Source organism: Anser cygnoides, chromosome 2, assembly GCF_040182565.1.
Source record: "Anser cygnoides isolate HZ-2024a breed goose chromosome 2, Taihu_goose_T2T_genome, whole genome shotgun sequence".
Classification (NCBI taxonomy): domain Eukaryota; kingdom Metazoa; phylum Chordata; class Aves; order Anseriformes; family Anatidae; genus Anser; species Anser cygnoides.
The window spans coordinates 135,721,995-136,010,352 of NC_089874.1; the positions used below are offsets into that span (position 1 = coordinate 135,721,995).

The following is a 288,358-nucleotide window of genomic DNA, read 5'->3' on the forward strand; positions in this document are numbered from 1 at the left end:
TTAGAGATCTGATAACAACTAAACTTGCACTGTTTCCCTGTCTAGATACTTAAATACTTAGATAATTCATTAAAAGATACAATTTTAAAAGATATTCATGCTTTATTTTTTATTACTTTACCAAAAATAACCAAAAAAGAACCCATCAAAAACAAACAAACAAAACAAAACAAACAACAATAAACTGTGGAAAACCAGTACTAGTTGGCAAAGGGGATAATATGACATCATCTACAGAGCTCAAGGAATAACAAAACAAGAACTCTAGAAATGAACCATTCTTTCCTCTGAGTTAGTCTTTGTATAAATTCCCTCTACCAAAATACTTTATATATGTATGTGTATGCCTGTATTTTTATATGGATGTTTAGTTCATAGGTTCTCAGACAAATGCTTGACCTTTGTACAATAACTATAGCTACTATAAGAAGAATTCTAGTTTCAAGAGCTTACTCTCAAACATAGAGCATTCATATGGCAGCATTTCTTCTCATCTCATTTTTTGATTTTTACCCTTTTTTTTCATCTTTAGTGAAATAATACTGGCAATACTACTAGCAGTAGCCTAAGTAATATGCAGTGCTTTCAAATAAATTTAGTCTTTCAACATTTTTCTCAGTATTTTGTATTTTGATTTGATTGGTGAGGCAGATATAGGCATAAAATCATAAAAAATAAAAAAAAAATCAGAAAAGGCCACTATTTGAGGTCACTGCATGCCAGACACCCTGAGGCACACTTTCCAGAGACAAGTGAAAATTGGGACACCAGTCTCAGCAATGTCATTTGGGAATTGGTTGCATTACAGCCTCCTTTAGCCTAGGAACTGTCCTCTATGGATCTGATTTTCAGAGACACAGCATTTATAGCTCATTACCTACAGATAAAGAAGATTTGGAAGATGGAATAATGAGCAATCATTTTGGAAAATTTGGGTCATATATTTTCGTAAAGTACTTACTGGACTACCCAGTTATCTTCCCCAAAGTTTTGATTCTCTGCCATTCATTACAGTCTTCTTCCATTCTGAAATAGCTATATGCTTCACTGAATTACAAAACAATCATGGATTAATCATGGAAAAAATATCAGAGAACAGAAGCCTCTCAAAGAATATGAACTTAACAGATAAGTACTCGAGCGATACATATTTAAGATTTACTTTGCAGAACAAGAGAAGAAAGAGGAGGGAAAGCATTAAAATTAACAGTGGAAAAAAAAATCACAATCATTTGAAAAGAAATCTTAGTGATTTCTGTTATGGTGTCTTGTTTTATAGTTATGAATATTTCAAAGTCATTGAGAAGCATCATCCTGTGAATACCACTTGGAAGTTCTCTGGGTTATAGTCCAACTAAATTCCTTGGGTCAAAAAACTGGTAGATAAATGAATGTATCTAACTAATATATTATTTCACAAACTATGTTGAAAAATCCCATATTTTCTATGAATAAAACTGAAGACAATAACCAGCTGCTGTTCAGCAGTACCTTTTTCTTGCACTTGTTCCTTATTTCTGTATTTATGTACTCTATGTAACTCAGTGGAATCCATAGATTTACCTGGAATGGCAGTAGTAGATGTAGAGAAGTATGAATAAAAGCAATTTTTACTGTGAGAAGCCCAACCTAACTATTTTTTTTTTCCTGGTAAATGATCTTTTGTGTAACTGGAGTTCTTTCCATTTCTAACCATTTGTGCACACAGGTAGCAATAGGAGTGAAAAGACTGTATGTATAGTACCAACTTAAACCTTCACCATATTTGACTTCTGTTCATAATACCAAAGGCAAGGAACTATAAATATAATTTGCTCAAGATAATACATAGGACACGGTAATTAAAAAGATATTTCATGGTATTATTTTTAAGCAAGTTACTTACCTGTTTTCTATAACTGTTTGCATCAAGAGCTCCCATTTTATTATAAAGCTTAAAGTTTGTGTTTGGTGAATCTGCTTCTATTTATGAAGACATGAACGTGCTGTTTATGGGCTCTGTGGACCAGATCCTTTCCTCTCAAGGTATTTTAAGATTTTCATATATATTTCTTTTATTACAATTACTGTTGTGACAACATCAACTTCTACTTGAAGTCAGACAAAGTTCTGATCTGTTTCCTGGCACTCATCCTGTCCGTAAGAGTGGGAAAAGTTTGGCAACTCATTATACCTTTATTTTTTGACAGATTGGGTCTGGGATCAAGAGGGCCTGAGATGCAAAACTCCAAGGGGTTTAATTCAATACTCCTGGCAGTGTGCATGATGTTTGCAGCCACAGAAATCCATGTTTTAACTTTTTAATGCTAAATCAGATCCCAACTACGCAAATAATGGGGAATAATTTTTTTTTATCATCTTTCCCGCCTGTCCTTGGTAAATATGAATATGGACAAGCAGGCCCTGGCACTAAAGAAAGTTTAGCATATTTATTTTAATAAAGGAAGCACATGCATTACATTATATTTTATCACTGTTAAATATTTTTACATTTTTTGAACAAAGTATATGACTCTTTGCTGGAAAAGGTAAAAAAAGAAGGCACTGTCCTAAGGTAACCTTTCCCATGATTTGTACTTACTTGGGTTTGTAGGAAAATGTGATATTCAGAACTTTTACCCTGAATAGTACTTTCATAGTTCTAGTGTTGAAGTCCTTCTGACTATGTGCTCTGGCCATTCAGCCACTCAATGTGCAGTAACGTTGAAGTACAGTTCTGTTCAGCCAGGAATGAATAAAGAGGGACAAAGATCTCTGCAACCAAATATCAAAAAATAGCAATAATTGCTTAAAACCAAATTTGACATTTTACTGAAGACTGAGATTAATTAAATAATGACATTCCCATCTATCAGAGCTCAAACAATCTATATATAAAAAAAACCCTTACAGTTAGGTGATTACTAAAATGTAACAGAATATAATTTCTGTTTTCTTTCTAATTTAAGATTTATTGTATTCATCCTTTCCAGCAGCAGCTCTAAGCTGTCTTTACTGTGTCTGATGGTTATTCCTTTTCTAGTCCTTTTATATAATTAAACAAACACAACTTTTATTCTGCTACATGTGTAGGAAATGAAGTGAACAAATGCATTATCAAACTCACAATATTTGATACATTGATTTCACTTTATATGATGTAGCTATGACCATCTGCTCCTTAAAAAACATCAGACACCACACAAATGCAAAACTGAAAAAAACCTCAGTCATTTCATAAATCGTCAGAATTACACATTCAGGTATTATTTTCTAAGCCTGAAGCCACAGAACTGGGAAAACATAATAGGAGCAAATCAAGCTGTGAACTGAAATTTAAGTATTAAAATGTAAAACAAAAAGATATCACTGAGTACTCTATAAAAAGTACAAAACTATCACCCTGAAATGTTATTGTAAAATTATATGGCCATCTTTCTTTGGAAAATATAGTCCTGTAGAAAACAGATTCATTAAATTTTGATAAAGAATCATTATCAATCCAGGAATCAAGAGGATTTCTTTATTGTAAATTCTATATTCTGAAAATTTCTAAACCTTACCATCAGCATTTCTTGAATTAAAAATCTTGAGATGTGATTGAAAGGGCTTTGATTTTTTTTTTTTTTAAACATCACTATGTTTGAAAGTAATCAACCTTGAAAAGAGATTTTCACACAAAATATAAAGAAATGATTGCCTACATTTACATGTATGTGAAATGACATTTACAGAATTGTAACTAGACATGTAGCTACAAAACATACAAACCAGATTTTTTTTTTTTTATTTCTTGTTACATACATTAAAAAAATGTTATATGGACTGTTTTCTGAGTTACTTTTTGTATCAGTTAAGAACCACTCACGAAGATGAGGTTAAAAAAAGAACTAAAAATAATAATTCTACGTTTGAATAATTCTTAAGAGGTATCTGAGTTAGCAAAATGCTTATCTGAAATTGAAATCAAATATTCATATAGAATAATAATAATAAAAAAACACATTTCCAAGTTTAAATTCCCCATTTACAATATACAATGATTTACGTTAGAATGTCTTTGCGTATTTATCATTCCCGGCACAGCAGCTGTGAGCTGATGTCATTTTAGGAAGGGTGTCTGGCTCCATCTAGTGACAAATTTGTAACACAACACAACAGGCTTCAAGTCTGAAGCTGAACAACGTATGCATCAATCACATCTTCAATACTCATGCAACCAAAAAAAAAAAACCAAACACAAAAAACAAACTAATTCCCGAGTTATTCATTCCTGTGTTAAAACAGAATTGTGATTTTGCAGTTCATACAAAGGTATAAGACTTTATTCACAACCATTACACATAAAAATAATAAATAGAAAGCAGAACTGTAATAACGATGTGCATGAAACTGAATGTAGATGCTCTTCACCCCAAATGACTGAAGACATCTCAGTGTCCATCCCTTCCCCAGTTGCTCTCTCTTGCAATAAAATCTCTCTAATCTCGATTAATCTAGTTCTTCTATCTTATTTTCTCTCTAGTTTTTGACAATGTTTAATAACCTATCCATCTTATGGTATCCTCCTTTTTTGATCCTAATTCACGTTATTCTTACAATTTTCAATAAAAGCCATCCCTGTCAATGTCCACTTTCCCATATTCATTTTTCTTAAATTGTGCATTTGTCAGCAATACACATTAATATCATCTTCACTTATTAAGCACTGGGAAAGTCAACCAAGCTAAAAATATCAGAAAACCATGCCCTCAGAAAGGCGTTTTTTTCTTCCTGGCTGTTCCGTTTCCAGTCAGGTCAGGAAGTGGAAACAATAGCTCCAGGGCTATTTGATTTTCAAATTCATTGTGTTGTTTGTTTTACATTGAATAACATACTAAAAATAATTATATGTATTTTTTAAATGTTCATTTTAGACACCAATATCACCTATTTATGGTAGGGTTTGTTGTTTGTTTGTTTTATTTTATTTTATTTTATTTATTACACATGTTAAATCACAGCCCATGTTAGCTCTTGTGAAGAGGCTCATCTTGCATGTGTGTACATTATTATTTCTAAATGATGCATTGCACATTTGTGCAGAATATATGTAGAATATAAAATAACATAAGTTGTAAGAACCAGTGAAACAACCAAGATTACAGGGCTGAAGAAATAATAAGGGATCTCTTTTCAATGTGTGGAAGGTATAGCTGCTCTTTCCCATTTAATAATTAATTAACAAGAACTCATTGTGGTTAGAAACATGTTACTATCCGTTAGATTGGAAACCAATGCTAAAAGTTGAATTTTGACAATACCTGCTACGACTTTATCTGAAACATTTTTTTTTTTTTGAGATAATGTATAAATGCATTTAAATTATATCCAAAAGTTAATACTTTCTAACTCTACCCTTCATGGAACTACCCTTTCAAAGTACAGTAAAAACTGTTTTTCCAATTCTACAATTGTCTGTTTATTATGATACGCAATTTTCTGCCATAAAAAGACAGCTAGCAGACTTCTGGTATGACCCACGTTGTAAAACAAACACATTCACAGTTGCCTTCATGTGCTTAGCTGTTATGCTTAAAGAGCAAGAAATGAAGTATCCTTCTGTTATCTATCATCAGCTTCGTGATATGTTAACAGAAGGCTGCATTTTGCATTCATGTACATCTTCTGACCAGTTTCTGAAGTGGATAAAGCTGACAATGAAAAAGAGATTTTAATGTCCAATTACTTTATCAGCAAAATTAACTTTAAGAATTTGAGTCTGTGTCATAAACTGTTATGGAGCTGAGGAAACCACTCAAGTTGCAGTCCTCAGGGTGGGGGAACTGAGACAGCAGAGAACTGTGACTGTGGGGAAGCAATGAACCATTTGCACTTCATACTGAGTTGTGTGTACTTTTTATTTTAAAGTTTTGTCAATCTTATTTTGCTTTCAGGATGTATCAAGGATAAAACCTTTATGACACCTGAATCTGAAGATACTATCAGTTGATTGTGGCAGTTAAGGAATAATTGGCTCATGAAGAAGAGAAAAGGGTATTCATCTGCATTAAAAACTTGTCAGTAAGAGGACTAAAAATTAATATAGCAAAAAAAAAAAAAAGGTCCTGACACTGTGTAGATAACGGCTTAAAGGCCTTAAAGCCAGGATGTGAATTCTTGCAGTCCTCAGTAGAAGTAGCCAGAACTTGAGTCCTGAGCAGAAGGCTGCTGAGTTCATGTGAATGCCAGCCCCACCCCTAAAGTACAAATTATTCACACTAAAGTAGCCCAAATTTGTAACTGAGTGCATAAGTTTTGTAAAATTCCAGCTTCACTTCTGAAAGCATTCCAGAGCTTTGTTAATTCTCTTAAATCTGCTTTTCTCTAGGTTTACATCTATCAATAATGATTTTCTTCTGGCTTCTCTCCACAGACTTACCACTTTAAGTCTCTGATAAAATCCATCTTATTACACTATTACACTGGCATGTAATTCCTTGAACAAAGACCAAAAAGAAAAAAAAAAAAAAAAAAAAAGGCTTGCTGACCTACAAAGATGCTAGATTAGCTTTGATTAGCTTTAGAAGGTGTAGGAGGGGAAAAAGGAAGATCTTTGATATTTTATAACATCAGTGAGAGATGTTTGTGAACCCAATATGAAAATAACACTTCTAACAAGGAATAGGAATAAAAGATGCATTTTATGTATATTGTATGAAAAGCTAGTTGAGATAGGAAAGTTGGGGGTGCATTACTGCTGTGAAGGCTCTCAGCAAAGGCCGTGTAAGTTGACTGGGTGGGTTAGCACTGGGTGTGCCTGCTAGGTACAGAACTGTTGTTGGTACACAAATACTGCCTCCTGTGCATAAAGGCTTAGCTATCAACAAGATCTGCATGAGCATGCCCCTTTATCTTGCTTTAGAAGTAGCTACAAAGCATGGAAGCTGGGTTGTGTCTATTCAGGTATAGTCTATCATCATTCTCAATTTTAATAAATTTTTGAGTACTCAGTGTGTATTGGGTTAAATGACAAGGTTTTGGTAGCAGGAGGGCTGCAGGGGTGGCTTCTGTAGAGCCCAGCAGCTGCCCCACGTCACATCAGAGCCAGCTCCAGTCAGCTCCAAAAGGGACCTGCTGCTGGCCAGAGCCGAGCCAGTGAGCGACACTGGGTGGGCCTCTGGGAGAGCAGATTCAAGAAGGGGAAAATAAAACAACAACAACAACTGCTTTACAACAGCAGCAGGGAGAATGAGGAGTGAGAAGCAGCCCTGCAGACCCCCAGGTCAGTGCAGAAGGAGGGCAGGAGGTGCTCCAGGCACACAGCAGCAGTTCCCCTGTGCCCTGTGGAGAGGCCCCTGGGCAGCCCACGGGTCCCACACGGAGCAGATCTCCACGCTGCAGCCCGTGGAGGAGCCCCCGGTGGAGCAGGTGGATGTGGCCTGGAGGAGGCTGCGGCCCATGGAGAGCCCCCGCAGCAGCAGGCCCCGGGCCGGAGCTGCAGCCCGTGGAGAGGAGCCCACGCAGGAGCAGGGGTCTGGGGGGAGCTGCCGCCCGTGGGGGACCCGTGCTGGAGCAGGGGCAGAGACTGACCATGAAGGTGCAGCAATAAAAGCATTGACAATGACAAAGCAATGTGGACTGACCACGGCCCCGTTCCCCTGTGCTGCTCGAGGGAGGAGTTAGAAGAGGGTGGGTGGGGAGAGAAGGTGTTTTAGTTCTCACCGCCACTCTAATCTGTTATCAAGAGGTAGTAAATAACATTAATCTCCCTACACTGAGTCTCTTTTGTCTGTGACAGTAATTGGCAAGTGATCTCCCTGTTGTCATCTCAACCCCTGAAATACTTCATCATGTTTTCTACCCCTTCTTTTGAAGGGTGGGGAGTGAGAGAGCAGTGTGGTGGACCTGGGCTGCCCATCAGGGAGAAACCGCCACACAAGACGCAGCTGTATTATGGGCTATTTCTTTGTGTATGAGTGCAGCTCAGCAAAGCACAGAAATGGGGACCAGCATAATTGTCGTACTTGTAGCTGAGCTACGCTTCTGCTACCCATGGTAGCACGTTTCTAGCTACTTAGAGTGCTAAGGTGCACAGGGTACCTAAATGTATTTGCTATCCATCTTACAAGAGCTGCAGGTATTCAACACCTCAGAAAGGCAGAATCTCAGTCCACACCCTGCAATCAAAATTGTTCCACTATTATTTTGGAAAATAAGGGATTTCAATAGATCATATTCTGGAAGAAGTTTTTGGAAAGGGTCACATCCTTCCATTGGAAAATGACCACAAACTTTCCAACATTTACGAAGTTTAGGGAGTTCTGATGTGCTTGGCTTTCAATCCCAGTACAAATGTATGTAAAAAAATCCACAACACTGGACACACTGCATTCTGAAAGTCTCTAAATCAGTTTGTATACTGTTAAGTTGCATTAGAAAATTAAAACAGTTTTAATGTCTAACGCACAGCTCCTAATAATTCTTAGCTGATCTAACTATATGTATGTATTTTATCCAATTTACTTTTGGGGGGAGAATAGCTGAAAGAAAGAAAGTAGACAACAGGTTATGTTTTTAAAAACACTTCTGATTTCCATATAAGGGAGGTGCATTTTCTACAGATTGTGTAGGAATTATAGAGTGTTATGTCAAAAATCTCCCACATATAAACAAAGAGTCACACTATACACAGAGATAAAGAAATCTGTTTAACCCACACGTTGAATCAGCACTTTATACTGATAACAATGAAACTGGCACATATAATGCTGATTATATATGTAAGCAATTGTGCAATCACGACTTCAATGACTTTTGTTTTATTATCTTTGAGTACTTGTGAAAAAAGGAGTAAGTTTAATTCATGTGATTTAGGTTCAACATTCCACTGGTATAACACATAACACGCCTTACTCACTCCTCTGCTGATTCTTTATCATTTGATCATCAGCATTAACCTCGTGGCTGTCAACACTGCTAAAAAAAGAAAAAAAAAAAAGAGAGAGAGAGAAAAGAGGAAGCTCAGAGAAAATCTGTAGATGTAGCAAAAATATATGTAAAACGGAAATACTTTGTTTGCCACTTTTGAGTATATGTGGTTTTTATTGTTAACATTAGATTAGTTGAAAACAAATTAAAAACACCAGAACTTTTTGTGTATTTCTTTCCAAGTCAATTTCTTCTAGTGAAGGTGAAAAAACTGGCGGTGGTTTACAGCAGTCTTAGGATGACCTCTTGTGGTTAAATAATATGCACATTTTGTTTCACAGTTTCTCAGAAACCTTGATATCAAAGGTTAAATTCTGCTCGTAGATTTGAACAGTTTTGTATTGCTAATTCTGCTTAACCTCAGTTAACATCTGCTTACAAACAAGCTATCAGTATTTGCTTAGCTCACTGATAGAAAATTCTTTTAAATATATCTCAACCTTTGCACTCCATAAAGTTAACAGGTGAGAGTATTGTATTTTCTCACATGGTCATTTTTTAAAGTCAATTCATAGCTCTATCTAAATAAGTTCATAAATATAAAAAAATATATTTTTTGAATAAAAACATACCCACCCCAAAACACTGAAGAATCCATATGGTACCAGCCATTCATTATAAGAAATTACAACAGATAATGAAGATACTCTTTCATATATTTTGATATAAAAATTTACTCAGGTCTCTAATTATGTGCATTGTTTCTAAGTGTCACTGGTAAAACTGTCTCCTTTCAACCACAACTTCTCTTGTAACAAAAAAACAAACCAAACCAAAACAACAACAACAAAAAAACAACCATTTCCTGATGATGCTGAATGCAGCCTACTAACCCAGATTATAGCATTGGACTCTTTATCCCCTAATAGATAGAATCACCCAAGAGTTTAGCCTGCTTTCATGATGACGTGAAATCTTTCAAAAATACAGAGATTTCATGAAACAAGTTTGTTGAGAGATAACACTTCACATGATGGGCCCGAAAGCAGTATTTTTGGATCTTGTAGTAGCAGTTTCTCACTGGAGGATCACCCGTGGTGGTATTTGCACCTGCCAGTCAGTATTTACATGACCCCAAACCTTACTAAATTTAGGCTCTAGTGCAAAGCCATTTCTGCACTGGCTCTGCTGTTTGGAGTTCTGGAAGCTCTTCAGCAGGACAGGCTTGGACTGCCACCAGCTGGACGTGTTCCATCTTCTGATACTCTGATTGCAGCTGGGGGAGGCCTGAATTCAGCTGCTGCAAGACATTACTTGTTTATGTAATGCACACTTTTAGAGATGTGTAGGGTAAAAACAAACACTGCTTACAGTGTACACAATAATGAGTCCCCCGTGTTTTCATTTTTCGTTTATGTTCCTTGAAAAAATTAATAACAGACAGTTGAGTGGAACAAGCTAGAACAACGATGATGACAACATCAAAAAAGCAGTTTTAAATTAAAATTCAGATATCTTCACATGTCAATAGGAAGCACTGACTGTGGTAACATACCTTGAAAGTTTTCCCTGGATTTTGAAACACCAACAAACTTCTGTCAGTTTCTTGCATTCTATGCAACAGGAGAATCTGGACACTGTGGGCATGGAGACTTGGGAGACAAAAGCAAATAGCTTGTTTGGGGAAGGGGGAGTCATCTGTTTTGTTTTTTTGCCGGGTTAAGTCTGCAATGCTAAAACCGGACTTCCTGAAAATTGCTAGGCCAATTTTCAAGAAGGAAACTTCTATACCCCGGGCACCATTTGAATTTTCACATACTTACACTTTGCATATCGGTGCACGTGATTTTTTAAATGTCCAAAATGCTGTCATTATTTCCCCTGCAGTTGCTTACAGGCGTGGAATTAACCGTGTCAGCCTGAGTCAATTTTAATTCAACCTTCAAGCTGCTAGTACTAACTGTACTAGTATTGGCCTGGCCTGCCATGTGGGCCATAGCTCCTGCTAGCCCACTGAGGACTCCTGGCCAGGAAGCCAGGTAGCTAGTGACCTTCTTCCTAGGGTGGCTGCTTGGGCAGCAAACACCCAGGCACCTCATGCCTCCTTGTGTGGCATGCAGAGCTGTGCTGTGGCCAGGAGTGAGGCAGTATAGACAGGAATGACCTGGTGAGTACCAAGTTGTCATCACTCAGCTCTCAGGTTAGGGACAAAAGTCCCATAGTTTTGCCTGTGTGGCTGCCAGCTCACAGCTCTCACTGCAGCCACGTTTCAATGCAAGAGATCAATAGAAAACCCAAGCTGCACGTCTTCAGCCAACACAACGCACCAAACTTGTTAAAAGCACTGAAAACCGAGCCTAAGTGTTGAGATGCAGACGGCAGACAGCTGCTGTAGTTCCTGTTGCTGGTGCTAACCCTCCAACCACACAGCAGTCTTCAACACCTCACTGAAATGTTCCTGAGCTCCAGTTAACTACATAGCTAAGTATCACCTACTGCACTATGAGTCTTCCCCTTCCAGCAAAGCTTGAAGACATATGTTGCATGTGATAGTGAATTTAGGGGGTAAAAAAGACTTTTTGTGTTGATTACAGAAGTGTAGCCACTATGAAGAGTCAGACTGGGGGCACCTAAATCTGAAAGGCCGCAGACTTACCAGTTCAGTATAAAATTCACTGATAGATTTAGCACAGTTCTGAGTTTAATTTTTAATCAAAATCCAGAAGTCTACAAAGGCCCTAAATTTGCATTACTAAAATCAAGATTCTTATTTTTCCAATCTTTTATTTTGTAAGAGGAAAAAATATGAGTTATTTCCACATCTTGGTGAATATAACTAGAGTATTTTGACTTGATCTTTGACAAATTATGGTTTTGAGATAAATTCTGGATATCCACTTTAAGTGTTAATGTTTAAGGTTAATGAAAATTGAACCTTTCAAAGACTTTTCACTTATCTAGCACCTATGGTCATGATCTAATGTTCACAGTAATTATTATAAGACTCTTATAATTTATATACATATTTATCAATAGTGATGGGCAGTAGAAAATTTTGAGTAGTCAGAAATAAAAAGGCATACACAGATACTTAAAAAGCATTTAAGTTACATTAATAGTTTATGAGATACTTTTTCTGTGGTCTACTGCAGTTGACCATATTAGTGTGGAAATATTCAATATATATTCACAGATAACTTTCTGTTTGTTTCATATTTAAGAAATATGAAAATGCTATCAAGCTTTTTAATAAGCTTTTTATTTTCCAGTCAGTACAGAGCATTCTTGCAATCAAAGGTTAAATCTCATGCTCCCTTTTTGGCTTCTCTTTCAACAATAATAGATTCATTTTCTGGCTCTGACAGGAGGGAGTTGGATTTGCTGGCTGGCTGTTGTGTAAGCACCAACTATACTGGAACTATATATACTTGGAGCAAGAAACAGGAAGAAACTAGTTGGTAAAACACAATCATAGGCTGGCAGGAAAACAGTGACTATTTGTCACTCCTTCCAAAGAGGAGGAAAACAGTTGGTGGCAAATACTCAGTACCATCAAGAATCCAACAGAAAGCTCAAATCTCCTTTTCTCCATGCCAGGATACTCAGAATTTTACTTCAATGTGGACCATGGCTACTTGGAGGGTCTGGTCCGAGGGTTCAAAGCTGGGATCTTGACAAGTGCAGACTATGTCAATTTAGCACAGTGCGAGACACTAGAAGGTAAGTCCGCTGGATTATTTTATTTAGGAAGAAATACTGTTGCTTGGGCCTTTGAAGAATGGAAGGTAGAAGACTGAAGTATTGACAGCCTTATCTTAAAAGCCAGACATAACCCTGATTTCCTTTAAGAACTGTTCTCATATTTAAGCTAATGAATTTCCATTGAGATTACCCTAGGATTGTACAGACTGTGATTTGCAAAGTGGTCCAGATGATGGGGTTTTCTAGTTTACTGATAAATCTTGGAAATCTCATTCACAGACTTCCTATGGTCATTGGTAATCTCACATATGTTAACCATTGTACAGGACTACAAAAGTATGGAAGTTTTGTAACATTTCAGTTGGACAAAATAGTTTGCAAAATGTTATTAAAAGCTTACCATTCAGCACTGAATTTCTCTATAAAAGATATAGGATATAATTTCAGTACTTTATTACTTCATGAGTTCTAGGGCAGTCAAGGACATTTTGCTTACCACAAAGAGAAAACTAGATGTCACAAAGGTAGAAAACTGAAATATTCTCAAGCTTAAAAAAAAAAAAAAAAGTTGTTTTTTTTTTTTTCAAGGTGACTTTGCCACAGTAATAAAAGAACACACAGTAGTTTCCAAAGCAGCTTTCCGTGGCCAAGACTGGTCACAGCCTGATGAAGACAGACTTGTACAAAAAATCATATGACATACCTTTGGACACTTGGCAAGACAAAAAGGCAACAGAAAAATTCACCTTTCTAAAGGAACATAAATTTATTTCCTTGACCCCAAACAAAAGCTGACTGTATACTGAAATCTCATCTATAATGTGGAGTATATTAGATTCATTTGAAAAAGGAACAACAAGAATTAATAAGCTCATTCTGTTTTCAGCTGCTTTGTCTATGCAGTGATAGAGTTGAGGAAATGAGAAGTGAAGAACGTGATGACTCCCACATGCATCAGAGTCTTGAGGCTGTCTAAACTGTTACAGTATAAGCCTGGGAAGGTTGCACACCATTAATCTTGCAGATTAAAAGAGCTGCATTTAAATAGGTAGATGTAGGTATTTAGCTGTCAGCTGGAAAAAAATCCTCTCATAGTTAAAGAGATTTTTCAGTACAGTCAATGGGATCTAGAAACTGTTGAACTGACCAAGTGCATGTGCCTACTCCAGTTGATAAGCTGGAGAGCTGCATCAGCTCTTCATTTCATACAGTGGCAGTTTGGACACACAGAACACATGTAAACACTTACTTACACTTACTCTGAGAACTGAAATATATTCTTTATGTCAGCTGGACAAAACCAGCAGTGTATGATCTATGAAAATTAAGGACTCTACAGATATTGCATTTAACTGCTTAAATTGAATGGTCCTGCTCCATGAGTTTACACATGGTTTAGGAAAAGCTAATAGAGCTTCAGACATCTGTAAAGAACAGGAAAGACAATGATGGAATCATTAAACCTTGTTCTTACTCCATTTTTCTCCGCAGAGGAACTCAGGAGATGATGTCACCAAAGGCTCCATGAGAAAAATAAAATAAAATCCTGGCTATTTCTGAATAAGATAAAAAATAGACAAGTTTAAATATTTTTCAAAATATACAAGGAAATAATATTTTCCTCACCCTTTCCAAAAGAATTCTTGCTCCTGTTCAAGAGACACAAGAATGGTTAGAAATTATTTACATTTTTAGTGATTTTACAAGAAAGATATTTACAACCAGGGAGTAGTTTTTAAACATTACTGAGATATCTGAACCTTTATTAAGAGTGTGCCCTGTTCCTTATGGGAAGATCACAACAGAGAGGTGACATCATTTCTTAAGTAAGACTTACAGTAGAAAGAACAGCAACTTTTTTACTTTTGAACCTTCTTTCTAATGTTCATTCAGTTTTAGAATGTAAATGCATTTCAGCTACAGCAAGAACAGCCTTCATCAAGCTGCCTACAAGAATATCTTTAGTACCCTCTATCACTTCCTTTTTTTTTTTTTCCTAATCAGCTTCAGAACATCACTATCTCCACTGTAGCATTTTTCTACTTGTAGAAAAAGATTTTTATTTTTTATCAGGTTGCCGTCAGTTATCTACCAAGCATACTATTTAAAATGAAAATAAGAGAAATATTGGATTTGTAAATGGGGTTAATTATACAAACCTCTCTGCACGTAAATGATGCTCTAGTACTGAAGCTGAATCACAAGTGTACAGTACACCAAAAGCAGACCCTTATCTTACAGAAAATGGAGCTAGATCCAGCATATGCATTTGTGCTGTAGTACTACCTTGCTTGTCCTATAATGCCTTCAATTCATGTATTCACATTCAAAGGTAATAAATTTACACCACTGTGCATTCTGTGGCATTGTACCAGACCACAAAAAGTGGCATAAGTTAAAAATATTATAAATATGCTAAAACCAACAAGCAGAAACAAAATCAAAACCACCCCAAGTAACCCATAAATAGAATCAAAAAGATCTTTTAATTTCAAAGTGGTTCTGATATCTCTGGAGGAGAAACCATAATGCCAACACAGAAGAACCACAAACAAAAAACATGGGTTAGAGCTTTACATCTGCTTGGCAATAACAGGGTACATAGAAAAGTGAAAGGGAAAGTTAAAAAGAGGTTGCTAAGTGGCTTAAGTTAGCATTACGTCCTCTCAATTCAGGGCCACACAGAGAGGAGAAGTGCCCTTCAGCTGAATTTAAACATCCTTTTGGGCTTGTATGAATTATTATCATTTTCATGGAGCTACCTTGTGGTCTGCAAGACTGGCTGGAACCTCTGCAACACAGCATGCTACCAGTCTGGCCCTACAGCATCATCTGTCTCGGGGGAATGGGATCCCCAGAGCAACACTGCTGGCACTGAGGCAGAATATGTGAGGTTTTACATTCAGTGCTTTGTTCTTTCCTTGATTCCTTGTGTGATGGAAAGAGCGCTGCTCTCTAGAAGGGAGGCTAGGTCAAACAAGGATAAGCAGTCCAGCTCTGCTCCCACCAATGAAATAAGTTCACAGCTTGCCAGTGCTGGAACACCAGCATGCAGCAGCTGAAATAACTGTAAATGAAAAGTGATGGTAGCTGGCTATTAAAGTGAGGAGTCACACAAGACTCTGTGTTCTTGATGCTTAGAGACCAGACTAATGCTTGGTTCAACTTCTTCCAGTACTCTTTGTGTTTTAACCACACTCATCTTAAACTAGCCTCTCTCTGCCATGGTGTGAACTCTGATTCTGATTTATGATCCTGATTTATATGATTGGAGCTTGTTGATTATTATTTTCTCAATTGTTCTGGCCAAGGCTATGGCATAAGGTTGACTACTGTTTTTTACATACAGTATGCATGCTGGAATTTATTAAATTGGGTATAAGAAATATTTCTCTAAAATAGGCCATGGAAGTGACAGGGTCATTCATCCAATATTCCTGGCCATAGTATTTCCTCCATAATTTTGAGAGCCAGGTAGGACTATATCATGTGTTATGGCTAATATTTTTTTATACCTTGCGATTTGGTGGAGATTCTGAAACCACTCAGACAATAAGAGAACCAAGGCAGACAATCCCAGTCTTGTCAGAAACACACTACACACAGTAGGTTGGTTTTGGTTTCTGTTCATCACATTATACTAAACATATTTCAGAATGGTCAATACTTGGGGTTGATATTTGGGTTTTGCAGTCTGCTTTAGGTACTAAGCTCCTGGAAACCACTGTGTCCAGAATGCATTTACAGAGTGTGACTCAGGGTAGGTATCTGGTTCATTTGGAAAGGATTTGAGGAAAGCTAGATTTTGGCTCTCTGCATGTAATGAGGTAGTGTATTGTAATCGCACCATACACCGAGTATTTTTACCTTCTTTGCAGTACAGAGAAAGTAAAAATTATCAGTTTGCAGAGGAAATGTAGCAGTTATATGAAAATATTATTGTATTGTTTTTTGTTTTGTTTTGTTTTTAAGTTGGTCTTAAATATTTAGATAAATTTCTAGTCATAAATCTGCATTTTTGTTTCTCTCCTTTCTTATCTTTCTCTTGAATAAAGTAATTTTCCTTTTTTCATATTTGGATTCTTTTTCTTCTTCCTGGATAGAAACCTGTACTGAAACTATGACTATTTCCTGGTATATGGCTCTGATGATTGAAAAAACAACTCCCCAGTGCTCTCTTTCATTAACAGTTCTGTGATGACCTATATTATTTTAAGAATCAATTAGTTTAAACTGACAGCGTGACTTCAATCTCATGCAGGAAAATCTAGAGAAATGCTACCAGTTCTAGAGTGCTAGCTGAGCAACACTGTCCTATCCAAAACAGTGCATTGATGTAGTCACTGGAGTGAGCTGTAGTGCCAGCAAAACTCACGTAAAAAACTCTAAGGGTTATCTATCTTGTAGTGTTAGTGCTAGACTTAGGAGTCAGAATTGCAATACACTAGTTCTTTTGCATTAAGTCTCAGTGTAGGCATACTAAGAAGATATGCATGCAGGGAGTTAGGAAAGAGTAGCTACTCTACTGATAAATGCACACCTTGCTAATGCGTATTAAATTCTCTTGTAGACACACCCTTAATTCAGTCGGTGGGAGTGTTGCTATTCATTTCCCTAAATATCATTTCACTTTTTATATGGAAATATAATAATTATAAATGCTAAAGCCTTATAACATTATCTCAATCTATAATTTATGGTACTTTTAATAAAGCATTTGAACATAATTACACAATATAGCAGGGCCTTTTCTAAAAGGAAGTGTTAAACTGCTTTGAACACTAAGAACTGGTTCACATCTTTACTTTTGCTTCATGGTAGAAAATAGCTAGCAGAGGAAACTTATCAAATTAATTCTTTGATATTATAAAAGATTCTTTCAACTTTGCTGTCTAATCAACCCATTTTCTCCAGTTACCATGGTGGGAGCCCTGGCAGAATGTCACAATAACCCAAGTTTCTGGAACAGCTTCTTAGGATCTGTTAATAGCAGCCATAAATCAGGCAAAGCCAAAACAGAAATGCTAAGGGAGGGTAACTGTGCCCTTTCAAGCACTCTCCTGCAGACCTCATTTGGAGACCGGAGTCTGAGCCAGGCAAGATGTGTTCTCTCATTTTCTTCAGGCAGCTTGATTACATGAGATTATAGTCTTACATGAGATTTAAACGTTTCACATGAAAATTGAAGATCTTAACAAAGTTACAGGATGATTCTTTTTGATACATAACAGTCCACCCTATCACAGGAGACAAAACTGACACATTATAATGATTCAATACTGGTGCCCTGAATAAATCTGTGAAATCAAAACATTGAACTGGGAAGAGGTGAGAGACAGCAGTAATTGACACTGAGCTTGTTGTGACTGTAAATTAAATTTACGAGTAAAACTTATGGCAAAGGTGTAAACTACTTGTGGTTTCTTGTAGCAATGAGTCTTACTTGGAGAAGGCAGTATAAATTTGCAGTAATTATGCATTTACTCTGTATCATCTGTGGTAAAATCTTCTGTATGATCAGACCCTTCATATGAAAATATAACATTACAAAGGAACATTTTAAACATTTTAAATATTGTTTGATTTGATTTGTAGACAATATAATGGCAGTTTATTTTCATGATCTTCCTTGAATCTAATTTCAGATCTAAAGTTACATCTACAGACTACAGACTATGGCAACTTCTTGGCTAATGAACCTGGCCCTCTCACTATTTCCACCATTGATGATAAACTGAAAACAAAGCTACTCACAGAATTTCATTACTTTAGAAACCATGCTTTTGAACCACTTGCAACTTTTCTGAATTTTATCACGTAAGTAATGTTACCACATTGCTTAAATTATAGACTCAAAGCAAAACCACAGCTTCAGGTTAAAACAATGTAAATACATCTTAGTGGAATTTACATTAAATTTCAAAAATAGTGAAATTACTTTGATACTGCAATATTTACATACCTTATTTTCTAATATCTATTCTGAAAGTATTTGTTGTCTTTGCAACTACTTATTTTAAAGAACACAAGAAAAGCAGATTTTTATTGCGTACAGAGCCTAGAGTGGTGATGGAGATTGAGAAAAAACTATTATTATTTTCAAATGTCATTTAAGTCAGAGAACTTGCAAAAATAAGTTTGTGGGGGTGACTCATGAAAGATGAACAATTTCATGATATCCAGTGATTTAATTCCTAGGCATGTGGCAAATTCTAGATTTTGTTTAAAGACTACACATCGTATACCCACCATACTTTTTATACCATTTGAACATTAAAACCAGAACAACTTTATGTTGTATGTAGCAAGATACTTAGATCCAAGTGGCTTTGTTTAAAAGCACAAGTGCCGTTTGATGTCAGATGAAGAGAAAGTTCTGATCTCTATGCAGTTATAAACAGACAAAACTTGTAAATAAATGACTTAACCTTAAGGAAAGAATGGGGTTCTGCTTTATAACAGTATAACAACACGGATTAGTGAAATGTCACTAGAATATTTTACTTAACTGTTTACTCCCCTTGGTCTTATCTTTTTAATGTATTCTGACAAGATCACAAGACTGCTCGTCTTACTTTCAAGGAATATTTTTATCATAACAGTAAAATAAAGTATCAGTATTCTTATTTTTTTGTTCAAGTGTGACTAATCAGTTTTAGGTTGTTATATCAACAGGATCTTAGAGACTGCCCTGGGACAGACAGCTCCAACCTATTGGTATACAATGTTTAGGTTTTGCTTCAGAGAAATGAAAGTGAAAATATGAAAATTATGGCAGATCTTTTCTTATACTGATTGACATGCATATGTACATGTGTGCATACACTCTGTATGCTGTTGTTTTGTGATAAAGGAGACATTAGTTTAAGATATTTAACAAAACCATTGCATCACTGAACTATGTATCACCAGATCCTTGAGCTCTGTCACAGATTTTGTGTGAGATCATAGTAATCTCTGTATGTTGCTAGCTGTGTTTTGAACCTACAGCACAAGCTGAAGACTGGCATCCTTGTTATAAGCATCCCAAGGGAATAGCTTTCACATTTCCATTTCTGAGTCACTGATGAAACTCTTACCAGTCTCCAACAGCAAAACTAGTAAGAAGCCTATAGAAAACTTCTACTGAAAACTTTTAGCAATAAATAAGAAATCTGTGAGACTCTGTTCATTGTTTTCTCCTGAGAGGATGTTTAAAGCTGAGTGAGAAGAAAGCCTAAGACTGGTCCATCTGCATGAACTCTGCAGTTTTAGTGCAAAATCCCAAACTATAGAAGCCGTTAGCTCAGGTGATTTACTTTTCAATACCATGCATTGTCACATATATCAAACCCACATTTCACAGCTGCTATGCTTATTATACGCATGTTTCAGTTTCCCCTTCTTTAAAAATGTCTTTTTTGCAAACCAGTCATCATGTGGTTTAAACCAAAAACTGTGTTGCCTACTTGCAATTTTAAAACTTCTGTTTGTTTTTGATAAATGAGACATTGATAAAGAGTGAATATAAATACCTGCAAATACCGTGGTCATTTCTGACTTTAGTGCTTTTACTAATTTTCAAAAATCTTGCTTTTGTACTTTTTCAAACCAAAATTCATCATAAAGCTAATGTTCATTTATTTTACTTTTTATTTCAAATACAGATACAGCTACATGATTGACAACGTAATTCTTTTAATAACTGGCACATTACATCAGCGACCCATAGCTGAACTGGTACCCAAGTGCCATCCACTGGGGAGTTTTGAGCAAATGGAAGCAGTCAGCATTGCCTCAAACCCCACAGAGCTCTTCAATGCAATTTTGGTTGACACACCATTAGGTAGGAATACCAAATTACTTCTTATTTGCTTCTTAAAACTACTAATTTTGTATACTTGAGAACATCTGAGATCGAGTAGCATTTTTTCCACTGGATATGCTGTGCTTTGGTAACAAAAAATGTTTAAATAATTGGCTGATGAAACTGGAACAAGCACTTCTGAAGTGGTGCTCAGGACTTTTTCTGGTAACATTTATTAACAGCTTCTGTATCAGCCTTGATAGCAGACACAAAGAAAACATGCTACTCAAGAAGAGTAATGGATATCTTTTATACCCAAAGTAGCCATTGATTTAGAGCATCTACATTTTTATTTCAACACCTGCATCTATAATTAAAAAATGTAAGATAAAATCTTGCCTATCCCCCACTAAGGATCAAGAAACAGACAGTTACTAATAAATATTAGATGTTGTGGTATAACCTAGAATCTCTCTCCTGAGGATTTGGACATTATTCAAGCACACAGACAATCCCATCCTGAAGGAATAATTCTAAAGGCAAAATAGAGCCAGGGCTAGGAACTTCACATTCTGAAAATTGGATGAAATTCTCCTCAATGTGCTGCAGTAGCCAACACAAACAAACAAACAAAGAAATACCAAGTTGTGGGGCATTGTTGGGAAGGGTACAGAAAATAAGATGTATCTGAATGGATCTGACCATATACGGAAGCACTGTGTGCCCTCATCTTGAGTACTCTGTGTGTGTTTTAGGGTTCTGCTGCTCAAGAAGGTATGGTGGGTTTGTGGGTTGGCCACAGACAGAAGCCTGATTCCCACTCAGCTGCTTGCTCTCTCTCTGCCTCCATTGGGACGGGGGAAAAAATGGACAAAAAAGGAACTTGTGGGCTGAAATAGAGACAGAGATCCCTTACCAATTGGTGTTGTAGACAAAATAGACTCAACTTGTTGAAAATTAATCTATTGCCAATTAATACATATATATATGTTTAATTACTGAGCATTATCAATTATTATTATTATCAAATGTTGTTATTATCAGTTATTATTATGCTTAATACTGAGCATTATCAGATTTTTAAGAAGATGACAGAAATTCATGGACAATCAGATACTCAAGGAAACTGTCAGGGCTATGCCCCCTAATGTCTTTCATCCCCCAGCTGGATGATGGGAGAGTACAAGGGAGAAGACCCCAAAACTTTTGCCAGTTATTAATATAGCATTTTTAAGTGGCCCAGACACATAAATGAACTTCATCCCCTGACTACCTGTTCAAAAGCTCGCTCTTTAGCCAGTTCTTCAGAGGACCTGGAAGCACAGATGGTCAAGGTCAAAGTATGTGCCCCTTTCTAGTTGCATCCTCCTTTCTCCCACTGACAAACATATCCAAAGAGGAAGAGGTAAACTAGGAAAGAGGATTCTCCTTAACAACAGAAGAATACCTGTGTGATTTAGGACAAAAATTATCTTTCTTGTTCCTCACTGGGAAATCTCCCTAATGACCAAACCATCTACTTCAGAGAAGATTAGGGCTTTCATTAACATTTCCCGTTTGATGGTCTTTGGAGATGTGGACTCTGACTGCTGCACTGATTGATTCTCTTCACAACAGATTCTTATTAAAAAGGAGGGAGTACAAGGATAAGCAGAAAATCAAGAGGATTTCTCTTCTTCTCTGTGTATCATTCTGTCTCATACAACAGAAATATCAGATCCTTGCTCATGCACTGGTGAATGGCAATAGACAAGAGATGCATATTACCAGCATGTACATTCATATTGCAATATAATAAATTCTGCTTTCAGCTGCTTTCTTTCAAGACTGCTTGTCTGAAAATGACCTGGATGAAATGAACATTGAAATAATGCGCAACAAACTGTACAAGGCAAGTTCTTGCAACATAACAATAATACTTGGGGTTTTAAAAGCATTTTAGAAGAGGAGGTCAGTATCATTAACCCTGGTTTATGGATGGGGAAACAGAAGTGTGGTGAGATGGAGCAAGCTGTCTAAGGTCACCTGGATGATGACAAGTCCAGGAATCAAATCCAGCTACTCTGATTTCTACTCCAATGTTTGAAGAGATTTCAAATTTTAGGTCTGCATCCAAAATCTAATTTAATATCTCATTAATGAAAAAGCTTTAGATGTCAGGCTAATATCCAGATCCATTTGTTTGTGAATAAATCTTTTGTCTACCAAGTGCCACAGAACTGTTAGCTCCTAAATAATCCTAGGCAGGCTTTTGGCTAACATTTATTTTTATTCATAAAAGGTAAATGTGATTTGAAAAAGGTCTAATTGCTTTGAGTCTAGATGGCATTTTTTTACTTAATGTTTTTGCTTAATTTTCATTCTTTTTAAAATTATATTTAGGATTGCTATGACACACTACCATAAGGATATGCATCTAACATGTGCCTTGTGTTTTCAAGGTACTTTACAAATATTAGCACACAGATCAATACTTTTATGGTGGTGTCTTTAAAGGCTATACATATTTCATCCCATTAATGGTTTCTCCCATCACATTCTCTTCAGATTTTTTGTTGTCTTTCACAGTGGATGCCCCAGACTGCAGGAAGTATTCTTAAAGTGATCTGATTGCATTAAGGGGAAAGAAAAAAAAATTCTGTTTGACTTAGAAATGATATTTTTAAATTCCGATACGATATTTAATTCTTAAATACTCTGCTAATTCCTATTATTCTTAACAATATCAGTTACTAATAAACTAGACACTTTCTGTTTGATAATATACAGATTTGATTCTTATTTCCTGTATTTGTATTTGTAAATTTGTATTACCACAAATTTACACTTATTAAAACTAATATTTATATTTTTTCTTCTCACTCTGCTAAGTGTCAGGGGGATCATTCTGCAAACACTTCTAAATTATTAACATATCCTTTCTCCTCTGCTTCAGCTGTCAATGTGATCAATTACGTTTCAGCTCTATTATCAGAACTATACAGAATCTAACTAAAAACCCCATGCAGCAAATCCGCCTCGAGACATCTCTACTTAAAATTCACTTAATTGCATAGCTACTGACAGCTTCCTTCAACAAGATTGTGTGGAGTTGTAGCAAATGCATTCTGATAACATAAATGTTCCTTAAGACAGTATTTTGAGAGAGGGGGAGGCAGGAGGAACTACATTTCTGAGGTATGTGGGGTCCTTCCTGCTCAGGTGTATTGAAATGGGTGCAAAGGAGGGACTCTTCAATAGACCAGAGGGTTCTGCAGACCATTATTACAGAAGCTTTGTCCACTGTTCTGTCCTAATCCAGGGTTTTGAAGGGTAGAGCAGTAGGGATTAGTTTGTGTATCCTCATAGTGCTGGCCAAACAGCCGTGGCATATACCCAAATCCCCTCCTCCACACTGTAAACGCAGAGTTGCCTTCAGCCATCTGCTTATTATGCAGTGGAAGCTCAATGGAGCTAAAGAAGTTCATTCTTTATGAATGCAAAAGAGAGCAAAGAAAGCATAATATTTGTTCTGTAACATCTTTTAAAAACATTTAAATATATATTGTAAGAACATGATATTTGCATTTTACTATTCAATCCAGCAAAGTAATTAAGCACATAAATGAATTTAAATTCATAGGTAGAATTATCAAAGTTAATGGAAGTATTTGAAAATGAGATTCATGACTATGTGGTCAACTTCTTAAGGAGCATTTAAAATATTTCTCTTCTTCTTTTTTGTAGTCTTATCTTGAGGCGTTCTATAAGTTTTGTGAAAAACAAGGAGGTACTACAGCAGAAATAATGAGACCCATTCTTGAGGTAAGAAAAAATTCACTCATTGTACACGAAAGTACTCCAAAATGCTTTTATAATTAAGTCACTTTGCTTTTCCTGTTTCTTCTCTCTCCATTTGCAGTTATTTGTCAGATGTTTGAATAATAACTGTATTGCTGAAAGGTACTGAAGTCTTTATTCCAGAATGAATTTTACCTCCTGAGTTGAGAAACAGCTAGTCCAGGGGGGAGGTGCCTTGCTAATGCTCAGGTAGCAGACACAAAGCTTCAGTTTTCCATAGGGAAACCAAAGCAATTAGCAAATGGTCATCCTGTGACTCCACCCTCACCTGCAGCAATGAAGAGGCCCAAGTAATTGAATAACTATCTGCATCCTGACATTACCCTCTACAGAGAATCTTGTGTGCCAATAATTTGATGAGTTGAGAGGTCTGGCTGGATGTGACTGATTCTGCAATTTTTCTCAAGCTGGGAACCACCCCAGGATTAGGCCCCATACCTGGTAGCATTGGTTGCAATTGCCTCTGAGCATGTTTTTCCAACAAAATATTACAAAACTACCAGCTAAATTCTACGTGGCTTTAATAGGTTAAAAAAGCAAAGCATTCATCCTTCCAAAACAGTTTCACTAGGGCTGATATGCCTGTTCGTATTAATAAGGCAAGTCAAATTTGGCCCTGTTACTCATTAGCTAGAAATCTTTTCAAGCACACTTATTTTCTTCTCATTATTTCTGTATTGTTTATTCATTTTCCTCACTCTGAAGTCAGTGCCAAAGGGCAGCTGGGTACCTGTTACAAAGTGTTCCAGTACATAGGAGTAGGACTTATGTGCTTCACTGCTAAATTTGTAGAACAGTGTCGCAATGGCATTTGTCAGTCTTTTTCAACAGAAAAGGGTACCTTTCTGCTCAAAACAGTTCAAAAGTTCGCAGCACAGGAAAAGTTGCAAGCTGCCTAAAATCTGCATATGCTGTATTTTCACTCAGAAGTTTTTAGACACTTCTGAGTGAACACTTCCATGTTCTTAAAAAGTGAAGGTAAATAATAATAAAGGGAAGAAAGAAAACCATAGTCAGTTTAGATCTCAGGACAAAAGAACAGATTTAAATCAGACAGAATTGGGTAAGATTATTTTTATTTGCCATATTTTTAATTAATGTTGTAAGTATGGCAGGTCAAATTTTGCCTTGTAGAAAAGAACAATGCAAGATCTAGTCATCCGAATGACCTTCAGTCTGCTGCTGCAGGGAAAATACTATAGGCTTTTAAACCTGGGATAAGAAATACAGCCTTTGATTCTATGTATTAAAAAATAACTGTTATTTGAAACATTTGAAAACTTTAACTTCGCAGGTAAACAACCTCCTCCACAGAATTAAATCATTGTTTTAAATATGTGCATTCAGAAACTATTTTTTTCCAAATTTTTCATTCAACCTTTACTCTCAGCAGCACTTTGAGGTATCCCGGAACAGTGCCATTGATCCTTGATCCTTTCAATATATTATTATTATTTCTAAGACTATTATTTCATAACTTCAAAAGGGTGTGTGAGGAGATTTTTTGTCAACAACTTGTCAACTGAGTAGGGGAATGAGGAAGTAGCAGTGTTGATATTTTCAGTACAAAATTCACAGAATAAAAGCTGTGCTTGCAAAACACTGTTTGACTTTCTAGTTAAAATTTAACGAGTATTTGCAAACTAGAATTTCCAATTTGTAAAATAAGACGTTTCTAATTCACAGTTTCATTTTTTAAGCCTCCATAGTTTAGCTTACTGAAAATGAAACAAAAACAAAACAAACAAACAAATAAACAACTGTTATTTTGTACTGAGATCTCTAATAATGCCTGTTTATTCCTTATTTTATGCATTAAGTTTGAGGCAGACAGACGTGCTTTTATCATCACCATTAATTCATTTGGCACTGAGCTGAGTAAAGATGACAGAGAGAAGCTATATCCAACCTGCGGAAAACTGTATCCAGAAGGCTTGCACCTGTTGGCCAATGCAGATGACTACGAGCAAGTGAAGTGTGTTGCAGATTACTATGCAGTACGTAATCTAATTTCTTAAAACAAAAAAATGAAAATAAAAATACTTAACATCTCTTGATGTCAACAAAATCGTAACAAAAATTCACATAAGTTGAAAGCATTTTTGAAAGAATAAAGGATTCATCAAAGACACAAATACAAAAGATCCCACAGATAAGTATATTGAATCAAAGGCCTTTGATATAAAGACATAGAGTAACTTATTATCCTAGTGCAATACAAAGTTCTTCTTACAGCAGTGTTTAAATACCACTAAATCACATCATAATAAACAAAACTGTTCTTACTTCATTAACCCTCCCCAAAATGAGGTTCACTTCACAGCTGCTGCCTGATTTTGGCACAAAAACGTAAGTCATTTTAAAACAAGAGGATAAAATAATTCATGCCACACGACTGCAAACCTGATTCATTGCTAGGGTACTGTAAAAATAAAATGATGTTCTTAATTTTTTTCTCTAAATCACTGATTGAATCAAAGAAGTAGATGGAGTTATTAATACTGATGCAGCTAGCACTGCTATTAAAGATGAACCAATATGGAACATTTGCTCTGTGAATTAGCTATGGTACTGTGATTACTTTTAATATTTAACCTATCTCAAAGTAGGTACACCAAACAAAATTATGTACAGTCTACTGATTTCTCCATACCTGTTCCTGTGCACAAGCAGAATGGTAGAAGTACGTCACCATATCAAATGTGGTACAGATTGAGTATATTCATGTGAAGGTGGGACGTTTAGATGAATTTGGGAACCACTGTACTAGATCTGTATTGCATTGCTACTTTATAGGAAAATCATAACCAACACACAGAGAAGCAAAACACACAGAAAGGTAAAACATAAGAAACAAAGTCAAATATGTCTGTGCAGAATATTCCAGTTACATATCAGACTGATGGCTTACAATATTAATGCAGATAAAGCAAATCCAGCTGACTACTGGAATAAAACGATCACCCATGTGAGGATCAGAGTTCAGGGTTTTGGCTCCATTTACAACTCTGGCTCTGATGGATACTATTTGTACAAGAAGTTCAGTACTCTATATCCAAAGGAGTGAAAGGTCATGTGTCATTCTGCAGTCAGTCTCTTTTAGTGCCTTCAGAAAATTACTTTAAGCTGTAGGAAATGGCAATAAGAAACACAAGAACAAACACCTTTTTTTTTGTTTTCCTATTTATTTTTGTTGACTATATGCTTTCAACTTTTGATTTATAGAAAATTGTAATCTATACATGAGTTCCACAGAGAAAGATTACTTAATGTAGATTAATTAATAAAGTAAAGTAAGATAGCTGTGATACACAGAATGCAAAAGTACCTTACTTCTGTTGTGTGGTTGTCTATGCTTTCAGGAATACAAGGCTGTGTTTGAGGGTGTAGGGAGTGACGCTGGAGAAAAGACACTGGAAGATGCATTTTTTGAACATGAGGTAAGAGGTTCTAACCATAAAATATCAAAATGTAAGTTAACCCCCTAGAATAACAATTAAAACAATAATGAGATACTATGCTTTTGATTCTACTATATTGCATCATTCAGTTTTGTATTCAAAAACACAGAATTTCTATGACTGCCGACTTTTCAATGAAATGAAACAGGATTAATCTTTTTAAATAAAATAAATCCCAGGGCATTTTGTTGAAGAATAGCCACAGAACTGTTACCCTGATAGCCTACTTGAACCCCATACCATGTAAAATGCTTAGTGAAATTTCCTTTGAATAGTCTACTGAAGAACGTATTTGACCGCTGCCCTTTACTTTTTACTTGCCTGTAATGCTGCTGTAGTCTGTTACCAAAACAGATAACCAGAGATGACATTTCAATTATATTTCTACTCAAGAGTCTCCTAATCAGTCATGATTGCAAAGTTATGTAGAAATTTTCATGATGAAAGCTCCTGTTTAAAAATCCCATTTGCCTTCTTTAATATTTTATCATAATACTTGTTTAATCTTTTCCACAGGTAAAGCTGAATGTGCTTGCATTCAATAACCAGTTTCATTTTGGAGTATTTTATGCCTATGTGAAGTTAAAGGAACAAGAATGCAGAAATATTGTATGGATTGCTGAATGCATTTCTCAGAGACACAGAACCAAAATTAACAACTACATTCCAATTTTCTAAATCTGAGAACTTATAACCCTACTGTGCCTGAAAAGAAGTATTATTTCATATAAAAGAAGAAAAATGTTATTTTAAAAGTTAATGTTTTGAGCTGTATTACTGATTCTCCTTCTATAGAGCAGTGTGACAAAAAAGTAATATAATTATAGATATATGTATCAGGAAATATTAATGGACTCATTCATAGCTTTTGTGCCCATTTTAATTTAAAAGATCAATAAAAAGTCTCTGAAAAGGCCTTATATGCATATTCATTCTCTCTTGTGGAAGTAAGTTCTATACCAAAGATGTTTGTAAAGCTCTTTAATGCTTAACTTTGAATCAGCAGTTTTCTCACAAACACTACTTCTGTCTTACACTTATAATCTTCTTCATGGCATACAAGATTCTATGAAGGACTTACAACACAAACAGGGATAAACTTTAGGGTTACTATGAGATTCCCCTCAAGGAATCTCAAGAGAGAGCTTCCTGAACCTTCGTAACTGTGAGATGTCTCTGGAGTGAAGTGTAAATAAGTAACTGAGATGTCATGAACATGTCTTCACTTACTTCTTTATGGTCACTTGAGGTGCACCATAAGTGTCCAGCAGGTGTCTGATCCACTTCACAGCAATATAGTTACCTCCTCCAGCCACACCAAAGATACCGTCTTCGTGTATGCGCTAGGGAAGATTATGAAACATGAATGAAAATACCAGCCAAGTCTGTATCAGTTTTACATCAGGCACAAACAACACCAGCTCTGAGCTATTTAAGACCTGGCTAAGATCAGTAACTAAAAATAGAGCAGACAGTTGAAGCCAGATTGTAGCAGGACAAGATTAATTCTGCTGAGGAAAAAGAAAGGATTTTGAAAGCCACATCAACATTCTGCCTTCATAATCCATCCAAGAAATTTGCCCTCTTGTATTTCAAACAGGCTATACCTTGATTTTCTGCATGATTTCTTAGCTTCAGGCTGCATCACAGAAAATCTCAATCTTCAGCTGAGTATGTAATAAAATCCATTTCCTGCTGAGTAAACAGAATATATATATATATATATACACATATATATATGTATCATGTCAACACCTTAGAATTATGGAAGACATTCATGCAACATGGTTTTTCTCTTGTATATATATCTCTCCTTGTAACACATACATGCAGACATATACACATACACAAAAACCAGAAAACTTCACCCTTTTTATAGCTAAAACCATACTTCTTAAACTGTAAATGTAACCAATGGGTTATATCCCAGGACATCCCATACAGATTTAATAAAGAACTTGGAAGATTTTCAATATTTTGCTTTATCATGAATCACTGAGAACTTTAAATAATTACTTTAAAAATACTTTCATTTAGAAATAATTTAGTAGGCATTTAGGAGGATCGACTAAAAAGAAAAAATTGTAAAAGAAAATAATAAAATCTTATTTCTATATTTAGGCTTCTTTATTTTGTAAACCTAGTAATCCAGAGGCAAAACAAAACAAAACAAAACAAAACACCCTGACCTGTAAGATGTCTGCATTGCAACTGCAATTTCATTTTAGAATGTGCATCTGGAACGTGTATTTCTTAATTTGTATTTCCCATGCTAATCTTTGACCAACATTTTCCAGTTCACACCTATATTGCAAACTATATCATAAACTGCAGAAAAGAAAGCAAGAGGGCTGCATTGTCTCAAATTTGCATTTTCCACATAGTTTAGTAATTGCATAAGAAAAAAAAAAAGTTATGAGCAGAAGAACAAAATCAACTGATCTAGGACACAGAAACTGAATTCTTGCATTTCAGTGCAGTATTTATAAGAATACTTTTTCTGTACTGATAGATCAAACCTCCCTACTTGAACAAAACAAATCAGATGGCTTTCTGCCAAGAATTTTCTGAAGTGATTTGAAGGGGAAAGAATCTGCTCTCCACCCTAAATCATTCTGTGCCAGGGAAGATATGCAGCTGCTATTGCTACAGTCCGTGGACACTGTTAGCTCAGAAAGAAATGAGTAGGAGTTGCAGCTTACACAATTATGTTGTCAGCAGAACTGGTCTTTAAACTATGGAAAAAACAGTATGAGTGTTTTTTATTTTTATTTTTTAAAACCAACTTTCTGGATATTTGCTAAGTAAGCACAGGAAGTAACAGGCATCGGTTGTATTTCATTTAAGAATAAGCAACAGAGTCGACAAACTAAGAAGGAAATTGTGACTTCAGAGTTACAAGTCCTCAAACACCTAGTTTTTTTCTACAAATAGTATAATTTAAATTACTCTCTTGTTAACAAATTAGCCTTCAAGCTAGTCTATATACATCTACACACAAAGAAAAATATTATAATATGCAATCTCCAACAATATCTATGGCGGAAGTCCAAATCACAGAATCACTACTACAAGCATCGTTAACTTACTAATGATCTATCACTTTGTGGAATAGGGGAATATGAGACAATGAGCTACTTTTCTTGTTCTTCTTTGCATTTCTCAACAGGAACTTGTGTTCCCACGCTTAAATGACTAAACTTATATGGGCAAGTTTGTTCCGTATGATTATCATAACTATGCCCCTTTGCCTATGTCTTCAAACTGAGATGAAGAACAGGACCAGGCTCGAACTTCTGCTGAGCTCTGATAGCTGTGAATCTTTCGTTCTCTTCATTTGCTGTAGCCCAGGCTTGAAGTGCTCACAAACAGCTCAGCAGCACTGAACTGTGGATGGACAGGGCTGCAGTGTTTCAAGCACTGCCCACGAACAATCCCTCCTTCCAGCACAAATGATAATTTGTGTCCATGCCAGAAAAAGAAGATTGTTCACTTATAGAATGAACGAGAGCAGAATGTGATCTTAAGACTAGATCTGAACCTACAATCAGTTGACAGTCATAGAGACTCTCTTATTCTGGTTCTATCAGTTCCAGCATAACTTTAAGGTAAAATTCAAAACAATCACAGAATCACAGAATCACAGAATCGTCTAGGTTGGAAGAGACCTCCAAGATCATCTAGTCCAACCTCTGACCTAACACTAACAAGTCCTCCACTAAACCATATCACTAAGCTCAACATCTAAACATCTCTTAAAGACCTCCAGGGATGGTGACTCAACCACCTCCCTGGGCAGCCCATTCCAATGCCTAACAACCCTTTCAGTAAAGAAGTTCTTCCTAATATCCAACCTAAACCTCCCCTGGTGCAACTTTAGCCCATTCCCCCTCGTCCTGTCACCAGGCATGTGGGAGAATAGACCAACCCCTACCTCGCTACAGCGAGGTAGGGGTTCAATACCATACTTCAATCCAATACTCATTCTCATACTCAATCCAATACCATACTTGGCCTATTCTGAACATTTATGTATATTAAACCTAATATTGTGCAACTTCATTTTCTTTCATACATGACAATATGATGCTTCCTGTTTTTAATAATTACGCCTAAGTAACGCAGTATATTTAACTTTTCAACAATTCTACTTAAGATCAAAACAGCAGATCCAAAGTATGTGAATGGAGGGATGGTTAGCCATCATTATATTTGCATCAGAATTATGAAGTTGTTAGCATGAAGATTACTGTAATGGTTTAAACAAGAGATGAGACAAAGACCCATGATGCACTGGACAACTGGAGTACTTTACTAAAGAGAGTGGGAAAATGGTGTAATATAAATCTCAGAAAAAAAATGGCAATAACATCTATAAAACAGTCAAAATAGTGTATAAGATACAGAAACTGTTCTCAAACACAAAATAAATTATTCAATATATTGGGATATCTCCTGAATGACAAATGAGAAAAACAAGTCATGGAATTCAAGAAATAGCAAGACAAACCTCTCAAAGAACCCACAAAAGGATTTCATATTGATGACACTCAGTGAGAGAAACATTTGACAATTAGAATGTTTGAAAGATTTTTAATAAAATCCATTAAAGTCAAATAAAGCAAAGTATTTGCATTTTCAGCTACACTGATTTAAATCAGTGTGGAGGAGGGGATTTGGGACAAGTACTGCATTCTCTTCATATTGTTCAGCGCAAAAGGCAAATGACAGCACTCAAATAATTAAAGACCAGATCTAAACTCATCAGAATTGTTTATAACTATAGCAACACTTTAGTGAAGTTTGGCTGAGACCTACATGAGTGTTGTTTACAACCTCTGACTGCAGTAACCAAAAATCCAACCAACCAAAAAAAAACACAAAACAAACATACACACACAAAAACAAATAAACAACAACAGCAAACAAACAAACAAACAAACAAACAAAAAGCTTGAGTATGCGCAGCCTGGGGACCAACGCTGTCTCTTCTCTGGACAAACCAAGAAGCAAAGATGAGGAGGTCACATAATCTCTGTCCTTGGTAAAGTAATTCTAAAAACTCATAAGCAGAAATTAATCTTTAAATAAGCTACCCTCCCCCCCCAGCAGATTATAAAGAAGTTTTGACAGAAATAGCTAATTAAATATATATATCTTGTAGCAGAAGATAAGATCGAGCCATCATAACTGTTACAAAACTGAAGTGTTTTTATCTATCATCTGCTACACAGAGAGGGAGTACCGACACCGTTACAAATGTGTAGAAACCAATAGAGACAAAATAAAACAGATGAAGTTTATTTATAGCAAATATTATGACTTTTGTAAATGTATGAAAACCACAAATTCCAAATTACTCAGCATGTTATAAAATCATCTTGCTCAGAAAATTAACAAATGATTTAACAAAGTATATAAAAGTACAGTAAAAGCTACGGTAGGTCATAGTACACTAGTCTTACTCACTAGTCCACTTAAGGAAAAACAAACAAACAAAAGCAGTATTCCTTTTGAATTCAGTGAGAGCAGGGTTAGAACCTCTGGGGTTCTATATTTTCTTATATATATATTTTTTTGTATACAACTCGCAGGCCCACAGAAGCTGTGGGCCTGTGAGTTGTATACAAATATATATATATATATATACATATATATATATATAAGAAAAACCTGAAGCTGTTCTTAGAGCTGCCCAGCATGTTAGACTGCTGTCCAGCAGGCTGCAGCAGCCAGGATGCTGAGAAGAACTGTTGTGCTAGGTGGTTAACCAGCATGGTCACTGTGCCCAGCACAGGTCACAAAGTACTGAGCAGCAGATAACATTTTTCTTAGAAACCTTACGTGTATTAGTGTTGATGGCTGGTAATATCTATTTATTTGAGCACATTTCTCTAGCACTCCTGGTTGGCAAGAGGCAATAATGAAGAAGTTCTGCTGACATTGTTATCACTAACTCCCCTCTCTGGTCCTCATGATCTATCATTAGAGCACTTCTGAGGTTCAGAGGTTTGAATGTCTGACTAATTAAACAAATCTATTCAATTTAGTATATCGGGAGCCAACCACATGAACCCTCCTCGTTTTGATCAACACAAGCATGTGGAAAACAAACAGTGAAAGCCACTGCTAGTAAAGTATGCTAGTAAATGTGACTGCATAGAATCACGTCATCACTTATGTATCAAGGCTCTATTTCTATCATTGTAATGCATTTAAAGGTGTGAGCTTTAACTTTTTTCTTAAAAAGAGATGTAACAGTTTACAGCCTCCACCATGAAACAGTGGCTATCAGTCTATAAGTAATCCCATCAGCGCAGCTTTTTGCTCCCATGTTTTTTAGATCAGTCCTTGCTATTGAATCACAAGTAAGTAGCAGTTTCTAGTTTATCTTAATCTCTCAGGACCTTATCTTTACCAAAGCTTAAGTCAAGTTTTGTATTTAAACAAACTCTTCCCAAAAAGTGTTAACTCATTGATCAAAATGTCTGCCTTTCCAGTCAGACCTACTCATTCTAACCACATGTGCATTAAATGCTATTTTATCTAAGCGTCTCTCAGCAAATCAAGTATTTCATTGCAAAAGTCTTCAAGAGGTGTGGGCCAGACCTTGAACAAACATTCCGTCTAGCTGTCCAGTCTTGTCCTTGATGTGGAACCTTCAGGTTCCTTGGAACTAACTCTGAAGACAAAAAGTTAAGTCACTGAAACAGATTACAACTACTCACTCAAGAACTCAGAGTACTGTGAACTCTGCAACCTGAAACTGGATTTGAGACCTAGCAGGATAATAAACAGGAAATGAAGAAACTAGAAAGTTCTTTCCTGTGAGTATTAATGAATAGGAATCAAACCCAAAGCCAACTGCAGGTGGGAAGAGTGGTTTACTAATGGGCATTATTGACTGGAATTAAACTGAGTAGTCCATATACTGCTTTGATGATCTCAAGAAACAAACAGAAAAAATGCCTGCTATTGTACTTTAGTAACTGTATAGAGGATTGATTAATCTCAGAAGCCTCTTTATAGATATCTGGGACTTCCAGCTCCAAAGGAAAATCACTGCTATGGGAAGGTCCATACTGTTCTTAAATATCACCCAATGAACGGCATCAGAGACGACTTGCCCCTACAGGAGACTGAAACAGTACAGCTCACTAAGCAAACTAAGCTGTTCTGGTGTTTCTATGGTTTCTTGGCAGCAGCACAGTCAGTGAATTCCCATTTTGTGAGAAATAACAGACAAATTTTGTAAATGGCAGTTCAGAACAATAGGGAGAGTCTCATTTCTGGGTGTGAAATAAACAGATATGGTTTAGTATCTCACAACAGTTTTAAACAAGACCTCTAATGCTGAAGAGGTTATTTGCAACTATGGCTATGCACACTGGGGAAGTGGGAGAAGGATTTTGAAGTAGAGACAACAACTGAAGAGATACAGGAGTCATAGAATGGTTTGGGTTGGAAGGGACCTTGAAGATCATCCAGTTCCACCCCCCTGCCATGGACAGGGACACCTTCCCCTAGACCAGGTTGCCCAAAGCCATGCAGGTATACCCATAACCAGCATTACCTCAGACATGGTTAGGTTCAGTTTTAGTCAGCTGCTGCTTTTGTTTAAATGTTGAGCTGCACAATATGGGGAATGTACTATTTGAGATGCTGACAGAAGACAAAGTTGACCTACCTCTCTGCCTTCTAATAGATTTAAATTATTTTTTCTTCTTCTTAGGCTTCGTCCTTTTGGGGAATAAGAGCAACAGCATAGTTCCATACCAGTAATAAGCCTCTGAAATGCTACAGACAAAACACGTTTACAAAACAATATTCACTTGTATTCTAATGAAGCGATAGCAATTAAAATGTGGGAGCTCTCACATGTTCTACTCCCTGATTTTACTTACAAAATAGGTAAGATATGTAGGTATGTTTTAATTTGAAATACAGTATCTATAGCTCTTAATCAAGATATTGAGGCCCCTCACCCACCAGCAGAGTACACAGTCAAAGGACTAAATACTGAAAGTCTGCCAGGTACATGGCTACCTCACAGGGTGTCCTAACATTAAGATTTGTTTCTTCCCATGCACTGTCTGGACTGCTTAAGCAACTCAAAATGGATCCTGCACACTAAGCAAAGAGACATATTGCTGATTAACAGCAAATGCTAAGCATAGGGCATATCTATACTTCGCAGAAGCATAAGTGAGCAATCCAGTGCTGGAAAAGGTACCTATATCTAATCAGAATCTAGAGGCTGCTCCTACATATGGATGCCAACAACTGCATTAACTTATCAATTAAAGCCCTCTGCAGGGAGAAGATCTTGGGCTTGGTCCCTGCTGCGAGAACCAATTCTTTATCTATATTCAACAGAAAAAGAGCTGAAACAGTTTTTTTGACTGGCTCTTGAACAACCCAGGCTCAATGAAGCATTCTAACCAGCATAATTTTAAGGCGTGAACTTGCACAACTAAGACATTGGAAACCAAAAGAAAATGGGCCCTGCAACCAACAGATTTTAGGTCTCTGGACTTCTTGCATATGTACAGAGTGACTCTGCATGACAGGAAATGACTTGGAGTTGCACCAGTTCCTTCTCCTAAGCGAGTTTAAGCAAGACCTAGTCACTAACTTGTTCAGACTGAGACAATTCTGAGCAGACAGTAAACCAGCAAACAACTGGAAAGCTCTGGAATCAAATAACAGGTGAATTCAGACATTTTGAAGAGCTGAACAAAATTTGCTTGGAGCAACTTTAGAATCAAAAGCTTCAAGCATGCCAGAGTTCTGTTTTCAATGCCAAAGTCCTAATTGGTTTAAGTCCTATAAACAAAACAGAGTGGAAAAATATTAACACGTTCATGCTAGCGGATCAAAGACCAGAGTGATTTCCCAAGGCCACTTTGGCAGAAGAGACAAATACTGAGCACACATTTCTCACGCCCTAGCCTGGCATTTCCATCAGAAGATTCTTTCTAAAAGATTTATTTCCCCAGATAATCTTACCAATAATGCACAGTTCTCTTACCTCCCCTCTACCAAGAGTTGATCAAATTATCATCAAAGAATAACTACCCTGAAAAGACTCTGTTTGCTCTGCTGTTGTGCTAAGCAACCGAAACAAACTCAGTCTTTCCTTGTAGATCACATTTTCTAGATGCCTGATAAAATCTGTTGGTTTGCTCTGGACTCTTTCCAATTAGTACACATCTTCTGAAGTGCACCAATTCAGATTAGTTTTGGGCACAGCACCAGGCACATTAGTGACAATGATGATTATTAAAAACTCCCTCAAAACATTTCAGTTTGTGCACTTATAGAGGGCACAATATAAGTGGAAAGGAAAATAAATAAAACCTTTTGGAAATTTAAGCCTCCCAAAAGAGTTCTATCACCTACTCAAGGATGATGGAAAACAAAGTCTAATTATTATTCAGACAGTATCTGAAGTCACAGAAAGAGCAAATAGTTGACATATTCTGGCTAAATCAGACAGCATCCAGAATGGCAACAATGATCTAATTCCACTGAACGAAAAACAGTCTATATGAAATCAGAATTCAGAAGTATACAGATTAATATCAAAAACCGCCATAAGCCTGAAAAAGTATAATGACATAATCTAATGGTATTTTGATACCAGCTCAGAACCGTCCAACTTCATAGAAATTTTGTTTGAAGACAGTATTGTACGTATTTGAAGCAATGTGTCTGAACCTAAGGGAGGGTGGAGGGAGGGAAAGCAGTTTTTCAGGACGTATCTCCTAACATATACAAAGTTAATACTAGCTGCAATAGGATAAGTTTTAAAAGATTAGTATTAGTGTATGTTAACAAACAAGCAGATATGTTTGGGTGCAGTTTCCCCTTGGCTAAGAAAAGTGATGCTCACACTCAGCTCAATGACTTCTCTATCTGTAACACAGAAACTTATGAATCTCAACATAACTAACGCCAAATTTTCAGAAAATAATCTCGTTTCCCTGTTACAGATTGAATCCACCAACTTAATGGAAGTTACAGCAATTTTTAATGGTCGCGTATCTTTTTACACCTTCAAGTGCATGATATAGCTACCCTCCTGCCCTCCACAATCAGGCAGGCTCTTACAGTCTCAATGTAAGAAAATGCTCAACACTGAAGGGAGCCTGTCTCAGAAAGAAGACTGGATAACAGCCAGACTATTACTCAGCAGAAAGAAAAAACTTGTTCTGTGGAAAAAAAAAACAAACACTCTTGTCAAGATGAAATTTAGGCTGTGAAACAAAAACTGCAATACTTTTTGTCTTCTTAAAACAATGGCAAAGGATTTTCACCTTCTCCCTATATTCAGGTGTTCATAGTGGCCTATATAGAGATAAGAGTTATCATTACCAATTATGACAAACACAGTTTTTGCCAAATTAATACAATATCTTGTTCCTGCTTTCTTCCAGGCTCCAAGCTACATGAAATTAATTAATAAGCTGTTTCCAGGATGTGTCTTACTCCCATTCAAAAGCAATGAAAAATTAAATTTATCATATTTCATGCCCTTACTCTCTCAAAGAGAGTATTGGGTAAAAGCAAACTTCGACGTATATGTGAATAGTGAAGATGATGAATTTAAACCAACCTAACCTCTCATCTGGGTTTTGAAAGCTAGATGCTCAGGAATTATACTGCCTTGACAGACGGAACTACATTAGTTAGAAAAAGTCTTCAGGCAAAAACACAGAAGGAAAACAACAACAAAACCACCACAGAATAAGCTAATTCAGTATTAAAAGCAAAATAAAAACACTATCCCTGCACTCCTTATAGAAGTCTTCATAAAATGGTCAACATTTCATGACACTATGGATTACGTACACCACAGAAGTTAAAACCAGTCAGTTTACTGGTGAAGTCTAATGACCGAACTCAATGGAAATGTTTCCATTACAGTAACTTTCTCTGATCCATTTCATGCTTGCTTTACAATCTATTAACAGTGATTTTGGAAGTTTTATAAATATAAGAGAAAAACATTAAAAAAATGTTTTGGAATTTTAGATGGCAGTTTTTGCATTAAACCATGTAGAAAAATATGTTCAATTCGCATAGACCTTTCAGGCCAGCAGTGAAAGAAACAGTCCTTAAATAACAGAAATACTGGCAATGCCAAAGAATAGAAGAAATTTTACTGACTGACAGTCTTGGGACAAAGAGTCAGTTCCTCTAACTAATGATTAAAAAATGAATTAAACTCCTTCATAAAGATCATTTTACTCAATTCTTCTGACTGGAGCCTATCTAGCATTCCTAGTTATGTTGACTATAACATAAAAAATAGTTGGTTACAGCTCAGTCTTGTTATTAATTATCTATTTTCAGGTATTTCACCATATTAAAATTACAGTGAATCCTTTTAAATATACACAGTTTTTAACTTTTATACTTAAACTGTATTTCCATGCCTTTTTTTTTTTTTCAAAATATAATGCCCTCTTTTCTCCATTACAAAGTGATCCAAATTGAGTAAAGATGCAATTATCACATTTTAGTTCTTGTCCAAGTCTTCTGCTTGCTGTTTGGCCACTGGTAATGCAGCTAGCACAGATGATGGAAAAAAAAAAAAAAGTAATACCTCGGAGACAGCAAATCCTGGCATGTAGACCACTATTGTGCATAGTATTTTATGAAAGAAATCTGATTCAATAATACCAAGAGGCTAATGTAATTGAACATGACCAGATTGCCACAGCTTTGCAGAAAGCCAAAGCAATAGTCTACTACGAGCAAACTATTTCAGAGTAAGTCTGGAAAATCTATGTCTTAGAAGGGAGAATACTTATGCAGTAATATCTCCACTTCTTTCTGCTTTCTTTCTTTATTTATTTCCCTTTTAAACTGTTGCTGGCCTTGAACCTACCTGAATATTTAAAATCCGTCAAGTTCAAGGTGAGTTACTACTAAAAAAAATGTATCGTCCAATATTATGAGAGTTCTCACTTTGTTGCTAAATGAATATTTTACCCTTTCTGGTTCATTGAGTTACAGTTTTGTTAACTTTCATAAAATAAATGTGAAATTAATCTTGTATCTGAAGACAAACCAACAAAATTGGTCTGACTTCCCTGAATACTGCTGGACTTGCATGTTCATTATCAAAGTTAATGTGATACGTCTTGGGAAAGAGGGGAGAATACAAGGCTTTTACAGTTGAGAAAAACAAGTTAACCCTCTCCCCCCAAAAGTAGCTTTTAATTTTATTCATAGTAAAATCTGTATCACTGGGGACACTGGCCTTGCTAATTGACATTTTTTTATTATTATAGGTAAACAGCACGTTAGAACATTGCAGCATTTTCAAATAAACCATTGCTTTACTGGCAGTAAGTATCAAGAAACATTACTGGAAACCTGTTATTGCTGGAAAAGCATTTTTGAATGTTGTGCAGAAAAGTACAATAATCAAATGTCTTAAAAGAGTTACATTAGTCAATATCACTTTTTCCTTAGTAAATTTTTGGAAAGAGGCTGACAATGAGTCACGTTTTCAGGGTTCCAAAATGATTTTTGGTGTATAACATTGTTATAACAAATTACATGTAAATAGTACTCCTTCTAGTTAATCAGTCCTTCATAAATACCAAAGTAGTTTTTGTCGTTTAGTTCTAGAGAGGAAAAAAACACCTTTAAAAGAACAATGCACCAGCCATGTTACATCTTTCATTGCCAAAACTAGTTGTTGTTTCTCCCTTAGGAAATGCTGGACAGAATTTTCAGCAAAAAATAGGAAATAAATAGGAATAAAAAATAAATCAATTATTACTAATAATAGTATATATGGTCAGCAACCTTGTAGATTTCTGTTATTACTTGTGATCCTTCTTCCCTCAATTTTCTCAGTTCAACCTTTCATTCATTTTTCTGCTACCTATCACCCAATGAACGTAAGACAGATGGTGGGTAGTTCTACTTTCTGAAAATAAGAACATCCCTGAGGCTGTGTTCATAAAACAGTCTTTTGGTACAGTATCTCACGTCAGTTCTGTAATTCACTCAATGCTTGGTAGAGAGCCAAAGGAGATGCCTACAGTTCACACACAGAGATGTGCAAGATAGGACTCACCCTTTAAACACACAACAAAACAAATCTATTTGAGTTTATCTCCCATATATATCTTACAAATACCTTTGCATATAGGAATCTATGCTCTTGAAAATTCTGAACAAAGCCTTTTCTTCAAAGCCTTACATCAGACAGAGAAATTGCTATGGATAAACACAGATTTTCTAAATGAGTGTGTTTTCACTTGGAGCTTACTTCCGTCCACTATATGGCAAATACTTGAGACTACAGCAGGAAATACTACTTAACATTATTTGAATTACTTGTGACACTGCCAATATTTTAGCAATCATACAACAAACTGGTTTTCCAAATCAACTGATGTCATCTAGGTGAATGCAGAAGACAAAAAAAGTGGAAGAATGGTTCTATTTCAAACTGATCTCTTGTCTACCTGTCAGATTTGTGCTAAAAATTCTGTATTGTAAACTGAATGTGCAGAATGTGAAAGTAACACTACAATTCATTTTAAATGCTTTTAAAGAGCAACATACTCTGATTTCTACAGTAAGCATGCGTGTGTTGTTCCATATTAATATTTAATTGGTTAAAACACTCCTGTATAAGTCATGAGAAATGTTTTAAAAATGACAATTTATAAATATTCTTATTCCCCTTTGTGCCTAAAACACTTTAAATATCAAATTAAGTATACGTGAGTATGAATTTTGTATCTCATTTTAACTATACAACATGCACAAATTGCTAGTGAAACTTTAATTACATACTGGGGACAATGTCTTATAGCTGAGAATAATAAGAAAGCCTAAAGCAGTATAGAAATTTCTAAGGTAAACATTCTCTAGTCTATCCCTAGTTACAGTTTAAATAGTCATGGAAGAAACTGTTCACCAAGATTACTATGTTCTATCATGGATGTGTATTGCCTTAATAATGAAGTGAACTTAAATTACTTGAAACATTGGAGTTATACATACAGAAACATAACAGTATAATACTGCAAATACTTGGGGGGGGGGGGGGAAACTTTAATATTTTTAGAACACAAGCATGGAACTGTAAGTCTATTTTATTTACTGTAGTGTATCTTGGCCTAAGTCTTATCTCCAGTTCAGGAAAAGAAGTGATGGTTTTCAGAGATAAAAGGAGTACTAGGGCTTGAGAAAAAAGGTTTTCAGTTAAGAATCCAAGAAAGGTCAGAGAGACAGGTCAGGAAAAAGCTGAGGTTCACGATCTTTGTTTTTCCTTAGAAGTAAAGAAAGTCATGGAAAGAGTTTTGCATAGAAATGCAATATGGACATGTTCTCTATCAAAGGAAGAGTTCTTAAATAGAGTTCTCAGTTCTTAAATAACCATGAACATTACGACAACCCATATAATGTTAAGAGGAAAAAATAGTCTCAGAAAATACAACAGTTGAAGATTTGGATTTCTTAGTTTTTCAAGGTAATGCTCAGAAAAGGATCAGGAAAAGATGAGTAACTTCCAGATAAAACCAATGTCTGACTGGTTCACTTAGGCCATGCACTCACGATAGGTGAACACAATTTACACAATCTTGAGAATTTTCAGTTCCGCTACCTAAATAGCTAGACAAAGGAAAAAGGACATATAGTAAACAGAACCTTGATTCCCTTTTACTGTGGCCCCCAGAGCACTACGTTTCTCAATCTTTTAACTGAAGAAACACTTAACTTGTGGAAATAAGTAAGTAAGTAAGTAAATAAATAAATAAAACCAACCTCAGATCTCAAAGACCATCTTGCACTTACTGTTACAAAGCAGTCACAATTGCTCTCTCTTACAGACAAATATAAAGAAAGATCCAAAATTTATCCTAATTTTTATTTTCCTCTTCCATTTGGCTTGCATGTATGGGAGACAATGTGTATACATGAATTTCCGTCTTTGACTTGTTTTTTTGAGTTACCTTTTTATATGTTATTGACCATCAATAACTATCAGACTATTGGCTGAATAGCCTTGCTTTAGGTGATGTTGCAATTAAATCACATCACTCAGTGGTACTGGAACAAATGAAGCTTGGTCTCCTAAAGATTTGTTTCTCATGGTTGATGGAGTCTGGGGCCTAAGAATGCAATTCCAACTGAAGCCTTCTCCTACAGCAAGCATTCATAAAGGTTGGCTGGCTTATTGCTTACTATTTCTTTCCCCATTCTTCGGTGGTTAATAGCGTGCAGTTTAATGATATAGCTTTTCCTTTATCTGTAGACCTTCCAGGGGACAGTTGCAGAAGCTTTCTACTGTACCCTGCTATCTATTTTCTCAAAGTTTGTAGGAATTTGCCTGTCTGTTTAAGACACATTTGAAGTCGGCCACCGAATTCAAAAGTTATTGTGGAGGTGTAGGGGTAATTGGTCAGTGAACACACATTCACTCAACATTGATCTTACTTCTACAGGAAGCGACACTAAAATCATTTTCCATACTCTGTTTTGCTTTTCCAAAACTCATTGTCCACTTATTGCGGAGAAAAAAATAATAAAGCCACTGAAATATGAATGGAACAAAACAGCCTATTCCTGTCACCTTAGTTCAATGGCCCTCTCATACCTCATGCCTTTCTCTTCCTTCCTCTGGCTCCACACTGACTTGCTTTGCTCCCACACTCTTCTGGTGCATACCACTTACTTTCATAAACTAGGACTAGAGTCCCTCGTTCTTCATTACCTGACTCTTATCTCCTCAGACATCTAAGCAACACCCAGCTTACTAATTATCTGATCCCAACCTCACCCTACATGAGCCCTGCTTCCAACCCAGAAATGCAGACATGCTTCAAAACAGTGACCCTGCATGAGGCAAGGACTTCAGACAGAGGCTCAAGTTTTTTCTGCTACAATTTGAAGAAATGTGAATTCACGTTAGTAAGTTACACACTATTGCAGTGTGGAAATAGCACTTGATAAAAAGGTACTGTACACTTTGTCTGCATTTCAAATACTTCCATGTAAAATTTGTATTTCTGAGTTTGGAGAAGACCTTGCAGTATCAGACTTAAAGCAAAGCAAAGGGGTATGTTCCCTACAACAGGAGATGAGACACACTGATTTGTACATGATTTATCTTCACAAAGTAAGTCTTACATCTTGTGAGATAGTCCACCAGAAATAACAACGCTTTCAAAAGTCGTTTTCATTGACTTTTAGGATTTGGCACACAAACCTGCATGCTTACATGAAAAAATAATAAATTCATTGCTGGTTCACCAGTGCCTCAGGGATGAGTAACAGACCTGAAAAGATGAAAATGTCAAGGTACTGAAATAATTGTACTCCCAAAACACGAAGCCATTTTGGAAGATGTTTGTATACAGGGAACCTACACTTTATTGGACTGTAGATAAAAATAAATGTTTTTTACCCCTCTCAGCCATTCACTTGTCCTTTACAGGTACAACCTTTGGATTGTAACATTTTGTTTTGGATTAACACTTTTTTTTTTCTTTTTTTTTTTTTTTTTTGGTCCAGGCACAGGAAAAAGATTCTCCTTTTATTTCCAAAATTCTAGGTAAAGAAACTAATATTGTGTAAGACCAGAGCACCAAACAATTTTATTGATTTCTACTAACTGGAGTTAAGTCTTTGCAATTTGTCCTTTTTGAATTTCTCCATAATGCTGCTTAAAACCAAACCAAAACAAAAAACTATTTTAATGCGATCAGACAGAAAATTCTTGTTAGGCATCAAGTTAAATTGGGTGTGGCCAAAGTGATTACTATGTATCATTTACACTGCTACACATGCAAAAAACTTGTATCACAGACTAGATCCTTATTGTGCCAGGTACTGCGTACATAACAGTAGAATCCATATTTCATACCTTAAATAAGAAGCAACATACGCATACCTCAGAGAGATCGGAGGAGATATGAAACAGTAAATAACTGGAAGGTACAGTACCCAATTTCACTAACCATTGTAAAGCTAGAGACTTTAAAAATATGCTGTTAAAAATGCCTAAGGTAGGATTCTACTCTGAGTATAATGTTAAAAAACATATACCACCATTAGCATAAAACCCTGCCCCTTACTTGCCATATAAATAAGATATTTTCATATGTTTGAGGTGTAGCTTTACAAACTTACATATGTATATAAATAAAATGTATATATGACTATACTCAATCCGCTTTCAGATCATAATAATCATGGAACCAGAGAGAGAAATATGAGGAGACTCTGACAGGATGCCAACAATGCAGACATTCAGTTGTTATAGGGAGTGTTTATTGTCCTGGAACAGGAGCCAATATTGTGCATTGAAAAGCCATTGGTTATGTCTGAACGCTGTTGGGAAGAAGTACCAGAAACTAAAACTTTCCAGCTGTTCCAGCTAAGTTCCCTAATTGCTGGGCCATCCAGCAATACTCTTGCACTACTTCAGTGTGCTTTTGTGAAACTGCACAGAGACTGCTCAGGATGGATAATCCTGACCCAAATCAGATTGGTCAGTCAGTCTTGTCAGAAGAGGTTGGCCTGAGCTTTTTGAAGCTGAGGAGGGCACAAAACACAAGTTCTCTAGGTCCCAGCTTACCTACTCATGATAATGCTGTAAGCCTGGTGATCAGTGCTACCATATTTCCTTCTGCTTTTATCCTTACAGCAACTTCTGTCCTTTGTGTGGGTTTCAGACCTTTTGTGCACTGGATATACTCTAACCATGCCTCTCTGATCCGGCCCACCATGGATTTCAGATGATATACTACCTACTGTTTGGACTGCAAACAAAACAGGCAGAAGTCAATTAGCAATTTTTTGCTGCAGTGAAGACATCAAGTGCCTCTGTCCATGCTTAGAGTCACCAAATACGCACACTGAAAAACCACAGCGACTACATCTATGGTGTTCTGCAGCTTGTGCTCTTGAAGGGAGAATTTAATTTCTACCTAAGCCATACCTCACGTGCCCAGATGCAATTTTACATATGGTCCGAAGAAACTTATACATACGTTCTCTTACTCTGCATTAGTTTTGTATAATAAATCTTCATTTAAACTGTGTTACAGTTGCCAGGCAAATCTTCCCTCTACTGTCATTAGATACTGCTTCTTGGATTTTTCACAGCTGGAAGATTAGTACTGCATAAGCAACCAACATAACCACTTGCATTTAAAACGTATTACAACTCTTTGCTCATTTCAAACAACAGAAACCACACACACACGGAATAGTTCTGCATGCATTTTCTCAAGTGAAAGCAGCTTGTATTTGAGTCTCTTAAAGAAAGAAAAATTTGGTTTCAGCATCATCTTCTACTACTGTATTGCTGTTATGGAAGTTGAATTATTACACTTCATTTTTACTTTTTCAAATAATTTTTTCTAAACTGTTCTGTAGCATGAGGGCATTATAGTTTAATGGGGCTTTTATAAGATGTCTGAGAAATTCAAAAAGAACAGAAATTAAAATAGATGGTACTCTGTACTAATTTTATATGCTGCTGGAGACACATTTATATCTTTTAACGGTTCATTTCCTATTGAGTTCCAGAAGAGTTCTCCAGAAGCGTTGTTTGAGCAAAACCACTGCCATTCACACAGACTTTCCAATTAAAGGTTAGCTGTGCTCACTGCCAGTCCTCTGTAAGCAGTAATGTTCGCTGAAGAGGACAGATACTACTCTGACCAGTGGACACTCTAGTCTTCTCTAACCTAGATTTTGAAAAGCCTATCCTCAAATCCATGTCAATAGCATTTCAAATAAATCTTCATGCAGGCTCCTTTGTGAAGTTCAAACTTCGGGTGATTTATGTTTTGATAAGGCTTCTGAGACCTTACTCGATGTTAACAAGGTAACCCCCTAAAGAGCAAAGCTTTGAAGCACTGAGGCAACTGAACCTGCATTCATTCCTCCCAGTCTTCAGCTCTGTATGACAGAAACTGTAATCTTTACTAGCCATAGCACAGTAGAAAAAAATAAGGTGGATATCCGCAAAATGAAGTAAGCTGTACATTTTCTGATTCTTAACAAGTATAACTTAGGTATAAATTATGTTTTTGGCTAGTTTTCCATGTATAGCTTCTAAACACTATGCATATACTTTTATTTATTACCTATTGCCCTAAAACTGGTTGTAAAAGTGGAAAAATCTTGAGGTTTTGTAAGACATTTAAACCCAAATTGTGCCATTAATCAACTTGTGACATTTTGCTTTCATAAGTTTATCAAATGTCTTTTTAAGAGGGAATAATACTTGGAATGTCACTGTTCCCCAGGGTGAGACAAATGTACGACAAAGCTTGTTTTGAAACAGAGGAGGCAAGCCAGAGAAGCCCACAACTTATATACAGAGTACTGTCTCAAATTGCTACACACTTTCATACTTCATAAGGCAAGGGTAATTGCAGTAATTTTACACTTATAGACTATTCTGAAGAAATAATGCTCATATTTTTCATGAAATACCAGTATCAGATTGCTGGCATTAGTAACGAGTAAAGCCTTGGAAGAGGAGAACCTCAGAAATGGAGAATTAAAAGCTTATGTACAGAGCAGAGATAGAAACATTGCTATTTACACCTTCACCGGTCCTTTACTGCTGAGAATGCAAAGGTGCATCCAATGGAAAGTTCCTCAACATAATTTTTTCCCCATTAAGAATTGCCCCTACCCAAAGGTACTGGCATTTTTACTCTAGATTTCAATTAGATTGCTTTACCTCAGATAAAACAAAAAATAAATTAGCAGGAAAGAGAGAAGGACCTTACTGGCAGGCTGAAGGACAGTAAGAGTAGTTCCTTGCAGTAACACAGTAGTTCATTTGGGGCAATCTCATAACAAAAGCAGGACTGCATTCTTTGAACGTGTTAGTTGATGTACAGAAAACATTATTTCTTGAATTCTGCAAATCAGATGGCTTAATTAGGTTGTTAACTGAAAACAACTAGCCTTACAGCCTGTTACGGATTTTGCGAGCCCGCAGTTCACATCTCCTGTCACAGCTGTAGTGTGCAAATACTCCAACTACCGTGGTTTTCAGGCACTTGTACCAGTGTTACCAGTGAAAAGAAGACCTAGTATTATCTTCTAGAGAAGGCCAGTCAAAGATAATTCTTGAATTGTATGTTGTAAGTTGAATTGTATGCCTTTTTTTTTTTTTCCAAATGTTGTGGTTTTCCTGCAGATTTTCCATAAAGAACAAACAGCTTGCAAAGTAGTACTTCTGTGAGCATCCTGAAGGACTTTGCGTGCCCAAGTCAGGCTGATGGCGTTTTTTTAAAACCAACAAAATGCCAGACTTGGCTGGAATCATAGAATCACTAAGGTTGGAAAACTTTAGATCATCTGGTCCAACCATCACCCTACTACCAATGTCACCCACTAAACCATGTCCCTAAGCACCACGTCCAGCCTTTCCTTAAACACCCCCAGGGACAGAGACTCCAGCACCTCCCTGGGCAACCCGTCCCAATGCCTGACTGCTCTTTCTGAGAAGAAATGTCTCCTGATTTCCAAACTAAGCTCCCCTTGCACGACTTGAGGCCATTCCCTCTAGTCCAATCACTAATTATCTGCGAGAAGAGGCTGACCCCCAGCGCCCCACACCTTCCTTTTAGGTAGTTGTAGAGAGCACTAAGGTCTCTCCTGAGCCTCCTCTTCCCCAGACCAAACAACCCCAGTTCCCTCAGCCGCTCCTCATAGGACTTGTGTCCCTTCAGGCAGTCCCTTTAGGGTTCCACGCTGCGAGCTTTTGCCCCTCGCAGTTCACCGTTTAGCCCTCGGCGTGAGGCAGAACCCTCTCGCGGTGCCCCGTCGGGTCAGCCTGTGCCTTCCTCAGCCGTGCCGGGGCCCCCGTGCTCCAGGTGCAGCTGAGGGGGGAGCCCCCCGTCCCCATCAGGGAGCAGGGGCCGCGCTCCACCAGGCGGCATCCCCCCGGCCGCGGCGGAGCCCCTTCCCGGGGCGCCCCACCTCAGGGGGCAGCACCGCCCGCCCCAACCCGCGGCTCCTCCTCCCCGCCCCGCTCGGCTCGGCTCTGCTCGTCTCCCCGCCGCGCCGCCCGACTTGGTTCAGCCCGGGGCAGGCGCTCGGCAGAAGCCCTGTCCCCCTCCGGAGAGCCTCGGCTCGGAGCCTCCCTTCTCCTTTCCTCCCTCCGTCCCTCCCAGTGCCGCCGCGCACTGCCGGGCCCCGAGCGGGCCCTGACGCCCGGGCGGCGGCGGCTCCGCCACGGTTCCCGCAGCCCGTGCCCGGGGCGCGCACACGAGGCTGGCTCGGCCGTTGGGGGCGCGCCGCGGCGGCGGGAGGGGGGTTGCTGTGGGCGAGCCGCCGCTGCCGCGGTGAGATGGCATCATCCTGCGCGGCGGCCGAGGGGTGAGGAGGAGGAGGAGGAGGAGGAGGAGGAAGGCGAAGGAGAAGGTGGGGGGAGGAGAAGGAGGCGGCAGCTGCGAGGCTGCGAGCCACGGTAAGGAAACAAAACAGGCTGCGCCGCTTTGCGGGCTGGCCCGGCGGCCTGCCGAGCGAAACGGCCGCGGTTTGGGTTGTTTTATTTTTATTTTATTCCCCCCCCCCCCCCCCCCCCCTTCCCATCCGCGGGGGTGGGCGCCGGGCGGCTGCGGGCCGCCCCTGTCACCGCGCGATGGGCGTGGGGGCTAAAATGGCGAAGGGAGCCGGGGCCAGGTCGCCGCCGCCTCGGCCTCCGCGCCCCGGCCCCTCGCCCTCCGCAGGCCGCCGCGTTTGCCGGCTGGCTCCGGAGGGGGCTCCGAGGGCCCCTCGGCCCCCACCTGGCCGGGGGGGGAACGGGGAGCGCCGCCGGTACCGGGGAGGAACCCGGCTTATCGCGGCCCAGGGCTGGGACCCGACCTGTGGGGAGCCGCCCGGCGGCTTATCTGCGGGCTGGGGGCCGAGGGGCAGGGGGTACGTGCGGCTCCGCCGGCCTTGGGGGCGGCCGGGGAAGGGAGAAGGTGAGGAGAGGTTTGTCCTGCACCGTGGGCTGCTGTCACCCTCGTCGGTGTGCTCCCCGAAAGGGGGGTACGGCGGGGAGGGGGGGACCTCGCTGCCTCTCCTCGAGGTGTCTGCAGGGCTGTCTGGGTCCTCCTCATACCTGTTTTACCGAGCATGCCGTCTGGGTGCAGCACCTCGAAAGGTCTGTTTGTATTGCCAGTCCCTGTTTATGTGGTGGCAAAATGTTACAACTTGGTGTCAGTGTTTATTTACTTGGATTTTTTTTTCTGTAAAGCCTTATGTTCGGAGCATCGGTTCTCCTCTGAGTTAAACTAGGATGATCTAGCTCTGCTTCCAGGTCTATAAACGTTTAAACTGTGCATCGGAGAGACAAGGACTGCATGCTGCCTAGTTTTAATGGGAGCTCTTCGGTGTTTGGGCGAAATTTCAGTATTTGGATGAAACAAGGAGATTTTCATATTTCAGCCATATTTTCACGTGGAACCTGTGTCGTGTAGAAAACTTTGCATAAAAAGCCCAGGTTGTGTGAGTTTACCATCTAGCAAGTGACAGTAATAAAACTGTCACTTGATGGAGGTGGCCGAGTTATTTATAAACATACGCATGAAAGACAATATTGCCTTCATAGTAATAAGTGTCTCCCCTTAAAACTTGTATTCTGCTTTAATCCCTTTATCATTAGAGGAACGAAATTATTAGTGGTTGGCTGTAATAATTCTTCATTAACCTGGGCTTTTTTCTGTGTGTGTGTGTGCTGCCTTACTTGAGTAAGCTGATGGATTTGAACTGAATTATTATTTCCCATGGATATTAATCCTAGTAAAGATCAAAAAATAACAGGAAATATCCGAGTATTTTTCCTCCTTTTGAGAAACATTGTACAGTTGTAAAAGCACAGTTTGTCTGGAAACTTGATAAAGGTGCTTTCCACTGGGACAACTAGAAGTGCTTTCAGCTGATGGTGCTTGTGAAGCTGTGGGTTTAGAATCCTTTTATCACTTCCTTGGTGTGTATTTTCATCTTTAAGGTGAAGATGTGATTCTGTAAATGCTTCTAGCTTGAGTAACTTATCATTATCAGTAGTCTTTTTCCAATGGTACTGTAAAATAAATGTGTAACTATACCTGAAAACATGAACAGCTTGTTACCGAAAGGGTATAAATTATTTTTGTTGGAAAAATAACTTGTTTGTTGCTAAACATCAGTGAACAAAACATTGTGAGTTTGCATGTGTTCTTGTTGAAGGGTTGACAATAAAGTTAAAATAATCACCTGTCTACAAGTGCTTCTTAAATCAGGGGAATACTCCCAGGGTTCAGAGCCGATCGATTTCTTTTCCTGGCTCCGTGGAAGGAAGAGGAACATCTGCTAGTTCTGTTGCTTTTTCTTTCCATATCAAGTTGGGAACTTTGATAAATTGGAAATTCCACCCGCTTTCCTGGTTTCTCCCTGAGAAGAATGTGTGTGGAAGTTCTATTTCCCTCCAACTCTTCTTTGTGTCCAAACCCAGCATCTGTCAGAGGAAGGTGGTGTGCCTTCAGTTTTGCCCTATGCCATTAAAAAAGTAGATTTGAAATCCGAGGCACCATAACAAAAAATTCATGGCCTAGCCATTTCCAATTAATAAATATGGCTTACCATTTGTGCACTTAGGCCAAACACTGTTAGCTTAAAACTAAGCAACAAAAAACCGAAGTCCATCCTAGAATTTAATCGGCTAAAATGAAAATAATGAAGTGGTTTGGAGGGGGAATGGATGGAGGGACAGACAAGTGCAGACATTTGTGTTGGGGGGGGCTTCCTCCAAGCTGTGATTAAGTGATTGTTGGAAGCTACTTTTAATTTAAGGTTTTCTCTTTTTTCTTTGTGGAGACTGGAGAGAAGCAGTAAAGCTGCTTGCAAGTATGTCATATATTTTAAGCTATGTTACCTGCTTCTGCACAGTGTAGTGTTCACCTCAATTAAAAAGTGCCTTTTGAGCTCTTAATCAATTGCGTAAGTCTCTAAGTCAGTAGATAAGCTGCTCCAGTATGCCTTCCAGAATAAAAATGTGTAAACTGGGGGCAGGAGTGGTGGTGGTGCTCTCCACTTTCTCTGTTAGTGTCAGTTAGCCAAATCCTGTCTTTTCTTTGCTGTCATTATGAAATTTGTAAGCTTAGAACTGTGGAGCTTTCTTTGGGTTCCGAGTTAAGCCATGGCTAGGGACGTATTCTCTGTTCCTTTGGCCTACGTGCAAGTGCAGAGAGCAGGATTTGCTTACAGCCAGGCCTTTCTTTAACATTTTGTTTTCTTTGCATCAGCAGGCCACTTGCTTTCCTTATAGGTGTTCAGACCTAGGATGTTCTCCTGTAGTGAACTAAAATAGTCACAGGCAGGGACCATTACATGTTTCAGGGATCTCACCTCTACTTTCTTGAAGGAAAATGGTTTAGCTGGAGGGAGAAATTCATTTTCCCCATTGGCGGTAGGAGTTGGTGTGGTCTGGAAAAGGCAATCCGAGGGCTTGTAGTAAAAAACAGGTTGTATGAGCGGTGCACCCTCTTTCTTCCTGTAGAGCAGTGGCATGACATGTTTATTATTGCTTGAAATTTCCAATAGTACCTTTTTGAGGGAGATGTATATATTTTAATTATTTTCTCCAAGTGGGAAGTCCTAATTACTGCCTTTTGGGATATGTTTTTACTGTGTTTGAGGACCTAATAGTTTACCCAGAAGCATGCTTGAGTTTCTTTCTGTTTTGCTCCGTATTGCTTAACCTAATGCTGCTTTACAGAAGAACACAAGGGACTCAGAGAAGCTATGAGCTGTCAGGGTAGTTATAGTATGTCAGAATTGTTTACCTGGGAGTGTGCTATGGTTTTTCCTACTTAACATTTCAGGGAAACCTTTATCCTTGTATTACGTGTAGTTCTTGGTAGCTACTAGACATGTGGAATGTGGTATGGAGAAACTAATGACTGCAGGTTTGCATGACTGTATACTGCGGTGGTTCTCTAGATACAGAGCAAACAAGTTATTTTTCAATCCCTCACCTCTCAGTCAATTTTGAGGATTTGCCATGCAAGGTAAGGTTTGATAATTCAATATTGTCGTGAAAGCACTTTCAAAGTCTTATTTAACGAGAATATGAATTCAGATTTAATTTACAAGTTTCTTGACTTTGAAGAATAAACTGAATTTTGCTTGGAGGGTAGTGTTACTTTATGAGGGCTTTTGACTAAAATAAGTCTTTAATAAAAATTGGAATGAAGCATGTGTTTAACAAAGCAGATTATCTGCTTGAGCTTTTGATTTTTTTTTTTTGTATTTATCATCATTTTTCTTATTGCTGGAATATGTTAGAAATGTTAATGTTCTACTTCAAGTCACTAGGGTCTGAGGGTACTTAATTGTAACCAGTTCAAAACCTGAAGACCTCTTAACATCCATCACATGAGATGTTAACTTGGAGTTATTTAATTACTTCTGTAGTAAAATTCAACCTCTGATGTCTGAAGCAAGGAATTTTTCACTGGCTGAAATCACTTTGGAATAATCCCCCAAACATAAAGATCTGTTCTTGAAAACACAGTAGCACTTTCTCTCCATTTGTCTTGGATATAAATGGCACAGAGTACAAATAAGTGTTTGTAACTGACCTTCTCAAGTGGTTCTAAAGCACAGAATCATTCTGTCTGTGTTTTTTCTACTAGAAATTCAGAGTTAGCTTGTTGATTGTGATGATAGAAGACAACAATAAATAAATAAACAAAGGAAAGTAATTTTTTTGTTTGTTTTAGAAATTCAGGGATCTTCACATTGTAACCTGAAGTGGGCAGGAGAGAGCTCTTGTCTGTGCTTCTGTGAATGCACAGAGGAAAGTGCATAAAGTATGTTCTGCACACATTTCTAGTTACTGGGGTTTCTACATGAGATTTTTACTATCAATATTTAAATGGAGCAGCAGATTAGCAGAAGAATCCTTTTTAAAACAAAACAAAAGACACCATCACAAACAAAACCTTTCCTCTGTTTCTTATGTTCTTGGATCTTGAGAGAATTTTGGATCATATGTACATTTAAATGTAGCCAGTGATATTTCAGTATAAATCAAATCAAAGGAGCTATGGTTTTAGAATAGGGAAAAGTAAACAGGAAAGATTATGTTCCTGGTCTGTGAAATTGCACAATATGCTCAGGCATTAGAACTGAAAAAAGAACACACATACAGTTTTGAAACACAGTGCTCTGCTCGTTCTTGAGAAATTCAGTAAGATGTAATATAGTTTTTGTACGCGTAAACTAAAAGTGCTGAACAGATCAAGATACATACGTTTTAAAATCTGACCTTGTTTTTACTAAGTGGTGAATTGAATTAACTCTTGCATTTTCTAGTATGCATGCTGACATTAGAGTATCTGAGCATAAACATAACAGTCAAAAAACAAAATTAAACGTAAGAGGAAAGCTGAAATGAAGATGAAGAGCAGCAGGGTTGCCACACTTCCCTTTTCTTTTCCCCTCAGGATAGAAGTGTGGAAGCTTTTTTTTTTTTCATGAATTTCAGTTCCTTTTATGCCTTCTATCTTGCCACCTTTTTTTTCTTTTTTTTTTTTTTCCCCCTCTTCACCAATTCCAGCTACCTTCTTACACTGTTATCTTTTCAAAAAAAAAAGAGTGCTGTCCTACTTTATCTGGAAAGACTTTTTTTTTTTTAAGTGTGTTTTAACTTTTGGATGTTTTGAGTGGGGAAAAAAATCAATTAACATTGAAAATCTGGTGGAAGACTCATGTAATCTGTGTGTCATTTACAAATAAAAATAATAATAAAAAAATCCTTATCTGCCTGTCTTGTAAGAAGTTTTTGACAAGGCTGTCTTGTCATGGAATGGTGAATAAAACTGCTTTGTTAAGGGAATGGCTGTGGGGTAGAAAACTAGTTGGAATCTCAGCTTGTAATATGGCAAAAAGACTGCTACTAATGGAGTAATTTGTACTTTTTTCTCAAAAGTGATTTAAATCAAAAAGTCTGTCAAAATCTGTAGGTTGTGAAATTATTTTCTGAGTAATGGAAGTGGGAACTTCAGAGGGACAGAACGGGCTAGCTTAATACGATGGATACATTTTTTTTGCTAACATAGTAGGCCTAATGCACACTGGAAGAAGTAGCTAGAACTGTTCATCAAAATGGGGTGTAAATTGAGTATTTAGTAATAAAAGCCTGACATAATTATAGATTACTCTATGAAAACATCTGATTGGGAATGGACTAAAAAGTAAATGTTGGAATGTATTAGGAAAATAATATAGATTAGCTTGTTATACTAGTTTTTATATTTATTTTGTAAATTGTTTCAGAAACTGTTAAATGTTACTGTTGTATGGCAAGTGGTCCCTGTATCATGCAGGGACCTCCTAGCTTTAGTTCTTTAACAGACTGTTGGTTCTTGGTTGTTTGTATTCCTTTTTTGATGGGGAAAATAACCAATTCAAGTAGAAAACTATTAGCATGATACTGTGTCTGTGCAAACCATCTGGAAAGTACAGCTTATTTTTTAGCTTAAAAAGAAGAGAAGGAAGAGGGCGCCTTCAGCAGAGGCCGGCAGACCTTTGAGTGAGGTTGAGTCTGAGTAAATTCCAGTTTGCGCTTTTAACCTTCTGCCATGTACCTAAACAAGGAGATGCTGGAGCATGCTTAGAAAACCTGAGTAGGGTAGTCTGTCGGGAAGTAATTGTTACAAGGTTCAGTTGGGATTGGCTGATTCATGATTCAAACGAAGGCACAGATAGTCGTATGGACAAGGAGAACATCTGTTGAGAAGTAATAGGTGCTTTAATAGAAAAGATTATAGACTTTACAGTTCAGGACGTAAACTAATCATGTTTCTAAATATGTCCTATGAATGTGTTATTCTAGACTGCCAACTACAGGCTTTGTTTGTTTATTGGTTGGTTCGTTGGTTTGCGTTTTGTTTTCTCAACTACTTGGGACAGCCTGCTTTCAGGGTAGGTTGATGTACTTGTCTATGTTCGGTAAATCTATTATGTTGCTTGCTTCAGTTTCAAAGTTCGAAAGGCCCTAAGAAAATAAGATCAGAGGAAGTAAATCTTAATTTGCAAAGAGATACTCCTTTGGCTTGTTTTCCTACATCCTTGAAAATTTTGTTTCAAACGTCCTCTTCTCCCACCCCGAGGGCTGAAGTAAGAACACGTTTCTAGATGTTGATTGACACTACCTCTGGCCCCCAGCTTAAATAGTTGATGTCTCAAAGGTTGATGGAGAAGATGTTTATTTTATTCTCTGTTCTGTTCTTACAACATCATCATGCCACCATTTATACCCATGGTACATTCCAGTCTCAAATGAATGTTTTGTGCATTTTTTGATCTTTTCCACTCTTTGCCCTGTCTTAAATAGTGTGTCATCCAGACAAGGATGACTGACTTCTGTGGATGAAAACTTACAGAACGACAAAGTCTTCTGAATACTCTTCAGACTGGAAGAAGGATATTGTAATCATGACTGACATGAACAATAGAGTGACTGATTAGTGTCTTTTCTAATAAATTTTACCAAAAGGCAACAGAAGCAAGGCCATATCAAATGAAACTAGTAAGCATTATTTTCAAAACAGAGAAAAGGAAGTGGTTCTTCACAAAGCTTGTAGCTTAGGTGTGGAACTTTTTACTGCAGGGTAACGTAGATGTGAAGTTCATGTGGTATTATGGAATACCTTAAGCACATTTTAGTCTGCTGTATGGCAGCTCAAGGCAATATATTGCAGTCTTTGAATCCAAACACCATGTATTTATGATGAGAATTTTTTGCCTGTGTAGTTTTCTGAGTGGTTTGTTAGGCTCGATGACTGTTGTGAGGGACCTTTCTGAGAGGTTGGCTCTGGAATCAGGGCTGTTCTTTGGAGGTAACATCTCAAAGTTCACGTTTTTTGGGGAAATTGCCAGACCAACCAAAGAAATGTGGATTTGTGGAAAGTGGGAATAGTTAACGTGCAAATTCCGTTACATATAGCCCCTCAGCTCCTCAAAAATTCAGTTGTTATTGTGTACATTTATGGATTGAAAGGATTTGCAGCAAAAAAGTTCTGTTGGCCATGATTAGGTTATGTGAATACGGGGTGCTGGTGATGCTTTTCCCTTTCTTGTCACTCCTCTGCCTCTAATATCTGTCCTCAAAAGTTGCCCTAAAATCAACAGGAATGGGGAAGCAATTTGGAAATTGATTTCCTGCAGTGGTGAGTTGGGTGGCCTTTGCTGTGCAGCGTTTGTTGTCACTTGGTTTCAAAGTTTTCAGGGCAGTGTTGTTCTCCAGAATTAGCTGGTAATGCTTTCAGGTTTATAAAATAGCCGTTTGCTTTGTATTGGAAAGGATACAGACCCTCGTGAGCGTATTTCTGCATTCCTCATGATCGCCATCTGTTAAGTGGAGAGAAGTAAATATTTCAAACACTGTTTTACTACAAAATTTAAGTTGTTTTCTTATAGTCCACTGATTCCTTTGAAGCTTTGAACTAAACTTGATTTCAGATGTATTGATGTGGTTCAGTACTGACGCTTGGGAGTACAAGCTTGTTCCTTCTGGTAGGGCTTATGTAGTACTCATTTTCATCTTCTCAACTTGTAATATTTGTGTGGTGACAAGCGTTCATAAAGTAGTTACATTTTGTTATTGGGTTATCTCTGAATCATACTGGAAAATAATTAGCAGAAATAGGCTACTCTTTGTTTTAAGGAGGGCTTATCACCTGGGCACCTTATTAAGGATCAGGTTGAATTCTCTAACCCTTTACAGACTGAAGGGCACTTCTGAAAAACAGGGACAATGCTTGGGTGAGTGATCTCACTGATAGGTAAGACTGGCAGGCTCTGTGCTGGGAACTAGGACAGACATGTTTTAATGTTTAACACTGTTGAGATAGACAGCTGGAAAGAGGCTTGCATAGTACGTTATAAAAAGCAAACACAGGGAGGAAAGAGTGGGAACATTAAGTGAATTCTCCTTCACTGAGCTGTTTTTTGAGGTAGTTGTTGAGAGGTGGGTCACATCAAACCTCTTACTGCCAAAAATTGTGCAAAGACCATTTCTGCTGTTTCAGCCCTTAACACTAAGCAGGTTTTTCTTTGAGTATTGACTTACTGTCTTTTACTGACTTATCGAAACAATGGAGAGACTGGGAAAGACCTATTTTGTAAGACAGTATTAATGCATTTCTTGTAATTGGTATTGCTTTATCATGGGTTCTTCAAAACCTGCCAGAACCAAGGGGGGGGGGAGGAGGGGGGGGGGGAGGATGATGAAGGCACAGCAGAAACAGCAAAGCTCTTGGTCATTGTCTTCAGTGCTCCTTTGTGTTCCTTTGGAATTTTTTGGTTAGTTCTGCTGTGCCTGCAGTAGGGACATGCTTACACTAGTAATTGTTCCTGTGACTAATAAGGCTGTGGTGATGCAAGTGGATTTTATAAGCTATCTGGGCACTCGTGGTATGTGCTCAGGCTGCCTGCCTGCTCTGCAGCCCAGATACACTTCTCATGCAGCCCAGATACTTCTCCATTTCCTGTATTGCTGTAATATGTTACATACAGTGTTAAATTTAATATTGAACTGCCTCTGTGTGACTGCGGTCAGGTTTTCTGTTCACCATGTAGATAGACTAAAAATGGTGATATTTTAGGGATGTTTTACTACATGACTTTCATGGCTCTCAGTGCAAGTCTGATACACAATAATTTATAGGAACCATTAGGGTTTTCCATAGCAGAGGGCAACCCAGAGAGACTGAAGACTAATTATAAGTAGTATATGTTACATATGTGGTATTTTGGCAGATGTGGAAGCTATTCAGTTGAATATTGAAATGAGGGGGAAAATACTCATCCCAGGTTTCTGGATATATGGATTGTGACTATTGTTCTATTCAAGATACCTGGAAGTTGTTTACTTGGGTTGTTACTTTGTGGGAGTGGGGTCTATCTAATACACAGAGGAGGCATTTTAGTATTTTTTGTTGTGATTTTTTGGTAGGACCTAGAAACATCATCATGATTATGATTCATAAGCAAGGTGTGCCCTAAATATTTTGTCAAATAAGTAGTTCTGTGATCAGGCAAATTTGCCTCTTTTTTTTTTTTTTTTAACATCCTCACAGTTCTCTCCTCTTCTTCTGGACCTTTCTTACTCACAGTAAAAAAAATAATAAAAAAAATCCACCGTACACAGCACCGGCCTAGACTGATTTATAGCTGTGTCTGTCTTTGGGCCAGGCAGCATGGATAGCTTGAGTTCATGCTGTAGTCCTTTGCTCAGCAAGTGCAGGAAATTGTCTTTTTCCTCTACCTAGCTGTTGATTTTCATGAAGCTCCTGGGATCCGAGTGTATCAGAGAACATTACTTTTCAGTTAAGTTAAACTGAATCTGGTGGTGAACAGATTCATTTAGAGGGATGGAGATGAAAGGAAGAGTGGGAAGAGGTGGTTGGACAATATGAATCATACATGCGATGTTTGCTTGGGAAACCAGGCTAAAAAAGGTCTTTGCCAGAGAGCTGCTAGTCTAAGTATAAGACAAAACAGAGCAGGCAGACTTGTGCCGTGGATTCATAGCCTGTGATTTGTTTAGACCTCTTGCATAACACTCTCAAAAATAGGTTTTGTAAACCTCTGTAATTGTACTGTATTTTTTCTTAGCCCCTACTATGTGGCTGACAATATGTTACAGTTGATGCATGGTTCGGTATTCCCGTGTCTGAAATGATGGTCAGTCGATGTGCTTGAGAAATGACAGAAAATGAAGTATCTTTATATGTAGCTTGCTCTCCATTCCTGTTGCCACTATGAACGGACAAAGGTTTGTTTGCTCGAAGGGGGGGTGGGGAGGAACTGCGTGTAGGTTGGCCTGAGAAAGATAAATTAACGTACAGAAAAGCTTGCATCAAACCCGGTGTCTGAAGAAGAGTAGCAGTTTGCTTTCCAGTTCAGATCTGTCTAGGTCTGCTGTAAGGCTGGTAACTTGGAACTTACTAACAAAATATTTGCAATTTATTGTGAATGTTGGAGCATCTCAGGAGAAGCTGTTAGTTGCCAAAAACTACGTCCTTGTCTTGCTGACGGGGCCTTACAGTCTCTGAGGAGGAGACTACTGAAGCTGAAATTGTACTTCTGTCAAAGCAGGTTCTAAGAAAGCCAACGGTATATACCTGCCCATCAGGACACTCGATGGGCTTGGTGTAAATTAAATATTCGGGATTTATATGTAGTGAATATGCAGTTTATAGGGTGAATGTTAGGTATCAGGAGCACTTTACTGTCTCCAGAAGTTTTCGGTGTTCAGTATTAACATAGAATATATTCTACAATTGCAAATGTTTTGAAACAGTGCTTGCAATCGTTCCTTTGTGTCTTCCAGATCCATTTGTTTGTATAGTTAATATTTACAAGTCTTCATTATTTATTTATATTATTATATTATTATTTATTATATTATTATTTATAATATATTATTTATTTATTATTTAGCCTGCCGTATTTATTACATTTACTTCTTAGGTAGTAAAGGCTTGCTTTTTTTGTTTATATTTTTCTCTCTCACACACATGCACTAAACTGAGCAATACCCAAGAAATTAGAGAAACTATCAATAAGTAGAAGTAAGTAGTAAAGGCATCTACAGGAGTCTTATCTTTGGAAGTATCTGTAAGTATTGTGACTAGCATTTGAAAGCTGCAAGGTTTTCATTTTAATAAATGGTATCATAGCATCCTTTTTTAAGGTGTAGGCCTGTGTGTTAGTCCGTCAATACTTGGTTGACTGAAGTTTAGGACCAGTAGTAGGTGCCACAGAAAATAGTTTGTTGCTCAGCAAGTGATGGTCACCATATTACAAGCCAGTCCTATGATTTAGATGATTCAAAGACAAAAATATCCATAGGACTGAAAGTTGAAGGTGAAAACAACAAAAAATAATGGTCTTAAAAATAGTGATTGAACTTAAGCGGATAAAAAAGAAATTTGATTGGGAATTGACAGTTTGTGTTAGGGCAACAGGAGAATACCAAAAGACAAGGAACTTGGCATATTCTGTGAAAAAATGCAACATTTCAGTGTCATATAAACAGATCTATTGAGTTAAATTGAAAGAATGTAAACTCTTCAAAGTAAAGCAGTCAGATTAGAAAACAAAGGTTAGAGCTGTTTGTGTAATTTGGACCTTGCCTTCCTCCTGTATGCTTAGTAGGAGTTAATTAAAGTTAATAAAGTTAATTAGTTATACCTGAAAAGGAGAATTATAAACCAATGCATGCTTATATTAAATTCAGGCATCCGATTGAAAGGAATCAAAACTAACCATCAAGTATTTTGACTAAATATGTAAGATATTCATGGATATAGCTTCTTGCTGTAAGCTTCTGTTCATAGGAGAGGATTGTTTGTCCCTCACATATACAGATAAATAATATAAGCTACATAATAAAAGCTAATACTGGCTTACATACTGTTGTCCGTGCCCCTAGACCGTCACACCTAAAACAAAGTACCTGCTTGGCTTCACAGTACGTTCTTAGTTACTTTATATTTGGTTAGAAAGGAGAATGGAATTGCTAACCTTTTAATTAGCCTGTAATAGTAGATCTTAATATGGTGGAGAACATCTTAAATGGAAGAGGACAGATCAGGTTTTTAGGAAGTAAAGAACAACAAATGAGTTTTGTTACAAACATCAAGCAGAAGCTTTAATGGTTCTCAGATGGCCCTATTAGTGTTTATAGGAGATATCCCTCGATGATGAGTGTAGTCTTTCCATTGCTTCTTACAGTCGCAAACATGCTTGTGGAGCTCAGGGAAATAAAGCTTTGACTTGAAAGTTTTGTATTTGCCTAGGTGCAAGTATTGTTGTAATTTTAGTTGTTGATTACCAAAGCTATCTATTTAGGGAGTGTCAGTTCTTAGAATTCCTTTGTTAGTGTTGGCTGTAGGCAAGATGAGAGTTGTACAAATACTCATTTGCTGGCTGTCCTGCTCAGTTTAATAAAGGTCAACACATTTTTTTGGGTACACAGATTCTTCTCCAGATCTGAAACAAACATGTCAAACTGGAAGGTTGGATGTTAAAGAGCAGTAGTTCCGAATTTAGTTAGGTATGCACTGTAGAGATATCTGAGAGGGAAAATGGCATCCCTGGAGCAGGAGTTATGGTGTTTATGGGGAAAAGTGGTGTATATGGTGGGGGAAAAATGACAGGTGTTTTTTCGTGTTTCACAACCTAAGAGGCTATTAAGGGGAAGGAGAATCTATAAAGTGCCATAAAACTAACTGTCGAATGTGTGATTCCAGATATCCAGAGGAGCAGGCCCCACATGGGCAGAACTTTGTCACGAGGTTGTTTCAGAAAGTGTCTTGTGGGCTGCCTTGGGCATGAGGACTGGGAAACCAGAGGTAATGATTAGTCTGCAAGATATTCTACTGTGCAATCATTGATTAGTTGGCCAAAGTGCAAGAATTCAGTGCACTGAATAAGGCATTAGAGTGCCATGTTTAGGATCCAGTGGATGACCGTTCTTTTAAGATATTTGCTGTGTTTGTAGGTACACTTGAACGTTTCTACATTTATTGCTCAGGGATGCACTTGATATGTTGGGTATAGGGAGAACCATGGGAATTTTTAAGAGGGAGGGGTCTGGGAATACTAGTTTCAAGGTTGGATCTTTCTTAATGTTTTAAGGAGAAAGTCCTGCTTTGGTCTCTTTGTGTATAATCAGTTCTGAGATAGAATTTTTCCAATGTCAAAAGGAGATATCCTTTTTTTTTTTTATTTTAATGATAGAGAAGTACTGCTTCTCTGAAAAGAACGCAGCTACACTGGCAGTTTTTTTTTTTTTAAATCAGTTAATTATAAAAACTTTCAATTAGCTATAACAAAATTAGAAAAATATTGTGCTTTTAGTAGAGACGTTTTGTATTCTACAATTACCTTAAAGGAGGCTATAATGAGGTGGGGATCGGTCTCTTTTTCCCCAAGCACCAAATGATAAGATGAGGAAATGGCCTTAAGTTGTGCCGTGAAAGGTTTAGGTTGGATGTTAGGAAAAAATGCTTCACTGAAAGGGTTGTGAAGCATTGGAACAGGCTGTCCAGGGAAGTGGTTGACTAACCGTACCTTTTCTGCTTACAGGGGAAAAAACTTAAGTAGCTGTGCTTCGGAGTTTAAAAAAATCATTTGAAAATATATTTTTTTTGTCTGTATTTCCATTTGAATTTGGAGGATATGCTCTCATACAGGAAAAATTATACTTATGACACTGGTGATTTTACCTAACCATCTGTATTCTTATTTATACTTAAAGTAAATTGAATTAAAGGTGCTAGTAACGTTTAGGCTTTTTGCATATCTACTTCCTTTGTCCTTGCCTAGTTCATTTATACAGCTAGATTTCAAGTTTTCTTATGTCGATTTTGGGGGATTCATGAAGCCTTTTGATTTGACAGTACTTATTCCTGGTGTAGTCTTTATTCGTGCTTATTTGTCATTCCTCTATCCATCCAGTTCTGTATTGTTTCTGGAACAGAAGCATCAGATTAGCAAGAGCATAAATCAGTGTTTATTAACTCATGATCACTAAGCAAAATACATTGTGATTGCATATAACTTGTTTTAAATGGCAATTACATTTATTTTCTATTCAATCTTCTCTCTTGTACTGGCTGAAACTGCAGTCAGCTGAGTGACTTCTTAAGTTCTTTGCCACAGTTTTATATAAATATCTGATCTAAATGTCTGAAATTAAAACTGGAAAAGTTGCTGTAGTCCAAATTGGCATACGAAGAAAACTTCGGCTTTATGGATGGTTTCTGAGTTCCTGGCTATGTCAGTGTGTGTGTTTTTTTTATTTTTAAGTGGACTGATGTCATAAGAATGTGTGTGCGTGCATGTGCTCATGTGACTGGCTTCATGACCCATTTTATTACATTTTTGTCAGTATGGCCAGACAGCTTATACTAGGGTAGGGTGTGTTTCAGAGAAACACCCCAACATCCCCGAAGTTTTCATTAATGGGACGTCAGAATGTATATTAGAACAATTGCAAAAAATTGTAACGTCATCTTCCTCACTCAGAGCTTCTTCGATAAATATTTCCTTGGTACTTCCCTGATATATTAATTTATAAATATGTCTTCGCTGCTCCAGTGATACTTTTTATCTCTGTTTTAGAAGAAATACCATTGTTTGTTTTAGTATAGCAGAATAGAAAGTGTCAGCCAGGTGCAATCATTACCAAATGGGCAGTGTCATTAAAAACATAAGTGCTAAAGTTCCATGAGTCCATTATCTGCTAGAGACTAAAAATAGATTAATGCAATATCCACTGGAGTAGTTGTCATCTTTTTTTTTTTTTTTTTTTTTTCTGATGCTTTAATAGCATTTTGGGATTTAGAGAGAGTGTTTCCCAGAATTGCAAATCTAAAATACTGTTATTAATTAGACTGTCTTCCATGAAACTGTTGATTCACATGAAGCAGGAAGCAAGCCTTCAATTAAAAAAATTAAAGGATATATCATACATTCCATGGTTTTGGTAGAGTCTTACTTTGTCTTAGTTGATCTGTTATTACACAAATTTGTATATAAAACTAAATTAACATTAATTTTAATGTATCTGCTACAGGGGTTTATAGATTGTATTTTTTGAGTTAACGTAGTGGTTATGTATGATGAGGATGGTTCAGAAAGAAGTTTTGTGACAACTGTGAACTTTATGTGGCTCTCAAGACTCTGTTAATTCATTTTTAGGACTCAGGAATTATGAGGGGGGCTTTGTGTGTCAGTGAAGCAGCTCTGAAAGTAAAGCTTCATATCTCTTACAGCGATGAAACTTAGCCCAGGCATTTGAATAAAGAGATGTAGCAAGCTTATATTCAGGGATGTGTTATGGCTGTAGCCCTTGTTAGAATTAATCCAGTGATGTTCAGCAGGATTATAAGTGCATGGATAGTGACCCTTTACATTGCTGTATTTAATCCTCTTTTTAAGATTATACAGAGATAACATCAAAGATTTTAAGCCTTAATCAATATGTTTCGTAGCCAAACTGGGCATTTATTTTGAGTAGCAAAAAAAAGAACAAAAACAAAACAAAGGGAGTGTGGGGGGTGGATTTGGGGGCTGCATACCACAGAGTGGTAAATGGTGCCTGTAGGACATAGGGCTCCTTGTGCACTAGTAGTCAGGGTTTGTGCTACTGGCAATATATATATTTATATATTACTTTTTTTTTTAAAGCATCTTTCTGTGCTTCCTCAGTAGCTGTTTTTCTTTCTCATGTAGACTTTCTTGAAAATAAGATCAAGAAAGTACTGGTGTTTTGCTTTTGACATCTCTGGTTGTGAAAACTCAGTCCTCCAGATGAGTATCATCACTTCAATGACTTGCTGTAACTGCCGTCCCCTCCCCTCCTTCATCAAGATCAGACAACTTGTTTAGTTTAAGTTTTGGTTATTCTCTGCCATGCAGATGTAGGGTTTTCTGGCTTACAAATATGGGATCCTCCCATTCCTTGAAACTTTGATTTATTTTTTTCAGTATTTCTTTGAATAATTTCTAGTTGCATGACTTTTTTTTTTTTTAAATCAGTTTATGATTTTTTATTTATTCTAATGAGATAAAAGAGTGATGGTGTAATCCCATCCTACAGCAAATCTGTCAGTCCCTCTGCTATGTGACTTCTTTACTGTCCCTGCTTAGTTTCACACAGCCTGTGTTTATGCTTACTCTGTCTGCTGCAGCACTGCCTGTGCTCTCAGAAGCCTGAGGTTTTTTGTAAGCAGTATTTTAGTTCAGTAGCCGTTACATTTGTTTCCTATGTGTTCCCATGTATTTCTAGATTATTATCAAATTTACTTTCAGTCTTAATTCTTGTTAGACTACTCTGTCTTTATGCTCCCAGTAATGCTGCTCTTTGTGTCCTGTCCTTTTCTAGTATACAGCAATCTGCCACCAGCACCTTACACAATGTCACTAATACTATTTTTGTCACTACTGGAAACACTTAGATGATAAATTGTGTTTCATCTATTTATTATTTTTATTTCTGTGGCTGCATCATAGTAGTAATTTGCCTGTTAGAGGAAATTTCCTGAGGGGATAAGCTTTGCTTTGTACTTCTCTTCTTTGACTGTGCAGCAGCATTTGTCCTCTATCCAGAATAGCCTTCAGAGAGTAATAGGTGTTTCTATTTCAGCTCTCTAGATAAGATCCTTCATCTTGTACAACATAACTTGGCTGGCTTTTCTTCCTGAAGGCTTTGTTTACCTGGAAGAAAGACCTGTCCAACTGTGAGTGTTACTCAATGTGCATCAGGCAATTAAGTTTGTTTTTTGTTTCTTTGTTGTTTTGGACCTTGAATGAAAATCACAAACATGATGTGAGCAAGCTCTCTCTTCCAGGAGAACCAACCCAGATCAGGGCTGATTTGACAATAACCTGTTAGCCCTGTTCAAAAATGTAGTAGCTGATTTGGATGGTTACTGGTTGAAATAACTGATAACTGTCTGAAGCATTAAGTCATTTTTGATATAGTCCTAAAAAAGAAGTTACTAGAAAAACAATTGATAAATTTTCTTAATTTGACTTAGAAAACTTAATGATTTTTCCCCCTATCAATACTGTATCAGTTCTTAATTCCTAATTAAGCAAGGATGGAGAGGTCTGCAGCTTTGGAATCGTTAAACCATGAAGTGACCAGAAGTACTTGATTCAACTAGTTTGCTCAAAAGCCATTTTGAATACAAAATATGATATAAGATTTTCTTCATGTACTGTTGATACAAAAAGTGATATCTGTTTAAAAAATGCTTTTTTTGGCAGCTGCATATATTTTATTTTTCTCAATAGTATTTGACATGCATGCTAATGCAGTATTTTATTTACAGCGTTCTAAAAATTTAGAACTGTAATCATCGCTGTGCATGTGTACCTAGGTGTACCATATTGTTAAGAATTTAATATAGGCCTTTATTATAAAAGGATGTTGATTTTTACAGGGGCAGCAGAAGCAAAACATCGGGGCTGATGGTAGGGACGTAGGTATGTACTTGTTGCAGAAACGTGCAGTCCCGCAGCCAAAGCCAAGCCTAACTCTGTTTCATCTCCTTGATAAGTTGGTAGCTTCCTGGCATTGTAATACTTTTTTTCCCTGGCCGTTGTCATCATTTTTTCCCCTGATGGGGAATGGTACAAAGTTAAGTGTAGTGAATTTTCACTTCAGTGTTATCAGGACATTGGTAAACATGTACGCCAAATTCAGTTCATAGCTTAGGAGCAGGCAGGGCCAGAAATTCAGGTTAGGGCCGGCTGTATGTCTTGCAGATAAATCAGCACCTGAAACCTGAAGCCTGAGTAGGTTAGGCAATGAGCTGTCTGCCCTGTCTTCCTGGGGACTTTGACACAGTTTTTGTTTTTATTTATTTATTTATCTTGATTTGTGCACACTAAGAGTACGGTTAAAAGGAAACAAAACCAAAATAAAACAATACAAAGCAAAACCTCAAGCATTTTAGGCCTATGCAAGTTGAATCACAGAACTACAAAACTGTTTGGGTTGGAAGGGACCTTCAAGGTCATCCAGTTCCAACCCCCTGCCATGGGCAGGGATACCTCCCACCAGACCAGATTGCTCAAATCCCTATCCAACCTGGCCTTGAACACCTCCAGGGATGGGGCAGGAGGACAATGGGGGGGGGAGGGGAACACTATAAAAGTGATTGTAATTTGTCAGTTACAAAAATATGCCTAAACTGATTTTTTTTCAGGTATGATTAGAACTAGTGTGCAGATCGTGGTTTCTTGTGAAGAGTTTGACTTCAGTTGCTGCAGAATTGTTTGCGTGTATTGCTTGGTTAATGCCTTCCATATCAGTGGTCTTTAAAGGGAGGCTTCCAAGATGATCCATTTAGGTGTGGGAAGAAAATCCTAGGACTTGCATTTTATCTGAAATAATAGGAATACAATGCCAGGGAGATAGCAAGAATCACAGGTCCCATTGACTAGGGTGAAAGGCCGGAGCGTAGAAGGTGTACCTTTGGTAGAAGAGGATCAGGTCAAAGAATACTTAAGCAAGCTGGACATTGATAAATCCGTGGGCCTTGATGTGATCCACCCACAAATGCTGAGGGAGCAAGCAGATGTGATTGTGAGGCCTCTCTGTGTAATCTTTGCTCAGTTGTGGCAACTGGGATAATGCCCAAAGACTGTTGGAAAGCAAATGTCGCTCCTATGTTCAGGAAAGGCAAGGAGGATGCAGGGAACTACAGGCCGGTCAGCCTCACCTCGATTCCTGGGAAGGTGGTGGAACAGCTAATGCTGGAAACTATTTCCAGGCACAGGAAGGAGAAGAAAATCATCAGGAGTAGTCAGCATGGATTCACCACAGGCTAGTCATATTTGACCAGTGTGATAACTTCTTGTGATGAAACAGCTGGCCAGGTACAGGTTAGGGGAGGGCAGTGGATGATGTCTTTCCAGACTTCATTAAGGCCTTTGACGCTGTCCCCCATAAGATCCTCACAGGCAAGCTGCTGAAGTATGGGCTGAATGAGCAGACAGTGAGGTCTACCAGGTCTAGTCCTGTTTCATGTCATCATTAATGGTCTGAACGATGGGGAAGATTGCACACTCAGTAAATCCAAGGATGACAGACATCCAAGAGTCATGTTGCTATCCAGAGTGGGACATCGACAGGCTGGAGAAATGGCGTGATGGAAACCTCATACAGTTCAACAAGGAAAAATCCTGCACCTGGGGAGGAACAACCCCAGGCACCAGTACATGCTGGGGCCACCCAGCTGGAAAGCAGCTTGACAGAAAAGGACCGGGGCGTCCTGGTGGACACCAAGTTGAACATGAGGCAGCAATATGCACTTCCTGCTAAGAAAGCTAAAGCTATTATGGGCTGCATCAAGCTAGGTGTTCTACTCAGTGTTGGTGAGGCCACACCTGGAGTACTGGGTCCAGTTCTGGGCCCCCAGTGCGCAAGAGACATGGACATAGAGGAGTCCAGTGAAGGACCATGAAGAGAATGAAGGTCAACTCCTTCAGGAGTGATGAAGGCTGCCCAGAAGGACTGGAGTCTCCCTCCTTGGAGACTCTCAAAAGCCAACTAGACATGGTCCTGGGCAACTGGCTGTGGTTGTCCCTTCTTGAGTAGGAGTGTGACCAGATGCCCTCCAGAGGTCCCTTCCAACCTCACCCATTCTGTGATTCTGAGGGGAGGTGGAATTTTAAACTTCAGTAATACTTAACGTGGTCTTGCATCACATATGGTGTCGAGAGGGGACAAGGGGGTATTGTGCAGTGTGGGGTGTGTGGGGGGTGGGTGTTCCATAGTGGCACCTTTCATGGATTGAAAATAATACTAATAATGCAAGCATGAGTGAACAAGAGCATGGTAGAGCTGATGCTTCTCCCACCCCAGGTATGAACTCTTTGTCAGTCGTATTATGAGGTAAAAAACAGTGACAGTTTAATCAAATCTGGCAAGAAGTGGGCCAAAAAAAAAACCCACTAAATTTTCAGGAAGACTATTTGAAATACAGATAGGTGTTCATCATCTTTAAGCGTCTGAGACATGAAGTCATACCTCTCCATTTTTTTTCTGCATTGTTTAAAGTCATGTGGTTCGCAATCCAGTACTCTACAAGATTCCACTACATCTAATGATAAATCTTCAGGGAAACCCCTTCTGAGATTCCTCACTTAATAGCAAAAGGAAAAAAAAAAGCCACATATACTGGGGAAACACTTGTTCTTCCTGATGTGGTAAAAATGTCTGACATAGTATATGGAACACAATATGGCAACTAAAATGCATTTCTTTGTTAGCAATTACTGTTAGAAAACACATAGAAAATAGTACTGAAGATCTGAAGAAAGAAGTACTAGAACAAATTACACTGTGTGAGATTTGCTATACAGTTGGATGTAAATATAGATGTTTCTAACATCCCTCAGTTTATGGTATTTGCTAGATTCTGTTTTGATAAGGAAATACACAAGGAACTAAGCCACTAAAGGAAAGATGTACCAGAGAAGAGATACTTGTACCAGTAAATGACTTATAAAAACATTTTTTATGGAAAACTGTAACCACTGATGGAGTGCCTGGTTTGACTGAAGTTTAAAAACAAAACAAAAAAACAACAAATGGGGTTGGGGAATTACCAGGTAAGGTTAGAGATAGCACCAGATGTGAAATTGACTCACTGCATCATTACAGGCTATTACAGAAAGGAAGTTGGAGCCAGAAGTGCACAAAGTGCTGCAGGATGTTATTGATGTGGTTAATGATATGGAAGCAAGACCTTTAAGTAGCAGTATCTTTACAATACTTTGCTGATTATCTCATGGCAACGTGTTCAGAAGAGTTGTCAAACAACGATGAATTATGTATTTTTCTTTCACAAAACAAGTGTTATGTATTTGCTGACTTTCTGTTACGACAAGTGGCTGTCAGTAGTACACTACCCAGCAGATATTTTACAAACAACAACACCAACAAAAAGACAATGTGTCCCTTCCACCCATTAAAAGAGATGCTTTGATGTTGAGAAAGTAACTGCTTTTTGAAAGAAATCTGTGCCATGGAGCATTTTGAAAGTGAATGTTTGGAAATGTTTCCATCTTTATATTGCTTTTGTTGCCAGAAAAGATGTATTTATTTAGATGTGCCACCTGTATCACATCTGTGTCACCCCTCATATTTGTACATTTAAACTTGGAAACAGTTTCCTAACCTGATGAATAGGTTCAGTGGGTTATGAACCCATTTGTTAAAAATACAAAAATGCAACACCTTTCATTGATTTGCAAAAACAACTGCTCGTCATTGGAGAAGACGGAAACTTACCAGCCACATATGACAGAAAATGCATGTATAGTTAGTGGGTGGGAGTGAAAAATGACTTACCATGATTTAGTAAGTGCAGCCAATAATGTACTTCCACTTGGATCTCTGTGTTTCTCTGAGTTACCTTTTCCAGCTATGACAGATATTAAAACCAAGCATTGAAATAAACCAAATGTATAGCCTACTTTATTTCTAGCTTTGTTTCAGGTGTAGTAATTTGAGGGGAAGGGATTGATGCTGCGTGCATGCGCTTCAGGTGTTGGGATGCGATGCCCCAGTATGTTAGTTGCTGAATGGTAAGATGGAGTGGTCCCTGCAAAGTACTTGCTGCCTTGATGGAGAAGGAAAGAGATTGGTGTGTGGACAGCAGTGGTTGAGAAAACTGGTTGCAAGACCTAGAACAGAATTTAAATGTTCTTTGTCTAAATCACTTGTGCTACTGCTACGGCAGCTTGATTTTCAAGCATATAAGCATTTCAGACGTTCACTTGAAGTTGTGGGTGCTTAGCTCATCTGAAATCAGACCATGGACATACTTTGTAGAGATAGATAGGAACATTGATGTCACAGCTGATTTTTTTTTTTTTTTGTCTTAAGCAAGAAACTGTGTAAACGTATTCTAAACTGTGTAAACATATGCATTACCGAAGTGCCTCGGCATGCTCAAAGGTGTAAGGTGTGACAAATTTGCAGAGTAAATTTTTTTTAACTGGTGTTATGAAATACTGAATTGTTATACAGAAGTAACATCTGGTAACTTGCTGATTAGTTGAATACTTTATTTTATAGGTGTAGCTAACATGCAGAGAAAAGTAGTTTGAAATAAACATCTGTGTGCTTTTTCTTTTAGGCTAAAGCCTGAGCCTCTGACATGGCCACAGCCTCACCAAGATCTGATACAAGTAACAACCATAATGGCAGGTTACAGATGCAAGTAACAGGCAAGTAATGATATTTGTCATGGTGGTTTTTACAGTGAAACATACATATTCTGAAAAAATAAATACATTTGAAAACAGTGTGAAAAATATATCAGTGTAGTCAATATTTTAATTAACTTGAAGGTTATGATTAAGAGTATGTCTATAACACGCATAGATGAATTGCAGCTAGGTAGAAATGGTGGAAGGAGTTCGGCAACAGTTATATGATCTTTTCAAATGAGAAAAAAATAACTTGCAGTACAACAGTAGGGACAAATGTAAGGAACTGTACTTGAGAACAAGTAGCTAATAGCACAAAATCTGTAGAGGGGAACATACAGTACTGGAATCTTACAAAAAAGACGGACAGTTGTAATGAACTGCAGTGAAAATGGGTGCAATGTTGCATCTTGTGACTGTTTACTTTTTTCCTATTTATGTGCTTGTTCTCACAGTTTGAGATAGATTTTAGTCATCCCAGCATCTACTGGAAAGGAAACAGTAGTCTGGAAACAACTCTGGAAATTTCTGATTGTGTTGGGGATGCTTTTTTCTTTTTTTCTTTTTTTTTTTTTCAGTTGATGCTGGACAGGCCGCATAGGTGAATGTATTTTGCTATTCATGGGTAAGAACTGGTCAGGAATGTGATAATTGGCATCAGTCTTAGCTGTTCTTTCTATGGGATGGCAAAGCAGAAAAAATACCTATTGTAGTCCAAAGATAAGCAGGATGAATCGAGGCTAACAAGTTTGACAACTGCTGTATCGCTGTCATAATTACCTAAATGTAAAAATGTTATCAGTAAGTAGTTAGATACTGCTCATAAATATATACACACATACATTTATATGTGTATATATATGTATGCATATGTATATATGTTATTTTGCCATTGATACATAACCTGAACTTTTCAAGGGTTCCTGAGAAATCTGGGAACCCTGAAGTAAGAAAGAATGCACGACCAAGAATATATCAAGTCTATCTTGACTAAAACTTGAAAAACATCAGGAGGATACCATGTCTTAAAAAATACCATATCTGAAGAAAGATGTAGCACGCTGGGTGGTAGAAAGAGGACCAAGGTTATCTGAGGAAAAAAATACATTGTTGTCCTCAGAATGGATATTTAATGAAATGAGAGGAACCTTCTGTGGGAAAATTGATTAACCTTGTGTAAGGATCAAGTAATTTGATAAGATGACAAATTGTCAGAATCAAGTATAAGTAATAGCATAGATGGGGCCACCTGGATCGAGTGTATAAATAACTGTAACAAACTGAGTTACATAAATGACCTGTAACTTCAGAACTGGGTATGCAGAAATGATCATTCTGATACCCTGTACTGTACTGCTAATTATATAAGTAGTTCTGTATTTTCCTGGCAGTGGAGCTTCTCTGACTTAGAGATCTGGTTCAAGGATTGAAGTGGACAGGAATCCGTACAATTTTTAAGATTAGTTTTCTGAAAGTTTGGTTCTCTAACCAGCCTTCATTGCAAGATCAGAGGAATACCAGTGGCAGTACAAAAAAAGGGGTGGGAGGCAGAGGAGTGTCGACTGCGGGTTTTGTTCAGATTAGTTTTGCTGTTGCAGAATCTAGATTTATATTTCAAGAACTGTAATTGAAAAGCACTTACATAAAGGAAGCAAGTAGCTTATACTCATTTTGTAGGCAGGGAAATTCATATGGAGTGGTTTTGGTTTAGATAGTTACAAGCTTGTTGCCAACAAATTGTACCATCATTATTTTTTCAAATGGTTTTGGTGAGTTATCCTGTTTTGTCAGTTCTTTTTGAAGTCTTTCTGCTAATATTTATTATTTGTTCATATTTTTTTAAGAAGTCCTTACCAAAAAATGGTACTATTCTCTGTTCTTGTCAGGGGACTGAAAACTTAATGACTTAAAGCATAATCAAAGAAAAGGGGGAAAACTAAAAGGAAGCTTATATATCTTGACAGAATAGCTTTATTTTAAGAACTGTTGCAGTTGCTTTTAAAAAGCAAAATATAGAGGAAAAAACAAACGTGGAAGAAGTAGGGGTTTTTGAAGCTGAAAAAGGTATCAATTTCAGATGAAAAAATATGGCCCATGTGTGGAATCATGTTTCTAATCTTTTACATTTAATCTTTCATTGGTATCAATGCTGCAGATCCATTTTATGACACGTGAATTAGACTGGAATTTTCAGATGTAAAGGAGTTAAGTGTACACCTTCTAATTGAAATTAATAAAAATTTGTGGTTAATGCCTTTAGGGTCTTGGACAGTTGCATCCCACTGACTTTTAATTAGCTAATGCATACTTTCCAGAATACTGTAATCCAGAAATATATTACAAACCTTTTTTGTCTTCCTTTCAGACAGTTTAGTTAACTCCTACTTATTTTTGGAATAGCAAGTACCAGGCAGAAAAGCAACAGGGAAGGATTAGTTCCAAGTGGCTGAAAGTATTCAGCTTCGCTTTAGGTTGAAAGTGAAGGGAAGGAGGATCACATTGAAGTACAGGAGGAATAAGAAAAAGCATAGCCAGCAGGTATTTACAGCTGTGAGTCCACTGATGTCTTCTGAAGAATGTGCCTGAAGTAGAATTTAAAATATTGGCAGCTAGGCTGCTGTTGGTTTTTATAGTAACGCTGTCAGCTGGGTGAGGAAGTGAGAGAACAGATTCATATTCAGGAGCACCGAGGACCTCACTAGCTATTTGGAGATAAAAAATAGCTTCTTTGGTCATTTGCTGTTTCTAATTGTTGAAGATTTAGCTGAAGCCTTAAGTTTATCTGCAAAGCCCTTTAAATAGGGGGAAATTTGAGAGTTATTTTCTTAATTTTAGCAAACTGACGCGTTAAAACAGAGGTTAACTGGACAGGTGGAATAGGCAAAGAGATGAAGTGCTGCATATTGACTTTGCAGTGAAACATATATAGCGGTGAAAAATTTATAACAATGAAATTTTGAAATAGGTTTAAATTGCATATACCTTCCTAAGTACATAAAATTTAAAATACTAAAGATTCTATTGAAAAACAACAGCAGCAAAACCAAAAAAATTTGTCTGATAATCTTTCAGATGTATCATACTTAGCTATTTTTCAGTTAGAAAATAGAGGAGTTGGAAGAGGAAGAACTGTGAGAAGATAAACAAAAAAACCCACATGATTTTCAGTTTTCTCTAAAATAATTGTTGTGCTGTCTCTCTTAACTATGCTGTCAGTACATGGGTACAGGAATATGTCAAGCTTGGTGTCAACTACCCGACAAAGTAGTTTTTGAAATTAAAAGCTACCATTTTAGCATTGACCTCTTTATGTTCTGCAGAAGTAGAAAAGGTGAGGAATAACGTTGCTCTGCCATGTTCTATGCATTGTGTAGGTGGTACTTTTTCTAGTTTTCAGCAAGTGTGCTGTTTTAGATAAAGCAATACATTTTATTAGTTTCTAGTGCCAAACTGAAACGGAAAAAGAATTGGTTTGGAACAACTTTCTACACGGAATTAACTGCAGATGGAGAAATCAAGAAAACAGCAAAATCAAGTAGTTCTTCAAATCCAAAGTGGGATGAACAGCTGACAGTGTAAGTAGATTTTTTTTGATTATTTAATACTATTTATTAGCCAGACCCTGCAGGCAAATATTTACTAGGCTTGGCTGCCTACATAATTTTCTCTGGCTGTTGATAACTACATGCAGGCATAAGATGCTGTTTATCTTAAATGAAAAGTCTTTCTCAGTGCTTATGATGTCCCAAGGACATTTTTATTTTGTTTTGTTTTGAGGAGAGTGTTCTTGTATACAGTTACTGTCCACAGTATACCCTTAATATTTGTTTGTACTGTGGACCTTTCAAGTTTAAGATTCGTCTCTAGAAGATCTTACTGTCATTCTCAACATTAAAACACAAAAATTCTCAGCTGGATAAATAGTAGTTATAAGGAAAGTCACTTTTTGTTTTAAATTTCCTAATGAAAGGGGTACACACACAAAAACAGTTTACTGCAGAATGGCCACGTAACTTACCCTTACGTTTGAGCAGTTTAACATGGTTATGGTTTATTTGCTTACTGTGCTACAGGTGCAGATATACCTGACTATGACCCTATGAAGAATTGGCAAATCTTGCCCAATGTAGTTGGCTAGAATGCATTATTATGCAACCAAGATTGTACTACTACAGATTTGGGTGTGGAAACAGCACAGCTACTTTCAAGAGGCATTGAACATGGGCTAGTACGCCTTAGAACATCTGACCTGCCTTTGTGCAATAGTAGCCAGCTTTGTTAGTTAGGGGAACCTGGTTTGGTTCTGGAGAATGGGGAGAGGCACAGTGTAACTAATTCTGGGGGAACCATTTACTTGGGAACACTAGTTGTTAACTGCAGACCTGGGCTGAACCAGGCAGATATTCCTCTGTCACATTTCTTGATGTTTCAGGTTTAGTAGTTCATTAGCCTTTTGTAGTACAGCAAAACTGAATAGCATAGTCTTGGGCCTAACATTGATTTCCAGGAGTTATTACTAGCACAAGTACAGAGCTATCGATATTCACAGAGAGCAGAGTTGCTGTTGAGGAGGCAGGTTTCATTTGACAGGTTTTGGTGAGCTGATAGAAATGAAGTAATTTGATGTATACAGTACAGCCAAACAAACTCATTCCATCATCAGTATTATTTAGGATCTGATTCTTATATGTCAGGTATTCTGGTCCCCTTTTCTTCCATCTGTCAGAAAGGTATCGTTTCAGTTGCCCAGTCCATTTGGGAATAAGTAAACTCTCCAGTTTAACAAGTTCCCATGACCTGTATGGGGCATGCATGAGCACCAGCAGTGTATTCTGTGTGTAATCCCCACCCTTTTCTTTTTTAAAGCTGGTATTTTAGTAAGTCTTCCATTAGAAGGCAGCCTATTCAAAATATAAAAGCATACTTCCTCATGGATTTCTGCAAAAATGATCCATGTTGTCCAGCATGTTCAAGTGACTAAAGTTAGCTCTGTTGATGCGGCCTGGGGATTGTTTTTAGCATTATTTTTAGCAATACTGATATAACTTCATGTTTCTGGTTCTGACAGATATGTGACCTTGGACTTGCAGTACAATGTTTCTGCTCCATTTTTCACAGCTAAAAGCACTCTTACTGTAATAGACCTTATCTTGCAAAACTTACTCTCTAGGACCTAGCATTGTTTTCCTTCCTGAGCAGGGGGGAGATACTGCCAAGGCGTATTGTAGCATTACTGTAATTGGGACCTTTATCTTTCTGCTTTCCTCCAGTTTTTACTTTAGCTTTATCATTTGATTTTTTCCCCTCTGATTTTTGTGAGCATGCATTGTGACTTTATATATATATTTGTGGATTCATAAGCAATGTTTTATCAACATTTTCATGGCAAGTTGACAGCTATGGAATGTATTCCTCCTGCTTGCAAGTAGCTGATTGGTTGTATTTTCATTTTTAATAATTGGTATTTTTCTTTCTAGTGACAGACAAATTAAATATACTTACTACCTTTTTGTTCACATTAAATAATGTGAGTTTTTAGTTAGAATTCTGCAATAGTGAGGAATAAGGAAAATATGTCTTTCATAAATCAAGTAAGATATGTTGTTATATAACAGATTTGAGCTTAGTGTAGGTTATTCTGATACTCCCCAAATTCCTTATGCTATTATAGTAATGCACTTTAATTGATCTTAAGGATAAATATTATAGTGTTTACAGTGCTTAATTAATTAAAAATTTCCCCTAATGGTACAAAAACCACTTTCAGTCAATTAGTATCAAGAAATAACAACAAACATGAGAAATTGAATTAAGATCAAATACTCCTAATAACACGAATGAATACTTTAAAATCTGTATATATTTTTTAAAAAATGTATTTTATATGCAGGAATGTGACTCCACAGACTACGCTGGAATTTAGAGTGTGGAGCCATCACACTTTAAAAGCAGATGCTTTATTAGGAAGAGCCACTGTAGACTTGAGACAAGCTTTGGAAATACACAATAGAAAATGTAAGTTATCCTGAAGGATATTTTAAGTAGAATTATTATTACTAATCTATATATCAAAACTGGCAATCAGACTGACTACTAACTATACATGTAATTACAACTGATTTTCAGTTGATGTCTTTCCTTGTCTCTTCTGGACATGTCTAACTGTGCTATAGAGAGCAATTTAAATGTAACAATGGGATATAATTTTGAAACATACACCAGAGTACAAGTTACTACAAACTAAGTAAACACAGTAGTGATTAATTGAAATGTTTTGTGGCAAACTAATACCTAATTTGCTAGAAGATCTGTTTTAGACTTGTTTTTAAAACAAACAAAAAGATCTAAAGTTTTTGAAAAGCCATCATTGTTCATGTTTTCCTTCTTTGGAATTGTTAATAGAAGGGCTGCATATTTTTCTCTCATAATTTAGCTGCCCAGAGAGCAGTAGAAACCATTGATGAAAGAAACAATTGAGAAACTTCTTTTTAGTATATCAGTGATTGTTGTGTTCTATGTAACTTTTAACTTTTGTTGTCTTTAATAGAATTAAAACAGGTCTTTATCTAATTCACTTTTAAATTTTTTTCATTAATGCAAGAAGATGGTGAATCCACACTTTAAATTCCGCTCCAGAGTGGCAGTAGAATTCCAGCTAAACCAATTTCTAACCTTTCTCGCAAATTAGATACACAAATCTGAGAGCTCTGTTTAGGGAGGTGGAGGAAAGGAGATCCCACCCAACCCCCTCCCCCCTGCTTCATTTTTCTGATTCTTACAGAAAAATGAAACAGAATGCAAAATCAAGTGGAGTTTCTTCAGCAGTATGAAAAAGATTTCTGCCCAGGGTTTCATAGTTAAGCAGAAAAGTTGCATATTTTTAAAGTTTTTTTTAAAGTGATTTCTAAAATGACATTATAGTGAAATAAAATAGTATTTAAATATTCATTCCGACGTTACGTGACCATATTTTTAAATACTTTTTAACAGAATAAAAAAGTGATCACAAAAATAATTGTGCCTTCCGAACATCTAATGCATGATGTTTTATGCTTTAACTGTGTCAGAAGAAACTAGATTGTAATAGTAACAGCAAACAAAATAGTTAATATTTTGTTGCTGTAGATACAGGGATTGTAGGATCCGATAACCTGGCAAATTCTTTCAGGAAATGGTTGACTGAGTTAGCTGTACATTGCACTAAAGGTAATTTATGTGCAGCTCTTCTGATTTTGATGTGTCAACAGTTTGACACATGCTGGATTATCAAGTAATTCAGTGATGAATAATCTGGTCAGTATCCTTCAGTGGTTCAGTTATTTGTACCTAACGTAAAATGCAGTACTTGAAAGGTGCTTTACTGAAGAAAATGTAAAGAGGATGTCTTCTAAATGCAGAAACTTTAGAATTAGTGCTATTAATTTCTCCTGTTAGGCACTGTTAGTAGTGAATTGCTGCCCACACCCCTCCCAGCTTTCTTGCAAACTCAGTTGGAGTACAGTGAGCTGTTGGTCTGGTTTTGTAAGTTAACCTTTTAAAACAACAGAAGGTAAACCAATCACCCTTTGCAGAGATGACAATTATGAATATGTATCCTAACAGCTCTGTGGTAGGCTAGTTTCTTCTCCCTTTTCTTTCGGTACCATTTTCTAAAATGCAGATCTCAGAATCAATAATTCTGTAGTAACTTGGCAGCTTTCTGGTTGCTCCAGTGAAATCCATTTGTAACATAGCAGTGGGTGTTCGCTAATAACAGTTGCCCCACTACATACAGTTGAATCTGTTTTTAAAAATAACAGATGTCAGTATTGACCTTAGCAAAGTCTTGGGGATATCTGATAATAGCTGATGCTAGCATTCCCTGTTTTCATGTTTATTGTTCATTTATGATGTTTATTAAGAAATTAAAAAAATAAGGAAATGCTAGTTTAATGCATAGAAGTGCAAGTTGCATAGGGAGCTTTGACTTTAGCTTGGAACGCTGTCATATTGAGGGAAATATGCTGATACATCTTGAAAAAAAATAATCCTTTAATCTGAGACCACAAATACTAAAAGGCCGTAACCATTTTAACCTGATTAATGTGAACTCATAGCTTACTGTGTTTGCATTTCTGACGTGTAGTTTTAAAGGCTGTACTAGTATCAGTTGATTTAGGGAGAATTATGCAACATCCACAGCATGTTTTACCTCTGGTTATGTATGTCTGTCTACATGTATGTGCATTGCTTACCAGTTATATTGAATTTTTTTATTGCACCATGTACATTTTTTTTTGTATATCTTGAAACAAAAAGTTTGCTTTGTGGAAAATAGTTTCTCATTTAATTTTTGATTGCTTGAGGTATCTTCTCTTACTGTTTAATCCTTGGAGTTGGAGTCTGTGAAAATGCTCCTAAGAACTTACTAAAATATATATTTAAATAGGAAAGACTGTATGGAGTCTTCGTATTTATCCTTTCCTCAAAGTGGTGTTCTTTTCAGTTGTCTCTTAGAATTACTTTTGGAAGGTGATATAAGAAATGAACATAAGCTCTGGTTGTAGGATAAAGTTCCCTGTGACTTGTAACATGTAGTATTTGGATGTGTAGTTCAGAAGTTGTTTGGCTTTAAGACTTCCTGTGTTATGTAAGTAGTGCATGATTTCAGAAGGGTTTAGTGGAAAAAGAAAACCTGGGAAATCATTTACAATAAACGGCTGAAAATATATGGATCCTATAATATACCTAGAATATGTTATGTAAATGGACAATTTATTTCTGTAATATAGTGTGCTTTTACCCACAGCTGGTGTAGATTTACACAGTTTCATAGTGATTTCTATGGTGATTCAAATCATCTGAACATCTCATGTTACATTTTGTACAACTAAATATATTTTTGTTGACAATCTTTTTTTAACTTTGCTTAGAATTTAATTTTTCCTTTATCCCTTTTCTCCTTCTCTTCTCCTACCCACCCCAACTCCGTTTCTAGTGGAGAAGGTGAAGGAACAGTTGAAACTGTCTTTGGAAAACAAGAGTGGCATGGTGCAAACAGGTGAACTGACAGTTGTGCTAGATGGTTTGGTTGTTGAACAAGAATCTCTTACAAATATCAGTTCACCAGCAACCAGTAAGTTAAAACAATTCAATTGGATTGTAAAATTTTGATTAATATTTCAAACAGATGTAGTGGAATATTTCTATTGATTTTTGTTTGTTTACTGTTCAGTAGAAGTTCAGCAAAATGGTGAAGCTGTGCATGAAAACAGAGATGCTTCAGGAAGAAGTACAATAAGGTTGGAATTTATTTTTGTACTTTAGACTGAATGTGACATATATCAGCAAATTTATGAGTTAACATTTTTTTGTGTGAACGGCAGTGATTTTCACTGTCAAGCCCTTAATTATTTTACCACAGGTTTTAGAAGTACGGTTTGTATAATAATTACATAATTTAGTTTGACAGAAATTAAATTTGCAACTCTGTCCTTCCTCTCCTGTTAGAGCCAGTACTTTGATTGCCTCTTGAAAGTGTAGCCCTCTGAAAATAGATTTCTAGTTAGTTGAAATTTTATGAAATCCTGGGAGCAGTGGCTCAGCGTGATTTTGTGTACTTATTGCATTCATTTTTTTTTTTTGCTGTTTAAGAGACATTTCTGTTCCTGTGTACCAACTTGTTGCAATGTACCATTTGAACGGAAGGAAGAAGAAAAAAAGCATAAATGACTTCCCCTTTACCCGGTTCCTTTTTTAAGGTTGTTATCAGGAAGTTGTTGAACAGACTTGTATTGCGTTTAGGAAGCAGTATTCAGAACACTAAAGCAAAGACTTTGCCTGCTTTAACCTGAAGTGGCAAGAAGAAGACTTTGGGATCAATTTAGAGCTTCATTCTTGGTGCCTCCATCTTTATGCCAGCTGATGGACTGCCTGCAGAGAAGTAGGAGTAGATTGTTTGACCTCTCACCATTAGTGAGTCAAGTAGGTCAATATTGACATCAAATTAACAGTACTGACCTGCCAGTTACCCTGCAGTCAGCTCCTTTCTACGTAAGTTTTTAACACAGGATGGAGTGAAAAAGCATACAGTTGCTATGCATTTGAATGACAGGGACACATTTGTTCTTGTACGCTTGACTTGATTCTTCTTTTGAACAGAAGTTCTCCCACAGGTGCCCAATATGAGGGAGTGAGGCTAAAAAGTTACTTATCCTAGTTTGCTTTAGAAAGGTTTGGGATTATGCAAAGTGAATTGAAATGCATATGCATAACACTTTGAAAAACGAATAGCAATCATTTGTTTTCATTCAACTGTTACTACTCCCGGTGTGGCTTTTACTGTCACGTTTACTTGACGTTTGTGTTTTGATCACAACAGTTTTCCATATAAATTTCCAGCGGTTTTGATTTACAGTTTTAAAACAAACAGGTTTCTAGTCTAGAATTGAAAAGGGATTGTATTTTAATTCTCTGTTAATACTACTCATCTTGAGTTGGGTAAGGTAGCATGGAAATTTTGTTTCTTCCTTTCATATTCTGCAAAGTGGGACTTGTAACAATTCTCATGTTTTTTGTTATATATTTAACTTGAATTTTTAGCCGCTAGTCCTTGCGAAGATGGAGAGTTGGCACTGAATGTAATTTTCATAATATGTGATTCTGGTGGGTGGCTTTATACATTCTAGGATAGATTTAAGTAAAAGTAGTGCAGTTGAACAGGACTTTGCATTCAGAGGCCCTTACAGTATATGTATTTCCTTGCAGCCATTCAAACACAGAGCTTCCTATGTATATCTGTCCACATACTGGCCCATCCTGCCTATACATAGAGAAACTTCTTTTACTGAAGGAGTTTTCTTACTTATGTTATTACTAGAAAAAAAAAATAGAGATATGACAAACAAAATTATTGTTCCAGTTGCTTAATGAGAGAAAAATTTCTCCTGCTCATAGCTGCTGCTTTGGAATGGTTCCTAAGGCAGTTTTGGAAGATGTGGCAGGCACATTGGTCTGCCCAACTCAATTCTAATATGCCATTACAAAGTAAAAGATGAAGAGAAAATGAGAAATCTTATCTAAGTATCTAAAATTCTTCAAAACAACATTTGTATGTTGTTCGTTAATTGTTTTTGTCTTGCACTTGACTGTTACCTAGGCTGCATACATGGTATTAAACTGTTGTGAATTTACCACAGTTCCTTTATGTGTTTCTTTACCATGTTATAGTGTAGGATTTGTTTTACTTTGCCTAACTGTTCAACGTGTTTGTACTAATGTAAACCTATCCTTTTTTTTTATTTTTACCAAGATCTGCTTGTGATATTTCTAATGGGATAGACAATCAAGTACCTTCAAACTCTGTAGTACAGAGTGCGTTCTGCACAGAAGCTATTAATGGAGACAGCTCACCATCTCCTACTCATGTTGCAGCCAGACCCAAAAATACACCAGTACCAAAACCACTTGCAGCTCAGCCCATCAACAGCACTGGTAAGAATGGGAGCGTTATGAGACCATGTACCGTAAGGCTTTTTTGTCTAGTTGAAATGAATCTGAAGTTGAATCACTTTTTTCTGTACATTTTTTTGTTAGATTTCAAAAATACTGAAAGGATGTTTCTGGGCTTGAATTTATAATCTTGTGTTTTCACTTCCATGATTTTTTCTGGAGTAGGTCCATTCTTCAGTCTACCAACTTTCACACTTCCCTTTGAATTCTCATCTTGGATGAAGAAAGATGTAAAGCATCCAAATCTCCCTTCCCTATCCCAGATGACTAAACCATATTATGAGTTGTCAGGAGGAAAACTTAGATTTCTTTCACAGAATTAATTAGAATAACTATAGTTAGGTTTCTTTTGCTATTGGATAAATCTGCTGTTCAGTGCTGTCAGGGAATCACAGAATCATCTAGGTTGGAAGAGACCTCCAAGATCACCTAGTCCAACCTCTGACCTAACACTAACAAGTCCTCCACTAAACCGTATCACTAAGCTCTACATCTAAATGTTTTTTAAAGACCTCCAGGGTTGGTGACTCAACCACTTCCCTGGGCAGCCCATCCCAATGCCTAACAACCCTTTCAGTAAAGTTTTTCCTAATATCCAACCTAAACCTCCCCTGGTGCAACTTTAGCCCATTCCCCCTCGTCCTGTCACCAGGAACTATTGTGCTTTTAGTTGAAATGTGTTGAAGATTCTTTTTGCCTTCCGTTTTTTTTAAAAAAATACTTGTTTCAGAACAGATGTTGGCAAATAGTAAATCTCATTTTCTTCTTACACATAAAAACTTTGATACTGGTTATGATTAGAGGTAACATTCAGTAAAGTAAAAGAAGTGAAAAGCAAATATTTTTCATTATTTTTGTTCTTCGGAGAGAGCTTTGCATCTAATCATGACTGTGCTTTCTGTCTTTCCTCAGCTGAGTGACTGGGATTAGAGTGATAGCAGAGCAAAAAGGTACTCTTAAATAGGAAGAGGCAAGCTGTTAATAAACAGGAGAATGGAGACTGTCAAGCTTCCTGTAATAGAGTGGGAAATGTGGGATGGTAGGAAGATGACAGAAATAATTATAAACTTTAAAAGGTAGTAATTAAATCAGGTCTTCTTTGAAGTGTATCTCTATTTAGAGAACTTGAACTCAATTCCTTTCTCTTTTCAGTTGAAGGCCAAAGAGCATATGTATTATTTAAGTGTTGTTCCCTTTTTAGGGGGAGAGATACAATAGCTGAGAGATCCATTTTAAATTGGTATTCGGATAGTGTAATTGCAGAAATAATTGATTTGTTCAAATAGTAATATTGATGAAACCATACTACTGAGCTTGCACTAAGTTACTGTTATAACAGTTTTCAACTACTGTACCCGTTGGTGGAGACTTTTTTGAGGCAAGATATAGAATGAGTCTTCAGCATTTATTGATGACACAGTTTTTGTTTTGTTTTTTTCTTCTCACCGTTGTGCTTAGCAGGATTGTCATTTTATGTGATGTTGCCAGAATTGCTTTTTCAGATCTAAATATTGAGGTAATCAGCTGATATAATGTTTTATAGATTTGTTTTGGAGATCAGCTTACTAAAAGAGACAACAATTTGTCAGTTAATTTGATCTCTGACTTCATTCTGGAATCTCGTAGATCCTTTCATGTAGATGAATTGAAATTACTTTTTTAATGATAGCTGAAACTTCAGCTGGCATTTTTTCCTATTTAAATAAAGCCGCTGCTAGTTAAAACAGACATTTGAAGAAAACCGATCAGGTTGTCTGTAGTTGCAATTTTTTATCTCATGCTTTATAGTTGCTTGAACTAATACGGAGTCTTGATGTATCTTGGTGTTGGTTAACCTGTTCTGTGTGAGCTGGAAGTAGTGATATATTGCCCTGGAATAGTTTTGTTCATAAAGCAGTGCCTTTACAGATCTTACAAATCGGCTGCTGCCTGTAAAATGATGCTCATCATTATGCATGTGAAGAAATATATGTGCCCCAGTGATAATTCCTTAAAGAAATTGGCTTGCTAATTGGAATATATTACTGATTTCTATTCTGTTGCTTGTAATTTTTTGACCTGCTTTTGTGTGTGTGCATGTGCATGTGTTTTAGAGGAAAATGAGATTTACAATTTGCCAATATCTGTTCTTACTTTCTGGGAAAGCAAGAAATTGCTGACATTACAGAGTAAGTAGTATGTAGAGTCTAGCTATTTTTTTATTTGTAAGGGTGCTATACAGAATTAAAATAAGTAAACTCTAAAGTGGTGTTCCATCATTTTATAGGTACTAATCTATGGTTAATTTTTGTACATTTCTATCAATAAGGCTACGAATATAGAGCAATTGTAGTATTTTGGCCTCAGAATTGTAAGCTGATTGTATGCTATCAGTTACAAAATTTCTTGAAGTTTCTGTTGCATATTATATTTGGTCTTGAAGGAAAATATTTCCAACTCCAGAAGAGGTACGAACTGAGAAGCTTAAATAGAATTGTCACTGATGTTAGCCTGCGTTTTCTGCACCCCTAGTTGTGGCTGATTTTGCATTGCTTTAAATAAGGACCTTGACTTTTAATGGGGGTTCTCTGACTACTGTACCTGATTTCTCTTGTCTGAGGCAAGGTCATGTGCTGAGATACTGTTCTGTTAAGCTCTGCAGATGATTGGTATTGATGTATTACTAGCCAATTGGGCTTGGGAGTACTTATGCCGTCTTAGCCCCTTTTTTCCTGCCAAATCCATGTCTGCTTTAAACCTGTTATGAGATTATGCTTGCTTGAGTTGGATGACATTTGTGTTGTTCTTAAAAAGACAGAAATCAATTCACTTTTATTCTAAAATAATTTTCTTAAGTCTTTGACCTATATAAATTACAAGTGTCATGGGTCTGACTGGGATGGAGTTTGTATGCTGCTGTATTTTAGATTTGTGACCAAAATAAAGTTGATAACACAGTTACGTTTTAGCTGTGGCTGAACAGTGTTAGCACAGAGTTAAGGCCTTATCTGTTTCTTACTCTGCCTCCCCCAGGCCAGTAAATAGATTGGGAGTATGCATGAGGTTGGGAGGGGACACAACCGGGCAGATGACCTGAACCAACCGAAGAGATATTCCATGCCTGTAATGTTATGCTCAGCAATAAAAAAGGAGATGAGGAAGTCTAGAGAGGTTAACCATCTTTTGGCTTGGGAACTGGCTGGGCATCAGTCTACCTATGGGAGGTGGTGAATGATTGCCTTTACATCGCTTGTTTTGTTTTGTTGTCTTTCTCTCTTCTTCTGCTTCTTTTTTTATTAGTTAATTTTTGCCTTGACCATCAAGTTTTCTTGCTTTTACTCCTCTTTTCCTTTTGTTCCATCACACTGCGGATGGGAGGGAAGTGTGAGCGAATGACTCTGTGGTACTTAGCTAATACTTAGGTATGGTTAGCCACAACAGTTAGCAAAATACAGATTTTTAGGACTTACTGACCTTGTTGGGGGTGTGAGGAGGAGATTTTTCGAAGCCATACACAGGTGTTTTTTTTGCTGAATTGTACAATTCTGTATCTCAACTCTCAAAAAGGGAAAAAAGTGTAAGAACTACCTCTTAGTTTTCTGTATTTCGAATAGTTATTTAGCTCCTAATATTTTTCTTTCATCTCATGCTAATAAAGATTCTTTTTTGAAGTTCGTACAAGTTCAAAGTTTCAAAGCAAATAAGGTGGTACTGTTTTCTGTGAAGCAGGTGTCTACCTTTTGCTAATCTAAAGAATAGAGTGTAAAGTTGAATTGAACAAGATATTCGGAACGAAGGTATTACCTTTGCTGGAAGTATAGAGAGTGGCTTGCAGATTGTACGTTTTAATTACAGCTTTAACTGAGGCAGGTGCACTGTGACTTTTTTGTCATTAGGCAAAAATGCTGCTTATGGCACGTAGGTATGAATTAAACGTGTTCCTTTCTTTGTTTCAACGTAGCTTGCTCTACAAGTAGATCATTAAAAAAGTAAAACTCATCAGAATCTGATATGCAAATGTTCTTATTTCCCATTTCTCAGTTAATGGTGAGTCATCTGCCTCTGCACCAGAAGCTGGTAATTCTTCTGTCTCCGAGGCAGTGGTAGGTTCAGCAGAAGCTCCCATGTCTACAGATTGCACTAACACTACAGTAGAACCTCAGTCAACAGCAGAAGCAGCTAGTTGTTCCGAAAGCCACGCTTCTACGTTACCTGTTGTGTCTGCTGGACTAGAAGATACAGCTACAACAGACTGTGCTCAACCTAATGCCAGAAACAGTATAGCAGCAGATGCAGCAAAACCAAGGGAATCCTCCTCAACCTCAAGTGCATCCGGAGAGCCTGTAAGACAGCAGCCTGGTAATGCCAGTACAGAACCTTTGCCACCAGGGTATGTGGGATTGATTTTAACACTGTAATTGTGTTTGGTCTGAATGTGTATATAAAGAAACAGCAGTTTAATTCCATATGGAGATTGCCAAATGCATATCAGCTATCTGAGAAGGGATTATTTGATCTAAAATGGGGTTTGTACTATGCTGCTATAATTGGCTAGTAGCTCATGCCCCAGAAACTAGCAACTGATCACTGATTTGATGAGACAGTAATATGATCTAAATAGAGGAACTCTTGGGCATTATGGATGTGAAAGCTTTTCATTTGATCTATTCAAACTTATTTGGGTTATAATTCTTTGCTCCTTTGGTTCTTAAATTATAAGAATGTAGTAGCAACTAAGATACAGAGAAGTGAAAATGAGTAAAATAGTCTACAAATACTTGTAGGTGCTTGCAGTGTAGGAATGTAACCAGTAATGTTAAAAACACAGATTTAAAGTGTGTGTATATGCTCAGAATAACTAGAAACTGTTAATTCTATGAAACTGTTTGAGACTACTGCTGTAGTCCTAAACCTTAAGAGCAAAATTAAAGATATGCTTAAATGTTAAATAAAAATATAACACATGTTCAAATACATATATCAATCTTAAACAAACACACCAGCAAAAAAAAAAAAGCTTTCATGTTTGGGTGAAAAGATGTTTTCAGTAACTAATTGAGGATACTGACATTTCTGTGATATTCTAAATATTAACTATTTTAACATTTTTTTTGAACACAGAAGTAGTTTATTGCCCAAAGCATATATACATTATGCCATTGCAGCTGATCTTTCTGGGAGCCTGTCTTGTATCTGCTTCCTCTGAAACAGGTTCAGTAAGTAATTAGGGACAGTTCACTTGAGTTTCTGCATTTGGATGAACATGGAAACAGGAATCTAAAAAGACAGAAGTACAGTATGTACTTTGTAGGGAAAATATTACAGGGTACTTAATTTTCATGTGTTTTGACAGTGGAAGCTCAGGTGGGAATTGCTGTAGTTATTTCCCCTCCCCACTTTTTTTCTTAGTTATTTGCTTTCCTATTGACAGGATCATAAGTACCAGGCATAGTGCACGCTATGGCCAAATGCATTTCTTCTTCCCTGACTGTATTCTCCTTCCTTCCCTCCCCAAATCTAGTGGAGCCTCTGTTATGTTTAGCCTAATAACTCTGAAACATGCTTTTGCTCCTCTTTTATCACCTCATAGTCTTGGCATTTAACCTCTTGAACTGCAGAAAGCATTTCTAGGAGTTTTATAGGATACTTTGTAATAGTGAAGAAGTGCACATCAAATTCTATGAGTAGCAAGCATATTTTTAGGAGCTAATTAATTACATTTTTAAGAAAAACATACATCTAACACAAGCAAGGACTTCAGTTCATTGTCTAACATTAATCCAGTTTTCCTCTCCCATTTATAAGTGGCACGTATTGTATTACAGCAGTCCTCAAGAGCATGAAACTTGAATTGCTTGTAGTGTTTGTTCTTCTATCCATCTTCATTGTAAGAGCTTTGCAGCTAAAACTGAAGAAGTAATCCCCAGTGATATCAGATACAGAATTTACCAGAACAGGAAATAGGAACACGGGGAAAATTATCTGATAGCGTGCATTTCAGGTTCACTCTGAAAGATCCTGTTGTTTGTTGGATATAGGGAACAATGCTTCAAAATGTAGATTACTTTTTTTTTTTTGTGAGAGGCAAGTACTTGAAAATGCAAAGAATGTGTCTAAACTTTCTGAATTTAGTTATTTTAGCATACAGACTGTGTGCAGTTAATTACTTGGCTTTGTTTTCAGATACCTTAAATAGAATTTGGAAATATTTGTGAATATTGATGTATGATCATTTTATGTACCAAGTCCCTTAAAGAAGTTTTTATGGTGATACCAGTTCAAGCAGGAAGTAAATGATTTTTATTCTAATGTGAGTTGTCTTTGGTGTTTCAGAATGAGCTTTGGATCTTCAATAGCAAAGACCTTTTTTTGCTTAGTGAGAAATAATTATCAAAGAAGTGTTTTCACCTTGACTTATATGAAAGTCTTTTTTGTCTTGAAGATGGGAGCAAAGAAAGGATCCTCATGGTAGAACCTATTATGTTGATCACAACACACGAACTACAACATGGGAAAGACCACAGCCCTTACCTCCTGGGTAATGTAGACTTTTTTTTTTATTATTTAAATCTGGTAATGGTACTATTTTTATGTTGTTGTTTGGTTGGTGCAAGAACAACTACAGTCTTATTTTTAGTAAGCATCTCATTGAAAATGTATCATATATATTAAGAAACCTTAACTTTCAGTTGGCTTAGAACTGTGTTAATTTGCATAAGAATATTGGTGTATATATATGTCTCTCATTCTGATGACTTGTTCAAATGTAGCTGCTAAATCGTGTTTTTCTTCCTTTAAAATGTAAGCATTAAATAATGAACGCTTTACCACCCTTATTTAGATGGCACAACTAGTTGTAGTGCTGTCGTTCCTGACTTCTGATTCTCAGAAAATAAGGTTGTTTATTTTGTGTGTGTGAAACCTGCCAACTTGTTCACGGTCACAGGAAATTGCAAAGTTAAAACTGAGGTGACAGAAAGAGCTGAGGATGCTATTTCCTGCAGTCTGTTTGCTCAGTGTATTTGTTCTTCTACCAATGAAGCTGGGGAGCTGCATACTTCAGAAATTAAAAACATGACTGTCACTCTCAATTGTTCATTCAAATACTATCTAGGAACTTAGCAAAAAGAGAAAATTAGTTATGCGATGGTATTGGAAAACTTAGCTGTTAATATTTGTGTTTCTCGGTAGCTGGGAAAGAAGAGTTGATGATCGTGGAAGAGTTTACTATGTGGACCATAACACCAGAACAACAACATGGCAGCGACCAACAATGGAGTCAGTCAGGAACTTTGAGCAATGGCAATCTCAGCGTAATCAACTGCAGGGAGCTATGCAACAATTTAACCAACGATACCTCTATTCGGTAACTTTTGCATAAAATTTAGAAATGAATAGAGATATAGGTATACTTTCTGTTTCATTTTTCTAAAATGCTTTAATAACCATTCAACCGTATGTGTTATATTTCTCATCAATAATTCAACTCCTGATTCTGTTCACAAAGTTTATAAAAATCATCCTTAAAGAAAAAAGTACTCCCTTCTGAATCTCCTTCCTAACATGAGCCTTGACTGTAGTAAAAGGTAAAAGTAGAGCACTCCCTTAACTGAAAAGGAGTGTAAAAGCTGGGTTTTGGACATTTTGAATATTAAATGGCATTCAAAACTTCCTTAGTGATTAGGAGTCTCTCATCAGTACAGGTGTGGTAATTCTGTTACTTTGAGCTCATTTTGAAGCTAAGTCACCTGGTTCATTTCTGGAATTTCTAATACAGCTTTGCATTTTGCTCAGATCGTTGCTCACTTAACTGTTGGAAGAAAGTATTGTGAGTAACTTCAAAGAAGATATTTCTTGAGACAGATTTTTTTTATTTCTAACGAGATAAATGGGATAGTTGTTTTTTCTGCAGTTAAAGATGGTGCCTGCAGGTCACTGTTACTCTAAACACTTTATTGTAACTGTTCAGTCTCTTAAGTCTCTAGGATTGGATCTTAATTTAATTAATGATAAATTAATTCAATTGAGTTGAATAAATTCAACTCAAAGCTGGAGTGCTTTGAGAAGAAACCGCTGTGGTATAAGTCTGAATCAGCATCATTTTGACTTCTGGACTAGGACTCTATACATCTGGATACTTAACTTTCCTTTGAATTTGATAGACCTCGGACATCTCAGAAAACTCGCACTTTTCCTGACCCTGAGATTTATTTGGTTTTGAGCTAGATTTATTCTCTCACAGTACAGAATATATTTATATGTATATTTATTTAGGTGATCATTCTTTCTTGATTTAATGATAACTCTTGCTGAAAATCCTGGACTCATTTCTCAGCATGTCCTTTCTGACTTAAAATCATCAAATTAGAATTTGTCAGACAGAATATGCTTGAAGAAAAAGAAAAGATAATTGGACTGCTTGCATCCTATTTGCATCTCCTTACAGTTCAATTTTTTAAGTAGTGTATCAGTTGCCTACCCAAACCTCAAATTTTGGGGGGGAAGAAAAATTGAAATGATGTTGAAGAGAATGTGAATTCAGGTTTTTTGTTGTTATTTTTTTAATTTAAGTGCTGCTGTATACATTTCTTTTAGAATTGTTGTGGTCAAACCACAGGTAACTTCCTCTGGTGACGCATCAGAGCTCTGCCTATATAGCAGTTTATAAGTGAGAAAGTGAGATTATAATGTATTTTTTGGAAAAAGAAGTGAATTAATCCTCTTAATAAATAATTGAATATTTCAGCTACCTTGAATGGTCAAAGCTAAACCGTATGAAGAAATTAAAGTGGATAGAGTATAGTTATTATAATTACTTTTACTTTTTCTATTATGTTCTTCTCAGTGGTACTTCTCTCAAACTGGGGACTTGAATTATCTTGCTTTTGATTTATATGCATTTCTTTCTAGCTTCATTCTCCTTTGTTGTGTTGTCGTAACAGTAGGTAGTCCTTTTGTTTTTTTTATCGTCTATTTTATGGAATGTAGCAGTGCTTGTATTACTACTTACAGACTTAGTATTAGTTTATCCTTGTCCAAATCCATTGTTACTTGCACCCAGTTGTAGAGTAGCTCTACCTGGAAAGACTACTTAGATATTTCAAGATATTTAATACGAGAGAAGTTGCTTCAGACTTCTTGCTTCAAGTTTTTATCTCTTAATAGGCACATAACTAGTTACTAGTTGCAGTGTAATTTGCTGAAGTTACTGATTTTTGATACATTTAACATCCTGCAACTATATGCATTCAAATGAACTAAACAAAAAAAAAAGGAAGAAATATCCGTATGTGGGAAAATACTTACATAAAATGAATACCTATCCAAAGTAGGTGTTTAAAAAAAAAAAAGCTTGGGAAAACTAACATAACTTTCTTTAAAAAACGCCACTCACTTATTGTACAAGTACTAAATGATAGCTGTTAGAAACATTCGAATGTTATGGTCTGTTTACTTATAAACATAGTGTTAGCTAGATAGAACAGCCTTCTTCATCCTGCAGATGGTTACCTCATATCCATTTGAAAGCTCAAAGCATGCTGATGTGTAAAAGTATCTTTGAATGTCATTGACTGTTTTCTAAGGATGGACGTTCATTATTAAATCAGAATACAAGACACTGCTTGTTTACTATTTTAACATCTTAGTTTTAATATGCAGCATATAGTGCAGTACCATGTAGAAATATGAATTAGATCAGAGAGAGACTAGATACTAGAAATAATGTGACATATTAATGAATGCTTTACGTGGGTTAATATACTGTGCTGCTTTTGTTATTGAATGTGGCTCATTGAAATGGGGCCACTGCCTAGCGTTACAGTTTGTTCTGTAAGTGTGCATTAGCCAGCAGCGACATATAAACCTTTGGGCCTATTATGAAGATCAGAAAACTCTGAATCATACCACCATTCACATCTTTGGCAGATAGCATTTTTTGTTCTGTGCTATTCTTCCTATACTCACCACAGAGACGTCTTTGGTTATAGGGCCATTGTGACTGTATAGATTCCAAAAGCAGAAAAGGCTAAGTGTGTTTGTTGATGAGATGGTGGTAATTCTCTCTTCACATCTAATGTGAAGAGAGCCTGATCTTGATCCATTGCATTTTCTCCTGATCCTTGCTCTGTTTATATTTCATAGGAAAACATGAAAAATACTGTAGCTTTTCTTGCCTGAATTTGGTGTTTGTAAACTCTTAAATGGATTTGAGATTTTTGTATTGCTAATGCTATTGAAAACCAAAGCAGTGTTAGCAGTAAGGTGATCCTTAAGATACCCTTTGGAAAACGTAGATTGGTTTCCACTTACCAAAGTTTAATTGTGCACAAAAGAACAGTAACACGTAACTATATAGGTGAATCTTCCATCCAAAAAGTTATAGGGGGTGATGCTTTTGATTATAAGTTAGAGCATGGATCCTGCAGTCTGAGGGATTTCTGCCTTTTATATTCTCTTTATTCCTTACTTTATATTCCTGGGAGCTACTGGGAGACTTTTGCAAGGTTACAGTTTATTAGAAGTTTAGCATAGTTTTTCATAATAATTTGATCTTTAAAAAAAATAATTATTTTTCCCCTTTTAACCTTACTGTATGTTAGTATAATTTTAAACATCTGAACACTTTAATGGAATGCGACTGTTTTTCCAAAGAAAAACAAAGTTTGAAAACAGCTAAACACCCAGAAAAGACATCTGCTATTAAGGAACCAAAAAACCCCCTATATTGGCAGTAGTCATTGTGCTTTCACACTTAATTTCAAATGTTAATTAATGGTAAAGCATATTCTTAAACAAGAAGCACTGCTTATATGTGTTTTCATAAAACTGTTGTGAACTGTACATCTTCAAGATCACTGGCTCTCTCAGGTTTTCTCTAGGAAGGGAAGGGATGGTATGTGGCATTGGAAACAGTGGAGGCAAGTGCACAAGTCATATATTATCACGTAATTATGCTTTTCCGTAAAAACAGACTAAAAATGGCATGGTGTTCAGAATGCACAGTCTTCAGAACTCATGGTAATCTTGAAACACATTATGGGAAAGAAAGGTGAATAATACTTGCCTAACTGAATGTCCTCTTGTTTATAAATAGGCTTCAATGTTATCAGCAGAAAATGATCCACTTGGGCCTTTGCCACCAGGCTGGGGTAAGTTAATAAGCTGTTGATTTCAGGAAAGAACAGTTAAAGAAATTTGGAATGCAATTGTTGTATAGTTTATTTTTGGTTTTGTTTGCCTTTTTTTCTTTTTTCCCATAGAAAGGAGAGTGGATTCAAATGATAGGGTGTATTTTGTAAATCATAACACAAAGACAACACAATGGGAAGACCCTCGAACTCAAGGGTAGGTGTGTAAATTGACTGCACAGATAAAAAGATCTTGCTTAACTGTTATTTTAAATGTCATGACGTGGGGGGAAAAAGTACTCTCTGCAATTTTTTTCTGCAGTTTACAAAATGAGGACCCGCTTCCAGAGGGCTGGGAAATCAGATATACTAGAGAAGGTGTGCGATACTTCGTTGATCACAATACTAGAACCACCACCTTCAACGATCCTCGTACCGGGAAGTCTTCTGTGTAAGTGAGAAATTAAGCGTAGTCTTTACTGTTTTAACTTGTTACAGTTTAATGATGAAGTTCTTCTCATATGGGAAAACAATCTATGTTTAGCTAGAGTTGAGCAGTAAATTGAGAGCAAATCATTGTCCTGTAAATCAATTTTTAACCTTTAATTGTCATTTTTTTCTATGCCACACTTCACCGTAGTGCTGTAATGCTGTAATGTTAAATGGTTTTTATTTATACACTGTTCAGATAACAAGATTGTATTGGCACTATAAATTGAGAGGGGAAATAAGGTAAACTTGTAAATTCAACCAATACAACTAATAGACAAATTTTTAAAGGAAACAGGAAATGATTGTTAGGAGTATTGCTTATAGTTATATATTCTGTGGCAATATTAATGCCTAAGCAAGCTAATTCTGAATACTTCTCCACATTTTACATGCAAACCTTCTTTTTTTTCTTTTTTTTTTTTTTCAATTGGTTAGTCAGAAGCATTGACCCAACTGATGGGTAGCTGTCTTAATGTTTTGTGTAGAGCTTACTGGATTTACCTTTGATGTGTTGATGTCTTCTTTTTCCAAGAGCCTATAGATTAGTGTTCCATAAATTTCTTCATAGTTCGCAAGCACCTGAAGCCTTCGTTGTTGATCCTTGATTTTTTGTTGATCTTTGGTGACTATGATGTGACTGAGATCATATTGCAGTCTTTCACTTTAGCTGTCTTTCCTTTTAGGTGTCTTTCCTTTAGCTGTCTTCTAATTTTTACAAAATTGATAGGAATTTGAAATCCTCAAAATCTCTACCTTTTTTCCAAATTTGGTAAATTGGCTATTGTCTTTAATAACAACAACAAAATAGGTGTGTGTTGCACAGCCAACGAATGGAAGACTGGTCAACTGAACCATCAGCTGCTTTTTGTTTCCTTGGAAAGCTATATAAAAAAGAAGTCAGGGCATATATTAAGAATTTCCATTTGTGATTGTGTCTTATGATCGCAGTTTTTAATGTATTATTATTGAAATCTGCAAGCTGTTGTTTAGTGTTGAATGTGCTGTTTGACGTCTGTGTATTTAATGCATCTCAAATATATTCCCTTACAGAAATAAAGGGCCACAGATTGCTTACGAGCGTAGCTTTAGGTGGAAACTTGCTCATTTCCGTTACTTGTGTCAGGTACTGATTAAGTAATTGTTTACTTTTTGAAAGTATTTGAATTTACAGTTATAGTTTCTGCCTTTTAACATTATTACCTTATGATTACAGTCGAATGCACTGCCAAGCCATGTGAAAATCAATGTATCCAGACAGACTTTGTTTGAGGATTCCTTCCAGCAAGTAAGGCTGCAAAAATTGTTGTCTTTATGTTTATTCAGAAAAAACATAAGAACAAAAATAGCCATACCTAGTTCAGACTAACAGTCCTTCAAGCACAGTAATCTTCCTCTGGTATTAGCCAAAGGTGGGGTTTTAGGGAGGACTGTAAGAAAAGAAGTAATGTATATGTTAACTCTAACAAATAATTTTTAGCTCCCAACTGTTTACAATTCAAATGTTTTCTGAACTGGGTGTGTGGTTTCTGGCTATTTAATAATCATCAGTGGATTTCTGTTTTGTGACCTTGTCTGTGCTTTTCTTATTAACTTTTTTACATCTACTGCAGCCTGTGGTAAAGATTTCCAAAACTGAACCACATCGCGTACCATATTAACCTAAGCACATCATATTTGCTTTTCTCTTTTTTTTCATGTGTATATGTATACATTACAATATGTTTATCTTCTCCAATTAAAACTGGTGCTCTGCTTTGCCCTTCAAAGGTTAAATCTGTGTAATTGATGCTTATATTGAGCTTCAATCTGTAGCCAGTATATGTTCCCTCCTTTTTTCTTCGTAACAATCAAAATGCTTGTTGTATTTGTTCCTTCGAAACATCTTGAGAAGGATTCTCCATAACCAAGCAGTATATTATTAATGGGAGCAGTACGCTTATTTTGGATTAGAGGAAATCATGTTATTTGTCTAAAACCAAAAATCTGTAATATGTCAGATGAAAAGCCTTTTAGGCCATTTTCCTTTGGGAGTGGCTGGTAATGTATACCTTTGTAAGAGTATAAGAACAGGGCAACCATTTAGTGATAATTTCCCCTACTTGCCAGCAGTGTGCTGCTAATTTTGAGTCAGAGTTCGTATTTTTTGTATTCAGTTCATTGATTCAATGTTTCATGAGTTGAGCTAATTGCTTTTCACATCTGTGTAAACATTTGGCATATGTGGGATATCTGTATCAATTAAATAAAATCTGAATTTGAAGGAGCAGTTGCATTGAAAGTGTATCATCTATAGTTTATTAAAAATTTTGATTCTTTTAATAGATTATGGCATTAAAACCCTATGATTTGAGGAGAAGATTATATGTTATATTCAGAGGAGAAGAAGGACTGGATTATGGTGGCTTGGCAAGGTAAAAGAAGATTTATTTAACATAGGTGTTTGGTTTTTATTAGCACTCTAACCTTGATTTCTAATGTCATTCTGTTAGCCAAGTAACTGCTTGCTTTTGCAGTGTCACCCTGGTTACTTCTTTAGCTCACGATAATGTATTAAGGAGGTAAAACTGGCAGCACTGGCAATATTACGGGTTATGACCTTGTGTTAGAAAAACTGTGGTCTCAGTTGTTAAGTTCTTTGACAAAGACTGATGCTTAAATTGGCTTCTTTTTTTTCTTTTTTTTTTTTAATGCCAATTAATTGCTCTTGACTGAATTATTTCAGGAAGTTTCTACCAGACAGTTCATCTTGGAAATTGAGATAGTGGAAAAATAAATTATTTTGGTTACTTAGAGAAAGTTAAACAAGAAAATACCAGATTGGGGCTGATACAAGCAGACAAGACGTAAACAAGAAGAGAGTAGCGTAGGAATAAGGTAACAGTAGGGAACTGTGTAGGCTGTACAGGAATGTGCAACAACTAGAGCACAAGTTTTTATAGAATCTGAAGTGTAGAAAAAAGGTGTAACAGGAAAATCATAGACAAAGTGTGTTCTGTTCTCCATATAGAGGATAACCGACCACTCGTTACTGCTGCGAATTACTTGACTGAAATGTTACCTTTTGGATAAAAATTTCAGTACTACTGCAGATCCATGGAACTAGACATAGCCATAGGTGAACTTTCCTTTTTGTTTGTTTGTTTTAAATGTAAACATGTTCTGTTCTGGTTTTGTTCTGTTTTTATGTAGATTACTGTGTTAAAATTAAGTTCAGTTAAAATGAATAGCATTTTCAAGTAAGGAAATCTGCTTCCGATGTTTGAGCTTCTTTGGATTAGTGGGTACTTATGCTTCTGAATTACAATAGTGCATAGGCTTTTTGGGTAGACTGTGCTTTTTGCTTTGCATGCTTTTGTTTTGTTTTGTTTGGTGTTCCTATCATGTTGACTTTAGGCGTAAGATGGGAACCAGGAGAGTTCAAGTAATCTGTTCCAGAGAAACAATGTTTTCCAGAGAAGTAATGTTAGAATAATTTAACTGAAGAGTATTAGTCACAACAGATAGCAGAATATTAAAAAAAAAAAAAAAAAAAAAAAGTAGTATACTTTCATAGTTTTAGTAGTAAGTTTTACCCAAGATTTTGAATGTGAAACGAAGAAACATCAAGGATCTCATTGTAATTTAGCTGAGAATTCTTAAGTGATACTGAGTGTGTGTACTGACTTGCTAATGTAATACTGCGTTAATACAAATATAGAAAGCTGATGCACCTGATTTATCATCTTGTCTCTTAGCAGGCTAAACTCTGTGTGTTCCCTCCAGATGTTTACCTTCTGTTTAGCAGGACCAACCTGATACTTTATACTGTGGCTAGTTCTGGCTGTTAACATGAAAAATATATTGCTTCTATGAACTTCTTGCTGATGACTAAGTTCTTTGAATCCTCCCGTGCTATCTGGCTTTGATCTAATTTAAATGCTTATTAAATTCGATATTGCTATACAAAGTTAATATAATTGCCTCAGTACAAAACTTGCATAGAATTCTTGTGCTTATTAAAAGATGCACAAAACTCAATAGGGTAATGGTATCCTAGCTGCCTTTCTCTGTTTCTTTACTTTTTTTTCTTTCTAAAAGGCCTTTGGGTTGGAAGCATACAGTAGCAAGTCACGATCCATGACTTGAGTTTCATAGAACTGTTACGAGAAACACCCCTGTAGGTTTCTCATTTTTATTCCCTGATGTAAATGTAAATGTAGGGATAGAAAAGATATCTGTTAAATGTGACAGCTGAAGGGCATTCAGAATATAATTCTGTTCCTGCCATTATTACAGGACAGACTTCAGAGTTTTTGCAGCTTTCCCCTAGGCCTGGTTATTCAGTTTCAAGCATTTAGGGTCTGATACTAAAATTCCTGAGTACATATGACAACAGCTACAGTACTTGGTTATATTAAAAATGCTATAAAGTGACAAGTATTCTAAAAATCAGCTATCCTGACACTGAAATACCAGATTCTATTATAATTTCAGGTCAGTTGAGTTGAAAGATCTGAAACCGGTGAATAAAATGGATTAGTTAAACCCCAGCAAAAACGTATTTTCACATTGTTGTGTCCTATTGGCTTAACTGATGCATGATAATTTGTTAAATTGCTGTAACTTGGTATATGTTCTGCTGTCAGATCGGGAAAGGAAATACGGTGTTTTGTTTTTATTTTACCTAGGTTGTTTATATTTTTTTTTGAATAGAAATTCGAGTTGTATGCAGTAAAAGCAGGCATAATGAGGATAAATTGTGTGTACTGGTTGAGGCAAGGATTCTGAAAGCAAAAAAGTTACCAGTGTGCAGCTAAAACCTATCTATGAGAGTGTGCAAGGTGACAACAGTCATTTATAAACTTTGGAAACTGTGACTGTGTAACTTGATAGATTTTAATTATGGATTTCTTTTATATTTAAGAAGTGTATAATGCCTTATCTTTTCTGTGATTGTAATACAGCTCTGTTTATATAATTTTTCTAAATTTGCATATGTTTTGACCGTTTTGCTAATTTACCTAAGGGTAATGGTGATAAACATTTGTATCTGATGGTTTTTATGTGTACAAATGTTTTTCTTTCCTTAGAGAATGGTTTTTCTTGCTTTCCCATGAAGTACTGAACCCTATGTACTGCCTATTTGAATATGCTGGCAAGAGCAACTATTGCCTGCAGATCAATCCAGCATCAACAATCAATCCTGACCATCTTTCATATTTCTGTTTCATTGGGCGCTTTATTGCCATGGTAGGTTAGATTTTTAAGGTTATTTTTTGCTGTAGCTGTACATTTATTCCTGAATAGTATTTGTTTTTCTGTTTTTTAAAGGTTATATTAATCCAAGGAAATGGAAGATTAAGGCATGTAAGGTTATTGACCCAAAACATTTCCTGAGAGTTAAGTCTCTTAACCACTGAATTTTCCTGGGATGGTGATACAAGAGAATATGACATTCAATATAACATTTTATTGTTATCAATTAGATGTGTGTACTTCATGCAGACTGTTGTTCGATTGTATGAATATTGATGCTCTGAAAAATGTGACTAGTATTTTCCTTAAAAAGGCTCTTCAGTTAGAAATGCTTTGCAGTACAGTGAGTCTTAAATGAAACATACTTATTTGGATACAAAGGTCTCATACTGGGGAGAGCAGAAGCTTGCAGGGAGCTGATAGCATCCTGATTCACTGCCATCACGTTTCTCTTAAACTGAAAACTGAAGAGGCATATTGTATCATTTCTTCTTCTGGTATCACTGAGCCAAGTGTCTGTGTGTCTTGCTATACCACGGCACATTTCTTTCCTTCCATCTAGTGATACAATCTTCTTTCTATGTGATCATCATGATGTCTACAGGTAATCCCCAGGGGCTTCCCAGAAATGGTGAATAGTGACACCAAAAAGAGTAGATAAGGGTTGTTTTTTTTTTTTTCAGATTTCATAGAGCGGCTTGGGTTGGAAGGAACCTCAAAGATCATCTTATTCAAACCCCTCTGCCATAGGCATATTGAAGATACTGTTGTCTTTTCCTGTTGCTCAGGCTTTTTGCATGAAATCAGAACAAGTGTGAGTGAAGTGTAACTGGAAAAATACTTTCAGAGTTAAGACAAGTTAGGTTGGGGGTGTTTCTTTGTTTTTGTTTTGCTTTTGTTGTAGTTTCTTCTTGACACATAAGTTTGTTTTGTTTTGATGGTAACACCTTCAGTTTCGAAGATCTTATGGCCAGGTTCCCCATTTCTGTGCTGCCATGGAAATTGGTTTCATTGTGCTAACACTTTTAATAGGCTGCCTTTTTATTCGTTTTAGAACCCTCAGGAAGCTATAATGCCACAGAGGTATTGAAATAACCATAGACATTTTCATCTGAAACTGGGTTAAATGGAAGAATGCATATCTTATATTACTTTGTGTACTCTATTAATTGTGTTGCTCTATAACAAAAAGCTGTTAAATGGGATTAACTGTTTCAACTTATGTTTTGCTCTAAGATTACTATAGCTATTAAATGAGATGATTTAAGAGCCTACTTCTGCAAAAAAAAAAAACAAACAGGACGTCATATGGCTGGATGCCACACTCAGCATTTAATGTGTCTCTTTCTATCAGTTCACTCTCCTGTGAGAATTCTAGACTAGTTTAAAAATAAGTAACCAAATAAAGGCCTTCAAGGGAAGCTTTTTAATCTCTCCTAAAGCAGAAGAAAATGCATGCTAGCGTAATCTGGAGAAGGGAAATTGGAATGTGTGTGTGTGGGGGAAAGGAGCATTGCCTTTTTCTGGACAAAATGGACTGTTACACTGGCTTTTCTGCTGATGGAATTTAGGTGTAGGGAGAGACGAGCAATAAATGCAATATTGTGGCTTATGTTTCGAATGATTTTTAAAAGGTATTTTAGTGAAGACAAACTGGATAAGGATGAGGAAAACTAATGTTTGCACAGTAGTAGCTGTGCTCTATTAGCTTTCAGAAGCACTGAGTCTGTATAAAGGCTAATACTCTGTGCGTGCATGCACACATAGTATTATGCTTCAGGACTGCAAACTAGATCACACCTTTTGAGTGTGAGGGGTGAGACAAGTGTGACTTTTTGTTTTTCAGTTTGATTTTTGGTATAGAAGAAAATATCATTTCTAGTTCTGTTACCTATAAAGAATGTGATTCCAAAAGCTGTTTTAGAAACTTTCTGTGTTTGCTCTTTAAATTGTTTTACAAGCTGCAGTAGCATTGAATAAAGGATGGTTTTGCAGGATTTATGCATGTAGTGAAAAAGGTCAGTAGTACTCATGTAAGCTCAAATAATATGCTCAAGTAAGATCAAATAACACTTGGCACACATACCAACCCACATAATAAAGAAGAAAGTTAGTAATTTCCTCTTTTCATAGGCTGTATTCTTTATGAGAAATTTTTTTCATCAAAGGAAATCTAAGTCATAGTGACAACATATGTTTGGATAAACTTTGCCACATGTATAATCATATTATATTTTTATATATTTTATGTATGTGCTCATAATCATATTTATGTCTTCTCACTAAATGTAGTGGTTTGTTCTTTTTAAGTACCAAGCTGCTACTGCTATTTTTTTTTATTATTTGAAGGAGAAAGGATAAGTAAATTTAGCAATTCAATAAAAGTCAAACAGACTTTTTTTCTGTTCAACAGGCATTGTTTCATGGGAAATTTATTGACACTGGTTTTTCTCTGCCTTTCTACAAACGAATGCTGAGCAAGAAACTTACTATTAAGGATCTAGAATCTATTGATACTGAATTTTACAACTCCTTGATTTGGATAAGGTTTGTAGTTTTCTTTTTCCTGAAGTTTTATGAATTTTTCTGTTTTAGTCTCCATTGTAATTTTTTTCTTTTTTTTTCTTTTTTCATTCCCTCAGAGATAATAACATTGAAGAGTGTAACTTGGAAATGTATTTCTGTGTGGATATGGAGCTCTTAGGAAAAGTAACCTCACATGAGCTGAAATCAGGAGGTTCAAATATCTTGGTAACTGAAGAGAACAAAGAAGAATATATTGGGTAGGAAGGCATAGATGTTGAAAAGTATTTCATGTTACTTCTGTTGCTCTAGTCTTTCTTTACTGTGTGTATATATATTTTTTTTCCTTTTCAATCATTATATAATTCTTGGGACTATTATTGAAATGGTGTCTTGGTAGATTTTGCTCTTTCCTTTTTCTCTTCCCTCCCCTCCTTCTACCCTCCCAGCTACCATACCCCCTGCCAAAAAAAAAAAAAAAAAAAAAGGAAAAAAAAGGAAAGACGTTAAAAGACCCGTTAGAGAGATGAGGATCTGTGTTATTACATGCACAATGAGAAAACAGCTGGCACTGAAAATGAGCAAACCTATTTTAAGTAGGTAACAAATCCAGATAGAGGGAAGATGTATTTGACAGATGATTTCAAAATTGTTTAGTACTTGGCTGTCACTGTGGTAACTGAAATTGAGAATCATGAATAATGTGGTGTGACTTAAACTGTTTTTTCTTTGTTTTGTTGTACTGCTCTTTCCTGCTTCCCTCCTAATCCTTACAACTGCCTTCTTTCTGAACCTGTATTTCTGATCCAGCTATTCAGAGTGATCTCAAAAGCACATGTACAGAGATCCTCTTCAATTATACAGCATATGTTCCATGCTGCATATACAGTTCCCACTTTAAATTAGCAGTCTTTAGTTTTGCAGTGAAATAGTTTCTTTAGTATGCATTTTTACTATATTTACTGCCACTTTTTTAATATTCAGAAATGGCTTGACCGTTGTAGTAGAAACTTAAAAAAAATGCATTACCTTTTCCTTCCTCTGAATCGTAGCATAAATCAGATGTTCAGAGTAGAAAATGACTGCTCCTTGTTGAAGTCTGAAATAATCTTATGCTGGAAGTATCGGACAACTGTAGTTATAGATATTCTAAGCAGCGGTATTTCTTACTGTTCTCTGCCTACACAAATATTTTAAATTGGTGGAAATCGTTCTTTTCTTTTGAAATGCTAGGACTATGAGCTTTTTAAGCTAAAGCAATTTTTTCCAGTAACAAATCATAATGCGCAAGTACCATCTTTGTCATGAAAAAACTGCTCAATTTAGATGAGTGAAAGGTTTATAATATTTTCATTTTTTTTAAACTGGAATAGTAACCTAAATACATCCTGCTATCGTTACCGTCATTTGTGTTTGAAGATTTTAATAATATGAGTATGCTAAGTCCTTTATAGTCTATGGAATCATGCAGTGTAAGAAAGCAAAATTTGAGGGAATTTTACCTCACCGGACTGCATACGTAATCATGCATGTTTGAACTCCTTTATGTTGAGTGCTAACTGATGTTTAATTTACATTTGTTTTCTTCCATCCCAGGCTAATGGCTGAGTGGCGGTTTTCTCGGGGAGTTAGAGAACAAACCAAAGCTTTTCTTGATGGTTTTAACGAAGTTGTTCCTCTACAGTGGCTACATTACTTTGATGAAAAGGAGCTGGAGGTGAGGCTTTCTTTTCAACATTTTTACATTTTGCAAAGGTAATACATATGTAATGACTACGTGGATAGGCCAGCTTGAATCTCTCATCTGTGTCATACTACATTTGAGAGCTTGTGGAACATGGAGAATTTAATGGGAGAGGTGTGGGGGTAAATCACAATGGCAAGCCAGTATCTCTATTGCATCTGTGTTTTGTGTAGTCCAGTAGATGTGAATTTTAGATTACATCTTCAGTTTTGAATTGTGTTTTGCAAGCTTCTATGAAAGAAACACAATATGAGATAACAGATTGATGAGTTAGTTTTAGAAAATTTCTTTCTCTGTAGTGAGTGAGTAGAATTGCCTTTTTAACAGTTGGTACAGGAATTGATTCTGGTGTATGTTGGTTGCTGAGTTTCATGTACATAATCTAGGGTAGGTTCTAGGGTTCAGGACACTCAGGACTGAAAGCTGTAGCAACGAACAAGGTTCAATATTAAATTTTCTATATCTTCAGTATATAACCTAAAGGCTAATAACAAGTATTAGTTGCATGCACCATGTTTAATTAACCTCTGCCTGACCTTTGCTCCTACTGTTGGGGTTATGGTTTGGAGCAAGGACAAAAGGTTTTGTAGGGGTAGGTTTATTTATTTCTGAGAGACCAGACGAAGATGCCCGTATATAATGAGCAGTGTTCTGTTAGCAGTTTAAGTTAAATGGGAGTATTCCCTAAAAAGGGCTTAGATCTATTTTATATTAGTTACCTTACTGTTCAGTTTTTAGGAGGCTTTGCTGTTAGCATGTTCAGCTTTTATTGCTTCTATTGGTAAATATTTTGCAAACTTGCCCTTCACAGTGTATTTTATCTTTACTAGCAGTAGCAGCAATGTTATCATCATCATCATCTTGGAATATGAGGCAAGGTTTTAATGGAAAAGATAATATCCTCCTTAATATAAAACTTCCTTTCATGGGAAAGGTTGTAGCTTCTATTATTGAATTATTAGTCAGAAGAAACTTAATTTCTTCTGGTATGCTGGCTTTTAGAACACTTAGGAACATAAACAATTTTGGAGTTCTGTAAACTTAAAATAATCTGATTGTAGCGTAAAATGGAAAAAAAAAAAAAAAAGAAAAAAGCCAGACATACAATCATAGACTGGCTTGCTTGTGCTAGAAGGGATTTTAAAGATCATCCTGTTGCAACCCCCCTGCCAGGACACCAGCCACCAGACCAGGTTTCTCACAGCCCCATCCAACCTGGCCTTGAACACCTCCAGGGATGGGGCATCCACAGCTTCTCTGGGCAACCTGTTCCAGTGCCTCACCACGCTCTGAGTGAAGAATTTCCTCCTAACATCAAATCTAACTCTCCTCTTTTAGTTTAAAACCATTCCCCCTTGTACTATCATTATCTGCCTGAGAAAAAATTGCTCTCCCATCTTTTTTATAAGCCCCCAGTCCTTTGTTTGGAACAAGAACCTCCATTTTTGTTAGCATGTCTCATACAATATACAAAATAAAATTGTAATTTAAGTGTATAGATAGGTATATTAATTCTCTTTTCTAGGTTATGCTCTGTGGTATGCAAGAGGTTGATTTAGCAGACTGGCAAAGGAACACTGTTTATCGTCATTATACAAGGAACAGCAAGCAGATCATATGGTTTTGGCAGGTATATCAATCAGTAAAATTTCTTTGGGGTTTTGTTCTATTTTCTTACACAAATGACACATGGAGCGGAGAGATGCCATCTCTCTGAAGTCTCGCTCTTACTCCTTTTTTTCTTTTCAGAGAAGGAAAGGAGGAATTCTTGGGGAACATACTGTAGGGTGGGAAATGGCAGGGAGATACCTGCATCATACGTGGATAGCTGAATCAAATACTTTTTTTTATCTATCTTGTCCTTCTTATTGCTATATATTACATATTACATATTATATATTATATTACAGTCGAGCTTTTTTGCATTGTTAGCAGTGATATATACCTTCTAATGTCCTTCTCTGTATTACATATGTACATCTGAAATGCCACATACTATTTATGATAATTGTCATATTGTGCCAGTCTAGTACTGACTGATTATAACTTGCATCTTAATGGAGTTGGCGAAGAATTAGTTCCAGAAAAAGAAACAAACAAAAAAACCCAACAGGCTCCCTCCCAGTTGCTATGAATTTCCCTTAAGAGAAGTCGCAAGGGGGCATTTCCCGTCTCATGGTAAATCATGATTTTAGGGATGCTTTTGACAAAGTTACTGTAAAAAATTATGCAAATCAATTATTTCCTATCTTCTCTGCATGATCAGTAATGTAAGATCTCATGATAGGATTTCTCAGAAAAAAATAATTAAGATTCTTTCAGTAATAAGCTTCTTAATCAGAAGTTCAAGCAACTTGAATATGGTTTCAGCATTTACACAGCACAAATACTCATTTTCTTATCCATGTTTTTGAGTAAAAATACTAGCTGTATTGATCCCCCCTCTCAAACTGAGATATTTTCGCCTCTCTTTCCTTCCTCTTCACCTTCCCAGTAAATTTCCATACAAAGTGCTATAGCTGTTAAGGATGGTGTTCTTTCTCATTGAGACTGCCACATGCAGGGAATACTTAAAAGACATGCAGGGAATACTTAAAAGTCTTGAAATACCCAGAGTCTGTGACTAGACTGTTGCCATGTTTAATCAAAATGGCAGTAGTCCTCATATAAAGTATTAGCATGTTTTATATTTTAGTGTAGAATAAAATAAAGATTCTTCTTATTTGCTGATAGCTGGTGCCAGCTTTCATGTTGTAAGTCAGTAGTGCATGTAATCTGAAATCGCTGTCTTCTTCCCCCACCTTCAGTTTGCTGAAATCAAGAAAGATGAACTCTTCTCAAGGTGTCTTTTAAAATGGAATTACACATTTTCAATGATCTTGTAGATTTTTGTTTTTTCTCCAGCTATGTCCAAGATTTTTATTAAGTAATTTGAATTTCTATGCCTAGTTTGTAAAAGAGACAGACAATGAGGTTCGCATGAGACTTCTGCAGTTTGTCACTGGCACTTGTCGATTACCTCTGGGTGGATTTGCTGAACTTATGGGTAAGTGGAAGATGACTAAAATTTTTAGACCGTTACTGTTCCATTTGCAAATCAATCATGCTGTAAGTGTACAGATGCCGGGTACTTCATGTACATCAGCTTGATTCTAGAAGGGCTTTTTATATCAGAAATCCTGATGAATAACTTATAAATGATTAGGGAAACTAGCTTATTTCTATTAGCAGTGTGTTCACATTCATGTGACAATAAGCTCTGTCTGTTCTATCTGAATTGTCTTATGTCATACATATATCTTGAGTACTATTTCAGAGGAACAGATTGCACTTCTTTTAATCCTCTTTTCTAGGAAGTAATGGTCCTCAGAAATTCTGCATTGAAAAAGTTGGTAAGGAAACGTGGTTACCAAGAAGTCACACTTGGTAAGTTCTTACATGTAAACTTTCTGTACCCTTTAGTGATTCTTTGTTCTGGTCTTGCATTTAACAAATCAAATGAAATCTAATTTGAATCTGTTATTTATCTTCAGCTTCAGCTTCTTTGATTGCTCTAACATGCCAGCATTGAAAACTCTCCTGGTTCCCTTACTCTTAAATTTTGCTACTGCATTGTACGCCATTTGTCACTCTCAGATCTAGCAGAAGTCTAATGTCCTCATATAGAACTGTGAGGTGTTTCTTCATTTTAAATAATACTAAATAACCGAACAAAAGTCATGTTGATATCAGGTTTATACAGTTACTGGAGATGCTTTTTATACTGTAATATTATAAAAGGTCAACATACAGTCATGGGAGAAAGTAGTGTCAAAGAAATCACAGGAAATGTTGAAGGCTGTGATGCAAACCAAGAGTCAGTTACCTTGCTGAGTTGCTTGTTACAGATCTCACTCCCTTTTCCTGCTAGGCTTCAGACTTTTGTCTTGACTATTACTCCAAACTGGTACAGTGATCACTTTCCTATATATACTGTGTGCAAATGAAACATGCCTTACTTTGGCAACCCTGTGATCATAGAATCATAGAATCATTCAGGTTGGAAAAGACCTCTAAGATCAACTTGTCCAACCTTTAACCTCATACTGACAAGACTACCACTGAGCCATGCTACTAAGTTCTACATCTACATGTTTCTTGAAGACCTCCAGGGATGGTGACTCCTGTTCCAATGCTACACAATTCTTTCAGAAAAGAAATTTATCCTAATATCCAACCTAAGTGATGGTGATATGCCATCACCACCTAAAGTATGGTGATATTAATATTCACCATACTTCTAAAGTGCTGCAGGGAATCGTCTGTTTTACCATTTTCTGCACTTTTTTTTTTTTTTAAGTGGTATGTGTAAAAATTAAACATCCCTCTTTGTCCAAGATAACTTTGGGTAAGACACAGAGTGAAACAGAATTGTGGCAGAAGCCTTTTAGAGCAAAGCTGAAGGAAAAAATAAAACCTATTTCTAGGCATGTGCAGGAAGAAGACTATTCTTTTTCATGCTTCTGCTGGAATTTGGAGATGTATCAAATTAGTATGATGTTCAGTTTCATGGTGAACATTTCCCTGAGTATTACAGTTCTCTGTATCTCGAACTTTAGCCTTCAAAGATTCTGTTTATCTGATGTGATACCAGCCTTTTTTTTCTTGAAGTATTGCTCTAAAACTTTGTTATTACTGTTCACAGAAATGTCATGATATCGCACCGATTGACTCTTCTTAATTTCTAATTGTTAGATCAGAACATTGTAAACTTCTACTAAGGAAGCAATTTCTGTAGTATTCTGTGTGGGATTTAGATGAACTTAACACAGTTCTTTCTTTTTTTTTTTCTGCTCAGTTTCAATCGTTTGGATTTGCCACCCTATAAAAGCTATGAACAACTGAAAGAGAAGCTGCTCTTTGCCATTGAAGAAACAGAGGGATTTGGTCAAGAGTAGAAGTGGCTTCTAGTCTAAAAGAAGATCTTACATATTAAAAGGCCCAGCCAACTAAAATTGCACACTTAATTGTATATAAGCTTTTTGTTCTGTACAGTGATCTTTCTGGAACTCTAAAAGTATAATTGTTCTCCGTTCTTCCACAAAGATATGCAAAACAGTTCAGCCTTTTCTACTTTTATTTATTGCCCTTCCAAAAGACCAGAAAAATCCCTCATAAATTTTGAAAGCAGACAAGAGACTTATTTAAAATATATATTAAAAATATAAATATATATACTAATAAGCTCTAGTTTTATAGAGCTTTAAGTGTATGAAAAGTTGCAGCCATTTAAAAGGGCCTGGATTTGCTTTATCTTGGCTTTATTATTTAGAAAAATGTTTAAACTGCTCTGTGTTCTCTCTTAAGAAACATCTCCAAGTTTGTTTTATTGCATGGCTGTTCTAAAAGGTGTTAAAGGCTTAGGCCAAACGTATCCTAAATATGTAGAAAGATGCTGCTGGTATTTGAGATGACAGAATACGATGTTCTGTCAGTTTAATTTTTTTAAATACGTAAATAGCTGATATATCCCTCTCTACTACACTGATGTAGCCAAGGTCATGAATAAAGCCTTTATTACTTGCACAAGAGTCATGTACAATAAGTTGAACGTGATTTAATGTTGAAAGGAATTGGTGCCACTGTTCTGACTTATTGTAGGAGCTGAACAGAATATTTTAATTCATTTGAGCAGCATTGAAATTTGTTTACATATTACCTTGGGTTATTACCACGAGGATGTTAGGTAATCTTCAAAGAAAAAAATAATAATAAAAGAGAAACTATTACACATTATCTCCTTGGTCTGGTGTCTTACAGGTGTGTGTTTTTTTTTTTTTTTTTTTTTTACTTTTTCAATCTGTATTCTTTTCACAACTTCACAGAGTATATTAATGTAAACTGAGATATAAGGGTCTACAAAAGGTAATGTGAACTTTGCTGCTTTCTATGCTCATGTTCAGTTTCAGTTATTGGATCTAGTAAACCCAAATAAAATAAAGTTATATAAGCTTTGCACAGTTAAAAGTATTTTAAAGTATTAAATACTCTTATTCCTCTTAAGTTCCTGTAGAAATTCAGATGTACCTGAATTAAGTATGTTTAAAGCCTGTCATTCTTTTATGTAGACCAAGTTTCTCCTAAGTACACAGTAATAAAAAGTGATTTTTTTTGGTGTTGAGGGCATTTGCTGAACTGCAAAGATATTTAAAAAAAGTTACCACACTTTATTCATGTGAATTATATTAAATGCTACTTTTTAGCAAACTGTGCTTCCCTATTATAGAGTAAAAATGTTTAAAATTACCATTTGTATTATGCTTTAATATTAACTGTAAATTCCATTACATTTAACTTATACAGAATTTTGTACACACATGAAAATGATTTCTTAGACTATGATTAAAAACATTTCTGTAACATATCATATTGCACTGTTAAAAGTGTACATGCAGAAAAAAATAGCTATATCTGTTCTTTTATCTTTCCAATACAGCAACTGAATTCTGCCAAAATTTTATTTTTCTACATATCAGATTCTCCTGAGGCTTTGTATTCCAAATGCACAGTTTGCTGTGGAGCTGTTACCTGTACGGAACCTTGATAGCAGCGGTACTGCAACTGGCCCAACAGACTGCTAGCTTGTGTTAACTTCCCATAAGAGGTTCAACAACTGCCATTTGAAGGTTTTTCATACTACACCAAATATCTTCTGCAAAGCCATTTTCATAAATATTACTTTCAAGTGTAAATCCACCTAAATTATGGTTTATGCTGGTTAGAATGGAGGAAGCTTTAAAAAAAAAAAGTCAAAGGCAGCGCAACAGAAGTGTGTGTGGCTCGCCTAAAAGACAGTTAAGAGGGCTAAATGTCGTTGAACTTTATGAATTTGCACTAATGAATGACTTGGTAACCCACTACCAACTGCTGAACTTTGTGAATCTGTGAGTAAGCGAATAATAATAATAAAAAAGACAGCACATCACAAGAATGTAGTTGCTTTATTGCTTTGGTAACTTCAGCTGTCTCGTGACTGTTAATTTTTCATGTGGGTAACAGTGAGCAAGGGAAAAATAAAACCCCGTGTCCTTCTCAGCACGATCTATTAGTTGGCTTCAAAGACTCACTACAAGCATGGCTCAAGAAGCAAAAGAACAATCTGTGTACTTGTGCACGTGTATGCAGTTAACTTGGATATCCAGAGCTGAGACTTCCAGTAATACTGCATTGCCATTTCTTTTCCATCTGTGTTGCCCATAGTTCAGCTGCGCTTAGACCAGGGAGGAAGAGGCATCTGAAGAGCAGGCAAGCAGCAAAGGCTTGGGCTCAGACACTGACATGGAAATACTACTGGAGGGAGCTGTGCTATAGTTCACAGGTGCTGTGTGTTCCTTTCTTCCTGCAAGGAAGTCAGCAACTGCTTTCTTCTAAACAACCAATGATCTTCACTTGGTACCCAGATCACTTTCCTTTGTGCAGGTACTGGTGTCTATAACAGAAAAAGCACAGACAGTGCTGCTGCAACAAGGCTACCAGAAGTGGCTTTGGGCATGCAGATAATTTCAGTGTCCAAGAGTCTCTCTGAAGCACTATGCATCATCCACCCCTGGATTTTGAAATACTAGTTACTTCATTTTGGTGCTATACTAATAGAAAAATAGGAATTATTTTAATATAGTGGAGAAGATAATCCTCTAAGTAGTTTCATCACCTGAAACTAGAATTAGAATATTAGACTGACTCTCAGCTGTGTTTTTTTTTAATAACTGACTAGCCATTAGCTTGGCTTGTTAGTTAAGCAATTTATGCCCTTCATATTCCTGCTATCCTCCTATAGATCCTTTTCATAGTAAAACGCTAGGTATTTATATTTGTTCTAGATTGTTAGACTTTCTATTGGCAATACCTTGCACTATTGACTACTGTATGTTTTTTCATTATATGGTCCTAACCTATGATCTTAGGTTAATTTCTTCTTCTGGTTAAAATTCCTGCTAAAATTATAGCATGAACAAGAAGTTTAACTTTCTCTCTACAAATAAACTACTCCTTAATGGTCTGCAAAACTGTAGTGCCCAGCCCTTTTGAGCCCTTCTGTACTGGGAATGCGCATTCCTCCTGTTGTCAGAGTCTGGGGCAAGGTTGGCCACTAAAGTCTCAGAATTTATATGCTCTCAAAATGTGAACAATACAATTTCATATTTCATAGAAATTTTCTCCCTGCAAATGCTACAGCCAGTCGTAAAAGGATTTTTAAGTTTTCCCTGCTTTACAAAACCACAGCACTTCTTGCAAAGTCAAACACCACCATTTCAGTGTATTGGCATTGAGGTTGCTTGTATAGAAGAATCTGTAATGAACCTTAATCAGAAAACTGTAGCAGTATCTAATAATGTTAGCATATGGTATATTACTCTTGAAGGCTATTTCACCACACAGAATAATGCTCTAGAAAAAAATAGCAGCCTTAAAACTATGTCATGGTCCTGTATCTCCTTTCCTTACAAGTTATGCTAGTCCCTAACTTGCAGCTGAAGTGTAAAAACTTGCTTCCCCCCACTATATACCCTGCTTGTCCTTGAAGACCTTTATTGCCACATTTATTCTCACATAAGTAAACAGAATCACATAATAAAACAGATTTCCCAGTTGACAATTTAATTGAAACAATAGAAAGAAATAGCAAATTTAGGCTATATATTTTATTAACAGCTTCAAAAAAGCAATAGTAGTATTTAAGGTCCTTTTCCTATGCTGTTCACACCTGAGGTACTGAATTCCCAGTATCTTGTTTCTTGTTATATAGAATTAAGCAACTCCAAAGCTTCTTTCTGTACCTGAAATACATAAATAGAACAACACAGTGTAGTTACAGGCTTTTCTAGCAGAACTTGTCATGCAAGCACCTTAACGTCTCAGCACAGTTCTGTAGTTTTGTTACTCTCCTAAGACTAGCCAGTTTCCTTCCCCTATTAAAGATGCTCAACAATTTTAACATGAATGTTAATAAAACCTCTTCACCCAGTCCCTTCAGTATAATTAACTTACATGTTAATTATAATAGTAAGTTTATTTGGGCTGAATACAGCAGATGAGCTCTTGATTTGCTACAGCCTTAGCTTACTGAGCCTTACTGAGTTATCCTATTCCTGGCCATAACCAACCAACCAAGCTGGAGTTTTCAAAACTCTGAATGGCAGCTAAGTGTGAATAGTATCTTAACCTAGGGATTCTGGGTAAACTAATAAATTTTGAAGATGATCGCAGACATCAGTATTAAATAAAGAATACAAAACTTCTGGCCTTCACAGAGCAAGCAGTTCAGGCGATGCAAGCCAGATACTATGGATAGTCAGAGATGAGAAGAGTCCAGAATACCTACTTCTGCCAATCTCTGTCAAACACAGAAACAAGAATTCCAATTTCTTCGCCCAGGCCACTTTCCTTCTTGCTGGACTGCACTGTCTAGTTCCCATGTTTGTGACACCTGTGATATTGGCATTTTACACAGCGACCCACAGAACGGAGAGAATACAACCTCAGTTTAGCAGCTGTGCAGCGCTTTAGGAGATAGATAAGGAAACATCTTTGCACCAGGAGGCAGCAGCAGAGTAGTTTAACAACCTGGCTACCACACAAAAGCCACTACTGGCTCTTTTTGTCTGTCTTCTGAAGGCAGGAAGGCTTTTGTCATCATTGGTTTCACATCTGCATCCAGACACCAATTTGTTCGGCAATTACTAAGTATGGAACAGTTTTATATAGACTGGAGACTACTACACCTTTAGGCTATTGAGCTCCTATAAAAACTGCAAAAAAATGGAAGAACTTTTATTTGTTTCTACTGAAAGATATTGCTGAAGAAGCTCACTCCTTCTAGGAGAAACAGCTTGAACCTTACTGGAGAATTCACAGAGGAGGAAAAACTCGACTAGTGTTTCTTCTGAGGTGTGAAATGCAAAATCCTTCTAAAGTACTTCTTACAGCTAGGACGTTCAGAACATGACAGCACATTTATACGTTCTCTGTAACAGCTGAAGCATGATCTCACACTGCTGCTTTATGCTAAATGACTTTTAGGTCAATCAACCGTAAGAAAAATAAACTAGAAATTAGTCCTGATGCTAACAGAATTACTTGCTCACTGAAGAAGTCTGCAATTTCTGTGGTTTACACTGAATACAGCATTAGGTCTGCACAAGGCTAATGAACTACCCTCCCGGAAGCACACTATGTATACATTTAAGTAGGCAGCAGATACCTACCTGTCCACACTAGGATCCTGAGCAGTTCAAAAGGGTAATTAAGTGCCTATTTATTGTCTGCTAGCACAGATTTGCTGTCAGAGACATTGCTTCCATTTGTCGCAATTCATGCACTCTGAATCTTTCCCTGCACTGTTAAGCTTTACAGATCTAGCAAGTTTTTGATGCACCCATGCATTTCTCTTCCTCCGGCTCATGATTCCATGAAGGGGGTGTTTTTTAGCTGTTCCAAAATATGATTTCCACCTGTCCAGTTTTAGGCCTATGAAAAGTGACTCTGTGCTCACACAGACAGAGGTTAGCTCAGGTGCCTGCCTTAACTTGAGCAACACAGTTGAGAATGGGTTGCTGATAGCACCACAAAAACATCGCGAAGAAGAAAGAACAGTTTTTTATTAACAGAATATTTCCAACCACTGTATTCAGAGGCAGTCACCAAGATACTAAAATTTTTTGGTGCCTGGGTGTAATCCTGGAATATAGAGCAAATTGTAGTTCAGCATCTGAGGCATTCCATCACCGTGATGTGACATGTTGGTTACTGTGTGTGGTTGCATTATTCAATCCTTAGCTTCTTACCTGTTTGTCCTCTTCGGTATGTGCAGGATAATCCTTTGCTTTGCTTAACCACAGAAGAGCCATCTTTTTATTGTTTAACTTCAAATATGCCTTCCCCAAAAAGAGCAAATTTTTGCTGTAGAAATTTGGGTCAGCTGTATAGAGACAGAAGAAAAGCTTTGAATAAGCACATCTGAACAACCAGCATACTATCAAAGCCATGATATAATACCACTCCTTTAAATGCTTATTTCAGAAAAGATTAATAGTTTTTGGCCTTAGAACAGATGGAACCCAATGTAAAACTACTTTGCTTTATAGAATGTGGTTTCCTATAGTTATGTTAGCTAGCAGCATATTAATTTATATGCTAAATGAAACTAGATTCCTCACAATGAGCAAAGCAGTAAGTTTATGCATAAGAAACAGCTTCACTTTGCGATTTGTATTCTCTTCTGGACCCAGTAGGTGCAACAAGCAATGCAACCAGCTTAAAAAGTATAGGCAAAGAAATAAAAAGGCACATTTCCTAGATTCAGACCATGTACATACAGATCATTTTAGCTTAGCTTTTGCTACACAGGAAGAAAACTTAAAATTGTTTGTACCCAAGTTTAACTTTTCCTTTTTTAAGGAAAGATTTAAGAAGATGCTTTTATAAAACATACTTTGCCCATCAACCTTTATTAAAGACCAGTCTTGCGTACTGTTAATACTCATTACAGCACAAGCTTTCTCTGCATTTGGATCTAAGGTCAGGATTCAAAATGCTGACAATCATTTTTTGCACATTTTGTGCAATAATAGAGTACACAAAGGCAGGTAAATTCCTGCCTGAGGAAAAAGTGTAGTTTGGTAAAAATGACAGAGACTGACAGCAGCAATGCTGCCTGCTCCTATCTCTTCTTCTAGCAGGTGGACCCACTCTGTAGGAATACATTAACTTCAATAATAAGCTCTAGCTCTGACTGTGATTAGCATACTACTCTATTAAAAAATAAAAATGGAATTACTAGACATGTACATAGAATGTGAATATGCAAACATGAGCTATAATGATACTTTCAGAAATACTGCAAAACTTGCTAGATTTTTTAGTCACTGTCTATTATTCTGTCCTTAGAGTTTAAATTCCAGCAAGCAAATTTCATAGCTGCACAAAAGAATACAGAGGTGGACCACTAACATCACTAAAAAAAAAAAAAGTAAAAAAAAAGTCAAATACGGGTAAATGTATGAAGGTGTTTTGGAGGCACATTTTGAGATTAATTCTACCATCCCAGTTCACAGATGCACTACTTGATACAAAGGAAAAGATGGACAATATACCTTTCCATCAAACCTCATTGATACAACTGTATAGAAACCTTTCACAGAACATTGTCTTCTCATATCTTTCAGCTTATCAGCTTTGCTTGGGGCTTCCCTCTTGGGAAAATAATAGCTACATATTTTCTTTTATACGAGGACAGTTTTATGGCTATTTGGATAGGTACTCTGATCCAAATAGCTTCTGAAATCAAAAAACGTGCCTTCTCTGTCATTGTATTGAAAATACAGGGGACTTTTAAACTTTAAGAAGGAACTAGAAAGACTGAGATAGAAATCCCACTTTTGCTTGCTTCTTTGCCCTGCAATAGTACATTCCAGTTGAATTCCTTGGGGAAATGTATGTTGTTACTAATAGGGTAAAAAAAAAAAATTAGAAAAAAAGGAAAAAAGATATACTCACAGAATGGTTGAGTTTGGAAGGGACCTCTGGAGGTCATCTGGTCCAACTCCTGCTCAGATATGGACACCTAGAGCCCTGGACCTTGTCCAGGTGGCTTCTGAAGGTCTCCCAGGAGGGGGACTGCACTACCTCACTAGGCAACCTGTGCCATGCTCAGTCACCCACCCGCACAGTAAATAAAGTGTTGCCTGATGTTTAGACTGAAACCTTTGGTTGCAGTTTGTGCCCATTTCCTCTTGTCCTGGCACCGGGCACCACTGCAAAAAGCCTGGCTCTGTCTTCCTTTCACCCTGCCATCTGTACTTACAGCCATTGATGAGATCCCCTCAGAACAGGAGCATCCCCAGGTTGTTCAGCCCTAGGGTCCTCCAGCTCCTTGATCATCTTGGTGGCCTGCCCCTCCTCTGGACTCCCTGCAGTACGGCCGCGTCTCTCTCGCACCGGGGTGCCCCGACTGGGACCCAGTACTGCAGGTGTGGCCCTTCAGCAACGCCGAGTAGAGAAGGGATCACCCGGCCGGCAGCCTGGCGGCACTCGGCCCGGCACAGGGCACGTCGCTGACTCAAAAGTACTCTTCCCTGACCGGGAATCGAACCCGGGCCGCGGCGGTGAGAGCGCCGAATCCTAACCACTAGACCACCAGGGAGCGCGATAGCGATTCTCTCTGTGCCGATAATAACCGTGTGACACACTCTGAGCTTCTCTGAGACGCCTCCCTGCCTAACAGTCCTATAGACTACCACTAGAGCTGATACCATTTACCACAGGCTACTAAAAGAAGCTAAAGGTTTATGCACGACAACCTGCAGTAGATGATAGCATTCTACCTACAAAGAGCTACAAGAATTACCTTCCTCTGCCATGTGGAAGTAACGCAGAGCCTGCAAAAGAGAAGGTTGTCTTCTTTAAAATGGACCATGGTAAACTGAACACAGCAGTCAAACTAAAGTACTATGCATGTTCAACATAGCTGAAGGACACCTATGTCCTCCTAGCCATCATTTTATTTCTGTTAATTTAGCATGTTACAGATTGTTCTCATTCAATGTACAACCAGATTTGACCTCTTTTCCACAGAATTACTTATCCAGCTATTTTCCTGCCTCTATCACTGTTTATTGTTCCACTGTAGGTATAGTACCTCCTGTTTGTCCCTAGCAAGTTTGATGGTATATTTCCAATCTCCAACTCAACAAGACCATTTTGAATTTCATTTCTACCTTCCACAGTCCCTCCAAGCCAGTTCTCATGTATAAATTTAATAGACAAAACAAGGTTTATCGTTCACGTAATTAATACTGACAAATACTTCAGAGAGACCTGAGTCCTACAGAACACCAGGCAGTATCTTCCTACTTGAAGATAAACCTTTATGAAATACACACGCATTTTTCAACTAGTTTCACATACTGCATCTCGGAAATTTCACTTATCTCTTCTTAATGTTACCAGCTGGAGGGAAAATACTACCAGAGAATTTAAAGTGTGCATGTATCTACAAAGCAGTTTTTGTATTGAAACTGCGTAAGTCTTATCAGTATGGCTCAACTACTGACTCTGGGACAAGTCTGCTTCTTTAGCTGCTTTAAGCGCTCTACACAAGTTGATATTGGGATTGGTAAAATTCTGCAGCATTTGAAATCCTAGCTGACATTCTGTATTCTTCCAAAAGTGATTTTCAGCAAAACTTAAAAGCTTGACATTCCATTAAAAAAGTTTTCTCTCTTTTTCAAACAGATCTTCAACTGCTTTTTGTGTTAACAGCAAGCAACCTTCTACAATTACTTTCTAGTGACTCACTCACCCCTCACAACTTAAAAGAACAACAGATTGTGAGCCAGGAATGTTGTTGTTCTAATAGAAAACAAAGATTACAATGGCTGCCAGAGGATGAGAAAAAAGGTATTTGTTAGTGGTAAGTAACAAATCAAGCTGCTACATTTTGCATTTAAATTAGTAGAAGTATATCAACAGCTCTGCAGGGGAAATAATCTATGAAACATTTTCTTATTGTACCTCTTGATAAGTGGAAGTTGGAGGTGTTGCAAATAGCATTGCAGCTATTTTTCGTTGGTACCATGGCATTTCAGCAAAGGAATAACACCTGGAGCAAAAGGAAACATTTATTAACACCCTTCACATTTCTCCTTTGAACGAACATTCTCAGACCTGGGATATCATGACTGGTTGTTGCCAAGAGTCACAACACCCACAGTCACACTGCAAGTTCTATAAACAGGTTCTTACAACTCCACAACATAATTGCAAGGTGTTTGAAATTGCTGCAAAGTTTGGCTAAAGAGGTTTTGGTGTGTCTTCTACTGGGAACTTTTATTACATTAGGCTGGAGACAGTTATTAAACATGAGACAGCCTTTCAGCTTGCAGTATTTTAACAATTAATCAGCATTTTATATTGTTCTAAAATATATGCAACAATACAGCACAACTGAGTAATGTCACTGCCTTACCTCAACATTACCTCGTTTTTCCTCAATTATTAATACACAAAAGCAGATGTGCAGCACATTCCTGAAAGACTCTGATCTATACGAATGAAAGTAAACCTAAGAATCAAACTACTGTGTTCTAAGCTATGCCATTCTACTGTTCTCCTATCTACTGAATAACAAAGGTAATTAGTCACCTTTCTTAGAGACAGTGAAAGAATTAAATATTTAAGTATTTCAAATACATAGAACACTCCAGGTCTAACATTAAACAGCACTATTCACTTTTATTACTCTCACACAATGATGATAAAAATGTTTTATTCACTGTGTAAAGCAGAACACACAGGAGGAGGTGAAAGATTAATGAGTGCAAATATGAAAGTGTTTGGGGGCAAGGAGAGGAGCAGAGCATGGAAAACAAACTAAGTTGAAACTTTGCCATCAGACGTGCCTTATCAGAAATGCCAATAAGAGAGGTTCAGTCCAGTAAATACTAGGAAAAGAAATGAGAATAATACTCAAGAATTGACCGATATGAAATTCCAGTTTCAGATGAAGATGCTCTGGGGCTCAGTAATGAATATATGTAATCATACAACATGGGGATATTTTAGTACCCAAAATAACAATCCTCAAATTTCTTATCTTTCTATTTTTCCTTAGGAACAATGTTTAAAATACCTTTCCAGAACAGGCTTCCTATCTCAAAAGTGACATTGAGGCTCATTCAGTTGGGAGTATACACATCTGCCTAAACATCTGGACTACTGCAGGGGTTAGGTCATGTAGGAATAAGTAACACTGAGATACTGAAAATTTGAAATAAGACTTCTGATATTCAGCAGTCCAGAAAAGCCACAGAAAAAGTAGCTGTGATTTTTAGGATTTCTTTTCAAATCCTTTGGCTTTATTTATTTGCAACCTCTCAGTCTCATAGTAGAGATTTCCTGTAAAACATCTGGCAGAGGCCAAAGGCACTACATTATATAACCAGAAATGCTATCTGGAATCTCTCAATAACGAGTAAAAGATACTGTGTTCAACCAAATTGCTTCCACAGAAAATGCTGTTAGTATGAAAAGCTGCATTTCCAGTCCTTTGCCTGCATTGTAACGGTAATTCTTAGTACAAATTTAACTGAGCAGTAAATTCAATGTCAAAGATTTTGGTAATGCACATGTAGTCACAAGCTGCATTTACTTCAATGTAACTTTTAAAATACAGTATCATGACAGATAATAGAGGCAGTATTTTATGAACAGGTATCACATTTGATTGCTTTTCATGATACACAGACTGTATTAAGTTGCAGCCATCAGTGAAATTCAGTGTAGGTTCAGTGTTGAATTTTGTCTCCATTCACACTAGTCTGAACAAAATGACTTGCATGTTATGGAGATAAAGGTCTGGAAAATAAGTTTTTAATAGTTCAATACAGTGAAACAAAGAAATTCAACGAACGAATATTTTTTCATCTTTTTGAACTGTGTAAGAATTAACAGCCAGACGTTTTCAAGGCATGACCTCCTGTGCCATTCAATAGGTTTCCATGCTTGAATCAACTAATTGCAAGCCACTGAATTATTTTAAGCATTTCTGCAATTCACATAGTCTACTTCTATTCTGGCATTTTTCTTTGCCATATTCTGGCATATATTCTAGCACGTCTCTTTGCCACGTGTTAAGTTTTGTTTAAAATGCATCTTACCAAATGCCCATAAGATGAATTGATGTTGCATCTTTTGGATTCAGTTCAATGGCTCTCTAGTGCAAGTGGAAAAAACAAACAAACAAACATAAAGATGTAAAAGTTTATTCTGTCACATCTGGCTTAAAATACATTAAACAATAAAGAAACATTGACTTGTTGTTCTACTACTAATTAAACCACACTAACTGTGTGTAGAATTTCAAGGACACAGTATTTATTCAGTGCACAACTGAATCGGCTCACCTCCAAAAAACTGAAGACACTGACAGATTTCTAAGCACTCACGGTTAACAGGTCAGTAAGAGTTTCACATGAGACTTGACGTGTTCAGACTCTGATATTAATTTCTGGTGATACAAAGTTAGTCAGCAGTCCTTTATCTTCTCCAGTACTTGTCCTTTACTGGTACACAATCCACACTTATAAGGATGGCCACACACCCATTTCTCAATAGCACAGCTATATTTTATCTAGTCCTAAGAGATGGCAAAAGCACTTCAGCTATTTCAAGACTCTTCTATAGAGACTTAGTTTACAGCAGGAGCTAATTTGTATCCCATGTTGCTTTGGAATCCCACACTGTCACAATAACCCCCAAAATCAAATTGTGACCAGGAGATTTGAACAGAAGTACGTTTGCAAGTTTTCACCAACAGCCAGTTCATAATTGTCAAAAAAATCTATGCATTGGACACATTACAGCTATCATATGCAAAGAAAAAATCAACCAACCAAACAACCATTTACATTACCTGAAAATGCTCTTTGATAACAAAGGCATTTGCAATTTTAACCTTGATTCCTTCATAATCTCCAACATCACTGATACAAATGGCATACCACTGTAATTCGAAGTACAAAAATAAAACCTTTAATAAAGCACTATAGTACTAGTAAAAAAAATACAACAACAAAAAAACCACAACACAGAACAGCCGCCACCACCACCACCAAGCAAGAAATATTTGTTATGAACAGTTCTAGCAGCGTCAGAGCAACCTGCTAGTCTGCACAGATAAGGGAATCGACGTCCACCTCTTATCCGAGATGCCAACACAATTAACTATATTTTGTTACCTCTCTGCCTGAGAGAAGCAGCACACAAAAATTACTGAAATGAAGCCAAAGCCTGAAGTCTTTCCAATGAAACTCTATAGAGCTACAACTGCACACAGAGACAGCATGCTGGATGTGTGGCATGTAAAATGTTTTTCAGAAAAGATCAGTTGTAATCAATGTGATCTGTGATCTGTCACCTGTTTCCATGGTCCTGCACACATTAAACCAATTTCTGTTTCCTGTGTACAGGAAATTTAGCTGCAAAAGTCTGACTCTGATCTTAGAAACAAATCAGTGAGAATTAGAAGCAAGAGAGTGAAAATTAGAGTGGGAATCATGCATTCTTAACGGAAAAGTTAAATTATGCTGAAGTTTGCTGAAACAGCACAATGACATTTGTTCCAGTTTTCACTGGCAGATATCAAGGAACAAGATTTCAGTTGAGTTATTTTGCTTGGCTCACCTTGTGTGCTGCAAAATTTGATTCATTTTTTTCAAGTGCCTTTTTTGCATACTCAAGGGCATCATACACCAGTTGTCTTTTCTCCTCTGCAGAAGTACTACTTAGCTGAGCTAAGTCTCGTGATGCTCGTGCCAGCCGCCACAGTAACTCTGCATCCTCACTAGTTATGAACAGAAACACAAATATTTTAAAGTAACAATGGCAACAAAGCTAGCAAAGGTCTCCAATAAGTCTCTCAATATGTATCTCAAGTGGGTTATAATATCATCTGCCATACTATGCTGTATACAACTTCAAGGTAACAAACAACACATGAAAGCCTGCCATTATACACTGTCTGAGGATACCTGTCTGAAATGCATTTCAGAGGTTTTTGCCGTCTGGTCATAAAACATTCCACTCCCCTCTACAAATGGGAGTACCAAAGTCAAAACTACCAGAAAGCAAAAATATTAGAAAACATACCTGAGTCACTGCTAGACTCAGAATACCCATCAAAGCCAGTTTTCTTTTCTGGAGTCAAACTGAGTCATGCTCGGTGCATAGCACAGTCCTGCTGTCATTAATGGAGTAACACAGAACTAGCAGACTAATTTTTCAGCCACATCACAAAAATGTTAACTACAGCTACAGGGGATCATTACTTCTCACAGAGTAAGAAGCATTGTTATACACTTAGGAGCAAGGTTACAGCTTGCTTACAGCACCGTGTCCCTTGAAGGCCAGGACCTTCCTTTAACTTCCCAGCCTTTGTACTTGTGCCTCTCTCAAGAACCAAAAAACAAAAACAAAAAAACAAAGCAAACCATCTGAAAACGACTGAATAGTTAACTTCCTCCAGAAGTGTTCTAGGAGATGCCTCGTTTCCAAAGGAAAGGACTCTTAATTTATCTATGCATTTTCTGCTTTTTCCTTAAGCAGCCTGTTTGTTCACTTATCTGAAATGTTTTGCGTAGCTAGGACAGAACTGCATTAGTATGGAGCTTTTTCTGTTCACACTCAAATCCTAACAGGAGACAAATGAAAACAGAAAGGAACAGCTGGTAAGCAATTAAAAAAAGGCTCAAAAATTGTCAGTGCCTAAATTCTAGATACTGTGGTCATTACAGTAATGTGTAGACATGCTGTGACTTTTTCCACAATTTTTTTTTTTTAAAGAATTTTTAAAGTAATAAACCAAACATACCTAAAACCTCCCTGCAGGAATGAAAGACTTAAATGTTAACCCTCAGATTCTACAGCTGCATTCAGCTAAAAATCAGTACTTTTGTCATTCATTTTTGCATGGGGAAGAAAAAGATCAAGAATCCTTTCCTACTTAAATAAAGATGAAAGCCAGGTTCCCCAGCATAGCACAACAAGAATATTAGTTGAAAACTGGTATAAAAGAACACATTAAAAAAAAAAAAGTAATGTGCAGATATTCAATTCAGTCAAGTACCTATCTTTATGCTGAACCAGCAACCGATACAGCTTTTCAGTTTCTCCACTCCCGTACAGGTAGTCTGCTTGCTCTATAACTTCTGCCACTTAAGAAAGAATGAGAATTGTGGAAACAGACAAATAAATTGCATGTAATTAGGATATTAAGGTATAAACAAAATGTTTCAGAGCAAGTCAGTCTAACTGGAACACAAAGAACAAGTTACTTGATTTTTAGGCCATCGTTCTGAACAACTTTCATACACGGCAGACTCAGATAAGCTATTTGCAATGAACAAGTAGGAAGAGATACAGTGCTGAATACATGCCTCTCTGTCATGGAATTGGGGAGTGGGCTTGAGCAACAAAGCGACCTGTGGATGCTTAATGGATTTAACATTCAAAAATGTCTTTCTTAAAGCATCAGACACTGGAAGCAATTTGTTTTCTTCGTAAAAATAGCAGAAAAGGATAATGAAAAACCTTCGCTAGTATACGTACAGAATTTAATTGTAATAATCTTAAAAAAAATGAATTTTGTTAAAATATTCTTGGTTCTCAATACAGTTCCATAGTTTTGCCAAAGACAATCACAGATTGAGTACGGCTCATTACCTTACTCAACAAGCCAAAATGAAACATCGGTCAAGGATTTTCTGACTGAAGCTCTTCAGATTTGAAAAATCAGCGTTGGCTTTTTATCAATTTATTAGCTAAGTATTCATTGTACTTACAGCATTTAAATTCTTCTAGAGAATATTTTAAAACCCCGACAACAGCAATGGAGGAATATGATTTCCGCAACTGGCTGAACATAATGTAGTAATATATACGTATATAGTACACAAAACAGTATTCCACAGACATATCAAACAATTCACAATACAGGATTCTAGCAGGAGAACAGACGGAATTAGGGAAAAAAATGGCAGCAGGTAGATCATTCTATTGAAGTATACAAAGGTATAAGAGCAAAACTCTGAGTTTATTCTTCTACCAACATTAAACATGAAAAAATGACACTAAGTAAAACGTCTCGCCTAATTTCATTTAGAATTTTCAGCTACTCTATCACCTCCTTGGTGTTACTCCTTGGTCTGTGATCAAACTTTTATGTGAAAACATAAGCTCAATCCACGCTTCGTAAAAGTTACATTTATAAACTTTATTTTTCAAGTTATCTACTGAATATAATAATCCTATTTCACAACATAGTTTTATTTATAGAAGAAAAAAAAACACTGAAGACTACTAAATACAAAAGTCTTATATTCAGCTTTAAAAGCTCCTAGAATATAAATCACTGACGATTACGGCATTCTGGATGACTTTTTAACCTTGTCATCTCTAAATGCCTTCTATCAACAATTTCAAAGATACAATAATGGTCTACATGGACTTTGGATTTAAGTGTCTAAAATAAGCCTCATAGTGCATATTCAGCATTAAAGTAACTTCAGTGAATTACGTTTGCTTCCTGAGACAACCTGAACAGCACTGTCAGTACTGTCATATCTAATAACTGAATGGTCAGAATTCAACATTCCAAACAAACTATTAGCTAAGTGTTTTATGTAAATTATAAGATTTTTACTTCTTTTTAGTGTAACAAAGACACAGGGTATTTCTCACTTTTGTTTGAAACACAATCTCAGCACTACTTGACTACATTAAATGAGAATTCCATGGTATTCATATAGAAAATCTCAATTAACTAGAATTCCAGAAATTGATTAGAGCTTGGTCTGTGTTCCCAACTGAACCTTATCTTTCTCAATGAGTTACTTAAAGCTTGGGTGACAAACTAGGTATCATACACCTTGTGCACTGATCTCATCCTCTCTATGTTATCAGATTAATTTGCTTTCAGTGACAATAAACTCCTTATTAAACTGCTACCACACTTTAAATCCCTGAACTAATTCAAAACCCTGCCAGAGAAATGTCCTGCACACAGCCTGAGTGGACAACCTCAAAAGCATTACACCACTTTCCTACATAATCCTGGCAGTAAAAACCTTATGCTTCACATTAGAGCGACCCATTTGAGAACATTACCTTTGAAGCTTGCATGAACCTCAGCAAAGCCAGAAACCAGCTTGGAAGCTTCATAAACCAAGAAGGACCCCGCTGAGAGCGCAACCCCCCTTTTAAGGCTTTTTCTAAGCACCTGCACGGGATCATAAAATGTGCGTTAATAAACGTCGTTTCTCTGAATTATTGTTTTTTCTCATCTCTGGTACCACAGTTATATTTCAGGTTCACAGCCCACACCCCCCCCCACCGGCTGAGGTGTCCCGGGGAGGACGAGGACAGGCAGGGCCCGGACCCCGGCTACCTGGCTCCGGCCGGGCCCTCCCCAGCCCCGCGGGCCTCCCGTGACGACCCCCGCCCGCCCCAGCAGCGTGCGGGCGCAGCGGCAGCCGAGGCTCCGCGGCAGCAGCGCCGCCATGACGCCGGCCGCCGCCATTTCACACCTCCGCCGGCGGGGGCGGTGCTGGCGGCGGGGCCGGCCGGGGCGAGACGAGGCCGAGGCCGGCCCATTCCGCCGGGGGGAGCCGCGCATGCTCTCCCTCGGTGGCCTCGGGGTGGAGCGGGGCTGCTCGGTGCAGGAGTGGCGGAGCCGCCGCGGGGCGAGGGAGCCGCTGTGCGTTGCCGCAGGTGAGGGGCTGGCGGCGGGGAGGGGGTCGCGGCTGCTCCGGTAGGGACCGGGTTCGGGCACCGCGCTGCCGCCCGGGTGGGGCCCCTGCGGGCAGGGCTCCGCTCCCCGGCTACGGGCGGCGGCTGGGGTAATCGAGGGCTGTTGTGAGCCGTCCCCGGGGGTGGCTGCTGCGCTCCTGCCGTAGGAGAGCGGCCCCGGAGCAGTCTCCTGCGAGCACTGAGCCGCCTGCCCCAGGCAGGGAAGCCCCGTCAGTGCCGCCCGCCTGAACTTGTGAGGGCTGCGGGCCGGTTTGGGGTGCTCAGAAACTCGCCTTCACCCCTCGGAGAGGAGACTGGCAGGAGTCATCGGCTGTCCTTAAAGAAAGTGACAACAAGCAAGGCGTCCGGTTCCCGCGGAGTTATTGTTGTTCAAGTGGTTTTGGCTTATTTTTCCGCCTTGCTGTTGCGTGACGTGTAAGGCTCGCCTTAGCTGGCATGCTTCTGGTCAGTTTACTTCCACACTAGGGCAAAACTGAAGTATGAAAGCTGTCCGCTTGTGCCACTGCCGTCACGTATTCAAAGGGCATTAAGAGTCCTCAAGCCAATATACATCCCCCTGCCTTCAAAACTACATCTTGCGTTCATTTTCTTTGGAGTTGTATGTCTCCAAAAGTTCAAAACATTTCAGTGGTCGTACAACGAAGCGTGTTTAATGCAAGTGATTGGAGTCAGACTTACTCCTAGGTGTTTTCTTTTTTTCAGTTGAGGTTTTAAATTGTTAACTTAGATCACACATATAGACTTTATTTTCTAAGTCTATGTAATCACAGAGATGATTTATTTTTTTCAGAATAGTCAGAACTCCATGCAAGCATTATTCATCGGAAGAATAAAAAGGTAAAAAGATGTGTAAAGGAGCAAGAAGAACTAGACAGAAGTCTTTATTTTCCTGTCTTAATGTTAGGGACAATGCTGTTTTTCTAGTATGCGTGTTTGTATTAAATATGTAAGAATTAATTAGTACAAATCCATTCTGTGTGACTGTTAAACTAATTTTAATTGAGCTATTGAAGGCAAATGCCCTTAAGACTGCAGGTAAGCTGTGGTAGCTGTTTTGTACAGACAACATGAAGACCCATCTTGTAGGTGTAAATGTGGCATAACTTATCTAATGCTAAAATCTCAACTCCACAGCTGAGTTAGCTTAATATTGTTACCTGGGGTGGAGTTTTTTTCTCTGTTCTGCTTTAGAGTAAGGTAAATGCTGTCATTACCATGGTTTCCTTTAAGAAATACCCATTGTTTAAGGAAAAAGTTACATGTTAAGATAAATTATTTTTTTTTCCTTTCCGTATTGATTAAGTTAATTTTTTAGACACAGTCAGGATGACTTCCAACATAAGTAATACATGATCAAGTTAGTATCTGTGAATATTAGTTCCTTCTAAACCCAGCAGAGTTATTTCTCTTGGTCAATTGGGCTAAGGTTAACAGCCACTTCCAGCATCACATTTGACATTGTGGTGTGGCTTGCTAAAACAACCAAAGGAAATTTTTTTTTAACTTCTCATCTACATGTTCTATGTTCACTTTCTTCACTTGGTGTTTAGTTTTACTTTACATGTGATGCTTTTGCTCAGGGATTTAAGAGTGGCATTACTCAGTGATTGAAAGATGTGTGAACGTAGGGGTTTTGGTGCTGGCTTGCTGAGTCTTAATTTCTGTTAGTCTTGATAGAACAGTCTTTTGGATAGTGATAATAGTGAAATAGTGATTTAGGTCATACTTTCTTCTACGATTGAAAGAAGATTATATCCTGTAGATCCTTCTTATCTTGTGGCTGGATCTGGTGCACATATTAACTCACTGCTGTGTCCAAGGCATGGTTAGGAGCAAGATGAAATAGTTGCCAGTTGTGGTTTGTGGCAACTTTCTTCTGGTACTTTTCACATCCAGGAGGGTTATCAGCAAGTCCTGATGGTAGGTGAGTAGCATGTGTGCAGTAATCTAATGGTTCCAGGAAGCAGTATATTTGCTGTCTTTGTGTGTTCAGGGCTACTCCCTAGGAATATGAAGAGCAGGCACCTGTGATGCCTCCCAGGGACAATGAATACAGAGTGCAAGTAGCTGGTATGATACAAATTGAAGGACAGAAGACCGGAGAGCTGTTGGTTGTCCTACAGGAGGATTTGAAATATATCCATGCTATAGTAAGGTATAATTCTCTGACTGGCAGTTTGAAGTTAGTGCTGTTGCTTGTAGTGAGATAGTAAATGATGTGTTGGACCAGTGTGGTGTAGTGTTTCTATTGATTTTTCTTAGAGAACCTTTGGCAGCGTGATGAATACAACTTAATGATAGATTTTTATATATAGGAACCACCTACCAATAGTTGCCTGACTTGTTACACCAGTGTGCTACCAGTCCAGTGGATACACATTTGAACTACCTGATTGTGATGAATCTTTTATAAATAGATGATTCATCGCACATAGAGAAAACAGTGTCTCCCTCATGCCTCAGATTTCTTAAATATTAGCTCTTATTTTTTTCTGTGCATAATCTCCAGTTAAATGAGCTGTGTGGTCATTGTGGTTTTATCAGCATAATATCACTTGTTCCATTAAGAATGATATAGTTCCTCCGTGCATTCGAAGTGGCAAGTGCGAGGAAGATAGAACTCACACTCAAGGTTTTGTGCAACTCTTAGAATACTTGGTGAATGATTCAAGCTGAGGTGAGTTACTTTTGATCTGCTTCTATTATTCAACTTGTCAGCACATCAGCTAACGCAACAGAAGAGTTTTATCAGCTGTGTTGTCTGTAAAGAAAGGAAAACAGCGGTGGAAATTCAGATTTGGAGGTATGATGCAGTTCATAACCTGAAATTAGGTTATGAAATGGTCCTAGCCTTTGCAACTTTATATGAAATGGCAACTCCTGTGAGGTGCTTTGTTTTTTTTTTTTTTTAAGAATTGAAGGGTTACATTGAGTTTATTTGAAATACACATCTATACATATGTGTTCTGGTATGATAAGCGATTGTAACACTGTTAGCCTGCTTTGGGGGCAAACGTATCTGTATCTGTCACGGTTTCATTGTCAGCTTCTTGCAGCAGTTGTGGCATTTTCTGGGAATATGTTGTTGTTCTGTGTGCATATGCAACAAGTACGAAAAGGTGTCAGAGGACCACACTGATTATGGATTGAGCAGGTTATATTTGTCAGATGGATGTTGTCTCACAGGTTGTTTTCATTAAATTCCTGTTTTATTCATCTTTGTGCCATCTCTTTGTTGTAACCCTCCTTGTAAAGGGCTGTTGCAGGAAGTGCTGTCATTGCTTGGTGAGAGACGCAATAGAAGAGGTTCCAAGGAATGCAGGCGTAGAGATCTTCACCACAAAAAAATATATATATATTTGCAGGAGATGGTATCTTAATCCTGTCTGAAAGAACGGAGACTGAAAAATTGCATATACTGAATGTTCAGGGCAGTAAAGCTTCATACTCGTTATTTCAGATTAGGGTTTGTTCACGACTTTGATACAATATGTCTGTATAATTAATTTCCATGTTATTGTCTTCCCAAGCTTATGGGAAATGCTTAATAATCCAAGGAGAATCAGAGTACTACTTTCATAAGATATTTTTCAGTCTAATATCCAGCTTATGTAAAATGCTTCATTGCTGTAGTACCTAGAAGTTTCAGTGAACAGGAATAGACTTTATTAGCAAGTTCTGAGATGTCTCCCCTGTTTTTTGTGTCTGTCTGGGCTCTGTAGCAACAAAATACGGAGCTTTGGTCTGCTGTCATTAGTAGTTCACAGCAGCTAGGAAATGCTCTGCCAGCGATAGCTTGTTCACATCAGAACAAGTTTGAGACTTGTGACTAAAGGCAGCAAAGCCAAACCCAGCTATAGCAGTGTTCACTTCATTAGTCCTTTTGCCTTGCTATAGTTAGGTATTTCTGCTTATCAGATTGGATAGCACCTGCTCTAACGAACACACCTGAATTCACCGCTGCGCTGCCCTGGAAGTAGCACTTGGGCAAGTCTGTGCTCTCCTCCAGTATTGCAGCATTGACATGATTGCTGCAGTCTGAGAGTACTGAAGTGCTCTGTTAGAAGATGATCCTGATAAGAGAGCTGTTGCTTTCCAGGTGGAATGCCCTGCTTACATTTCCTGTTCACAAGGAACTGGGTCATTTGGCGGACACCACTTGTCTTTGTTAGAATCACTGGGGGAATTCAGGGAACATCACGATCAGTGGAACTGCAAGACAAGGCTAGTCCTTGACTTGCTGTTTTGCTTTGATAATGACAGCCCAAGCAGAAACACCTGCAATATATTTAGTTGAGCTAATCATGCTCTTGAATGCCCTAGGCGTTTCATAGGGTCAGGAATCAGCATCTCCCTTGTGACTGTACACTGCTGCAGTTCAGAGTCTGGATGTCGCAAGCTCTGCTGAATTGTTCAGTAATTCAGTCTCCCCTCATCCAGCATTATCAGTGGTTTTTAAGAGCCTGCTACACTCCTGCGGTCACAAAATCCATGCCAATAAAAAGGACAATCTCGTCACTGTCATCTGGCCCCATCCCAGTAAGCTTTTAGCTTGCTTCGTGCTGTACCCTACCTGGAGGACAAACGTCAGATAGATTGAGAAAGGCTGAGGTTTGGGTTATATTTGGCTGATGGGGAGTTACTTTCATAACAACAGCTAATTGCATAAATAAGTCTCTTGTTACGTGATGTAACTTACTGGCAGTCAAGGCTCATTTTACCAGATCCCAAACAGTATCATCTGTTTGTGTAAAGTTATTCCAGTATCCCAAATCTGCAAGTAGTCCAGTCATGAAATATTGAAATATTTTGCATCTGGCTTGCCTACTAGATCTGGTAGTTTGTTGTGGAATGGCATTTTGAGAGGTAATAATACATTAGTGCAGCTGTGATTCCTTATTTCCACCATCCTGAAGAGACTGCAGTTTGCCAGACTCTGTGTCCCAACAGGTTTTCAAAACGACAGCACGTAAGTGGCAGTGACTCCGTTCCACGAAGGTGTTTGTCCTCTTGGGAATCCCCCCACCCGAACCTGTTCTGGAAGTTTTCAGCTAACACAGGCTTTCAGACACGAGGAGAATTGGGTGGAGCAGAGATATTCTTGCTTTTATGCAGCATGGGATTACGAGGATTCACACAAGGCGCGCAGAGCTCTAACAGCTGCCACTGTTTAAAAGACTTTTGGTTCATGTGGACATGCAGAGCATGTGTACCCTTTGCAAGTTATGCGCTGACTGCAATGTTGCAAGGGAATTACTTGTTTTCTATGTGTTTTCACTACTGTAAATACTGTTTTGGGTTAATGAGATATGACTTTTTCCTCACTAGTGGTATATTATTAACTTTTAATGTTTATAACCTAAAAATCAGGTCGTATACAGCTATTTACTATGAAACGTATGAGCCTTACATTATTATGGATAATCATGTTGTCTTTTTCAAATAGCAGAATTATTTCTTGAAATACATTGAAATGTTACAGACTTCTTCAGTTATAAAAATAATGATTTCTAATATTCTCAATCTCTGGGGAAAGTGACTTGCATTATTTTCATCTTGCATTTTGTGAAACTGGGAAACAAAAAGACTAAATCTCAGGATTTGGGAAGTTATGTTTTTATTTCTAGGTTTCAAGTTGAGTGTCCTCTGCTCAGGTAAACATGTTCTTGTTAGAAGCTGTCTTTTAGCTTTACTATGGACGCAATTACTAGGTCTTGAACAAGAACACTTGTATTTTGAGGCAGGGAAGCAGGCTTTTTAATTCTTCCCCTCTCTGTGTGTTAAAGGATGCTTTTTGCACCGTGCCTCTTTTGCTAAATCTGTTCTCTCTCTATATGCGTAGTGGGGAGACAGTGACATGTGGAGGAGGAGAGGAAGTCACAAAATCATGTGAGAAAGTACTTGTGGCATGAGAGAACTGGGACATGTTCGCACAGGCTAAGAAGAAAAATCTGACCAGATTTTTAGGTTGACTGAGTGCTGTCCATTTACAAATGATTATGGAAAGATTGCTTAACCAAAGATACGTGGGTAAGGGTCCTTTCCCAAGATCCAGGTTAAGGAGTCTCAGTGAAGTTAGGGCAAGAAAATCTTGAGAGTTTTGGGAAGTAGGTCTCAGTCCAAGTGTGAATTCTGTTACATCTCATGAAAACCCTTTCTACTTGCTGCTGTAGCATCGGTGGGTATTAGAGCATCGTTTTGTCAGCAGAAGGTTGTTTTTCTGGAAGCAGCCAGTAAGGAGTCATGCTCTGCTCCGCACTGGGCAAAGCCACTAGCTGTTAATGAGCTCTGTCTGGCAGCCAGGAAAGCAATAGAGAATGGAAAATACCAGTATAAAAAGAAGCAGGAAAAAAGGGGCAGACAGCTTTTTAAAAGTATGCTTTCTAAGCCTAGAAAACATCAATTTAAAAACTGTTCTCTATGTTTGGAACTCAGAGCCTTGTTGTTGTTGTTGTTTTTTTTCCCCTCAAGGACAATGACTGAAACTTGATAAAATCTTGGGAGTTCAAGCTGTTCAGATGGAATCACGTATAGGTGTTTGGGAGGTGCGGGAGGATTTCCATAAGTCTGATGTGCTTCTTAGAAGTCACGTATGTGAGTGAATGTTTGAGTGGTTCATTTACAAACTATTTGTATTGACTTCAGTTAGTAGTGGTCCCTAAAGGGTCCATCTCTAAGGTAGCAAAGCAGGGATGGAGAGGCAACATACAGAGTGTGCCCTAGTGGAATACAAGAAGCCTCAGGAAAGCTCCCTCAGACTACGTTGTTTTCCTTCTCCCATTTTCAGTTCATTGGTCCTCTTTTCCATCATCATCATTTCCCTTTTTGCATGTAAAAAAAAAAAAGAACTTCTTTTTCAGTAAAAGTCATATAAATGTAGTGAAAGAAAAAGGGCTGAACACAGTTTCAGGGGCACTATACTATAAGTGATGCAAGTAAACTGGCTAGATGGAAGCAGATGCTTTTCCTTTCTTATTCTGTGTTGTGTCTTGTGCATTTTCACGGTAAGTTAACCCAGTGGGATGCCGTGTCTGGACTGTGGACTTGCTCTACAGAAGAACCTGAAGCTAAAGAGGTTTAGGAACTTCCAAGACAGTCTGATTGCGGACAGCTGGGGAATTCTTAGTTTCTGAATCAAGGCTTACCTCCCAGGGAGGTGCTGGAAATGATGAACTGTAATTCTTGAAGAGTAAAATCAAGAGTTTCATTATATAGACAATATCTATTGCTCAGACCTAGTTTGGCTTGAAAATTATTGTTAGGCCACAGTGGACTTCAGAATTGATAATGAAGATGTTTCTTTGTTTATATCTGCTGATACAGTTTTTGCAGTTCCAGTAGAGAATGATGGAGAAACTTCAGAGGAAACATGAGAAAGCTTTCATTTTTTTAACGGAACCTCCAGAAAGAATGCTTCCTCCTTATTCTTAGTTGTTACTTGACCTCAAAATTTTTTATCCTTATTATTAAAATTATCATTGTTCTTAAAGATTTACTAAGCAAGATTGCTTACTCTTGTTCCCCATTTAACTCCTTTTCCAATCCTGCCATGCTATCACTTCAGCATGTTGTTACAAAGGTTTATTGGGGGAGTATTTAATATTTTTTCTAATTCATTGAATTATTATTAGTATCTACATTATGAGATACTGGCATTCATGTGGGTTTTACAGGATGAGATTTAGAGTATGTGAAATTTTATTGTCAGCAGTCCAAACCACTGTGCTGTCTTTGTGGCATATCCTGTTTTGCATTTGGTTCCTCAAGCATTCTAAGAAACTTGATCTTGTTTCTTATTGCAGACTTTGAAATGAAGTTTTATCCCAGTGTGGCAAAGCCAAGAATATGGTGGTAATGCTGTAATCTTGGTACCTCATAAATTTTTAAAATGGTATTTAGTGCCTTGAATTATGTTCTTGACAAGCAAATGTTTCAAGTGATCAACCAGAGAATTATGACAATCACAGTATTTGCTTTTTAATCCGTTTTAAAAATGATTTCTATTGTTGTTTTCTAGCTTAACAAATGGCGGCGCAGTGTGTGACAAAGGTGGAGCTGACTATTGCATGCACTAATCTCTTGGATAAAGATGTTGGTTCCAAGTCAGACCCCCTGTGTGTGCTTCTCCAGAACACAAGTGGTCAGCAGTGGTATGAGGTACGACGTGATTGCTTTCATAAATCTGCTAAAAACGCAATCTAGCTTGTTGGACCTTTTAAAACACTGGAGCACAGAACTTCATTAAAATAGTTCAAGTATATGCTAGCACCTTTTGAATACTTTTCATTAGATTATGTCTATAATAAGAGTGCAAATAGCATGCTAGTAATTGTTTTCTAATAAATACTTACACCTGGTCTAACTTACCACTGTTTTCCCCAGCCAGGACAGACAGAACCCTTCAAGGTGCTTAAATTTGCTTTTATAAATACAGTACTCCAAAACTATGGACTCATCCTTGATTTGACAATATGCATTTTTTGTATCATGTTATGTTCTTGTCTGGGAGTAGATAAGATACTCCTTACAGGGAACCAAGAAAAACAGGACTTCATCAATCTCTGACTTACAGCTTACAGCAATGGATTTTGTAATTTACTGTGGTTAGTTGTATTTGATGAAAAGTTTGTTGGATGATACGGCTTTATACTAAGAAGCACTTCTGAAAGCCTTTAGTAATGTTACCTGATTTAGGTGCTTATTGTAGTTTGTTGGTGACATTTTGAGTAAAGTGGTATCTTTTTACCTGCAGGTCGATCGCACAGAAAGAATTAAGAATTCCTTGAACCCAAAGTTTTCAAAGAAATTTCTAATTGATTACTATTTTGAGCTTGTTCAGAAACTTAAATTTGGAATATATGACATTGATAACAAAACCTTTGATCTGAGTGATGATGACTTCCTGGGAGAATTTGAATGTACACTGGGGCAGGTAAGTATGCAGGATATTTCTCTTAGAATTAAGAAAATGTAAGTTGAAGCAAATCATTAACCACTTTTATCTTAAACTTATTTATTACTATGTTCTATTATAGGTGGGGTGCTCTTATGGTGAATAGGTTTCCTTCTTTTTCCCCCCAAGCACGAGTTCAGTAATGCTCTTATTTGCAAAAGGTTTTGAGATGCTGCCTTAAAATGTGCTCTAGAATGATGACTGGATTGCTGTCTGAAAGTGGCCTATCAGTGAGCACGAAGTAGTAATTGATATTTACTTAGTTTAAAACTCTAATTAATTTTACTGTTAATGCTACTGCAGTTAGGAAGCTTTTTTTATCTTAAAAGATCCTTCAAAGGCATTTCTTCTTAGGAGAGTCTTCCTGGGATTCCTCTTCCTGTGCCCAATGTCTCAAGTGTCATTTTTTTTCAAGTTCATTGTGAAGACAAGCATTGTGAAATGAAATTCATTAACAATTTAATAATTCATTCTTCAAGTGAAGAAATACATGTAGAATGAATAGAGACACTTCTGAGAAACCATTACCTGAAAAGGCTAAAATAAAGTCTGCTAGAAACGCTGTAGGGGGAGAAGTGATGCTTGTTTGCATGACAAACACATTGTGTTCATAAATCTGTTTAGTGAAGCTGTGAAGGGTGACTTGCATGTGTTCGAATGGTGTGTATGAAAAACATACATACTTCACTATCTCGTTTCATTCGTTTGAAAATCTATTAAATTGATCTAATAATCCTTGACACTCAAATTTTATCTTGGCAGATAGTTTCTAGCAAGACTATAACAAAACCATTAGTACTTAAAAATGGCAGACCTGCTGGAAGAGGAAGTATTACGGTAAGACAGTAACTCACTTCAGCAATTATATTTAAATATTGTTTTGTTTTATTTATTTATTCTGTGGCTTTAACACAGTGGGTCTCACCTACAGTGCCATGAAGAATGTTATGTAGTGTTTTCTTCTCTAGAAATACTCTTTTGTCATCCAAAAGGAGAGTTGCCCAGCTTCTGCAAATATAAGACTCATTGCATCTGTCCAGATAATTGGGGCTACAGTAAAGCATCTGATGCGCTGCTATTCGAGCTGTATCTTTAACTGTCAGTGTCATCATTGTGGTTAATCCTGATACCTAAACAAATTGTCACTCTCTTTGCCCTGTTTTTTACTGGTTCATTTCTGAACAAATGTGACCTTTTAAAATGGAACTGTTGTAGGAGTATTTTGAGCAGTATGAGAAAACAATGTAATTTCTGAATACAAATTTTTTTTTATCTAGATTACAGCAGAAGAAGTGAAGGATAACAGAGTGGTTGTATTCGAAGTAGAAGCAAGGAAATTGGACAATAAGGTACTTAAGTGATTGCTATTTCTGTGGTAAAGCAGCAGAATCAATTTTGTCAGAAGACAAAACAGCAAAATGCTGTCTTATTTTCTGCTGATGTGATTACATCCATTAAGATTTTGCTTACACTAAAAAAAATCGAAGGAAGATAGCTTCAGAGTAACTTCATTGACTACATTCAAACGAATTTTGATAAATTTCTAAACTAGATGAGTATATAGTAGGGATATTCTGTGAACAGCACTCTTCCATTTAATTGTAAGTCTTTACGTTTAATTACAAAGATAAGGGAGTTTGGGTATATTCATAGGCTTGAATGTTTGTGTAACTGTTTACCAGTTAGTGCTCTAAAAAAATGGTAAAAAAAAAAAGTGCATTTAGTCTATGAATCTGTTATGTTAAATAACTTGGGTCTGGTTAAAATGATTGTATTTAGAAAAACTTCTTAAAACAAAAATTTAATATAATTTTAATATTTAACTTTATAAAAATTTAATTATTTTAAAATTATTTATTTTTAAATTGAAAATAATTTAAAACTTTAATTCAGTAAAGCTAATGTTGACTGAATTTTAATCCATCAATTTAATGATATTTTTGAATTGGATCAAATTCTTAATATACTTATATATCATAGTACTACTGTAAGTATTCATTTTCTTGAACTTCATCTTAAGTTGAAGGGCATTCCCTGTTCTTTCTCTTTCACGGGTGGTAAAAGAAAATATGATATTATAAATTATATCTGATAAATATAATAAGAAGTGCATTTCTTCATCTAAAATATTTGTTCCCTGAACATTTAGTTTACCTTTTGTTAATCTAAGTGTGTTTTAACTAGCACTTAATCACATTCATGCCACAGGCTGTTCTGGGATAATTACATGTTCTTTAAACACAGGATTTTTTTGGGAAGTCAGATCCTTATCTGGAATTCCACAAGCAAACTGGAGATGGAAACTGGGTGATGGTTCACAGAACAGAGGTAGGATATTTTTTGTCAACAACCTAGAGGTTGAGGTAACTTGATTTCCAGTATGTCACAGCATTAGAGGCACAGAACCTTACAACTAGAAGAAAGAGTGGTCTGGTAGTTAACATGCAGGTGGGTCAATCATTTCAGCTTGACTTTCTTTTATGACAGAAAGATTACTGTACTCCGGTTCTGTTTTTAATGACATCCTATTTTAAATGAAAGAAAAAAAATAACTCTCTGTAATCTAGAAGGCAAATGCTTTGAAAAGGTACTGAATGCAGGCAGATTTAAGTGTTGCTCTGAGGGTAGAATTTGGGCATTCCTGTGACCGTGTTGCCTTTATGTCAGTGTCACCTAGCTGAACTGTTTACTAATTAAAGCAATTATACTGGATGCTTGCATAGCAAGGGCATGCCAAGGATAATGCAGAGTGAGGGGAAAATGCACTGAAGCAGCAGCAGTAGCCTTCCAGCCAGGAGGTACACAGGTTCCATGGCAGCAGCTGGCAGGAGCGGGTTCAGAATGTTTCCCTGCAGTGTAAGCTCAGGCCCTAGTCAAAACTTAGGAGGTGTGCACATTGGAAGGGGTGACCACATTCGTTTTGAGAGTCAGATTCTGAAGAAGTACAAGTCCTTTTTGTGGGAGACTTATAAAAACATTTTCCCTCACAGGGTGTTTCAGCTACGTGAAAAGTATCTTTACCATGAGGATTTTTTCATCTTCAGTATAAATAATGAATCCAGAGTTTGCAGTTCCAACCTACGATTGGCTGAAAGACTAGCTCTTTGTTAGAGTTTGAAAAACTTTTGTGCATTTGTTTGCTTATGTTCATTTATTTGTATTATCTACTGTTTTCAAAATAGGTATTTTTCTCTATGCACCAGTGCTGGAAGTATAAATATTACTATTATTAGATATTATTAAATATTACTTGTTGCGTGTGATTTCTTTTGCTTTGTAAAATCATTATTGGGTATTTCTATTACGGATACTTTCCAATTGACAAATTCTGAAGATCTTTCAGTGGCATACTTAAATATCACTTGTTTACCTTTCAGCTTGAGAGACTGTGTGCAGTAGGGTGTCCTTTTATCATCATGCGCTATTCTTACTTAACTATACCATGAATTTCTTGAGGGAATATTTCCATAAGTGGCATTTCAGAATAAACTCTCGCTGGAGTGAAAAATAATCTCTAGAACACTGCTGTATTCAGAAATTCCAATGTAAACATTTCCCCTATTTTTGGTAATTGTGTGTGTTTAAAAAAATAAAACTATATTTTTAAAATTACTTAAACAATGTCAGTGTATTTGTAGATACAAAGAAATGTAACTTTTGCAGTGTGGTAGCTGAATGGTATAGTAGATCACTGTGCAGTCTGAAAAATAAAGTTGAAAGTTCCCTCTTGGAACTCTTTGGAAGTCCCATATGGAAAGATACCTTTTGGGCAATGAAATTGCATTTTAGGAATGTTTTGTTTGTTTATATCCTCTGTGTTAGGATTTGAACTTCAGGAAGTGAATGACAGCAGAATTAGTCAACAGTTCTGCTTAGAAAAACCAAGATGTGAAGGTATGACCAATTTTGGATCCCTGTTTTCCTCTCTTGTGAACTGTACTACTGTCTTTTATTCTCACAGGTTATTAAAAACAACTTGAATCCTGTTTGGAGGCCCTTTAAAATCTCTCTCAATTCTCTGTGCTACAGTGACATGGATAAGTCAATCAAGGTAGTGTATAAGAAATGTGTATATGAACTAATGTATTTGAAAAAATATATAAAAAATCAGATGTATTATTCTAGTTACATTTTCCTTTTGTTTCAGATTGAATGGGAATTGGTAGAGTTTTTATTATTATTTATTTTAAAGTAACAGATAGAAGCACACTTAAGGGGGGATTGGTGATTAAAAAAAAATATCTTACAATTTCAGTCTCAATGTTGGTCTTTGAAAGTCTGGGAAACCAGTTAAACATAAGTGGCTTTGGAATGTCCAGGTCAGTTTCTCACTTAGATTGTACAGTTTTAATATTGCACCAGCCAATATTGGTGCTGGGAAGATATTATATAGTAAAAGTTGCATGGTAAAGGTTAGAGTATGCTTTGCTCTATGTTAAGTGCAATAAATAACTGATGAAATTCTTAATAGGCTACCTGATGTAATTAATTACACATATTCTTAATATACAAGCTGAGATAACAGATGTGGACGAGATATATCTTGTAGATGCCAGATTAAGCAACTTTTCTCCTCAGATGAATCTGAACTTTCTGTCAGAAGGTCAATCACATCTGTGGAGTCATAGTTTTACTGGGACTGGTCTTTTAACTCTTGCATTTCAAACCTTACCTTGAGTAAACTGTGTTTAACTTCTGAATGTTTTTCTTCAGGGATTTCTTTAGTTTAGGGATGGAATTGTAGCTAAGCAACCAATCAAAATATTATTTATAAGCTAATATGAGCACGTTAGAAACCTGATATTTTAGTATTTGGAAAAAAGCAAAAGCAACAACAAACCACTATACTTTCTGTTCTTCCTCTGGGAAAAAGCAAATGAGAGCATGAACTGCATGTGGCAGGTATTAGTCACATGGCTTGAGGCAGTCCTGGAAAATTCTTAACAGCCACAGGGATGCGGGTGTTACAAGCACCTGTATAGATTTAAATACGTAATTACAGAGCAGACTAATGAACGACTTCACAAGCCCAGAACCTCAGAACCCGCTTTTCCTTGCTGCTTCTTTGTTTTTTCTTTCTGTTCCTTTCGTTTTTCTTTTTCCCTGAAATACCTGTGACAGCTCTTGCTTTGCCATGTATTGTTGTAAACATATTTCTCTTTTTCAGTAAACAGCCCTGCTAAAACTAAGACCATTTATTAAAATAATTCTTTTAAGATGAAGTTATTCTCAACTCTATAGTTGTTTTAATAAAAGCTGTTCTCTGGAATCTTACTTCATACGTGTAGGTTTATCTCCAGAGGAAATAAATTTTAGTTGGGAGTTCTTGTCAGCTCGCAGACAGACAGAGGCTGAATTGCGGCTTCTGGTATGTCTTAACTTAGAAAACCAGTAGCTATAACTTCAAACATTAAAATGCAAACAGAATTGTATCATAATATAAATGAAGAATTAAACAATGCTTTAACACTTTTATACGTGCACAGTTGCATACGTAATGGGCTATTTGTCATAGTAAGTAAAAACAATGGCTTTTCCCTAATGAGTGGCTTTTCATGCATTTAATGGCTTAGTTTGTGTATTTCCAGCAATACACAAACCATGTTGATTGTCTTCTCAATTTATTGCTGCATTCCTTGTGTGTGTGTTTGCAGTCACTGAAGCCTTTCTGTGCCGAAAACGTGAGCCTTTCAACTAGAGCAAGAATGCCTAGTTCTGCTAGGGAAAATTTATATGCAGTTTTACCACATGGTTCCCTGGTGTTATCATGTGTGCAAGAGAGCATACATGGAACAAAAGAAATGTTTCTGTCTTGTCTGGACAAAGTTTTGAAAATTGGGTTAGATCGATCAAATATATCAAGCAAGGCAAACTTGAATCCCTTTAAAAAGAAATAACTTCTCCAACTGTGAACAAGTACTGCAACTTTTGGCTCAAGAAATGACTTCAGTTTTAAATTTCAGCTACCGAAGCACTTGGCTGAGTATTTGATTGGCTTATTTATGGTGTTCAAAAGAATTTACACACCATCTGCCGCCATGAGAATCAGTCTGTTGGTACTGTGAATGAGACTTAAGTTGCTATTCAGTGCATGTGCATGCATTTTATTTATTGGTGCATTTGAAGTGTTGTAGGAGTAGTGCAAACAACAACGTAGAGGCATGCTCTCCACAGTGTAGAATATGCAATGTACACATCATATTTTGTACTTCAACATTACTGCTTGTTTCTGGAAAGTTAATTTCTCTCAGAAGCTCAAATATATGTTAAAGCTGTTTGTTTTTCGTTGTTATTCCTAAATGAAGTGACCAATGCAATTAAACTGTTTCTCAAATATAACAAGTCTTTTTTCAGTGTTGAAAGAAAGATGTGAAAACAGTACTTCAGTTTAAGCCATATATATACATATGTATGTAAATAATATATATATGTTTATTCAGGAAAAAAATTCTTGAGGTTTATGTTTTGATTCCAAATAATGGGAAGTTCTTTCTTAGACTATTGTTTTTTAGTATTTTAATTTGTTTTAATTTATTTTTATATGATTTGATTAATTAAAGTTAACTAGCATGTCTGTGTTGTAAAACTGAAATAAAATATCAGAAGTGAATGGCATATGCAATTCTGAATAGCATATGCAATTATAAATACACAAATTTTTACTTAGGCAATTGGAGAACGTTTGAAGCTTGAGCTTTCAAAAACCGAGGACGTTATGATGAAAGTAATGGTGGTAAAATTGTGCTCACTTAAACTGATAGATTCTCAAACAGAAAAAAAAAAATGCCTATTTTTCCCTTGTTCTGCCTTCTTTGGTGGGATGGGATGTTGAAAAATGAATTGCTCGAATAGGGCAGTCTTACCATTAAACCAGGCAAGAACGTTCATTTTTAGTTGACATTCAGATCCATGAAGTGTGGATCATAAAGACTGTTTAAGTTTTCTAAGCTTAAGGAAAATTCAAGTCCTTTCTAGATTTTTGGCTGAAACTTCATATACTTAAAAATTCTAAGCTATCTTGGAGTTTAATAAAGTAATATTCAAGTATTAATAAAACTCTTCTGATTGCTAACAGATTTGGCGAATTTTTAGCAAGATGCTCAACGGTAAATTTGCTTAAGGCCTCCACAAAATTAAACCTCCAAATCCATGATGACAGTAGAAGGCCTATAGATCATTTTTCTACTCTTCCTAATATCCCCTTGCTCCCAAAATGTAGTTCGATATAATTAATGTTACACGCTAGTCTTGAGACCTGACACTATTTAGTATTCTCAGCTGTCCTCCACTTCAGTGGCAGATCAGCTGGGTAAATTCTTTTACCCAATCATAATCATTAAATGCTTATGCAACCCTGAGACTGCAGCACAAGAAAAAACTCCATGATGTAAGAGTTCCAGGAATGTTTTGGACATTGAGGTTTATGTTAAAATGTCACTGCAGTGCTTATTGCTTTGGTAGGCCCATTTCTGTTGCTAACACTGAATAATGCTTCATTTTAGGTTGAGTGCTATGACTACGATAGTGATGGGTCTCATGATCTCATAGGAAGTTTTCAGACCACGATGTCAAAACTGAAGGAAGCATCTCGATCTTCACCTGTAAGTGTTACGTAGTCTAAGCTGCTTGTATGTTTTCGATAAGCTGTTTTAGTTGTTGTGGAACAAAATTTACATCACTCAGTTTTCTGGTATCTAAGTTAGGCTACAGCTTAACAATATTACTGTAGTTGAGGCTGACTGAGGCTTTACAATGTGAATCTGCTTTCCTATCTTGGTTAGTGTTTTTATAAATGTTATATAACTAAATACCCAACCATCATCACAAATGAATTTCATTAATCATAAAAGCCAAACAAAACAAAAACCAACAAAGAAAACAGAAATCAAACAACTTGAAGTACGGCACTTACTTTAGTGAATATGGAAAAACTTCAACATTTATATTACTACATAGAACTGCACTTAATGTGTTGTGTTAGCTGGCTCTTCTTTAAAGTGAAGTTTCTTTCTGTGTTCTGACAAGCAGTAACAATTTGCAGACCTTGTAATAAACAGTATCCACTTGAAAAAGTGAAAGAAATCATTAGCAACCTTAAGTCTCTGCTTTTATGGACGTGTATGTTGCCAAAATATTTTACCATTTTTCCTTTAATTCTGAAAACCTGCAGAATTGCTCCCGAATTGAAGATGAGATAGATATATTGACTGCCTGCTTACACTTTTTTTGACATCCTGAGTGTTGTATTTTTACTAAATTCTTCAGAGCTGTTGATAATGAGAGCCTTTAACTGTAGCTTTTTTGATTGTTGCTTAGAGCCTTGCCATGCTTTTTTTTTGTTGATGTCTGTTCCTGAATTCATTTTTAATTAGAGGGTTCAGTTTAATGCCTATTAATGGCTTGTATTGTTTGCAAGGAATTTTGGATAGTGTTTATTAGACACATTGTGCATTTATTGGCAATTTGGAGCTCTTAAGTGTTTTTTTCACTTTCTAGATTTTCAGGAGCCAGATGCTGTCAATTTCGCTTTCCATGCTGTTATTGATGTTACTTGCACTTTTCTTAGAGAGCAGTATCATAAATTGAACACACTTAGCAGGGTTCTGTACATTCACATATTCAAATGTGTTTTTGGAAAGAACTGTGATTGTCATTTCCCAAGCAGTGTGAAGCATGGTTATGTGGAGGCTGTCTGAGAATACAAATACCTGTTTTCATTTTTCCCCTAGTAGCATAATAGATGAAATCTATTTTGAATTAAAAAAATATATATATTTTAAGTGATAATCTTCCTGTGCTGTTTTTGGAAATGCTTTAGGACAGTTGTTTTCGTGAGAACGATGGCTGCGCCTGTTCATAGTAACTTATCTCTGTGTCAGTAAGGTTGGACAAAGATATAAGACAGTACAAGTAATGTGCTGAAGGATTCTTCTACTTTTAAAAGGAGCTAATCCGTAATCCCATGTGATCTCATTTATTTGATAAGGTCTGTAAAATATTTCCAATATATGTTGGCATTTGAGTTTGTATGTTCCAAGTGTGTTCTTCAGCTATTCCCACAATTTTGACATCAGCTGTCTTTGTGGAAGATTCCTTTTCTAAGAAATGTAAAGAAGAGGCATTTAGACTTCTCAAGTGCTAACATTGTTAATGCATTCTGTCCCTTTTTTTTCCTTGATATTAATTGCAAGATCACTTTTTTTTAAACTTTAACTTAAACCAAAGCAGTGGACCCTGTTTCTGGCAGAGAGTCTGAAGGCACAACTGGGATATCTGCTCAGACTTATTTATGCACCAAACATGCTGGATTATGCCGTAGCGACTGCATGATGGCACTGCCGCCTTTACCTAGCTAGCTGCTGATCCTGCTTTGTGGTTAAGGTATTGGTTTAGTTAATGAAGCCTGAAGAAATGATTTGTGGAAAGCTTAAACATATACCTTCTATTTCATTATGTTACTGCCACTGCTGCTGGGAAAAGTGATGGTTTGCCTGAATTGCTATGCCTTTACTAAAAATGTTGTTGGTAGGATCCTCAGAGAGAAAATGGTACGGATATACACAGTTGCCTAAACAAAATTTTTTGTAATCTTCTGTGTAAGAGAGGATTATCAGTTTCTTGATGGGAAGATGATGGGATTTTTCTTTCTGATTTTGGGCAGGCTGGGTTTACTTTGGTTTGATAGTAAAACAAATAACAAATGCATTTTAATACAAGCCAAAAGTATGGGTCCTAGAATGAAAATTTTTTTGAATGCGTCCCATAAATTATATTTATGTTTTGTTGTTTTCTTTTGCATCCATGCAGGTTGAATTTGAGTGCATCAATGAAAAGAAAAGACAGAAGAAAAAAAACTATAAAAACTCTGGCATTGTGAGCGTTAAGCACTGTGAGGTCAGTAACATGTTATAGTATGACTTTGCTTTTAAGTGTTTAACCTTCTCCTAGTAATATCTTCATTCTCAAACTGTAAGAAACTTCACAATGACTGAAAGTGACAGACATAATAAACATTATGAGTACTCATATAAGGAGAGAGATTTACATGTGAATCACACCTGTCCTTGACTGCCCGTCTCCCGCCCCCCCCAAACCCCCTTGAAGTTGCTGTCTATATGGAGAAGGTTGCTTTACCAGTTTGTAAGGCGGTTCCTAACTTACTGTTTTATGGTGAATCACAATCTGCTAAGTTTATTTATAAAACGACATATTAAGACAGTGGTGCTTTTGGAGCTGCAACATTGTCTGCCTGTTATGTTGTAAGAGCCCTGATTCTGATGCAGAGTAGCTGGTGGTATGTACTGTAAGTATCCTCGCTCCAGTGGGAGACACATCGATAGAGTTAAAGTAGTGATTTTAATGGGTAAAGATAAGAAATCTGGAACCCCAAAAGTTGCTTCTGTAATATTTATTGTTCTCCCTTCCAAAAAAAAAAAGTTAATTTCCATCTTTGACTTTTTTTTTTAGATCACAGTAGAATGCACATTCCTGGATTACATCATGGGTGGGTGTCAGCTGAATTTCACAGTAAGTTAAATCATTTATATAAAATAACTCTTGAATTTTTGGAGCAAACTGAACTTTATCATTGATTGCCTGCGCTCTTTATTTGATTGTGTTTTTATTTTGTTCTTTGGTGTGGAGGGTTAAATCTTGGCTGGCCACCAGGCCATAATCTCACTCCCCTCCTTAGGAGGGCAGGGGGAGAAAATAAGATGGAAAAGTTTGTGGGTCAAGCTAAAGACGGAGAGAGAGCTCACTGATTACAGTCATGGGTAAAACAGACTTGACTTGGGGAAGGTTTGTTTAATTATTACCAACTGAAAATATGGTAGGGTAGCGATAAACATAAATAAAACTAAAAAAATACCTGCCAACCACTCACCTCCCCCTGCTGCAAACACCTTGCCATGTAAACCAAATGCAAGGGGGGGAGAAGCCATTTTGCAAGTCTTAACTAGTTTTTTAGGAAAAACCTTCTTTACTCCTGGTACAAAGGTCTGAACCTTTGGTTATTTTCAGTAGGAACTGGCAGAGCTGTGTGGAAGGAAACCAGGGAGAAATATACAGTTCTTTGGTGTTCAGATATAATTCATGGTTGTTTTTTTTCATAATAGATGTCATGAGAAGCTTTCATGTTGTGTCTGGCTTCTAAGTTGTATAATTCGTAAACCTAAATGCTGCACAAATAGCAGTAAAATGTCTTCACCCTAGTAACATGTCTCATCACCAATACAGAGAAGATGACCTTTTGAGGTCAGAGAGAGAACTATTTCTAGGCATCTCTTGGGTCTGCCTAGTTGTATGTCTGACAGCAAAGATGTGTATGGCAAGAAACAGGAGTTAACTTTCACAACTGTTGAAGAGCTGTTGTGAATAGTAACTTAAAGTAAATACAGGCAAAACCTGACAGATGAAAGTAATTTCAATGCTTCCAAGAAATACAGAGCTTCTGCTGGTTTTGTGGTGGCATTGATTTAAGAAGGCTAAGATTCCAAGAAACTTGGATCTTAATTATTGTGCCTGTTAAATATTTTTTTTGTAACAACATTTTATAACTCTTTTGTGGTTTTCACTTTAGCTTTGTCAGAGATTAGAAGCATAATTTCACCTCTAACAGCAGTTCATTGTAAATACTCTATTTGACAGGTGGGGATAGACTTTACAGGCTCGAATGGAGACCCACGCTCTCCAGACTCCCTTCATTACCTCAGCCCTAATGGAGTTAATGAATACCTAACAGCCATTTGGTCTGTAGGGATGGTCATTCAGGATTATGATACGTAAGTTTTAATTTTTTATTTAAATATTTTTAAAAGTATGTATAGATTTTTGTGGTAGCCAGTATTGAAGATGATAACATAAATAAAAACGAAAGTTCTGAGCTGAATGTAGAGCTAAAAAAAGACTTGGTAATCACTGCACGATCACATAATCACAAGCAGAATCTTGTGTTTACAGCAGGACAAGTAAGGCTTTTCATTTGTGATGTAAAGAGCAGCATTGATTTAAATAACTGCTCAATTTTTTGCTGATTTGATGTTAAAGAATGGTTTTGGTCCTAGAAACAGTTACAGGGGGAAGTTCCACCTAATTTTGCCTCGTAGTTCTTAATGATCAAAAGTATTTTTAATAATCAAAAGCAGCAATGATTAACTAAACTTAGTGAACTATGGTAGCTTTTAAAGGAAAGCACTTGCTTCATTTTCTTGAAAATTGCTTTTTTAGAGATAAGATGTTTCCAGCCTTTGGATTTGGTGCACAGATTCCTCCTTCCTTTCAGGTAATGGAATATGTAATTCTACTACATAAAACAATTAAAAGCGTTTACTTCAGGAGAGGATTGTATATACCATCCTGACGATGTCTTTTGTGTATTAACAGGTGTCACATGAGTTCCCATTGAATTTTAACCCATCAAACCCATTCTGTAATGGTAAGTCCAAAGTAACATCAGACTTAGAGAATAAAATATCTTACATGAAAAGATTAAAAAAAAAAAAATTTGAAACATGAACTGTGAAGCATGTTGCTCCAATTAAATAGACGAGATTAGTCATGTAGCAGAAAACAATTTCATAATGTATATCTTAGTTATTAGAAATAATATTTGGTCTCTCTTCTGAAATTATCTGGGAAAACAGATTTTAACAACTAGGGCCCAGTGCAGGTAAACTGGGAACAGTTCTCTCATGTTGTCATGCAACTTCTAATCCAAATCAGGAGTAAGAGAGAATGTCTAGTTTGAGTATGATGCTGCTAGAGCCTGTTCAGTATGGCCTCTCTGATCATGTTCCTAACTACTACCAGATGCCAGCTGAAGAGAACTGTTGCAATTCAGCTACATATACTTCTGTACAGTATTTGGCCTTTCTATTCTTGTTGTAAAGCCAAGCACGTTAAGCATTGGTCAAGCTGAAGGCCTCAATTGGTTATAAATCATTTGTTTTCATCATAGGAATCAAAGGATCATCATGGTAGGTTTTAAATCTTTGCATCATTATTTAAAATAACTGATACATAGTGTTTTTAGGAAGATTGAGTGCATCAAAATATCCTAATTCTAATATGCAAAAATTAGGTTGAAACTATTTATGTTCTCTAGGAATCCAAGGCATTGTTGATGCATATCGGGCTTGTCTTCCTCAAGTGAAGTTATATGGGCCAACCAATTTTTCTCCAATTATAAATCATGTGGCAAGATTTGCTGCTGCAGCTACACAGCAGCAAACAGCATCTGTAAGTTCTTTACCATAGTGTGCATATTTTTTTCTTTCCATTCTGGCTTATACTGTTTTTCTTTTAAGCTTGTAAGTGTACCTGTTTTGACAGCTGGCCATTTACCCTGTGATTTGGTGCTTGATACCTTTGAAGCTAGATAAAAGCTAACTTATTCTTGCAGATTGTGCACAAAGATTCTCTCATAAATTAACAGAGCAAACTCATCAGAGTTGAAATACTAGCTTAAAAATGTATGGCATCTTTATGGCATCTTCTGTTCAATGCCCTTGCTGTGCTTTACAGTTATTAAAGTCTAATTAAAGCCTTTGAATATATAGAATCATAAAATCATTTAGGCTGGAAAACACCTTCAACATCACCAATTCCCACCATCAACCTGACCTACCAAGTCCCATCACTAAGCCATGCCCCTTAGTGCAATGTCCCCATATCTTTTAAATACCTCCAGAGATTCAAGCTCTATCCTGGGCAGACTCTTTCAATCCTCAAACACCCTCTCTGTGAAGAATTATTCCTAATGCCCAGTCTAAACCCCTCCTGGTGCAACCTGAAACTGTTTCCCTGCATCCTATCACTCTATCACTTGGAGAAGAGAATGACAGCCTCCTTGCTGCAACCTCCTTTCAGGTAGTTGTGGGAAGTGATGAGGTTTCCTCATCAGAGTCCTATTCTCAAGACTATAAATAATCATAGAATGGCTTGGGTTGGAAGGGACAGTAATGATCATCTAGTTCCAAGCCCCCTGCCATGGGCAGGAGTGCCAACAACCACATCAGGTTGCCCAGGTCCTTGTCAACCTCGTCTTGAATACCTCCAGGGATGGGGCATCCACAGCTTCTCTGGACAATCAGTTCCAGTGCCTCACCACACTCTGAATAATTTCCTCCCAATATTTAATCTGCATCTCCCCTCTTTTAGTTTAAAACCATTCCCCCTTGTCCTCTCATTATCTGTCTGAGTAAAAAGTTGCTCTCTATCTTTTTTATAAGCCCCCCTTTAAGTATTGAAAAGCTGCAATGAACGCACCCTGGAGTCTTCTCTTGTTCAGGCTGAACATCCCCAGCTCTCTCAGCCTTTCTTCATAGCCTTTCACTGCTCCAGCCCTCTCATTATCATAGTCCTCCTCAGGACCTGCTCTAATAGCCCCACATCCTTCTTGTTTGGGAGGCCCCAGACCTGCATACAGCACTCCAAGTGCAGCCTCACAAGGGCAGAGCAGAGGGGAAGTCACCTCCCTTGACCTGCTGGTCACTCCTTGTTTGATGCAGTTGGCCTTCTGGACTGCAAGCGCACTGCTGGCTCATGTCGAGCCTTTCATCCACCAGAACCCCCAAGTCTTTTTCTGCAGAGCTGCTCTCAATGAGTTCTCCCAGTCTGTACTCCTGTCTGGGATTTCCCCGACCCAGGTGTAGCACCTTGGTCTTAGACTTCTTGAACCTCATTAGGCTTACATGAGCCCATTTCTCAAGCTTGTCCAGGTCCCTTTGGATGGCATTCCTTCCTTCTGTTGTATCAACTGCACCGCTCGGCCTGGTGTCATCTGCAAACCTGTTGAGGGTGCACTCAATCCCACTGTCCATGTCAGTGATAAAGGTTATAAACGATACTGGTCCCAAGACAGACCCTTGAGGGACAACACTCATCACCGGCCTCCCCCTGGACATAGACCCATTGACCACCACTCTCTTGGGTACAGCCTTCACGCCAGTTCCTTATCCACTGAATGGTCCACCCTTCAAATCCATTTCTGTCCAATTTGGAGATCAGAGTGTCATGTAGGACCATGTTAAAGGCCTGATGGGAGTCTAGGCAGACAACGTCAACTGGTCTTCCCTTGTCAATTGATGCAGTTACTCAATCATAGAAGGCCATCGGGTTGGTCAGGCATGATTTGCCCTTGGTGAAGCCATGCTGGCTGTCCTGGATCACATCCTTGTCTTGCACATGCCTTGACATTGCTTCCAGGAGGATCTGTTTCATGATCTTGCCAGGCACAGAGGTGAGGCTCATCAGTCTGTAGCTTGCCGTGTCTTCATTTTTACCGTTTGTAAAAATAGTAGTGATGTTTCCCTTTTTCCAGTCACCAGGGATTTTGCCCTACCACCATGACTTCGAATATGATGGAGAGAGGCTTGGCAGCTCCATCAGCCAGTTCCCTCAGAACCTTGGGATGTGTGTCATCGGGCACGCGTGTACTTGTATGCCTGATGTACTTGTACGTGCAGACTTGTAACTGTTGAGTTTCATCAGGTTATCTGGATCCTGCTCTTTGCTTATAGTGGGAAGGACTTTGCTCCCCCCAGCTCTCGCCTACAGGTTTGGGGTCTTGAGAGACATGGGAAGCCTGACTGGCAGCGAAGACTGAGGCAAAGAAGTTGTTGAGCACCTCAGCCTTCTCCATGTTTGTCGTTACGAGTTCTCCCTTCTCATTTATTGGAGGGGGTACACTCTCCCCGGCCTTTCTTTTCTGACCAATGTACCTGTAGAATCCCTTCTTGTTATTTTTTGCATCCCTTCCCAAGTTCAGTTCCATCTGTGCCTTGGCTTTCCTGATCCCATCCCTGCACATCTGGACAGCATCCCTGTAAACAGAACAACCCCAGTTCCATCAGCTCTCCTCATGAGTCTTGTTCTCTGGTCCCTTCACCAGCTCGTATCTTTTCTCTTCACCCACTTGAGCAACTTAATATCTTGTATTGAGAGGCCCAAAACTGAATACTATATTTGAGGTGCTATCTCACCAGTGCTGCATATAAGGGGACAATCACTTCCCTAGTCCTGCTGGCCACACTATTTCTGATACAAGCAAGGATGCCATTGGCCTTCTTGGCCACCTGAGCACACTGCTGGCACACATTCAGCTGGCTGTTGATCGGCGCCTCCAGGTCCTTTTCTGCCAGGCAACTTTCTAGCCACTCTTCCACAAGATTGTAGTGCTGCTTCAGGTTGTTATGACTCAAGTCATATATTAGAGTGACTTAGTGAGGAAACTAGACCTTGTTTCACATCAGGTAGCTGAGAGAGCAAATCAACTCAAGATAGTCAGAAAATGGTAGGTGTAGCTCCTGGAATGTAGGTACCAACTTAAGTGATGAACTGTCCTTACTATAAAAATTTAGGTGCTGTATGCACTCCCCACCTTGCTCCCTCTTACATGTCATGTGTGAGATGCTGAATTAGGAAATATGAAGAGCAAGTCTTGAGTATCGTATAATTTAGGTAATACTCCATACAAGTTCAGCCAATCTGAAGCCATGCATATCCTAACTCATTGATCATAGCAAATGTTTCTCTCAGACATCATAGAAAATCAGAAAATAAAATTAGCTATTTTTGCATATAATTGTACCTGTGAAAACCAGTTTGGAAAAGAGCTGTGGATTTTCATATACAAAGAAATTTGGAAGGTTTGCCTTGATGGTCTTTCAGTCGCAACTGTCATCAATACATGTGTTAGGAAAGTATTAGAAACCTCTTGACCTTTTTTTGAGTGCAATATGCCTAGCAATTTCCTTTTTTCTACCTGAAAGGATGTATGAAGAAATTTTGCTGCCTTGCCATTTAACGCTTATTATAGATTTTTTATTTCTCCTAGAACGGGAGAAGTGTAAGGAGAGAGGAATAAATCCAGTGTGATATGTACTGTCATGCTGTTGGTCATAGCTTTCTGATCATGGTGGTTCTGTGTAGGCATCGTGCTGGAGTGGGGAGGAATAGAGTGGGTTGAAGCAATGACAAAAGGTGGTACTTGAACAGAGGAGAAAAGGGAATAGCAATTACTTTGGAGGCATCTGTAGAAAGATGGGAATACAAGTACTGAAGAGAGACTAATAATATTGGGAGTACCTCTGAAACTGAAATTCATGCTGTCCAGTAATTATCTGAAATAAACCAAGTGAAAGAAGATCCCAAGTTCAAAAAGTATTTGATGTTTTCCAAACTTTGTAGTTCTAGTTTGTTCATGGTACTTCAATCCGAGACAGAAGGTAGGAAGCCAACTTTTAAAGGTCCTGGCAGTATCATGGAAGAAACTCAAGTGGTACTTGACTAAATTACCAAAGTGCTGTAAGGTGGTCTCAGATGCCTTGCTAATGAACTTCAGAAAGCAGCTAGAAGACACAGTTAAAGGAATTTAAAATTGTCATGCTGTTTTTCAGAAGAAAAAATAGTGTTTTAATCTACATTTAGATTTTAGGAATACACCGAGTAAATGAGGGGTGGTTCTATTTCTCTTGGTATCACTCTTTTTCTAATCCATTCTTATCTGGATGAAGCAAAGGGTAGCATTTCATAAAGCTGTCAATAGACCAGAAAGGAAACAAAAGCAAGTTTCACAAATATATTCTGTCCAAAACCCCAGTAAACTGCCTTCTATACCAGCACAAATACTTGGAAAATAGGTTAGCTGTTGGTTTGTCTGGGGATTTAGAGAGTAAAGGAAGGAGGACAGCGTTATTTTTTTTGGGGGGGGGGGGGGGGGGTGTTGAAAGATTACTTCTTTTAAAAGATTTTGCTGTCCATGTAAATATCTTCGGACTGTACAGAAGAAGTCTGAGCAAAACACACATTTGTACACTAGAGTAAGTGAAATGAATGTGTTTAAAGTCAGAACAGTATATAGGCTGTGTGCATTTTCTAAGCACACATACCTACATGTTGTCTATTTTTCTGTCGTAACACAGTGTTTATTGATTTGACAGCAATACTTTATTCTTCTGATCATAACGGATGGTGTGATAACGGACCTTGATCAAACTCGAACTGCCATAGTTAATGCTTCAAAATTGCCCATGTCCATTATCATTGTTGGTGTTGGAGGAGCAGACTTTGATGCTATGGAGTTTCTTGATGGTGACAATGGAGTTCTTAGGTCTTCATCAGGAGAACCAGCTGTCAGAGACATTGTCCAGTTTGTGCCATTTAGGAAGTTCCAAAATGTAAGTAATCTGAATGATGTGCTAAATAAATGCTGCACAGGTATGCTGGGTTTGCTAGAATATCCAACGTACAGTCCTGAGCCTTTTCATTGTCCCTAAAAGGAACTCTGGAGTCTGAGATACATATTTATCAAATGCTGAAAAACTCCTGACTTCAGTATCTGTAGAATTTCTATTAGGTGAGCTGATTCATATTTAAAAAAACTCCACTCTTGGTTTGAGCACTGCATTTCTGACAAGTTGTTACAGGAGAATGGCCTTTTTAAATCTCCCTCAGACTTGATTAAACAAATGGATGTGTTTTTCATTTGGGAGGAAGAAGTTACTTTTTCTTTTTTTTTCCCTTTGGAAAAGTGTTTTTTCTAGTGGATGTATCCATTTGTAAATGGGGGTTACTGTCACATTTTAGTGTGGTGTTAAAATTCAAACCTAAGTTGGAAAGGTGGTCTTTATTAGAAATTGTGTGTGGCCACAGCAGTGGTCAATGATATGTGAAAGAATGGAGTCTTGTACAACCCCCAAAAATATGCACAGGCTTTGCAGTTTGGTGTAAAAGTCATATCTCTGGAAGAAGTAGGTTTAAAAAATAAAAAATCAAATTTCTTCAGGATGGGGAAGATAAGATCGGTGCAAATTACTCTGAAGATTCATTATTTTGATTGCCATCCCGTTATGATCTAATTTTATCTAGTTTCTTAAATATTTGCCATGTTAATTATACTCTTTATACCTTTTTTCTCTTTGTATTTTTATTTCTTTTTTTGATGAGAGTTCTTTGTTTAATTCTAGTGCAACTATATCAATATAGAGTATGTTTATTGAATAATGTACTTGAAAGTAGATTAATTAGGTTCAATACTCAGTATAAAACTAGTCAAATACTTTCAGATTCTAGAAAAAGAAGCAGGTTTTTTTGATGGATATTTTGCCTTGGAGGAAAAACAGTAGAACAGGGAAGCTTCTATCTATCCTGTAAGGGCACTGTAAATTCATCTATAAAGTATCAGACTTTAAATTTTCCTAGTATAAGAGACACTCATTACTTGTCTTAGGATCTAATTTAACAGTTGGTGGAGACTGATACTTGGTATTCTTCATTTTTTTTTTTCTAAGTCTCCAAAAGAAGCTCTGGCGCAGTGTGTCCTGGCAGAAGTCCCCCAGCAGGTGGTGAACTACTTCAGCACCTACAAATTGCAACCTCCTAAGAATCCTGCTGCAAAGTGAATGGGCTGAGCGGACGAGCTGAGACCCTGTGCCGCCTTTACTTGGTGTACCTACAGACTTTGTTCTTGACATGCTTCTATATACATGTATATGCACACCTCCGTGATAATGCCTGTTAGCTTTTGTCTGCGAGAGTTTGCCAAGTCTGCCTTTTGAGGTCCAAAATTGTTACCGTTTTAATATTCACCATTGATTTGTGGGATAGGGCTTATGTGGGTGTGTTTCATTCTGAAAAGTAATACTGGGGGGGGGGAAAAAAGAGGCTGAATATGCAGAGAGGATGAGGAGAATGATGAGGATTGGAATGGCTGCCTGTTTGATAAATACAGCTAGTGAGAGTGTTCAGTTACTTTAGTGGGAATCAACACCAAGTACTGCGGTTCTCAGTGATCATAAAGCCAGTCTGATGTGGAAAGAGGACTTATCCCCACCAAGCAGATAAAAGTTTGAATATGCTTCAACAAATCTGGAATACTTCAGGGTTCTGTGTCTATGTAAGCTACCGTAAGAAAATTTTGTCACAGTAGTGATACAGTTACATGAGTGCTAGAACCAAATGTAAAAGTCTTCCTTGTATGCATACTTAACATTTGCTACTTCAGTGCCTTTGGTCAGTGCCTGCCATCCAAGGCTATATGAATATGAGGGAAACCTAACATCTCAGAAAAATACTGTTGGCCTATGAAGCTACAGCCATAGAGGTTGTAAGATATGTTTTGAGTGTGATCTGTACTGGAAAACAGGAACTTCAGGTGTTTAGTTTAAGTAAAACAGTCGTATATATGACTGTCTTTAAAGAGCAAGGGCTTACTGTGAAGCGGGAATTCATTTTTTAATTGAAAAAGTTCTGTTTAATAACTGGACATTATCAGAGATGGTTTTTGAAAGTGCTACTTATTTATATTGTTATATTTTGAATCATGAATCTTTCTGATGAGCTCACTAGTGAAAAGTGCCTGCAGAAAACCCATCTTCCTACTGGGAAGGAAGAGGAAACATTAAGAAAGTCTCTAAGCTCAAATCCTATAATCATACTGCTTTTCTAGGGCAGACAATTTGTTATATTTTGTTGGCTTGAGTTTTCACCATTTTTTCTTTGCAATAGACTTTAAAGTGTAAATCACGCTGTATGTGTGTAGTGGACAGACAAAGCTTTCTTGTCTCCCAGCTGCATAGTGCTTGATGAGGATCTGTTCTGATCCTATCAGTGCATGTGGATCTAGAGGTCCCATTTATCATTTCAAAATGCCTGTCCTAAACATTAACTTTGCAGTTTCACATTTGAAGTGGTTTAGAGTTAGACATCTGCTTGATCTGATTTTAGTTGGTCTAGCTGTAGCATGTTACAACAAAATGGAGTAACACTAAATCTAGCATTCTTGTGCACCCAAGATGGCACCAGATCATAGTGGATGTGCTTGCTCTAGCTGCTGGAGCTGCTCTGCTCTCTTTCCACACATATATAATTCTGCCAAAAATCTGAGTTCATATTAACACTGATGGATGGGTATTGAGATTGTTTTACGGGATGTGTAAGATATACCAAATGTTTTGCAGTAGTTGACTCATTACCAGTTCTGAATTAATATGGTATTCTACACTGCCTTTTCCTTGGTGGAAACGGGTCCTAAATAGTTATAGGAGTGGAATACTAAGAAAGATTTTGTTTCATATTAAGCCATGCTCTATATTTTAAAATCAAATTCATGTTTTTGATTGTATAGAAATACAGAATCATCTCTTTTCAGTGACATGCAAATGTATTAATACTTGATACATAGTATGTAATGAATTATCATGCTAGATCTGCAACATAAAATTTCCACAATCAAGGAAGTGGGTGGTTACACCGAACCTAAATCACGCTGCTGTAAACTGATAAAATATGATTTTGCACCAGTAAACTGTTTCACAGCCAAGTGGTCCATATAGACAGATGACTAGATGCAGTATTAATGCTTTGTCTGTATTCATTTAAGTGAACACATACTACTGATAGGAATTCAGGATACTACTGAAATTCCTCTGAACTATCTTCCAAAAATATGATGCTGCCTCTGAGTTACATTACAGATTCTTTCTCATGTTGTGGTGGAAGTGCATTTAAATGCTTTCAAGTATGTTAATAAGCATAATTGTGCTAAATATCTGCTGCATATAAAATATCTAAAACTTGGTTTTCGATATTCTTAATATAATTAGAATTTCTGGAGCAGAGAATGCATTCTCTTGTCGCAAAAATGCTCCTGTATTTCTCAAGCTTAGGGAATTAAATAGCATTTCAATGATACCTACTTCTCAATGTGCTCTATACTATGTAGAAGAAAAACGTTTCAGATCTAACAGTGGAAGAATCATTTTCCACATATAACTTCTCTTAGAGGCATACAGCTAACAGCATGTTGAAAAACTTAGAAGCTTCCATGTTAGGCTGAAGCAGTATTCTGAGTCAAGGTATGTACCAAATTGTGAGTCAAGGGGAAGGGGAGTTAGTTTGTTGTTTTGCCATTTTTTTATTTTTACATGCAAAAAATGCCTTACTAGCTTGAGTGTGTCAAGCAAAATATTGTCCAAGTTTTGTCAAGTGAATGTGCTTGTAGGTCACTTGCACCACCTTGTGATAGAAATGATGTATAGCAGTCTTCATAATCGAGCTTTTTGCAATTTAATGTCTTAATATATATACATGTACAGCAGAGAAATAACCCGTGACCAGAGTTTTTTTAAAGTACTTTCTGTATGTATTTCAGTTCAGAAGGTAACTGATTTACAATGCCTATACATTAAAACCGTAATTTCAGTACGCTGCTCTTCTGTCATGTTTTTGTATTCAGCATTTTCCATGAAACAATGAACACTGCTTTTGCGGTTACTGCGATGACTATTCCACAGGCTAAGCAGCTTAGATATATAACAGGTGGTATCAGATTAGAGGGAGAAGTGCCTTTTTACTCAGTGGTTGTGAATGTGCACTGTGTATTTCATAAAGCATAACATACTGTCTTTTATCAAGATATTTTGAAATTGGATGGTTTTAGCAGTGAGTCTTTCATCCTCTTTGCTGTGTTAGTTCCCCTATTGATCCTATTCCATACATTTGTCATCAGTTTTTCCAGGGTGTGTTTTTTTTCTTTACAGGGAATCTGCATTTTAAGTAGAAAGGCATGGAGACTTATTTTAGATTTCAAACTCATTATCCCTTTACCCTTTATGGTTTCTTAAGGTGTAGTGAAGTCTGAGATGCTTTATTGGGAAACTGAGACATACTAGAGACATAGCATTGCATGGTGTGTTTGCTATGCCATACAGAACCTGAGTGAGCTTTGATGCTGAAAGATGCATCATGTAGGTGCTCTAGAGCAGTTCACTCAATTTCTCCACAAATTAAGAATCCATGGGGTAAAATTAGTTTCTGAAAGTAACGCATTTTACACAAGGAGCATGTCTTGAGGTTTCTTGTGCTGCGTGTTGTTCCTTCTGGTGAAAACCCTACAAATAGTTGAGATTTGGCCCCTCGCCACTCCCCAAAATGGAGGGATTCTGGGAAGGGATTCAACAACAGAGAAGAAAGATGTCAGAGAAGACCCAGATGGCTGTCACTTCATGAAGTCTTGACCTTATGCACTAACACTTTTTTGTTTCATTTTGGATCTGAGGAACGCGAGGGCTTTGCATGACTGGATAATTCTGTCTGAATATAATAATAATTCTGTCTGAAGACAGAACTGACAAGCTTCCCTTGCAATCCTAAGCTGTGAAGAACTGTAGCAAAGCAGCAACGTGAGAGATGCTGTGTTGCTGCAGTGTAATGCTTGCTGCTGCAGTTTCAGACCTTACTTTGTAATATATGTCAGTATGTGATTGATGAACTTCAGTATGCCAACAGTGGAAATGTTTGTTTTGAAGACATTACAGCATTTGTGTAGGCAGAAGGGGATTAGATCTTCTGCAGTGAGAACTTAACTCATCAATATCAATATGTTAAAATATGGGGGCTTATGTGCTTTCCCCCCTTCTGTAATGTTTTGAAAACTGTTCCTCAAAAAGTGATGTAAGAACCATGTATTATAATGAATTCATAGATCCTTACTACTCACAGAAGGCCTTACTTATGAGGTAGTTCAGCGGTATTTCTAATTTTGATATTGTACAGAGATGCTCCTGGACGTGCAATAGACAAATAGGTCTTTATGATGTCATGCAAAAGAAAGAGGTAAGATGCACCTTTTTTCTTACATATCAAATAGCAAGTGATACACAAATGACGATGTGTGGCAGTTAACCTTTGATCTCACTGATAATATGACGCAAATGACACAACTTTCTTTTTGAGAGAGATGTGGCTATCAGCTGTGTCACAGAATGTTTGGAATATGCAGCATATGGAATAAGTCATCTAGCTTTTACCCAGGCAAAGCTCCCACTGATTCTGGTTGGGCTGCCAGCTTTGACTATGACTGGGGGAAGTTCAAAGGCATTATAGGACAGGCCTAACAGAACGTGTAGCCCACAGGAACATATATAGCCTGCAAAGGGATTTTTTTTCACTTTGGCACAATATTTTTCTTATATCTTGGCTGGCTGGTCAGCTGAGGAACTGTGAAACCTGCCCTTAGGATTTCTTTGCTGTTTTCTGGAGAATGGTTTTAGTTCCCAGTACTGTTCTTCCAGTGGGGACTGAGAGTGGATAGGGACAGAGAAGAGAGACACACTCAGGAATAAAAGGATTTTCAGGGTTATTGGGAAGGGGGTTAACCACAGCAGTGTTGTGTTTTTTTAAGGTGTTTGTGTGTATCATCAAAACCATCTCTTAAGTGTAAAAATGCAAGTACTTGAGAATTAAGCTTAAAACACAACTTCGGGCTTTTATTTAGAACTGCATCCCATTCTGTGTTGAGCTGATGCAGAAGGTTGAGTTTGGCAGCTCCTTGTTAAAGCTGTAGCCCTCTCAGCTGCGGCACTGGATAAAGGATTTACTTTAGTTCATAGGTATGATGAAGCTCAGCCCCTGTAAGGTTGCTTGGTACCATCAGCTGAGGGCTGTGATAGAAGTGAACAACTGGAGCAGTCAACCTGTTGGTTGGAGTTGTGTAGCACAGAACCAGAAAGTGTAAATCCTGCTTTTTGTAAAACAGACTTTGTTTCTGAAGTGGTCACTAGATAGCAAGTTCTAAAGTTAGCCTGTAGCAACTGCTCGCTTTTTAAAGAGAAAGATTAATGCCCAATCCCTTGAGAAGATGAAATGTGTAAATCAGCAACCAAAAGTTAAAGGTCACTCCTCAGGGTGTTGCGGGAGAATATCTTCTCTATTTTTATTCACCAGAATCAATACAGACAACTGAAACAAATGCTTTTGCAAGTTGGCAGTATTTATGTGATCTGCTTCCCCATTGCGTATGTTGTGAATATTTATCTTGCTTTTGTTTTTTTAAACAGTTTTTTAATGATACCTGAACACAGCATCACAGCTTTCTGCACTCAGCCATACTGATCACAAAAGCACGTCACTGATTAGAAGTATAAGGGGAGGGGAGAGAAAGATCGACAGAAACGTAAGTAACCTCAGCAATAATAGTGCAGTAACAAGAAAAAGGACAACTATGGGAAACCAGAAAAGAAAATAGAAAAGAACAGACATGAAAACTAAGAGCAAACTGACAACCATGAAAAACAGTAAGAAAGAAAGAATAAACAGAAGAGGGAAAAGGAGAAGCAGGAACACGACGGAGTAAGAGAGAATGGAGAGCATGGATCAACCAAGAAATAAGTTGTCCTGAAATCCAGTCGGATGTCTAATTCCTATTACACCAGGAGTTCTCTCTTCAGGCTCAAGGTTCAGAGGTAGGTATACAAATCTGCCCAGTTGCCTCAGGAGAGGAGGGAAGGAAGAAGATGAGCTGGGATAGGTTCTTTCTTGAGTAGCCTCTACTTTTATATTTTCTACCCAAAAGCCAAGTCACGCTAGCCCTCTGAATTCAGCAAAACGCAGCCCAAAGCACCATCTATTTCCTTTTCTTCTCTTTAGCTTCAACTTTAAGGATCTCTCCTTCCCCTGCTGTAGGTGATGGAGACATACTAATGATCAGAGACTCATTAGTGGTTCCTCTGTGCATAACTGCAGGTGGTTTAGGCTTAGTGTCTGCATTCGGCTCTTCCTTTTGTGCAGGGGGTGCAGATGAGGCTGCAGGCTCAGGGAGTTTCTTCTCCTCTGGTTCGGGTTTCTTCTCCTTTTGTTCAGGTTTCTCTGTTTCAGCTTCATTTTCCTAGAATCGAGAATTTAAATGTTTTCTAGTGCTGCAGAACAAATTCGGGAAGTAGTTCTGCATATGCAGTGGTAAGGCACAGCACGGATGCTGTAATTAATGGGATGCAATGTATGTAAGCCTGCATTCAGCAGCTGAAAATTTTGTGAAAAATGCTATTTCAAGATCAGAATGTCAACAACAAAACCCAGGAGAAGCTTGTGGGTACTGATAGTATCTGCTTCTCATGAATTCATCAGGATGAAACAGGCACACTTTGGGGCACACAACCTTTCCTCAAATTTTACCTTCCTTTTTTGCACTTATACTAGTATAGAAAGAAAAAGTGTTACATAAACCTCAACATATTCCCCAGTGTCCCAATTCCTTGTCCAAGCTTATTTGCTCTAAAGTTCATAAATACACATTAAATTGAGTGAAGTTTCTGCTTCGATCATGGTGTTGTTGTAATTCATTTAAGCAAGTTTTGTATTTTACTTAAAAGAAGGAAAGCGTAAACATATCCAGATCAACCATAAAAGCCAGAAAAGGATTCTGCCACCTCTGGGCAAGAATTTAGAACTGAGCAGGTTCTTACTAATGGGAACGTTTCTCAGAACAGAGTATAATGTGGGAATTACTTTTATGAGAAAACTTGTTTCAGTTGATTAAGTGTACTATATTACATATTTAATCAGATTTAGCTGTGTGGTCTTAACTTGAAATTTTGTCCTCAGAATTTGTTATAAGCAAAGTTCTGACTTTGAATTGGAAAGTTTGCTGTGTGCTTGAGTCAGCTGGAGCAGATTACTGTGTTAGGCTATTCCTACATTTACTGTTCTTTACATAAGATTAGAAGATCAGATGCTTTTAGTGTCCTTGTAAGGTCTATTTTATCCTTACTTTCCTAGATGATCTTTGTTTGCTTGCTTTTCTTTGCTTTTGTTTTTCTCTGTTCTGCACAGAGTCCAGGTCCAGGAAGATTTGAGCCAAATTTTAGAATTAGTGTTTACAGAGATTAAGTACCATGATTATATCTCAGCTACTGGGATTTTCTGCTGTTGATTGCAGTAAAACTATGTTTTTATTTATTCTGTTTGCCCAAGCCCTCCCAGAATATCTCCCTTACTCTCTCCAGCACTTAAAATAATCTGTTCTGTTTCCTGTGGCATTACCTGAATGTCTCGTTCTCTCTTCAGCTGCAGCAGCTTGGCAAGACCTGCTTTTCCTTTACCTCCAAGCATCGCTTTAAACAATTTTGGAGTTTCCTGTTTCTGCCCAAAAAGACCAGCCAAGCCCCGTGGTTGTTGCACTGGTGGTCCAGGAGCAGGCTTCCCCTTCTCCTTCAGCAGCACCCTGGAGACAGGAAAGAATGAGAACACACAGCAGTGCAGTGAAACCTAGAAAAGTTCCCGCAAAACTAAAATGTCACATTCTTGGATGAACACCTGACATCTTTTCCAGCCAATTTTTTTTTTTATCCCAGATCCAGTGGCAAGAGCAAAGCTGATAAGGCTTTTACTTGCTTTGGTAGCATTTAGTAAGCTGCAGTCTGCTGTTTTAATTTGGAGTTCCTTTCCTGTTTGCTGTAGTCTAAACTAGTGCAGGCTCAAATTAAAGTATCACAAGGTACCTGAGGTAGAAGTCTCTTACCTGACTTTCTAGACACAAATCAAGAGCATTTATTTCTCTATTTGGAGTTTAGCTGATGCTTGTGTACGTAATAATTAACCAAACTTTCAGCATGGCACATCTCTCATAGGTTAGGTTAGGGTGGGCAAGAAAGCAGGAGAAGGTGGTGTAGGACAGAGAATCAGAAATGTGTTGATGATTGTACCATTGTTTAGAAAGAAGCTGGAAGTCAGAAAGGTGATTGCTGGTGACCATCAGTCAGTGGATTTGTTCTGCCTTTCTACCTTCTGGTGCTGGTTTTGACAACCAGCCTCTCTGAAGACCCCAGATGTGAAAACAGTTGGACAAGATCTGCGCATCTGCATTGTTTGGTGCCATGGGCATCACATTGGACTATTTAGGGGTCCGTCACTGGGTCTGGAAGCCAAGTATGTATGCTATTGGTCTTCAGTAAATCTGGATTCCAGAGCTGTTGAGAGACTTTTGCTTTTCTCAGCGTTCATTACTGTCACAGGCTGTCCCCAGTGACTAGCTGACATGTCCTGCTCGACTTCAGGTAGAATTTAAGCTCTTCAACATTTTTGGCTAGTAGGCTTTTTATACTGCCAGATATAAAGGGTCAGATTCAGTTTTCCTTTCATTCTTGTTCTACCTCATCCTGTGAGCTGGGAGTGCCATGGACAAGAGTTCAACAGACTGTTTTGGGGAAATTTCCTGCAGATTTGACACTTACACTTTTCAGATGGCAATCAGCCCATTCTGCATTTAGGTCCCGTGTTCCTCAGGGATGTAATGATTCTCAGGGTGCTGTCATTTGATAACCAGAGTTGCTGAAACAAGCTGAATGCAGTCATTTGCTAGCACTTGCGTAAGCAAAATGTCATGCCTATCCTAGCATTCTCCGGTGGAATTTGAAGTCTGGGAACATTCTTCCAACCTTTGATACCAATGCAAGGCAACAGCTAAGAACAGTATGAGTGCTGAAGTATACTGGTAAAGACAGACTGGTTTATGCACTTCAACCTGATACAAGGTAGCAAGGTACTCACTTCTGTAATCTTATGACAAAATATGACAACATTTTGCCCTGTCAAAACTAGGATAAACTGTGATCCTAGCAAGCTACAGCCAAAGCAAGATGAGCAGCAGTTTCTGTTCAAAATCCCATTTCAGAATCCCTTTGCACAAAATGCACACCTTTCAAATCTGTGTGATTACCTTTCATCTTTTCAGGCCTTACGTTAATCCAATTCTAACTGCTCCTTGAGATGTTGGAACCCACAACTCTGTGGGTGCATTGAAGCATATCTCTTTAGAATTAATTGCAGATTTTCAGTTGCACCTTTGAAAACCTACGGCTTAACTGGCATCTGTCTTGCAATCTGTTTGCCTTGGCTACCTAAGGAGTCCTGATGTGTGTCTGTTATCTCCTATTTTGTTACCTTAAGTACAACAGAGAATTAACTGTATTCAGGACTTTATTCTTTTTACCATGTTCCCATAACTCTTGGAACACCTGCCAAGACTGTGACTTCTGCTAAGTATTACAAGACAAATCTGACCTCTAAGTACAAACATGTCTACATCTGTTACTCTTCCAAGAAATGCAAATGTGTCTATAAGCCACAACTTCCATTCTGCAGCTAAACAATGTGATTTAAAAACTGTTACTAGGACATACTTTGCTTTCTTCATCAGAAGTTTTTCTGAGTCAGGATAGTGTACCAAGATTTCGTTGAGTGTTTTCTTGTCTAGAATGAAAAGGTTGGCAAAACCGTGAGCCACCACGTTGGCAGTCCTTCGATTTCCTCCGCCTGCAGCTAATAGGCTGCAATGAAAATAAATACTGTCAGTTACTTCATTACTTGCCCTAGTGAGGAATATCTTTGCTGGTGGTTCTCCACTAAAGTCATTGCAAAGCTCACTTATGTACCCAACTGTTCTGGCTGATGTTCTGTGAAGTCCCTCTGCAGCTGGGATTGCGGTTGCTTCGAGAAGGCAAATTGTCTCTACTGGTTGGTATTGTGCTGGTCCTAAGGTCTGAGAAAAGTCTTGCTGGGTAGACACCCAACAGACACTACTGCAAGGGCTGAATTTGTTTTAGTTTGCATACGAACTTGGCATTTCCTCATTTTTATTGCTGAAAATGATTTAACACCATAAGGAGAACAGAACAAGTCCATTATTACTGAAAGCATTATTTACAATAAATGACTCTAATAATTATAATTTTCCTGAGTGAATAACTTCTGTTGGTCTCTGTGTTTTTGTTTTCCCACATATCACATCTCACATTTGGATGTTGGCAAGTTGAATGAAAAGGATTAGGAAAGTCTTTCAGGCTGACAGTTAAAAATGTGTCTGCCTGAAAAAGAAGGCTATTTTGTTTTGAAAGTAAGGTGTTCGATCAGCTTAGCAAGCAGGGGTTGGACATAGGAAGAATATCCACCTTAAAATTACATTGTCTGTCTTGCATTAAGCAAAAAAAGAATTCATTTCTCAGATTAAAAGAATTCATTTCTCAGCTGTGGTGATAAGCAAGGGAAGCTGTACTTTGCTCTCAGTAGTAAAATTGCGTTATCAATATTTGAGGAGATTCACCCTAGAAATTTGTCCCTTAAATGTTTCCCAGTGAGTTACTATTTATGAAGAATAATAATATCTAAATTTAAAGGTTATTAATAAAGGATAATTGGGACTCTATCAAGGATGAACTAGTACTTTATCCTCAATATTAATTGGGATATATTAATAGTTTCTAAGTATAAAGGATATGTATGTAGCATTTATAAATGCTAGTTTATACAAATAAAAGATCACAAGACCTCTGCAACTGTGTGTACAAGGCAGTTTTTACATACATATTCACGGTTTTTCTGTGCTCCAAGATAACAATCAATATATGAAGTCAAGCTGAAAATGCAGTATACTGTCTTTTTAAACAATTCTGTACTATTTTGTAGGAAAAAAGTATTTGCACAATAAGAAAAGCAGCTGAAGAAAATTGCAAACAGCTTTTGAGTTCTGATGAATTGCATCTCAACAAGTCATTGAACAATCGTTTTCAGGCTTTCCTAACAACAACCTCATTTTATCGAGGCAGACTAGGACTAAAGAGATCAGCTTTTTCATTATGGTGGTGATGTGAGGTGAATTTTACAGGGGAGGCTCAAACAGAATCATCTTTGACTAAAAGCAGCATTATGGGCTTCGTGACTGAACCTTTTTTGGCTAGTGTGCTAAGAGTTATTTGATAGGGTAAATCTTTAAAGATAACTGGCATTTGCCTTACAATGGCTCTTGATGCTACAGTATCTATATTAATAAAGAAAATTGCATTTTTACCTTGCATTTTTTTACTGCAGTTAGCCTGAAATGGTTTTCTACTTGTATGAGATAACTTCTGAATTCTTATGATAGCAAATTTAATTTAGAGTTATGAAGTTGTCAAAGTGATGACTCAGCTTATCTACTCCTCTTTTACAACTGATCTCAAAACCAAGCTGCCATTCATTGAACTGAGCAAATTGATCCAGGGAACGGTGTGCATATCACCGTTGCAGGGTGATGGCACCTCAGCCTGGCACATACGTGCATATGGAAAGAACTGGTATGTTAGGAAAGGGTCCGGATCTGGCTTCTGAGCAGAATGTCAAACACCAAATGGCAGAGCTCATTGAAAAGCAGCAGCTGCTGCTGCTGGGCCAAAGCAGAAAACTTAAACTTTCACAAAGCTAAATATTCTTTTTAGCTTTGATTTTTTTAAAATACAAGTTAAAGTTACAAAAACCACTGAAAGGCTAAAGATGAGACCAAACATTTAGAGCTCTTCCTGTCAAAAATGCTTTAACTTTTCCAGAATTACCATTTTCTGATAGGAAATTGTTCTAGTGAAATAACATTGAATGAATGAATGAGGACATCTGGCTTAAAGTATAAACTTGTCTGGGCTAATGAAGTGTTGTGTTATAGTTTCCCTCTCTTGAATTTCTGTCTTTCTCAATTGTCTGCACAGACAGGCTCTCATTAAGTCAGCAATCTGTTTGCCTCTGTTTCTGAGATTATTTTGCTTCCCCAAGCTGATATTATCTATACAGGAAAGTAGTAATGAGGGTAAGATGTTAATTGGAAGGTAGCTCCTATTACTTAATCTGTTTCTGTAATAATTTTGGAGGATGGAATTGGCAAAGGACTGGCTTGAACGTTAGTCTTGCAGTGGATTGGCCTTCTAGTATAATTCAGGATTTTATTTTTGAAATTAATGAACATTCTTTGTTTTCTTCAACTCCTTTGACCATGAAGGCTTTATAAGCACGATTTACATGCATTTTGAACGGTAAGGTTAAATAGCAAGTTCTTAGGAAGCTGACAGAATTCTCTAAAAAAAATCTTGATCCAAATATCAGAAGGAAAGCCGTGACAGTCCAATACCATGTGCTAAACAAGTTTTCCCCTCAGCATTCATAGTGTGGTTGTGCTAAATGAAGCAATACCTCATCTATTAAATACTTTTTGTTTTTCTTCCGTTTTCTTCTGCTATACAGTACTCAGAAGACCTTGACAAAACTTACAAAGAGGAGTGCTATACAAACTCATTATTTTCTAACACATCGCCACAAGGAAAAGGATAAATCTCTGGTGATATACTTAGTGCTTCATGTCTTTGCTTTCCAATTTTGGAGATGTCTGCCAGTTCCTATATATTTTCTCCTCGAGTTTATCCACTGCTGGTCATTTATATGCAAAGTGCCTGTGTCTGTACCGGTGTGCTGTCTCCACCAACACAGTAGGTCAATAATGAATAAAACAAGACCAGAAGTGTAGGGTTAGAGCATTGCTGAGGGTTTTGCTGGCAATTATGTGAAAAGTAAAACATATCAGGAAATGCATCTTTAAAGGCAGCTGTGTAGTTCTCATATGGAAACGAGTACTCACTTTTATTAGATCAAAACACTGAAAATCCTTTCCTTGTTTTCAAACCAATCGCAAACGTTTTTCACTTTAAAAAAAAAAAAAAGTCCTTGCTCAAAATGCAAAACTAATAAATAATTGAAAACTATGTAAGAGTTACGTATCTGGGCTGCTGCAGCTTTTTCCTTTATCTTTTCAGTATCTCGCCCTTCCTGAAAACCAGTGCGTTCTCAGTCTTTCCAGCAGTTTGTTTTGAGGCTTTTGTTTGGTATTGTATTGCCACACAGAGAAATACCTTTAAAATAACCTTCACGTGAAGGGCTGATACAATCTCACTTTCCCACTCAGTGAGAAATGCCTGTATATATATCAGGTGTTTTTCACATGCAGGTCTCAGCCAGTCCTGTACACCCATCACTGAATAAATGGGAATGTTTCCACTGCCACAAAGGGAGACGCAGTAGAAGATAAATGTAAACCTAGCACAGAGCTGATTACTACTTCTCAAAAGACAGATTGAAGCTACCAGCAAGAGGATTAACAATAACAGGAAGGCAGCTGGAAGAAATCAAGAATTCAGTTTATCACATGCAGGAGCACATGCATTTTATTACTTTTCTTCAGGCCAACCTCAGCAGGGGATGCGATACCTAAAATCTAGCACTTGGTTGGTTAATTGGTGAACAAGGCACATAAGAGTTAATGGATTTTGCATAGCAACTATGTGGAGAATATAAAAAACATTTGTAGCCATCTGAGAAAAATTTTCTTTTATGGCGAAACTTAGACACCAAAACCTGATTTGTCAGCCTTTTTCTCTCATGTATGCTCTTAAACAAATATGTTTTAAAATGTGGATGATGATTTTTGGCAACTTAATCCCTACTTTAGCACCTCAAGAACCACTCTGGTTTGCAATTTCAGATTTTTTTATCTCCTTTGTTGGAAATTAATTATCATTTTTACGATCTGCTGTGTAAGGACACTTAGTTGCACTATACAGACAATAAAATACATTTGGTCCTGCCCTATTGCAGACCTTGCAACAGGAAGATGTGTTAAATCTTTTAAATGCTGAAGGAGAAATCCATCTGTATATCCGTGTACATTTCCCCAAACACTGATTATATATTATTTGTTGTTTAGAAGACTCAGATCTTGCCAGATTAGTCTCTGATTTTTCATTTACTTAGACTTTCCTTCACTTACCTACCTCTCCTTGCTCACTGTCCTCTTGGCTGATCTTACCCAACTTTCCAGCCTCCCCATGCTTACCAGAGAGAAGTTAAATTGATTATTTAACCAGTTGATTATTTATTGTAAAACATTGATTATTTGACCAGTTCTAAAGGAAGTGTTAAAAATAGTGGTGGACCTACCTGATCTCCCCAAATACAGCTCCTGCTCTTAGTGTAACCAGGACTTTTGTACCATCAGGGCCTCCAAGGACTTGAACTTCACCTTGTTTGATGATGTACATCTCTCTGCCAATCTCTCCCTGGACACAGAAACACATAATCTCATTTTTTGACGTAGAATAATCTGACAAACTTCCCTTTAAATATATTTCCCTGTTCTCATACACTGTTTTACCGTTATTGTAGAGAAACAATTTTTTTCCCCACTTTTCCTAGGACAGAACACAAGTGCAAGGACTGACTTTGGCAGATCTAATTGTGATGTGAGGCAGTATGTGAGTAGAATTAAGACCATCCAGGCAAGCTTGAAAAATGAAGACTAGATAATAATCAAGATTGTATCAGTCATTTCCATCAACTATCCAGGTAGAAACTAAAGTAAGTCAGCAGAACATTTAATAGCAGAAGTGCAAAAAAGCCTGTGCTTCATGGTTTAAAAAGTTTCAGTTTTCACTCTATTACTTCTAATCCTCACTTATCTAATTTACAAGGAAAATAAGAATAAACAATCACTCAAAACTTTGTCTACTTTTATGTAATCACTGGATGGTTTAAGAGATTATTAGTTAACTTATTATCCTTCACAAGATCTGCTAAGATTAAAAGGCATGATATCAGTATATAGGATGAAAAGCAGTCAAACTCGAATAATAGAAAGGGCTTAACAAACATGATCATAACTGTACTCACAACATCTCAATGATGGGAAAATAAATATTTTTCCATTTGTGCTGCTGGACTGACTGAAGAAAAGCAACCATTTCATTCTAAAAGCAAAAATGCAGCAGCAACAAAGCCAGGACTCAAAATGTAGGGTTTCTACTTCCTCTCCCTTAATCTGGTTTTCCAAACCTGCAGGCTGGAGCCTCCTTGGTAAGGTATGATGAGGCCAATGCACACCCAGGTAGGAAGTACTCCCAGCTCTCAGGTTCCAACAGGCTTTTATTCTTTGCTAAAAATTACAGTGCTAGTAGGACTACCATGGTTGTTGGCCACATTATAGACCTATACAAGTGAGTGTCCTTTGTGCTCTGAATGAGGCTGGAATAAAATGATACTCATATTTTTTGTAACCCATCCTTGCTGAGAACTGTTTTTATCTGACTGCAGGATCAAGACCTAGAACCTGTTACTGTCATTTACTATACCTGCTGTGGTAGAGTCCCAGCCACAGTCCAATATCCTCTTACACTGTGCATTGTACAAGCAAATTACTCTCCCACCCTTCCGAACAAACAGTAATTCTGGGATTGGTCTTTGAAGAGACACACCTGATCCTTCAGTGCATTCACAAATATTTAACTTCCTACATTGTGGAATTGGTGGAACTAACTCAGCATTCAGAAAGAGGTTCATAGCATGGAATCATGCAATCATAGAATCACAGAATCACAGAATGGTTTGGGTTGGAAGGGACCTGAAAGATCATCTAATTCAATTCCCCTGCATGGGCAGGGACACCTTCCACCTTCCTCAGCTCCTTGAGGGAGCAGGACCTTTGTGACCAGAACTAGACCAGAGCAGCTAAAGACAAGGAGTTCTGATGGTCTGTGCCGTGAAGTGTGGGTCAATTGAAAGAACACTAACAGCACTGCTACTTCACCCCTATGCTTTAATTACATCCAGCAGTGCCTATGAGTGTTGTAACAAACCTTTGAAAATAGACTTGGGCTCATTTGGTCAGAAGATGAGCTATCTACCTGTGCTACTGTAAGGCCACATTTAAGCTAAAATGTGAAGAGAAGACAGACTTCATGGCTAAGGGACAGTGTGTCAGCATTCAGCTTAAGTCTGGAGATGGTTCCAAGCTCAGAGTGAAGGCAAAGCAAGATCAGATCCTGCTGTAAGGAGCAATATGCATTACTTACATTATTGGGTAATTCCACTTCAGTATTTCTGAATACACAAATGAAGCACATACAAAGCATCATGGATTGAGATCTGTAGGCTAGGTTTGTATGTATATATGTATAAAAAATTAAGCTTGCTCCATTTTAAATATTCAAACTTCATGATGTGTCCCTGGATAAGCCATATTTACATTAAATACTTTCCCATACTATTATAATTTTGTTTGATAATGTAAGTAATAAAACCCATATTGTCTTGTTCTGTGTCGAAACTTGAGAGCAAATTTGTTATTATTACATAGAATACCTTAATTATTTTTATGCTATCTAATTCACCCACAATTAATTTTATTTAAAGAATACTTTTGACCTATTCCTGAACTCTTTTTCTAAAATACATATTATATTTATTGTTTGAAAGAGACAGAAATGCTCACCTTTTTGCAGACAAAGTCACCAGGTAAATACACAATGGATTTCAACCTTAGCAGCATGTCATATATCATCTGAGTATCACAACCCTGTTAAAATTAAGTAGAATTGTTCTGTATTGATTCAGTAACACAAGTGATTATTAATGCTTACACTGGGCAGCAAGTTAATACATGAGTGATCCAGGGGTTCATAAGTGGAATGACAAATGAAAACATGGTAAGGGACAACTTTTAAAGGAGAGAAAATATTGAAGGAATTGTCATTTCAGATACCTATAATATTCTCTTTGGGTTGAACAGTGTTATTTATTTAGTTAGTTTTAATGAAGTGAGCTTCTGTACATCTAAGTTTGATTGTTGTGGAAGTTCAGTGCTATTTTCTGTGTTTTATAGATCTTTTAGGTGATTTTTATGCTGACCCGGGGGAAAAAAAGCAGGTCAAATTCTTTTTATGAATCTATGAATTCCAAGTCTTCAGCAAATGTTGCAGAAACATTGCAACTATGTAATGTTTAAACAAGAGATATCCTGATTCTTGCAACTGTCTTAAAAAAAAAATGGTTAAACTTAATGTATTTCAAGACTACTAAAAATGCAATGTCTCTCCATTTTTGGTGTAAAAATCCAATCTTATGTACCACATTTAAATAATCTCTCTTGAAACCTATTGTGATAACAATAAGAAAGCTCCTTTGAACAAAAAGCTACTAAAAATAACATTCACTACATCAAAGTTATGTTCCCAGAACAAATAGTAACCCTGATCTCTCAGGCAGTGCTAGGCAGTAGACAGCAAGGTGATCTGTACTAAAAATTATATTCTAAATTTGGCTCTAGAGATTAGTTTACACAGATTCACAGATTTCTCTAGGTTGGAAGAGACCTCAAGATCATCGAGTCCAACCTCCGACCTAACACTAAGTACTCCACTAAACCATATCCCTAAGCTCTACATCTAAACGTCTTTTAAAGACCTCCAGGGATGGTGACTCCACCACCTCCCTGGGCAGCCCGTTCCAATGCTTAATAACCCTTTCGGTAAAGAAGTACTTCCTAACATCCAACCTAAAACTCCCCTGTCGCAACTTTAGCCCATTCCCCCTCGTCCTGTCACTAGGCACGTGGGAGAATAGACCAACCCCCACCTCTCTACAGCCTCCTTTCAGGTAACTGTAGAGAGCGATGAGGTCGCCCCTGAGCCTCCTCTTCTCCAGGCTGAACAAGCCCAGCTCCCTCAGCCGCTCCTCGTAAGACTTGTTCTCCAGACCCCTCACAAGCTTGGTCGCCCTTCTCTGGACTCGCTCGAGCACGTCCATGTCCTTCCTGTAGCGAGGGGCCCAAAACTGAACACAGTACTCGAGGTGCGGCCTCACCAGAGCCGAGTACAGGGGCACAATCACTTCCCTCGACCTGCTGGCCACACTGCTTCTTATACAGGCCAGGATGCCGTTGGCCTTCTTGGCCACCTGAGCACACTGCTGGCTCATATTCAGCCGACTATCCACCAATACTCCCAGGTCCTTCTCGGCCAGGCAGCTTTCCAGCCACTCATCTCCCAGCCTGTAGCTCTGCTTGGGGTTGTTGCAGCCCAGGTGCAGGACCCGGCACTTGGCCTTGTTGAACTTCATGCAGTTGACCCCAGCCCATCGCTCCAGCCTATCCAGATCCTCCTGCAGAGCCTTCCTGCCCTCGAGCAGATCGACACACGCACTTAGCTTGGTGTCATCTGCAAACTTACTGAGGGTGCACTGGACGCCCTCATCCAGATCATCAATAAAGATATTAAAGAGGACCGGCCCCAGTACCGAGCCCTGGGGGACTCCACTAGTGACCGGCCTCCAACCAGATTTGACTCCATTCACCACAACTCTCTGGGCCCAGCCATCCAGCCAGTTTCTAACCCAGCGAAGCGTACGCCAGTCCAAGCCCCGAGCAGCCAGTTTCTTGAGGAGAATGTTGTGGGGAACGGTGTCAAAAGCCTTACTGAGGTCAAGGTAGACCACGTCCACAGCCTTTCCCTCATCCACCAAGCGCGTCACTTGGTCATAGAAGGAGATCAGGTTCGTCAAACAGGACCTGCCTTTCATAAACCCATGCTGACTGGGCCTGATCGCCTGCTTGCCCTGCAAGTGCCGCGTGATGACCCTCAAGATAATCTGCTCCATGAGCTTCCCCGGCACTGAGGTCAAACTGACAGGCCTATAGTTCCCCGGGTCTGCCCTCCGGCCCTTCTTATAGATGGGCGTCACATTGGCTAGCCGCCAGTCAACCGGGACCTCCCCCGATAGCCAGGACTGCCGATAAATGATGGAAAGCGGCTCGGCCAGCTCCTCCGCCAGTTCTCTCAGTACCCTTGGGTGGATCCCATCCGGCCCCATCGACTTGCGCACATCCAAGCTCCGTAGCAGGTCGCCAACCATTTCCTCAAGGATAGCGAAGGCCACATCCAGCTCCCCATCCCCTTCCACCAGCTCAGGGCACTGGGTGTCCGGAGAACAACCGGTATTGCCGCTAAAGACTGAGGCAAAGGCGGCATTAAGCACCTCAGCCTTTTCCTCATCCTTAGTAACTAGGTTTCCCCTCGCATCCAGTAAAGGATGGAGATTCTCCCTAGTCCTCCGTTTCGCGTTGATGTATTTGTAAAAGGATTTTTTGTTGTCTTTAACGGCAGTAGCCAGATTGAGCTCCAGATGAGCTTTGGCCTTTCTAATTTTCTCCCTGCACAGCCTCGCTACATCCTTGTAGTCCTCCTCAGTGGCCCGCCCTTTTTTCCAAAGATTATAAACCCTCTTTTTTCTGCTAAGCTCCAGCCGCAACTCTCTGTTGAGCCAGGCCGGTCTTCTTCCACGCCGGCTCATCTTTGGGCACGTGGGGACGGACCGCTCCTGTGCCATCACGATTTCCTTCTTGAGGAGCGCCCAGCCTTCCTGGACTCCTCTGCCCTTCAGAACCGCCTCCCAAGGGACTCGGCCAACCAGCGTCCTGAGCAGCTCAAAGTCAGCCCTCCGGAAGTCCAATACAGCAGTTTTACTGGTCCCCTTCCTGGCCTCGCCAAGAATAGAGAACTCTACCATTTCGTGGTCACTCTGCCCCAGACAGCTTCCGACCACCACATCTCCCACCAGTCCTTCTCTGTTTGTGAAGAGAAGGTCTAGCGGGGCACCACCCCTGGTAGGTTCACTGACCAGCTGCGTCAGGAAGCTATCTCCCACGCTCTCCAGAAACCTCCTAGACTGCTTTCTCTGTGCCGTGTTGTGTTTCCAGGATATGTCCGGGAAGTTGAAGTCCCCCACGAGGACAAGCGCCGACGATTTTGCAACTTCTGTCAGTTGCCTATAAAACTCCTCATCCGTCTCCTCATCCTGGTTCGGCGGTCTATAACAGACCCCCACCAGGATGCTAGCCTTGCCGGCCTTCCCGCGGATCCTAACCCACAGGGATTCAACCTTATCATTCCCAGCCTGGAGTTCCACAACATCAAAAGATTCTCTAATGTAGAGAGCCACGCCACCACCCCTTCTGTGCTGCCTGTCCCTCCTGAAGAGCCGATAGCCAGGCATTGCAGCACTCCAGTCGTGGGAGCGGTCCCACCACGTCTCCGTGATGGCAACCAAGTCGTAGCCTGCCTGCTGCACAATGGCTTCCAGCTCCTCCTGTTTGTTACCCATGCTGCGTGCATTAGTGTAGATGCACTTCAGCTGGGCCATCGCCTTCTTCCCCGGCCTAGCCATTGTTTCCCCCGGCACAGCTCCGACAAGCCTTGTTTGAGCCCCGTCCCCCTTCTTACCTAGTTTAAAGCTCTCTCTATGAGCCCCGCCAGCTCCTGGCCTAGGATCCGTTTTCCCCTTGGAGACAGAGACCCATCTGGGGCCATCAGGCCGGGTGCCGAGTAAAGCTCCCCATGGTGAAAAAACCCAAAATTTCTATGCTGGCACCAGCCTCTGAGCCACCTATTAACCACATGAGCTTTCCGTGTCCTCTCCGTGCCTCTCCCTTCCCCCGTAGGGATGGACGAAAACACCACCTGCACTCCCGCTCCCTCCACCAATCGTCCCAGCCCCCTATAGTCCTGTTTGATGGCCCTGAGGCTTCTCTTTTCAACATCATCGCTGCCAGCCTGGACTATCAAAAGCGGGTAATAGTCAGAGGGGCGAACCAGGTTTGGAAGCTTCCTGGTAACGTCTCTGACCCTGGCCCCAGGGAGGCAGCAGACTTCCCTATGTGTGGGGTCAGGCCGACAAATAGGGCCCTCCGTTCCCCTGAGGAGGGAGTCGCCCACAACAATCACCCTTCTTTCTTTCTTGGTGGAGGCAGTCCTGAGGCGTGGAGTCAACTTCCTCACCTCAGGCATCCTCCCGGGTAGGCTTCCTACCTCATCCTCACCCACCGGTCTCTCCAGCTCCAGGGCCTCAAACCTATTGTTCAAGGGCACCTGGGAAGGCGGCGCCGGAAGGGGAGGGCATCTCCTGCGAGGTCGAGCAGGGACCTGCCTCCATTCCTCCTCAACTCGCAGGTCCCCTCCCTCTGCCCGATGGCAACAGGGCAGGGGGTCCACCCCCCTTTGGGGCGTCTCACCCTGGTCCCTCTCCCTCCGGTCCTGCAGGGAGTTGCTCCACCAGTCTATCTCCCGCTCGCACTCCCTGATATCCCTCAGCCTCTGCACCTCCTCCTTGAGCTCCGCCACCATGCGGACCAGGTCGTCCACCTGCTCGCACCTCACGCAAGCAGTCTCTCTGCCCCCCGCCGATGGCAGCAAGAGGCTCAGACACTCCCCGCATCCGGAGACCTGAACTGCCGCATGTTTGGACGGGCAGTCGGTCTGGGTGTGCACTGACTTCCTAGAGAAGGCACCGTGCCTGGTGGAGACCATTGCAGCCCAGCTGACAGGAGAGTGCCGTTAGGGAGTTGTCCCTATGGGCGGGTGTGAGCGCTCCGCCCTGCCTGCGCCAACTGCCTCGCTAACTGCCGCGTCGCTCCCACCGCGTCGCTCCCTGTTTGCCGGCCCTGTTCGCCGCGCTCCTGGTCCTAGTTACACTCTGAAATCTGACAGTCTTACCATAACATCAGCTTTAATATGTCAGTATAGCAGGACTGTTTCTTAATCTCATTCACTTTTTTTTTTTTTTTTTAATCTCTGATATAACACAAAAAAGACAGGTACTTGTCTTTGTCCTGACCTGTCTCCACTGACTTAGATAATTCTTAGACTTATTTTGCCTTGAATATTAACAAACACGTTCTTAAGTGTGGCAAGATGCACAAAACAAGGTTTCTGTCTCACAAATACCACATATTGCTGCATTCTCCTGTAAAGGTACTTGCTTTGAATAAGTCAACTTTGTTGACAATGGCAAAGTTCACATCAATTGCAATGGCTAATTGCATTTTGGTTGGCATCTGCTCCAGTAATTCTGATTCATCTGTAACAAACAAAACAAAACAAAACAAAAAACAAAAACAACAACAACAACAAAAACCTGATTAGTTGGAAGAAGCTATAAAGGAAGAATGAAAGAAAGTCCATAAAAATGAACATTGCATAGAAAAACAACTTAGTGGAGTAATTCTAGCATTTATGAGTTCAAATGAGGAAGATGCTACTATGCTAATCAGAAGAAATTGTCTTTTAAGTTGCATATCTTGTCTAAAGATATAACCAGAACTTTACATAAATTAATAGAAATTGTGAAGTAGAAAGCGTTGTATTGCTTTGGAGTTTTTTGCTTTTCTAAAGGAAATGGAATACCCCCCTCTCGCTCTCTCCTATGAAATTCAGAAAAGATTTGTGCATTTCACCTTATAGCTATATCTGCACAAAACACTCTCTTTTTGAGCTTCTGTGTAACTGGAATTGGAAAGCCTTACCCAGCATTCCTTGAGAGTCCCATGTGTATTCATACCAGGTTCGAACACGATTTTGAACCACTTTTGGAATGGAGTAAGTGTTCATATAGGAGACAGTGTTGTCCATACAGGATCGGTAGTAGTTCTGTCCTGCTGTAGCTGCTCCGATTACATCTCTCATCTGCAAACATCAGTTGATATTACTACACATTTCAGCAAAAATATTTGTGATTTGAGTATCTTGTCAAGGACATAAAAAAAAGAATAAAACACTTGTTTACAAAATTGCTGATTAATTATACATTCAGCTCCATGTTTTGAATAGTTCCTTCATCTGCTTTTTCAGGAACATTAAATAAAACCTAACTGTATAAGAAACAGTCTATATTTTTTTTTATTTTTAAAGGAATCATTTTTGTTTTTCAGCTTGTTCTTCTGTCTTTTATTTCTGTACTTGCATGAAAAATACAGATAATGCTTTTGTAAACATCTATAATAAAGCTACTGTGTATTTGTTGTGCCATGCAAGTCAGAAATGAAGCAAAGCAGGCTAAATTTCTGTAATAACATCAGCTGGCACCAACAGAACAAAGATCCTGACACTGTTTAAATTGAAGCTAGATCAGTCCTAAAAATCCACTTTGGGCTGAAAGTTGACCTTGAAGATTTTAGCGCAGGAACATCATTTAACATTTCAACACAAATGCAATTTGTTTTTAGTAGAACAGCTTCACAGTGCAGTGGCCAAGGATTAGTATGATACTGAGGCAAATTCTATTTCTTATTACAGAAAGGCAATTGATTGGAGGAATAACAATTTTTAGGCAGCTGTGCTAAATTGGGAATAACTCAGTAAGTTTAAAATATTTTTGTAAACAGGAATTATAACAAAATATAATGAAGCTGCTTGCGTATTAATAAGTTTTGATTCCACAATTGACTACACTGGTTACAAAAGTTAATCTCAAATCTATTTGGGGAAGAGAGCTTTTATATGAATAATTAGTTTTTGGTAATTTTTGGTTTTATTTTTGATAATACTTGTTTGTGGATGAATTTGATATTTTATAGGAAAGAATGTTCTATGATAATTGGGTATCTCACACTTCTAAATTGCAAGAGGCATATATATTTTTTTAACTTTGGCTGAACTTTTTTTCACATTCTGAACTCATAAAAAAAATCACCAATATCTTTATGTTTTCATATTAATTCTCCCAGTAACAGACATGTACAAATCAAAAGCTCTGGAATCGTTTCTAAAGGAATCCAACACAAGACACAGCCTGACATAAGAATCATGCTATTTCTCTGTAGGCAAGGTATTTTAAAACCTGTGGATCTAAAACTCAAATTTAGTAGTTAACAAGCTACAAGCTGGAAATAGTTCATGCTGGGTTCCACTTGTCTGGAAGTATAACTGATTTGCTTTGCTGTAGGCTTTTTTTTTTTTTTCCTCTTGCCATATGAAAACCAACAGAAATAGAAAATAGTCAATTTTCAAATTAGCAAATATTTTGTAACTTATGGAAGATATCTCAATTCTAGTTTGACAGAAATCTTGAGATTTCTATTGTCAGTAGTATCAAGTTTGATTTATTTGATAATTTGTACATGTTAATATATACCTGCAGTTATAACTTTCATATCAGATTCAACAGTAGAGTGTGAATGTTAAGGAACCGTCTCCTTGGCTGTGAAGAAATAAAAAAGGAATTGTACATAGTTTTAAGAATCATCTGTGTCATGCAGAGACTTGGCTTTAAATCAACTTGTGTGCAAAAGGCATACAAAACTGGGAACTGATTAAATGCATGCAGCAGTCAGAAGGGTAAGTATGGATGACAGTGAAAAAGAGGGACATGTATGTTGAAGCTAAACTTTTTCCTGGAACTAAACAGAACAAAATTGAATATATTATCGCTACACTGCAGTTCATTGAATATATCTAGTTATTGATTTCTTGATGTACCTGACCAATTAAGCTGGAGAAGACAAAGACACCCAAGAAAAAATTCAGCAGTTGAAAAACTATCTCAAACAGGGTTTGTGGTTCTGGAAGGCCACCAATGGTGATTAACGTACGAACTGCCCAGTAGTAACACCTCAGGTACCTGTGAATACAAACAGAATTTTTGTTATTGACTGGAGCTACTTATGTCATTAACTACCCTTTTTATCACCTTAACAAACACTTTCTTGCCTTCACTACTGTCCCTCATGCCTGGGAAGAGCTGTCCATCAGCGGCTACCTTGTGAACACCCCTCAGGCTTTTCTCAGAACTCTCCTGGTCTGGAGGGCAAACATAGCAGTGAGCTATAAGCTCATAGCAGTGAGACACTAACACTGTACTTCAACATATGGCCTCCAATATATTGCCTCCTTCCCTGTATCCATTTACTGTCTCTCCCTTCCCATACTTAAGTGTGAGCTCTTTGGCCAAAGACTTTTTTTTCTGCTCGTACAATCCTTTTTGTACAGCCCTGTGCATGACAGAGTCCATTCCATTCAATCACTGAATTTCCATTAGTTGATAACATGAGTTTCTAAAAACAACAAAGGACCTGTACAGAATTAATTCTTTTTGATTTTGTGAGGATAGCCATACTAACTCTATGCCTATATATATAAAGCGCCTTGGCATCTCTAATATTCTTTTTAAAATTTCATTCTAAAACCATTAGTAATGCAGCATACCCCATTAAGTGCAGCTGCAATTAATTAGTTCTAATCATTGCCATGAATGTGCTATTGTTTCTTTCTTTTCTGAGCTAACAAATCTAGGAATATTTCTAAAGGCCCCCTCATCATTAGAATTTGACTTTATAAGTCTCTATACAATCAGATTTCAGCTTCTCTAATAATTAGAAGTATGTTTTCCTTAATTGTACAGTGAGATTTCCTATCAACAATGACCATAGCTTCTAAAGCAATGAAGATTCATTCTGTTTCTTGAATTTTATTGAATTTGAAATAAAATAAAATTTAAAAAGCAACAAAACCCCCAGCAACAAAACCAGAAGAAATGAGATGTTTCTTTGAAATAGACAGTCTAGCATACATTTTCTCATGTCTGCACTGAGTTTGAGGCCAACCTGATCGGCCTGCAAACTTCAGGAGTAGTACATTTTAGTTTGGTGGCCCCCACTTTAAATCTTTTTTTTATTGAGATATGAACTCAACTCCTATTAATAAATGGTTTGTGTAACTATACTATTGGAGGGTCAGTTTTGTTCAAATATAAGAAAATGAACTGACAATATCAAACAGTTCCAGTGAGGAATGTTCCATTTTAAATCACTTGGAAGTGTTTTTAAATCTTTTCACCTAAAATGTGAGGATTTATCATGCAATCGATTTTTGGTTTTCACTGCAAAGTCATGTTTTTCTTGGTTTCAAATTAATGAAATGCAGTAGCAATGATCACTTTTACCCTATTTTTCTAGTTTTAAACAGACAGAACTGTCAGTTTTCATTCAGAGTCCTTAAATCAAAAATTCATTACATATGTGTCATCCTGTCATTTTTCCTTGTTAGGGATGCAAAATGAACAGTTGGATTACACCAATACAATATTTGCACTCAGGTTCAAAAAAATCCACCATCACCTATTCACACTTGAAGCAAAGTATGCATAAGTGGCAGCTTTCACTCAGAGTTCTGTAGCTCAAAGGACATGCAAGAACAAGCCTCACATACCTGTTGGAGGAACTGCAGATTTAAACGTAAAATGATGTCTCTAGCTTGTCTGAGGGGATTTGTCATATGAAGCATATTAATATTGTATTCGTTTGTTATAAGTGTGAATGCTGTAGAGCTTGAAACATGTAGAATTAATGACTACGAAAATGTAAAGAAATTAGCAGTACTTCTGTGCTTAATTACTATAGGAAAGAAACTAATTAACAAACTCCCTCACTCTCAATGACCTCAGATGCCAAGACTGTTAAATCCACCATGATAGTCCATGATATAATCTCCATTCTGGGAGAGAATCTCCATGTCTGTGAGGCATGAAAGCAATTCCTGAAAGGACTTTAGGGATCCTAAACATGCTTCTTTGAAGCATACAGACTCTTGAGGAGTTTTTTTTTTTGTTTGTTTGTTTGTTTTCAGAACTGCCCACTCCTTTCTGAAGATGTAGTTAATACAGTATTTTTTTTTTGTAATTTTACTTCAGAGGAAATTTTCTACGGATAAAGTCACAATGATAATCACTATCTCTTAGGCACAGATTTTATAATTTCTCTTTTTACTTTATTTTATTGGTTTTGTTTTAATCTGACATAAAAGTTACAGTGTTGAAATATAAAGGAACGTTTTTCCTAAGAAATGAGATTGTAAATTTTGTTTATGGAAAGCCAGAAAAAAACAGACTACAGTTTCAATGGCATTAGCAGTTCTGCTTCCTACTAGCTAGAGTGTCTGGAAAACATCATTGCTTACCATATGGCTTACTAGCCTACTATAAAATTACTGTTGGAGCAAACAACATGAGACAAGAAAGAGATTTTCACTCTGCACAGCATAGACAGTAAGTGTATCCTTCAGGCAATCAAACTACTAGATTTTTCCCTGAAGTAAGTCCTATGTATGAAAACATTCAGAAAAAAACACATATAAGACACCTTGTAATGTTATGCCGAAGTTCCTATGTGGTTTTGGTTAATACAATTAAATCAAATCTTTGTGCATATGGCTGTCAGATTTTAAGGCGGTATTCACACAGCCCAGTGAAGCTTTATTTCAGGGCTGTCACATTTTTAGTCGCTAATTACAACCAGGACAGGTTTGAAGTGGAATAAAGAAGAGGCTTTTATAAACAGGCATTCTAACGATGTCCTCCTTGGTACCTTTCTTTCTTGAATGACTTATTAATCAAATGACTGTGGGTGTGATGTGCTCAGAGAGTAAGGTGTAAACTGCAATGATTTATATCAAAAATAAGGCTACAAGCAGCAAGTCTGAAAGCATTAGGTCTGACATATGTATGGGTTGGGCTGCTGCATTCACATGGCAAGGTTTTTGTAGTGGGAAGCTGATGGGGTGGGCTCTGTGAGCAGAGCTCAGCAGCTGCCCCACGTCAGATCAGAGCCAGCTCTAGCCAGCTCCTGGACCCACTGCTGGCCAGAGCCGAACCACTAGGCAATGTTGTTTGCACCTCTGTGAGAGCAGATTTAAGAAAGGGGGGGAAAAATCTGCTGCACAACAGCAGCTGGGAACCAGCAGCTGGGAACCAGAGTGAGAAGCAGCCCTGCAGACCCCGAGGTCAGTGCAGCAGGAGGGCAGGAGGTGCTCCAGGCACGCAGCAGCAGTTCCCCTGCGGCCTGTGGAGAGGCCCCTGGTGGAGCAGGCTGTCCCCCTGCAGCCCACGGGTCCCACACGGAGCAGATCTCCACGCTGCAGCCCGTGGAGGAGCCCCCGGTGGAGCAGGTGGATGTGGCCTGGAGGAGGCTGCGGCCCATGGAGAGCCCCCGCAGGAGCAGGCCCCGGGCCGGAGCTGCAGCCCGTGGAGAGGAGCCCACGCAGGAGCAGGGGTCTGGGGGGAGCTGCCGCCCGTGGGGGACCCGTGCTGGAGCAGTTTGTTCCTGGGGGATGGACCCCGTGGTACGGAGCCATGTTAGAGCAGTTGTTGAAGAGCTGCTCCCTGTGGGCAGCCCCCGCAGGCTCAGTTCAGGAAGGATGGCATCCTGTGGGAGGGACCCCACGTGGAGCAGGGGCAGAGAGTAAGGAGGAGGAACAGGAGGTAATAAATAACATTATGCTGTCTGTTTTTCCCATGATGATAACTGGTGAGTGATCTCCCTGTCCTTATCTCATCCCTCCCTTGTGCCCTTTCCATTGTATTTTCTCCCCCTTTCTCTTTGAGAAGGAGGAGTGTGGGAGTGGTTGTGGGGTTCAGCTGCCCATCATGGTGAGACCCACCACAGCTCTGTATTCAGTTTGTTTGGAGGCACAAAACTGCCTCTGTAGCAAGCTCTGTGAGTGTGACACGTCAGACCTATTTGGAAGTACAGAATATAGGTGATATGCACATATGCAACATCTTTTAAGATACGCCATTCTTACTGCATATTGGTCATTGTAAACCAAAGAAGTTGAATTGTTCTAGACACATACAGTGATCATTTTCTGGGATTTCCAAATATCCAGTAAGTCTGCACCCAGAGCAGGAAGGCAGCAAGCCATAGAGAAAATTCATTAGGATACAAATGGATGTTTTGATTAGTAAATATGCTAGAGAATTTTGCAGCCTACTTGTAGATGGCTTGCATACAGCAGAAAAGATATACCATAAGATAAGTGGAACAATTTTTGTGCCTAACTTTATTGTTGAACCGGGGGGCTGCATGAGAATTTTAGCTCCCTCAGTTTACTTTCCCTCATAGGCAGTGAAATGGATACTTCCAGGGGACAATTCAAAACCATGACACTAGGTTCCTGCCTTTAATCACTTTCTAGAGGATTTGTCCATTTTCTCAAGGAATTAAACCAATCTCTTACTTACGTAGTTAAACTAGACTGAAAATAAACACATATGGTTCAAATTGTTCACTTAGCTAGAATTAAGAGACCTTCTCAATATCCTGCTGCTCTGGTCACATAAGCTCTGCACTATGGTTTTGCATCTGTGATGCTATCCTCCTGCATTAGGAGAGACTGAGATCTATCTAGGTAATTATGGGAAGTTCATCAAGAGCAGTTTTAATGCTGGCAACACCTTGGGTGGGTGATTTGGGTATGCTGCAGTGTGGGTAAACCTGACTGCCCTTTGTAGCTTGGGTTGAAGGCTTTCATTGAAGGCTGCCATGCAAAATATCTCAATTTTTTTTTTGGACTGGCACTAACATTTCCGAGTCTGGACACAGACTGGAAAAGAATACATCTAGCAGGAATTTGGAAGAATTGCTGCTTTGATAATTTTACTTGTGGTTTGAATGCTGTGCTACAGCTGTTATAAATTGGACTTCACCAGTTTGTATTCCTGCTCAGGAATACATATAAACAAACCGATGAGGTAAACTCTTGTCTGTGTGTTCTTTTTAGCCTGGGAAAGGGAAAAACATGATCCTAAAGTGCTGACATTTTTAAGAACTGAGTTTGGACATCACTAGCAACATTTTATGGACACAGCAGGGATTCCACATAAAACCTTAATGCCACTAAATCAATGCCAGTTCATTTGCTTTGAGTCAGTGTAATCGGAGACTGCTACAGTTTTGTTTCATTTGTCAAAATGCTGTCCGACTTTTTTTAATTAGCTAAGAAGCCATGTTTTTTTTATCTTCTTTCTGAACACATTCCCATTCTAGATGAGAACAATGGAATATTTTACGTCAGATATCTGCCTCTCTGACTGCTGTATGAAAGGAAATTATTGCTCTACCGTAATATATACTGCAGTTCTGGTCACTTATTCTGATATATTTTTCTCAGATTGGAAAACAGGAACAACCAAGAACAAAGAAAAATATATACCTGGAAGTATATTTTCTGACATGTTTAATTTCAAACTGCATCTCCAATAATAACTGGTTTTCATACTATGACTCTTTGTCAAAAAATTCCAAATATCTGGCAAACAGATATGTCTTGCCTTAGTCGTTGATTTGATGACTATCCTATACAAAAGCCATTTGCTGTTAGAAGGCTAACAGGTTATACTTTATGAGATGCAGGTCAGCTTGGGATATCGCTTGAGTTTCCATGTACTTGGGATCTTATACAGTATAAATTACGTAGAAGCAAAAGAATAATTGCATACTAATGTCAGATGAGGTAGATTAATGGATTAATGAAGCATATATAAATATATTCTTATGTATATTTTATTTCAACATCTCAGTGTAATGACTTAAGTTATCAGTTTATTATTACTATTAATAATAAATTCTGCCAAAAATCCCATTTGATACCAGTGTGACATCGTTTTCAAAATGTTTTCGCTTCTTCATAGAAAAGGTACCACAAAACATTAAAAAACACGGCCGTTGCCTCTGGGCACAACTGTATTGTCTATGGTCAAGCCAGTAAATAATTTCTACCAATTTTTTGCATGAATGCAAAGTAAAATAATTTTGAATTTTGCCCATGAAAAACAGGAAGACTTTTCTGTCTTTTTTTTTTTTTTTTGGCTGTTCTCACATTAAAAACTTGAAGACTGGGTAAGCTCTTTATTTTCAGAGCCTTCAGGTGCTTAGTCTTAGTTAACTTATTTTTTAATTACAAGACAAGTATTCCCAAGAATGACATTAACTGAAATTGCTATAAAGGAAATTCATTATGCATTTTTCTTGACAGATTTCTAGAATACTTGATCCTGTGAATAAATACCTGTGTACAAGTTTACTTACATAAGTGGTCCCACTGAGCTCCATGAGCCTGCTTGCATGTCTGGTTATAATATTCCAGCTGTGTATTTTAGTGGTGTGTGAAAACTTCAGCAATGTTATTTTTTTTTTTATTTATTTTTTGAGAGAGAACCTTAGCTATTAAAAATCAGTGCTACTTTACACAAAGTGCGTTTTACTCTAAAGGTTATTTTCTTACCCTTCAAAACAGTGACTTCACATCAAACTTCTGAAGTCTGACAAAATTACAAAAAAGAAGAGCACGTCTCCAAACTATTAAAAGAGAAGCGTGAAAAGTTGTTTAAAGGTGTTTTATGTTAGCAGTAGTATATTATATGCAGTTTTGCAAATAACATAATTAATGAACAAATTGTGCTTCTGGGGCTTTAACTATTTTGTGGTCTTTGAAAGAAATGTAAGTAAGTTCTTTCATACATCCGAACATACTAGATATGTTTTTGTATAACTACACCCAGAATATATGACTACTTATTTTCTGTTGTTTCCTCTCCCTCATCTTAATGATGGCATCCAGACTTTTTCTGTCATAAGGAGTTTGTGAACAGTGTGCCAATATCCACTCCTTCCTACTGGGGACACCCCTTGGCACCTGGTTAAGCATGTCCTTTTCCAAAGATCAGAGAAGGTCAGTAGAATTTTTTTTTTTAGACCAATCACAACGCTGCTAAGTGGGAATAAAATGTTGCATTTTAATGACAGTGCTGTGTGGCAGAAAAAGACTGGTGCCTCTGATTCCTTTAAGGTATTGTTCTGTCATCCTTCTAACAGTTCCCATGTGCATAAGCAATCAGTGAGTTTAATTTATGATCTTTGATGCTTTCTAAATGTTTAATTAAGTTAGTGCTTAGTACTGACTCATAAACCTATAAAAGCTGAAAGTACTAAACCAATTATTCACTGCACCTGCCCCCCAGATATGCGCTAGTAATGAAAGCTGCTAATCAGCAGTCATGGTACTAAAAGTTAGCTATCCAAGTACTTGTAAAGTAAGGGCATAACCTGTAAACAAAGTCATGGGAAAGGGAGAGGGATTCAGGGAGGAGCAAAATCAACAAAAACTAATTGCGAGAGAAAAGGACTTACATGTTTCCTTGGCCATCGTACACCCATCTAGTGCTGCCAAGTCCTTCATAGTCTGAAGCCCAATAATACAAGCATGCATTAATGTGCAAGATAAACAGCAAGTATCCAGTTGTTCGAATGACCCTATAAAAGTCAACAGATTCCAAATAGCAAATGATTAAATTGCTGTTAAAAATGTATAGTTTTCCCTCCTTTTAATATGGCACCCTTTGCTTTTTGTGTCAATAATGTATATACTTAAGCATACACTAAGTAGCTCCCCACCTGTATTGACTCTGTGAAAAAAAATAGCTGGCCCAAAAAAACTTGTCTCTGATGTTTGTCCAAGGTCAAATAAATATCTTTCCTTGAGTATTTGACACAGGATCATTTTTTAAATTATGATTTCCTGAGAACTTCATAATCCACCTCTTTTACTGGCTATGAATATTTACAGAAATCTGAAGCTATATTAATGAGGCTAGAGGGTACAAAATTATGTGTTTGTCAGACGCTGTTCAAGGTAGGCTCTGAACCAGTGAACTAAAGCCAAGGAACGTCTGAGGTCAGAAATTAAATGTTTTGCAAGAGCTTTGCTAGGAAGCCTACAGTAGATGTGCTAAATAGTGTGATTTAGTGGCTACAGCAGGAGTTATATCATTCCTAATCCCAGTTCTTATGCTTATGGCCAGTTCTTCAAAGAACACCGATGATGAACTGCTTACGAACTGAGCAGCTTCCTGTTTAATACAGTAATGATCTCATTGTATATCCTCTGTCCAGTACATGGGGATCAAAAGGAAGATCTCCTGGATTTAGCTCTCTGTTCAAACATTCATGTATCCAAAGGATAAATAGGGAGGAAAAGTATAGGACTTGCCTAAACACAGGGAGGCTGTTCCATAATGGCTACATCTGCTACAGCCAGAATACAATGCAGTTCACAGTGCATAGTAACTGAGAGGGTGGTTATATGCAAATTTAATAAGGTCTAATTAACTTGGGACTATAAATTAAGTTAATGGGAGATAATGTTTCTGTAGTTGCTTCTGTATTATGGTCTCCTTTGCTTGTTCTTCAGGTGCTGTTACATGACCTCCTTTGCAACTCCATGCCACCGAGCCATCTACCTACTGGCACTGTTTAGGATGCTAGCAACTGAATATCACTTCTCTGTTGAAATGTTGATGCACTTTCAGGATAGCTCTGTTTAGGGCTGCAAGCTGTTGAGAACAGCAGATAGCTGATTTGAGCTAGTAATATTGCAAAATTGACCATGCTAGGACTAGTGCACTTGTTTCAGTCCATGCAGGTGTATTCCTGAGGCCTGAGTAAAGGTTCTGGAAGCCCTTGCTACAATAAATGTTCTATTTCTCTAGGCGCGTGCTTAATCTGCCATAATGGTATAGTAACTTTTTCTAGCTGTATTCCTACAAACTCAAACTGGTGAATTTGAGAAGTGAATCCATCCAGGCCCACTGAGAAACTGAAAAGCAGTTTCTTCACCTTGTGGAAATTCAGAGAAGCCTACTCTTGTACCAACAAGACTTAAAAAAAAACAAACAAAAAAAAAACTTAGAAAGAAAACTCCTCAATAAGTGAAAGGAGAGGGTAACATATGAATAAGCTTTTAGAAGGACAGCATCTCATAAATACTTTAGCAGAACTTTCAGACTTCTAAGGTCTTTTATTTCACAGGTATCTGAAAACATGAAACATGATGTTTCAACCTCCTTTTTGAATTTTTAAATCACATGAAATATCTCATTTGCAATGTACGAATACAAAGACTACCATTTAAGTGCAATACTCTCTGAAATAAGTTGGTAATCGTATTTTAATAAGATGGTATTTATGATGCAGCAGCACACAGGAAAAAGATTTTGCCCCAGGACTGGGACAGGGAAAGAAATCTGTTGGTGTAAGAACTGAACAGGATAAATTAAGGCTGTTGACAACGTTTGTCAGTAAATGACAATAATGGCAATAGAGCAGATAGGCTGATCAGGTCCTAGCTGCAGCAGTGACTGCTGAGGGACCTACGAAATTTGCCATACCTGTGTCCATGGGCTGCCTGAGTTGGAACCAAAATTCTTTTGGTGAATACAGAAGGTGAGAACACAGTGCAGTAGACATCAATTATAATCACTGTTTGAGAGCCGTACTGAGTTGATTCTCATTCCAAGTTTAGTCAATGTAGTGGAGGATCAAGTTTCTGTATATGCCAGGTTCATGGTGAGAGCATGTTTGAAGAAAAATGTTGATATAGGCTCAAGCTCATAACTTTTATAAAGTACAAATAAACAGCCACTGAGGATTTGGCACTGCTAGGAACCTAATGAAGCTGTTCTTTAGCTCTTTCACTAAAGAAACTTCTTTCTGATTGTTCCGATCAGTTAAATTTTGACAGAAGCCTCAGTGTGGTGAATATTTTGCATGAAAGTAGCCTTTGCACTCAAGCAGGCCAGCTGAACTGAACAGGACTTCATAGATGAATGGAGCTTTACATTTATTATTTTAATGATTACAATAAAGACGAAGAGATATTAAAAAAGATCTTAAATTGAACAGTTAAAATGTACCATACTGTGCCGACAAAGATATACTGTCCAGTGCTTCACTGATGACTTATGACATTGAATGAAAGGCATTCTGTGCCAAGCTTTGCATTCTACAAGGATTTAATAAGCACATACCTGTAGATGTATGCTTTGTCCAGAATAGCTTCCAAACGATCATTAAACTCAAAGAATGTGTTATGCTGAATGGAAAATAAGTGAAAGTAATCCAATCATTATCTTTCACCACATATTTTTCTAGTAGTACTGTTATTAGTTCACATACACATTTTGAAAATAATGGATTTTTCAGCAGTCTGACTTTCTTTAAACACCTATCTAGAGGTGAACTGCAAAGCAAAGATAAAAATTGAGTAAAACATTGTTTTGGGTGTTGAGTGTCCATTAATCTGATTCTAGAGATAACCTTGCTGTTTAGGTCAGGCTGATGTTGATAATTGACTTCTACTTCTTCAAATGGTTATAACTGGTTAGGCAGCTTTATCAGAAGCATTACAGCTATAAAATTTTTTTTTTCTTTTTCTGAAATTCCAGTGACTATTCAGTAAGTGCTCATATGTATCAACAACCACATATACGATTACATAGTAATAATTGCTGCTGTATCAAATTCCTCCTGTTAATAATTTCTAGTTCACCTTTAGCCCCAAACAAAATCTTGGTTTGCTCAGCCCAGAGCAGAGCAGGCCGAGGGGAGGCCTCATGGCGGCCTGCAGCTCCCTCACGAGGGGAGCGGAGGGGCAGGCGCTGAGCTCTGCTCTCTGGGGACAGCGACAGGACCCGAGGGAACGGCATGGAGCTGGGACAGGGGAGGGTCAGGCTGGGGGTTAGGGAAAGGTTCTGCACCCAGAGGGTGGTCGGGCACTGGGACAGGCTCCCCAGGGCAGTGGTCATGGCACCGAACCTGCCAGAGTTCAAGAAGCATTTGGACAATGTTCTAAGACACATGGTCTGATTTTTGGGTGATTCTCTGTGGACCCAGGAGTTGGACTTGATGATCCTTGTGGGCCCCTTCCAACTTGAGATATTATATGATTCTATGACTCTATGATAATATTCCCACATACATTTTTGTTGTTGTTCAGTACACATCTGTTTGACTAATACCAAGTACAGTTTAACTTTTTATTCTTTCATACTGTTTTGGTTCTGATTTATAGAAGTATGAAGTTTTGTTGAAGACTGAAGTGAAGAGCCCCCTCATTTTATTCTTAGAGTTCTTGTCGCTTCTTCCAACTTTAAATGAAAGCCATTTCTTTGTCAACATACTGCTCCATATCAAGTGCAGTTTCATAAATGGTTTGTAAGTAGAAAAGACATTCACCTTGTTATACATGACTATCAATAATTGCTTTGGTTTTGCAGACACAGTATTTTGATGGTGATTCATGCAGAGGTAGTTTTACAAAAGACGAGAGAGAAAAATAATATGGCTCTGAGGTAGCATTTAACCGTTAAACTGGTCAAAGGAATAGCACAGAGGCTACCATATAGCACAGAGAGTTCAGAGAGAGACTGTCCTCACGTGTGGGGAACATACTGAGGCCTGTTAGGTACTGTGAAATAAAGGGAGAGGGATGTTGTCTAACCACATCTCAGCCCGTCCACTGCACACTCCATGTCTTTGGACTCAATAACAAAAGTGGGTTTATGCTTGTTAAATGTGCTATGTACAGCTTACGTTGTCATTAAAATTTCCACCTTTGCTTTTAAGCACCTGACATTACCAACAGAAAGAGAAAATACGTTGGCATTAATTAGTGATCTTAAATGAATATTTTTGATGTTTGAAAACTAAACAGTTTATTTAAGATTAATCTAATTTAAATAATGGAAACAAATCTTTCTTAATCACAAAACAGCTTTTTTATTATAAGAAAGCTACAAGAAAAAAAGAGAATAATGGCTTCAGTTGGCTAGATTTTTTTTTTTTTTTTTTCTGTTTATATACTGATGTGGCTTAGACTCAGAAGATTCCTGAAGATATTTTTCATTTTCTAAGCTCCATACTCCTAAGTATTATAAACATATTTTCACTGGGATTTAGAAGCATTTATGTGTTGTTAGCCATCTATTACTAACACAGATCTTACCTTTAGCATTCTATTTGCTCTAAATGCTGGGTTAAATCCAAAGAAGATAGATAAAACTTCAAATGGCAATACTGATATCACATCGAGCTGTTGAAGAGCAGAGAAAGAGATTTCAAAATAATCATAATGCATTTACTTGCTGTCAAAAACCTACTTAGATTGAACCATGATTGAGTATAAAATTTGAACAGTCAGCATGCTATGCCCATAATTTCCAAAGTACTAGCAGGCAAGATTATCTCTGAAAACACCAACAGCTTTGCTTTGCCCTACTTTTAAGTCCCTTGTGTCTGATATTTGCTTCTGTTTCATGGGGATTATTAGCAGTATCTCAGATATTTGACTATTAATACATTCTTTTATTTCAATTATGGTTCTGACAAGACTGAAATGGTAGGCATGTGGCTGGTAAATGGGGGTGCAAAAAGCACGTCATAGGAACTTCTACAGCTTTTAAGGCCAGGCTGCCTAAAGCAATCTGGGGGATCACAGTGAAATAGACTCCGTGTTTGCAACTGACAAAATCCATGTGTTTCATACAAAAGATTCATCATAGGATCATATGAACTTAAAAATATTTATGTATAATACTGGTTTCTGTTGTATTTGGATGCTTCTACTTCCCATATCACTAAGATTTTGAACATATCTCCACAGTCCACCAATTGTATGATTACTTATCTGCCTACTTTATTCTTTCTAAGAATACTGTGCAGAGAAGGAATGCTGTGGGAAACTTGGCTTTGCCTAAAGATTTGTGTCTTGAGATGCTTTTCTCTGTTACTGATAACTTTTGGGAATACAAGAGGAACATGGAACTGTGGGCTTCATCTCATTGTAATCAGAAATGTCTCTGCCCTGAGAGATGCAACTCACATTGGCAGCAATACTGCCCTTTAATTCCATGCAAGGAAGGTACAGTTAATGCCAGAACTCTGTGAAAAAAAGGAAACCAAGCCAAAAACTTGATTGAGGACAAACAGCCTTCTACGGCCTCTCTCCCTCTCTCAGATACATGTCTAAGAAGAAGCAAAGATGAGTCAGAAGTGCTTTAATACCAGTAACTGTTAATTGGTACTTAATCATTTGACTAATTCCCAGTTAATATCTATATCTTGCATGTAGTGAGAACATTCAGCTTCCATTAGTTTCTGTAGAAATCAAGAGCACTAAATATATTTCAAGAGTGAACCTAAAATAAAACTGTGCATATCCATTTCATTCTTTCAAATTTAGTTTGACTCTCTTCTGCTAATTTTGCTGTAAAGTGTTTATTTGTGCTTTAATATCCTGAAAGCACTTTTGGATAGCTTACCTTCAGGCATATAGATAATGCAATGTTGCAATCACTGAGACAAATTTTAGCTCCAAAATAAGACAGGTGCAAAAGTATATATAAAAGAGATAGCAAAAAACATGTTTTCAGAGATGCAGGCTTAGTGTCACAGAACTGCATGTGTATCAAGAATTCAACAGACTACCTTCCCTCTGTTGATAAATCCAATATTTTGGAAAAAAAATGAACAATTATTCTAAATCATTTCTAAAATTTTTCTTTTGATTTTAGAAAGTACTATGAGCATCAGAAACATTGCTTCAAATTTCTGTTTGCTTGTGTGAGCACTGGCATATTCACTAACATCAGGTACTTCATAGAGTTCACTGAATAGAGTTATCATCTAATTAAAACTTTTTATTTTGTTTAATGTACTCCTGGCAAACTATGCTCTTGTCTTTCAGTTTGTATGGGGATGGCCTTGCACAAATTCATCCAAAATAAGAATTTTATTAATTTCATTTTGTTCAATTATTATTACTTAGTATTATTTGGAATTGCATTTATAATTATTATGTTTTACAATTAAACACTCTTTATGAGGACAGCAACACCAGCTTCAGATGGTGAGAACTGACATTCCATCAACTCAACACTTTCTGCTGACTTTTTAAAATCAACAGTGCTTCTCAGGGAATGAAAAGATCCCATGGAATCCTACAACCAGAAGCTACAGGATGACACCAGTAACACAGGATCTACTTACCCGAAACTTCATAGAGCTGTGGTAGAATTTCTTCATTTCCACTTTGTCTGACTACAGTGATGATGAAAGGAGAAAAAGGGATAGTCAAGAACAGCATGTCAAGGATGAGCTCTGCTATTCTACAGTAATAATACTCTTCTGATAATAAGGATGATAGCATTTATATTAACAGTGGTTTAAAAGTATGAATGGAGAAATATCTGTAGGAAGAAGTAGTATTTTTATTAGACCAATTTACCTTAGATCAGATTTTATTAGACCTGCTTGAAAAAATCAGGTTTGGGGTTTATCTGTTTTTTATCCAAGTCTGGCTCTTGGTCTAACAAAGTATGCTATATTTTCACACAAACCTTCCGTCTTGAGGTCTCGGTACTGGCTGATCCTTGACCTAACACCCTTCAATTTGGGGCCAAATGCTTCTTTTGACTTTAATGGTTCCAAGAGAATGTTTCTGGTGGTGCTGTACAAAACTAGCTCATTGAAAGCTGGCATTAACTTGCTAACATTATTAGCATTATAATAATCAACGCTGCATTCATTAGTAATGATTAGCTATTTATTTTTAAATTGCTCTCCATAGGAACTGATGCTAATACCTTAATAAGAAAGGCTAATGATAAGTATCTAAAAAAATGTATCTATTATTATACTTACTGAATTTATACCAGGGACACTTTAAAAATAGCCTTAAAATCTTAAGGACTTTTCACTATTATCATTTTAAGCATTAAACTTAATGCAAGAGATCAGGCGGTAGATGATTTCTTCACCCACTAAAATCTTTGAATTGTACAAACAGTTTCAAGGGAAATAAAAGGTAAGCTTCCTACATTAAATTTTTAACCTTGTTCATAAAACTTGAGTTTTCTAGGATTTCAGCAAGATTACCGTTTTATTGAGTGGCTAGGCATAGAAAAATACATCACACTGCACTGCATTTAATATCTATCCAAACTATATTTACATAGTTCTATCTGAAATTCCTCTGTAAAGGTATTAGTAATATCTTGGATGTGTAAAATTCTGCATAAAAGCACTGAACTAAAGCTAGTTCCAAATTACTTATGAGGATATATAATTTTGAATTTTCAGTCTGTTGGGCACAATAATGTCACGCTGAAGTTATCTAAACTCCTTTTTTTTTTCACTTTAGGTTTTCTTCTATAAGAACTTAAAGAATCAAAAACAGGGAAGATTTTAAAGAAAAGGACATGTTCTATATGTCCTTTTCATACGTTAAGGGCAAATCTTTACCTTTCTACAGGCATTTGCTTATAGTTTTATTTTGTACTATTCTCTAAAAAGATAAAACAGTAGCAACAAGCAAAATTGCATATATATACACTATATATATATATTTATATATATACAGCCCCAAGAAAAAAACAAAACAAAACAAAAACAAAAAGCACCACCAACAAAAAACAAACAAAACCAACAAACACACACACACAAATCAAATGTTTTTGAATATATCTTGAAATTACTGGGATTTGTTCTGATGTAGGCAAAAAAATATAATCTCACAATTTGTAACATAGTGCTTATATCCTGTCCATCCATAGCAGAATGGGCACTGTCTTCAACTACAATTCCTGCACAATGTGAATGGAAAACCGAAAGTCTCACACAAACATACAAATGCATACATACATGTATGAATACATAGTCATATAATCACTGGTTCCAGTGAAGCTGCACCAATTTACTCCTGGTAAGAACGAGTTTTATACGTGTTCTGGCTGCTTGTATCTGTTGTTTTCTAACCTGCTTTTCTTTTTTAAGGACTTTTGTATGTAGAATTCACTTGTCCAGAATGTAGGCAATAGATATGTTTCCTTATTCCAAAACAGGATAATAGAATATCAGTGAAGAAGAATATAGGTATACTTTGATAACTAAAATGTTGTTTAGATTTGACATAGTAGGAAACGTGTATCAGATTATAAGCAATTTCTATAATGTACTTCAACACATACCCCCTTCTTGTGGAAATCCCACTTCCAATACTTACTACTATATCTCCACCTTTTAAAAATTGCACTCGGGGCTGGAAAACCAGCAGGTCACACAGGTAGCAGATATCACAGATGATGTCTATGGCAACCCAATATATTGTATTACTTGAGGTTTGATATGGAAACACAAAGCGAAGGGGGATAAACCAGCAATTCCAGTTATAGGCAACTGTCACAAGCATGAGCCATGCTACATAACGTCGATCTGAAAGACAAAACAGTGAATTTACAGGCATGAAATTAAAATCTGTTTTCATTCTTTTAGATATACTTATTCTAGTGAAGCCTCTGGGAACCTTTCTGCCCAGAGCAACCTATCATTCTCCCTTATTCAGTAGCACAGGCTCATAAAGTCACACATGTTGAAAAGAGGAATCACGCAATGAATAAGCAAAAGGGGAAAAAAAAAAGTGTATGAGAGCATACAGAATTTAACGTATCTCAAAAAGCTCAAAATGTTTTGTTATGCATACTATAACTGACAGAATAATTATTTGGCCTTAATGAATGGGACAAATTCTAGATCAAGAGTCATCAGGTTTGATTGTGGTTGTTTTATATATCAGCTTCACGGCACTTACAAAATCACACTGTCATATCCTTACTACTGTTGTCAGTTTTCATGGCTTTTCCCTGTTTGCAGTGAAAGTTCTTGAGGGCTGGATCTATGTATCCCTCTGAACTGTAAACAGGAACGTGGATCTTGCTGTGGCTTGTAGGTACCATATAATACTGAGTCACTTCAGCAATCCTTTACTCCATTCTATTTAAATTTAAATAATTTAATAATATTAAATATTAAAATTTACAGTTTTAATTTACCTGTGTATGAGTCTATGCTGTCTGGTAGTTGTAGATAGGTCATGTACTTTTTCAGTGGTGTTTTTTTGAATTTACAGCAGAGCATATCACAGTAGTGATCCTCCTCTGGCTTCACTTCTGCTTCCTCTTTCTTTTCTTCCTTTTTTTCATCTTTTGGTGGGGGTGGAGGCTTCTTTTTTGATGGTGCTAGTGAAAATAGAATATCACAAGTGACCTTTTAACAGTCGTTTAATTCCTACACCCTCTATTAACATATACAAGAACTTCATCATGTTAAAAACTCTTCTAAAAACACTTGGGAGTGACTAAAGCTACAATTCCTTACAATATTGAGTGTATTAGAAAACAGATTGGAATAAAATAACCACTGATATAATCATGCACGCCTGCTATCACAAACAGGGCACTTCATGTTAAAGAGTGCAATATATGTTACTGCATTTCCTTGGACAGTGCCCACAACCAAAGCCATAAAACACCAACAAGAAAAAAAAGTAATTCATAATTCAGCATTCATTAATTCACCTGGGCATTTCTCTTTACACGATTGTTGCAAATAATGCATAGTTAGGACGGAGATAAGAAAAGATGTCTGTTCCATGGGCTGATCTCTCCCCTCACCTGAGATCTGATATGCAAGATGCAGTAGGTGAAACTAATGGGAAGCCTATGGTTTTCTACATTTATATGCTTACAAAGCCTTGTGGCACTCCTTTGAGCCCTGTTCTTCCATCTTTATCTTAGATAACTTTTTGCCCCATTAATTCTGGTGGCTTTACCTCTGAATAGGATACACAGTCTTAGCAGCAAATTGATGAAATGGAACTATAGTCATTTGAGAAATAAATGATTTTAAGTTTTACAAAGAGGACAAAAGAGGTAAATGAGCAAAGTATTATTTTTAAAAAAATGGAATTCCTTTATTAGCTGGTAGAGTTTATAAGATGTCAAGCTCTGTTTTTTCTATTTTATTAAAAAATGGGTAAACACTAAACAGCTTCTCTAAATGGCAGAATATCAAATCACCACTCTCAATTCTTTGTGAAAAAGAAATGAAGTTAAACTTTCCTATAAAGAGTAACAACATTGTATTTGTTTGATGTTTCATATTTTATCAAAAGTCAGTATTTAATGAATTTCACGAGTTTGCTCTATTTGAAACACATACCTAGAGTCCTCAGTGTGTCTGGAAGTTTGCTGCCATGGCTAAAATTTTATTTACTTTTACACAACAGATCTAATCTCAGATTGACCTATATTTACTTGTAAGATAGATATGTTTCCTCATATGTTTCAGATTCATCCCAATGAATAAAGGTATCTAGGATTTAATTTAAAATATATAAAACTGCTTGACAGACATGATTCTAGACTTGATTGCCCAAGATTTTCCCCACGGATGTTTCAGTGATGGGGTTCAAATGGATTTTGTACCAAGGACCTGGGTTATTGTAAACTATTACAGGTGGCTTGACTCCAGTGGGCACAAAGTGATTCATTTCAATGGGTAAACGTGAAGTTTGCTATACTTACCAAAAAATGTTATCATAGCATTTTCTGTTCCCACAAAATAATCTTTATCTTATACTCAACAAATACACAGCTATTTCATATATTCTAGATTCACTTACAAGCTGTAGGACTGCCTTCAGGGGAGGACAGCACAGGGTCTTTCAGCTTTTCCTTATAGACTGTGGCCCTTTCCCGCATTTTTCTGACAATCTCTTGAAGCTGGGCATCAGCATACTCATTTGTTTGGAATCCTTGAGGTGTTGTCTTCTGTGTGCTAATTAAAACAAAAGGAGAAGAGCTTAATGTGGTGGAAAGCTATAGAAGGAATAGTGCTAATTCTACAATATGAGCAGAATTCAAACATTAAGACTGGATCTTTATTGGCCACAAAGTTCATTCATATCATTTAATTCACTGTAAGTGGACACATGAGTTAACTGCTGTTGCTTCCAGCTTGTGTCAATCGATATTGCTGGCTGCATCCAGCAGTCTACATGATATTTCAGACAGAGGACGTCAGGGTGCACCCTGCTCTGTATAGCCTTCTACAGGAATGGCTTCCCACCATTACTTTTCACCAAGTTCTGCTTTGACTACGTAAGGCCTAGAGCTTATCCTGTTTATTCACTGAGATACAAAGCATGTTCTTCCCACCTGTGAAGTAAAATGAGGTCATTATTATGTGGTAATATCCCGATGTTGACAGGATGTAACTGAGTTATATTAAAAAGATGCATACGGTGGTCCAGGCGGAAAGATTATATTTACTTCATGCTTGTAATCTTTGGAAAACTGATTTCATCTATGATTTTTTATGGGTTTTAGCTACTAGGAAATAATAAAAAAACACATACTTTTTACCTAGTGGGAACAAACCAGTGGTGCTCTTGCTAAAGTTTCTCCAGTCATCACTAAGGTGTCGTGTCCCCACCCCCCCCCATGTTTACTCAGGCTCAGAGAGTAACACCGAGCTGATGTTCCAGCATTAAGCATTTCTTTGGACTTAAAGACATTTAATTTTCAAATACCGGCACTCTTGCATTGTGCACAGAGACTTATGGCTTTAATAGGATCTATGCATATTGCTCAGTCAATTAGAATATCTAGCTGAGTGTTCCTTGATCAACTCCTTTAGGCTTATTCTCACTTGAAATGTCATCCTTAGTTACTTGTTAGCCTCTGACTATGCAAACTGGGACATTTTGGAGTGCCAAGCAGCTGGGTCATGCATTTAAACTTGCTGTGTGTGGAGACTAGGATATGGATTTTGCTCTTTATCCTTGACTGAACACCTTTCAACTGGTGTCTCACCCTGGTGCCAGAGCCAGCCAGTGAGAGTTATTGGTGCAGGGCAGCTGGTGGCCTACTCCCACACTGGTCACAACTGCTATTGTCACAATTGCCATTTGGTACAACCTAGCTGCACCCAATACAGGGAGTACAGCAGAGTATTGCTCTTTCTTAAGAGTTTTTCAGCTCAATACCAAATACCATGGGGATGGGGCTATATAAGAAGAGAAGCAGCAGACCAAGAGTGAAGCAGGCCTGAAATTTCCCATTTCTGGAGACGATCTTCCCAAAGGTAAGTAGAAGGAAAGTGGTACAACAGCATATTGGGTAGGGAAGAAGTGAAAAATACTGCAAAGGGATCTTTGAATAAACACTGTGTCTCCTCAAGTCTTAAACTGACTTTTATGTTCGTAACAGGAGGAGCTGCAACTAAAAATGGAGTGTGTCAGGGATTTTTGAGAATCACAGTTTTCTGGAGACACACCACATACCACATTGCCCAAGGAGGTATAATTTAAAGATGTGAAAATGCTTCTGCAATAAAACATTGGATAAAATGGAGATAAGTCATTAAAAACAGAAAAAGCAGAAGTCTGAAGTGTGTGTTTATCATTCTTCTAATTTAAGTCTTATGTAGTTTCTATTTCTTAAAACTCCCCAGACAGGAGATTAATCAAACTATTCTGATATACTTTGTAATCTCATCACAGTTTATTTTATGTCACATATTCCCTTTGCTCCAGCCATCTGCAGTGTATTGAAATTCTTTCTTATTTTGAGCTAACATGTCACAATTGGTTTTTTAGCTTTATGCAAAGAATTTAAAATAATTCTTACTCTTTTCTGTTGCTGTATTTGCTCAGGGCATTAGCTCTTTTATAAAAAAAATACTCATAAAAAAACAGAAATGTCATAAGAAAAGCCCCTGCTATCTGTTTTCGAGGGATAAGCCAAAAGTTGTGTGGGATTTCTTCTATTCCACAACCTCTCCAAAACAAGATAAAGTCTTCTCTATCATAAATTTGGTGCTTTATCGCTGCAGTGTAGGAATCGTTGTTATTTGGTACTGATTGGAAGCCCTGTGAATCTGTTTAATGTTACTTGCCCTGCAGTTGATAAGAAATTGATTTTCCTTGCCCCACTTCTCATTTGGTTTGCATGAACTCCTCTTCTGTTACTTTCTAGTAAACAGATGCTTAAATTTTCTGTGGTTAATATAAAAGGAAAAGGATACATGTTGAACACTGCTAATTTGAAGATATGTTTTGTACGTGTGCTTCACGTGGAAGTGCACTTTAAATTTCCTTGGCTAAGGAAGCCCTTTCTCAAACTTCACCTCTCACACTAGGTGGTGCTTTGCCATGAATATGTGACACCAGTGCTATGCAGCTGCCTTTCACTGCATGCTACACTCTGGTGGAAATTAGGGCCTGGCTCAGCACCTCCTACTGGGAGGTAGGAGGTCTTCTTACTCAAGAAGATTTGTGGTGCTTTCCTCTCTCTCTCCCTTTTTTTTTTTTTTGTTTGTTTGCAGATGTTTCTTTCACTATGTGTGTGCTCTTTCATGTGTAAATCTTTTAATAACTCTATTAATAGACATATTTTTAAAAATTCATATACATAAGCACATAGCTGCCAGCAGAACATGTGTGAGCAGCCAGCAGAAACAAGAGCAGTGGGTAAGAGACTCTGATTATGTCATTTGCTGCTTTGAAGACACCACATTTAATGAGAGTAATTGGTACCTCACACTACATTACAGTATTTTCTCATTCTGGTTCACTGCTCCCCAGACTTTAGAATCTTGTGCTTGTGAGAAGGGCTACTCTGACTTACGTTTTTACCATTCTCTGTTCAGGAGATAATGCCTCATTTGAATACGTAATTATGTTCATACAGACTGTGTTGATTTCACACTGGGCTCTTTCTGGCTTTATTCTGTGTATGAAAGTTCTCACTGGGTGATCAGACTTGTGGGTATTGCTCATTTCCTGGTTTGCCTCTGCCTGTGTGTCACATAGCTGAATAGTTTGTGGCATGCAGGGGCAGATCTGCAGGTTCAGAGGTAAATCTCCCTTAGGGGCACACTGCTTAGCAGGGCAGAAAGATACTTCTTCCTTGGTTTTCTGCCCTGATCTGTGCTAAGTGCAAGGTTTTGTCTCTAAGCTGATGTATTATTCTTTAAGCAAATTTATCTCTGACCTCTGTGCAATATGTTACAATAGTCGTAGGCCTATACTTGTAACACCATACAGTCCTTTACAGAGTGGAAATATTTATACCCTGCAGAAGAAGTAACTTCACATAGTCCAGAAAATGAGTCAGGACCACAACTCATGTACTAGGCATGTAGTTTTGTTAATGCTTCAAACATACTTTGCTTAGCAATAACAATGCCTGTAATAAAATTATAATAATAATGTGTATTTTTATCTTCTTAACTTGTAGGTTTTAACTTATTTCTCCTCAGGCCAAGAGAAAAGATTTAGACACCTGTAACACAGCAGAAGAAAAAGGCCTTGAAAGAACAGGCTATGGAAATACAGCATTGAGTGTACTAATGTATAGAACATCTGTTAAGCACTGCAGCTTTGAAGCTTTCTGTGTTAAGAGTTCAAACAAAACAGGAATCAAGAAATGTTATGGGTGATTTCAGAATAAAGCATGTTTAACCTTTTCTAATTTGAAGTCCAGAGTTTCTTTCCTGCTTTCTGGCCACGAACACCAAATACTGAGTTCAACTTCCTCTTTTATCTACCAGGTCACCCGCAAGAAAAAGTATTTCATAAATACATGCTGCTGCCTGAAAAAAATCTATACTACTTTTTGCTGAGTTCAGTTATAACCCTTCTTTTTGCAGCACTTAAGAAAATTTCTCCTACCTACTAGGGAATATAATTCTTGACCTTGCAATAGAACTTTTAATGTTTTCATTGAGCATCAACATATCTAAACCAGTGTCTTGAATAAATAATTTATTGTCTTGAATAAATTATGTAGAACATCTAATCCAGATGACCAATTTTCAGAAGGATATAAAAATGCACAGCTATACAAATGTCCACAAAACATGATGTTATATCTGAGAAAGATTTCAGTGTGATAGAAAAATGTAGTTCTAGGTGTCATGAAAAGTATTGATTCAAAGACATCCTCAATATGCCCTGACAATTCCAGTGTGGATAGAGTTACAGGGACCAGAACCCAATGTCTGTCTCCACTTCCCAAGCTAAGATCACACATCCTAGATGATTAAGAAACCTCGTGGCTTTCTGTAAGAGAAAAATTGTGCTAGTCATCTCCTTGGTCCAGGAACAGGAGTATTCAGAAAAACTAACTATTCTGTTCTGGCTTTCTTTATAAGCAATAGAAAGCTTCTCTGAGGAAAGGTTCAGAATAACTAAGGTAGGTTTCTGCTCTCAATTGCTTTTGAAAAGAACCTATCCTTCTCCTTTACTTGCACAGGAATCCTATGGAGATTTAAGAGTGACCTTTAATGTTTTCTTTAATGACTTCTTTGGTGCAAAATGTAGTAGTATGCTAGTGATGTTTGATAGTGCATGGAATTGGTACATTTACAAAGTAGGACTGATTTCTGTACTGGACAAATTGAACTATTTAGACTGAGTAATAGAAATGAGAGCAAATCTAATGCTATGTAATGACGACATTCACTTAAAAAAAATAATTGTAAGAATTTATTTTGTAAGTGTTGGGATCATTAATTTCAGATGGCAAAGGGAGAAATTTCCAAGTGTTTCAGTCAACAGCAGGGTGCCTATGGAGCCATATTCTAATTTGGCTATGAAAAACACTGCTAGAAATACAACCTTAAAATGCAGTTAACATATTGCCTGTGAAGGAAGCATTAATATTGACGTATAAACACATGGTGGTAATTATTCTGACCATCCAGACTCGGAAGGTGAATTCACATAGGAAACTCTAGTCTCCTAGAATGATCAAGGCTAATGAGAACCTGTCTTATAAAAGAACAACAAAACAGACTGAGAGGCAGTAAGATCATTGTCGATAATTTCAAATTTTGGTGGAGAACCAGGCAGGGAAAAGAAGTATTTGAGTTGAAGAACAGTATTGTAACAGGAATAAATATGTAGAGAAACACTGTGAATTAGTATGAGAGTTTCTAAGCCTTTAAAGACTGGGACAGCCTTCTGTTCTAGACAGCCTTCTAATATTCTAGGATGCGAGGAAATGGCCACAACTTTTACCGGGGGAGGCTAAGATTGGATATCAGGAAGAATGGAAACCCATGAAAAGGGTTTTCAAGCAGTGGAACTGGCTGCCCATATAGTATTTTACAGTCCTGAAACAAACTGTTGACACTTTAGATCATTTCAAAATTTCCATTAACCATTTGAAAAAGCTATTAAATCAGTTTTAGTTTCCTGTAGCAGTCTTAAAACCTGTACCTTACTGTGCCCCATCATCTCTTTTTTTGTTGTTGTTTTTTTGAGGGAAAGTGTCTGAGAGACAACGAACTTTAGTGACCCAAGAGATCATGTGTTTCCCTGTTTGCTGCATGTTTTGAGATATTGCCAGTATATTAACTTTTCTTTGCACTAAGAAAGGATAAAATACATTTTATTTTCATTTTATTTTAGGATTGTGTTATGATTCACAATACAATTCGAATTCAAACTAATGTTACTTTTCTCCTATTACCTATTTTCTTATATATTTGATTAATCTAAAGTGATATAATATCAGGGTTAGTAGTTTTGACTATATATAAATACAAGAATAAGCCATAAGCATCAATAAGCTTCATGTGGACCCTGTAAATAAATTTACCCATTGGAATTGATGTCTTTCTGTTAGCTCAGACTCTTTGTACTGAAATTATTCTTGTTTTGGCCCTAAGGAAGTGTTTTGTAATAAAACATAGAGATAATTCATTTTGCATATCTCATGTTTTATTCTTATAGCAAAATGGGTATAGAAGCAACAACATTCAAGTAAGCTACTGTATTTCTGAGTTATCCACTGGCATTGGACTCAGAACAAACTTCCTGATGCAGCGCAGACTGAAATCTAATCATCTGGGCTGCATGAGATTCCTCCTGTTTAGTTCAAAGGTTTGTCACAGCAGCTTCTTTGACAATCCTCTTAGTTATTCAACCACATCAGGCTGTGAATCCTCTAATCTTCTTTGCAGAATTCTCTAAGGAGAAGTCTGTCTCAATACCGAACACATGGAACTCTGACTGAGGTACCAGATTAAAATGTGAATAAGATTTTATTTTAATTAGCAATTTTGCAGTATGATCTATGCAAAAGAAAGTAGGGTGAATGTTGAAAGTACCAATTAACTTTTAAAAATCACCTTTCTTTAATGTCACTGGTGATATAAAGTTGTTTAATTGCACTGGATATTTGCCATGATGTAAAAAATAAAGGCAGCATCATTTCTGACACTAATAGCTCTAGAACAAAAGTATAACATTCTAAGAAAGAACCATATGGGAATAAATGAGACTGTTGTGCTGTTGGGGCTTTCTTATTTGTAAGTGATTAAATCGCGTCTGGGACATTTGCCTCTTACCAGGAATTTTTGAAGATAGTTTTTAGCATATAAACGAAAGTTCTGTACAGAGTTCATGAGCACAGCACAAATCCATCTTCAAACTTTCTATTCTTCAATTTTTAATAATAACCAAGGAATAAAAGCTAAAATAAAAATGCTATGATATTGTACATAGTGAATTTGTTAAAAAGTTGCAACAAAATATTCCAAATGAAAAATTTCACTCTCATTGATGCTTTGATTTCTCATCTGAATTCATTCAAATGCTAAAAAAAAAAACAAAACAAACAAAAAAACCCAAGTGTAGGAGCAGAGAGAACTTTGGGACATCCTATAATCTTACTTCCCTTTCCCACAGCTCAAAAAAAACAAAATGAAGCACACCTATGCCATTCCTTACACATTCTTATCTAACCTTTTTTTTAAAATACGTCTAGTGATGGCTATTCCATAACCTTCCTAAAGAATTTATTCCAGTGCTTCACTAACCTCATTGAAAAATTTTTTCTTAACATAAATCTCTTTTGGTACAATTTGTCCTAACCTCTATGAATATAGGATAAGAAGTATAGTTCCTTCTTTTTTATTTTGCAAAGGAATTTGTGCAAGGGAAAAAGATTTGGAAAAAGGTCACTAATAGTGTGACTAAGAATATTAGTTAATATTTCTAGCCCTCTTCACCTAGACCTCTTCACCATTGCTCCAAGTGCCAGTTTTTGAGTTTACAGATTCCTGTCCCCAAGAGCTTCTTTTACAGAGTACAAATACAATTTATCATACTCACTGGAGGAGGTGATTATTCAATGGACAGAGAGGTATGAGTACCTGAATAAAAATGTCTTAGCCAAAATACACTTCAACAAGCTTTAATTCAACTAGCAAAGGTAAAAATAAAATTGAAAAAAATAGTGGCGTAGATTCAGCTTGCATGGAAGCTATAGTATGTTGGGAACTCTGGCAGTTAATTGGATGATTGCAGGGAAATTAGTTGCTGTTGGGAACTCTGGCAGACTTTCACAATATGCTGAAGTTCGTGCCACATACTTTGCCACATACAATTTTTGCCTATGCTCATTATACAAAATCTACTTGGTGCAACCAACTTCATTGCAATTCTACCTTCAATGGTAGTAAACCATGATACAGCCATCTGTGCAGGAATTCATGCCATGCTCCCAGTATCAGAAATTTCATGAGAGACAGAAACCAGTCCTCTGAGATGACGTTCGATTATCTCTAAGGCCCTTTCTGCAGCATCATTCATCCAGGGCACAAAATAAGGCTGGTCTGCCAGACCCCTTAAACTTCTCATCTGATCCTGCTATCTTTACCCGTCAGTTTCCTCTGTTCTCTCATGCTGCACAACATGCAATGTTTTCATCTTTGGTACAGTTATATTACACACACTAGTGTACCTGTTGCAATGCTCGTTGCTTTGCTCAATTATCCAAACAGATAATTTGAAATAAATGACCGTTTCTTCCTTCGTTCACAAACAAACAAACAACAACAACAACAAAACCCACCAAAACAACAACAACAAAAACAAACCTTTTTTTAGGTCAACAGAGCATTTACACAAAATACTTTTAAGTAAATCAGTGGGAAAGTGACAAACCATACCCTTGTTTTCCTATGCATTCTAAACAAAGAAGTTCTTCCATTTATGCTCTCAGAAGTAGGTATATATGTATATTATGAATATTTAATATAAAATATTGCAAAGAAAAAAAAAACAACAAAAAAAGCATTTCAGTCTGTATAATGACATTCCAGTCCTTTTACATGCTTCATTCTGTCTTCAAGGAAAACATTCTGAATTCATTACCTTTTCAACTTCAGGCTACCTACTTGACTGTCCTGCAGAGCAAATGGCATTAAATAGCGTGGGCAACTGCATCCTGCAGAACAGAATGTAATGGCTGTGGGAAAATACATCTCAGCTATGATTACAACAAGTTTAATCCATTTTGATACAGGCAGCACGCCATCACCTTTCTATTTAATTTGCAGGTTCTCTATTTAGCCATTGCAGAAATTCAAATCCAGGCACTAAAAGTGATGAGCTCTGACAGACCTAAGCAGAAGGAATATAAGTTTTAAGAAAAGTATTCTGATTTCACAAAATATTTTGGATATGTTCCACCTGTTTACAATTTTACATACTGCAGTGTTTAGCTGAAAACAACTAGAGAAAGGCATGTCTCTTTAGAAAATGTTTGTGACTGTAAACTGGGATTAAACTGGAATTTAAAATGAAGGATTTGTCAGAAGTGCTCAGCATTGACCTTGTTTTACTTTCTTTCAAGTAAATTAGAATTTAGTACTATAAGTGTCATCTTTTTGGGTCCTTGGTATAGTAAACAATGATTTCTGGAGACTGCAAAGGGTTGATACTAGGTCTGTTTCACCAAGGTGCTGAGATTTTGTTCTATTGATAGGACATCATTTCTCTAGGATACGTATGCTTAGTGAATTGATGGTAGCAACTAGTGGATGGCAAGCACTAATAAGCACAGTAATTTTCTTGGTTGAGGTAATTGAGCTAAATGAAGTACATTACTCACTAAGAACAGGATAGCAGCAGGAGTTCTCTTTATTAACCTGGCTATGCACCACATAGCAAATTGCCTCTTAATCTCTGTTTATTTTGTTATCTTTTTTTTTGCTATTAGCCAAATTAGAGAGGAAAAAAAATCTCCTTCATGTGCTTTAGAAAGGCTGGTATAACCTACTAGGTAATGGGATGTGGCTATGAAAAAGACAAAATACAAATGTAATTCAGTCTTCCCAAACCACCTGCCCTCGTATGAGTTTGCAAAGCAGGAGCTCTCCATTTTGGAAAATGTTGAAAGCTAGGTTTCTGAGTTTGCAAAAGCAGAATCAGAAGAGTATGTATACTATGTGGGAATGTTAAACACATTTTGTTTAATTGCTATGTATATATATATATATTTAAATTAATTTAGTGCATTTTCTTCAAATATTCTTTGCTAATAGTACTTAGATTCTGAAGGTGGCATATCAGATAAAAATGTTTGTTCCTCTCTGACCATAACGCAGAATGTGTAAGATGTTGAGGTGAACTATAAAAGCATCTGAAGTCTTGGCTATCCACTGTATTTTTTTCTTTATGTACTCTTGGATATGTAGCCTGCAAATATCGACTGTCATTTTACACAGCATTTTGCAGAGCAGGTTTCATGATCCTTGACTGGGGTTTTAGTGTACTGTCTTAGTATAAATAGTACAATGTAATCATCTTGGTAATCTGGGAAGATGAAACACTCTTACAACTTTAGCCAGGTTTATAGGCTTTTAAAAGACACAGAAGATTGAGAAGGTCATAGAAGGTCTTTATATCCCTCCATTTTCTCCGATCTATGCTCTCAGATGCTTTGTGTGCCATTCTTCCATCCTCAACCTTTTCTAGGCTGCTGCAACTTCTTTGTCTCAAACCTTTATGCCAGGTATCCACTTTTGTTTCTTCCTTAGGCATCTGTCTCCCCTCTATTTACATGCTAAAACCCTTTACACATTTTCTTCATCAAGTATTACATGCCACAGGCTTTATGTTGGTTCCACCCTTCAGCGTAGGGTCATACCAACTTCTCACATTTGTCCAGTGTCAGCTTTGTGACATCTTAATCATGTCTTTTCAACGATTTTTGTTAGATTTTGTGTTCCAAACAGTACCTTCACAAAGCACATTATGGTGTTTTCTCTTGTGTATCCCTCTGCTTGCTGAACAAGGTGGTCTGGAGATCTTAGGTTTTATTTTTATTTTTTATTTTTTGAGTGAACTCTAAGTTCACTCAGTAAACTTGCTTTAAGTCAGTAAAGTTTTTGTACTGGTACCTCTGGTACCTAAAACATTCCTTCAGCTTTGTGTCTGATGAGGTATGTTTCTGCGGTTATCTCACTGCAGAGAAATAACTTTGCTAATGCTTCTTTCAACATGTGAAAAGTTTTCATACAGTTTAATACCAAAGATTTTCTAGTCTGTTCTATTTACCGGAGACTATTTTTCTCAGGGTCTCAGACTCATGAAACACTGGTCAAGTTTTCGTTCAGCCACTTGGCAGTGGCTGAATCTTGCTGCTCCCTGAGGAAGTCCCTCATTTGCTTAAGTGCTGTGAAGTATCTCACCTGAAATACTTGCACTGCATTTCAAAAAATTGTATGATTGTGTACGTGCATGCATGTTTTTATGAACCTTCACCAAGAGAAAGCCATCTTGATATATTATGAAGTCTGAAATGATATTTTATGCTAGTTCCTTGTTAATAAGATGCCACTGTTTTCTATTAGAGTGCAAATTAGGTTCTGAGTTCTGTTCTGTTCCCTCATTTCTTGCTGTGAAGAGACGGCATACTCTTAGCCCTCCCTCTCAGAGATTATTATTGCTCAGCAAATAGCTGTTCATGGAAATAGCCTATTGTTCTGTTATGTTATCATTAAAGACAGAGGGAAGAAACAATACATTGGCAGACAAGACAGACCTGCGTGGAATCCTATCTAAGCCATTATGCAACAGACATTAAAAGTTTCAGTCACTGTTGCGATTCAGCACCTTGGCACATTAGCTGTTCATGTGTATCTCCTCTTTCAGATGTGATGATCATATGGCTGTAGGCAAACCACAGCTATGTCTGTCCATTGCAGTGTGCTTTTATATTTGAAAAATGAGTACATGTTGAGAAGGAAAGCCAACTTTTTTTCTTGTGGATGATTTCTATGGGAGTTTTCAGTAATAAATGCTGCCTTTTTCAAAGCCACCATTCACTTAGTAAGAGAAATAGCTGGTTTGTTCTTTCAGAGGAGGTTCAAAAAATATTTCCCTATTAATAGATAACACGGGCTGTGTTGCACCATGAGTAAAAAGCTACTCTATTGCAGATGAACTGGAAAGAGGACACATCTGGTGCACAACCCTACAAACATACATAAGTATTCGTACTGTTTTCAGATGTGTTAATTACACTAGTATAAATGTTCATATAGCAATATTACCTGAACCTAAGATTTTAAAATTCGAAGTCCTTATGTGGAAGTTGATTACCTCCACCTGAAATTCTGTATGGAGGGACACAGGCCTGATCTAAATGGAAAATGTGGTGTTTCGAACATGAAAACTGCCTTTCCTCTTCCTTAATCTAATCTTAATCTTAAGCTTGTACAGATACATTTAAAAATTTAAAAGTTGCAGTAAATGAGGATAAGGTGAAACCTTTTCTATTAACATAATTTCCATGAAAATCGAGGTGCTCTGGATTGTGAACAGACAATACACAAACCTTAATTATCTATTATCTATCTTCAAAATCTGTGGGCACTGTTCCAAAGTGCATACTGATGATTTCTTACTGTGTAGGTCAAGTGATCTTTTAATGAACTCTGAGGATGGCTAATATGGAAAAACAGTCTACCTAAGGCAATACCATAAATATCAGGACCTGCAGGCCTTAAAGGCCCTGAGCAGCCTCCATTGGGACTTTCACCTGAACACTCTGCCATGGATCTAGGCTGTCCACGCCTGAGCTATGCCATAGGTGTGTCTAACACTCTGATCCTGTCTCTTGGATAGACTTTGGAGCCATGTTGTATCTGGGTCTCTGCTCCTGCCTCTGGATCTGTCTTTTTTGCTCCTGACTGGACTCCCTGGATGGTCTTTGAATCTGGTTCATCACTTTGCCTTGTTGATGGACCCTGTTACCAGGATTCTGCTCTTTTGTTGTATTCAGGCTCCACTGGGAATGCATCTTGTTGGTAAGGGCACTGCTTGCACTGATGTCACCCTTGGCTCCCAGCTTCTCATCCCTCAGGGAGCAGCTTGCCCTTGCTTCTCCCCAAAATGTAGCTGGACAAAATAGAAAATTCCAATAGGAGTTAAGAAAATTCTACTATCCATTTCACCTACCTTGATTTCTTTCAACTATCTAAATTATGGTTCTGCCTATAATAGTAGATCAAACAACAACAGGGAAAACTCCTGGGCATTGAGATTCTCAGTTGACTGTTCTGCTGAATCATAAGAACAGTCCTTTGTATAGTTTTGTCTAGTCAAACCAGTGCTTTCCCAAACAATTCCCAGGTATGGAAATACCCAGAAATTAGCATTGAACAAAGAAAATTGACAACTGACTTTGTAAGGAGGTATTCTGTATTTTTCTAGTTGTCCTGAGGGTTACAGAGTGATTTGTGCATGTTTCATTTGCTATTCTTATAGACTGCATGCAACCATTTGACTCAGATTCTGCGTATGCATATATATTTATCTAGCTTTTCTCCTGTTACAAAGGCAATTGATTTCCTTAAAAGTATTCTAGTGAGTAAATTTGAATGCATAGACACAGTAAAGTAATGACCTTGAGCAAGAATGTTGTCTCAATAGACTTCCATGAATCTTCAGGGGCAATGAATTAAATTCCAGCAAATGCACCATTTAAAAATGATTCTCCTTCCAGTTCTGAAAGCTCTATAATAGATATGTTTAGTTTAGTTTCATATAAATATGATGACACCACCACCATGCCTTCTAAGCCCTTCTCCAGAATTTACTGGGTAACTGTTTTGACAGTGGATTTTACCAAAGATTTATTATTTTTTTTAGAGACTGTTGCTCTAATTAGACTGACTAGATATATCAAACTGGATGTATGCAAGACAATGAGTCAGAACAGCTCTGAGAAGAGAATATTTAATATAAACATTTTAAATTTCCTTTTAACAGGTTTTGTCTTCTAATAATAAGCAACATACCTTTTGTTTCATAAGCATATTGAAATTGTGTTAACCGTGCTTATAGAATTTACCAGTGGAACTGTAAGCATATAATAACATATCCCACAGTGACAAAAAAGGAGATAGCTTTAGCTTGGTTTTCATTGCTGACCTACGGATTCACATTTAAAGTACCAAGTTATTTATAACACCTTCAGTCATTCTAGTCAGTCATTTTTTTTGCATGCATTGTTTTTTAGAGTCATATGCATTAGTCTTTTGCTTGATTATTGCTTGTCACTGTACTAAAGTCTATCTTTGCGAAGGAAAGGAAATAGCTAATCTTCTCTATAAATTAAATAGCTACATGTCAGGAAAAGACCTTTGTTTTGTGTCATCAGGGTAATCTGACTAATAGAAGGCAAAAGCAAGCAGGAGAAGTTTCTACCTGCTTCTAAACTGAGTATATCCATAATTTGCCTTTCAAAGGGATCTCAACAGGCTAGGGGGTCAGGCTGTTAAGAACTTTATGGAGTTGAGCAAAGACAAATGTAAATTCCTCCACCTGAAATGAAATAACCCCAGACAAGAGTAAAGTCTTGGGGCTGACTGACTGGAAAACAGCCTTGCATAAAAGGGTCTGAGGGTCTGGTAGACCACATAGAATATGAATCTACGGTGTGTTCTTGTGGCAGTGAAGGCTAACCACATGCAATCCTTTAGAAAAAACATATCTAACTGATTGAGGGGATGTGGTTATTTGATTTTGGTGTGATATTTGTGAGATTGCATCTGTGTTCAGCTGGAGCCTTCCCCATACAAGAAAAACATTGACAACATGTTAAAATACATGCTGAGGGTTGTTAAGATGACTGAGGACTAGAACACAGGCTGTATGAGGAGACACAGAAAACTGGATTTGTTCAGACTAGAGATGAAAAGAGTTGAGAAGGTGTTATAACTGCAGTGTTCCACTAGCCAGTGGGTGATTGTAGAGAACATGGGTCCAGACTGTTCTTACAGGTGTACAACAAAAGGGCAAGAAGCAACAGAAGCAAGTAAGAGCAAGGGAAATGTCAATTATATATATATATATATATTCATAAGGAGCATGGTCATAATGAGGTAGACCAGATTGATGAGAGAAACTGTGGAATTTCCATCCCTGGAGATTCGAAACTAGAGTGGGCAAGGCTCTGAGCAACTTGATCTAACTTGGGAGCTGGGTCTAACCTCTAAATTCATCCTGCTTTTAGCAGGAGTTTGGTCCAGGTTACTCCTGGAGCAGCCTTCCAACCTCAGCTGTTCTATGAGGCTAGTACTGAAATGAATATAGATTATTCTAACATTATGGTTTCCTGGAATTCATATTCATTCCTGTTTTAGGAAAAAAAAAAAAAGGTCACGTAATCTTTCTCCAAAGGTTTAATAACCCTAGATTTTCACCTGAAGGACTTTTCCCCTGAAGGACCATTATTGCTTCATTTGTTTGTCTCTTCTCAGGACGAGACAGTTCTAATCATCTAATTGCATAGGCTAAAGCTGATTTAATGGTATAACTCAGCAAAACTATGTTCAGGGTAAAAACATTTTAAGTCAGGATGATGTGACAAACATTCCAGCTATTCAAGGCGGCATTCTGGGACTTACTCCTTTGCTAAGGCAGACTAATAATAACTGAGCATTGACATAGAATTAGTTTATATGGTTAGCTGAGCAAATTCTTTTCCTCGTTCATGCAGTTTAGGATGAAGTACAGAACAAACTGTCAATAGCACATACTAAATGAATACAGCATATGTACGGTTGCCTTAGAATTGAAATAATGCCCTTCAGGTCATTACAGTACTGGAGGCACTTTTAAAGAACTGAAATATTACACACAGAAATGTAATGTCAGGATGCCAGGAAAAAAATAGTCACATTTTAAAACTGAATTTACTTACTTTGCATCTTCTTTTCCATTATTGAGCAGATGCAGTTCCTGTAGAGTTGCTTTAGCTGGTTCATTTGATTTTTCAGTTTGTGAAGGCTCAGGTGCTTTTGCTGGAACTCCCTCTGCATTTGGAAAGAAGTTTTAATTTCTGAATACCAATTTTTAAAGAATGATGATAGCACTTTTGGAGGAATTTTTGGAGGAACTTGGCTGCCTTTATTTTGTCAATGGACATGATACTAATTCTAGCACCTGACCTTTGAATAATTTCCCGCATAAATATTTCAGTGCCAGCTGTACAGAACATGTTTATGATGAGTGTATCTTTTAGAATGTGAAACTTAGTGGTTTTTGATCTTGATTTATTTGTAAGCAGTTCAACAATGGTGAATATAGAGCTCTTTTATATTTATAAGCAACAAGAACTTGTGCAGTATCATAGAATTATAGTGTGTACATATTTCAAAAAAATAAGTAGAGGACAGATAGATCTGTCCTGAAATACATCATAAAATACAGGAGGAAAAATGAAGAGTAGCTTATTTGCTTATGCATAGCAAATGCTGATAGCATTATTTATACTCTAGTGTTTGAATTGCTTTATGTCTCTTGTTGCTTTGGCTGCTATGACAGTCCTGGTTGTTGCTGAGTAAATTATGATTGAAATATATCATTAAGGATGTGAGTATGTGGAACTTTGGCTAGTCTAATTCTTCATATTTGTTACAAGTAACTTTGTTAAAGGAGTTTAGCAAGAAGTTTGCTTCACTTTCCCCTATGCAAATGGTATATTCTCTTGCTATTTAAATGGCCTTATGTGATTAATTCTTCCAATTAGTCTTATTTCTTTATTTTAAATTTTCATGCTGAAAAATAATTTGAAAGCTGTCATCAGTCTGCCACTTTGCATAAAGGAGGAACAAACCCATCCTTCATAAATACTTTAAGTAATATGATTATAGAAGAAAAAGCTTGGCAGCAAAACATCATAATAAATAAATCCGGAGCATGTTGTGTATATCAATCTTAAATTCAAGACAGCTCAAAGAAAGTAAAACCTTGAGTATTTTGGATAGACAGTGTAAGATTAGTTTTTTTCTGTTAATTAATCTCCATATTTAGGTAGTTATTCATTTCAGAGGGGTACAGGCAGTCACAGCAGTAAACTGCTAAGCTGCCCATCTGGAAAGGGATTGCTTGAAATGGTGTTGAAACAAAACTCAGTGAAGGACAATGGATCAGTTTGTTTACAGGACCTGATAAGCTAAACTACCCCCATACCACCATATATTCAGATAATTTTTTCTTCCAGGCATCTCTTGGAAGTGGGCATGATGCTTCTCGAACTGAATTTCAGGTTTTACAAGATGAGTAACTGATTACAGGACCAGTGGGGCATTTCTGGAGAGATTTTTTTTTTTTTTAGTATTTAGGTTAAGAAGTGAGAATGCCCTGTGGGAGCCCTGTTGCTCTTGCAGAAATTTGCATCTTAAACAGGATGAAAGGCAAGGCCTAGTGTGGAGTAAGAAAATGCCAGAAATACTCAAGCCAGAGTCAGGCAAGGAACTGAAGAGAAGGCAAAGAAATCTGTGTTCCCCAATGTGCTGGTTGTTTTGGCTTAGCAAGTTTAGGGGTTAATTTTCAAATAATCCTTGGGAGAAATGAAGCACTATAAAATATGAAGAGACAGCCTGCAGGATTTGTCTTACTTATCAGCTGTAAACTGGGAAGATTTTTGTGAGAAATTCCATTTAAAACTCTGACATTCTATTGGATTTATGGCTTAAATTGATAATGGTGTCTTGCCCACCTAATAGAAATGCGGATTATTATTTCCTTTCTGCAGCAGTTAGGCTCACAGTACTATCTTGAGGAAAAGTCTATTGGAAATATAATACTGGGGAATATTTCATCTTGCCCAAAGGGTCCACACAAGGATTTTCAAGGTAGAGAATAACCCACATGCAGGGAGGTGAGAAGTCTGCTACTGTTCCTGTCACCAGGAAGGTTCAAGAAGGGATGAAAGGATTTTTTACCATTTGATTACAGGGTTCAAAATACTTCTCTTTTCAGTTATAGTCAAAAAGATTATTTTTCTAATTATTTTCATTTATTTATTTATTTATTTTGAAGGAAGGGATTTTAAAATGGATTCAGGCTTCTAACACAGGGAATAGAATTCCATAGTGAAATAAATTTGATTTCTTCTAGGAATTTCATAGATCTCCTCTTTAAGAAAATCTAGGAGGGGCTGCAGTTACAGAAAATAAAAGCATTTGTGAAGTATTTATAACTGACTAATTTGTGGATATTTCTACTGAATCAGAAAATGTTCTGTTAAAATCCCCTTAACCTGTAAAAATTCTTTTGAACCCTTACCCCAGAAGATCTCTACCAATGATACTACTGACTGTATACTTTCCTTGGCACACAATCCTCTCGTGGTTTTGTGGTCAACATAACATGATGTAAAAAAGGAGATGCAAGAGCCAAAAATTTCAACACTTTCTGCTGTTTCTGCTCCCTTCTGAATACATGGATTGTAGTTGCCCAGTTCTCTGTGCCCTGACTCTCCCTGCAAAAGAAGCCATGAACTCAGGAATGACAGGATGACAAATCTCAACATTTTTGTAATTATCTCACTTTGGGATTTTTTTTTTTTATAGCAATTTCCCCTAGCTACATCTGTATGAGCAGGAAATGCAACGTGATGGGAGCAATCAGTACAGTGAAATAGTGTTGAAGGCCTGGCATCAACTATATATCTGTTTGAAGTAACTGTGTGACAAACTAGGTCTATTGTGATACTCTGAATTAAGTGACTATCAGCAGCTCAAGTAAAATAGGTATACTCGTGATGTGTTTCTTCTTGTTTATTTTCTATTCTAAAGGAAACCAGTCATGCAATCCTATTTTTTTTTGTTTAGTTTAGTTTAGTTTTATTTTTTAGTGAAAAACTAAAACACAGTGGGGGACAATAAAGAGATTCAAGTCAGAAGGGAATTCTTCATCTGAAATAAAATACCAGTGTAGATATACTAAATAGAGTAACAGGCTTCTGGATAAGATTATCTGTCTCTGGAATGACAACATGTACTGGAAGGAAAGACCAAAGAGTCACAAAAAAATATGGTGCTTGTATATAAGCATCCCAGAGCAGAAGGATAATGGCTTCTCAGTCTGCTAGATATTCTCGTCTTGGCCCAGGTAGACCATTACCTGCTGACTGGACTCAGACTGATGGAAAACATTGAAACCCATGAAAATTCCAAACTTCCATGAGGTTTTAGAGTTCATAAATCTCTAGTCTCACAGGTTTTATTTGCATTAGGATTAGGATATCAGGGTTTGGCACCGCTGCTAACTGCATGTCAAGTTTTAGTTGCTTCTTTATGTGCAAAACTGGGAGTGTTGTCTGTGTAGTCACATTTAAAAAGCCCTAGTCACTCTTCATTGCTTGGAGAATCTAACTTACACTGCTCTGACTTCTGTGACCAGCCCCAAAGGAAAGACCTAAAGGAACAAGGTGGTAGTCATTTTAGGGAACACTTAGACACTTAGAGAGCAAGAGTTGGTTTCTAGAATAAATAACAATCCATCAGGTAGATGGCAAGGCTCACAGGACAGCCAAGAAAGCTTCTATTGGCTTTAAATAAATTTGATCATGGTAAAGAAATCACGAGTGAGCAAAAGAAGGCAGAATTATGCCAAGGTGCAACCATCTAAAGCAATTTTCAAAATAGATGGATCCAGGCTTACTTGGGAAAACAAGAGATTTAATTTTTTTTTTTTAAATATTTTCCATTCCTGTTATAGTAGAATATAGGTAGCTAAAGCTGTCACTGTATTACAGGTGTTGAGGAATGCAGCCAATTGATGTCAGAATATTCTATATCATTTGGCCTGCCCGTAAGAATAATATAATTTAAAGCCAAGTTGGGATATATGTTGCTGGTTCTTTTTTTTTGAGATGGAATGGAAAAACTCAGGTTGTAGAAGTAAAAATTTTTGGGCAAAACACTATTCAAAGGAATCTCTCAAAATGGTACCTGGTTAAAGTGAGAGGCCCACTGAAACCTAATCAGATCAGTGATCTTCCTAGGATAGCAAGGAGCAAGGAACAAGATGGAGGTTATAAGGCCAGTTCATTTCCCTCTCATAGCCTTTCTTTCTTTCTTTCTTTCTTTCTTTCTTTTTCTTTCTTTCTCTTTCTTTCTTTCTTTCTTTCTTTCTTTCTTTCTTTCTTTCTTTCTTTCTTTCTTTCTTTCTTCTTTCTTTCTTTCTTCCTTCCTTCCTTCCTTCCTTCCTTCCTTCCTTCCTTCCTTCCTTCCTTCCTTCCTTCCTTCCTTCCTTCCTTCCTTCCTTCCTTTCTTTTCTTTCTTTTCTTTCTTTCTTTCTTTCTTTCTTTCTTTCTTTCTTTCTTTCTTTCTTTCTTTCTTTCTTTCTTTCTTTCTTTCTTTCTTTCTTTCTTTCTTTCTTTCTTTCTTTCTTTTTCCTTCTCATTTTCCACAGATCTTTGTTCTTTCAGGAGAGACTTAGGCCAAGCAAAATAGTTATAAAAAAGGGATATTAGTGGGATATCAGTCTTTTACCTAAGTGTTATCTTAGGTTGAAGATGGTCCCAGCCAAAGGCTGATATTAGTAAACCTTCATTATTTATTCTTGTCTCCTAGACTAAAGTAGCCAAAAATCTTGGCATGTTGGAAGAGTACACCCAACTTATTTTGATGTTGCTCAGCTCCTTTGTTCATGTTTCCATAAAGCAGTTTTTATCTTCAGTTTTCACTTCTCTGTTTTGAAGAGAGTGCCTTGACAGTTTTTCCAAATTCATTTGATTTTCTGCTTCCAAACACACACACACTTGGAGAATAGTCTGTAGCAGAATATTTCCCATTTTTCAGTAGAGAAAAAATCATGTGAGTTTTAACCCGATACGTTTTAGATAATTTGTACTTATTTCTGGGTTTTAAGCCCTTTTGACTGATATATATATATGTGTATACATATATATATATATATATGTATATATATTCTCTTTCTTTCTCTGCAATTCCAAAGGTCTGAAAGTCTGGTTTTTTTTCACAGTTCTTTGTATTAATCACATGAAACCAGGAAGTAAGGTTTCATGAAAAGCAGAGTATTTCGTGGCTAAGCATAATATTGGAAGAGCTGGCAAATTTGTTTTTAGTTTAAACCTGCTCATGTTTTAGAAAGAGGTTTTAGAAGCTTTCATGTTTCTAAAATCCAGTACTGTACATACAAACTGTCTCTAAACTGTAGACATTAATCCTAAGGACCTTTTTCAACAGAGGAAGGTACTGGTATAGGTAGATTTGCCAATGCCCTGACACAGCACTGCAGAGTCACCACTCTCACCATAATAATTTTGATTCATCTAAAGTGTTCAGTCCTGAGCATACATAAGTATCTGTGGATCCAAAAATCTCTGTCATGGGCCTAGCCCAAGGAAGTGTTGTAGACTTCTCTTCAGACAATAGGCAAAGCCATCAAAGGACTCTAAAACGCCATGGATCCTCTGTGATAAATGTTAGCTTGTGGCCTTCAAGGTTATCATGATCCTTCCACCAGTAGAGCATATAATGTTATTTCCTAACACAGTAAGTACTTAGGAAACAGAAGTGCAGAGTCAATCATGCTATACTAATTCATCATTTATTCTACTTCCAGTCCAATTCTTGCTGTTCTTCAAAAGCTCTAGACCTGCAAAAGGCAATTAGAACCTCTCCACGCTGGCTTGGACACTCCTTCCTCTTATTCCCTCCAAAGACCAATGTGGGAACAGAGGAACTGAGCTGTCATCCTGCTGTTCAGAGTCAGGGAACAGACTGCCTGAGCAAGAAGGCTCTTCTCTCTCATCTGAGCCCTGCTGTGTGCATGCAAACATCACCAGGAGGCTGCAGGACAGGACAGAAAACACTGTGTGCTGTGGAGACCATCAACCTTACGGGTTATCCATCATCATGAGGTGCATCTGTAGCAGCCTACCAATGAGAAGGGACTTCCTCCCAGAAAGTAATAAAGCATTTATCTCAGTCACTAGGCTGACTTTAAAAGCTGTATTTCTTGGATCAGTTACGTCCAGATACACATTCTGTAGCCATAAGAATTGGCTGTAAGCATCACAAATGTATTCTCTTCTTTGAAAAAAAGGTATGAAGAGAAGCAAAATATCAAAAAAAATACTAGTTTTTAGAGATAAAAAGATATGAATAAATGATAGATATTGGCAGTTAAATGTGTTCTTGTGAATAGAACAAAAAAGTACTCTTGCTCTGCCACACTTCAGAAAAGGAAGTATTCCCCAGAATTCCCAGCCAGCTCCATTGCCTTGTACTAGCAACCCTGAGAAGTATCTTGTCTAGCCTTCTCCTCACTTTCTGAAATGGTTGTGTATATGTGGAGGAAAAACTTTTAATGGCCAACAGTTACTTAGGGTCCTCATGCAAAAAGAGTTCCCTGGGCTTCTCCTTTTGCTTGTATGTACAAAAGCACATTTTAGCACAACTTGATCTGAGATAATCTTACTACTTTTGGAATCCACAATATGTTGTCTTAATGATTAGTTAAAAATCACTGAGTTGCATGTATATTTTTTTTAGTATATTTTCATCAGTATTTTCGTCATTGCACCTTAGTACAGTGTGAACTTTATATTAATTAAAGATATTGACCCATACATTCTTCTACCACTAACTTCTTAGTGATTTTTAGCACAATGTATTTTAAAATATACTGATGCTTAAAATATATTAACTCACAGTTTTTCTTAAATGACATACTATATAGATAATACAGCTGTAAACCTTAACAAGCAGTTCAGATGTTTATTACCAGGATTAATGTGGGCTATCTTTAATTAAAGAATGTTTAATGTTGTCCTTTTGTATTCCTTCAGTAAAAAGCCCTGGAAATTTTTATCTTTATTCTGTTGAATATGTAGATTTAAGCTTCTCCTGAAAACCTTTTGTGATTTGGTATCTGTGCTCATATGGCAAAACTATTTTATTTAATAGACAAGCAACAATACTGGCAATTTTAATGGTACATGGAAATACTTGAGGTTAGACAGCATTGTTTGAAATAGGAAATTGCATGGGTAGAGCCTACTAATAGGAGACAGAGTGGCTAATGGTTGAGTAATCTGCTTATTTGCTATCTCTGTGTCATATAACCTTTCAAAACATAATTTTGAGCACTTAAATCAGTGATTTTTTATTCTTTCCTGTTTTTGAAAACTATTATTATCATTAAAAGTCTGAAAAAGGCTCTTAAATGTTACCAACTAGAGAGCAGGTTCTTAAGTAGCGGGAGTAAAGAATGACTTTGCATTTGAAGTAGTAGAGTGGGAATTGAGAGAACTGGTCTACAAACTTCCTGGATTACTTCTGTCATAGTTAGCCATTTGTCTGATGGTCCTTGCCTCCCAGAAATGTTCAGGAGCTATGTTATGAATACTTGAAAGATGTGGCTATAGGGTCGTGAAAATGCCCAGAAAACTAAACAAAAAGGAAACATATGCAAGAAGGAGATAAAATTCAGCTTTGACGTCACAAAATAAACACGTTTGTGACTTTCCAAGTAAAGCTTTTGAACATACACAGCATACAAGTGAGAACTATTCAGAAATCAGTGGGTTTGAAGCAAAACAATCAATAAAAGGTCCATATATTTTATCAGAATAATAGCTGCCTGCTGACTGAGTGCCAGTGAAGAGTGTAAAGGACATGAAGACAAGGAATAAGATTATTATTTAAAAGTCTCTGCATTGACAGGTCTGGTTTATTGAGCTGCAACCAATTATATTTCAATATCTTCATCAATTACATAGACAGTGGGATTAAGTGCACCCTCAGCAAGTTTGCAGATGACACCATGGTGCAGTTGATACAACAGAAAGAAGAGATGCCATTCAAAGGGACCTGGACAGGCTGGAGAAGTGGGCCCGTGTGAACCGCATGAGGTTCAAGTGCAAGATACTGCACCTGGGGTGGGGCAATCCCAGACATGAGTACAGACTGGGAGAAGAACTCATTCTCTCAATGAGTTCTTCTACCTGTGAAGAAGGACTTGGGAGTTCTGGTGGATGAAAGGCTTAACATGAGCCAGCAGTGTGTACTTGCAGCCCAGAAGGCCAGCTGCATCCTGGACTGCATCAACAGAGGTGCAACCAGCAGGTTGAGGGAGGTGATTATCCCCCCTCTACTCTGCCCTCGTGAGGCCCCACCTGGAGTTCTGCATCCAGGTCTGGGGCCCCCAGCACAAGAAAGGTGTGGATCTGTTAGAGCGAGTCTAGAGGCGGGCTACAAAGATGATCAGAGGGCTTCAGCACCTCTCCTCTGAAGAAAGGCTGAGAGAAGTGGGGGCGTTCAGCCTGGAGAACAGAAGGGTCCAGGGAGACCTCATTGCGACCTTTCCATACTTAAAGGGGTCTTATAAAAAGGATGGAGAAGGACTCTTTACTCGGGTAGATAACAATAGGACAAGGGGGAATGGTCTTAAACTAAAATAAGATAGATTTAGATTAGACATTAGGCAGAAATTCTTCACTGAAAGGGCAGTGAGGCACTGGAACAGGTTGCCCAGAGAAGTTGTGGGTGCCCCAACCCTGAAGGTGCTCAAGGCCAGGCTGGATGAGGCCTTGGCCAACCTGATCTGGTGGGTGGCATACCTGCCTATGGCAGGGGGGTTGGAACTAGATAATCTTTAAGATCCCTTCCAAACCAAGCCATTCTATGATATCAAAATGCTGCACTTAATCTGTTTATTTATTTATTTATTATTATTATTTTTCAAAATACCCTGGATTTTGAGGTTCTAGGGAACAGGTTTTATAAAATTTCAGCTTCAATTCAAAGCTTCCTTCTCAGAGGCTTACAACTCACTTAACTATAGTCCAGTGAATGTTAATTGGTGGCTAACTAGCAGAAATTAGCTGGAGTTTCTTAGTGCTAGGATTTTGTTCCCTTTAATAAATATATCCACTTTATTTCTATGTACAAGGGGAGAGAGTGACCATCATTTATATAGCAGCTGGTGACCAAAGCTTTCATCTAGTAAGAAGAAATCTTTGTTCTGAGCTTTGCTTATTTTGGATAGAGACAAATACCTGTTTTGGGAATTATTTTCCATTAAAAATCAATCAAACAAAAAAAAACAAAAACAAAACAAACAAAAAACAAACTACAACAACAACAAAACAAACAAATAAGTAAAAAAAAAGCAAACAATTTGTTAATGCTGAAATCAAAGTTCTTCTTCCCTCCTACAAGGTTAGTTTTTCAATTAACTCATAGGTTAGGTCAGGCTCCATCTTGTACTCACTCTTCCTTCTCAGTTTTCACAAGTTTTGCATTCTTCTCTGCACAGTTGCCCAGCAATTAGGAAGGTTACAGGATTTCCACCCCCATCTCTCTAGTCCAGATTGTATGTGGGTAGTTAGGTCACTGGAATGTGAGAAATATGGATTTGAACTCCCTTATCATGAAGGAGTCTCCACAACAGATAGGGTAATCTACAAAATGCTTTTCTTATTTGTTTAGTGAAACTTTTAGTGGAAAAGTGAATGTTCCTTGAGTATCTAACGCACAAGTGTACTTGCTGTGAGAGAGTCTGGAGTGGACTGAAGTTCCTTTAGAGTAATCATGCCTTGGAGGTGCTAGACACTAAGTGATGCTGATTATTTTTTTTTTGACTCTACCTGGGCTTCTCATTTGGGATGTAGATTTTTTTGAGTCTGTCAGAAGCACCAGATTCTAATTTGCATTATAGCTTGGCACTTGCATTTCATTTGGGGGTCAGTAGATAGTCTTTTATATATATATTTTCCAAAGCATCTATGAAAATCTAAGAGTCACTGAAAAATTAACATAGTAGCCTCCTAGCAGTGAGGCTCTGTCTACTTTATGATCCAGACATGGAATTAAAGTGTATAGAGAAATACCTAGGATAGTTTTAGACCTACTTTCTCTCTCAGGTCCTACCAAGAACAAAGATATATCACTGTGGGCTTTAGAGAAAACGCCATAAATATGTCTGTGAATCTGGACAAATTCTTTAAGACACTTGTTATTTTAGTAGAAGCAGGAACACTGAAAAACAGGATATTGTAAACAGGCCAGTTCCTGAGTGAGATGGAAATGAAAGGAGGACAGACTTCAGAAGAGCTGTACTTATGTATGGTGCTACAGAAAGGGAAAGAAAAAGGATGGATTGGGAAGAATCACACTGGAAGGAGTTGTTAGGAGGATGAAAGAAACTGTGTTAAAGAGGGTGATAAAACAGACACCAGCAAGCAGGTGTAGACTGGACATAACTTTCTAAATAGTGTAACAATCAGCAGAGCTATTGAACAACAGTGTGTAAAACAAGTGAAGGATTTGTATAGCCAGTCAGTTATGGAAGGTGATAAGGATGCAAAGAAACTACAGAAATTGGATTCAATATCATGGAGAACCTCTAATTAGGTGAATCATACTTTGTTAAGCACATAAAGAAATGCAGGGAATAAATTAAAAAATGAATTAATTATGGAAGAAACCCGCTTAGCACAGAGAATTAATTATAGAATGAGCTAATTATGCAGAGAATCTATCACAAAGCAAGCTAGCGAGAGAGAGGGCAACTGAGGAGGTGGGAACGAGGCAATGAGCGGCCAACAAAGAAGCCAAAAGTACCAGGTGTTGCTGAGCGATGTAAGTGGCCAAGTTTTAACCAAACAGGCTCCAATTGTGCCGCCTGCTGAGTTCTCATCTGTGCTGGGAACATCATGCTGTCTTGTGAAGTGCTAGAAGGGAGGGAGAAGGTGATGGTTGCTTTTGGCCATGTGAGAAAAAGGGGGTGAAGATAAGCTCTGCTCAGGACGTTGGTTTACATTTCAGGATGGTGGAGCTGCATCATGGGACAATGATTAGGGGGTTTATTAGTCTACATTATTCTTGTTATACCAGAGAAACTACTTAGAGATCTTGGAAAAGCTTTTCTCTAACTGGTTTTACTGTTTCCACCAGTCTTCCTTAACTTGTTTTGAGTGACCTCTGTCTTAATAATTCTTTTGAAATTTGTACATACACAGTAAAATTATGTGTCTGGTCTCTTAACATTTGCTTCCCCACAGATATTCTCTATTTTCTTCTTCCAGAAGCTGTCCATGTGATTTTAGGCCTGATACAAAGTTCACCAAGCGTTGCAGGAGCCTATATTTAAAACTTGGCATGAACTGGTTGAAAGCAGCCTCACTTTTCTGCCCAGAGATTCTGGAGTTCCTTATTCAGTTTGGTGCCAGTGATAATTCTCTGGATTTTATGGCTAATGTCTACCTAACTCATTAATACCCACATACAAAAGGAGAAGCTGTTTTGTGGCTATTTGAAAATAAGGCTTTGAGACTTCCAGAGAACTATTGTTTTTAAAAACAAATGAACAAATATGGAGCCTAACTGTGCTATTATACTAGCCTTCAGTTACTGGTATGGTAGTTCCTTCTATGCTACCGCTTATTTTACATTTTAAAAGGGAAAAGAAGATAGTCTTTACCTTGAAATATAGATTTATGAATTACATTAATCTCATAATGTTAGATGAGATTTTGGGTGGAAGCAGAAGAATTTTCTATAACCATATTTCATTCTGTCATAGCCTAGCATCTGTGATTTAATGTTTCTAAAAAGCCACGTAACTTCTGACTTGATTTTTCAATGGTTGGCTTACTGTTACAGTTAATTCATGTCAGATTTTATTTTTCATTGATTTAGTGCTAGAGCCATTTTATAACAAGATAATTACATTAAACGTACTTTGTTTAAAGTTTCATTATATGAGAAAAGGAATTTTGATACTAGTTATGATTATACAAACTGCAAGTAGGGATTATGCAAGTTTCCTTATGGTTTTTTTCCAGTGCTCCTCTCTCCTTAAATTATCTTTATTACAGAAAGCTGAATGTTCCTCAACCTATGCTTTTCTGCTTCAATAAAAGGAACTTGAATTGTTCTTCCAGAGGAGAAGTGTGAGGTGACAGAAAAACTGCACTTGGTGCTTTTCTGTGGATGTTTTAGCGGAGGATGGAAAAGGAGAGGGCTACAGCACTGATACTGTAGGGTATGATGGCAAAGGCCAACGCCCACAAATAGTTGTTGCTTAATCCATCTAGAGCCTTTTTTTTGGTAGCTGCTGCAGTAGTCATTCTGTGTCTGTTTTAAGAGAGGCAGAATAGCCATGGCCAGCTGCCACTGTTTTCAGCAGCCAGCTGTTTAGGAAGGTGATTACCTCATATTATTTCCCTGAGCTTTATGTTCCAGACGTGGGAATCTTCCAAATGTTGATGGTAAATTTTCTTTAATGGCATTGATTTTTTTCTGTTTGTTCAACAACAACAAAAAATACCACACTTGAATGGCAGTTCAGTTAATCATGTTCATGAAAAGAGTTGAATATCAGCCCATGTAGCTCTATCTATCTCATCTTTTTATTTGTTTAAATATATTTGACAAACATACCCAAAAGATGCATTAAAATATGCAGTTTTCTTTCTTAAGCTAGTATATGCCTTTATTTTAAAGAACGGTTCCTAAGAAGAAATCAAGATTACAGTAGGAGGAAGTAGGTTTGTTAGACTAGCTCATAAAAGCAGACAATCTGATGGAGGGATTGTGTGCTTGAAAGCTTGGTGCTTTTTATTATCGTTGAACAGTGCTGGTATTCCTGTAGCAAATCATTGGTTTGGGGTCAATAGGAATTCAGAGTTCTTAATTTCTCCCAGAAATAAAAAAGAAGATCAGCACCTGACAGAGCATTTTTAAGAGGAACAATTTTATTTACAGTTGTATATAGGGTACATATATACTTTTTTTCAGATAATCTCTGAACACTCACAAATGGCTTACTGACCTTGTTCCTTTGGTAATGGTTCTGCTGTCGTATTGTTTTCAGCTTTCTGTGGCTTATCTTTTTTTGTATTTTCACCCTTGAGAAAATAAACAGGATTAGAAACTATAAATGTTCATTGTTGAGAATGATAAGGATGGTTTGATTTGGCTAGGAATTTAGTTAATCAAGTTGACATCTACTGGGCTGAGTTCCTGGGTGTTGTGTGTGTTCTTGAACCAGAATTTCCAGCTAGGATCACAAAAGGACTTGGAAACTGAGATCAAAAAGTGATGCCTTCACACCTGCCACACAACGTGAGTTATGTAGTCAAGTTCTGCTGCTGCCTATTCCCAGAGCCTCTTTCATGTTGTCAAGGCTGGCTTGTTCAGTACTGCCACTCACAAGACTGTCTACATCCCTGAATTAGTCATGCATCTGTCTAAACTTTCTGCAGGGCCAATAGACCTGGTATGCTTTGAGTTACCTGACTACAGAGACAGATTTCAATATTTACAAAATACAGAGACAGTATCAACTTTCACTGCAAAAAGTTAACATATATATATATATATATAAAAATTAAAATCACAGTGAATCTTTGTGCATGCTAAAGATACTTGCATTTTTTTTTTTTTTTTTTGCTGTTTCAAAGGTTGTTTTCTCTGTTTCAGGCTTCCTCCTACTAGCATACGAACATTAATATGAGTAAAATGCTCTGCAGTTATCAGCTAATATGTACATTTCTTCTTTAAATGCCTTTTGTTGCAGGAAGAAAATGTCTTAATTCTTGATCTATTTATCTATCTCCATCTTAAAAGCATCTTATAAATAGTGGAATTTAACGGTGGTACAATCTGGGTATTGCATTGGTGTATGGAGTCATTCTGGTGCGACGAGTAATCCATGTCTCTAGGGAAATATAAATATACATATATATATATATATTTTTCCTAGATCAGTTTGCCAAGTGAGGTATCAGGCTGCACAGAATTCAGCTGTTTGGATTCAGGATTTTTCTTTTTTCAAGTTTTTTCTGTTTTATTGACTCAAGAAAATTGATTTGTAGAACTTTAAAACAAGCATGAACAATACTCTTAGTGACCTAAATGCTATTCAAACACTTATTTTCTGTGAGTAATCCTATATGATGAAGAGTAGGGGAGCAGAAGCTGAAATAACCTTCAGCTCTGCAAAAACTTTTATTTTTTATTATTTTTTAATTTTTTTCCTCATGAGTGAGAACTTACAGTTTCTAGGACCTTCATAGCTGCTTCACTGTAACCTCTGGAATTTTCCCTATAACTCTTTAATTTCTGATACCTAATAGCGTACAGGCAGTTCTGCTCTTAAAAGTGTGATGTGCTTTAGAAGTATTACTACTACTCCATCTTCCATACAAAACATCTCCCTAATTAGTACAATTCTGCAGCAACTTCCCTGATGCCTTGGTCCCTCCACTATGTGCAGTGTTCAGGCTATTTGTACCAGAAAGTAAAGCTGTTCTGCTTCACAAGGAATCACTCTTTACTTATTTTCCTAAGTACTTATGCCACTGTAAATAAATATAGCAAAATGGGATTTGTCTCTAAAATTATAGAGCAGTGGAAATTATTGATGTGCACTTCAATGCTTCAGTTTCTTCCCTGTAATATTTTAAAGCTTGTTTTAAATTCTTCATTGGATTTTAGCTGACTGGAGTGTATGACTCCACAGCTCCTTTTCATAACACTACTTCCTTTAGTTTCCTGTGAACTGCTAATACCTTACACAGCTTCTGAAAACTGGTTTGCTCTATATTAATGACTGAGAAGGTCTTTTGTAACTGAAGAACAGAAAAATACAGTGATGAATTCAGTTCTCTTTCAAGAGACTTTATTTTATCATGTTGTGGACTTCACTTTGGTTGAAAGAAATTTCAGAAGAGGATGGCAGGCTCTTTGTTCACCTCTAAAGACTGGCAAAATACTAGAGAACTGTGTGTCCAAGGTAACTGGGCTGCAGAATATCTGTGCAACCAGTGACTCAGAATCAAGGATTCTTGCTGCATAGCAAGATGTTGCTATCTGCAAGATCATTGCCTGCATATCTGCAGTACATGAATAGTTTGTTGAACATCCACATTTTTTGCCATTTTGATGAACAGACGACTCCATACTGACATCCACTCAAACAATTGGTTTCTTTTTTTGCATGTTTATAAACATCATAAATCAAATTTGAGTTGTAGTTGGGCTGCTTTAAATCACAATTTCCTGAAGCTGTATAAAACTATGAGTTTAAGAAAATTTCACCAGTTCTAAGAAATGATTCAATCTTATGAATGTTTATGTTTCTATCAGCTTTACTTAAAGCCATAAAATTTATTGAACTCTTGTGCATGTAAATCAAGATTCCCAGAATTTAAGTCAGAGTCTTGGTACATCTAGACTATTATGAACATGTTAAAAAGACACTTAGATTTAACTTGATAAGTTTAGTTTCAATTGTTTTGGTAAACCAAAATTCAGATTAATAGCTCAGACTGTTTCACAATATTAATTATTTAGTTAAACCTTAAATTGTTGCCTTTTTGCCTTGTGAAAAACAAACAAACAAAAAACAACTGAAAACACTTTCTCTGACATTATCGGGAAAAGATTAAAAATATATATATTCAAAGGTAACAAGTGAAGAGTATTCTTCTGCTTCTTTTGTATTCCATTAGCTAGTATGGAAAAGATGAGTTAACTTTTACAGTAAAGAACTACAAAGCAAACAAAGCAACAACAAAACCAAAACTGTGCACTAAAATGGCTTACTTTAGTTTTCAAATCAGAGTTATATTAGTAAAAACAAGCCAAATAAAATATATATTTTTAAAGCTACTAAAATACTTTGCCTTTCTAACCGTTATTGGGAAGCAGAGTGATATATACCTGTATTGCATTCCAATATTCAGAAAGAATATACTGGCATTTTCTGCCAGCAGGGAACAACATGAAGAGGAATACCTCAGCACAACAAAAACAATCATACCAATATTTCTAATTCCCTGTTTGCAATGTTGATCGAGGCCTCTCATAAGCTTGTTTCACATTAGTCCTATTTGGCAAGTAATTTGCAAAAGGAGGAAATCTTTCCTCATAATGAAGAGGTGGGAGGAAGGAGGGGAGGCATTCATTTGATTTTGCTAAATAATTATTTATATCCTTTGCAGTAAATTTGCTTGAAAATGTAATCTATTATGATATTTAGTTACATAAATACTTTCTAAACAAAATATTATATTACTGAGCCTATAAAAAATAGACTATACCTGTTTTGTAGATGGTTTGGGAGGAATGCTGCCATTTTCACAGTCCGCTTGCTCAGGTGATAATTTTGCTCTAGAAAACACTGCTTTTAGTCTTCTAAACATCTTGCCCATTCAACTGTCCTGAAGCCTCTATAACCCTTTTACCATGAATAGGTATATAGCACGTTTTCTTGCCATCAGTAATCAAGCCAATTAGACACTTTATCAGGTTTAATCTGATTAATGTCTTAAAGAAATTCCTTGTACAGTCTGTTTCAGTGTTGGTTTTCTCATCATTTGTACCTTTGCTTTGTATCATAGATTTAGCTATTTCTAGTCTCAATGGTTAAACTATATACAGAGTCAATTTTTCATGCACAAATTCAAAGGAGAGTGAACACTTTCTCGTTAAAATAAATCATTATCTGATCTTTTAAGTACTGGATATCAAGCAGTGAGTTTATCTTTAGAAGTGAAATTTTAAGTCCTAGACACTCATAGTTCAACTAGAGCTTGATTGACCAATAATCCTGGCACCACAGTGTCTACATAGTAGATTACATGAGGTAAATCTCTCAAGAGGAAGGTGTTCTGTTGACATGCTGGAGGGAAGGGATGCCATCCAGAGGGACCTGGACAAGCTTTACAGGTGGGCCTGTGCAAACCTAATGAGGTTCAATAAGGCCAAGTGCAAGGTCCTGCATCTGGGTCAGGGCAATCCCAAGCACAAATACAGGCTGGGTGGAGAACGGATTGAGAGCAGCCCTGAGGAGAAGGACTTGCGGATGTTGGTTGACGAGAAGCTCAACATGAGCTGACAACATGCACTTGCAGCCCAGAAAGCCAATTGTATCCTGGGCTGCATCAAAAGCAGCGTGGCCAGCAGGCTGAGGGAGGTGATTGTCCCCCTCTGCTCTGCTCTCGTGAATCACAGAATCACAGAATCGTTTAGGTTGGAAGAGACCTCCAAGATCACCCAGTCCAACCTCTGACCTAACTCTAACAAGTCCTCCACTAAACCATATCACTAAGATCAACATCTAAACATCTCTTAAAGACCTCCAGGGATGGTGACTCAACCACTTCCCTGGGCAGCCTATTCTAATGCCTAACAACCCTTTCGGTAAAGAAGTTCTTCCTAATATCCAACCTAAACCTCCCCTGGTGCAACTTTAGCCCATTCCCCCTCGTCCTGTCACCAGGCACGTGGGAGAATAGACCAACCCCCACCTCTTTACAGCCTCCTTTAAGGTACCTATAGAGAGCGATGAGGTCTCCCCTGAGCCTCCTCTTCTCCAGGCTAAACAAGCCCAGCTCCCTCAGCCGCTCCTCGTAAGACTTGTTCTCCAGACCCCTTACCAGCTTCGTTGCCCTTCTCTGGACTCTCTCGAGCACCTCCATGTCCTTCTTGTAGCGAGGGGCCCAAAACTGAACACAGTACTCGAGGTGTGTCCTCACCAGAGCCAAGTACAGGGGTACGATCACTTCCCTAGACCTGCTGGCCACACTGCTTCTTATGCAAGCCAGGATGCTGTTGGCCTTCTTGGCCACCTGGGCACACTGCTGGCTCATATTCAGCCAACTATCAACCAATACTCCCAGGTCCTTCTCTGCCAGGCAGCTTTCTAACCACTCATCTCCCAGCCTGTAGCTCTGCTTGGGGTTGTTCGCCCCAGGTGCAGGAGCCGGCACTTGGCCTTGAACTTCATGCAGTTGGCCTCAGCCCATCGCTCCAGCCTATCCAGATCCTCCTGCAGAGCCTTCCTACCCTCGAGCAGATCGACACACGCACCTAACTTGGTGTCATCTGCAAACTTACTGAGGGTGCACTCGATCCCCTCAGCCAGATCATCGATAAAGATATTAGAGGACTGGCCCCAGTACTGAGCCCTGGGGGACTCCAGTAGTGACCGGCCTCCAACTGGATTTGGCTCCATTCACCACAACTCTCTGGGCCCGGCTATCCAGCCAGTTTTTAACCCAAAGAAGCGTACACCAGTCCAAGCTAAGAGGAGCCAGTTTTTTGAGGAGAATGTTGTGGGAAATGGTGTCAAAAGCCTTACTGAAGTCAAGGTAGACCACATCCACAGCCTTTCCCTCATCCACTAACTGTGTCACTTTGTCATAGGAGGAGATCAGGTTCGTCAAGCAGGACCTGCCCTTCATAAACCCATGCTGATTGGGCCTGATCGCCTGGTTGCCCTGTAAGTGCCGCGTGATGATACTCAAGATAATCTGCTCCATGAGCTTCCCTGGCACTGAGGTCAAACTAACAGGCCTATAGTTCCCTGGGTCTACCCTCTGACCCTTCTTGTAGATGGGCGTCACATTTGCTAGCCACCAGTCGACTGGGACCTCCCCTGGTAGCCAGATTGAGCTCCGGATGAGCTTTGGCCTTTCTAATTTTGTCCTTGCACAGCCTCGCAACAGCCTTATAGTCCTCGTGAGTGGCCTGCCCTCTTTCACAAAGATTATAAACCCTCCTATTTCTCCTAAGCTCGAACCACAACTCTCTGTTCAGCCAAAAAACCCCACCTGGAGTCCTGCATTCAGTGCAGGGGCTCCCAGCACAAGAAGGGCGTGGACCTATTAGAATGAGTCCAGAGGAGGGCCACAAAAATGATCAGAGGGCTGGAACACCTATGAAGACAGGCTGAGGAAGTTTGGGTTGTCCAGTCTGGAGAGGAGAAGGATCCAGGGAGATTTTATAGAGGCCTTCCAGTACATAAAGGGGGCCTACAGGAAAGCTGGGGAGGGACTCTTTGTCAGGGAGTCTATCAGGGGATAGGACAAGGAGTAATGGCATTAAAATAAAAGGATAGATTTAGATTAGATATTCAGAATAAATTCTTTACTGTGAGGGTGGTGAGGCGCTGGCACAGGCTGCCCAGAGAAGCTGTGGATGCCCCATCCCTGGAAGTGTTCAAGCCCAGGTTGGATGGGGCTTTGAGTAACCTGGTCTCATGGGAAGTGTCCCTGCCCATGACAGGGGAGTTGAAACTAAATGAGCTTTAAGGTCCCTTCCAATCCAAACCATTCTATGTTTCTATGGTTTGTTCTTACAAGTTTATGCCTGGTTTTATTCCAAGCTTTTTATTTTAAGAACTGGAAATAATTACATCTTTCATTTTCTAATGAATTTACAAACGATACTATATTATGAAGAGTATCAGCTAAAATTATAATAAAACTAAATTTTATGTTAATGTACTACAGATCAGTAAAATACTATATATATACATATATATTTTTTAGAGTGTATAATAAGGATATGATTCTGAGATTCTATAGGCTTTGGATCGTCCTACATAAATCTCTCTAAAATCAAATGTTTTAATTTATAGGTAAAACTCAATTTCAGATATCTTTACTGCCATGTTGATTCAGTGCCTGCTAACAAGGATCTTTACAACTCAATGCTCCCCTTGTCCTTAATTCTACTTTATTACAAGACTATGCCTTCCCTTAGAACTCCAAATTTGACCTAAAAACTTATAATTGACTTATGCTAGTCATCAAGTCATCAAGAGATGTTGAAATCTACTCCTCTGAGTTATTTCTATAATTACATATTTAGCAATTACAGTGAAGTATTGGAAATGTTGCAAAGGCCGCCTCCTTGGGGTTTCAGTTTTCTAGCAAGAAGAGTTTCTAATCCTTATTCTATTATGGTTGCAGCTGCAAGAATGAGCAACCAATTTTCATTAATTAATTTGCAAGCCTTGTTCCTACATTGACACTTATGAAGCAGCCCTTATAATAGTTGGCTGGATGTCAGTCTTGTAACTGGGAACCATCGCTGTGTGTGTGAATCCATAGTAAGAGAGAAGAAGAAGAAGAAGAACTTGGAACCTCCTTTTGCTCTGTTTTACTTCAAAGTCTATACAGTTCTTGCTAATGCATGTCTATGGCAAAAGTTAGTGTTTGCCATGACTAAATTATAAAGTCATGTCTAAAGTATTTTCACATTTATTCAGATCAATAGATAGCTTCTCTTGTATGTGAAACTCTGCCTCCATGCTCTTTTTGCATCAGCTGATAACAGAAGATTCTCAAAATAAATCCTGGAAAATATTTTCGTTTTTCTTTTACTATGTGCGATTTTAGTGGATTAAATTGGCTAATGCAGGAAACTTTAATCCATTGCCACATAAAATGGTATTTGCAGACAGCCTTTTTGAGAGCAACTATCTCATTAAAAAATGTAAATTTTCAGTATTTAATTTTTTTTTAGAATGTGTAATTTTTGTTCCTTGATTATTAAAAAGGGTAAAGATATACATAAAACACAATACAATGAAAACATAATTTATTAATAGCAAATATATATCTGTTCAAAATTATGTAATATTATGCATATTCCTCTTTTAAAAAGGCCAAGCAACAAACTGTTTTAACTATTTTTTTTTCTTAATAGTGTTTACATTGGTTTTAATTTATAATTGAAAACCATGCAAAAAGAATATAACTGACATTAAAAGGAAAGTGCCTTTGGGAGCCTGTTAATAGCTATTGACATCCACAGTTAATGAATGTTATATTGGTTTAGTCTGTGACTAATGAAATAAATGTTTGGAACCCCTTCATGTGATGCAGTTTTGTAAACAATAGGAAGACCATAGCAAATGTAATATTTTGATGCCAGTGGAGGTACAAGTTTACTTCCTGACCGTTGTAAAATGATTAATATGCTCTTATTTTATTTCTTTTCTATGTACTATGGCTATTTAGTTGTTTTTATCAGCCGCTGAACATGCTAAAAGCAATTTGGATAATTGAATATCATGATCTGTTAAGTAAGAAGATTAAGAGTGCAGCAGCAAATGAGATAGCATATGTCCAGTTAGCTTAGTTAGCTACATTGTCTTTGACCAGTGCTTACTATACGCTGTATTTGTGGTAAACCCTACAGGATATTGGGAATTCAAGCCTGTCTCATGCTTTTTCTAGGTACAGGTGAAGCACATCCTATATATATTAATGATGTGTCCCTATCCCATTCTTCCCCTTCCATTCTTTTCCAGTTAACATAATGTTGCTCTCCCATTTACAAATTTGGTATATGCATAGGCTTTCCAAACTTTTGGTAACATTATTTTTCTATGTTTTTTTTTTTTTTTTTAAATCAAAAAGTAAATTTGAAACAAGGCATTCACAGACTGGATTTTATATTTTAAACTTGCGTAAGAAGTTATTCTCCATGAAACATAGTAGGTGTCTTAGAAGCTGAGGTCATTTAAATGCCATATATTCACTTGAATTGTAATCACTGCTAAAATAGCTGGCATGAACCTTTTCCACCACCTCATCTGAAGCTGTTTTAAAGAGTGCAATACTTCTTAAATCATAAGAGTATACAAAAGGGAGCATGAATATTTTTTTTTTTTTGTCAGATACTTGTTGAAAAATGCATGAGTCCTGTGAGCCCAGATTTAACTACCAGTGCAACAAGGGTATGTAATGGGCACAGAGTGAACTCCAAAAATTGCTTTGCATTTCTCAACAGGCAGTTTCAGTATTCTGTATGTGTGAATGTACAAATCAATAACTATCATCTGAAGTTTTTATTTTTGTATCAAATCAGGTACAGCATGTTACAAAGATCAGAGCCCGTGTTTCACTTCCATTCAAATCTTCCAACGATGCAAAATGTAACACGTGGATGTTTTTCATAGATAAGTCTTCAGCTTCTCTCTGTGATTCAAGGATCTTAACAGCTAAAAGTATATTTACTAGCTCTGTAATAGTATTCAGACAGGAACTGAATATAGCATTTATAATAATTTTTCCTCTTCACAGTGCAAGATTTGACAATTTTCCCTATTTCTGTGGATTAACAAAAATCAAAGCACTAATTTAAGTCTTCTGTAATTCTGAGAACTTTATTAAAACTTGTTAATATATATGTATATGTATTTCTTATAAAAAGAAATGTTCTGGATCTCATATTTTTCATATCTACTCACTCTCTTGCCTTTTTTTATTTTTATTTTTATTTTTTTTACACTTACGTAATACCGCCAGATAATACTGACTAAGGATGCCTTAACAAAGAGAAGGAATTTATGCTTTTAGTGGAAATATGTCTCTTTAAACCTATTACCATGGTCATGACCAGATGTATGCATTATAATGGTAGCATTCAGTGAGGTATCTTTAGAAATAACAAAGATAAATACTCAAGAAGCATTTGTCAGGATATAGGTTACCTACAAGATGATTTTTTACTTTTTTGATATAGGTATCTCTGCATTGATTCATAAGGCTTTTATTATGTTGTATTTAATGTACTGGCACAAAAGTATCAGAATCAGCCTCTGCAGCCTAAGTTTGAGACAGTAATAGGTCTTACACTCTGGAGGAATCTAGAAACTTACAATAATCTTGATTGTTTTTGCCTTCAAGGAATGTGGATTCTACTTTTCCTTTCCAACTCAGTTTTATATGTTAAATCCAATTAACAGAATTTGATCGGCTTAGAAGAAAAAACAGATGGGAACACTTCTGTGGCAATTGGCTGGAAAAGACAGGGTGCTGATATTTCTTATTCCTGTTCACATTCCTCTACCTAAAATTACTCCATTAAGGTAGGAGCCATATCCTAGAGAGTCTTCCAGAGCCTTCCCCAGACCCTGGCTAGCCCTGACTGTGATACTATCATCATGCCATAACATGATGTTACGGTTGGAGGAGGCAACAAAATTGACTGTCAGCCTACCAAAATTAAAATGGCTGATAGCGCCTCTTGCTAGTGACCTCTTTTGATGAAAGTAACGTGTGAATCAAAGGATGGGGCATAGCACAGAAGTAAAATGTAAGCCTACTTAGGTTAAATTTAACCATAGTTCTGTTGGCTTAATGAAAGGTGAGAAAAGGTTCTCGTCCACCAGTAGAAAACACACTTCCCTTAGTGTGTCTGGCTTTCTTTTTCCCTTTTTTCCCTCCCAGCTCCTGACAGGAAAGGCACCACCCCAGCTGTTTATACCTCCTATGTGTGCTTATGGGCAGAAGTTTTCCATTTTTAATAAAACTGAGAACTTTAAGAAAGAGAAGCAAAATTGATAACTTAGGTGTTGCAGTCCCATTAGTTTTTCCTAAGATTACTTTCCTTTTCAATCATTTGAGTCATAAAAGTTTGAACATACTTTCTTGAAAAGAAGTTTGGGAGATAGACACATGGCTTAATTTGAATAATAAGGGACCTACAGGTTCATGGTAGGTAGCTAAGGGGAACAGCATCAATAAGCATGGAAGATAAACACATGTGGAAGCTGCCTTCCTGTACTCTCTTGTGAGCAAATTATCAGATGAGGAAGGAGAGGAAGAAATGGTGATGCATTTTGGGTGTCTAATGCCGGTAATGTTAATACTTGTATAATAGTCACTGCCTGAGGGAACTGAAAATAAAGAATTAGGGTATAAACTGCATCTTTTCTGAAAAGCTGAAACACTGTTTTATCAAAAGAATGAAAGCTCTCAGAAGTGTGTAATGTATTCCTCTATATCCATCTTACTTTCTACGTACCCTCAGTGCATCTTCTTCCCACTGTAGTGATACTAAGCCTGACGTTTTTAGTAACATAAATATTTAAAGCGTGCCACCAACACAAAGTATCCAATCTAGTCAATAATACAGCAATAAGCTGGGAATCAAGCACTGCAGAAATGGTGGTTTAGCAGAGGAAGAAAACTCTAAATACAGAGGTAAATTGGTATAATTGATAAAGCACTGAACTGGGACTTAACCCAGTTTCAACCAGTTCACTGGTTGAAAGCATAACACTTTATGCTTTACCTTTGTGTATTTTTTCTACACTTAAAGTTGTAATTATCATCATCTGAGGAGGCTTTCAATGCCATACATGTGTCTAGACCAATCTTTTTTTTTTATACTAGCATTCCTTGGTGCTTTTGCAGTTGTGATGAACACTAAATTGGTCGTTTGGATGGGGAAAACTTTGGTGGAAAGGACTGGAATTCTTTAATCCATTACTAATGGTACTTCTAAGGCAAATTAACAGTCCAGTTCACTCTGATGAGACCTGTACATTATAAAAAGCAGATGTTAGGCAAACATTCACTTTTTGTGTAAGTGGCTTGGTTCAAAAAAGTAATGTTCAACATGATTAACTCCTTCAGAGTTCCATATTGGTTTTTGCTTTCATTTCTCAACTTCTTTTAAAATAGAGTGGTAAGAATGTTTTAATTCAGCTATCTAGTGGGTTGTATCTTAAGCCCAAATACAAGACCTGGCTTCTGTTCTGACCTCTGACAAGAAAAGATTCATATTCAAAGTTCCTACTCTTCTGTAGTACTAGATTGACCTTTCTTAAAAATGATGAGTTATTCTCAGCATCTCCTGTTGAAATAATATAGATATATAGATCATAGTTTGAACATTAACTGAAACAGAATACAGAGGGAGAGGAAGAGCAAGTGTTAGCCCTGCACTTCAGTCATTTGGGAAAAGAAGAGCAGGGTGGTAGATTCTACTGTAAAGTCAGGACACTTTATATAATTTCAGGTATAACTTGATGAATAAAATGTGTGACACCCATAGGAGTTAAAATCAAAGGGAAAATGCTTTGAGTAAATGTTGCCTGTGTAGCACTGATGGCCTGTTTGGCCTGGACTTCACAGGGGTCAGGTGATAACTACTGGATTTGATTTGGCAACTTTTTTGATTCAGTGACAAAAGGTAAAAAAGGAATGACTCTATGAGCAAGTCAGGCTCCACTTCTTGCTTCCCATGGATGTTTCATTTGCAAATATAACATTGGTTATACTTATGGTAATGCAATCAGCTCTAAGAGAAGATGTAGAGGTTAGTTTTTCACTGTTAACAGGTCACTTCCACTACAAAATAAGATCAACTTGAAGAGAAGAGCATTTCATAAAAACAAACAAACAAACAAACAAGTCCCTCATCATTTTGGCTGACTTACTGTGTCCACATGAAGCAGTTTACTTTGATTCAGGTAACGCCATGAAGAATTCATGCTCCCCTTTTACCTTGATTTTCAAGGCAATGTGAGCAAAATGTCATTCTTCCACCTTCAAATTATAAATTGATAGATTATTTTCTAGAACATGCTCTCTGAATTAATTTATTCAGATTTCTATTTTGTAGGTAGGAAAATCCTGCAATATCCATTGGAGCCATCCTAACCATAATGTTATTTTTAAACTTAACTGTTTTCTTCTTATTTTAGTTGAAATTCAGTTTAACATCAATACTCCCACCTCTCCATTAAAGCTTATTTCTTTACTTTTAAGGTTACCTCTACACAGCTGTCACATCATTTAAGGAGAAGGGTAACTTAACCTTCTGTAACTCAATGAGCTGAAACTATACCCATCTGAGATATCGGTCCTGTGTCTTCACATAATTCTGGAGTGATTCTTATATAAATACAACAGCTGTGAGAGACAGTTATTTACCCCAGTGATTCTTCTACTTCCCATCAGCTATCTTGCTGTTTGATTCTGGGCCTGCAGATATTTGTGCATCTAGTTAACTCTAAAAAATGTAAATTCCTCCACTGAAGTCATGAGGAAAAAGAATAATTTGATGGAATTATTTCTCTGTTTAAAGTTCAATATCTCCATAAGTCTTTGCAAGCCTTAAGTGTTAAGAGTTAAACTTGAAAGTTCTTAGACTCCAAAGTACTGCGTGCTGGAAATAAACCTAGTTTAAAAGATTCCAAGCTTGAAATAATATCTTTGGTAGAAAGATGCTTTTTTTTTAAGGTTAATAATTCTGGGACTCTACTTCTATATAAGGAGGGGAAAAAAAGAGCCTCGAAGAGTTTAAAAGAATGATTGGTTAAAATAACACCCCCCCCCCCCCCCCCAATTAGACTTTGTAAATGTATTTGATATCTTCTTATGGTAAAGCTTTTTCTTGGAACAATTAAAGTTTTAGCAATGTAGGAAAAGAGATTTATTTAGTATTTATAAGCTCAATCAGTGTAGTAAAAACTGGAAAGAAGCCATTTCCCTTCTGCTATAGAGTTAGCTTAGTTATAGCTCTCCATGTTACAGCAGTGTCATTTCTTATTCAGATAAAATATGACCTTTTTTCCTCACCCCAGTCATTAATCAAAAACACTAGTAAGTTCATGATTAAGCAGTTTATGAAGTGCCGTAAATTTTATTGGTTCTGAACCGTATTGGTTCTGAAGGGCCCAAACAGATAAAAACAGTAACAAATATTTTCTGAGTGTGCAGGTATGATCCTGGATGCACAGGACGAACAGCCTATTTGGTATGATACTGTCATGTCTACACAGTTCCTTTTAACACAGACTGAAAATTGTGTATCACTATTTCTAGAAATATAGAATGTACGGGGTAAACAAACATTTTAATATGTATGTTTCTTTAAGCACTTATTTTTGGGATAGGAGTATGCTGAATTTGCTGTACTATGTAGCGCCACAATACTAGGTAAACGTCTTGTAGGAAGAACTATACAGAAGAGTTTATTCAATCCCCTCAGATTCAGTAGCCTAAACAAATGCAAAGCTAAAAATGACTTTGAGGTACTTACTGTCTACAGAATCTGCCAAGGAACCAGATGTCACTGCTAGAAAAATACAATAACCTCAGCAACTTACTATGCTTTAGCCTTTCATAAATATCAGGTTCCAAATCATCAGTCACTTTTTTGCCAACTCTTCATTTTGTTTTAATTGTTTCTTAATCCTGCTGTGTACTTTATTGGCTCTCCTTTTTATCTTGGTTTAGTCTTCATCACACACCTATCCGATGGATTTGAAAATGACAGCTTGGAAAAGGATTCCCTTGACTGTAAGCACTTGTGGGTCTGCTGTGTTTAAAAACTCTGACATGATATGGTTCATTTTACTTCTGGAACCCAATAAAGCTTCCTCCAATTTGATTTAATAGTCAGAAAAAAATCTTCAAATAAAGAAATTGAAGAAATTGTGCTGCAATATACAATGGCAGAAGTGTCCTAGGGAGATGTTTTTACATGGTGATATATCTATATTTGAAATATGCAGGTTTCAGGACTGCGAATCACTTTTTTTTTTTTTTTTATTTTTTTTAATAGGAGATATCCTTCAGAACTCTCCATGCTAATGTAATTTTATGCAACTTATAGGTATTCTTTTCTGCTGTACTACAAATGTTGATCAGTGGATAGTGTATAATGAAAAATATGTTTTGAATTGTAATGTTGCTGTCATAGTGTGGAAAATGAAGGGGTTACTCTAAGAATGAGTTCTCAGGTCATATGGGAAGTGTATATATATATGCATATGTTTTCATTTCAAAACATTTTACTCCATATTTTGGCTATGTGCTAGTTTTCTCAGCAGAAAATCACAATGCCCTTAACAGATGGTCCCTCACAAAGAAAAGACCACTAGTATATGAATTTTTTTTAGTAATGAAGTAACATATAGTAATGAAAGAGGACGGAAAACTTTATATTCCATGTAAACAACATGTATTGGGAAGGAGATGTTTTTACAACAGTCTCCATAAAGCTGCGTTTATTTTTATCTCTGTGTTTGTTTCTCATCAGAATTTGTGAGACCCTGTTATAATATGTGAGTACCTGCCCATCTTGTAACATGTTTATTTTCATTTCTTTCCTATGTCTTAAAGCACTATTGTTGTCTCACTGGGGAACTGAATACAGAGACTGAGATTCTTCTGAACTATCCCGAGGGGGGGAAATAGGCCTGAAAGGAATTTGGGCTCATATCTGCCTTTCTTTTCACAACATTACAGAAGGAATCAGGACAACAGAATTTCGAATTGGGCAATTCAGCTGAGTTCCTGTACATGAAATTACTTGGCAGCATCTCTTAAAGACCTTGTAGCAAAGCTACAAGAATGTAAATGTCTAGAGTCCTTCTCTAACATAAGCAAATTTTGTTCAGTGGTGCGTGTCAGCTCTATAATAAGCCATAACACAGTAGGGGTGATATTGCAGTAGTATCCACGAATGAAAATGTCCTTCTGTATTTGCTTTCCATCTCAGAAGATGCACAGCCTTTCTGTGTTCCAGGCTGAGTCACAAAGCCCTGCTTTTTGCATAATTTGCAGTTTATGAACCATCTTTATATACCTTCTCCTTTCTTTACATGGGAAGACCATGGCTGGTGTTGGGTATTTCTTTTTGTTTACCTCTGTAAAAGTAATTCAAAGAATGAGGAAGTGAGTTTATTTATTTATTTATTTATTTTCCCTTTCACCCCATCTACTAAGCTTTAGGAAAAGATGGGCTATGAATGTAGAAAGGAAAACTATAATAGTTGCTGGTTTTGGATGCTAGATTAAGCTAATGAACTGATGTACTCCAGGTACCAGACAGAGCTACTAGACATATGTCATATGGACGAGGGGCAGACATTAGAAAAAATTGTCTCAAGGTTTGTTATAAGTGTTAAAATTGAATTTTACTCCCTCAAAGAATAGGACCTACTCCTTGTTGTGGCAGGCTGAGCACTGGGATGAGAGCACACTTATCGGCTGAGTTTGCTGCTTCTGCATTATGGACAGAAGGAAGGAAAGGTTGAGATTATTGCTGGGAGATGATCTCCCCTCATTCCTTTTGGTAGCTGACATACAACCTTACCACTTCCTCAGCTGCAGTAGTCATGACAGACTAGTATAGGCAGGGTAGCTGGCTACACTAGGTTGTCCTGATTACTGATAAATGACTACCTATTTTGCTTCCATAGCTCTTCCAAAATGCAGTATTCTGTAACTTGAACTAAAAAGATTCCCTATTATACCCCTGCATAGTAATGTCACCTATTTTCTATCTTGACTGGATACTCAAAAGTCACCAAGTCTGTTAAGAGACCCATGCTTCCTAACATCAAAGTGCCAGATATATAAATGAATTTTAAAAATACACAAAATCTACACAGTGATAAAATACAGAGTTCAGTTAATCTGTTTAGATTCATTGTATATTAAGGATGCTAGTAGAAGTAGAAAATATTTATTCAACTTCAGAAATTCACTGCACAAATCTGAATAGATAAATTAATTATGGTCTCTACTAAGAAGAGTTCATATAAAAGGCACAAAAAAAGTATGATATTTTCATAAATTCAAGAAATATTTGCATATGTGGAAAATTTAATGGCATTTTCTCATTTGAAATGAAATTTTAACAGAGACCTAGCTGAAGAGAATAGGTTATGTTCCATGCATGGGTTGAACATGGCATGAATGATTAAAATGGAAAGAGAAGTAGCAATTAAATAAGCTATTGAAAATGAGATTGCTGAGTCTGGAAGAGTGAAGAGGCTATTTGGATGCATAGAATAAAACATCCAAGATGTGAGCATTCTGCACTGAATTTTGAAGGTGATAACATTGAGATATTTACATTTTGTAAAAGGACACTCTTCTGTGTAGCACATCATGATTACACATGGGTACCATGGTGGGTTTACACTGCTAAGCAGCTGAAGTCCACCACAAGCACTCTTAGTCTCCCTTCTCAAAGGAAAAGTGGGAGAAAATATGATGCAAAGGGCTCAAGAGTTGAGATAAGGACTGGGAGATCACCCACCATTTACTGCCACTGGCAAAACAGACTCAGCATAAGGAGATCAATATAATTAATGCCCATCACTAGAATCTAAAAGCAAACTAAAAACACCTTCCCCCCATCCACCCTAAACTATGTCCTCTCCCAAGAAGTGCAGGGTGTATTGGGTTTATGAGGCAAGGTTATGGTAGCAGGGGGTCGCAGGGATCACCTCTGTGAGAAGAATCCAGAAGCTGTCCCATGTTAGATAAGGGCCAGTTTCAGCCGGCTCCAAGGGTCCTGCTGCTGGCCAGAGCCAAGCCAGTAAGTGAGGTTGTTTGTGCATCTGTGAGGGCAGATTTAAGAAAGGAAAAAACAAAATGCTGTGCTACAGCAGCTGGAAGAGCGAGGAGTGAGAAGCAGCTCTGCAGACCCCAAGGTCAGTGCAGAAGGAGGGCAGGAGGTGCTCCAGATGCCAGAGCAGAAGTTCCCCTGCAGCCTGTGGAGAGGCCCCTGGTGGAGCAGGCTGTCCCCCTGCAGCCCACGGGTCCCACACGGAGCAGATCTCCACGCTGCAGCCCGTGGAGGAGCCCCCGGTGGAGCAGGTGGATGTGGCCTGGAGGAGGCTGCGGCCCATGGAGAGCCCCCGCAGGAGCAGGCCCCGGGCCGGAGCTGCAGCCCGTGGAGAGGAGCCCACGCAGGAGCAGGGGTCTGGGGGGAGCTGCCGCCCGTGGGGGACCCGTGCTGGAGCAGTTTGCTCCTGGGGGATGGACCCCGTGGTACGGAGCCGTGTGGGAGCAGTTCTTGAAGAGCTGCTGCCTGTGGGCAGCCCCCGCAGGCTCAGTTGGGGAAGGATGGCATCCCGTGGGAGGGACCCCACGGGGAGCAGGGGCAGAGAGTGACGGTGAAGGAGCGGCGGAGATGAAGCGTAAGGGACTGACCGCAGCCCCCATTCCCTGTTCCCTGCACTGCTTAGGGGAAGAAGTTGGAAGAGGGTGGATGGGGGGAATTTTTTTTTTGTGTGTGTGCGTGTTTTTGTTTTGTTTTGTTTTGTTTAGTTTCTCACTTCTCTATCTTGTTAATAATAGGTAATAAATTTAATTAATCTCCCTATGGTGAGTCTGTTTTGCCCACAATAATCGTTGAGTGATCTCCCTGTCCTTATCTCAACCCTTGAGCCCTTCTCATCATATTTTCTTCCCCTTTCTCTTTGAGGATTGGGAGTGAGAGAGTGGTTGTGGTGGAGTTTGGCTGCTCAGCTGGGTAAAACCACTACACAGGGGGACGGAGAAAGGTTCTTTACTATGAGGGTGGTGAGTCACTGGAACAGGTTGCCCAGAAAAGCTGTGGATGTCCCATCCCTGGAAGTGTTCAAGGCCAGGTTGTATGGGGCTTTGAGCAACCTGATCTAGTGGGAGGTGTCCCTGCCCATGGCACGGGGCATAAGATTGTCTTTAAGGTCCCTTCCAACCCAAAGCATTCTATGATTCTAAGCTTTTTTCTATGAAACTCCTCCATCTCATCTGTTCAGAGTGGCATCTTAATTCTGGAATACTTTTTAAGTTTAAAGATTGTCTCTCCAGTTCTGCTGTGGTTGAGAGCAGTAGTGCAAGGGTTGCCCTCTTGTTTTGGGGTTTGTTTAATTGTTCACTAAGTGTCTACCTGGGAATAAAAACAAATTAAAGAACTAAAACATTTTATTTCTCTGTGGATTCGGCTTCATTCTATGAAGCCATAAACTTTGGAGTCCCTTCCTTGTATGAAGTGATCTCTGTTCTCTACAGTTTCCTCTCACACTGTTTTTACTGATTTATTATTATGCCTGTGTGTATATGTTTTTAATGCTTTGCAATAATACCATAGGTTTTGTGAATCATGGACTGTACTGTGTATGTGATGAGAATTTGTATTTGGATAGGAACATAAGTCTTGCAATCCCTTGTGATAAGAATTTTCATAGGATTTCTTCATATGGTTTTGTTTATTTGAAAGAGAAGAAGTTTTAAATTACTTGAAAGAGATCTTGAGAAGAAAATCATTAAAGAAGATACATAGTTTTCTAGAGAAACTGACAAAAAGCAGAGGCAAAAAATGCTGTATCTTTGGAAGCAAGCTAGTAGAACAGTTACTGAGGCATAAACAAAAGAAGGCTCAAATATATTGGGTTCTTAAACAAACCATATTTCAAAAATACTAAATTCAATTTTCAACCAGGCAATCAATCACTCAAATTATACTTGTTATGAAGGGAAAGAAAGTCCTTGTCTTCAAATCCATGCAAGGTGAAACATTTCAAAGAATAAATCCCAGTGGATTTGTGTTTCTGCAACATTTATTTCATATTTTCACCATTTACTGGTTTAGAACATTTTCAATACTCCTCAGTTTATAAAAGGTTCACAAGAGGTTAATAGGAGTTCTTCTTACTAGAAGAACCCATTTAAGAATGGATGAATTCTTACCCACTGTCTTGAGACAGAATATGAGTTAAAATGAAAGCGCCACATCATTAAGTCTGTCCTTGTCAAGTCCATTTTATTTATTGTTAAGGCCACTGCCACATAAATAAGCTTATGCACAGCATTTTATTACATATCCTGTATATATCATTAGGTACTATATTTGCAGTGTTTTATATCTCCAAGCTATGCAAACTGATAAAATGCTGCTGATTGTATGCTGATTTTCTTGTCTTTCTGCTCGAACTTGGATGGTGTTATATCTCTGTTCGGTTTCTCAGTATTATTATTTTTTGAATGGGAAAAAATGATAAATTATGAATTTAAAACAAGTATCTTGCAGATCTCTTTCTTATAACTATGCCACCAATTTGGAGAGACAAAACCTACAGTTTGTGCAGTTCTGCACACAGTCATAAAGACATTGAGTGGCAGGAGGTGGCGCTGAAGAACACACAGAACAACCGAGTTTTGCGAGTGCTTTGAAACTTTTGCAATGGCAATTATTTTCTGCTGCTGCTGCTCAGATCGGCTTCAAGAGCTGAGTTCTTAATGCTGGAGGAGTGGAAACTTCAGTTTTAACTGGCTGTTAGATGGGCAGAATACCTCTGGGGCAGCAGTTGAAGGGGCCCAAAGTGATGCTCATAGAATAGCAGCACACCAATTTGAAGTTAGTGAAATTAAAATATTCTGAAACAGAAGACAGCAAAAATTAAAAAAAAATAAACAAAGAAAAATAAAACCATCTCACCCCTCTCCTTCACCCCGTTGTTGTGACCCCAAGGAAGGGAATTAGAGCTTGTGAGGAATTTTCCAGTGGAAAGACTTTTGACTTTTTTTCTTTTCATTTCTATCAGAACATGTTGCTTCAACAAAACCGAACTTTTCCTGGAAAAACATATACCAAGTTTGACAAGAAGCAGTCTTTAAGTGAAGTATGAATTTTTTCATCAGGAGAAGAGCAGGGGAGACTGATTTTTTATTTGGATTTTCCAAAAGGCAGTTTGTAGTTCTGCGTATTAAGTTTGTCTCTTCATCTATAACCTGTATAAAAGCAGAAAGAGCAACAGAAGGAAGACAGACAGTTGCAAACAGAATCATTCATGATCACCCATCTCTTTTTTTTTTTTTTTTTGGTCAATAAGATTTGGGGGAAACTCCAAACTATGTTATGCAGAAACTTAAATTGTATATCCACATGCACCTCTTGCATCTTTACCACTGATCTACTGGCTACTGTAAGGTAGCTGAAGATTTTACACTTTTTTTCTTAAGACTAAAAGTTCCTGCTACAATAAAAACAACAAGAACAACAAAATTTTAAATTTTCACAGAATGGTTGAACTATTTAATAAAAATATCAGAACTGGATGGCAAAAAATCTGTCAGGAATACTTCAGTATTTTTTCAAATGTGTTAATCTCCTTAAGTTTTGATCCAAAATTTTAAGAAAAGTATCCTCAGTTATAGAACTGTTTTGATTATCAGAGAAATGGAAACAGTTCCCATGTGAAAAGAGGGGCCAGTTGGCCATTGTACATGCTGTCGGACAAGGAGGATGTAACTTTCTATAAGGGTAACAGTTCTTTGTCAGTACTCCTTTCTCCCCATGTATACTGTTCTATTTTCTAGTGCTGATCAGTAACATTTTTTTTTCTGAAGTCTTCACTCACTGTGAAATTAAATAATAATGGTTCTACATTCAGTCCCGTATAGGCTCTAGTCCTTTCATCTGTGAACCTTGCTAATTTCTTGGAAAGAAGTTCTCTACATATAAATGGTTTTGCATTTGCCAATGTAAGCATGAAAGAATCCAAGTCTGAGCAAAAGAATAAACATAAATCGTGTATCTCTACCTTACAGGGTATGTCTAAAGACAGTAATTTGTTGAATTGCTAAAAGCTTCTTCCAGATCTCGGCAGCCTCCAAATTTACAATAAATCCCAAGGCATTTTCAGGTCAGATAAACAGTACTGCAAACATAACATTTCCATTGTTCTGCTTTACTTTAAGGTCAAAGGTACATAGAACATGGCATTAAGCTTTTAGGAACATCATGCAGAGTTTTCACAGAACCAGAAGATGAAAGTACTTCCAGAAGAAGATAAACAAACTTTTATTGAAATTCACAGGATATACTTGTTCAGGATTTCTATGATTTTGTAATTCTTTAAACTATTCAATGGAAATATGACTCAAAGTGTAACAGAACAGCATTACTTGCAATAACAAAGTTATAATGCTTTTAACTTGAAATTTTAATAAAATGAATCTTATCAAGTCATGTTACCTCCTTTAGTGCACCCTAATAAACTTTTAGTATTGGCCAGTTTAGCTGAATCAGTGAAAACCCAAAAGGTATAGAACTCTCACAAACTAGATAGAGATCCAATCTGTGTTCCTGCTGATGCTATAGGTAGATGTTAGCCCTAAGCTGATCAAAGAGAAATCAGCCAGCTGAGAAGTCTGTGAATACTAATCAGTCTGTCCATAGCATTGAATAAACCAACTGCATGGTGGCTCATGCTTGGTCAGAGAGGAATGGCAGGATGAAAGACAAATCTGGGAGGGAAGAGAAACAATATACTGCCCATGGAAGAGGTGCTGTGGGACACACTCAGAGGGCACTATGCTTTGCTATTTCTGCATAGGAAATAACTTGGAAGGCAGGTGGGATGACCAAAGGATATCCACATTTTTTTTTTTAAGAAAAAATAACTAAATATATTTATTTAGAAATAATTTCGTAGGTGTTTCATACAATACAAATTATGTTGAGTCAAGAATGTGTCCTGGCAGCCAAGAGGGCAAAATGCATTTTGGGATGCATTAAACACAACTCAGCCAGGTGATTCTCCAGCTATACTGAAGAGCTATATTTTAAGGTGCAGCCTCACCTTGAATGTTGTGTGCAGTTCTGGGCTCCGCAGTATAAAAAGGATGTTGAGATCCTTGAAAGCATCCAGAGGAGGGCAACAAAGCTGGTACAAAGGCTGGAAGGCATGTCCTGTGAGGAGAGGCTGAGGAAGAGAAGGCTGAGAGGTGGCGTCATTGCTCTGTGCAACTTTCTGAGGAGGGGAAGTGGAGAGGGAGATGCTGTTCTCTGCTCCCTGGTAACTGATGGTAGAACACGAAGGAACAACACAAAACTGTGCCAGAAGAGGTCCAGACTGGACATAAGGAAAAAATTCTTTACTGTGAGGATGGTTAAAAATTGAAACAGGCTTCTTAGAGAGGTGATTAATGCTCAGTGTTCATGAGACATTTGGACAACATTTTAACTTTTGGTTAGCCGTGAAGAAGTCAGACAGTTGGACTAGCTGATCTTTGAAGGCCCCTTCCAACTGAACTAATCCTGCTCTGCTCTGCTCTGCTCTGCTCTGCTCTGCTCTGCTCTATTCTATTCTATTCTATTCTATTCTATTCTATTCTATTCTATTCTATTCTATTCTATTCTATTCTATTCTATTCTATTCTATTCTAATTTGTAACAATTTGGGTTTTGGAGCAAGTTCTGTCTTCAAATCTCAAAATCATACTCTTTCTACTTACAAAATTGTGTCAACATTTTGTAAACAAAAAAGGAAGCACTGCAAGTCTAAGTGCATCTAATGCAAAGTACATCCCAGTACCACAGTTTGTATTTAGTTTTAATATATTTTGAATAATCCTTTCCAGTTGTTTTGCAGTTACACGTTGATAAACTTCTGTAATAGCAGTTATACACTCAGAGAATTTCTGCTGAACATTCAAAAATACTCCATGGCACAGACCTGGAAAATACAGGCTTTGTTTAGTGTTAATTTTATTTCCCTTGAAGTAGAGTTAAAAAGCCGGAAATTGGAGAAAATTAGTAACATCAGAGTAAAGGGCACAAAAAATATTCTCAGTCAGTGTAAGGCAAATGATTATGATGTGTATTGACTTTGTTTCTTCAATGTTAAAAGATTTTTTTTTTTTCATTTAAAAGAGACAAGATCAAATAGCTAAAGACTCGGATTGACCTACTTTAGGATTCTTATGATTTTCTGTGAATTAAAAGAAAATCATCCTCTCTCCTCCTAAGATTAAACTTAAATTAAGACAACCTTCTTTGAAGATGGTGGAGTTGTTCCAGTGTAAAATTGGCTCAGTTGTGAGGGTAATCAGGCCTGTTAGTAGCACTATGGAAAAGATGATGGCAGTTTCACCCATGGGAAGTAGATATAGTTACTTTAGTCTCTGCAGGATATCTCTCTTTCTGCACTTTACTTCAGAGAGTACAATCAATAGAATAAATACATTCACCACATTCTGAAAATTGTACTTACCTAAGGCAATTATTAGCAGCTTGAGTTTCCAGTGTTCAAAATGTTTAAAGGTGATTTATTTAGCTCTGCATAATGAGACCCAAAAGATGGAAGAAGACAGGCGTATGAAGTTTCTCACTCATCTTGGAAAAAGAGAAAGTAAGATCAGGGAAAAATTTGTTCTGATCAGATTGGAGATGGCATCCTCCTGGTCTCTCCAGTAATTTAGTATTTGAAAGATGGTCATTACCATTTTCTATGTGAGAAGAGAAGTTGTTTTGAAGTTAAATCATGTATCTCAGCATCCAGGGTTTTAGACAGATTTCTTGCACTGTGTGAGTTCTGTAAGTGCTCTACTTCCACATTTGAAAAAAAAAAATAAAAAAATCTCTTTATCTGCAGTTTGTTAGCAATTCAGTTGTTACTAAAGTGGTATTTGATATCACTACAGTTTGGCCCAGGTTTAATTTTCTTCCTGAGCTCCACCCAGTGCAGAAACAGGCTTGGGTGATTAGAAGCAGCAGTAATACTTTCACCCTTAAAACTGTATAGTGCTAGTTCCTACCACAGTAGTATATGGTCTTGCTACAGACACACCAATAAGTCTGGGACCTGTGCAGTGTAGAAGTATTCAAAATATCTGTGGAAGAACTAGACTGGGTAAGCTATGGGAAACAGTGTAATTCAGCAAGTTTAGTATATTCAGCTGGGTAAACTGGAGTACAGGTAACATCAATGCACAGACAGCTACATACGTCTGCCTTGGATGTTCTCTATGTGCTGTATCTATATCTGTATGGCACACTGGTCCACCTGGAGTTCCAGAGCTCCATCTAATCTGGCTTCTGCCCTTGTCCTTGGCAGCAATATTTATTTGCCTAGTCAGAACCATACCCATAGCTACATCTGTGACGTTTACACATAATTTGTCCAAAATTATGATGTTTAGCTGCAATAAGAAAATATTTACATAGATATTCTTAAAGTGTCATTCTTAAGGAAATAATGTGAAATTTTGAACTGCAAAATTTAAAACAAAAATGACTTAACAAACTAGAAACAAATTAAGTGCCACTTTAAAATGTAGTTAACTGATGTAAACAACACATTACACATGGAGAAACACCCTATTTGCTAACAATTTCACATAGAAAATAATGCTGTTCTGAAACAAAAGCCAACTTTAAATTACACTGTTTAAACGCACTCAGAACACTGCCTGATCTGATTGTATAAATTTTATCAGACTTACTATGCTCATCTTTTAGTCCAAAAAACAGTGAGAAAGAAGATTTTCTTTCGTTTTTCATCATGGCATTCTGCTGCGCAGAGGGATAAGTGTGAAGCTTGGGCACCACTATATACACATTACTTTGGAAACTGATTGGTGATTTGCAATCAATAAGTTGTTCCTTCCAATGGAGTGCAATACCATTGGTGTAGCTGTGCCACCTTCTGCTCCTGATAAAATCAGTGGTGATAATCACATTGACTTGTAGATGTTTCTTACTCCCAAACTTAAATTGTTTAATTTCTTCCTTTTTATAGCTTAGTGAAGTGAAGGTGTTCAAAAAGATGCAAAAGATGTTACCTAAAACTGAGATCCTAAAATTTGTGTGGCTTGCAAAAGTACACTCCAGGTTTGGTTAAGGTTTGAGGCATATCTGTATAAAACAATGACAACAAATAATCAAAAAATTTCAATATCAGATGTAATAAACACAGACTTCTGTGTTTGTCTGTTTCTTGGAGCTACCATCAGCTCATTTTGCATACAGAACTCAATAGGGTAGTAGCAGCCAGGGAAATTATAAAATTCTGTAGTAGTTCCTTTTTTTTATTTGTTCGTTTTTGGTAAGGGAGAGTAGGAAATGAAGAAAAACTTAGTCTGGTTTACAATGCTTGCTCTATTTTCCTTCTTTGAAGTGCCAGAGAAATAACAGGGAAAAATGAAGTATGGAGATGGATGCAAATTCTGGATGGAAAAGCAAAGCTATTAAATTAGGTTTTGAGATGAAACAAAATATTTCATTGTGGAGACAGATAAATGGTAGTTTCACGTCACTTGAATTTGGATTACTTTGCTCTTGCATATACTTTAAATGAAGCAGAACTGTTAAGAAACAACTTCAAGCATTTCTCCATGAGCATCAGAATTTTTAAACTTGCACTGATGAATAAATGCAAATAGAACTGAAGCCTAGGGCCTGTTTCCCTTGAAGTTACTTGCAGATTCACGATTTGACTTTACTGATGTGGGTGTGGGACCTGCTCTGTGCAGTAGGCATCCTCTAGCATCCTTCATCTGTATAGCTGAAACACAGCTGCTTCAGCAGCAGCAGCATCTGCAGATGCTGGAACTATAGAATAATGAATGGGCTTCTGGAGGTCCTCTTGACTAACCCCCAGCTCATATCAGAGACAGCCCAGTGCACACTGCTCAGGACCTTGTCCAGACAAGTTCTGAATACCTTCAAGGGTAAAGATTACACATCTGGGTAAACTGTTCCCATGGCTGTCTACCTTCATTGTGACGTTTTCTTCCTAATACTTGTGCCTATCATCCATCATCCTGCCCCATTAGGCAATTCAGTCTCCAGTTAGATCTCCCCTAGCCTTCTGAAAGCTGAACAAATCTGGCACTCTCAGCCTCACTCCATGTGCCACGCTCACCACCTCACTGACCACCTGGGTAGCGTCCACTGGGGTCACTTCAATATTGCACTTCTCTGTGTTCCTCCTTACATTTATGTTATACACAAAGGGCAAGGGATTTTTTTTTTTTCCCCTCTGATTTATACCTGCAACATCCTTTCACTGGGTGTAACAAACAGGAAAGAACTGAACAGAGAGTACAGTACCTGAAGCATCTCTTTCCACTTGTTTGTGTTGCTTAGTGCAAGAGTTTCACAGCAATGGTCATTGTACATCTGCTACACAAGCACTTTTTAGAATTTCAGATCAAACTGGTTTAGAACTGAACTGTAATAATACATATGAATGACCTAGGACAAACTAGGTTGCTAGGAAGCCAAATGTTGTTTATCTAGGGAGTTCAGGGAGAGGAATGAATTTAAATCCAGCTGTTTTAGAGTATGGAAATACTTATCCAAGACACTCACATAGACATAATTATGTCCTACTCCTTCATTTGGAGAGAAAAATCAAGTGCAGTGGTTAAGCCACTTAATTTAATTTGAGATCACAAATACTAAAATACCATAATCAGAAGTGTAGAATTTTGTGTGATGTCATTAATAAAAAAGTTAATGTTCTTCTCTAAGCAAAACTTCCTTATAACAGAAAACATTTCTCTAAATATCCACACACTGACTGCACAAAAAGGCGAACACAGCCCTGTTGTGTACAGTGAAATTTGCCTCCTGTGACTTTCCTAAAGGCCAAGAACAACATGGTGCAGGCCATCAGGCATCTCTTGACACAGTTTTGGCAAAGACACCTTAGCTGGCTCAACCTGCTGAAACCTCAGGGACAAACCTCAGCTTCCTTTGTCTTCATTACCTTCTTCTCTCCGTACCACTTGCAAAGTGCTTAAGAAAACAAGAACTCCAAATTAATATGAAAAGTTTCTATTTCATTAAAGCGGTATTCTTTATCAGAGAAAAGAGAAGTAGTTCAGATAGGACCACATTTTATAAATTAGGCTTACAGATAGCAATTGTATTATACTTTACATAACCAGTATAGACTCAACCTTCATTTTAATATACATTTTGTGGGCTGCTAATAACCTTTGCAGTGACTGAAATTTACTGTTGATACTAGAAAGATTAAACATTTTCCCTTTTCTCTCTGTATTGTTTGCAAAAGGTCAATGTGAGTATTAACAAACTTATCCTGGAAATCCAGAAAGGTAAGAAGCGGAGTCTATATACAGAGATCAGTTGCAGAATACAAATTAAATAAATGTCTCATCTCATTTCATAACTTTTCCTATTATTATATTGGTAAGTCTATTTTTTTTTCCTCCTCTCTGGTAGTCCCATGTGTCTTCAAACAGTTAATGCGGTTTAATGCGGTTAAAACTCTTCAAAAGTTAATGAGGAGATATGATAATCTAAGAGTAATTAAAATTAAAATTTAAAATTCTGAAGCTCTGAAACAGAAGTGTAATTCAGAGCAGAGTCTATTGTGGGGCCAGTCAGTTAAAATGAACTCTTGTTTCAAAATCATCTTGATGATGCATCTCTAGGTAAATGCAGATATTGGTAAATGTTTTGGAAGTCCTAGATATGAAAAGAAACTGAAGTGTCACGATATTTTTGTCACTGCAAAATTATTGACCCTGAATCAAGTCAAGACCTAACCTGAGGTTCACAAGAACATGCCAAGTGCCAGGTGTCTAAGTAGGCCAACAGATTGTGCCACACCATATGAGCTCTCTGAAATTCTGTCTCACCTGAACTTAGACACTGAGGATATCCATTTGTGCAGGATTGGATGGATCATCCCTTTCTCCTCTAATGCAAACAAAAGTTATTTCTTTTTGGGCATGCAATATATTCATGGTTACCAATCAAGGTGGGCAGTTTAAGGTCTATGCACTCCTTGGTGCTATCTGTTCTAGGCACATCTTCCTTGTTACAGGAGGATAGCAGTAGTGACAGGGTACAAGGCAGTGATGGTGATTTTCCTACTTTCTGCTAAGTCTGAAACACTTTGCAGTTGGGAACACAGGACTCAAGGGAAAGTGAAAGAAGACAAGCATGAAGGAGCATGCCTTTGCATTAATGTTAGGGTATGCAGTGGGGAAAGGGCTGGCGCTAATCCAGTATATGTGCTCCTAAGAGTTTGTTATGCATTTTATATCAAGCAGTTACTGAACAAAGCCCCATATAGTCACAAGAACAGAGTTTGGTAACTATATCTTTCTTTTCTGGGGGCAGTGCCCTAGCCTTACTCATACAGTGGATGGGATACTCTCATGGAAATTATGAACTTTATTTCTCTGATCGCTTTATTTCTCCTGTTCGCTAGCGGGAAGTTTTGAGCCACAGAGTATAAGGTTGGCAGCAGTCCATTCTCTTCAAACCAGATATTTAATGTGAACAGCTGAAACTACTGTGTTTTGTACAATCAACTGCACTGGTGGTGTGTTCTTAGCATTTCTACAGGAGTGGGCTGCTAAAAAAACTTCATTGCAGGGTTGCCTTGCTTTGTCAACCCTAAACAGGCCTATATGTGAAACAAAGCACAGTTGTCGGCACAGAGAGGAAACCAAGAATTCTGGCTATAAGCTTTAGCAAAACTTAAGGTATACAAATGCTTCTCAAGGGATGATGTTTGTAGTTTGCATTTCTCCCTTAGTTGCCTTTTTTTTTTTTCCCCCAGGGCTTTATATATATATGTATATATATATATATACACACACACATAGTTGCAAACAATGCAGGTGCTTGCTTTCACCCTCTGTAAAATGTGAATAATACTTCTATTGTGAAATAGTGTTGTGAAAATATGTGTTTCAGGCTTTGAGGAAGAATGCTACAAGGTGTGAGGCCGTCTGATGTATTAGCATCTGATAAGTGCCTAAAACTCATGTGTCTGCCCACACATTGTCCTTTTGCCTCAGTAGGAGTAACAGGGATGACAGAAACCTTAGCAAATCAATAGTGCTCCCAGAACTCTTTTCTTTTAGAACAAGAATATTTAAGTGTCCTCTGGGCCTGTTCCAGCAATGACACCCATCCCAATACCATTCACCTCCTCTCAATGCAATTATGATAGTGCTAAGAAGCAGGGAAAGATAACCTAGAGCATTTGAATGTTTCAGAGAGTTTCTAAAACTAGACTGGAAATTCAGGTAGCTCCCCAGCTGTCACAGAGTTGAATTTACTTTCTCTTACCTTCATTTTGCCAGTTCTGGTTGGTCTCAGCAAGACCTGGAAACTGGTTCCAATTACATAGGCGAAACAGTATTGTACTCTGACTACATAAGTGGTCACTTATGTAGTCCTTTTCATCACTTAGAGGGTGGTGAGGCACTGGAACAGGTTGCCCAGAGATGTTGTGGATGTCACATCCCTGGAGGTGTTCAAGACCAGGTTAGATGAGGCCCTGAGCAACCTGATCTAGTAGTGGGTGGCATCTCTGCCTATGGCTGGGGGGCTGGAACTAGATGATCTTTGAGGGCCTTCCAACCCAAGCCATGATATGATTATATGATTCTATGATAAGTGAAAGAAAATCGAAGTTAGACAAATCAGTATAACAACAAGTAAGTTGCCACCTGTATTTCTAGCCACAGTGGTTTGCAGTCATTTTTTCCACGTTGTATTCTGGATTTATACTTACTTTATAGCGACAGTCATCCATGTATGTTTTTGTTTGTATTTTTGCTCAGCTACTAATCAGTGTTTCCTTAGCATGAGGAGACATTGAAAGGAATCAATTAATTTCTGGGCTTTGTTTATTTATTTATGTGTAAGAGTATTTATATGGGTATTTATATTTCTTTCATTTGCAAATATTTTTACTCAGGTTGTTGGTTATCAGCTCACCTACTCCTGTCCACCCTTCCATTTTATCATTCTTCTTTCCATCTCCTCATTAATATTCTGTGTATTATTGATTTTTATTTGTCCTGTCCTGTCTTAGACTGAGGTCTTCAGAACGAGAAACAAAACATTTATTTATTTATTTATTTATTTATTTTTTCACAGTGCAGATCTATATTGTTTGGTTATTTAAAGGTTTTATTATCACTTACAAAGATTACAAAGAGATTTTATTTTTCTTTCACCTTTTCCTTTCCTCAGATTAATGCTTCAATACCTGTCTCTCTTTGTCTACTGTAGTGGGTTTATATGGCAAGGTTTTGGTAGGGGGGGACTACAGGGGTGGCCTCTGTCAGAAGACTCCAGAAGCTGCCCCATGTTAGATAAGGGCCGGTTTCAGCCAGCTTCAAAGGGACCCGCTGCTGGCCAGAGCTGAGCCAGTAAGTGATGTTTTTTGTGCCTCTGTGAGAGCAGACTTAAGAAAAGGAAAAACAAACAAACAAACAAACAACAACAACTACAACAAAACTAAAAACTGCTGCACAACAGCAGCTGGGAGAGTGAGGAGTGAGAAGCAGCCCTGCAGACCCCCAGGTCAGTGCAGCAGGAGGGCAGGAGGTGCTCCAGGCACACAGCAGCAGTTCCCCTGCGGCCTGTGGAGAGGCCCCTGGTGGAGCAGGCTGTGCCCCTGCAGCCCACGGGTCCCACACGGAGCAGATCTCCACGCTGCAGCCCGTGGAGGAGCCCCCGGTGGAGCAGGTGGATGTGGCCTGGAGGAGGCTGCGGCCCATGGAGAGCCCCCGCAGGAGCAGGCCCCGGGCCGGAGCTGCAGCCCGTGGAGAGGAGCCCACGCAGGAGCAGGGGTCTGGGGGGAGCTGCCGCCCGTGGGGGACCCGTGCTGGAGCAGTTTGCTCCTGGGGGATGGACCCCGTGGTACGGAGCCGTGTGGGAGCAGTTCTTGAAGAGCTGCTGCCTGTGGGCAGCCCCCGCAGGCTCAGTTAGGGAAGGATGGCATCCCGTGGGAGGGACCCCATGGGGAGCAGGGGCAGAGAGTGACCATGAAGGAGCAGCAGAGACGAAGCGTTAGGGATTGACCGCAGCCCCTATTTCTCTGTTCCCCTGTGCTGCTTGGGGGGGAGGAGGTGGAAGAGCATGGATGGGGGGAAGGTGCTTTTAGTTTTTCTTTGTCACTTCTCTAGCTTGTTAGTAATAGGCAATAAATTTTATTAATCTCCCTATGCTGAGTCTGTTTTGCCCATGAAGGTAGTTGTTGAGTGATCTCTTTGTCCTTATCTCAACCCTTGAGCCCTGTTCATCATATTTTCTCCCCCTTTCCTTTTGAGGAGTAGGATTGAGAGAGAGGCTGTGGTGGAGCTTGGCTGGCCACAAGTAAAAACACCACACCTAGCAATGGCTGCAAGTCCTCCTCTTTCTTCTCATGAGACAGAGTAGCAAACTAATACTAGAGAAGGTGGAGAAGATTTTGTATGAATTGAGATGTAAAAGGTCTGGTATTAAAATTGTACTGCATTGCAATGTCACTTCAGTCATGCCTCATGCTACTTCAGTTTACAGAAGCTCAGACTGTTTTGATGAGGCAAAAGGAGCTAAAATCATGAAAATGAACAGTTCCATCTTGCCTGCAGTGAAAATATGATGACAATGAGATTACAGTCTTTCTCATCAGCATGGCTAATTAATTTTCGTACTCTCTGAATACAATAGTGTATCTAAAATAAAGATCAATAGAAATTAAGTTAACCCTTCCTAGTGCTTTTTTACAAAGGAGCATTCAGAAATACCAAAGAAAAATGACTGAGATTTTGAAGCCAATGTCCTGAGGATTATTCTGCAGTTACATGCAACAATTTTATTCTTCAGTCTCTTCAATGAAGGAATTTGTACAGGCATTTAATATACATTAAAGACGAGTACTAAATTTACACCCTTAATATTTTGAGGGTGTTTATTGTTTTGAGTATTTCATGTATAGTCTCTAAAGTATGAATGAGTGCCAACAGTGGAGTATCTATTATAAAATTTACTTTTCCCAGTCAATGCAGTATTTAAAATGTTCATATGATACGTACTAGAAGGCAATGTAACCTAGTGTCCTGTCTTTGAGAACAGTCAAAAGATGATGCCTAGGAAACGTATGAAGACTGGAAGGAGAAATAATAAATATATTGCATCTCCCCAGTGATCTCTTGGACTCTAATCTTTTTTAGATTAGCGACTTCTCAAGCCATAAGTCATTCCTCTGCAATTACTGACCCTCAGTGTTTTTCTCTTTCATGAATTTCTCTAGTCTTCCAATGAAGCCATTTAACTTGTGTATGTATTTAAAAGGATACTGTCCTTCATTTAGATTCCACAGCTAAACACATGAACAGCAACAGAAGACACTGGGTGGAAGAGATTTCCATATACATATGTAAAGCAGAAATACATAGACTCAACATTAGACCTTTCTTTTCCTTTCAGATCAAATTCCTTTCCAGCAAAATCTGGAGCACAAGGTGCTTTTTTTTTTTCCTATTAAAAAGAGAAACCAAGAAACATTTTTGTTGTTATTTAGACAGTACTGGAGTATTTGGAAAGACTTGGTATCACTTCCATTGTTTAAGACATCTTGGCAATAATAGTACAACAAACTCCAAAACATATATTTTTTTAATGATTCAATAGCTTGAAACTTATGATTTTTTCCTTGCTACTAGTTTGAGTCAGAATTCTACCATATGGCAGAGAAGAAATAGGAAACCATACGCATCCAGCACTGGGACTGTGTTCCTGAGAAAAACCAGTTTGCTATTTTTATATTGGCCAGCAGGTGTCAATACCCCAAAATGATGAAGCTGCCCAACAGCCAGATAGACTTGAAAAGAGTGAGGCTGAAACAAGGAATATATATATATATATATATTATATATATATACTGGGTGCCTTGCTTTGAAAGCTGGCTTTGTGAAGTTCTGTGCTTCACCACCACTAGGAAGGACGCCATCATCTGAGGGGAAAGAGAGAATGGAAATTAAACAGCCCTTCCATCCAGAACGGAAAGAGGTACTTATTTTTTCCTATTACCTTAATAATAGTATCTCTATTCCCTGTCTACACAACTCTGAAGCTCTGGGATCTCGGACATCAATCTTCAAGCCTATGTGCTCCCCAGTCAGTCAGGCGGAATCTACCTAAACACTGTAAAAAGGCAGTGTAAAAGTGGTGGTTTTGATCAGTGTAAGGGACATTAATTAAAGCAGTTCAAGTGCCACTACACCCTATGTGTTTATGGAATCTAAAAATGCTATTCTAATATATTTTAATGGATATTAGGATATATAATGGATATCAGGTAAATATGTGTCATTGTATTGCTCACGTGAGTAATACATGGTCTCTCTAACACTCATGATGAAATCCTGGTTGAAACTCCTTTTTTTTTTTTTTTTTGAGCAATTGAATTTCTGGTCTTAGCTTCCTACCAGCTGTTATTTTACAGTGAGCTGGTAAGAGCTAGGAATTTACATACTCCATTTTTAATTTAATCAAATGTTGTCAGTCTGCATCACACATTAGATACTATTTCCATCAGAGAGAACTTAAAAAACAACAACCTGAAAGATTAAAAACCTCTGCCTCTTGAAGATAATAATCTTACTGAATTTTAACAGATTACTTTAGCAGATGGGGATATGATATTCACTACAGCAAATTGCATTAACATGCTCTCAGACAGAGATGTCACATTTGCCACAGTAATTTACATTAACATGATTTGAGACAGATTTGATTCCCCCCAAAGAATTAGAAATAACATTTTATCAATTCACTTTGCCTTGTCGCTTCTTCAGATAATTGTCAGTCTGGACTAGGACATGTGTTTTACCGGTAAGTGTCATGGTGAACAGGACAGAAATACTGTTTTGTAGTGGTCATCTATAAATGCTATGATATACAGGATTCTGCATGGTACCACACCAATGCCACGTACCAAGAAATAAAGAAAATGAATCCCAATTATTGGGACAGTGTAGTGGAAAATAAGTTACTTTTGATTCCACGTAATTGATTAATTCAACTTCTGGACAAAAGACTTGCACTTTTGCATCTGTGTATAGCCTTTTACCACTACCTCTAGGAGATCTTGTCACCCACTTCAAAAGGCTGATGGAACTCACTCTGAAAAGAAATTTAACCATCTCTACTATAGCTTAGACCACATCTTCAGGCAGGGGATTGTGTGGGTGCAACTTAGCTGTCTTCTAGTATTGTTCAGCAGATCTAGGAAACATATTTATGATGGCATCTGCTGTACCACTTGAAAGAAAGTACGCCTGCATCTCTGTGTAGTATCTGAAGGCACTAATGGTCCCCAAAAGTCCTAAATCTTGTCCTAAATCAGAAAACAACGTACAGAAACTGTAAGCAACAAACATGCTTAATAAAGCTGCTTTGGGAGAAAATAAAGCAGCTTCTGAATCTTTATAGTTCCTGTAATTACTAGATTTCTAACCAGCTCAAGCAAGAGACTCCTAAAGTCCCAATACAGTCTTAAAGGGATTTTTCTGGTCAGAGCGTTAGAGACCAGCCTTGGAGGAAATGCTTCAGAGATATCGTACAAGAGTAACCTGAAGCTGTGGTGAGACCATCTCAAGTGATTGTTTCTGTAATTTGATTCAAAATAGATCCAAGAAATGACCAGAGATCTTTGGGAGATGTGTTTGTTTGGAGTATGAACCCTGGAAGTTTTGAATCAGCACCTGCTTGAATCAGCTGAAGACACTCACATTCCCTCAACTAGGCAATCCAATATCAAATACAAACCTGTGTGCAGTACTTCATCTCTTTTCTAAAAGATGTTGCTGTGTATACACGGAGGGATGCTGAATGATATTTTATGTTGGTTGGAGAGAGACAGATAATGTTTTTTTGCAGGACTCCATGAGAGTCCTAATGCCTCTCTGAAATAGTACAAAAATGGCTGTGTGTGATGCCACATGGTAAGATTTGTCTGTTAATAGGGAAAACTAGCTGGGATATCTCCTTGCATTCTCAGTTTGTAACATGGGGTTTACCCTTGTCCATATTCAGTTAATTCAAAAAAGAAAAAAAATCACCTGTCAAACACTAGCCCACTAACCTGTTAGAAGGAGAAGCATCATGGGATAGCTAGAAGAATTTAATCATCCCCTACAGAGCAGAGTTTTAAGGGGTAGTCAGTTAAATCTTGGTGGACAACATTTTTCAGTTATAGTAAAACAAGAGATGGTATAGCCATTCTTTCAGTTAATATTCTTCTTTCTGAAATGAGACAGATATCCTAACAGAAATCCAGATATCCTGAGGACCAAGATCTTACCATCATATGCAGGGAGGCCTATCAAGATTTTATGGGCAATCTTAATTCAGACATTTCTTTATTTTAGATTATTTTAATAAACTTTTTTATTCTTAATTTTTCTTTTGAGAGAAAGTGAGCTACTATTTATAAATAAAAAGTACTATTTCCAAGAAATGGAAGAACAGTGGCTGTTTGCCTGCCTAATTTCACATGAAATTAGCATGATCAGGATATCAGTGCAATTCTGGTTTTCTGTGTTATCTATAGAGATTTAGATCACCTCATCCTGGCATTTGGTCTAGTCATACTTTAGGAATATAGATGCAGCTCATTTTGTAAGTGAAGGACAGATTTTCATTTTTGGATTCAAGCCTAATTAGTTTTTATTTATTTATTTATTTATTTTTAATTTAAGAATATGAAAGTAGGTTAGATTCTCCTTACACACAAAGCCAAAGACTTTCTAGGCATTTTAGCTGTATATTCTACTTCCACTGAATTGTCTTATTCAATAAGTGTTTTGCAGATTGCTCATTGTTGTGCTTTCTCAGTCTCAGATTTCTCAAAGCTTTCTCAGAGCCTTCAGGAGTTTAGAGCAGCCTGGCTCCTATTAGAGTGTGAAGAGCTCCTACTACAGTGTGATTGCTGAAGACAGGTAAGATTCTGACTACACTCAAAATCTATAGTGATTTAAGGTTGTTGCAAAAGTAGACAAATCCACTCCCTCAAATCAATTCCTCTTCCCATATTATGAACAGAATATGAATTGTATGTAAGCTTTTTTGGCAAAAATAATGTGCCCATATTCTGTCCAGTAAAACATGAAATTTATAAGGCAATAATTGTACCAGTAAAACTTCAAGTAGTGAGGGGGTCAAACTTGTCTGAGAAGAACTGATTTTTGTACTAAAATCTCGCCAGAAATGGCTGCAAATTGCATAACATCTGAGGTAAACTTCTGAAACAGCCTTTCTGTACACCCTCTTCCCCTCCCATTGTGAGTGGAGAAAGTGTACTTTTTTTTTTTTCTTCTGAAAATGTTTTACTTTTAAACAAACAAAAGATGTTCACTCCTCTAGGTCACAAAAAGTCTTGGTTTTCAGAGCTAATAATATTTTCCAAAGTTCTTTCACAAATTACAGATGTCACTACAATTGCATTCTGTCAAAGAGTTATACAGAAGAAAATCATAATGCATTACTGCAAAACATAAAAGAAAAATAAAAAAAGAAAGGGCTGGAGAGCAAGTTTAAGAACTGTTATGTGAAGAGAAGCATGTTAATGATTGTTTCTAAGAATTCCATTAAAATATACATACATTTTTTGCTTGTAAACAAACATAAGGTAGTACAACGAATCTGGACAGCAACGTTGCCACATTACAGCCAATAAAAGACCAATACAGAGACAAATGGTACTTGCCTATCTGTTTTTGCTTTAGAACAAATGAGGTGCAAAGACCTCAAGTCTGTGTTAGTCATAGAATTGTATGCCTGAAAAAAGCTTTGTAGAAGTCAGTTTTATAGAACTAGAATTCATCTGTATGCATCAGCTTGCAAGACTGGGTTTTAAACAGTAAATATGAGTAACAAAAAGTAAAGTTTTAATAGTCTGAGATATCTTTTTAAAGAGTAATGTATCTAACACTTTTTTCTCCTGAAGCTATTTCAGAGTAGTGGTTCCTAATCCATACCTTTTTGGGAAATGCTGTTTAAGACCCTGCCATGTTGCTTTAAGTCAGGGGGTACTAAAAGGTTAAACTTGAGCACAATGGGATGAACGCAGAACACAGGGTTGCTTTCAAAATGATACTTTCACAGAATTGTTATTCAAGGACCAATGGTGGCTGCTGCTTTCTGCACATTTCATTTAAACTAAAGACAAACTTTCCAAGAGAATTCGAAATCTGTCCAGAGAAAAAATCTTTGACACTTTCAAAAATGTTACTGTACATTTCTCAATATAATAAGTATGATAAAAACACTAGTTAGAATTGCAAAACATTTTTGTTGTTGTTGTTTGTTTGCTTGTTTGTTTTTCCCTTCCTAGTTTGGATCTATTAAACAGATTAATTTTTATTAAACTCAGAAAATAACCCCAAGCTTTTTTTTTATTTTTATTTTATTTATTTTTTAATGCTTTATGGAAACAGGAAGGTTGAGCCAAGTTTATTTTCATAAATATTCTGCACTTGCAGGTGAAGTTTGACAGAATGTCACAGCTTACTTTTCATTTAATTTCTAGCAATTGCAAGCCTACCACCTCTTCTGAATTAACAGCTGGAGACATTCAGATTTCATATTCAAGCTCAGCTGCACTTAGATTGCTTAGATTTCTTTTTTCTTTTTCTCTCTCCCCCCCCACCCCCCCTTTTTTCTTTCCTTCCATTCCTTGAAAACATTACTGTTATGGCTGGCAAACTGTATTTTTTAAAAAAAATTGTATTATAAAAATTAAGTTCTATATACCTGCTCTGAGATCCTCTTTTCTATCACAAATCATGGTACCTAATGCTGTCATGGCTGCACATTGACACATAAGCTTATATTCAGTCCTTGAGTTAATATAACTAAATAAGAGACGTGCACAGATTTTCATGAATGTCTTTAATTCAGTGCTCCCAGCTCCACTCTGTGAATCATCTCCAGTGTCAGAACAGTGCTGTTATTCAAAATAACCCTTAGTGTCATGTGGCCTGGACGTACTGGTTGGGAGACATGAGGAGAGCAGATAGAATAAAGAGAGTATTTTAAATTACATTAGTGGGGTGGATGCAAGTAAATAATGATTGTGACGAGCAAAGGTATTTATTTTCCTGTTATTGCTATGGTTATTAGCAAAACTCTTGCTGGTTTAAGGCTGGGAGCCAGCTGGGCCTACAGCTAAGAATAATTGTTGTTGCTGTACTGTGCAATGCCTTATGAATTCCTGCTGGGCTAGTAATTAATCAAAAGTGCAGCTGGGAATATTACATGGCCTTGCAGGTTAGTTGGTCTTTCTCAACATTTACAGAATTTCTTGGACTTGGAAGCTGGAATCTGGATTGAACTAAAAGCCAAAATAAGGTGAAAAGGTGTTGGTCTGAGTACAGTGGGGTTTGATTTTTTCTTCTCAGTTCTCCTCTTTGTTTTCTACTGATACCCTGGAAAAATCAGTTATTGGTATTGGGAAAATACAGGGGCATACCATCATCTCATTCAGAACAAGAAAGATCTTAGTTCAGATATGATCCCCCCCCCCCTTTTTTTTTGTTTGTTTTTTCCCTCATCACTGGTGGGGTCCTGGTTGTTTATGGTTTATTCTGTGTCTTAAAACTAGTGAGTGACAGTATCTATGCTAAGTTTGAGGCCAGATTCATGGTATAGAAAACAATATGGTCTTTTCTCCCAAAGTCTGCTGTTGACAGTGACAACAATATGGGATTGCTGTGTGGTGCTACTTTACAGCACAGAAGACTGTTGTCCCCAGAGTTTCAACCCTAGGCTGTACCACAGCTTCACATGTTTTTTTGTCACCTGAAGATATTATGATGGTGAATCTGTTCGAGTAGAAGAAACATCAAAGCTAAAATCTCCAGGGGTTTGTTAAGTCTCAGGGACAGCAAAGTTGAAAAGGCTGCAAACTACTGACAGTACGCATAGCAAAAGCTGAAGAAAGCAAATCAGTTCATAACTGGCTTTAGTTTTTGTTTTCACAAGCCCCTAATTCAATGATATACTTTGTGATACTCAAATATTAAATAATCATTTGAGGTAATATTATTGGTAGCTTTAAGGTGGTACTGAGGAGAAGACAGATTATTAAATATGCTGAAGGCCTGCATTGGAGGCACATTTTCTGAGGGATAGTACCCTCTGTGAGACGCACGTCCTACAGCTTATGCATTTAAAACCTCGTAATTTAAATCTTAGACCTCTGTGCCAGGCTCTTTCTGCTAGAAATAGAAGTAAAGAAACTAAGCTCTTTATAGGCCAGTTTGCAGGCCAAAAACAGGTCAGATGACTTACTTCAAATGCATGCCAGCCTAGGAGTACAAAGTTAGATAACACTACTCTCAACCTCAGTTTAATTTAATATATGAACTTTTAACTCCCTGAAGTTAAAAGTGAATGAATTTACATGAATCAACATGTAAATTCATTAAGCTGTCACCTTTCTACCTTTACTGTATTCACAAGTTAAAAGCTGTTGATTGTCCTGTAACTTTGAAGTCTTGTTCTGTTTTAATGGATAGCAAGTTACACTTTGAGGAGTGTTCTTTGAGGATAGTTCTGAGGTCTGCAGCAACTGTTCTAAATGGGGCACCTATATAAATGCTTTGCATACCATTTCTGACTTAGGAAGGAAAGATTATGGATAAGAAATCTAAGGAAGGACTGTGCTGATAATTAAAGGCATGCTTTCAATTTGAAAGATAATTCTGAAGACTGTGAGAGAACAAGATGTTGTTCCACAGCACCCTAGTAAGCATCATGGGAGACAGTGCAACTGGGTGAATGTTCACGAGGAACTTATGTTCAGGTGGGACTCTCTACAGCTTTCAGTGAAACAAGAGTGGCTATTGATTCAGCAGGTGGTCTCTAGCTTATTATTAAACTAAGTGGCTTTCTCTATTAAAAAGTTAAAATCCTTGTGCTCTACAACAGAATAAAAGGGGAAGCTTTCTGGGCTCTGGTACCCACATGGTAAGATACTAACATGAAAGAGCAGCAGAAATTGTAATAGCTATTAATGATCTTAAAATGCTTTGGAGGTTATGTAATATGTAAAATCTGGATCTTTGTATTCATATTAAAAAGGCATTTCAAGTATAATAAATATTTGTAGTATATAAGACAAATCATGCAAACATCTGTGTGTTTGTGTTATCTTACCTAATGCTAGGTGTAGACTTAGGTCTTAGGCAGGGAGGTTCTGAAATTGCCTCTGATCGCAGCACTAGAGGCAAAATACCTAGGTGCTTTGCAGATAATGCTAAATACACTAATGATAGAATGATAGGTGTTTGTGCTGACAGGAAATTGGACTCAATGATGAAAGAGATTCAGTGAGCAGGCCTAGTTTTATGGTTCAGAAAGGCTGTACAAGAGACAATAACACACATTTATGTGTGTTTTGTAGCATTATACCACCATGTAAAATGCTACCGTTCTGATCTTGTTTAAAATCTCTCACGAAGGCATTTTGTAGATGTACAAATCTACAGGATATAGCATGGTAGAGAATCCAGACCTCTGTGCCTAACTGCTGGTGTAATCCCATTGAAACATGATTAGTGTATTCTGATGCTTTTGCCAGGTGAGCGCTTTATAGGTGAATAGCCCTGTTTACTGTCTCAGTTGAGGCTCTGTATGATTCAGTTAACAGCACTTGCTTATCACAGAAGCATCGAATCATAGAATGGCTCAGGTTGGAAGGGATCTTAAAGGTCATCTAGTTCCAAACCCCCTGCCATGGGCAGGGATGCCATCCACTACAGCAGGTTGCCCAGGACCTCATCCAACCATGTTTTCAACTCTTTCATGGATGGGGCATCCACAACTTCTCTAGGCAACTTGTTCCAGTGCCTCACCATCCTCACAGTGAAGAATTTCCTCCTAACCGCTAATCTAAATCTCCCCTCTTCAGTTTAAAACCATTTCCCCTTGTCCTGTCATTGTCTGCCTGAGTCTGCTTTAAGTATTGAAAAGCTGCAATGAGGTCTCCCTGGAGCCTTCTCTTCTTCAGGCTGAACAGCCCCAGCTCTCTCAGCCTTTCTTTTCTTCATAGAAAAGGTGCTCCAGCCCTCTCATCAACTTCATAGCCCTCCTCTGGACCTGCTGTAACAGATCCACATCCTTCTTGTGCTGGGGTCCTCAGGCCTGGACACAGCACTCCAAATGAGGCCTCACAAGGGCAGAGCAGAAGAGGGGGCAGCCCAGGATGCAGTTTGCCTTCTGGGCTGCAGGCGCACGCTGATGACTCATGTCAAGCTCTTCATCCACCAGAACTCCCAAGTCCTTTTCTTCGCAGCTGCTCTCAATGAGTTCTTCTCTGTACTCGTGTCTGGGATTACACTTGGTCTTGTGGAACCTCATTAGGTTCACATGGACCCACTTCTCAAGCCTGTCCAGGTCCCCCTTCCTCCTGCTGTACCAAGTGCACCACTCAGCTTGGTTTCATCAGAAAACCTGCTGAGAGTGCACTCGATCCCATTGTCTATGTTGTTGATAAAGTTATTAAACTGTACTGGTCCCAAGACAGACCCCTGATTGACACTGCTCATCATAGAACGGAGGGACACAGAACCATTGACCACCACTCTCTGGGTGCAGCCTTCAAGCCAATTGCTTTTCCACTGAATGGTCCACCCTTCAAATCCATTTCTGTCCCATTTAGAGATCAGGATGTCATGTGAGACTGTGTTAAATGCCTTACAGAAGCCCAGGTAGATGACATTGGTCAGTCTTCCCTTGTCAACTGATGCAGTCACTCCATCATAGAAGGCCACCAGACTGGTCAAGAATGATTTGCCCTTGGTGAAGCTGTGCTGGCTGTCTTGGATCACCTCCTTGTCTTGCATGTGCCTGGACATTGCTTCCAGGAGGATCTGTTCCGTGATCTTGCCAGGCACAGAGTTGTAATGCAGCAACAGACAGTAATAAAGTTTGATCATGAGTAGATATAACTCATTTCTGGTATAAATGATGGCTAAGAAATCAGCTGAGTTGAAGCTGAAACTCCACTGCAGAATCTGGGCTTTGGATGTGATCTTATATCTAAAACATCATCATAGAGAATCTCACCAGGAGGGCTTTGTACTTCTGGCAGATTTTAAATTAGACTGCTTTTTGCCTTGCTATCTTGACTGGCTTCTGGTATTTTTCTTAGAGTAAGGGCAGTTCTTGCAGAGTATATCATTTATATAAAGCTAGTTCTAATGTCAAAAACTTGTAATGGCATATAGAATAACAAAAAGGCAGATCTTGCCTTCTGTCAATACGTTTCAATGATTCAGTCTTCTATTTTGAAAAGACCTCTTATCACAGAATTTGAAAAGCACTATATGAAACCAGACTAATGTTCCAAAATGTTTGCGCGTTCTGCTATTTTGTGCTGAATGTCAGTTATGAAAGGCACTTTAAAACTATTTATTTGTGGAAATGTGTTTGTTGCATTTTTACATTAAACAACAACAAAAGCAAAATAGCAATGCCATACCTCACTGATATTTCACTCTACCAGATAGAACTAATAGGTGAACAGGAATCCTTTGAAAACAAACGAATGTTCAAACATTCAAACCTGTTGAGTCAAGACTAGTGCACAAGCCCCACAGAACATTTCTGTTTTGGTTTCTGACATCACAAAACAAAAGCAGTCTGAGTTTTACATGGTAGGGACCTGAAATAAGATGGCAGAATGCATCAGCCAGTAACAGGAGGTGATCCATCCCACAGGTTCTTTGTTCAGACTTTGGATTCTCTTTGTTCCTCTCTCCGGTTTTCAAGGATATTTGTCTATGCACAATGTTAGAGGTAGCCAAATCTAGTGAGATTTTGTAACCGAGGGTTTTCTCCTGTTTTAACTATATCAGAACCTAATTGTTGTGCTCCTGGAGGAAATTATGTTTGCTTCAGAACTAGTTCAACCAGTCTGACCCTGGTTTGTGTGAGTATAAATCACGTAGCCTCAGCCAGCATGAATTTCTAAGACTCTTAGTAAGGATGTCATAGTTGGATAACAATATTTCATTGACCCATGCAGCACAATGAATGACATATAGTTTCTTATAGCTGCACACTACATCTCCTAGAGAATTTGATTTCTCTAACCTTAGTTTTCCCCTCGTATTTTTATTCTGTTTTTCTACAACATCACTTTATCCTCTGATTTTACAAAATGTGATAACATAATAATAAGAAAGAGAAGTTTCATTATCAGTTTGCAGGCACTGAGGCAAGGCCTGGCCATACTGTAAAAAGTAATACATTATAATATATATTTATTTAAGATTACATTTGATATAGGCTTGCCGTGTGAAGTTTCATAAAGAAAAAAATGTTCTCTTATGAAATTCCAACAGCTTAATGAAGTTGTCATCACAAAGCTTTCACAATGAATAATTTATATGTTAAAATAACTGAGGTTTTAAGATATAAAATGAGACTTCACTTATGGTCTCATAAAATTTTGTTTTGCGAGGGTTTTTCATTATGTTTAAACTACAAGATAACCACATTCTTAAAAAAAAAAAAAAAAAAAGAAAAGAAAACAAGACAAACAAGCAAAAAACCCACTGATTTTCATTATATTAAAGAACTTTTTCAAGAATGAATTTTTCTTCCAACATATCTTTCATTTACATGAGAATGACAGTTCATTCATCTTATTACAATGTAATTGGTATCTACCTCTTAAACTTTTTTTTTTTTTTTTAATAGCCTATCTGTTATTTAGGCTAAACTATCAGGCTTTAAATGTAGTATCTTCAGAAATCTTATGAATGAGACATTATGCTTTAATACTTTTACTGATGGAAAAATTTTCTTTGTGCATTGTTTTTATAATCTTGGAGGAGCTTCTAAGTGAACATAAAACTTTTTAAAAGTCTTTTACCATGAAACACTTCAAATTTATTCTTAAAATAAAGGTTTGACAGCTTCCCCTTTATACTGACAACTATTCCTGAGTATTAAACCTTGCAGCTATCTTTGCTTGATGAACAAACTCAGGAAAAGGATCCTGAGTAATAAATTCAGCTTTCCTTCTAGTCAAGCATTTCTGTAAAAATTCAATGCCTACTGGCATTCTGTTTTCCATCATTTGTAAATGCCTCCTTGTTCCCTACTGCCATGCACAACAGAGTGGTAATAAATTTAAAAAGATGGATTACATTTTGGTAGCAAAAAGTGTTGAGTTTTCTGTCTTGTCGTGGGCAAATTCTGCTATTTTCTTTAGCTGCTGGCTCAGAGTATGATGACAAGAAAGAAACTATCAGTTGAATCTAATCAGCTCAATAGAAAACTGGAATCTGAAATACTAAGAAATTACTTTAAAAGAAAAATATCCACACAAGGAAAATTGCACGGTATTTTCCTCATAATCATTCCATGTGCACAGTCAATTCAAATGAAGGTTGCTACATGTTAAATATGTTTGTTTTTAATTAAGAAATTTAGCATGTAAATAAAGAACTGTGGTTTCATAAGATTTTTTCTTTACATAAATAGATAAGGTCATACTTTGAAGAATCAGGTTGAAATAAATGGATTACAGGACATCACGTGATGACTTTTTTTTTTTTTTTTCTAGTACAAAGAGCAAAATGTGAAGAGTATTATGAACAGCAACTAAGGCCTAAGATAGCTTTGTAGAACTGTAGAGTTTAGTAGTCTCTTCCTAATTGTATCTGACCATGTTAATCTCAAATTTCCCTTTCAGGATGGTCACCCAACTTCAACAAGGAAGTATACAACAGTTTCTATCCCAATATAGGCTCCAAGGTATACTTTGTGTCATGAAAAACACAGATAAGAATTAACTTTAAACTTTAGGGTGTTGGCACCAACAGGAAGCTTGCATGTAAAAGGCTCACCCTAGGGATTTCTGTTTTGTTAGTCTCACTCTTTAAGTTTAGAACAGTGTTGTTAGGTGAGAAAGTTCCACTCACATACCTGGAGACTAACGTAATCTTATGTTGTATATCTTGCCCAGATCAGAATCTAAGACTTTAGCTTTGCTACTCTGAGCCTCAGACTTTTCTACAAAACTATCAGGTTCTGTTGAACTCACTGGTCCATGTCACAACCAGTTTGAGATATTTCTAGTGGGATTAACTGTATGGCTTGAGCTCACCAGACCCTAATGTAGTTATCTTAAATGTGTCTGTGTTCAATGAATCACATTTTAAAGTATTATTATTATTATTATTATTATTATTATTATTATTTTATTATAGGGAGAATGCAATGAGCCTGTTTAAAAATGTTAGACATTCTAAAGTTAGTGAATATGAATTTCATTTCAAATATTTCTGCTACTTATCTTGTTTATTTCCAGCTCTGAGCTCTCGCAGATAAAATGTGAAAAGAGAGAATGTTCTAAATGCAGGAAGAGGTGAGGTGACTTTTCCAGCATTTCCAGTTGTCTCACAAAATACCACCTTATTTAGCATACTGAATTTCATAAATCATATTTGAAATTGTCTAAATCTTCTTCTAGGTGAACTAGGTTCTAAGCTGGATTTGTGAGTTTTATTTCTGAAAGTTGGTTCTTAAACGTTGCATTTCATTTTATGAAGTATTGTCCCCTTGAACCCCTTTATAGTTTTTTATCCTACTCCAGTGCTTCTTGAATGCTGCTTCAGGTATTCCTTGTGTTATTATGCTGTGCCCAATCAAACCATCCCAGGCCTCTCTCTACCAGCTTGTTTGAAGTCAGATATATGGACAAGTATGAATTTCTTTAGTCTCATTCTTGTTCAGAAAATCTTTTAATTCCATGTTTGTAATGTTTGGTCTCCTTGTTCATGACAAGTGTTGTTTTAAAGTGTTGTAAAGTTTTGTAAGAATTTTATGTGACCACAGGGCTTTTTGAGATCATTATATGTGCTTACTTACTTGGCAGGAGCATTATTATGAGAAAAATATTATTGTACTGCATGGGCTTGCAAACTTGTATGGTTTGTATGGTTAACTACATATTATTTGTGATAAGGTAGAAAATCTTTAATATCTCATGTATAATGACAAAAGACTATGTCTGACATGCAAAGCATTGCATAAAAGTATGATTTTTTCCTTGCTAAATGAACATACAGCTTTTCAGGCTCTCAAAATATTCATATTGTACAGATAAACTTCCATAGGAGGTAGTGAAATGCCTGGAAACAACTTGAAATGGTTAAGTGAAATGTAGCAATTAAGGATAAATAGTGGTAAATTATGATAAAGGACTTTTTACATTTGCTGTGATTTTGCCTCTGAAAGAAGACAATCTATCCATAGCTTACATATACCATTTTTTTTGGATTCATGAGATGCCTTTTCTTGAAACAATGTCCTGATGTCTCTGTCCCTTGAAGTTAGTTCTCTGGGGTAGACAGCTGTTCAGCTTGATTTCTGCTTATGATGTGAAAGTCATCCATCTTTTTATATTGTATAAGGGACATTTTTCAACAAATTTTCTCTCTCTGAACATTTCCAGGTGTTGATAGTATTTCATATGTCAATCTAGTACTAATATATGCCCTTGTGAGATTTGAGGCCAATATGATTTAAATCTGGGGAAAACTTAATTGTTTATGCATAGACTGCTTTGATAAAATATAAAAGGCAGCTTGTCTTTTCAGAACAGAAGCCAGCCTGAGAAGTTATGAATTTGTCCTGTTAGTTGCCTTATTCTTTGTCAGTCAGAAATCCAGATCACATTAGAAAATGCTGAAAACACTAACATTAACAGATATGGCAGAAACTTGCAGAGAAAATGCATTCATTAAAATATATATATTTTATGAAAAACTACTACTTGTTTGTGGTTCATTAAAATCACCTAAAAAGTGGAGATTTGTTTTTCAAGAATGTGTCCTAGCTTTATCTCAAATTTTGTATTCTCCTAAATAAACTCTCCTAAAGACCCCTAAACCTGTAGTTGTTTAAATGATTTTTTTTCAGATGATGAAACTTCTCAGTATGATTCAGTGGAATAATCTTTAAACCATAAAAGAATTTGTATTTCTGTTTTTGTTTGTTTCTTTGTGTTTTGTTTTTGAAAATACTTGTACTTACCTGGTTAATCCAAAGCTATAAAGGTAGTCCCTGAGAGAGATTAGACAGAGAAATGTACACTGCAGAAGCAAATAGGCAAGCAAGATCCCTTGCCCTGTAGTGCCTAATTCACAAATTGCAACGAGTCACAAGCACAATCTTAAAATTGTGAAACACATTTGCACATTTTTAGGACTTTCCAATTAAAGTGTTTTGAGATTGACAGTGATAAAACATATGTGATCTTTCTTCAGCCTAATCTTCTGAAATGCTAACAAAACGTCCAGCATATTTTCATCTATCTGAAGCAACTAGCAAGGTCCTTGAGGCCTGAAACTGAACGAACTGAAAACCCAGTACCTGTTTCTATTTCCTTTAGATTTCCCATCCACTCATGTTCCACCAATTTGTAAGAGTTTTACCTTCTTTTAGTCTGCAGCGTGTAGCTCCTATATCTTCCTACTTCGTGGGATTAAATGTCCTGAATGTTCTTTACTTGTGTAAGAGCTCCGTCTTCCTGGCCATGAGATACTACTGAAGATAAAGAAGGGAATGTTTCTGGTTTGAGGCTATTATGTCTTTGCGTGACAGACTTAACGAACAAATGCAGGGTGGACACCTTTAGAGGAAACACTCCTAATAAACCAAAGTCCATCCAGCAAGCTTTACCTTTTATTTGATCAACTTAACTATTCTGGTTTTCATAAGACAAAAAAAGAAAACCAAAAAACCACAAAAACCCTTGAAGACCCTCCCTATCCCCCAAAAGTATCAAGTTTCCTCAACTCCTCTATTAATTTCACTTATGGGAAGCTGCTTTGGAAAAGACTAAATTCCCGTCTAAAAGCAGTAAGTTTGGGCTGCTTTTAAACCTAGCTTGCACAATTCTATAGCACATATCTTCTAGAGCAATGGATAATGAGTAATTAGATCTTTTCAGCTCTGTAATTACACTCTGCTTCTTCACCCTATTCTGAAATTATTTTCTACAAATAACTGTTTATCTTTGGTATGTAGGATACCTTGTAATTCAAAGTATCTCAAAAGAACTCTTAAACTTTCTTTATTTTGTTGTCTCTGCCATCAAGGCTTCTTTCTTGGTCTTCTGTATCAGTCACTTTTGTGAGAGAATTCATTAGATTTCAATTGTCATTCCTGAACCAACATCCCTACTTTCCCATATGTTAAGGTTCCTATGACTTTCCTTTCTGAAGAGCTAAGAATCACTGAAAGCTTGCAGTGGACAAAATAATAAGTTTGTAAGGCTATAGGCTCAGAATTTTAGACAAGATTGTAAATAACTTATATGTCTAAAAGAGAACGACTGAAATTGAACTTAAAATCAATCTTTTGAGTCTGAAAATCCTTGCTACTTTGTACTTAGATGGTGATAATTAGATTTTCTAGGCCCACCAGTTTTTAACAAGGATTTGTCTCTAAATGCATGGAAACACTTTAGTTTTATTAAGTCCAAGCATCTCTGTTCCGTTTCATGCCTGGGTTCTGCCACTCCTTCATGGTCACTCTCTGCCCCTGCTCCACGTGGGGTCCCTCCCACGGGATGCCGTCCTTCCCGAACTGAGCCTGCGGGGGCTGCCCACAGGCAGCAGCTCTTCAAGAACTGCTCCCACACGGCTCCGTACCACGGGGTCCATCCCCCAGGAGCAAACTGCTCCAGCACGGGTCCCCCACGGGCGGCAGCTCCCCCCAGACCCCTGCTCCTGCGTGGGCTCCTCTCCACGGGCTGCAGCTCCGGCCCGGGGCCTGCTCCTGCGGGGGCTCTCCACGGGCCGCAGCCTCCTCCAGGCCACATCCACCTGCTCCACCGGGGGCTCCTCCACGGGCTGCAGCGTGGAGATCTGCTCCGTGTGGGACCCATGGGCTGCAGGGGCACAGCCTGCTCCACCAGGGGCCTCTCCACAGGCCGCAGGGGAACTGCTGCTGCCTGCCTGGAGCACCTCCTGCCCTCCTGCTGCACTGACCTGGGGGTCTGCAGGGCTGGTTCTCACTCGTCTCTCCCAGCTGCTGTTTTACGGCAGGTTTTTTTCCCTTTCTTCAATCTGCTCTCCCAGAGGCCTAACCAGCATTGTTCATGGCTCAGCTGTGGTCAGCAGTGGGTCCCTCTGGAGCTGGCTGAAACTGGCCCTTATCTAACATGGGACAGCTTCTGGAGTCTTCTGACGGAGGCCACCCCTGCAGCCCCCCGCTACCAAAACCTTGCCACGTAAAAACAATGCACAGCTACTTTATTTTGTGATATGTAATAAGGGATACCACCCTTTATGTTTGGGAGACCAGAGTGTGAAGTATTCATTCAGTTCAAAGAATATTGAACTTCAGTTTCTACTGGTCAGGAAATTCAATCTCAGATCTCCTGGGAGAGAGATCAAGTCCAATCTCCTCATCCACTAGGTTATGAGGCAAGGAATAAATGCTTTGTATTCCAAAATAAATAGAAATAAAATTAAAAAAGAAAAGAAAAGAAAAGAAAAGAAAAGAAAAGAAAAGAAAAGAAAAGAAAAGAAAAGAAAAGAAAAGAAAAGAAAAGAAAAGAAAAGAAAAGAAAAGAAAAGAAAAGAAAAGAAAAGAAAAGAAAAGAAAAGAGAAAGGAAAGGAAAGGAAAGGAAAGGAAAGGAAAGGAAAGGAAAGGAAAGGAAAGGAAAGGAAAGGAAAGGAAAGGAAAGGAAAGGAAAGGAAAGGAAAGGAAAGGAAAGGAAAGGAAAGGAAAGGAAAGGAAAGGAAAGGAAAGAAAAAAGAAAAGAAAAGAAAAGAAAAGAAAAAAAAAAAGAAAAGAAAAGAAAAGAAAAGAAAAGAAAAGAAAAGAAAAGAAAAGAAAAGAAAAGAAAAGAAAAGAAAAGAAAAGAAAAGAAAAGAAAAGAAAAGAAAAGAAAAGAAAAGAAAAGAAAAGAAAAGAAAAGAAAAGAAAAGAAAAGAAAAGAAAAGAAAAGAAAAGAAAAGGAAAAGAAAAGAAAAGAAAAGAAAAAAAGAAAAAAAGAAAAAAAGAAAAGAAAATTAAGGATTGTTTAGATGAAAAGATGAAATAAATGAGCCACCATCCTCCCTTCTTCCAAAATTCATTTACATCAGTTATCTGTTAAATGTTATGGTAAATCTTATGTAGTTGTGTTTGTGAAAGTGCATGACCTGTGTTCTAAAAAGGTAATCATTTTCTTTAGGCTTTAAAAGAAAAGCGTTTTCTCTTTCTAACATTCTACAAGTTGTCCAGGAAAGGAATTTGGACTATAGATTGGGGGAAGGTGGTGCTCTATGAAAATCATTCAACACTTTGAAATGAAATACATAACAAGGAGAAGGTAGAGCCTGGATCCACCCTATGACAGTGTGAATAATGTATTTGACCTCACTAAAAACATTCTAGAGGCATGTTCATGGGTATCACAGAAGAATTTAATGTATTTATTTATTTTTAAAGATGAAATCTAATTAAGATATGTATTATAATTAGGAAATTTGGGTGATATTTAGAGTATTGCACATTAAAAAAGAAAAAAAAAAAGAAAAAAGAAAAAGAAAAGGTTATAAATAGAAGAAGAAGGCTCCAGTCATTAGCAAGACAGGATTGGCAGTTTGATGGAAGCTGTGGGAACCTCACATTAATTGGTTTGATTATGATCTCAATTTTTCTGCTATAATTGTTTACATTGATAGAACTACTTTTTCTTCAGAGACAAGGGACATCAGAGCTAGGCCTCTTATGTGAGAAAGGTTTAGTCATGCAAAAAAATTACAAGAACAGAGAAATGATTTGTTAGCTGAGTAGTACCTGGAAGTTCAGCAATTTATGCTGGCTAAACCTGAAGAAACTCAGTGCTACCCTGCATCTAGTGCAGTGTGGTTTCTGACCCACTCTCACAGCTGTCTGTACCAAAGACCACCATATCTGGAGCATTTTATTGACTGACTTTTGTTGAATGTATTCTTTAGAAAGGTTCTCCTTGCACTTTCACTAATCCTTTTCCTAAGCTCATCATGATTAACGGTCTTAGACTTTTAGAGTAACATCCTGGGGGAAAAAAAAAAAAAAAAAAAGTTCCTGGATTATTGTTAATAAAATCACAGAAACCCAAAAGAACAAAAGAACCATAATATTAATATCAATAACACTACAAAGTTTTCTCAAGGAAAAAAAAAAAAAGCAATGTTTTCATAATTATCATTGAATTTGGAATAGGAAATAAAAGATCTAGATTCAGACTAAATCTACATAGTATTGTATATCATAATCTCTGTAACATCAGACTTTCTGCATCAAATCCCACCATCCTTGTTCTTGGTGATTGCTTCTGTTTGCTACTTTATAGAAAACTGTAACCAAAGAAAATAACTGAATAAATCAGACCAAGAGCATAAAAACATGTTTCTTTATGAACTGAAAAAAGCTCCTAAGAATGTCATATTCTTTAATTATTAATGTGTTGAGTACTTTTATGGAGTAGTGAAGAGACAGTTTTCCCTCAGTTTTTCATTGAGTTACCAATTTTTATACTGAATTGTTGTGGACTAAGATTTAGGAAATTCTCATCTCCCCTGCCACAAGCAGCAGATTTCCTTGCTTTTTAGTTAGTCCCTGGAGATGGCTGCATCTGAACAGCCCCTGACTGTGTATCTTTGAAACCACAAAACCTGTTCCAGTTTGGTACTGAGTATAAACAGTAGGAGGTGATGCAGGAAGTTTTACAAAAATTGCCAAGTCTATATGGAGGAGTGACTTGTTTATTCAGTCATGTTACATGTTACTGGATTTATAATAAAATTAAAATAGGACCATAGATTTACAAAATGAATCAAGTCATTAAAAAGTTAATAGAGTATATTACTGGAATTTATTTAACAATAAAGGTTCACCTTAGCTGTTTCAATGTCTAAGCTGGACTTCAAATCTGGCTAATTGACCAAATATATCTTTTTAGGATTATTGTGCCTTTGGGAGCTCTTAGAGCTGCAGTTCTCCTGCTTGTGTTTTGGAAGGTGTTTAATGAAGTCATTCAGGTCCTAACCTGAATGACTTGGTATGGTGCAAAACTTTTCTTCAGTCCTAGATGAAATTTTCATTTCTCTTCCCTGTTTAATGATTCTTATTCTTATGATTCTTATTTCCTGATTCTTATTTCCTGCGAATTAACATCAGGTTATCATCTTCAATGAAGGGAACTAAGTCTTTTCCTTTCTCTCTTCTTCCCTAAGGTCTTTTGGTTAATGTTTTTGCACCTTAATTAACATTTTCCTGCCTTCAGGCTTCTTTCTTCTGTTACTAACTTCTGAGAAGAAACTGATAAAATAGTATTATGAGAAATATTTATTCATGGTTTTCTTACTGGATGCATAATTGTTATTTTTTCCTGTAATCTTTATGTAAATATTAAACACAAGAAGGTACCAGATGCTAAAACTGGAAATAGGTTGCTTTCGATAACAATTCCCCCCCTTCCCCCCCACCCATAGTTTCAGAAGGAACCTCCTTGGGCCCTTCTTATTGCAACGCCAAAGCAGAAACTACATGTCAAGACACTGATTCTCATTAGCTTCCCATTTGTAACTGTGAGGTGTTCAGTCTATCAAAAGCAAATGCTTTAGAATAACACCAATTAATAAAATTTCTAGGTTTTTATTTACTTGTTTATGCATTTGTAATTGGAAGTGTGTACTCTCCTTCATCTGAGAATCTTAGGCTGAGAGAGCTGAGGAAGTTCAAACTTAAGAAGAGAAGGCTCCAGGGAGACCTCAATGCAGCTTTTCAATACATAAAGGGGGCTTATAAAAACTTTTTGCTCAGGCAGATAATGATAGGACAAAGGGGAATGGTTTCAAACTAAAAGAGGGGAGAATTAGATTAGATGTTAGGAGGAAATTCTTCACTCAGAGAGTGGTGAGGCACTGGAACAGGTTGCCCAGAGAAGTTGTGAATGCCCCATCCATGGAGTTGTTCAAAACATGGCTGGATGAGGCCTTGGCCAACCTGATCTAATGGGTGGCATCCCTGCCTATGGCAGGGGGTTTGGAACTAGATGATCTTTAAAGTCCCTTCCAACCCAAACTCTTCTGTGATTCTGTGATTCTATGATTCTATGTTCTCTTTCCTCAGAGTACTCTACCAGGTGCTTGTTCTTCTCTCTGACTGTCTTCCTCTGTTGGAATTTGTAAGTGCTTGAGTCTTGTTTCCTGAGAAATCTGTCAAGAATGGAAGTGTTTTGATCACTAGTATGGAACTGAAATAAGAAATCTGACAACTTAATTTGTGTTGACAATGATCTTCCTTTTCAGCACCAGAGAGAGTGATAAAAATCTGTGGGCAATTCAAGGAGCGCGAAGCAAAAGACAATGAGGTCTTTGATTCTTTTGAAGATTTCAACAGGGAATGGCTATCACAACTTGGTTTGTCACTCATGAACTCTTCATCATGTGAAGATTTTAGTCTTGTATAGAGGCAAAATGTCAGATTTCTTCAACAGCTTAATAAAAGATCTTTTTAAAATTCACTTGTCCTAGTATCACTGTTCCTCTTAAACCCTCATATCTTTATTTTGAAACTTTGACTTTCTTCTTTGGCGGAAGTATCCTAGATTAGCTTGGACAGTTTTGACAAGACTATAGTTCGGTTCTAGCAATTTATCGGTGTGCCATCAGAAAATACCATAATGTTGAAATTTGATTTATATATGGCAAGTCCGTTTTCAAGGTCTGCTTCTACTTGTGATGTTTGCACATTTGCCCTACTTAAAGAAGACCCTGAGTACAGTTTATCCTTTGGAAGTGTGCCCATATGCTACAAAGCACTCAGTGCTCTATAGACCAAGAAAAGAGACTCCAGAAAAGAGTTACTGTGTGAAACCCCAGCTTTGAAGATGCAGTTATGTTTTGGCATTCTTCCTCTCCTTCTGCTTCCCTAAACTTGAATCCTGCTCCCTGATATATTCTTTCTGTAATGCTGCAGGTTCTGACATCTCAGCCTGTGGTCAACACCTGGATCTTCTCCCTACTCACTGTCCTCAATTCACATCCACTGCTGTCATGTTAAGCAATAAGATACAGGACTTTGGCCAAACACTGGCACTATGGCTTCTTAAAACCAAGGCCAAAATTGTGGACTGTAGTGTAAACTGGCAGACTGATGCTTTTCTAACACAAACAAAAATGCAAGTGCTGAAAGTGAATGTTTAGTTTCATGGTCAAACTAAGGTCTACACATCAAAGACAGTTCAAGACACACATTTGTACCAAAAGAAGTACTTCTAGGATTCTGAATCAGAAGATCCTTTTGAGAAAATAATTTATTTGTTGTCAAATTATTTAGAATGCTTGAAAAATAACTACAATATTATTAAGCGATTTAGGTGATTTATCAACTTTAAAATCAAATTCCTGCTTCTATTGTTCTGTGTTTTTTACAAGTAACAGCATGTTGTTTTATAATCAAGGGAGAAAAAAAATATCTTTTCCGTCTTCTGAGTTCTTCATGCGTTTATTGCATATTGACAGGTTCTCCATGATCAGTTTTCCTTAATGTTTGTTCAGCTCACTGAAGCGAAAGTAGGAAAGAGAAAAGAACCTCTGTATTAGAAAAAAGAAAAACAACCAACCAACCAAACAAACAAAAAAAACCCACAAACAAATAAAAAATAAACAAACAACAACAAAACCCTTAACAACATCTTGGTTTGAGACTCAAAAAGTATCTTGAATCTAAAATGATTCATACAGAAACTTTAGCCAACATGGATAGAGTAACTTCAGATTTAGGTGGAATAACAGCAGCCATTGCTTCATTGATTGGTTAAAGTGCATGAACCTGGTACTGCTAATATATTATGGGATTATATTTATACTCCTATTCATTCTACATACACAAAACCTTGAAAAGAACCCCTTTGTAGTCCAAAACTCCTTCTTAAAGCAGCATCGTGGGGGAAAAATGATCCTCTTTATCTCCATTCTGAAATTTCTTATGTCAATTTATGTACATTTTCTCTCATAATCCTTCCATGCACTGTCTCTGGTAGGTGTTGAGGGATGCTGTGACACCCCCCTCAAAGTCATCGTTTCTACAGGGTGAACAAGCCCAGATCCTGCAGCCTTTTCTAACTGGGCAAGTGCTCCAGTCCTGACCATCATGGGAGCCTTCTGCTAAACTTGCTCTAGCTCCTCCATGTCTCTCCTGTACTGGGGCGAAACTGGATGCTGTATTTTAGATGATGCCTAACAAGTACTGATTAGAGGGAGATGATCAGTACTTGGTCCTGTTCTTACAGACCCAGATGTTGTTGGCCTCTTTTCTGCCAGGGCACTCTGCTGTCTTGTGTTCAGCCCGCTGTCAGCTGAGATGCCCAAGCAGTTCACAGCAGAGCTGCTCCCCAGGCAGTGCATCCCCTGCCTGCACCGTAGCCAGGGATTTTTCTCTCCCAGGTGCAGGACTTGGTAATTGTCCTTGCTGAATTTCAGAAGTTTAGCTCATTTCACTAGCCTGTCCTCTGGGTGGTAGCCCTGCTCTTGAGCATATTTCCCTGCTCCCTCCAGTTTGGTCTCATCTTCCAGCTTTATGAACATGCTTTCAAATCACTGTTAAAAAGTTGAGCAGTACAGGTCTCAGAATAGTCCCCTATGGTATGTGTATGTACAATACGTAGAAAGCACAATACTTGCATGGGAATATCACTGACTGGGAGGACCATTTCTGAAACTTTTGCATGTAAAATAATGAACCACTAGTGCTTCAGCTAATATTTTGCACCTGCTTGTTCCAAAGCTGTAGTAGGCTCCTGACTGTCTGTAAGATGGAGCAACAGTTAAGGGTACCCAGGCTACAGAGAAGAGTGACGTGGAAGCGGGATTTGTTTTTATGACCTGAAATACTGTGACAAATTGAATTAATCAGGGTAAGACTCTTTTTAAGTCTGATGACAAAACCCACAACCAGTTCAACAGGAATAGAAGAGATGATATTTTACTCTCAGGAATAGAAGAGACAATATTTTACTCTAGAACTTTTTTTTTTCCCTTTTCTTTTTTCTTTTCCTTTCTAATGCTGTCAGAGGACTGCTGCTCCCTGCTCCTTTCTGGGTCAAACTTCATCTTGTACACACAGAACAATTATTCCATCCATTTTTATTTGGAAAGCCCATGAAAATCCCTGAACAGTGAAGAATCTGAGCTCTGATACTGCTAGTTTCCCATCTGTCACAATGACTTGCTAAGAAGGATTAGAAAATAAAACTAATTTACTGGAATTAGAATGAATTAAGTAATGAATGACAGTAAATTATGGATAAAAACAGGGAGCGCTGCAATTCTGTGAAGTAAAAATGCAGCTTTATTTTAAAAAGCATTTGTCTTCAAAATGAGAATGCACTTTTTAGATTGCCAGCCTTTACAAGGGTTTTATTTTGGGCATTTCTTCTAGTTTAAATGATTATAATATTTGCACCTTGAATAACACATACCCCTGGCACTCATCTGATATCATTTAGTGTGGCCCAGTTATTTTCAGTGATGAGTCAGGGGCAACCAAATGTGATGTGTACATCCAAAGACTATACTAATACTGCTTCATTAGGCACAAACTGTATGCCCAGGGACACTTAAGGCAGTTAAGCATCTGGGCAAATACAGGCATTCATGTTTTCAAAACTTCTTTAAATATTTTGCATCTCTTCCCACCCTTCTAGCAGTCTCATCAGAACATGGTCCTCCATCTTTCAGTCCCACAGTGCAGAATACGTGTTAGCATGTTTAGAATATAGGTCATTGTGAATTGATTTTTACAAAGCAACTTGAACACTGAGGGATATGCAATGCTATTTTAAATGTAGACACATTCGCTCATGTACAAAGCCTGTTTTTAGTAAAGTAAATATTTTGTCAAGTGAAAATGCATTGTAGGCTAGCCTCTGAAATCTAGAAGCAATACTCCTATACTGCTGTTTGTTTAGGCTTGAATTAAAGCATAAGTACACAAATTCCTTGCATGTGAGGGTGTGTGTATGCAGAGCTAGTGTGAGGCTGCAGCTAGAGGAGATGTGCAGAAGAGAATTGTTGTTCCTACACCACCAGCCCTACAGCGTGCAGGGGAAGTGTTCCCCTTTGATGAAAGTGAGCTCTGTGCATGTCTATGTGTGCACTCAGCTGGATATTGCTTGCATGTACTGCACATGCACTTTGTGTATTAGGACTACTGCTTATATTTGAATTTGGTATATTTGAACCTGATTTGGTACCAAATCATGGACTCAGTGCTGGAAAGAGTCCAACAAAGGACAACCAAGATGACAAAGAGGCTGAAGCACTTCTCATGAAGAGAGGCTGAGAGGTCTGGGACTGTTCAGCCTGAAGAAGGGGAAGCTCAGAGGGAATCTCATTGATATCTACAAATAGCTGAAGGGAGGGTGCAAACAAGGTGGAGCCATGCCTTTAGTGGTGCTAAGTGCCAGCACAAGAGGCAAAGGACACAAAAAGGAAAATAAGTGGTTCTGTGTAAACATCAGGAAGCACTTGAGCAGGGGGTTGGACGAGATGGCCCCCAGAGGGGCCTTCCAACCTTATCCATTCTATGATTTTGTGTTTCTTAGGCTTTTGAAAAGAGACGAATTTATGCGGGGTGTTCAACTTTAGTTGATTATTCATTGTTTGTATCATCAAAAGGGTAAAACTGATACGTTCCTTCCTCTGTATCGTTTGCAGTTTAAATACTGATGAGATGTTTTGAATTTCTTCTTTAAGCATCTTCATATGGGTGTAATATATAAACGAAATTTTCTGATTCAGAAAAAGCAATTTAAAATAGGTTGTACATAATAAGTGAAGTAATGGAACAAAGAAGTAAAGCATAGCAACTGTACTGCTGTAGGACTTTTATAATGAGGAATGGAGCATGCAAATGTGACATACTTGTATAATCAGTCATTTCGAGTATTTATTATAATTAAAATTGTAGAAATTATGTGGATAGTAATCAGTTTTCATTATAGTTCTTTACGCATTTCAGTGCTATAATTAGATTGTGGCATCTGTCATTGCTGATTAATTTGTAGACAGCTCTATCTTTCCACTAAGATTTACTGTGCACCAGTCAAAATTTTTATTAGCTAAAATTATGAATAAAGAGTAGTTTGTGGGTATAGCTTTTTTACTTTGTAATTTTGGAAAGAAGAAACTGCTGTGTAAAAATTTTCTGATTAGTATTTCTCGTTACACTCTCTGAATTGAGAATATCCCAGCAGGATTTGTGCAATCCTGCATGAGCAACACCGGGTAGAAGAAGCCCCAGCAGTTCTTTTTGGGCTTAGAAAATAAAAGCCATTTCTTTCTTAAAATCTTTTGCTGTAAGCTTACACATTTTGGGCTCAGCAGCCTATGAAAATCTGTTTTAATGTTAGGAAGAGAAGAGCTGTACAAAATCAGGCTGTGAAGAATAACAGTCTATTCTAAATTGCAAAAGACTTAAATACCTCTGATGCTCCAACTGTGGTCTGCAGAAGCTTGCTTTTGGCCTCAGTTGTACTAGGATTTATTTTACCCACATTTGTTATACTGTCTGTTGTCTTAAAAAGCTCTCTACCTTAAGTAAATTAAAGCTATAATGTCCCTGATCTGTTCACGCTGCTGCTGGGTTGCCAGAATGCTGTGCTTGCTTAACTTTTGCAACAACATATAATATATCTTATCCTCAGAAAGACTAATACAGCTGATTGATGACCTGGGATAGGTCTTCTTAGCTACTATCTTGCTTTTCTTGTGGGCTCTGTTTGGGCTGTTCTTCATGATTTGCTGGATTTAACAACAAAGGTAGTTTACGAAATAATTTATGAAGTGTATTCTCCTACTGGTTGTTCTCACCTCTATGCCAGATTTCACAGTCTCCTTGGCTGTTCTGTCAATTTTCTTCTGTCTTCAGTGAAAACTGAATCACTGAGCTGATTTAAGTTAAAAGATAACCTTCTGGAAAGAAGGCACAGGCAGCAACATATGGGCAGAAATGGGCAGATTAGATCAAGAAAGATGGGAGCTTTTCAACCAGTTTCTTTGCCAAAATTATCATGTTGGGACTGTATGACTTCAGTCAAGTCAGCTGCATACTAAACCACAGGGAAATCAGATAGGCAAAGGCATCAAACCAAGGCAAATCTTGCATTTATCATTTCATGACATTCACACTTACCACAGCTTTCATATCTGCTTTATGGTGAAGGACTTATTTGGACTAATTTTGCCATCTGTTTCTTAACCCTGTCAAAATTTTCACTTTATGGGCAACCTTCTTCCCTGTACTGAAAGCATTTCTTCTAAAAATGAGTATCTTCATACTAGGGAATCAGGAGTCAAATGCTAAATGTCCCTGGTGTATGACAAAAGAATGATGATAACTTTCAGTGCCTAACACTGATGAAATGACTTTTAGCATAGAGAACAACCATATTTGTAGCTGATCATCACAAGCATCCAGGAAGACATTTCATAGAAAGCGAGAGCAGCCTTTTCCCAAACCAGCTAGGGTATTGGATTATGTTTGTACTATTATTATGGTGTGAGAATTGTATGGGATGACTTTCAAATTTGTATATGACTTGTCCAAGTCTCATATATATTTTTTCCCCATCTAAACTTTAAGGTTACAAATAGCACAAGTTTATGGGCAGCTATGAGGATCAAAACTCATGTTTTGGTATCTGATACATTGGTAAATTGCTTGTTGAAATGAGATGAAAAAAAAACAAAAACTTACACAGCATCAGGGAAAGAACAGGATAATGAACTGATTTTGCCATTAACTTAAACAATCTGTTAAGTTAAACCACCTGTTTAATGTTCAAACTTGATCCCAGCTTGCCAGCTGCAAGAAATAAAAAAGAAGGGAAAACCCTCTTGAAGAAAGAAAAGTGAAAAGCTCAGAGTGGTAATGTTAATCATGATGATCAATTCTCTGCTACTAGTGAACCAAGCGTTAGCCAAAAATATACTGGGGTATATTAATAATGTTAGGACATCACATATTGCAAGTCCTGCATTGGTATAGATTTGTTTTGAATCAAATGCTCTAATGCGGTACAGTCCAAGTACTACAGGACAAGCAACAGAAGTATGTAGAAGTCTGTCCTTGAAAAGCAGAAGTCTTAGGATGTCAAGATTTCTGAGCATGGAGAATCTCAGGCACAGCTCTTCATTAATGCAGCAATTTAATTTATTATGCTAACGCTCACTTGTTTGCATGTGCAGTGAGTTACTTCTCTGATTTTGGATGAGATAAATCTCATGCAAATATATATAGATATGCATCCACACAAAAGTTTTAAATCAAAGATATATATATTTTTTCTAATTAAAAATAAAACTTAAGGCATGCTAAGCAGAGAGATTACATTATGCAAAAAGCTGAAGTGAGTTATATGGTACTGTGGCTGATTAATATACTGTAGGTGTCATAATCATAGCCCCATAATAAGCAGTTCATGAAGAGCAACAAGAGGAGAGGAAGGAGAAAGTAGGAATTGATAGAACAAGGGGAATTTAATTGCATTTACCTAAGGCCAGTGAGGAGTCTGGAGAGAAATCAAAGATTCAAAGGTAGACAAGTGAAGTGGAGAGAAATTTGTAGCGACTGCTGTTAGGGATATGTGCTGTTCCACAGATATTCCCTGTCAGACTCAGAGTTATCCTAAATCTGGTGTTAGGATTCTTCTAAAACATGCCTAAAAGACAGATGCGATATGTAGTATAAAATGATGGAAGTCTTTCTCAGTCTTGTAAAGTCTGTCCTCTTGCCAACTTCTGTTTTGTCAGAAGTACTTTCTCTTTCAGATGACCTTTGTTTCTTCCCCATCTTCAACATTATTGTGCCTTTAGTGAAACAAAAGTGATCCAAGTGTAGGAGGAACTAGAGTCTCTTCCAACTCACCATTTTATTGTTAAAGTAGTGTCACATGAATTGTTTAGGGTTGCCCTGAAAAGCTGGAATCCTGCTATAAATTACAACCACAAGTCAAAAGCAGCTACTCCAAGCAAAGTGTCTCATTTTTATCTTGGTACTTTGTGACCTGTTATGATCTACATGGTAGATAATCAGGTAAATAGGAATGCAAGCATAGATGTTTTTAAGATTTAATTAATTAAAATGCTCAGTTTTTAATAGGACTGATGTAAAGCTTTTTCTCAAAAAGGAAAGTGTACTGTTTTGTGTTCTGATAGTAATTTTCCCCTTAGGTAGCCAAATAGGGATTGTACAGCTTTTAGTCTCAGGAATTAGATAACTGTTCTTCCTGGATTCCTGTAAATAGCAAAATGCAGATTAAAATAGCAGCAGCAAGAGAATTAGCTAAACATGTGCATTCATCCTGTTCACCCTCCAGAGCTTCTTTGTAAATGAGACTAATTTTGATTATCATAGCTTAGAGAATTTTCCTGTGTGTAACTAGATTTAAAACACGTTAGAACAGCTGTTAATGCCCAGGCTCATGCAGTCTAAATTGATTGCTAGTATCAATACAATATCTGGCCATTTGTTAAGATCCTTAAAGGGTAAAGTTTGAGTAGATTACTTGGAAGAAGAGCTTGTCCAAAGCAATGTATTTCTTCAAGGATTCACTTTATTTTCATCTCTGAGCACTAAAACCAACAAAACAAAACCTCATGTGCTTCTTTGTTCTTCCAAAGTTTTGTGACCTCTTTATTCCCGATTAAAGGAAATTTAAAGAAAGAGTATGATGTTGAGAGAGATGAAACACTGTCTTCAACTTATTTGCTGCTACTGTTTACTTCTACCTTTTTTTGGAGGGGGGGATGGGTCAAGGTGGGAGATTATTTGACAGTTAGCCAGGAGAAACATTACATTGGTGATGCTCAAGAGTATAATTGCTTAGTATTGACTACAGAGTTTAAAATTTTCCTTATGAATATGATCCTCAGAAGAGAAGAAAGGTATCATTTATTGCTAACTCTTTGATGAAGAATTGATTACAAACTGTGGTATTGAAGTTCAAATGCCTGTACAGTAACAAAAGCTAAAATCCATAACTGTGCCTGAAACATTAAGGCTGTCACCTTGGACTAATGATATAACAGCATTAAACATCAGATTGACACCTAAGCTTAAATCTGTGCAACTACTTTAACTCGCAGAGTTGTTCCCTCATAACGTGAAAAGTGTCCACTCGTTAGTGAGAGACATGATAATCATGTATGGCTCTGCTCTTCTGTGACAAACTAAGCAAACGTGTAATAATGTATGT

At 37.6% G+C, this 288,358-nt stretch overlaps 5 protein-coding genes, 3 long non-coding RNA genes and 1 other non-coding gene across 18 annotated transcripts; 5 read left to right on the top strand and 4 right to left on the bottom strand.

The window, feature by feature from the left end:
* Window positions 1-1,416: 1,416 nt before the first annotated feature.
* Window positions 1,417-31,253, bottom strand: LOC136789771 (uncharacterized). The gene is made up of 3 exons (XR_010828692.1): window positions 29,286-31,253; window positions 28,909-29,021; window positions 1,417-2,754 (listed from the first exon to the last, which is right to left on the bottom strand). It is a non-coding gene; the product is annotated as an uncharacterized lncRNA (long non-coding RNA).
* On the top strand, window positions 12,322-28,594 carry ATP6V0D2 (ATPase H+ transporting V0 subunit d2). The gene is made up of 8 exons (XM_013172395.3): window positions 12,322-12,609; window positions 18,237-18,408; window positions 20,238-20,416; window positions 22,189-22,268; window positions 24,104-24,181; window positions 26,038-26,214; window positions 27,580-27,657; window positions 28,195-28,594. Exons 1-8 carry the CDS (start codon window positions 12,480-12,482, stop codon window positions 28,354-28,356), a joined length of 1,056 nt encoding a protein of 351 aa, XP_013027849.1. The 5' UTR covers window positions 12,322-12,479; the 3' UTR covers window positions 28,357-28,594.
* A 17,513-nt stretch (window positions 31,254-48,766) lies between the features above and the next one.
* On the top strand, window positions 48,767-109,836 carry WWP1 (WW domain containing E3 ubiquitin protein ligase 1). Of its 5 annotated transcripts, XM_048045857.2 has the most exons (25): window positions 48,767-49,159; window positions 61,983-62,084; window positions 71,397-71,487; window positions 74,906-75,044; window positions 77,360-77,484; window positions 80,447-80,584; window positions 80,684-80,750; window positions 82,760-82,941; window positions 86,980-87,328; window positions 89,381-89,476; window positions 90,130-90,304; window positions 94,034-94,088; window positions 94,200-94,284; window positions 94,390-94,518; window positions 95,610-95,682; window positions 95,773-95,844; window positions 96,882-96,970; window positions 99,629-99,788; window positions 102,208-102,341; window positions 102,437-102,577; window positions 103,914-104,034; window positions 105,587-105,691; window positions 107,011-107,107; window positions 107,415-107,487; window positions 108,899-109,836. In XM_048045857.2, exons 3-25 carry the CDS (start codon window positions 71,418-71,420, stop codon window positions 108,996-108,998), a joined length of 2,775 nt encoding a protein of 924 aa, XP_047901814.1. In that variant the 5' UTR covers window positions 48,767-49,159; window positions 61,983-62,084; window positions 71,397-71,417; the 3' UTR covers window positions 108,999-109,836. The 5 variants fall into 5 exon arrangements, with proteins under 5 accessions (XP_047901814.1, XP_047901813.1, XP_047901815.1 ...); XM_048045856.2 differs by lacking the exon at window positions 61,983-62,084; XM_048045858.2 differs by lacking the exon at window positions 61,983-62,084 and having other exon boundaries at window positions 80,687-80,750.
* A 1,191-nt stretch (window positions 109,837-111,027) lies between these two features.
* RMDN1 (regulator of microtubule dynamics 1) lies at window positions 111,028-126,173 on the bottom strand. 3 transcript variants are annotated; one of them, XM_066990577.1, is made up of 11 exons: window positions 126,041-126,173; window positions 125,761-125,872; window positions 123,722-123,809; window positions 122,281-122,440; window positions 121,511-121,600; window positions 120,756-120,811; window positions 118,612-118,699; window positions 117,446-117,476; window positions 114,885-115,018; window positions 112,805-112,877; window positions 111,028-111,529 (listed from the first exon to the last, which is right to left on the bottom strand). In XM_066990577.1, the coding sequence occupies exons 1-10, from the start codon at window positions 126,170-126,172 to the stop codon at window positions 112,839-112,841; spliced, it is 930 nt and encodes a 309-aa protein (XP_066846678.1). In that variant the 5' UTR covers window position 126,173; the 3' UTR covers window positions 111,028-111,529; window positions 112,805-112,838. The 3 variants fall into 3 exon arrangements, with proteins under 3 accessions (XP_066846678.1, XP_047901822.2, XP_047901821.2); XM_048045865.2 differs by lacking the exon at window positions 111,028-111,529 and having other exon boundaries at window positions 112,613-112,877; XM_048045864.2 differs by lacking the exons at window positions 111,028-111,529; window positions 121,511-121,600 and having other exon boundaries at window positions 112,613-112,877.
* Window positions 117,170-117,241, bottom strand: TRNAE-CUC (transfer RNA glutamic acid (anticodon CUC)). The gene has a single exon. It is a non-coding gene; the product is annotated as a tRNA-Glu (tRNA).
* A 32-nt stretch (window positions 126,174-126,205) lies between the features above and the next one.
* Window positions 126,206-157,561, top strand: CPNE3 (copine 3). 3 transcript variants are annotated; one of them, XM_066990576.1, is made up of 17 exons: window positions 126,230-126,363; window positions 127,193-127,239; window positions 134,420-134,559; window positions 135,155-135,334; window positions 136,118-136,192; window positions 136,633-136,704; window positions 137,600-137,683; window positions 139,317-139,406; window positions 142,858-142,956; window positions 145,163-145,249; window positions 145,823-145,882; window positions 147,005-147,138; window positions 147,584-147,638; window positions 147,740-147,791; window positions 148,461-148,594; window positions 153,298-153,534; window positions 154,648-155,007. In XM_066990576.1, the coding sequence occupies exons 3-17, from the start codon at window positions 134,428-134,430 to the stop codon at window positions 154,756-154,758; spliced, it is 1,602 nt and encodes a 533-aa protein (XP_066846677.1). In that variant the 5' UTR covers window positions 126,230-126,363; window positions 127,193-127,239; window positions 134,420-134,427; the 3' UTR covers window positions 154,759-155,007. The 3 variants fall into 3 exon arrangements, 2 of the variants coding, with proteins under 2 accessions (XP_047901819.2, XP_066846677.1); XM_048045862.2 differs by lacking the exon at window positions 127,193-127,239 and having other exon boundaries at window positions 126,206-126,363; XR_010828693.1 differs by lacking the exons at window positions 127,193-127,239; window positions 148,461-148,594 and having other exon boundaries at window positions 126,206-126,363; window positions 154,648-157,561.
* Window positions 157,562-160,068: 2,507 nt separating this feature from the next.
* Window positions 160,069-229,774, bottom strand: CNGB3 (cyclic nucleotide gated channel subunit beta 3). Its single transcript, XM_013172391.3, has 18 exons — window positions 229,268-229,774; window positions 225,994-226,069; window positions 213,098-213,209; window positions 197,710-197,864; window positions 196,079-196,264; window positions 195,253-195,461; window positions 193,239-193,289; window positions 191,197-191,283; window positions 189,221-189,285; window positions 186,546-186,668; window positions 179,062-179,203; window positions 177,111-177,270; window positions 176,568-176,665; window positions 171,249-171,332; window positions 168,923-169,041; window positions 164,314-164,460; window positions 162,176-162,356; window positions 160,069-161,021 (listed from the first exon to the last, which is right to left on the bottom strand). Exons 1-18 carry the CDS (start codon window positions 229,376-229,378, stop codon window positions 160,761-160,763), a joined length of 2,367 nt encoding a protein of 788 aa, XP_013027845.3. The 5' UTR covers window positions 229,379-229,774; the 3' UTR covers window positions 160,069-160,760.
* On the top strand, window positions 180,477-202,378 carry LOC106030548 (uncharacterized). Of its 2 annotated transcripts, XR_010828694.1 has the most exons (4): window positions 180,477-182,882; window positions 199,057-199,172; window positions 199,298-199,387; window positions 201,329-202,378. It is a non-coding gene; the product is annotated as an uncharacterized lncRNA (long non-coding RNA). The 2 variants fall into 2 exon arrangements; XR_007157512.2 differs by lacking the exon at window positions 180,477-182,882 and having other exon boundaries at window positions 197,793-199,172.
* Window positions 229,775-259,345: 29,571 nt separating the features above from the next.
* Window positions 259,346-271,670, top strand: LOC106030544 (uncharacterized). Its single transcript, XR_001203814.3, has 3 exons — window positions 259,346-262,033; window positions 270,802-270,863; window positions 271,420-271,670. It is a non-coding gene; the product is annotated as an uncharacterized lncRNA (long non-coding RNA).
* Window positions 271,671-288,358: the final 16,688 nt, after the last annotated feature.

Coding starts and splice junctions, on each gene's coding strand:
- ATP6V0D2 (XM_013172395.3), top strand. CDS start 12,480: ATGCCAGGATACTCAGAATTTTACTTCAATGTGGACCATGGCTACTTG. Junction 22,269..24,103: donor TGCGCAACAAACTGTACAAG/GCAAGTTCTTGC, acceptor TCTTTTTTGTAG/TCTTATCTTGAGGCGTTCTA. Junction 24,182..26,037: donor TAATGAGACCCATTCTTGAG/GTAAGAAAAAAT, acceptor TTATGCATTAAG/TTTGAGGCAGACAGACGTGC.
- WWP1 (XM_048045857.2), top strand. CDS start 71,418: ATGGCCACAGCCTCACCAAGATCTGATACAAGTAACAACCATAATGGC. Junction 94,285..94,389: donor GAAGACCCTCGAACTCAAGG/GTAGGTGTGTAA, acceptor TTTTTTCTGCAG/TTTACAAAATGAGGACCCGC. Junction 99,789..102,207: donor TTGGGCGCTTTATTGCCATG/GTAGGTTAGATT, acceptor TCTGTTCAACAG/GCATTGTTTCATGGGAAATT.
- RMDN1 (XM_066990577.1), bottom strand. CDS start 126,172: ATGGCGGCGGCCGGCGTCATGGCGGCGCTGCTGCCGCGGAGCCTCGGC. Junction 120,812..121,510: donor TTATCAAAGAGCATTTTCAG/GTAATGTAAATG, acceptor CACTTGCACTAG/AGAGCCATTGAACTGAATCC. Junction 112,878..114,884: donor ATACCGAAGAGGACAAACAG/GTAAGAAGCTAA, acceptor TATGTATTTCAG/GTACAGAAAGAAGCTTTGGA.
- CPNE3 (XM_048045862.2), top strand. CDS start 134,428: ATGGCGGCGCAGTGTGTGACAAAGGTGGAGCTGACTATTGCATGCACT. Junction 136,705..137,599: donor CAAGGAAATTGGACAATAAG/GTACTTAAGTGA, acceptor CTTTAAACACAG/GATTTTTTTGGGAAGTCAGA. Junction 137,684..139,316: donor TGATGGTTCACAGAACAGAG/GTAGGATATTTT, acceptor TTATTCTCACAG/GTTATTAAAAACAACTTGAA.
- CNGB3 (XM_013172391.3), bottom strand. CDS start 229,378: ATGGGCAAGATGTTTAGAAGACTAAAAGCAGTGTTTTCTAGAGCAAAA. Junction 177,271..179,061: donor TCTCCAGCTTAATTGGTCAG/GTACATCAAGAA, acceptor TGATGTTTGCAG/ATGAGAGATGTAATCGGAGC. Junction 169,042..171,248: donor GTGACTTTGTCTGCAAAAAG/GTGAGCATTTCT, acceptor TTCTGTGTCCAG/GGAGAGATTGGCAGAGAGAT.